Source organism: Desmodus rotundus, chromosome 3 (genome assembly GCF_022682495.2).
Source record: "Desmodus rotundus isolate HL8 chromosome 3, HLdesRot8A.1, whole genome shotgun sequence".
Classification (NCBI taxonomy): Eukaryota; Metazoa; Chordata; class Mammalia; order Chiroptera; family Phyllostomidae; genus Desmodus; species Desmodus rotundus.
The window spans coordinates 177,520,446-177,808,803 of record NC_071389.1 but is presented as its reverse complement, the minus strand read 5'-3'; the positions used below and the strand labels follow the sequence as shown (position 1 = coordinate 177,808,803).

The 288,358-nt window shown below is 44.1% G+C and overlaps 1 protein-coding gene and 1 pseudogene across 2 annotated transcripts; one reads left to right on the top strand and one right to left on the bottom strand.

The window, feature by feature from the left end:
* Nucleotides 1-57,674: 57,674 nt before the first annotated feature.
* On the top strand, nucleotides 57,675-275,539 carry ETV6 (ETS variant transcription factor 6). 2 transcript variants are annotated; one of them, XM_053921808.2, is made up of 8 exons: nucleotides 57,675-58,194; nucleotides 147,033-147,159; nucleotides 227,711-227,875; nucleotides 238,665-238,799; nucleotides 252,421-252,966; nucleotides 265,694-265,836; nucleotides 267,715-267,815; nucleotides 271,525-275,539. In XM_053921808.2, the coding sequence occupies exons 1-8, from the start codon at nucleotides 58,162-58,164 to the stop codon at nucleotides 271,628-271,630; spliced, it is 1,356 nt and encodes a 451-aa protein (XP_053777783.1). In that variant the 5' UTR covers nucleotides 57,675-58,161; the 3' UTR covers nucleotides 271,631-275,539. The 2 variants fall into 2 exon arrangements, with proteins under 2 accessions (XP_053777783.1, XP_024431444.1); XM_024575676.4 differs by having other exon boundaries at nucleotides 57,678-58,194; nucleotides 147,030-147,159.
* LOC112318428 (galectin-1 pseudogene) lies at nucleotides 60,163-63,821 on the bottom strand (annotated as a pseudogene).
* Nucleotides 275,540-288,358: the final 12,819 nt, after the last annotated feature.

Here is a 288,358-nt window from a genome sequence, read left to right as displayed (position 1 = left end):
CGCTCAATCCCTAGGGAACTGTGGAAGAGCTTTGCCACAGATGAGGAATTATAGCACCTGTAGGCAAGCGGCTCCCTCGTCCATTTATACTCTCAACCCTAAGTTTTGCTGATGTATCTTTTTTGAAGAGATATACTTTAAAAAATACCAAATAGAGCAGGGACATGCATCTACATCCTAACTATCACAGGGCTGGTAAAGAATACTTAGAATTTTTAGCTTCTACAGGCCATGATTCATGTGATTAGAAATACCCAAATGTAACAAGTCCCAAATGCTGGTAAGTCAAAAATAAAAAAATTAATTCAAACTGACCGATGTCGTGCAGTCATGGCCTCACTTCGTAATTGATTCTCCCCCGCGCACTGATGGTTAATCTGCCCCTGTGGTTACAACCGGCTTTCCAGATGTTTCTCCGTGCTTTTGACTTTGGCGGTGTGTACAGCTCAAGAGCTCTTGCCCACCCCATCTTTGTGGCCAGACTCTGGAGCCTCCCCCTCTTTTTTCTTCTTCCAGTACATTTGAGAGTCTCCTCTACTGTCTCTTTATCTGGAGAGAACTTGTACATCCTCATCAAACTGCCACAAGTGTGTTCCTCTCACCCACCATCCCAGGGGCAGTTGGGTTTATACCATCCTAGCAGGTTTCCCAGCTCTCCTTTAGCAGGTTCACTTCTTTGACTGGAGGGAGTAGCTCTCTGCATTTGGATTAGTCACTAAACCAATCTGAAGGGATCCGGAGCACAGTTCTCTTCTTTGTACAACAAGGAAGTGACAGTAAATGGTTCTTCCATGTTCTTTCCAACTCTGAGATTCTGATTCAGTGATTTTGATTTTGCTGGATACTTAAGGAAAAGTAGAGCTGTGTGGGGTTTTTTAAAAGATTTTATTTACTTATTTTTTAGAGAAATGGGAAGGGAGAGAGAACGAGAGGGACAGAAGCATCAATGTGATGTGTGAGTATATATATATATCCGCTCAGTTGCCTCTCACACACACCCACCAAGGAACCTGGCCCGCGACCCAGGCATGTGCCCTGACCAGGAATCGAACGGGTGACCTTTCAGTTCACAGGCTGGCACTCAATCCACCCAGCCACACCAGCCACTGTTGGATCATTTAATCTAAATCAAAACATCACACAAGGTCCTACACACAAAATCAGTGGAATAATAATTCCACTATTTAAAACTGAGAAAATGTGGTGGGTGGTTATATCGCTTTGAGCTACAAATGACTGTACTAAATGAGACAGCATTCAGATCTGTTTAATTTAGAGCTGCAGTTGGGTAATAGATAAAAAAGAGCTTCAAGCAAATCAACCATAGTCATTTCTTTGTTAATTCATACACTCAGTAGCCAGTTCTGTTCTAATAACATGCAGCTGGGGGGTTTTAGGACAAAGATGTTTAATCACAACAATTACTATGTGCTTACAAACATAATTGATCTGCAATCATTCTTCAATTATGATATTTTATTTAATGTGGGTAGTGTTTGCAAGGGTATGATTTTCATAAAACAGTGGGGGACACATTCTTAGTATTTAGCTGGCATGTGAAGGTCTGACCTTGTGTTTGCTGCCTTTTTGCAATCCTACAAGGATTTGCTGGATTTCATTCCAATTGCATGCCTTTGCTTTCCAGTTTTACTTATTTATTTTGGTGGAACCCACAGAGAGGTGTAGTGGGAGAGGTTCAGTTGATGCAGCTAAACATGTGGATTTAAAAACAGGAAGTTGGAATCTTATTGTCTGAAAACATCTCTTTCCTTGGTGAGTAAGAACCAAGGTTACTTGCTAAGATTGTGAGGAAAATTGAAGATCATTTGTTATTCCCAAATGTTACAGATGAAGCTGGAATGGGCGAGAGAGTTTGAATGGCTTCCTTAACATTTCTCTGAGAATGTAGTTAGTTCATTTTTATGTTTGGTCATAAATACTCTACTCTTTGGTCACTTGAGTAACAGAAATTTCCTTCCTCATATTGTGGAGAAAAAGGGAAAAAAACTGCTCCACATAGAAGGGCCCTAAGAAAGACAACCTATCAATAATGATTATTTTTGGAGTGTGTATTATGGGTCATTTTATCCTCTCAGATATTTTTTGTATTTCCCAAGTGGTCTCTAATGAGCATGGCTTGCTTCTTCAAGAAAAACTCGAAATAAAACTATAAAAGACCTTAAGATAGTAGCCTAAAATCTGAGCAGTACTTTCAAGAGTGCTCATACTTACAGAAACTCTGCTGTAAGCACTTTGATGTGGTCCGTGTTTAATTTCAATCTCTTTCTTATGCTGGCTGCACACAGCCCCTGAATCAAGAGTGCCTAATGATCAGGAACATATCAGGAAGCCAAAAAGCAAAAGCAAGCAAACACCAATGAGGTGGAGAGGGCTGCAGAGAGCTAACAGTTGCTTTAGACACTCTGAGCCAGCAGTGGAGAGAGAAGAGAAGCAGAAGCAGCAGAAACAAGAAGCTGAGTCATTCCAATGGCAGAGCATGGCGGAAAGGGCAGCAGACAGCTACTTTCACGGGACCAGATAACAAGATTGACAGGGCTGCCCCTTACCACCAGGGCTTTTCCGTGGTCCTGCAGGCCTGTGTATCCTGTTCCTTAGCTCTGTGGCTGATGAGATTAGTTTGTTCTTTCTCTGCTTTTTATATGTGCTTAAAACACAGGCCAACAACTGGGCAACCTCACAGCCTACAAGAAGCTAACTGGCCTAGACAACTACTTAGGCCGAATCCAATTTTGTTAAAATCTCAGATACTGTGATAAACAGCCTTGGAGATACATTTTTATCTGTGTTTTGAGTTATTTCCTTAGGACTGAGCCCCAGAATAAAAATTAACAGGTCGAAAGGTAAAGAATTTTTGATACTGCCAAACAGCTTTTCATAAATTGCTGTGATTATTACTGAGGTTTAGTATTTTCAGACAATTTTACATCTTTTAATTTCTTATAGTGCCCATTTTCTGTCTCTATTCTGTGCCATATTATATGGCTGGTACTCTATTTTGGTGGACTCAGTCATCATTTGCAGTATGTTTCTCCCTCACCTGACTCTCCTAAGGAGGAGACAAAAGCCCAACTTTGATTTCCACCATTTCTTGTTGATATGAAAGTAAATCTCTGGTGCACTCTCCGAATTCTGCCTGCTTCCTGTGTGAACTGCCAGGAGATGCAGCAGTCATTTTGAAACCAAAAAGATAACAGCTACATGCTAAGAGTGTGTGAGCCAAAAGGTCTACCTTGGACACTGGTGGTGGTGGGAGTTCGTTTGTCTGCCCTACACTAATTCCCAAAGGATTGTGGGGGCTGTGCTGAGGCCTTAGTTGTGGGGCCTCCTGCTGCTTGGTGCTCCCTCCAAGGCCGAATCTTTGCAAAGGGCTACTAAGCTGAGATAAGCTTGTGGCATTGCAGAGCAAACAGAACCATTGCCTGCCTTCCCAGACAACCTGAGTGACTGTAAACCTCAGACCGCAGCCTGAGTGCACTGCAGCTGGTCAGTGATCCGCAAGGATCGGGGCTGCGGGTGGGCAGAGATCCTCCGGTTCTTACAGAGGCTCTTACACCCCAGCCTGGTGCAGGGGAAGGAGCTGGAATTGCCAGGCTCCCCGAGTGGGCGTTGGACTAGGTGAGCACACCAGATGCGCCTTTGGGATGAGGACACGGGAGGTACAGCTTTCTGCCTTGACAATGGGGGCCATGGCAGCTTTCAGCAGGAACAGAGAGCAGTGCTCCAGGCCGGAAGGAAGGAGTTACACAAGTCAGCACAGACAGAGACATCCTTGACCCAAACTCACACGCCCGACCCTAATGCCACCACATCAGATGAGCCTCCCTCACACTCAGGCCTTCTGGGAGCAAAAGAACTAGAACAGTAGGGCTGGACATTGAATTTGAGTTCCTCATAAAAGACTGAGAGTAAATTAAGTTATCAGGAAACAAGTGAAAATAGAGGCTTGTGTGCTAAGCTGAGTTCAGTTATAGAGAAATTACTAAAGTTTTTTATTTGCCCTCTTGTGATAATGCAAAGTTTGCACTCCCAAATCTTTTGGGAGAGTTACCTGGCAGTAGCTACTAAAATTAAAAATGCACAAACCCTTTGACCCAGCAATCTCAATTTTAAGAACCTATCTTTTAAATGAGCTGGGATGCAAGGAGATGTGTATAAATATTTTTGTTTTGATAATATTTATGGTTCCAAAAGTGCTTGACTATCTTTAATATCTACCAGTAGAAGTGGGATGAATAAAGAACTGTATATCCATTGCTTGAAGTATTATATAGCTATTAATATGTTGATATATTTTATTAAATGAAAAAGTAAGTTACAGTGCAAGTGTATATATGATCTCTTTTTTTGTAAAAAAAAAAAAAAGAAGAGGATCCTTATACGTTTCATAACGACATAAAAAGACTCATCAAACTGTTAACACGAGCTCTTTAATGGGTGGTTTTGGAAGAAGGAGAGACCATCTTTTTTTGCTTATGTATTTCAATATGTTTGACTTGAAACCAAGAACCTGTTCAAATGTTGTAATATTTTAAGAAATAAAATAAAAATGTGAAAAGAAAAAATGGATGTCAGTTTAGCGATAAGTTTCAAATGATACTCTCAAAAGCATCCATAAAAAAATGATTTTGAAAGATTAAACTTTCACTTTCCTCCTGCCTGTCTTAACTCTGCACCTCCCTGAAAGTGATGAAATGTGAAATGGGGCGGGGCGGTTAAAATCAACCGTTCACATTATGGAATATATTGAAGAATTAGCATTTGATCTTGACTGTTTCTGAGTCCTAATCTTTCAAGGGCCACTGTCAGCTGGGGGAGCGGATTCCTTTTTCCTCTGATAATATCCCTTCACCTTCGAGACTCTACTTCCCCACAATCTCACCCTCCCTCTTCACCCCATCTCCTGCCTTCTTCTTTCTTATATTACCCACATTTGCATCCTCAGGGCTCTTCGTCTCTGACCTATTTCTTATTGCTGCCCCCTCCCCATTTCCTCATTCCCCCTCCTCTGGGGCTTCCTTTGTCCTCAAGGACACGCTGGACATCATACTCACTGTGGGGCGCATTAGTCTGTTAGAGCACCGAGGACATGCAGAGTCCATACCAAGTTCCACACTACTGTTTCACAAAAATCCCTTTACTCTCAGAAGTGGGATGAAGCAACGGGCCACGGCTGGCTGAGCTGCGCTGTATCCAAGAGCAATATAGGTATGGAGTGTTGCAGGCTGTGTGGAAGGCGGGCCGTACGGCCACTAATTTTAGCAAGGAGGAGGGAGATAGAAGCACACAAATTAGAGCCTGAGAAAAGATCGGAATGAGGAGAGAGAGAGCTAAAGGAGTTGATGGGATGGTTTGTCAAGCTAAACGAGGAAAGGAAAAGAACCAAGGAATAGTGTCAGAAAAGAGATCCGGCAATTAATTTAATACTGTGTCCACTCTGGCCTTCCCCATGGTTCAACACAGGGCACTGAGCGGAGGATATGTTTTTAAAGGTTCACAGTCAAGAAGAATAAACCTGGTTTTCCTAAAGAACTTTTGGGGCGGGGGCAGACCACCAGATAGAAATAAATGTATACATGCTTTAGTATATTTCCACTTCATGATTTAATTTAGGATTAAAAAAAACCCATAAAGCATTGCATTAAAAAATATATTTTAATATTTCAACAATCATTCTTATCTACTAAAATCCAGAATAATCATGGTTTCTATGATTTTTGTGTCCAAGTAGTCTACTAACCAAGTAGGTTAATGTTTTCCAGGCCAAACATTAGCAATTCATGGGAAGCCCTGGGCTGGAAGCAGGGCCAAATGAAGCAGGAAGTCACGCGATCCCTGGTGGACCTGGGACTATTGGGCTCCTCTTCAGGGATGACACCCTCCCTGAAGCCATTTGACTCACTTCAGGAACTGATGATGCAAAGCCAATGACCTATTTAATGCTTAATCTCCTGAGCCCTGACTTCTGCTCAGCATTCTGAAGCAGCCCAGAGGATGGAAGTAAACTACCCCCACTCACAACACCGCTCCCCTGTACAGAAGCATTTGCGGCAAAGGCCTTCAGCCTCTTCCTGCCCGTGTTAAGCTACTCCGGCACACACTACCAGCGTCCTGGCAAGAAACTCTAACTCTCCCAAGAGCGGGAAGAAAACCGAAGACCAAAGCCTTCAAACAGAGACTCACAGGCAAAACTCTGTGGGAGGGAGAGAAATGAGGCCATTGCCCTGGGCACACTGCACAGGTGACTCAACACACCTTCAAGAAAGGAGGTTGCAAGTCTGGAGGAGTTAGGGGTGGTGCCATGTGGTGCTGGTGGAGAGGAAGAGGAAAGGTGTGCTCGTGAAGGAAAAGTGCATGGTCCTGCATGCAAAGCTGGAAATGGGAGCCTTGCCCACCGAGGAAATTCGGATTTCTCCGTCCAAGCCTATGGTTAAATGCTGTGAAAAAGAAAGTACCCGGCAGGTGGCAGCACCAGATCACCTGAGTAAAATCAGGCTGCAGGCCACTCTCCGGTTTATCTTGAGTATTCCAGCTGCACTTTGACTTTCTTGGGTGGGATCTCATTCAGCGATTAAGCCACCTTCATAAGGAGGAAGAGGCCTTGAGCTCATCTCCACATTCTCAGTACCTAGCACAGTGCCTGGCACATGCTGGGTATGTTTGTTGAGTGAGTGGATCAATTAAATTGAATGAATGAATAAATGAATGAATGAAGACATTTTGAAAATTACCTAAACTAGAAAAAGCCATCATTTGAAGCGGTCCTGTTCCCTACTTCTTATCCCATCTCTATTGTCATGTTAATTACAAATTTAATTAGTTTTAGTAACAACAAGAACACACTATACTAGATTAATTCTCTCCTCACCCCTGTGGCAGCCTACATCCTTATTCTTTACTTAATTAAAATTTCCCTATCTCTTTTGGAGACTTTAAAAAATCATGGGGTTTTTTAAAAGCCCGAGATTAGAGACACAACAGCTAAAATTCCACGTTTAAAATAATTCATCTATGTCTGGATGTTCATGTTTTTAAGAAAGGTGATAGACAGTCATTATTTGATCAGCTGTATATTTTTTTAACCAATGACTTGTTGGCCAACTGTAATTATTTTAAATTTACTCTTTAAAAAAGCTTTGCTTTCATTGGCCTTCTTTAAAATATGCTATTGTGCTGTGGCTTGTGCCTTCTTAGAAAGAATCCTTGCTTAATAATAATAATTTGAGGTAATAAAAATAAAAAGACTAAATAATCTAATATGTAGTTTACCATGCACCAGGCATTGTACTATATCAGGGCAGGGTGACAACTATCACTCTTAAGACAGTGTTCAAAAAAAATCCTCACCTTTTGCTTAACAAGGAGCGCAAAATGGACACGTTGGGCCCCAAAATAAGACCTTCGTATTTACCTATCAGAATGAGGGATAGCCAAAGTCGCTGAAAGCTAATGACAAGAACTTTGCTACTAAAATGACAGTGAGCACCCCTGAGTTGAGCATGGGGGTGGGGGGCGTTGATGCATATGTCTGGGTTTTTTGAAGGCAAGAATGTTATCTTATATATTTTCATATCCCTGGCACCTTACCCAGAGTCTGACACATTTCAGAGCCTCAATAATATTTACTGAATGTGTGGAGACTATCAGAACACATCTCACTGAACAATGGTCCTTGAATCAGAGCCACGTCTCAGTGTAGAAAATAGGAGAGCAGATTATGAGAGCCAGTATTCCGCAGACTCATAAAAATGGGCTCAGAACCAAAAAAAAAAAAAATCAGATAGCATCACCTGGAAATAATGACGCCCTCAATTATCTCATCTTCGGAACTCCTACCCCCACTCTGTTCGACGTTGTTACACCTAATCATTGTACGACTGCTTTCCCAGCTTTTTTCTGCAGGTGGAGCAAAACTAGGCTTACAGTTGTGAGTACATGAAACACAAAGTTTATTCTTCTTTATGAATCACTGTATTATTTTCCATGCCAAAAAATCTGTAAACTTACATTTACCCCACCCTGTATATTAAATGCAACTTTCCTGAACTCAAAGAGTCCATTTGAGTCCTTTCTACCCATAAGGGGAAACTTCTGAGTTATTATTAGTCTCCCTAATGCTAGAGGAATATTGGATCCTACAAACAATGACCTGAATTAGAGATGGTCCCTGGCGTCAGGCTTAATTCCTAGTCTCTTCTCATTTTGCCTGCTCTCCCTAGGTAATCTCATCCCCACCCATCATGTCTATACCAGTAACTCCAGATCTTAACCTGTAATGTAGATCGGTCTCCTGATTCCAAGTCCATACATACAGCTAATTGCCTGCTACACATATCAGCCTAGACATTCCATAGCTACTTTAAATATATCACATCAAAAATCAAAACTGGGAGCCGGCAGATTGAGCAAATCGATTTATCTTTTTTTTTCAAAAACCATATTAAAATCAGGGTAAGGCAACAAAGAGGTGTGGGCATGACCAACCGCACCCAGCAACGACAATGGAGAGGAGTAGAGATTCCAACGAAGAAGTCAAGAGATGGATGAGGAGGGGTAACTGATGATCAGAGGGAAATAATCTACACCTGGGGTCCCCAACCCCAGGGCCGCAGACCCGTACAGGTCAGTGGCCTGGTAGGACCTGGCAGAGAGGGAAGCCCACCTGAGCTCCGCCTCCTGCCCCGCACCCCCACTCCTGTCAGTGGGTCCCTGGTGCCAAAAAGGTTGGGGACCACTGATCTACACCTTAGAACACATGAAAATGAGACACAGCCAGTGAAGGAGTCATGCTGCCCAGAATGAACCCAGAGACTCCCTCAATTTGCAGACTCCAAATTCTACAGAAGTCAAGAGCCTGAGAAAGCAAAGTGCTTTAGTATCTTCAGAAAGATTAGGAATGGTATTGTGCCCATAAAACAAAGGCAGGATAAAATCTGTGAATGCCAACATGTCACATATCTCCACCAACCTGCCGCCTCTTATCTCAGTGAATGCCACCATCATCCACCCAGTTTCCCAAGCCAGGAAGTTGGAAGTGATCCTTCATTGTTCCCTTCCGTTTCTGCCTCATCCAATAAACTAAGGGCTGATTCAACCTCGTAAATATCTCTCCTTCCCCACCGCCACTGTCTTTTATTATGTCTTCCCTGAATTCTCTCAACAGCCTCATTTCTTTTTTTCTTTTTCTGTTTCTTTTCCTTTGTGTGTTCATTCAGACAGCCCGGAGTCATGGCTGGCCTCCAAGGTGTCAACAGGACCTGGAGTGCCTGGCAGTTTGCAGGGTCAGGTGCTAGAAAAATCACCAGGGAGGTTGCCAGTCAGGGTATCCACCAGATTTCAGAATGGATCAGACTGAGGCAAAAGGATCTGTGTGGACTCCAGTTGACTTACACCTCTGTTCTTTCCAGTGTATTTGCACATATACTATCTGTCCAGATCGTGGGAAAAGACATTTCTAGCCTTTGTAATTCTAGTTTGAAGCCATTCCAAGTCATTCTCCAGGATCCCGTCCTTCCTCCTCAGCCCAGCCTCTAGCACACTGTCCTTCAACCAGGGAGCGCTCCATAACTCTTCTGAGTGATACCTGACCATCTGTCCAGCCCCAAATTTTCACAACGTCATACTTTGTTCTTTACATGCCATTAATGTGAACTACTTTTTGTTCTTCCTCAAAATGTGTCTCCTTTTTAAAACATGTGCTATTCTCTTTGCCTGGAACCTCTGTTCTCTTTATTGCTATGGAAACTCCTTTCAGGCTCAGCTCAAGTGTTACTTCCCCTGAGGAAGTCCCTGAAATTCCCTGGGCTGATGCGAGACCCCCGGTCTTTGTATGCCCTCTGTCTGTCTCATCGGCCTCCACCACCGCACTTAAGTCCTAAATCGCACGTTTCCTGTTTCCAAGCGCAGACTGAAGGCAGGAACCAATCTTCTGAGCTCCATAGCCCCGGCACCCATGTCACATGGATGTATGATCAAAATCAAAGCAGAAGGAAACTCATGAAAACCACCCATACAGTGGTTTTGGCCCTGAGGCCAGTGGAGTATTCGCATTCTCTTTTTATTAGTTGAGGCAACTGAAACGTAGAGATTAAGTGGCTGATTTCAGGATGCAAAACGGGAGCATACAGTTTGTATGTGTGGTGGGGAGGGGAGAGCGTGATGGTCATAACTGCAATCCTGGGTCCCTGCCTTCACACACAGCGACCTTTCCACCAATGATGCCACTCTTACTAGTCTATTATTGTTTACTAAAGAAACACGACTGGAAAAATATATAAACCAAAATAATAATAGTAATAATAATAATAGCCCAAACTAAGGGGATTACTTTCTTTAAAACAGTGACAATTATTACATGCTATTTTTAAGCCTGGCCCTGTTCTGGGCCAGGAGAGCACTTTGAAATCTCCCACTTCTTCATCAGGCACTGTGTCGCACGTGTAATTTTCTATTACGACAAACTAACAAGCAAATCCCTCCATGGGTTATCACGTTCACTTCTCCCCTAATTCTCTTATTGCCGTTTCCGGCACATATGCCAAAGGTGTCAAATGGGCCAAATATTATCAGTGTGCTGGCCAGCCAGGACTGAGTTGGTCCCTACCTCAGCATAATCTCAAACAGCCCACCGCCGCCTCACCCCATCCTTGAGACCCGGCAATTTGTCTTCACTTCAGGGAAGGATTGGAGTCTTCTTTTTCTTTTCTAGCTCCCCTAGTGCCCTATCGAAGTGCAGTGATCATCATAGGTACTCCAGAGAGGGCTTGTGGACTCGCTAAAGAAAGTAGAAAGGAACCTACAAAGCACTCAGTGACTCTTTTACACTTTCTCACCCATCCTCCTCTCTTGAATGTCGTTATTTGACAGCTTCTTCTGTCTGCTTTTCCATTTTACCCTTTTAGGCTTACCATTCAGATTGTAGCAGTTTCGCGGATCCTGCCCTCTACACTCTTCTCTGAACATGTCCTCCTTGAACAGCCTCGTCCATTTCATTTCATCGTAATCTATATGCTAAGGAATCCCAGGTCATGGTTTTAAAAGCAACTTCTCCCAAAAATTAAAGACCCCAATTTCAAAGATCCTCTGACATAATGCTACATATAAAGTTGGATAAACCTTAAAATAAGATGCCTAAAATAAAATTCATCACTTTACCCACCCATTTCTCTATTTGTTAAAGGCGTCACCATCCTCTCAAATACAGTAGCCCAGAATCCCAGTCACACTGTGTAGTCTTCTGTCCTCTTTACTGTGCCGCCATTGGGAAAGCTGACACGGCTCCACGACCCACAGGAGTTCCCCTTCGGCCACGCTGTCACACCTTCCCTTACCCCCACCCAGCCAGGAGTTTCTGGTGGGAGCTGCCAAAAACCACACCTCATATATATCAGGTGTAGTGACTGATCCAACAGATAGACATGTGACCCATGTTCATCCATGGTCCATCTCTGGACAAGTTCTAGCTTTTCCAGAGGTGGACATCAGAAGAACTGGCTATGGCAATGACCCTCAAGCTTGGAGAGAGTTTTTGTATAATAAGAAATTATAAAGGCTACCCCCAAACACAGGATATGGAGGAAGAATGATATCTGAGGCCCGAATTCAATCTTGCCCACCTGACTTTATCTCTGTTCTTCCCAAAGGTGGGTCAGTAACCTAATTTTGCAAATAAATTCCCACTTTTTCCTTTTTAGATGAATCAACTTGGGCTTCTGTCATCTACACAATCCTAATTTAAAACTTTCTCTTGTGAATCTGTTTCTTATCTATTTGATTGGGGGTAGGAGCAGGCCGTGAACCTAAAAAGGTAGAAGAAAAAAAGGTTTTCCTCCTCTGCTATACTGAACATAGTATTTTCTACCTAGTAAGTTTTCATCAAACACCTGTTAAATTGATCTAGCTATGACATGTAGATTTGGGAAGAAGGATTGTTTCTGTTCTAATGATTGCAAATTTTAATTCAGCCTTGGAATTAAGGCTTCCTATGGAATCTGTGAGACAGTTGTGGAAGTCTAGATGATTATATTGTTTTTTATTCTGCCAGATATTTTCATGGGTGTCTTCTGTAATAGAAATCCCAGTTTAAAATCAATTCTATAAAAACACTGAAAGTCTGAGTCTATCCCATTAGTAAAAAATAAAATTTCATCTTCCTGTTTCCTTCTTTCCTTCCTCCCTTCATTTTTTTCTTTCTGAGAGACAATCAAAATTCAAGCTATGGCTTGGGTGTAATTAGAGGTGCCAAACCAGAGTCAGCTTTTATTTACAACTGTTTGCCAAGTCAGCAGTCCATCTCCTCCTCTCTGATGTATGCAGACTGCACCCAAACCAGTTTGAGTCATGTTATTTGTATGCCATTAAAATGGGGCATCTGATAATATGTTCCCCTTCTCTGGTTCAAACCATGAATGGGGCTTCTCTACCTTATCTTAGTCACCAGCTTTTGAACATCTACAATCTGTGGTAGTACAAAGAAATGAATTTCAAACTCTCTGCTGACTGTAGTTGAAGTGGGGAAGCCACAAGGAAAGAAAAGGCAGAGTGGACCCCTAGTAATAATGAGTTTTCTGTGAGTGGGAGTAGGTTGTGAAAGATGGGAGGGAAGAAGAATGAAGATGAATGACTAAGAGCGATGAAAGTTTATAAAGAAAGCTAAATATTAGCTTATGAATGGACAGGAAGGGAAGAAATAGCATTATACTTCTTACATACATAGAAGGTATTTAATAAGCAGTTATATAAGGATTTTGGACAGTGCTTAAAAGATAGGCTTTCTTTCTTAGAAGTAAGAAGTAATAAGAAAAAATGTGTATCTTTGAAAGGGACATGGTATTTTTAAAGCTATAGGATGACATATTTAAATGGTTTGACTGAAACTTGGTTTTAAGTTCTTAGCTGCATTTAATTCTATATAAGCTAAGTCTTTGGTTCTGGGTATTTACAGCCTGAGTCTTTATCTATATTTTTGCAGATGAGCTGTATTGAGGACATGCATTTTTAGACTCCCTAATCCTGGTTTTACAACCAGGCAGAGCCATTCAGTGAGCCCCAGTTTTGCTAGGTTAGCACAGTCAGAAAGGACTGAAGCAAACCTGAACAACTGGCTTATGAGTCCTGAGCCTGGCTGGCCAAGGAGAAGAGGCAGGAACTACTGCTACAGAATTAAGGAATATGTAAGCAATTGATCCAGGACAGAATTACAGACTTGGAATATTAGAGTAGAAATCGCATCAAATCTGTGGTCAGGACAACATGAATTTGAATCTCAGTTGTGTTGTGTGGACTTTGAGCAAATCACTCAGTTTCTCCATGGTTCAGCTTCCTGTGACCTTGAACAAAAACACTATTTCTCTCAGATTTGGCATCTTGTGAAATTTTGGCATCTTGAGCTGGTGATGAGCTGAGAACAGGGGCCTGGGCAGAGGCTGAGAGCCCGGTGCCTTATATCTGGGGCTAATGTACGTAATACAGGATCTAGCACAAATAATACACCTTATTATAAAATCTTTTATTACAAAATCCTAAGCATGTAATTCTGTAACATAACAATATCACACTCAAACACACCATGTGATGTTTTAGGTAAAATATTCAAATTAAAACTACAAATTATTACACCCATATTATTATCACACTCAAGCAACCCTTACTTCTTCCAGAATAATAGGATGTGTCCTAGAGAAAAGTAACATTGGAAAGGGAAGGATCATGGGCTATAGTTGGCATGGATGGAGAGAGGTCAGGGAGATGTCACAGAGAATGTAGCATCTGAGCAAAGGCCTGAGGCAGGGGAAGGAGCCACCCACATGGAGACCTGGGACCATCACATGTCTGTCTACTGGTACAATAAATGGAAGGTCCTGAGTTGGGAGCATGCCTAGTGTGCTTGAGAGAGTAAGGGGTTCAAGTATTTTGATTGTTGTAACTTCTTAATACAGTTTGAAATCAGAAAGTGTGATGTCTACAGCTTTGTTCTTCTCAGGATTGCTTGGACTATTTAGGGTCTTTTGTGGTGTGATACAAGTTTTAAGATTGTCCTATTTCTATTCCTGAAGTTCCAATGTATTGGAACTTTAATCGGGATCACATTGACTCTCTGGATAGTCTGGACATTTTAATAGTATTAGTTCTTCCAGTCCATGAACACAGAGTATCTTTTATTTGTGTCTTCTTCAATTTCTTTCACCAATGTCTTATAGTTTTCAATGTACAGGTCTTTCATCTGCTTGGTTAAATTTATTCCTAAGATTCTGTTCTTTTTGTTGTAGTTTTAAATGGGATTATTTTTACCCTGGTCAGTGTGGCTCAGTAGATTGAGCACTGGCCTACAAACTGAGGGGTCACCGGTTTGATTCCCAATCAGGGCACATGCCTGGGTTGTGGGCCAGGTCCCTAGTTGGGGGTGTGCAAGAGGCAGCCAATCACATTGATGTTTCTCTCCCTCTCTTTCCCCTTCCCTTCCCCTCTCTCTGAAAATAAATAAATAAAACCTTTTTTAAAAAATTTAAAACTTAAATGGGATTATTTTCTTAATTCTCTTTCTGATAGTTTTTTATTACTGCATAGAAATGCAGCCAACTTTTTTACATTGATTTTGTATCCTGCAACTTTATTGAATCTGTTTATTAGTTCTAATGGTTTTGGGTTTTCCATATGTAATATCATGTCATCTGCAAATAGAGACCATTTTCTTCCTTTTATGGTTTGGATGTCTTTTGTTTATTTTTCTTGCCTAATTGCTCTTGCTAGGACTTCTAGTAGTATGTCGAATAGAAGTGGTGAAATCTGTCATTATTGTCCTGTTCCTGATCTATGGTGAAAAGCTCTCAGTTTGCCATTATTGAGTATGATGTTAGCCATGGGCTTGTCAAATATGGCCTTTAGGGTTTTTTTTAAAGAAAGCTCTCACCTTAAACAAATATCCTATTAGTACCTATGGGAAAAAACGAATTGAAAAGAACTGGAGAGTGCTTTGGCTGACCTATTAAAAAAAAAAACAAACCTCTATTAGAAAGATTAGGAGATAGAGATCAGACTTAAAAAAATGTTAAGGATTGCAAAGACAGTTTTTGTGAGACTTATATAAATACTGATAGCCAGGAAATAGCCTTAACAAAGGTCCTGAGAACACACAGCAAGGCTGATATACTTACTGTTCCTTACTGTGTAATCAGATCCCATCAGCTCTAGGACTTTCCAAGCAAAGACCTTTGTGAAAGTATTTTGGACTTCTGCCATAAATAATTCTTGGTCTGCCCTACACTAAATTTTTTAAAAAAGAAGCCTTAAGTAGTAATTGCCCTAGATTTAAGCAAATATGCCTCTGAACTCCTTCTTAGAGAAAACTTAGATTCTTTGTCTGTGCCTTGAAGGTATAAATCTTATCATTCCCTTAAAATGTAAACATCCAAAAGATAACTTTCAGCTACAGCAACCACCTACAACTGCCTGAGACTGAACAAAATAAAAGAAGCTTTTGGAAACAAACTGCTAGATATTTGCAAAGAATCCTTCATCCAAAATTTAGTGTACAGTCCTCATAAGATTACTTATCAAGAGCAAGTAAAAATCTTAAAAGTCTTCTCCAGAAATATTCATAAAAAGTTGTAGCCACCTATTGAGTAGGTAACCTTCACTTGTTCTATCTGCCAGAAACACAATTTAATATATAAACTAGTGAGTTTTGTGTTATTATGCTCAATTCATGATTAAAATTTTTTAAATATATTTTATTGATTATGCTATTATAGTTGTCCCAATTTCCCCCTTTGCCCCCTTCACCTGGTACCCCCATTCCCTCCAGCAATCCCCGAACTTAGTTCATGTCCATGGGTCATGCATATAAGTTCTTTGGCTACTCCCGTTCCTATACTGTTCTTAACATCCCCCGTGTCTACTTTGTACCTACCAATTTGTACTTCTTAATCCCTGTACCTTTTCCTCCGTTCTCCCCCTTCCTCCTCCCAACTGATAAACCTCCAAATGATCTCCATGTCTACAATCCTGTTCCTGTTCTGCCTTTTTGCTTAGTTTGTTTTTTGATTCAGTTGTTGATGGTGGTGGATTTATTGCCACTTTAATGTTCATATTTTGATCTTCTTTTTCTTACATAATTCCCTTTAACATTTCATATAGTAACGTCTTGGTGATAATGAACTCCTTTAGCTTTAGCTTATCTGGGAAGCACTTTATCTACCCTTCCATTCTAAATGCCAGCTTTGCTGGATAAAGTAATCTTGGTTGTAGGTCCTTGCTTTTCATCACTTTGAATACTTCTTGCCAGTCCCTTCTAGCAAGTTTCTTTTGAGAAATCAGCTGACAGTCATATGGGAACTCTTTTGTAGGTTACTATCTGCTTTTTTCTTTCTGCTTTTAAGATACTCTCTTTATGCTTGATCTTTGGCATTTTAATTATAATGTGTCTTGGTGTGGTCTTCTTTAGATCAATCTTGTTTAGGACTCTCTCTGCTTCCTGGACTTGTATGTCTATCTCATTCACCAAAATTAGAGAAGTTTTCTTTCATTATTTATCCAAATAAGTTTTCAATTTCTTGCTCTTCCTCTTCCTTCTGGCCCCCCTATGATTTGGATGTTGGTATGTTTGAGATGTCCCAAAGGTTCCTAAGCCTATCTTCGTTTTTAGGGTTTTTTTTTTCTTCCTGTGGTTCTGATTGAATGCTTTTTCCTTCCTTGTGTTCCAAATCATTGACTTGATTCTCAACTTCATCCCCTCCACTGTTGGTTCTTTGTAGGTTTTTCTTTGTTCACTTAATATAACCTTAATTTTTTGCCTGGGTCTTTTTTTATGCTGTTGAAGTACCCAACAAGTTCCTTGAGCATCCTGATAACCAGTGTTTTGAATTCTGCATCTGATACATTGCTTATTACCATTTTGTTTAGGTTTTTTTCCTGGAGTTTTGTTCTGTTCTCTCATTTGTGCCATATTTCTTTGTCTCCTCAATTTGGCAGTCTCCCTGTGTTTGTTGCTGTCTATCACATAGAGTTGCTTTAATTCCCTGTCTCACATAGAGCTGCTTTGATTCCCTGTCTTGGTAGCATGGTCTATTGTAGAAAAGTATACCTGTAAGTTATATGGGGAGGGGCCTTAAGTAATCACCAGGGTAGGGCAACCCATGTCACTACTGTGTGGCTCTGTGGCTCTGTGGCTCTGTGGGAGGGAGGGCTTGGAGAAGGGATAATGCCACTGCCTGGCCTCTGGAGTTTTGCCCAGGAAGAAGCTGTCTCCTGGCACTTGCCCTGTTGCCAGTCACTTCAGTTTCTCCCTATATGCCACTGGTGCCCTTCCAGCTATTGCCCTGGTGCTGAATCCCAGAGGGAGTGAGTCTGCATAAGTTCTAAATCTGTTGTGGGCCCTTTAAAAGAGTCTCCTGAGAATCCCACAGTTTCTTCCACCATCCCAACCTCTACTGGTTTTCATAGCCAGAAGTTGTGGGGACTTATCTTCCTGGTACTGGAACCCTAGGCTAGGTAGTCTGGACTGGGGCTGGGATCCCTCACTCCCTAGGTATCCGTCCTGATTTTTTCCACCACCCATGGATGTGGGACCACCCGTTCCATGTCTCTGAGCCTCTTTGCACCTCTCTACCTCTCCACAGCTCTCTACATGTCTCTGCATCTCTGCTCCTCCTACCAGTCTGGATGAATGTGGCTTCTTTAAATCCCTGGTTGTTGGACTTCCATACAGCTCCACTTGTCCGATGATTCGGGGTGATATTTGTTTTGTAGTCTTGTTGTGATTTTTGATGTAGTTGTGCAAGGAGGCAAGGCATGTTTACCTATATCTCCATCATGACTGGAAGTATGTGACTCATGAGTAAAATTTTTAAATGAAAGTTCTAAGATCTCTTATTTGTGTCTGTCTGTATGCTTATGTATGTCTATATATATAAGATTTGTATATGTGGCATTTTTCTACCTTCAGATGGTATTGCCAAAAGAACTCTGCTGTAATTAGTTTAGAAAGAATTAGCACTTATATGTAAAGTATTCCTAAATCTGTCAGAAAAATAGAAACTAACCCAAATATTTTTTTTTCAAATCTACATGATCTAGGATAATCTTTGGTAATAATACTTCCTTAATATTCTTGGTTAAGTGAAACTAGATATGTCTTCAGAGTTGTCAACATTACATATAATACAGACACAATTTCATTCTACTTTAGTTAATTAGTCAAATAGGTTAATGTTATCTCTACCAGCTGTTTAAGATTAAAATTATAAATTCAACCTAAGTCATATGTTTAACTTTTAGGTTCTTTATTTCTGTTATGTTTAATGTTGGCTAAATATATGATGTTACAAAATTTGTTACCAAGAAAGTTACTTTAAATGATGGCAAGCTTTGTTTAAAGTCTCAGAGTTCCGGCCAAATGGAGGCATAGATAGAAACCCTTTGCTTCCTCAAACAATCAAAAGGAGCATAACGACCAATCTAAAATCAATAAACAACCAAAAGTGCCAGAAAATCAAACTGCATGGAACTCCGACAACCAAGGAATTAAAGGAAAAATCAACGAGAACAACCAGACCATAAGGCGGCAGACCGCATGGCCGAATCAGAAAAAGCACGGTGAAGCTGCAGGCTTGGGAGTGGGGCTGGCTGCCTAGCATGGTAGGCTGTGCAGGAGGGGTTTACTGAAGGGGAAAACTGAGACTCAGAGCTGACTCTGGGCTATGGCTGGGGTTGCTAGGGTGGGAGAAACTCCCAGTCTCACAGGAGTGTCCGTTGAAAAGTGGGCCAGAGATGAGCAGGCCAGCTGCATTATTCCCTCTCTGCACCCCCTCCCCACAGGCAACAGCAAAGAGGGTTGCCCCACCCTGGTGAATACCTAAGGCCCCAGCCCTTACAACTTATCAGGGGCCCCCAAACCAAGAAATATGGCCCAAATGAAAGAACAGAGCAAAACTCCAGAAAAAGAACTAAGTGAGAAACAGATCACCAACCTATCTGGTGGAGAATTTAAAGCTCTGGTAATCAAAACTAACTAAGCTTGGTTGAAAAATGAAAAAACAAATGAGGGATACATAAGTGAAATAAAGCAAAATATTCAGGGAACCAACAGTGATAGGAAGGAAACCAGGACTCAAAGCAACGATTTGGAGCAAAAGAAAGAAATAAACATCTATCCAGAAGAAAAGGAAGAAACAAGAATTCAAAAAAATGAAGAGAGACTTAGGAACCTCTAGGACAAATTGAAATGTTCCAATATCCGAATTATAGGGGTGCCAGAAGGAGAAGAACAACAGCAAGAAATTGAAAACTTATTTGAACAAATAATGAAGGAAAACTTCCCCAATCTGGCAAAGGAAATAGACTTCCAGGAAGTCCAGGAATCCCAGAGAGTCCCAAAGAAGTTGGACCCAAAGAGGAACACACCAAGGCACACCATTATTAAGTTACCCAAGATTAACGATAAGGAGAGAATCCTAAAAGAAGCCAGAGAAAAGGAGACAGTTATCTCCAAAGGAGTTCCCATAGGCTATCAGCTGATTTCTCAAAAGAAACCTTGCAGGCAAGAAGGGGCTGGAAAGAAGTATTTGAAGTCATGAAAGGCAAAGACCTACATCCAAGATTACTCTAGCCAGCAAAGCTTTCATTTAAAATGGAAGGGCAGATAAAGTGCTTCTCAGATAAGGTCAATTAAAGGAGTTCATCATCACCAAGCCATTATTATATGAAACATTAAAGGGACTTATCTAAGAAAAAGAAGATCAAAAATATGAACAATAAAATGACAACAAACTCACAACTATCAACAAATGAACCTAAAATAAAAGAAAAACAACAAAAACAAAAACTAAGCAAACAACCAGAACAGGAACAGAATCAGAAATGGACATCACACAGAGGGATTTCAGTGGGGAGGGGAAAGGAGGAATGGGAGGGAAGGTACAGGGAAGAAGAAGCATAATTAGTAGGCATAAAATAGACAGGGAGAGATAAAAAATGGTATAGGAAACAGAGGACTCAAAGAACTTATATGTACAGGCGATGGACATGAACTAAGGGTGGGGAAGAATGCCGGAGGGTTGGGGTGCAGGGTGGAGAGGGTATAAAGGGGGAAAAATTGGAAAAACTGTAATAGCATAATCAATTAAAAATACTAAAAAAATAAAAATAAAGTCTCATGAAATTTTTATGAACAATCCCAGCACAATGGTTAAGAACACATGAAGTACATGGATGCAAATGGGATCAAATGGGATAAAAGCTTATACGATCCTTTCCACTTAAAAAGCTTCCAATTTTTTTTTGGTTACAAAACTTCAAAGTTATACTTAGTTAAGTTAAATGATGGATATTCATTGACTCTCTAGAGCATTTCCAAATACGAGAAAATACTTAAATATTAATTGCTAAACATAAATTTATCTACTTTTGGACTGTTATTGCAGAGAGACTAAAAAATTTGAGTGTGCTAGTAAACATTCTTTTACCACATTGAAATTTGTACTATGCAGAAACATGCCTCTAAAAATAGTATTAGTATGTTCATAAATTTTCTTATCTACTACAGAATGCCGATATCTATAACACAGTTCACAGTTGCCTACTGCCTTGTTTTCACTGTAGATTAAGGCTACTAAGGGTTATGAATTCTACTCAATATATGTAAATAAATCACTAAGAATAATAAGGGTGAAGAGGAAATTCTTTATGAAAAGTATGCAAAGAAAATAAAATGTATTTTTGTAAGGCAAGGTATAAGATATGAAGGATGTGTTATTGTTAAGAAAAGAAGAGTAATTTTGTCCTAAAGCAGTTTAAGGTTATTTAAAGGTAATTTCAGATGCAAAAGAGGAAAATTAAGGACAAAACCCAAGATGGATATAGGAAATTGTAAAAGAAGAAAAAAAAGGTTGTCTCATGTAGTCAAGTTGGCTAAAATTAAATTTATCCTAAGGGTGTTAAATGAACTTTAATATTAATAGAGTACTTGAGACAGCATACAGTCCTGGGGAATGAAGAATACCTGGTGGCCAAGAAACCAAGTTAAGACCAAGTGGTTAGAAGGAACTAGGGATAAACTGACCGAAAAAAAATATCACTACCCCTTCAATCTCTCCTCAAAAACAGAGAGGTAGCTAATTTCATCTCCTTTCTAAATACCTGCTTAAACTACTGACCTACATGCACAGCGGACCAAGGCCTGACTGCTATGCAGCCGTCCTAGGGTGGCAGTAATGAGCACTCTGCCATCTTGCCCCCATGGTGTAGGCATGGACATAGTTACCACGCACGCAGCTGGAAAAAAGTCACTCAGCAATTAGATGGAAAATTTTGCAAACCTGCCTTTCTCAAAAAACCCACCTTTTCCAAAAAGCCTACCTTAGTCCCTAGCTTATAAAAGCAGCCAGGCAGAGCCAGCCCCTAAGCTTATTCAGAGGACCTTCCTTTCCTCTGTGCTGTCTCCCTTGTGCTCAAGCATAAGGTAAATAAAATCTGTCTGGAACTTTCTCTGGGGTTTACTCTTGATTGCTATCTTGGGGAACACAAGAACCCCATGCTGGTAACATATTGACACAAAACTGGAGTTTTGATTACTGCTCTGTTTTTAATGAGAGACTGTAGAAGGTTTTTCTTTACCTGTTGAGTAATCCACCTAGGAAACAAAGATTCTGTGTCTTATCAAAATAATTTCTTGTGTTTTGTATTGTCTTTATTATGTCTTTGATTACTTAAGAAAACTGAGTCTTTTTACTATGAAAACTGCTAAGTTTATTTTTTACAGTCATAAAATCTTTTATTGTCATTTTGGTTAAATAGATTACTAAGTATTATTTCATACAGACCTGTGATCCTATTTAATCAGTGTTCAAACTTTTTTCATCTTCACCCAAGAACATGCTTATTGGTTTTAGAGAGAGGGCAAGGGAGGGAGAGAGAGAGGGAGAGAAACACCAGTGCAAGAAAGAGACATCAAGGGGTTGCCTCTCATACATGCTCCAACTGGGGACTGAACCCACAACCTAGGCATGTGCCCTGGCCAGGAATCGAACCCACCACCTTTCGGTTTATGGAACTACACTCCAACCAACTAAGCCACACTAGCCAGGGCAAGGTGTCCAAAATTTTTGACTTTATGACAAATTTCTGAAAATCAGATTCTAAATAGGGTCTTTTATTTTTCTCTCAAAATAAATTTGTTCTATCACTTTGTAAAAGAAAGATGTTAAACTAATTCAGTTTATTTGACGTATTAAATTATATGGGAAGCATTGTCATGTAAAAAGTGATGCTTAACCTTCTTCAAGTTACACTTTCATGGATATGTGTTATTATTATGTGTTTCAGACATTGCATGAAGTTCCTAGAAGTTTGTCAACATCTTTGTTACTCATAATATGTCGTAACATTTTATCAGTCAGAATTCTACTTACTATAAAATGTTGTATGTTGCAGAAATAACCTAATTTACTTGTTAATTGTGCTAGAATGAACTCTCACCAGATCTTTAACCATGGCCACTTTTAAGTCTTTCGTCATTCACACAGCTAATGCTTTACTCTGATTTTTTCCTGAAAGATTTTGCAATCAATTGCAAGTGAAAAATGTTTTCATCTTGGGGCAAGTTCATAGAAAAGACTCTGGTAGTACTCTGGAGTACAGGTTTCTAATAACTTTAAGATCGTGCCACCTGAGTGGGTAAAGATTTCCAAAACTCTAAATGCAGAAACGGATGGGTTCATAAAACTGCTAAACCAATATCAAGCAAAACAATAATTATTTTCCTGGGACTGAATGAACTCACGAGAGTAATTACAATTTTTCTTTTTTTTTTTTTTTGTTTGTTTGAAACATTGCTTGTTCTTTACAGTGGTACTTTCCAGATTAAAGAACATTTTTTCTCTTTTCTCTGAACCATGACTGTGACGCCGGTGTATATGCCATGACCAAAGACATTCAAACCAGAAATGGGGAAATTAAAAGTTGGGTTGTCACTGCCATTCTCACTCCGACATCCAAAAATGCCTGGAGCCCCACATCTACAAGTTTTTTCAGGCCGACTTCCTTCTGGTCTCCAAAACTGGGTTTACAGTTTATTTCATCCATTAACCTTTGTTTTCCTTTTGTTCCCATGGAAATTCCTCTTTTTGAAAAAGAAAAAAGAAGCTTCAAAGAGTAGAATAAAGGATAGCAGGATATGTCACCCCAAAATATGCCTATTTGTCATGAGGGCTATTTTGAGCTAAAGGCAATTGAGAACCAGCGAATGAAGGAAAAGCTCTTTACCTTCATCTGCCTAAAAATAGAGTATAAATTTCCTCTTTTGGAAAATAAATTTACATTTGAAAAGGAAATATTCGTTTGTAAAGGTGTCTCTTACCTGGGAGAAAGCTACACCCAGAGGCAACTGTTGTCACCTGAAAAGCTCTTATCTGCATAGCAAGATAACCCTTCTTTATTGGACAGTCCCTCCCCTGGCCATTCCATAATTTGCCTCTTCTACCTAGAAACTCAAAACCCCTTTTCCTTTGTCTAGCCTAAATGATATACAAACTTCAATCATCTGGCCACCTCCTTGGGCTTTTATTTCTTTGTGAACCCTCCACCCCCAGGGTGTATATATACCTAAATCTGTTTTTTTTTTTCTCTCTCTCTCTTGCTAATTTGGTTTTTTTTATCAGTTTAATTGGAGGGCCCAGCCAGTGAACCTGGGAAGGTAGAGGGAAAAGGCTCTTTCTTCCCTTCATAGCCAAAGTCTCAGGAGATGAATGAGGCCAGGGGATCTGAAATAGTGCACAAAAGTGGCCAGTACATAGTGATAGAAAGTAATAAATAGATTGAAGGAAACGTATGGACTTTGAGGCCAGGCTTGCAGAACAAAACCCAAATCCCATATCTTGTCCTAAAATGCCCTACAATGCCCTACAAAATTGGCCCCCACCACCAGTCCACTCCATTTTGCATCATTCCCTTTCTCACTTACTAAGTTCCAGGCACATAGCTGTGAACAAAAAGGAGTTATGTAATAAATCAGTCAAGGTCAGTGACCAAAAGTAACCACATGGGGAAATCTGATCATAAATTCCTAACTGGGCAGGTCATGGTATGTAGGACTATAACTTCTTTAGAAAAAGGTTTATCTTTGCCTTAGGCAAGACCTATCCATTGTTCTTCTGCATCTAGGTTAGCACACCTGTGAAAAGCCAGAATAATCCTCTTTTTCAGACCCCTCAGAGGCATAACCACCCTCAAGAGAATACATGATCTTTTGCCTGTATACCACACTTATTCGCTATAAATGTTAAATATTAACTAGCTTGCACCCACCAATGTAAAAGAAGTACCTCTCCACTGTACTTTTAATCCAAACGGGGAGTTCCCTGCCTTGCTTTCTCCATCTCCTTAATCTGCCACCAATGGATTTCATGGAATCTTCCTTATGGTCCCTCCTTTGATTCCAGCTATTTACAAAGAACTGCAAAACTGCCATTCTCTGGAACATTTTAAGATCTTGCTTTTGTGCATGTCTTCAGTTTTGCTCAAATAAACTCATAAAATTTTCTATAAATTTGGACATTCTTGCATCAAACTGTTCTTTCAGTGTCTAAACCATGTATCATCCTTTACGGCCATGAAACCTTAGCGCACAAACACCTTTTCTTCCTTTTTTACCTGCAAACATTTTATTTTTTAGTCACAGCTAAAGTGTCACATTTCCAGAGAAGTCTTCCTGACTAATCTCCATAAAAAAGATTTTTTCCCTGTAATTCTCCAAACCATGAGTATTTCTTTCATAATACTTACCACAGTTTAAAGTTATTTTATTAATTTTTTTTTGGTAATTTCTTTTTGTCAGTTAGAATAGAAGCCTCTTGAGGAAAGGGCAATGTCTGTCTTATTCACCGTTATATCCTCAACACGAAACACAGTGCCTGACCCACTCAGAATTTTTCAAAATAAGCTATAGTTTTTTTAAAAAGCTATTTTTTTATTCAAACTAAAACAATTTTAAAATGTTGATCTTGAGCAGGGTTTTTCAAACTTATAAAAATTTGTTTTTTACTTTCTAATTTTAATTTTTTGATTACCTTCCATAGTGAGATATATATTTTATATTATCTGCATGAATAAACATATGCCCATAAATGAAACAAAAGCTTCATAAAACAATATTGATACCATCAATTCCACACATTCTGGTATTTTATTCTAATAGATAATGCCTTCTTTCTTTTTTAAAGCAAGTTATGGCCCATTATATTGATTTTATGACTTACACACGGGTCACTTGAAGTTTTCACATTCTACTAATAAACTCTAAATATTTAGAACCACGAGTCAACAGTAAAATCAATTTACTTAAATTTCTACTTTTCCCCTTCGTGTGTTGAAGGTGATAATGATAGTGATAAAGAATTACAGGTAGCAAAAGGGGAAGTAGGAGCTTTGAGCATGCGCAAAAGGAAATTCAGCCAGCAAGTAATTTAACATTGACTATAAAGAAAAGGACTGAAGACGTTCACAACTAAATTGGGAAGTATTCACTGCCAATTTTTTTAACTGCCCATAAACTGTTCAAGTTTCAAGAGCTTCTTCAGAGAATTTTGGAGAGAAGGAGGAGGCTGAGGCAGTACGAAGAAAAAGAAGAAAGGTGAAGGAAAAGGAGAAAAAAAGGTAAATGTTCAGGGGTTGGTGGGTGGTCCTGATCCCTCTGACCTCCACTGGTTCTAGGCTCTTTATATGAGAAATACCCTCTACACATCTAAAAAAGGAACTTCTGCACCGTACCAGCATCCTTCTCTGCTAAAGCACCCATTCTAAATTACAAATCTGATCACTACATGTCTGCTTAAAATTTTTCAAGGACTTCTCGGCATCTTCAGGATTATGTGCAAATTTTTCAGCACAACACACAAACCATTCATAATCTCGTCACATCTTCCTCTGTTTTCCCAACAATGTTCATTCTCCCAATGCTCACACAACATCATCAATTACATCAAGTCCTCGGAGTTCTCCAGACTCCCTTCTCAGGACTCTAATTTTTTTTTTCAGCTCTCTTATTATTCTAGAATACTCTCCCCACTCCTTACCTCTTCCAGTCCCTGAAGCTCAGTGCATTCATCCTATTGCTACCAAACAGCAAGTGGGGTCCTGCCTGCTGCCACCCTCTGGGCAAAATTCCAGAAGCAATGGTTTGATGATAAAAGAAAGGAGTCTTTATCCAAGAGCTACACAATTTTGGAATAACAGCTTTCCACATACATTAGTCGCTTAAGCCTATCAATTAAAGCTAAAATCTTAAATTCCTGAGTTCCCCTATCATTCCTGCTGTTAGTTTTTAATTATCTTATATCCATAGGATTAGTTTACAAACTACAACAACGTATGATACAACAGCTGCACAATTTTGGAAGAATGGCAGGGTTCTGAGCTTGTCCTCTCTAGAACAGCCAAGGAAGAATAACCCTGCCACCCTCTGCCAGGCTAGCCCACTCCTAGGCTGCTCCCAGAGCTTCCTCTCCCACCCAAAATACTGTCCTTTGGGAAATGCAGGCAGCTGCAACACCATCATCCAGATATCCTTGAAGAAGAGAGCCTAAAAGCCAGTCTCTGCCCTTCTTTTATTTTAAATCTTCTGGCCCAAAACTCCATCCACTCCAGAAGTGGATAGCTTCTCAGACAATCCCATCCTAGGCTTTGTACCATTGCCTCAGGCAACCTCCTCCTCTGGCCCTTCCTACACCTCCCCAGTTATCTGATCAGATCTCTCTGTAGCCTCCTCTATTCTGCTCTAACACTGCGCTTACTCTAATCACAGATACTATTGCAACAGGTATCTATTCATCTTTCTCACTAGACCATTACTTCCTTTGTAAGCAGGGGTCACGTCTCTCCTATTCATAGGTGAACAGTGCTTAGGACGTACTAGAAATTCCATAAATATTTGTTAACTCTCTTTATTCAATCATGCTTGCCAGTCATGTGTAAGTATATAATCTTCCACTCCTTCAACAAAACTGTAGCTAAATCTTCACACAAGAAGTAAAGTGTGAATCTTTCTCGGTTAAAAAGATCATGATCCAGCAGAATGGGGACAGAAGCCCCGGGCAGTCAATCAAGAGAATATTGTCCTCCTAAAACTTTAAATATAAAAATAAAAAGAACTCAGAAAACCAGTGGGGAGTTACCAGATTTTAGAAAATTTGGCATTTTAATTGTATCTCCTTTACTAGTGGAAAACAGAGATAAGTATAGCCAATAGCAAAAATCCTATGTGTGAAAGAAAACAAAGCATCTATGAAACTTTTATGTCCACTTTGGTTATTAGAAGAGTAGTATTTCACGAAGGCAATAAACCCTTGATGTTAGGAGAAAGTAACATGGAATTAGGAAAATTCATTTTCAAAATATGATAAACAAAACAGGAGGGTCAATTAAATCAAACAAGAGAAAATGATAAGAGAAACAAAGATCATAAATGTTAGTTAGCATCACATGGAAAAAGAATGAAATATCTGATGTTAGAAAATGAACAGAGACAAACCCAGTGAAAGCTCAAAATAAGAAGGGGGTAAAATAGATCGCAATTCTAGAGTGGCCAAGCAGACCCTTCTGGAATTGAAGTCATTTTAGATTCGGTGCCTGCACAGGAAACACAAGTGGACAGCTAGCTAGTAAAAAATATGCTTCCATTAAATTGCTGATAAAAAGCAGGTGAGGGAATATAAAGAATTCAAAACATGGTTTAAATCTCCTTGTCTCTATGACATACAGGATATCTCAATTAGATAATGATTTATTTTCATTTCCTAGAGAACACATGAACTGAAGGAAGTAAATGAATTTATTGTTCACAAAAAACATAAGAAAGTCTGATTTCCCAAACTGTTTCCCAGTGATTCAAATTCTAGTCTTTAGTGAACTCTGAAAAAAAATAAATACCTATGAGCAGATGAAGAAATATAACCAGTAAAATTACATGTATTCTTGAGGACAATTCCAGATACTATCAACCAATGGTCATTGATGTTCAACACCCACAAGAATCCCAAACTGGGGGTGCAGTGAAGAAGAAAACTTTATTTAATGCAAAAGAGCTTAATTGTGATACAGCACAGCTGTAGAATAGCTCTGGGGCCAGGAGGCTGGACAGCCCTGCTCTGTGTTTTGCACTGGGCTGGTCTAGTCCACTCTGTGATGGTCTGCTTCACTCTGTTCTGGCAAGAGTTCCGGTGTTTCAGCTCAGCCAGGGAAAATCAGCCTTCCCTGGAGAGTGCACTCTGGAGCTGCAGGAGATCTGGCTTATATGTGCAGAAGTTCCCACCCCCGGTTCCACAAGCACTCTGAACCCACACAATTTGATTGGTTCCAAGGCACTGTCCTCATTGGTCAGAATAGAGCTGCTCTGATTGGTCAGAGCTGCACAGCTGTGATTGGATGGAGAAAGCCTCAGTTCTATTGGTTGAAATAGGACCCCAGGAACTCCTTTATAAGGGCTGGCTCAGGTATCAGAAACACAGTGCAGGCTGGCGGGTTAGAAGCACCCAGGCCTCTCTAGGGAAGTGCAGTTTGCGTGAGAGGCACCTATTCATTTTCTAAGATCAGATATTTTATTTGAGCCCAGTTAGCCACCAGGAGCCCTTCTTACTAAGTGTCAATTCTTCTTTCAAGATTTACTATACCGATGTTATTACATTTTCATTATTGTTGGGGGTTTTGTCCTAAAAATTACTAGTGGTTAATGATAAAACTGTGATTTTAGAATTTTTCTTTTACTTATTTGTATTATGAAAAGTTTCTACAATGGCCTTGGCTGGTGTGGTTCAGTTGGTTAGAGCGTCATCCCATAAACTGAAAGATCATAGTTAGATTCTTGGTCAAGGCACATGCGGGCTAGGTCCCCAGTCAGGGCACGTACAGGAAGCAACCAATCAATGTTTCTCTCTCACATAATGTTTCTTTCCCTCTCTCTCTCCCTTCCTTCCCCTCTCTCTAAAAATCAATAAGCATGTCTTTGGGTGAGGATTTAAAAAAGAAAATTGAAAAAAGTTTTTACAATAAACATGTATTACTATTGTAATGAATAAAAATTTCCTCTCCATCCCTCTTCCTCCTCCAAATATCATCTAAAAATTTGGTTTATTCAATCTGTTGTGGCATAACTATGAAACATGTGATCCCACCAACCCAAAACATTACTAAGATGATCTCTAAGATATTAGACTCTTCAGAAGAGCATCAAAGTCAGACTCTTAGAACTGGAACCTCCAGGACGTAGTTCTAGTGGTTCTGGTGGCTTTAATACTCCCCTTGCTCTGGGCAGGGGTCAACTGTTATTGTTGTTACCGGAAAACTTGTAATTGAATATAGTCAGAAGATTTTAATTTTAATTTTAATTGATTTAGTCATTCACTATGTTGTTACCAATTTCTTGATTGAAAGAATAGACAGTAACTCAGTGCAGATTTTATTTGAGTGGTTTTATTTTTAAGGACAGAGGGAACTCATGAAAACACTATTCAGTCCAGACTTGTGGGAGCAGAAGATGGGAACGGGGAAGCTGTCGGGCTGGAGGTCATGTGCCATAAATACCAGAAGCACATGGCCTCTCTTCTTTGCTATTTTCTGAATATCTGCCCCATTCTTATCTCCACAGACCAGACCCTTTCACTTATACATAATTTCTGTTTTTCTATTATTTTGGCCTGCACATGGCTTTTTCTAGGCCATAAAAATGACTTCAGGCCCAATGTTACGCATAACAGATAGACTCCCACAGCTAACACATCTAATTCCCAGAGAGCCAATTCCACATTGGTTCCAAGAGAAGCCGCCGATGCCTCAGCTTGGGTGAGGCCAACATCCCTGGTCCAGGCTGCCATGGTAGAGGACCCAGGATGCATTGTATCCACATGGGCACCCACGCTCACCTCTTCTACAGAGACATTCCAGAGAGAGGGACTTTGTACTAACAAGTATCCAAAATATATGGATTATCCTACTAAGCAACTTTGGACATATTGTTAGGCTTAGTAATGGGATGAAAATGCTATTGTGTAGTTCTCCTTGCCTCTCACAATATCCTGTTGTTTTTTGCTTTAGCTGCCAAGAGCCCCAATCCCAGGCTTTCCCTCACAGGTAGTAACCCAACTCCAAAAGCATCTGCATTTCTTCTCTCCATCCGCAGTCACATTGCCATAGCAGCTTGCTCTTTCCTGGCTGAAACAGAACAACCAGTTTATACTAAAGTGCTTATGACTGATAAAGTGACTTCACAGCAAGCCATTCATCCTTCCAGTGACTTTATTTACTTATCTCTAAAGTGACAGAGCTTGGATTAATTGACTCCTAAGTTATTTTCTAGTGTCACTTTCTCACTTCAAAAAATAAAAGTTGAAGCTATTTGCACTTTTAAAGAGTATTCTAAAAAATAACAGTTAACATCCATTTAGTGCTTCTTATATTCCAGTTTTCTAAGGGCTTTACATATAATAATTTTTTTAATCCTTGCAACAACCTATGTAGAGAGCTATTAATTAGGGTCATATTAACTATGGTAATGAATAAATGCTGAAAATACATACATTAAACCAAGTTGAAGTTGATTTCTCCCTCACATCACAAGCCAGTAAGGATATCCCTGGTCTGTGGGTGGCTTTCTTCCATTTGATGACTCAAGAAACCAGGTTTTTCTTTTTCCTTTGAGGCTCTGCCATCTCCTAGATCTCCGTCATCTGCCTTTAGCCACAGAAGAAAAAAGAGACTACAGACAAGGCACTCACATGGTGAAGATTCTGGCCAGAAGGGACACGCCTCACTTCCACTCATACTTCATTGGTAAGAACTAGTCTCAAGGCAACAGCTGGATGTAAAAGAGATAAAGAAATATTGTCTCAGATGGGTTAGTCATCAGAAAAAAAAAATTTTTCATTACTCCTAATCTACACAGTTTTTTTATCATTTAACGTCTCTTTGATAAGAATGCACTGTTCCATCAAGAACAAATATTCAACGTAAATTCATATTTATTTGGCAGCATTTTTCTATCTTAGTAGTCCATAAAGTTGTGGGTTTGAAAACCACTGAAATCCTAGCATTGATAAAATTTGGTGTACAATATGGAAAAGGGAACAAAATGTTGACTCTCAGTCTGCATTCATGGGACCAAATATTCATGCACATCCTTTTACTTTTCTCACTCCAGAGATGCACCTTATAGTCCGATCCAGTTCAAGCACATGGCTCCAAGCCCGACATCATTGGGTGATCTGAAGTCTTCTCGTCTACAGCTCATCTCAGTATTATGATACACCAATATATAGAGAAGTTATCTGCTCTCTCATTATAGGATGTTAAAATAGAGACAAGATAATCATAATAAAAACTCCTATTAAGAAAGAGAAGAACTGGGAAAATGTAACAGTCACTGGTCCACTGTAGTAATGAACTCAGCTTCTTAAGTTATCATAGACATAGTTTTTTAAATGCTTTGCCAATGTGTAGTGCCTCCATCTTTCTAGTATCCAACATCTGTTTCTTTGCCACCTGCTGCCCAAATGTTCAGCCAAATACATTTACTTTAGGTTTTTATTATAGCAACATTTCCTTCAGAGTATCAATTTCTATATTAACTAGCATAATGTTAGGGGCAGTAAATAATAGTTCCCCTCCCCCCCCCAATAGCCCCCAGTGTGTTTCTGTATGTGTGTGTTTGTATATATATAGAGAGAGAGAGGAGAGAGAAAGAGAGAGAGTGAGAGAGAGAGGGAGAGAGAGACTGACTCATTGAAAAAGATACAAGAAACATTGTACATAGGACAATGACACCTCAGTTCCCTTCAAAGTTCCCTCAGGCACCTTGAGACCTCACACAGTTCTCCCAATCACCTTCAGCTGCCCTGTCCTATTTTCCTGAATCTCATCAATGGTTTGAAATCTCTTCCCTTTCAAAGGTGATTTTAGTTTTGGGAAAAGCCAGAAGTGGTAGGGTGCCAAATCTGGGCTGTGAGGTGGGGCTGAGTCACCTGGGTGATTTGATGTTTTGCCAAAAAACTCTGCACAAGATATGATGCATGAGCAAGCATGTTGTCGTGTTGAAGCTGCCAGTCACCAGTTACCCATAGCTGTGGCCTTCTGAATCATCTGAATAGTTTCCATGGAGGAATGTTCAAGCTGAATGCAAAACTTGATGCAGATTTGTTGTTGCTCTACTAGCTCAATCATTTTGAATGTGACAGCCACACAGTACATATAATCACTCAAGGTGTTTACTGCCCCCAATGACTGGTACAGCGAAGTTACCACTGTTCACACATGTGCATTCCGGTCCACTCTCCTTGTCTGCCAGGTTACATCAATGTCACAAAACTGTTCTTTTTATATTGACAGTAGTTGGACTTTTTCTGGACAGACTATATATACATACACACGTGTGTATGCATTTTATGCATAGATGTATGTGTGTACAAATATATGTGTGTGCACATGCATCAACACATATGTGTATATACATGCATACACATGTATATGTGTGTACATATGTGCGCACACACATATATGGCACAAACATAATAGAGTTTTATTTCTCATTCATTTAACCACCTATGGCAAGTGTTCCCAGTTAACAGGTGGCTTTCCTCCATGCTCTAGTTCAAGGATCCAGGCTTCTTCCATCTTCCCCTAGGGCCTCCTCTTCAAATGAATCCAGCTTCTGGCAGCAGAAAGATGGTGGAGAACATACACCTGCTTCTTATATCTCGACCAGAAATTGCCACACAGTACTTCTTCTCACATTCCACCAGTTCACATGGCAGTCCTCATCGGGGAGGTAGCCCCCAGGGACAGCTCAAGTCTCTGAAGGAGAAGCATGGGTTTCAGCAGCTAGCTAGCTGTTGCTGATACAAGAAGATGAAGATTCAATCTTGAATGAAATAAGTTTAGTTGCAAGGAAGAAGTTTAAATAAGATGATTAGGAAGGTCTTCGTAGGGTGCCCCAGATCCTTACATATCATAACCACCAACTCTGTCTTCCGAGTGTGTGCCTGTGTGTTATTTTGAAATAGTTGATAAAATATCTATGACAAAAATGGAATCAAAAGCAAGAATAGATGATATAATTTTTAAAGTAGCCAACAGTGGTAATAATAACCATATAGTAAAAAGCAGCTGGCTTTTTAATTTTTTTAGTGGTTTATATATACCAGACACTGTGTTTTACTCTTTTCAAGTATGATTTTATTTAAAGCTCACTAACGTTCACTCAATTTTATGGACCTAGAAGCTTGGGTTAAATAACCCGCTGAGATAAATAACACCTAGAAGTGCCTCATCCCACGACTTAGTTTCTATCACGCATCAGTTATTTTTCCAACTTAAAAATGTATAAACTCCTAGGATTTCTGGAAAAAATATTTGAGAAGTGCTGAATTAGAAGTTAATGATGATGCATCATAACATAAACATAAATACATTACCTGAAACTATGGACATGCCAGTCCCTGGTTAAAAGGTTATCAAGTGACTCAGAGCTCAAGTGTAAAAATGTATAGATGCATTTTATGTCATCAAAAATGTTAAAGTTGAAGATTCTCATAGAGAACTCACAGTTTGAGAAATATTTCCCAGTTCCATAACGTGTGGATGCCTAACTTGATCAGTAACACTTTCTGCTGCTATCTCACAGACACTCTAACTTGCTGGAGGACTTTTTCCTCTCTGTTAATATTATTGGTCCTTGATCCTTATTTCTTTCTAAAGTATCATTGTTAATTTAAAGCATCATAGTTATTTCCAGTGAAACACTGAAAGGTGAAGATTCTCCAGGTCCAGTTACAGGGAGGAAATGATAGGTCCTACCCATGAGTGACCTAGGGTAACAAGAGAAAGAATGCCAGCCAGCCAGCCAGCCAGCCAGCCAAGGTTTAAGCAGAAAAAATTGTGACAGTTCCTAGAGGGAAGACAGAGAGGAAGCTGACAGAGGAGTGCTGGTCCAGGGAAGACAGGCCTGAGGCGAATGGCCAAAGGCTCTCCTGTGCAGGAAGTTTCTAAGAAAGATGTGAAATGGGATAAGGTAGGGTCTTGTGAATGGTGTTTGGCTCTGCTGTCCTTTTATGGCACTTCCTCCACTTTCTTACTCTATAGCATCCATTCCTTTCCTTGGGCTTCTGGACCTCAAGCCTTCCTTTGATTGTGGAGTTTCCTCCTAGTTAGACTAGCCTATAAATTAACCCTACATAGAGTGCATGGAAAGACTAAATTTGGCCTCCAGGCAAAGGAAGAGAGGAGCAAACTTTACCCTGCAAAGGGGCTGCCTACCCCAGGACCAATCCACACACATCAGCGTCAGCTGTCACAGGAGAGCCTGCGTGCTCGGCTGGTCCTGATGCTGAGAGTCTGGTAGCAAAACGCTTAGTTACTTTACGTTAGAGGCAGGGGGAAGAGTTGTACCTTCCCCTTACAACAAACTTGAGTGTGCACATAGGAGACTGACAGCCAAATAAGCTACGAAGGACAAGGAACCAATCAAAGGAATGTACCCAAGGAGAGCTCGTTAGTTTTAAAACACATTACTGAAGAGTCATGAAATTTTATTTTATTTTTTAACTCTTTTATTGAATTTATTGGGAGGACATTGGTTAAGGAAATTATATAGGTTTCAGGTATACAATTCTATAACACATCATCATATATTGTGCTGTGTGTTCACGACCCCAAGTCAAATCTCCATCCATCACCATTTATCCCCTCTTTACTTTCTTCTATCTCCCTAGAGTTATGAAATTTTAGATTTGCAAGGAACTTAAAGGTCCCATCTCATCTAAAGGTCACAAACTGGCAGCCTCAGCCAAATTTGGCCCACAGGCTGGATGTTCATTGTCTGGTTCAAAATTTGAATTAGTTGTTCACATTTAAAACAAGAATAGTTCACATTAAAAAAAAAATCTGGATTCCTGATGACTTGAAAAATCAGAAGATCTGACAAATCTTTCCCCACAGTTGTAACTAGAGCTCTCAGCAATTACGTCCCTTGGACGGGCATGCATTCCCCAGTTTCCCACAGTCCCTGTTTCAATCTGTTTGCATAACCTGCCTGGACTCTGTGGGCAGGTTTTGAGTTTGCAACCCTTGCTAGACCAACCTGTTTGTGTTTTACGGTTAAGGAAGTAAGGCCTGAAGAGGCCAAGTGACTAGTCCATCCATACTGCTTTTTCTATTAGAATGCACACGTTGGCGCTCTTTCCATACATTCCTTTCTCCATCCTAAGAGATGTGGAAAGTAAGCACACAGCCTGAGGAAATCATGTTCAAAGCAGGAAGAGGCAAAGATGATGTCAACCAGAGAAAAGTTAGAGGCTCACTAACTGGAACCCAAGAGACCTGGATAGGAAGTTATTAATGGGAGGAAGTGGAAGGAGAAGCGAGATTACGTGTAAAATAATAACAAATGAGAGAAGCACGTGTGAGGAGCTAAGATACGGTGAAGAGAAGGAGCCATGGGGGCACTGAAGTGGTCTGCTCCTGTGGAGATGTCAGCCCTGACGGAGAGCGGCAGTTGACAGAAAGAAGGGGCTGCCAAAGAGACTATAAAATCAAAACTGATCAGAAAAATAGTTAGAAATTATACAAGATTTCTTCTTCAGGTTTATTTATTTTGAAAAAATAAAGATCTGTGGAGAAAAGAAGAGAAAGCTTCTCAGGATTGCCTGAGAAGTTATTAACAGAAAGAGGTCAAGACAACGATCTAAAAGAGTAAGTCTCTGCAGAAGGAAGGAAGGAGGGAAGGAAGGAAGGAAGGAAGGCAGGCAAGGAGAGAATAGAAAGAAAAAGAAAAAGAATCCTCCTAAGCCAAAATGCAAAGTGGGGGATTTTACCAAGAATTTGCTGTTTAAGGTTCAGCAGAAGTTTTTCTGGAAAGAAAAATGAACCAAGACTGTGGCACAGGACTGTTTTCTTAGAGAGAGGAAGGGTCTCGGGACTGGTTCTGCTGGAAGAGGACAGAATTCATACCAGATACTGTTGTGTGAATTCACTGTAAAGCTGGATAGAGAGAAGTAGCAGAATGACATTTGAGACTCTGGCTGGTGCCAAAGCAGAAGGGGATGGGTAATGGAGACAGCTGATTGAGCCCTAAAAGAAACCACAGATAATTAGCACGTGAAAGTCAGAGGCCTGGGCACTGGTCTTGTCTCTGCCTCAGGTGGGTGGTATCACTTTGGGCCAAACACTTCAATTTTCTAAGACTCAGTTTCTTCAGCTGTGAAATGAGGGGCTTGAATGGACTCTCCAAGCATTATCCCCAGATCAGCAGCATCAACCAACCCCTCAGGAGAACTTCTTAGAAATACAAATTCTTAGTCCCCATCCCAGACCTACTGAGTCAGAAACGGGGTAAGACTCTGCAGTCTCCTTTGTGATTGATAAGACCTGTGGGTGAGAAAGGCGCTGAGTCAGCCAACGTGGAGAGGATCTCTGTATTCCTTAGAGCTGCAAACACGCTAATTCTAAGTTGAAAAATTAAAGAGTCTGGGTTACCCCAGTAACTAGCATAAAAGATTTTTTAAAAGATATTCAATAGGACAAGACATGATTATTTGTTTTGAATTACACAAATGTTTGGTCAACCATTTGATTTTATGAGGTGTGAGAACAACCAACAGGCAAGGAGCATTCCAACAATGAAATGAAGCAAAGTTTAAGACAATAGAGGTGGGAAGACAAGGACAGTCATTGGCAGTAATCTCCCTATTAGGACACATACATGTCAGGATGAGTTCAGTGTGCAGACAGCAAAAAAAAAAAAAGAAAAGAAAAGAAAAGAAAGAATCCCTCCCTTTTAGTGTTTAAATTCTATAATTTAAAAAATACACTTATAACTCAGTTAATGAACTACTTTATAATTAGCTATTTTATAGTAGTGCTGCTTATGTGCACAAAAATAAAATCTTCAAGGCTCATTGGACATTCTGCAGAATCAAAAAGCTCAAAGGTTGAGCTCTAATACCAAAAGCAAAACACAAGCAAAGAAGCAAATTAAAGAAGAAAAACCAACTACTTGCTTTCCAGGCCTTACAGATGAATAAGGCTGCAAAACTGAGATTTTAGTTTGCCTTCCATAGCAACCCCCCTAGGGGTCTTCCCCCTTCAGTTTTTGGGGACAAGCGCTTTAATTTCTTTCCTTGTCAGCTATTTATGTTTGTTATTTCGTTGACTCTTAACACTTTAGTATGAATGAGCCTCATGTTGTGCTATGTCAACCATGCCTTTTCATTTTCTTTTTCATAATGAATTCTCCAATGAAAGGTCCTGTCATTGGTAAAAGGAGCAACAGGTATCACCCACAGGTAAGAACATTTCTGAGTCGAGAAGAAAAGCCTCCAAGGTCAGTAAGGAGAGCTCCGAAAGTCGATCTTAGTCATCTTTTTAGTGAATTGGGAGCAGTGATGTCAGGGGAAGTAGAGTAGCAAGGGGAAGTAGAGTATCAATGGGAGGTGGAGTAGCAGGAGGGGTGGGGAGGGGAGGAGCAGTCCAGGAGCCTGTGGTAAAATGAATAGTGACTATACGGTCTTCTTTGCTAAAGAACGTTCTTCCACAGATGGGCAGTCTGCAGGTGGGCTAGTCAAGGCGGTCTGCATCAGTCGTCACAAAATCTGTATGGAGTCTTTTTCAGGACCCAAGTCTTCCTGTTCCACAGGTCAGATCTTTCCCATCCTCCCTGCTTGTTTACCCATCTTTTTGTGCATGAGTACAGATCAGCTCCTGACCCCTCCCCCTAATCATAATCCATCTTCTGTCCCAGGAGCCAGGGCTGCTGTGTTGGCTGTGTAGGCTGAAGCCTTACACAAAAGGGCCCACCAAAGTGGCGCCGTGCCAAGGAGGCAGATGGAGACTAAAATCTAGTCCGTGCTTTTCTCACCAAACCCTGTGATAGGGGAGTGCCTCTTTAAATTCACATGAAGGACCCTACAAGCTCGTCACAACCATGTCAGTAACCTCTGCATTGTATTTTTGGGCACATCTGACTTTACAGTAGTGTTTTCAAAGAAATTTCTCCTATCATACTCTCTAGATTAACCTACGCTTCCCATTCCCTCTGCAAAGCACACTGACAAGGGCGGTGCCACACCAGGCCAGCAGCCGGTGGCTGCTCTCTAGCAGCCCTGGGCACATCTACTCCCTCCATCCAGTTACATTCTCTGTGTGTCGGTCACCCCGGCTGGTGCCCTGAATGGTTTCTACCAGTTGTGCTTGCTGTTGTAATGGTCCAGATTAGTTAGACATTGAATAACCCGATGACATGGCATAAAAAGAGAGAGGGCTGTGGTTGCTGTGAAAACTAAGTTTGACCCTTTGCAAAGATTGGAAAGGGGTAAGTACTAGGAATAGCTGCTGAGTTACTTGTGGGGAGACAGCCAATAAAGATTGGCAACAAAAAAAATGCAAAATCTAAGATTCTCCACTCAGTCACTTTCTATGTGATTTCAAGTCCTCGATGCACACTGCGGAGATTCAATCTGGAAATCACAGGCCATGAATTATGGGTGTAATTTACAAAAGAAAGATGCGCCTACAGACCCATGTTAAAAACAGAAAATAATCTAAAATCTTTTTCAAAAAAGCTCTGGCAGAAATTTTGAAATACATATTTATATGTTTTAAGGTAAAGCACATGCTTAAGAAATGACTTTTAATCAATTTTTATCAGTATTTTAATCCATTTTTTTCAATTAATCAACTGTCAATGAATATGCAGTACAGATGTTGCCTTGTATCGTGTCTACAGAATTTTACTCAAGCCTCATGAGACTTGTGGGCAGTAGCTGCTTACCCTTCGTGGTGCCTGTCCATGCCATTTTACGTAAGCCAAAGGACAGCGGTCCCCAACCCCCAACCTTTCTGGCACAGGGACCGGTTCTGAGGAAGCGAGGGGTGGGGGGTGGCACCGGAGGCGGAGCTCAGGCGAGCTTCGCTGGCGCCCGGTTCCCAACAGGCGGTGGACCTCGGGGGTTGGGGACCCCTGCTATAGAATATATCTGCCTCCGCTAAAAGTATTTTTGGTTTTTAGGTCCTTTTAAAAAATGGCTAACAGTGTTTTGACAACAAACAAATAATGTCTCACATTATTTGACAAGAGTCATTCTCAGAAAGAACCATATAATCATATCTATACCAATGCAAAATATTTTTAAATGTCTTTTTGAATCCAATTTAACTTTATGAAATACATTACAGACTAGAACAGGTCACGCATTCCACCCGGCAACCATAAATCAGTATTTGGCACTTCTGGGAATTTTGTAAAAAATGCCTTTTAAGTTCAAAGTGACTACAAGACAATTGGGTATAACAAACTCAGAACTTCTCTTAGGAAGGGTGATTCAATGTAAGGTTAATTATTCATTAAGGTAGGAAGGAAGAAGACTGGAAAAGAGGTTTTATTTCATCATTTCCCATCCATCTGGAATCAAAGAATCATGTGCGGTTTTGGAACTGGGGAGAAGCTTAGAGGCACACAGGTTATGCCTTTTCTTTCATGGCAGAAATTTCTGGTTAAGATCAAATGGACCGCCACTGTGTTTTATTACCATCTGAAACGAGATGTCCCCATGCTGGACAGAGTATGCTTCAATATTGAAAGGCTCAATTTAGAAAATTCTTTCTTTCTTTAAAGTGTAACAAATTACTAAAATTGAGCATCTGAAAAGCACATCAATTTATTTCTGACAGTTTGCGTGGGTCTGTGTCCTCTGTGAGTCTGGGCAAAACTGTGGGTCTCATAGGCAGTAACCACAGCGTGAGCTGTGGCTGAGATCTCATCTGAGCCTCAGAGACTTCCTCCCAGACTCTGCTGGATGCTGGCAGAATTCAGTTCTCTGTGATTGTAAGACTGAGGCCATCAGCTACCGCAGGTCGCTCCTCCCCATGGACAGTTCACAACACAGATGTTTCTTTCTTATTCCAGACCAGCAGAATCAGAAAAAAAAAATTTTAAGATTCTATTTATTTATTTTTAGAGAAAAGGGAAGGGAGGGAGAAAGAGACAGAGAGAAACATCAGGTGTGAGAGAAATGTCCATTGGTTGCCTGTCCTGCACCTCCAGCCAGGGATCTGGCCTGCAACCCAGGCGTGTGCCCTGACCAGAAATCTAATTGGCAACTTTATGGTTTGCAGGACAACACCCAACTCACTGAACCACGCCAGTCAGGGCAGAAAATTCTATCTTATTGTGAGTCTTGTTCTTGTCATTTTGTCACCTCTACTTTTGGATATTTATTTTGAAATTTGCAATTTGAACATTTTTGTTCTTGTATATTTTGAGGGAACTGAGTGAATTTATCTCGGAGAAAACAAAATGTGTGCATGTGTCCTAGATGGATTATGGGTAAGAGCAATAAACTTCTCAGTATAAGAAAAAACTGCCTATTAGTTTAGCAATTAAATAATGTGGAGACTTGCCTTAAACAGCAGTACACTCACTTGCTCGAAAGAGAGCCGTGATTACCTACTCGGAAGTCTTTAGGATAGGGCTCTTATGTTGGCTAGAAAGTCAGAATACGAAGCCTCTAAACTTCCTTCTGAAATGTTGTCTACTTGATATTGTCCTTGGCTTTCTACTCCATAACATACTTGGTTTATTCCAATATCCTTCATATGCTATAGTTTCCAGAACTTTTCACTATTTTACTTGACCTTCTATGAAAGCATGTTGACGAGATAAATAACCTTAAAATTTTTTATTCACAATTACAATTTATGGAGTCACCATGAAATAACCTCCACTTGGTAATGTAGATATTGCCTGTAAAAACCACCATGAAAAGCATTGTTGCTGAAGAGCCTTGGAAAACACTAATTTCACTAAATTGGTCGGAATTTATCCTTAGAACTAGAATGTCGCTAATAAATCAATAAGTTAATCATTCACTTTGTAGTCTAATAAAGACATACAGGTCAAGAATACCTTATTAATAAGTCCCCAAAACTTGAAAAACATTTTTTTTCATAACTAATTTGGGAGCAGGCTCTGATATGAACTGCAGGCGGCCATTTGATTTTCTGTGTTTATCTCATTTTTCTGAACATTCACATATTTGGCTGCTGAGTTATTTTAATCTTTGATTTGGAGGTGCACCCTATTACCTTTCTAAAACCAAGATACCTAAATTCAGCAACACATCTGGACAAAGACTCTTGGCCTAGAGACTACAAACCTGCGATGTGTGGGAGGAGACTTGCGGAGGGCGTCTGCGTATTTGCAAGAAAAAAAGTGACTCCACCTGTAAGAGGATGGTGCTCCAGACATTATGAAGGGACAAATACAAATACAAATAAAAACAGTTAGATCTTGAATAAAACACACTTTTAAGGCCATGCTACATTCCAAAGCAGCAATGGAAATCTTCCTCATAAACGAGCACAATCTAAATACGAAATAAATAGAAATACACCAAACATTCCAAACCAAAGGAAAAAAACAGGGAAAGGGAAGAAAATTAAAACAATCATTCCAACCATTTCAATATAACTTATTAGTCATCATAGGCTACTTGATGCTATGAAAATAAATTAACTTCAATATCTTGCTGACATAACATAAACACAGTTTGCTTCTCACTCTTGCTGCGCACCCATGCAGATTGGTAGGAGACTGCGCTGTAGTCATGGAAGGGCTTGATTGATGAAGGCTTTGCCATTGGCTTGTAGTAAGTTGTTGCAACACGGTAAGAGAGCACAGGGAGAACTCAAACCTACCTTTTCCAGCTCTGGACCAGAAGTGGCACGTCAGTTTCATTCATTCATATTGCTCAGAATTACTCCTGTTGTTTCTCCTAAATTAGGGTAGCACATGGAATATTTGCCGATTGGCTATCTCTGCCATAAAAGGAGACTAAAGAAACATTGAAAAAGTAAGACAAATAGCAATTTTAAGTGACATAGCATAAAAAAGTCCAGATAAATCTATAAGCACAATACACAACTGGAATATACTCATAAGTAAAAAAGCAGGTCATGTCGGAAAGGGTTATTGAAATCTAGGTATATTATGTTCAGAAGAGGTCCACCAAAAGTGTTAAAAACAAACAAAGCTTTAAAATAAAAGGACAAAAAATGATATAACAGGCAAATATTAACCAAAATAAAGCTGATATAGCTATATTTTATTAAAATAATAGATATTAAGACTACAAAATTAAGTAAAAAGGGAGAAACTCATACTAATTTTTAAAAATCCCAATTCACCAAGAAGAAAGAAAAATTCTAAACTTATATACACCTAATAAAATAGGATCCAATAATATGAAGTAAAAATTGATAAAATGAAGGGAGAATATGCTCAAAAGCTTACAGTATTTACTATCTGTGCTTTTACAGAAAAAGTTTGTAGACCTGTGTACATGGACATGAGAAATCTCGGCAAATTTCAGGATATCAGTGTCAAATGATAACAGTCTGAATCACACTGCAATTAAGGTGTCAATAAAAAATAAATTAAAATTTAAAAATTCTATGCTCTTGCAAATTTTAAAGGATTTTACATTGCGTGGATGAAAGAAGAAAAATAATGGGAATTTTAGAATTCTATATAGTAAATTATAATGAAACTATTATATTAGAACTTGACAGATGGTCAAGGATAGACAATTTGAACATCACTAATACAATGCATTAAAACAGATCAAATATGTTTAAATCCATAAGTTTAAATACTTGGGCAAAAGCTAGTAGGTCACCTTGGGAAGATGATCAAGAATCATACATTATGTTGAGAACAGGTAAATAGAGAGACAACAATGAAGTATTTGTTATGTCTTTCCTACATAGACTGTACCAATGAGCAGTCAATAATCTGTCAAGAGGAGACACTGGCACAGGTGGACAAGTGGAAACTTGCAGGGAAACCCAAGAGGCCAATCGTATCCAGATGCCCAAATGGGGGAAGCTATTGTCTCTGTGGGCCGATCATGGAATTTATGGAAAACAAATCAAGCTTGGGTCCAACGGGGAGCTCACTATATCTGATGCAACAAACTTTGAAAAGCAGAGGCCACTACTTTACGTCTGCCTTTCAGAGCTTATGTAGGCTTTTTTGTTCTTTTGGCCAATTCTAACTCAGAACGATAAGGGAAAGGGAATTCTGGAAAAAAACAGCATAATTTAGAGTAGTTTGCTGTTGTTCAGTTTGGCAGCTGTACACCTTCTTTTAACCACTTCCAAATAAAAATAATAGTGAGATCATTTTCCACTTGAGAAAATGTAACTACCCTTCACACAACCAAAAAGGCACTGATTTTCTCCCTCAAAGGACACACCAATGAGATTCACCACTAGATGATGTCCATCTGTGTTACAGCTGGATCTCGCTCCTCTGATATCCTGCAACTTAGATACCAATGTATAAGGTTGATTGATGTCTTAGGTTAGATAGTAGAGGACTGGGGGAGGGGGGAAATGATGTGTGTGTGTGTATACACATACACACATATACACATGTATGAACATATTCATTTTAAAGAAAAAAAATACTCATATTTATAACCTCCCTTCCCCACTATCCAGTCATTATTCTTTGCTCTCATCAAGCTCCACAGGTTTCCTGGAGGGTGGCCCAAACCTTCATTCCTGAAGGATCTGTACCCTTGCAATCCTGCTGTCTTGGGTTGTTGTATTATAGTTTCCTATCAACTTTTTCCACAGTACATAGGACTGGGGTATCAAACTCATTTTCACCAGGGGCCACATCAGCCTCGCAGTTGCCTTCAAAGGGCTGAATGTAATTTTAGGACTGTGTAAATGTAACTACTCCTTAACAGCGAAGCGAGAACTCGGCGCTGCCGCCAGGTAGAAACAAGGTGCCAGGCCGGATAAAACAAGGTGGAGGGCTGGATTCGGCCCAGGGGCCTTGTGTTTGCCACCTGTGATGTAGGAGTGTGAAGAGGGACCCCCAGAGGATCTGCTGAATTGCAGAGATGTTCCTCCTTGGCCCACTGTGTAGTGACAGCCCAATCTCCCCTTGAGGATCAGGACCAGTCACACCAGCTAATACAGTAAGCTACTTTATTTGCCAGTTGTTTCAGTGGGATGAGAAACTCCAGATGGCCAGGGTGTAGTCTCAGCTTCCAGTTCGATGGAGCCATTGCGCCCCCAGTGAAAACATTCTTCCTTTGGGAGCTAAGACCTCTAAACCAACCGAGCACGCAGTTGAAAGGACAGGAAGCGCCATTTTTGCTAGTGGACCATTAGTAATACAAGGAGCCAATCCCATCTCCACCCCTTAATTCTTGGAACTGAGAGAAAAGGTACCCTACGGCAGTTGCTTACTCAGTTCATATACTGCATTCTGGAAGAATTTACTCTGGCTCTGCAAAGTGTTGTCATCCAGCTGGCCCCACATCTGAGTCTGCAAAGGACCATCCCATTATCCTATCAGGTCAACTGCTTCAGAATGATGGGCAGCATGATCAGCTTAGTGCATTCCATGAGTGTGAGCCCATTGCTATGATTTACTTGATATAAAATCAGTTTCCTGCTCAGAAGCAAAGCTGTGTGGAATACTACAAGGAAGAAAAAGGTATTTTTAAGTCCACAAAGATAGTTTTTCCAGAAATTTGGCAGACAAAAGAGGCAAATCCATATCCAGTTCTGACCACTGGAAAGATTTTCTATAGCCATTGGGTTTGTTTTTTTAGGTCAACTCCCGAGTAGGGTGGTAGCTGTAGTATTCCACTTTAGGGTGATACTGGCATAGGCCCCCCAAACCATCTGTACTCAGACCTGAATTTATTCTTCCTTAGTATAGTTCACACAGAAAACTTCCCATGAGGCCACAGGTATGGTTTGAGAGAGAGGACAAAATTTCAAAATAAGTGCCACAGGAATCTGAGCCAGTGGCTCATGCAACTTACTTGTGCCTTCAGGAGCTGCTTAAGCCCAACCCCGTATGCTGTACTTCCACTCATGCTGGAGTGGCACTGTGCACGCCCAACATAATGGCTTAGTGGGTCAAACAATGCCTAGCTCATATCAGGCAGTTCAGGTTCCATGATAACTCGGTAGTTCAAAGTCAAGCATTTGGTCTCGTGTAGGGCCCAGAAACAAACAAGAAGCTATTTCTTAAAAGGAGAATGCTTATGATTAGAATATGGCATAGCTTTGCTCCTAAATCCTAAAGGTCTCCACTGTAATTCACCTATAGGATCCTGGCAAGGGCCCCATAAAAGTTTCTTATCATAGACATTCCAAATATCAGTGGGGTTTCTGGATCAAAAGACTCAAGGGGCAGAAGAGCTGGCACACAGCTCAGACCTGTTGCAGAAACTTCACTTACATGGACTCCACTGAAAACTGGAAGCCCACTAGATGTTACATGTCTTTCTTTGGAGGAAGAAAGGGCTAGATGCAGCAACTTAGAAGAGAAATCTTGACCATGTCCCAGATCAGAAGAGGCAGTCATTAACGTGGAAGACCCATAAGCTTTTGTGAAATCTATTTCTTAACCTCTGGATATTTGCTCCTTTCTGCTCCTGAGATCCCGTCAACATGCTATTGTAATGGACCGGAATGATATTGTGGAATGCAGAGGCAATCAAGGTTGTGAACTAGATTATGCTAGAGGGCTATAGAGTTGATAGAGGCTTGAGATAAGATAGTGAAGTATATTGCTAATCCTACCAGTTGAAAGGAAACTGTTTTTTGTAGTCTTTACTACCAGAGATAAAGGTATTAACCAGATCAAGAGCTGCATGCTAGGTACCAAGGATTGTATTTGTTTGCCCAGGAAAGAAACCTCATTTGGAATACCAGTTGCAACTGGAATCATGACTGGATTAAGTTCACCATAATTTATCAACATTCTCCAAGATCTCTCTCTCTTCTTCACGGGCCAAACTGGTAAAATAAATGAGAATGTAGTAAAAATCACCATTTCCCCATCCTATAAGGCCTTTATTGTGGCACTGTTCTTAGTAATCTCTCCAAGAATGCCAAATGGCCTATGGTTTATTATTTTAGCAAGTAAACATAGTTCTAGGAACTTCTCCCTGCCTTTTCTATTGTAAAGTCCTCCTCCATAATTTTGGGAGCAATGTGGGGATTCTGCCATTTGCTGAATATGTAAATTCCAATTCTGCATTCAGAACTAGGAAAATAACCATGGGGTGGGTTTGGGTATCCACCAGGCCCACAGTGAGTTGGGCTAAAGCCAGAACTGCACTTATTCCCTGACTTCTTAGGCCCTACTCGGATTAGCAAACCAAAGTGACATGTTGGATTTCTAGGAATCAGTGTTAATTCAGAGCTAGTGTGCAATTATTGTCCCCCACCAAATTTTAGTTATTTTTCCTCCAGCAACGCACATTCACACTGGTAAGTGCCTTTAGGGGAGGGTAGATAGAAGATTTACAGTATACATTTTGGCTCCATATCAGGATTCTTTCTCAAAGAGATCTGCTTCCCCTTAAATTAAGAAGCTCTGCACCCCCTTGATCTGGACAGAATCAAGACTGAGAATCAGTTGAGGGTCCAGGGACATCTGTTCTGAGATTCAAGTCAGAATTCTTTACTCTAGACCTAGGGCTCTTTTATGTATAAAAATCAAGTAACACATCAGTAGGGTGTACATACATTTGAATCCCAAGGAGATCACAATAAATCAGGCAACAGCAAAGATGAAACCATTCTGACCATCACTTGAGCTCTGTCCATTAGGAGAACCATGGCTTCCTTTTCTCTGGTAGTTCAGATAGTTAACTGATGTCACTTGGCACCTGTCACTCCAGTATCCCACACCCCCAGTTTCATGATAGCATTACTGGCTTACGGAGAATGGTTACTGCAGAACTCGACAGGGATGCTGATGCTTGCATTTCTTAAAGCCTTGATGAAGGGAGTGTCTTCTGAACCCTCCCGGTTCTTAGATAATAAGTCCATGCCAGCTTTCCAACTCCTTAGCTTTCAGACAATTTCCATTTATATAGTGTGAGGTGGATTTATAAAAGAGGTGGTTTTCAGGTACGACCTGACAGAAAACAAATAGTTTCATAGTTTGTGAGTGTGGGTAGAGTTTTGAGTAATATGGGACAAGGTCTTGAAAAGAAATGGGAGCAATGAAGGAAGAGATTTGAGCAGAGAAGAAAGATCCGGTAGTGATCAGAGATGAACTATAGAAGTTTGGTGGTGGAAAAAGGGAAGTGGCAATAATCTGAAATGGAGTTGTGACTTCTGGGAAGATAGAGGAGAATCTGTAGACAAAACAGAAACATTTGGGAATAGGCAATATACATGGCATGAAAGAAAGCAGCATGTCAAAAATTATTTGGGGGTTCATTAGGTTGGAAATTGATAGTATGGTGGTATTAGTAAGAAAGGTGGGGAAGCCATAGGGAGAAGGCATATGGAATACAGTAGTTTGCAGGCCAGATGGGAAAAGATGTGATAGAGTACTGAAAAATTCTAAGTTTGTAACTGTCAGAGGGGACTTATCAAAAGCTGATTATTGGCTACTTTACCCAGCGAGGCTATCATTTAAAATCGAAGGAGAAATAAGGAAGGAGCTTCCCAGACAAGAAAAAGCTAAAGGTGCTTGTTGACCCCAAACCAGTACTGCAACAAATGTTAAAGAGCTCACTTTAAGAAGAAGAAAAAGGAAAAGAAAAAGAAAAAAAAGAGACTAAAATAGTCTAATAATAAAATGGCACTAAATACGTATCTATCAATAATCACCTTAAATGTAAATGGCTTAACTGCTCCAACCAAAAGACATAGACTAGTTCAGTGGATAAGAAAACAAGACCCACATATATGCTGCCTCCAAGACACCCATCTCAGATCAAAAGATCCACACAGACTAAAAGTAAAATAATGGAAAAAGATATTTCATGCAAATGGAAAGGAAAAAAAAGCTGGGGTAGCAGCACTTATATTCCACAAAATAGACTTTACAACCAAGGCTATAGTAAGAGACAAAGAAAGACACTGTGTAATGATAAAGGGAACAATCCAATAAGAGGATATAACCCTAGTAAACATTTATGCACCCAACATGGGAGCACCTAAGTATGTGAAGCAAATCTTGATGGACATGAAGGGAGAGATCGACAGAAATACAGTCATAGTTTGGGATGTTAACACACCATGGACTTCAATGGATAGATCTTCCAGATAGAAAATCAATAAGGGGACAGTGGCATAAATGACACACTAGATCAAATGCATTTAGTTGATACCTTCAGAGCCTTTCACCCCAAAGCAGCAGAATATACCCGCTTTTCAAGTGCACATGGAAGGTTTTCTAGGACAGACCACATGTTAGGACACAAAAAAGTTTCAATAAATTTAAGATGATTGAAATCATATCAAGCATCTTCTCCAACCACAATGCTATGAAACTAGAAATCAATCAAAAGAACACTGAAAAACATGCAAAGACATGGAAGCTAAATAACATGTTATTAAACAATGAATGGGTCAACATTGAGAACAAGGAAGAAATCAAAAGATACCTTGAAACAAATGAAAATGAGGGCACAACAATCCAAAATCTGTGGGACACTGGGAAAGCAATCCTGAGAGGGGAATTCATAGCATTACAGGCCTATCTCAAAAAACAAGAAAAAGCTCAAATAAACAGTCTAAGTTCACAGTTAAAGGAACTTGGAAAAAGAACAACAAATAAAGCCTAAAGTGAGTAGAAGGAAGGAAATAATAATGACCAGAGAAGAAATAAACAAAATAGAGTTTTAAAAAAATGATACAAAAGATCAATGAATCCAAGAGCTGGTTCTTTGAAAAGATAAACAAGACTGACAAATCTTTAACCAGACTCATCAAGAAGAAAGAGAGAGGACCCAAGTAAATAAAATCAAAAATGAAAGAGGAGAAATAACAACTCACACCAAAGAAATACAAAGGATTGTATGAAAATATTATGAACAACTATATGCCAACAAACGGGACAACCTGGATGAAATGGATAAACTCCTATAAACATACAATCTTCCAAAACTAAATCAGAAAGAATAAGAGAAACCGAATAGACAGATTACACCTAGTGAAACTGAAGCAGTAATAAAAAAAAAACTCCCAACAAACAAAAGCTCTGGACCAGCCAGCTTCACAGGTGAATTTTACCAAACATTCTAAGAGAACCAACTCCTCTCCTTCTCAAACTACTTCATAAAATTCAAGAGGAGGGAAGGCTCCCAAACTTATTTTATAAGGCCAGCATTATCCTAATTCCAAAATCAGATAAAGATACTACAAAGAAAGAAAATTATAGGCTAATAACCCTAATGAACACAGATACTAAAATCCTCAACAAGATATTAGCAAATCAAATCCTGAAATGCATTAAAAAGATCCCACCATGATCAAGTGGGATTTACTCTGGGAATGCAAGGTTGGTACAATATTCTCAAATCGATAATTGTAATATACCACATAAACAAAATGAAGGATAAAATCCACATAATCATAACAATAGATACAGAGAAAGCATTTGATAAAATCCAGCACCCATTTATGATAAAAACTCTCAGCAAAGTGGGAATAGAGGGAACATATCTAAACATAATAAAGACCATATATGACAAACCCACTGCCAGCATCATACTCAAGAGGAAAAACTGCAAGCCTTCCCCTTCAGATAGCGAATAAGACAGGGATGTCCACTTTCATTCTCTTTTTCAACATAGTACTGGAAGTCCTAGCCACAGCAATCACACAAGAAGAAGAAATAAAAGGCATCCACATTGGAAAGGAAGAAGTAAAAATGTCATTATTTGCAGATGACATGATACTGTATATAGAGAACCCCAAAGATTCCACTAAGAAACTCCTAGAACTGATAAATGAATTCAGCAAAGTAGCAGGATACAAAGTTAATATTCAGAAATCAGTTACATTTTTATATGCCAATAACCAACTGACAGAAAGGGAAATTTTAAAAAATGTCATTTACAATTGCTTCAAAAAGAATAAAATACTTAGGAATAAACCTAACCAAAGATGTAAAAGACCTGTACTTGGAAAATTATAAGACACTGAAGAAAGAAATAGACGAAGACACAAATAAGTGGAAGCACTGTGTTCATGGATAGGAAGAATTAACATCATGAAAATGTCCATACTACCCAAAGCAATCTATAGATTCAAAGCAATTCCTATCAAGATCCCAATGATGTATTTAGCAGAACTAGAACAAATATTTCAAAATTTTATATGGAACCACAAAAGGCCTCACATAGCAACAGCGATCCTGAGAAAGAAGAACAAAGTTGGAGGAATCACACTATCTAATATGAAACTATAACGTAAGTCCACAGTAATTAAAACAGCTGGTACTGGCATAAAAACAGATACACAGATCAATGGAACAAAACAGAGAGCCCAGAAATAAAGCCACACCTTTCTAGTCAATTAATATTTGACAAAGGAAGCAAGCACATACAATGGATTAAAGATAGTCTATTCAATAAATGGTGTTGGGAAAACTGGACAGATACATGCAGAAAAATGAAACTAGACTACCTTCTTACACCACACAAGAATAAATTCAAAATGAATCAAAGACTTAAATGTTAGACCCAGAACTATAAAAGTCATAGAAGAAAACATAGGCAGCAAAATCTCAGACATTGCTCATAGCAATATCTTATTGGATATATCTCCCCAGGCAAAGGAAACAAATGAAAAAAATAAACAAATGGGATTACATCAAACTAAAAAGTTTTTGCACAGCAAAGGAAATCATCAACAAAATAAAAAGACAACCCACAAAATGGGAGAACATATTTGATGATACATCTGATAAGGGGTTAATATTCAAAATTTATAAAGAGCTTATAAAAATGAACACCAAAAAACCAAACAATCCAATTTAAAAGATGAGCAAAAGACCTGAATAGACACTTTCCAAAGAGGACATACAGATGGCCAACAGACATGAAAAGATGCTCAATGTCACTAGTCATCAGAGAAGTGCAAATTAAAACCACAATGACATATCACCTTATATCTGTCAGAGTGGCTATCACCAGTAAATCAATAAACAACAAGTGCCAGCAAGGATGCGGAGAGAGGGGAACCCTTTGCACTGTTGGTGGGAATGCAGATCGGTGCAGCCACTGTGGAAAGAAGTATGAAGATACCTCAAAAAATGAAAAATGAATCTGCCTTTTGACCCAGCAATCCCACTTCTGGGAATATATCCGAAGGAACCCAAAACACCAATTTGAACATAAGCACCCCTATGTTCATTGGAGCGTTATTTACAATGGCCAAGATATGGAAGCAGTCAAGTGTCCATCAGTAGATGAGTGGATAAAACAACGATGGCACATTTACACAGTGGAATACTACTTGGCCGTAAAAAAGAAAATTTTACACCTGCAACAGTGTGGATGGACGTGGAGAACATTATGCTAAGTGAAATAAGCCAGTCGGAGAAAGACAAATACCATATGATTTCACTCACATGTGGAATCTAATGAACAAACTGAACTAACAAGGAAAATGGGGACAGACTCATAGATGGAGAGCAGGATGACAGCTAAGGAGGGGGAGTTGAGGGAGTGGAAAGATTGATCAAAAATGAAAAAGGACTCATGGACATGGACAACAGTGTGAGGATTGCAGGAGGGAAAGGGGTATAAGGGAACTAAATGATAATGGAAAAAATACAATAAAGAGTAAATCGAAAAAAAATTTTTTAAATTGATTATATGTAATGACTTTGTAATTTGACAACTTGGCTAGGTTAAACTACATTCCCAGAATTCTCCTCTTTGTGTTTCCAGTCAGAGTGGGCCACGAGAGACTTGTGTGAGTTGGTAAAAAAATGAAACAGCAGTTATTTTATAGTTTGCATGTATTGTCATTTATCTGTTGCTTTACCTTGTGTGTGGTGTGTGAGCTGGTGACTCATTCTCTTTCTCCCAGATACTAATAGAGCTCCTGCAACTCCTCAGTCAGGAGTGTGTGTTTGTTTAGTTCTATGACAAAGGGTCCCAGCTTGTGTAGGACACCCAGGCCATCAAGGTCAGATGCAATGAGAACTGACATGTATTTCAGTGTATCCTCACTGATTCCAGCTCACGCTTTTGAGTTGTAGCTTATTCTTGATGTTATCCACTTTACATCCATCTGCTCTTTTCAACTGCCTGCTGTATATATACATTTTCTTTCCTATATCAGTCAGCATGGATTCAGAGAAGCAAAATCACTATGTACACACACACACACACACACACTTCTGCTTCTCTTACTGTACCCTGATATAATAAAGAAAATACATAGTTTAGGACAGTGTTTCTCAATATTTCAAAATCCATGTCGTATTTGGTTAAGCATTTCTCTGCTTCTTTCCCACTCTCAGTTATGACAGACCCCTCTTAAAGAAGCATGCCCATTAGGTTAAGGAACTATGGTTCAATAGAAATATATGGATGCCATTTCTTATATTGTAATTTATATTGTTTAAAATGTTATCTTTTGATTTTTAAAATATAACATTATATTATGGTAATAGCTATAGGTTTTTCAATTAAACACATCCACTTCCACATATTCTTAACTGTTCCTTCTTCCCCACTCTTTGCCCCTCCCCATCACTCTTTTGGATGATAAAGATTAGACATTTAAGTTCCCCTTTCAGTTTGTATGTAGAAAGTCACAAGAGACCATAATTCACTCCCTAACACCAAAAACAAACCAGATAATCTACATAATTATAGTTTTTAAAAAAACCATCAGAGAGATGAGAGCACAGAGAAAACTAAGTAAACTAAATTTCAGAAAATGACAATCCTTCATATGAGAGAAAAGATCCACAGTGGTTCTCAGCCCCGACTAAAGTGTAGAGAAGAGGAATCCACCACAGACAACGGTAAGGAGAAGTCAGCCTAACTGTGAACAAATCTGAATGGCAGTGTGTGGGCTGATGTGACAGGTTAGAATCCAGAGGAGGCACAGGCACAGAGCAAAACCGTACTACTTCACAATTCTTTTCTACTGATATTCACTTACTGCTGGGGTAGGACCCCAAAAACAAGGGCAATGAAGAAGAGCTAGAAGAAACTCTCAGAGATATATTGGACTTTCAAGCTAAGAGAGACTTGCAGGATAGAGGGGCTGAGAGAAAACCCCTGGCTCTTCAGCCCTTCAGATAAGAAAGACAGGGGCTGGGAGCAGGAGAGAAGCAAGTTCTTCTCCCAAACCTAGAAACTAAGGGAGGTATCAAGAAGAGCAGACAAGCGGAGAATAACAGCTGTAAAATGATATTTGCTTGTAGGAAAAGTCCTGATCCTGACTTGAAAGTATGTGAGGCCAGGGGTGAATTAAATCAAACTAAAAAATTACAACATAGCCCAAATCCAGCTCAACTATAATATAAATATAGAATAAATATAATCCGGATTATTAGTTACTCAGCCTCAATTCTAGTGGCCTTATAAAGTGGCCTTTTTAGAGAAAAATATAATTTAATTCATTGTCTACTATATTTTTACATAAATTAAAAATTAAAATTAAGACACACGAAAGCAGGAAAATGTAACCCATTGTGTAGAAAGTTAGCCATCAGCAGAAGTCAATCAAGAAGTAGCTCCAGATGTTAAAATTATAACATGACAAAAATGCTAAAGGACTTAAAAGAAAAAGTGGAAACCAAGTATGAAGATATAGGCAACTTTAGAAAAGTGGTGGAGAATATAAAAAATGGAGATGCTAGAAATAATATTAGAAGTAAAATATTAGAAAACTGCGCCTAATAGTAAGATAGACAATAGAGAGGAAAGAAATTTGAGAAGAGATAAATAGAAAGCATCCAAACTGAAGCACAAAAAGAAAAAATTATTTTAAAAACAGAATATTTGAGACCTATGGAACAATGTCACGTGGTCTAACATCTGTATTATTAGAGTAATAAAAGGAGAGAAGAGAGAGAATGGGAAGAAACAATATTCAAAGAGATAACGGATGAGCATTTTCCAAATATAGTGAAAATGATCAACTTACAGTTCCAAAAACGGCAGCCAACATCAAGTGGAGTAAACAGAAAGAAACGTATGCCTAGACACATCACAGCCAGAACTCTGCAAACCACATTTAGAGAGCAGATGTGAAAAGTACCCAGGAAAGAGAACCCATGGCACACATGGACCTAAAATGTGAACTACAAATGACTGTAGTAAGAAAACAATGGAGACAGAAATAGAACGACATGTTTAAAGTGCCAAAAGGGTGGGGGGGAATCTGTCAACCTAAAATGTTATATACAGTGAGAATTATCCTTCAAAAATGAGTGTGAAATAAAGACATCCCCATACCGACAAAAGCTGAGAGACTTCATGTTCAACAAACTACACTACAAGGAATGGTGTAAAAAGTTCTTCAGGCCAAAGACAAAGGATAGCTGGTCTGCAAGAAGGAATAAAAAAGTACCAGAAAGGACAAATATCGGGGCAAATTAACAAGAGACATATATTTTATTATCTTCATTAAATACATGTATTCACAATTTTTAAATGTCAAACCCCCCGACAATGTACAACACATGGAAATAAAATGAAAGACGATACAAAGGGTGGGAGAGGGACGAATGAATACATGCTGGGGTAAGTTTCTTATAGTCATAAAATAAAATAACATTATTTGAAGATAAACTGTGATCATTAAAGATGCACGTTGTAATCCCGACAACAACCACTATATTTAATATAAAGAAGAAAAGCTACAAAGACAACCTAGGAATTTAAACAAAATATGAAAAAGACACCCAATTTACCCCAAAGAAGTCAGGAAACAAGGCATAGAGGAAACAACTGACAAATGCGAATGAATTAATGGAAAGAACTTCCCTCGACCACTATTACTGAACCCTGAATGGCTTTGGAAATTAGCTTTTGCTATAGACGCGGTAATGGTTTTCATGAATTCAGCGTAAAACTACGAGGCAAAAGAGCTGTGTGTGAAGCTTATGTTGCAATTAAGTCACTTTGACAGAACTCACATTGTTTGAATCACAAATAATATTAATCTGCTTTATACACTTCCCATGCTGTCAAAGTTAAAACAAGAACCAAGATTTCCAGTCCAACACAAACTTGGAGCATTTAATTGTTTTTCAACTCAAACTACAGTTCTAACAGTGGTTTGTGGATTTTGACATATGTGAAAAGGAAATTTTCATATTTAAAAACCATGTAACCATGCAACTTTGGTGCTTCCGCCTAACCTTCAATTGGAAGTGATTAATCTGCAATGTAATGAATGGCATGCTAAAGGGGAAATATCAGGAAAATTTACAGAATTCTAATAGATTGTATAAATGCCTTCTAAGCAATGAATATGGTCAAAATATCATATGCTGATGGACTGATATATTTGACAGTACCTACCTGGGTGAAAAGGTTATTTTTTAAAATGAAATCTGTAAAAATCTCATTATAATCAGTATTAACAGATAAGTATTTACAATTAGTTTGGATGACAGAGAACACTTTGAATTGGGGTTTAAGTGAAATGCTACTCCCCGTCCCCCAAAACAGGTTCCATTCCTCTCATCATTAGACCTGTATTACAATTGTTATTACTATCGGACTTTACATTTTTGTCAATAAAAAGTTGTGGATATTTGTTGTCTCTCCTGTTATATAAGTATCTACTCAATGTCTTCAATTTTACCTCTGTGCCCAAAGCCTAAAATATTTATTATTGGCCCCTTCACAAAAAGAGATTGCGGATCCCTAGTTTAAGAGCAATTTTTGCCACAGTTGCTACTGCGTATTTTGCTTTGGCACTACATACAATACATTCTAATGCAAACGGCTACTTCGGTGAGTCACTTGGAAGATGAGATAGAAAGGGAGGCTGAGAGTTGTTTCAGTCATAAGGTGAAATAATTGAAGCTAACATTAGGTGAGCACATACGGTATGTAACAAGCATTCAGGTAATTGAACACTTCGCGTATATTTGCTCATTTAATACTCATAAGAATCTTAGATAGATACTATTCCGCACCCCTACTTATAGAAGCTGAGAGTGAATCGCCAACTATTAAATTGATAAGTATGTGAAACCGAGGTTTCTAGGATTTAATTCGGCAATAGGACATCGGAACCAACGTTTGCAACATCAGCCCAGGGATCAAAGGCAGATAGGTAATTGCTGGGGTGGGGAGGCAGCAGGTGATCCAAGAAGAGTTGTTGTGGACATGGGCTCTCTTGGGGAGGACAGGACTACCAGGTGACAAAGACTGCTGAGGTCCCTGGACGCTTACAGATAACTCGTTATTCCCACCTTCCCAGCAACAGGACCCTTCCACCCCAATCCCTTTAATAAATTCTGGTTCACAGTGTTCTGATGAGCACGTGAAAAAGCCTGAACTTCTGGAGAAGTGAAGAACAGCAGGTAGGATGGGGAGAATCTGGGAAATCTGTCCTGGTCTCTAAGTATAAACACACACACTTTATTTTTATATATGTATCTGTATATCTGTAACATAACACATTCCACACGTTAAATTTCTATGTATGTATTCGCAGAGTTTGGGATTTAAATATAATTATGTTTTCATCTTCAAAAGTGGATACTTAACAGCGTTTAGAAAAACAATAAATAATTATAAAAAACAGAGTAATCAGACCACTTATACATACCCTAGGCTAGAACCCTCAGCCCCACAGCTTTCACTTCCCCCTCAATTGTTTTTCCGATCACTTATTGCTCCCCTGGCAGGGTCGCAAAGTCCTTCAATCGGCTGAGGACGGTTTCAGAGCAGTGGTCCTGGGAGGGCTTTTATTTTCAGGAACACGTCCTGTCAACTTTGCAGTCGAGTCACCTATTTCGGTTGGTAGCGACCGCTATTTCTTTAAATGGACAGAGTATTCCGAAACGGGGAGGAAGAGGGGGGGTGGTCAGGAAAAGGAACTCAACTGTCTTTGATAACTGCCCAGCAGCCTTCCCTTGCCTAGAACGCGTGTTCGGTTGGGGAAGCGCCTGCGGCGGCCGCAGCCCCAGATCGGCGCGCGCGGTGCGTCCTCTTTTCGGGGAGCCCACCTTCGCGGGGAATCCCCCCACCGGGCGCCCTGCGGCGGCTGCAGCGCGGCCGCCGGGGCTTTGTCTCCGACGTCGCGCTCGGGCGCTCGCTCTCCCCACAGTACCCGGTGTGCAGGCTGTAATCCGATCTCCCATTTCCTGGTGGATTCTCTTAAAGAGGCAGCAGTCGAGAAGCAGAACAAAGGCTATTGTTTTATTTCCTCCTTTGGATTCTGCGTCCTTACCGGAATGACCCTTCCTATATAATTTTCTGTGCTTTGTGGGGGAAAACCTTGTGCATCAAAGAGATGGAGCTGGGGAAGATGGGAGGCGTTTAATAAACCTGTTTCGTGGTTTCCTGGGCCCGGGTTTAACGTTTTTTAACCGTGTCTTCCTTGATCGAGGCAATTGTTTGGCTCAGCCTACGAAACCCAGCTCCCCGGCCGGCAGAGGGGCGCGGCGGGGAGGGCGGGCGCCCGCGCCTGGGCAGTGCTGCGGTGGGTGGGCTGTGCCGCCCGCCTAGCCGGCCCGGCCCCGCGCGGCCCCGCTTCCCGGGTTTCCTCCGCCCGCACCCCCGCCGGCGCCCCTCCCCCCGGCCAGCTTTTATTTCCCCGATGCCGGGCTGTAACCCGAGCTTTTATTTCCTGGTGGCTCCTTTAAGAGACAGAGCTCAGTGCTGGGAATTCGCGTCAGTTTCTGCACTGAAACTCTCAAGATCAATGAGCAGAGAGCTTTCTCAGTTCTGCCTTTCAGTTTCTCTCTTCCAGGAAGGAAAACATTCGAGAGAGCGAGCGAGGGAGAGCGGCGGGAGGGCGGGGGGCGGGGGCGCCGGCCGCGGGTGGGAGGAGAGAGCGGGAGGCCGGCCGGGCTGCGCCCCCGGTCGCCGCGCCGCGCCGCGACCTGCAGACCCCGAGCTGCGCTGGGGCTCGGCTCCCACGCCCCCGCTGCCCAGCGCACCCAACTCCGCCGGCCGCCCCGCCCGCCCCGCGCGCTCGCAGACCCCCGGGGCGGCTGCCAGGAGAGATGCTGAAGAAACTTCTTAAATGACCGCGTCCGACTGGCCGTGGAGCGTTTCTGGGTTGGGGAGAGGAAAGGAAAGTGGAAAAAAACTGAGAACTTCCTGATCTTTCTCGCTGTGAGACATGTCTGAGACTCCTGCTCAGTGTAGCATAAAGGTAAAGATCTTCTCCCCCTCCTTTTCCGTGATCGGAAACCTTGAGCTGCGCCGGCCAGGGTAGTTGTGCTGGGCTCTTCAGAGGGGGCTGTTGCAGTCGTTCTCATCGCAGTAAATTATTTGGGGTGCCAGGGAAGGAGATGCAGCTCGCGGCGGCTGTTTGTACCCTTTAGTGTAACCTTGCTACTCGTCCGGCCGAGCCCCCTGTCGGCTCCATCGTCCCCCCGCCACCCCCTTTCTTTTTGACAATGAAATGCCCGTCACAGTTGGCCAGGAGGAGCCCGAGTGGTCTCTAGAACTGTAAAAACACCCCCGTAATTAGTGCGCTTAAAAAACAAAAACAAAATACTGCTCCTCACTCCTACTCCCACCATGTGACTGAAATGTAACTTTTGTTCCCGAGGGGTGGTCTCCTTAGAAAAAAAGTTCTCCGGCCCCTACTGGGGATGGAATCGTTTCTTTTTTTAAGGACTCCCTAGGTCTGATCAGACAGGATTCCATCTCCCTCCCCCCCCCCCGCCCCCCCGCGTCGGTAATTGCAAGCGCTTGTCGGAGACAGTCCTGGTGTCAGCTTTTCCTGGGCATTGCACAATGAATATCTTTCTCTTTCTCTCTGTCTCCTTTTTCCTTTTAACTAAGGTGAATAAAGTTGCTGAATGGTTATTTTACTCCGAAGCATGTGAAAGTTGAGCAATCTCAAAGTAGAAAACTACTGATGCAGGGAGAGAAGGAATGATCTGAGTGAGCAGGCAAAATGACCTTCCCTGTTTGACAGTGCAGGGAGGGTATCTAAGAGTAGAAATCTCCCGGCGTTCTGGCCATGTTTTGCAGTATTGCAAATGCAAGGTGCTGGATATTTGCAAACACCGTGCTTGGCTTCCAAGTAGAGTTGTTTGTGCATATCTCTATCTATCTCTCTCTCATCTAGGCTGGCGGTGGTTCGGTTTGTTGCTTCTCAGAAGTTGTTGTAAAGTTTGCCACCGTGAGGAGGCAGAATGATTTGTCCATCTCCCCCAATTATTTTTCCCATGGCTGCATTTCTTGTGCACTTTATTTATTTCGCTGTTCCATTAGTAGCCAGGTGGAAAAACCTTCCGCTTCTGTGAGAGGCTGAAACTGCTGAAGTTTGTTTGGTTTTGGTTTGGCCTGTTTAGTGTGTGTTTATTGAGTAGACACTGCAGAAACAATGAACAAATAACCTGTTTTCTTCATCTGTGGGGAATTAGGGAAACCATTCCGATTTGAACACTGCCTTTCCATTAGGATCTGTTTAGAGGAAACACAGTATTTTTTTTTTTATCAGGTTGGCTTACTAAGTTTTCATACTTACACCCAGATTTTAGTTTCTTACCAGGAAAGATTTTCATGGGTTTGATGTGAACTGAAAAAGTCGGTTGGGTTTCCTTGTTTTTGCCTTACAAAAATGCCCAATGGAACTTTTGGGATTTTGTGATCATACATATCTGGCGGGGGGGGGGGGGGTAGCAATACTTCTGTCTGTACCACTTCTGTGGTCGAGGGGGTGTCAGAGTAAAGAACTTAGGGTACTTTGATACTTCCCAAACCAGTTTCTTTTGCCGTGTAAATTAAACACTCCAACAAGTTCAGAAAATCCTATGTACGTAAAATCTAATTTATTTGACAGTTCATAACGCAAACAGAGGTAACTAAATAATAGGGTATTAAATCAGTAAATTGTATTTAGCTCGCCAGTAAATCTGACACCAGGAAAACCTGGGCCAACGATGGGCGGTAATTTTAGGGTGAAACAACAACAGAAAAATCTTTCTGTGACTTTTCTTGATGCCTCATCTAAACAGACTATTATTATCCCCACTGTTCTGACAGGCTTATGTTTGTGTGCTGCAGGCAGAAGTGCTACCAAGGGGCTCATTTCACTGTGTTTTAGTGGGAAAAGGGCGCAGCAGCCCCTTTCCGTACCTGCACATGCAGAACCAGTCCCAAACCCCGAAAACACACTTTCTTAAGTGTGACATAAAAAGTGATAGGCAAGGCATAGTTTTCCTGTCATTTCTTTCCTCATTCCTTAGCCTCTGACTTCTTTTTAGGTGCCTCTTTTCATGACTGTGTATGTCTATGTAAATCAAAAATAAATTTAGTGTTCTTCACTTAGTAGTAGAAGTATCTTATTTTGGATTGTTCTTTATGGGACAAGTAGACAGACGTACAGACTTGCCGTTTCAGCGCACGTATCTGAAGTGTGTTTTTTCCGGGGAGTTTGTTTAATTCATAATGTTCCAATCAGAAGCACTGGAGATCAAGGAGTGGGATTATTCCAGGTCATCTGAAAATGTTCTGGTGGTGGGTGCAGTGTTTCATTTAGTCCTTGGGATGTGGTACAGTGCATAACAAATATGTGTGCTGGTAACCCGCAAGCAAGTGCTGGGATTGCTTCTGGAGTCCAGCAAACAGTACGCTTTTCTGTGGAGGGGAGAAGGGATGTCGGAAGCTTTCAAGGATGAGCTGATGAATCAGATGTGCTGGAGACGTGTCTCATGGAAGGCTCTCTGCATGGGAAGAGATTTCCCTCACTCCTCTCTGCTCCTGAAACTTTCCTCACTTGCTCTCCTTCCTTAGGAGCAGCTGGTGGGCGGGCAGTCAGTTCCTTAGGAAGGACTTTGTTTACTTCCGAGTAGGGTACCATTTAGGTGGAATTTCCAAGGTAAAAGTTCCTGAGTCAATCGGTGTCACTTTTATAAGCATCACTTACATGGTGCTGGTTGCCATTGTATGCGTGATAGTGGCTTTTATCTTCCTTTTGTGCTTTCTAAGCACGTTCCCCTCATCTCGGGAAGTTAATATCAGACCCGCATTTTCCAGACGACAGGTCAGGTCGACTAGCTCAAGGTCACGTAAACTATCACCGAGTCCCATGGATCTCTTCATTGGGCTTTCCCCATGAGTAGTGGCACTGTCCTCAGAAGAGGTTAAATGCTTCTGTTTGTGACCATTTGGGGTTGTTTAAATTTAAGGACAGGGACAGCTAACTACATAAAAGACCTGCTGATTTTTGTTTTTTCAGAGGATTTAGTGGCTGAATGTACTGGTCAAAGGAGGAAGGAAGAGGCTGGCTTTCCCATCATCAGCCTTCACCTTCAAGTCACCTGTTCAGTTTTAAGTTCAGCCAAGTTGCAGCGGAAAGTGGTTATGGCCCAGTAGACACAGTGCTCCGTGAGGCTTGGCACGGCGCTGTAGTCGGGGAGGGCTATCCAGAAAACAAAACCTAGTCGTATAACTTCCCCGGCCCCATTTCCCTGCCCTCTGTCCTGGTTGGCTTTCTTCGCAGACAAAAATCTCTTTTTATTTTGCTACTAACTGGAAGACTCTCTGGGTTTCCCCTGTTGGACTCTGAGATCCTTAGGTTAATGGTGGTTAACTTTGTGTCCTAGTACCTAGCGTGGTACATGGCACAGAAATGTTTTTCAGTAATGTTTGCTGATTTGAAGAGAGGCGCGGGACGAGGTGTTAGCCCTTTCCTCTGTCTGTCCCCGTGTACCTCAGGGTGACTTAACACCTTCATCCGCTAGTTTGCATGAAGTATTTAATGGGGTTACACTGCTGTCTCAGGGAGGCCTAAAGGACTCCCTGGGTCTGCCCCAAAATTATCATCAGTAGAATTTTGGTATTATTTTGATAAAATTTTCAAGAACTGCCTTTGGGTCTACACAAAGACAAAGAAAGAAAAAAAGAAATTGAATTAAAGATACAACAGAGGGAGTTCAGGAATCACTTTAGAAGGTTCAGATTAGCAGGCTTCTATGTTTTCCTCAGTTTCTTGTCAGTTCAATCAGGGAACTTTGAGACTCTCAGAGCTGAAAGATCTCAAGGGATCACTGGGCCAACGTCCTATTTTTATAGAGAGGAGGTCCAGAGAGCTAAATGGTTTGCTTCAGCTGATTGGTGACCGAGCCAGGTTTAGAGCCAGACAGGCCTCTTGGTTCTCAGCCCTATAAAAGGCCAAGGAAATTCGATACAATAGGTCGCACTCTGTGGCACTTCCTAGCGTGGTCCATTTTAATCACAAGCCAGCTGGTATGAGGGCATGGAGGGAGGTACATGCCAAAGGAAGATGGTGAGTGGGGGGCACCTGGGGCAGACAGGGTATATTGTTAGACGAGAAGGAGTAGGAGTGGGGGATGAGGAAAGAAGGGCTTGATGGACTTACATTTGTACCATTCACAGCAGTAATTTTTTTATTATGGTACAAAACACATAACATTAAATTTACCATCTTAGCCATTTTTATTTATTTATTTTTTTTAGTTTACTTATTTTTAGAGAGGGCGGAAGGGAGTGAGAAAGAGAAGAAGAGAAACATTGATGTGAGAGGGAAACATTGATTGGTTGCCCCTTGCATGCACCCCAACTGGGGACTGAACCAGCAACCTAGGCACGTGCCCTGACCAGGAATTGAACCAGTAACCTTTCGCTTTGTGGCACAGTATCCAACCAGCTAAACCACACTGGTCAGGGCCATCTTAACTGTTATTAAGTGTACAGTTCAGTAGTGTTAAGTATATTCACATCGTTGTGCAACAGATACATAGAACTTTTTCATCTTGCAACCGGGAAATTCTGTACCCACCAAACAATTTCCCTCCTCTCTTCCCAGCCCTTGATTTTGACTACTTCAGATACTTCACATGAGTGCAATCATACATTATTTTTATTTCACTTAGCATAATATCCTTGAGGCTCATCAATGTTATAGCACGTGACGGGGTTTCCTTCTTTTTTTTAAGTCTGCACAATATTCCGTTTAATGTAGATGCCTCATTTCCTTTATTTGTCTGTCGATGGACTTGGGTTTACTTCCATCTCCTGGTTGTTGTGAATGAAGCTGTGGTGAACATGAGTGTGCAAATCGCTCTTCGTATCCCCAATATGGGAGGAGTAGGAGCGACAATCCTTTTTTTTTTTTTTTTTGCTGGTTCAGAGGCAGCTGCTTTTATTGGGGGTTATGGGTTGTTGGCTGGCTTCATTCAAAGGTCACACACTTGACCTTGAAGTCACCTTCCGCTCCCGTGTAATTGTTGGTCTCCAGGTTGAGGCGGTTGGGGAACTTGAATGTGTATCCATCTGGCAGCTTAATAATGATCAGCTCTGCCTTGTCGAAGGTGATGCACACCTCTGCGACACTTCCAGGCTGGAAGGGGAAGACAGATTCTCGATGCTCCTTCCCCCCCACCCCTGCGTTCTTGCTGTTACACGCAGTTTTGTTGACGTCCCCATGTATCTTGAAGCGAGGATTGAAGTACAGGCACCGACTGTTGCCATCTGTGCCCAGGTTCAGCATGAAGCCTTTGGCGTGGGGGGCCACCTTGCCCCGCACTCGAATGCACTCCCAGGTCTGAGGTTCACGTTGTTGGCCACCAGACCCACACAAGCCATGACTGAGGACAGGAGGATGGTCCTCGGGACTGCAGGACCAGCTATCTGAACACTCCCTGCTTTTTTTTTTTTTTCAGTGTGTGAGGGACTGGTACTTCTGCTCTGAGCTGAGTGAGGGCACCGGACATGTTATCAGGACTTTTTTGGAGGAATCCTTGAGTGGACCATAGGCTCTTTTATCCAGGGGCAGCCAAGCTTGTACGTCAGTTTATGTGTGGTAAGCTCTCTGTTTCAAACAGTAGCAGCTAAAAACATGGCAGCTGGTCCTGGAGAAGTAGCTTACCTCCTCCTCAGCACAGGCAAGTCAAGTGTAAAAAATACTCCCAACAGGGGCATCAGAGAAAGGTAGAAATAAACCAAATTCTGTAAATCAGAGTTGAGCTACGTTTATACCGACGAAGGTTGGGGGCGAGGGGGCAAGGGGTTGTTGGGACTGCCCTGAAGGGCAGTTGCCTTTTATTACCGATTTTCCCGAGTTGCCCTTTGGCATGGGATCTCCCAACTGAGTGCATCAGTGTCAAATGTAGCCCCCTGGGGTGTGGCGTATACAAGTGACATATTTTTCTCTGTGAATGCTACTTTAGAAAGAACACTGGAGTTTGTTTCCTGGCAGAGTCCTTCACGGCTGTATTTGTTTTTAGATGTGTTTAAGAATCCACTCTCTGTGTGTGATTTGTTGAACAGAGTGAGTGTGAGAGTACTCAGGGTTCCCACGGCCAAAGGGGCCCAGCTTAAACACTGTTCAAAAAACTAGTATTTGCGGAGAAAAACACTAGACTAAATTAGTGAGAAGTTGGAATTATAGCCTGTTACCAAAACAAACACGTTTTTATTGATTTTTGAACACATGGGAACCAGACTAATAAAAGGTTGCCTCCTGGGGCATCTCAGGGTGCACCTCGGCGAACAGGCGAGAATGACGTGCGTCATCTGTTGGAATGAGTGCTACTGTGTGTTTGAAACTGACCCTACAGTGTCAAAATACACATATGATGGCAAATATGTTACTTGTGTGATAACCCTTCCTTCTTAGATTGTGAAAATACACAGTTCAGCCGGGTCTTTGTCTAAATGAGTTGGAATTTTCAGAGTATGGGCAGGGGAGGGGGGCTGGCTAAGGAAGACATCAGCTTGCGTTGGATCGCTGTGGACTTCCAGGTGTGCATAACTGCTCACCGAGTCCTGAGGACCATGCTTGTGGAAAGCTGTAGAACACTTGCATTTTGGGAGCTTTATCCATTCTATGTAATCAAAGGTGTTTGTGTGCTGTTTTAGCAGTCGTTGCTTCCACAGTTCCTCCTTTTCCTCCTCCTCCATCATCATCACCCGCATCATTTAGTGAATGGTCCTTGTGTTAAGTGTTTTATTACATTATCTCTCATTTACTCTTAACAACTCTCTCGGGGATGCAATTTTTCTCCCTGTTTTGCAAGTGAGGAACCTGAAGCCCAGAGTGGCTAGGTGAAGTATTGGCCTGAGATCTTGTAGGCTGCACCTGGCAACTGCAGGGCCAGAATCCACATCGTGGGGCTGCAGTTCCAAGGCATTTCCCACGACGCTGTTCTCAAGCGCAGCCCTTGCTGTGAAGAAAACTGGGAAACTGAGAGTGATGGGGAGATAGTAGGGCTTCCGGTAAGCCAAGCTGGGAGGCTGGAATGGAGCGGGTAGAGATGTTACTGAAGTTCTGACTTCGGCTCCTTCTCTGGTCTCCTCTGAAGCCAGGTTGTTTCTAGGCATTCCTGTCATAGTAGGGACAGCCAGGTGGTCACACCATGCTACCTGCCTTGGAACGAATGTTCAGATATTCCGTTTTTATACCAACCTGATGTTCTCTAGTCGTATTTTGTCTTTCAGTGGGCTTCGTTTTGAGACCTTCGTGTTTTTCTAAGAAACCTTTCTTTCTCCTCTCTGCCTCTCTTCTTTCTTCTAGTGCCTGATTACTCCTTAGTTAAGTGGGTGACAGGCTGAGGCGATATCCTCTCATCCCGTCCAACCTCAGGGTACACGCCTCACCTGTGTCACTCCTTGGTTGGTCTCTTCTCCTTCCACAACTTTTTGTTTCCTTTAAAACTTTTTAAACAATCCATGAACATAATGTTGGGGCTTTTTAAAAACCATCCTTCATGTACATCTTTAAAACTGTGATTTCTAAGAATCTATTTGAAGTGTTTTTAGGTACTCCCTGATTATCCGCCACTACCAAAGGAATAATCTTTCTTCTTTTCCTTTCACCTGATAGTGTGACCATACTGGCGTTGTTTTCATTTACTTGACCGAAGAGAGAATTTTGGCCTTTACTACATAAATTTCTGGATTTGGACAGCTATAATGAAGCATGTTTTCAGAGCAGACACAGAGAAGGAAGCAGAGAGACAGGTGTGCTATGGAGGTAAAAAGAGTGGACTAAGAAAGAATAGCCCAAGCTTCTTGTGGAACAGATGATGAAACTTTTATCAAGGCTTTCTCGAGGCTTTTAAATAGCGGGCCTGAGGTCGCATTGTTCATTGTTTTGGAGCCAGAGTCGCAATCAGGTGCTCTGTCCCCAGGCCATGCCTCTCTAACGGTGTGGCCTGGGAAAACTGATAAAAAACGACAAGAACCCTGAAAGCATAGCTTCATCGGAAGGACACACATAGAGAGAGGTAACCGCTCTGCACGGCACCACACAATGACTGATGATATACGTGGTCGTAATTATGACACCCTAGTTAAAGACAAACTTTAAGTTACAAGATTTAGGAAGTGAGGAAATAATGTAATGCATTTTGGAAAGCTCTCCCAACAAAGAATGGTTGGCATACAATAAAGTTAAGCTTGAAAAGGCTACACTTCAGTTATCTGGACAAATGCCTTACGAAAAATACTTCACTCTCCGGTGAAGTCAGGAAAGAAGTATTCAATAAATCTGCAGGCTCACCAGACCTTGCGTTCTCCTCGGGGGTGTTTTCCCTCGGTGTGTGGGAGTCAGATGTGCGGAAAACAGCCTCATTTCCTGAGTGACCTGAAAAGGACGCGTTCATTGCCCTGCTGGTGCGAGTGCTGTGGGTGAGGGTGCTCAGTGACGTGTGTTGCCACAGTGTAGTGTCAATCACGTTGACTTAAGATTTTGGTTTGCGTTTTATTCTGTTTGATGTTGTTCTTTAGTTCTTATCTGTGAAGTCGATTTCCCTTATGGGGATTATGAGTTGCTGAGAAGAGGCATCAGGTCATTGCCATAGTGTAGAGTGCTTCTAGGGGAAGAACACAGACACCGCAGTAGACAAAACTGAGTGTGAGTTCTGGTTTTTGAACTTGAACTTGTTCATCTTCATCTTGAACCTGTTAACTCATCCGAAGTGGTAATAAAAAGGCTTATCTCTTAAGGCTGTTGGGATATGTAAATTCTCTAGTCCAATGTCTTATGATGTTTTTTTAAAAAGTTAGTTCTGCCCTGGCCTGTATGGCTCAGTTGGTTGGAGTGTTGTTCTTGGATTTGATTCCTGGTCAGGGAATATACCCAGGTTGTGGGTTCAATCCCCAGTCAGGGCACGAGAAGGCAACCAATTAATGTTTCTCTTTCACATTGATGTTTTTCTTTCTCTCTCTCTAAAAGCAATGAAAAAATGTTCTTGGATGAGGATTAAAAAAAAAGTTCTTTTTTTATAACCCTACACATCATATAGATCTAGAAGGGCCTAGGCCTAGAGATTTTCTAGGCCTTTTCCTACATTATACAGTTGATAATATGGAGGCCAGAGATATTAATGGTTATGCTCAAGTTCACATGGCTGGTTCATGGCCCTTCCTAAACTAAAACCTAGGCCTCTCAAATTGGCTGACTCCCAGCAAGTAAGCCTGTCACTATTGCATTGAATTTCTCCTAGGGCTGGGGTCACTCAGTCGATGCTCAGAAAAGCTCTTATTCTAACTTTAATTGAATACTTGCCTCAACAGCAGTAGAGACAAGCCAACTGCAATTATAGGATAATAAATGCCTTTTGCATCTTACAGTAAAGTTTGGGGGGAATAGCTGGTATGGTTCTGAATAAGTTCCCAGAGATGAAAGAAAGGGAAAAAAACCCTAAGCCTGGAAGTACTGCACAGTGACTCTAACTAGTGTTATTACTCAGAACTCAAGCATTCGAACCTATTCAGGGATCTGCTTGTTCATACAGTTGCTTATTATTTGCGACTGGGGCGAGTCTAGAAAGAGAGCATCAATTCTTTAGTCTGCTTTTGTTTAACAGGCAGTCAGTCCCATGTCTGTCTGACCACAGAGCAGACACTGTTTGCTGTGGGTGGTGAATTTCCAGTTTCAAGAGCAGGGAATAGATGGTTCTTAGTGAAAGTTTATACAGAAGAGCTGGAAAAAGCCAAATTTTTTACTTTGGGGCACGTGGGGACCTTTGTTTTTAGTAGATGTTAAGGGACTGACGTATCCGTTTTGAGCAGCTATAATCTCTTTGCTAGGGAGCTAAAATGCATTCCTGAATTTTCCTTTGTATATGCAAGTTAAATGAGAAGGTGAAATGTACACCGGAGAATGACCCTTTTTGAGAAATAGTGGAGAGAATGTTAGCTGCCTCTTCTGCTGACCCCATGGACGCAGGCGTGGATGAGAAGAAAGAGCTTGTTAGGTTTAGAGAGACATCGTTCCTCTGCACTCCTGGAAAACACAGCAGAAGTTTGTGATTTCTTCTTGGCTGCCTTTTCCCCTCTCCCGTGTGCTGGGACAGGCCGTGTAACTTTGTCTTTCTGTAGAATGAGGTCAGTAATCCTGCTTCACTCACATCCCCTATACGTGAGGGAGCAGACACCAAAGATGAGATGCTGAGTGTAAAGTATTTCCTGGAAGAAATGAGCTACAGATAGAAATCAGCCTTGTAATTAAAAAAAAAAAAAAATCCAACCCTGAAGAACAGCCTGTTTGTCTCCCAAGTCGCACATTTCCCAGCACTTCCCCTTGTTCCCTAGCGGAAGTGTGGGTCTAGGTGTGGCCAGTGTGGCCTTGCTGAGAGATGAGAGAGGGAGGGAGGGCTCAGGTGGCCCCTTTGCTGTGGGTGTGGTTAGGAACAGTGTGGGTGTTGGGGTCTCTAACAAAGAACCCAGGCCAAGAGACAATTTAGAATTAGGACTGTTCCAGCCTAATTTCGAATACTCGGATGAATAGATCCACACTGGAGTGAGCAAGAAGAAATGTAATACAGACTTTATAAAAGGGGAGTGGGAGTTTGCCAAGCTCTCTTCTGGACTGCTCTGAAGAGTTCAAACAAAGGAAGGAAACTTCTCCACACTAGTTCCTTTATTATTCATTGTTGCTTCTGGACCATTTGTCTTTCCCAGACTATGCTTACCCATCCAGTCAGACTCCTGACAGAACAAACCAGACTGGAGGGAGTGTCTCCTCACTCAGCCGTATGGACCAACTACATATTTTTGTGTGTAGATTTTGTGATCAAAGGCCAGCACCTAAAGGGACAGAAGTGAGTTCTCTTTGGGCTTCTTTGTGTGCCCCTGCCCAACTTCCTGCCACAGAGTTGGCAGCCCTGGCTTTGGGAAATGGAGAAGTTGAAGGATCGTACCCCTGGTATGTTTTGTAGCTGCTGTGTCCTTCATTTGACTTGAGATCTTAGAGATTTTAAAAATGCACGTCATGAGTTCACTTGACTGGTGCCTTGCATTGTTGATACTCAGGGCTCTCCTGACTCACGAGTCCTGAAGGTAGTGGCCAGTGATAGGTGGGGACAGCAGGTCAGGAGGCACTCTCACCTTGCACCCTTTGATCTCATCTATGTTCCGAGTGAGGTAAGCCAGGTGGGAGAGATGTCATTTGGGGAATGAAGTCTGAGTACTGTAGATTCCCTAAGGCTGAGCCAGTCTCCTCTTCTCCTGACTCGCGGACCTGCATGACCCGATTTGGCTGATGGTGTCTCAGATCCCCTGGAAAGTTGCCAACTCCTTACTTGACTTCATGCCATTTAGTGCTTCCCTTCATCTGCTGACTCAAATACTTTAGGGTGAAAATAGAGACCATACCATTCAGAAGGCTAGGAGTCTTTACCCTCTGAGAACCAGAAAAACAAGGGGTCACTTTCTGAATTTTGTATTCTGTTTTTTTGTGCCTGTGAGGCTCTGTGCTTTTGGCAGGGCGTGACTTAGATGGCGAGTGTGCACTGCTCTGCAGGCAGAAGTCAGCTGGAGGTCAGACACAGCGTTTGCACACGATGGAATCCAGGGGGAATGTTGGCCAGCACAGGAAGGCTGGAGTGATGATCCTCTAATCGTTTTCAGTATGCGGTAAAGGTATCTAACTTTCACCCAGATAGGCAGGGCGACAGGCAAAGGGACCTAGGTGTTCGGTTACGTCTCAAGTAGGGCACCTATTAGTGTACCTGTGTCCCATGCTCCCACCCTTCCTTGGCATTGTGGCTTTTCCAAGCTGACTACCCTAGAAAATGAACTAGGAGGCACTGACATCAGCTGCATGATATTTTTTCATTATATTCTGGGTGCAAGGCAGCGTGCAGGGCTCGGATATAGGTGGGAAAAGGCCTTGAGGGAAAAGGCCCTTGAAAACATAAGAAGGAAAAAGGGTACAGAGCCATGTGGGGCCCACTGAAAGGCCCTGTGATTCTAGCAGAGACAGAAAGGGTGGACCCGGGCCACAGTCACTGTTCACATTAGCCGGTTCTTCCGAGAATTTGTGTATCTCGAAAATTTTGGGAAAATGACCAAGTGGTGGTTCTCTCAGGTAGGGGGAAGGCCTGTGGGTGCTTTTGTGGTTAGCCATCATGTGGAGCTGTCCGATTTAAGGGAAAGACGGCTCTGTGCACATTTCCATTTCAGCTGTGGTATTTAAAGGTCTACCGTGGTGTTGGTGTGGGTAGATGAGAGTGTAGGCCTCTTGCCTCTCGGTTCATTTCTATCTAGGTTATAGGTGACAGCGAGTTCACAACTTGTCCTGTTTCTTATTTGGATGCAGTGTAGGGTGATCTGTGGAACCCGGGGCAAATTCAGTGACTGCCTCGAAGCACATGTTTGTGGACTGCCGGGCTAAGTGCCAGAGGGGTTATTGGAAAGAATTCACCTCCCGGCTCTGGCCCACAGATTGGTGGTGTCTGTGGTTCTTCTTAGGGTCTTGCATTCCTAGGGTTTACTTCTCTGATCTTTTTGGGACTCCAAGTGGGGCCTGCGTTGACAAGATTCTGCTGCTTGGGGAGGTCTGGCCGCATACTTCTCCATGTTGGGTGCATGTTGGGCCGTTGACCATGCCTAGCGTGTCAGCGGTTTTAGTGTACCGTTTTCCAGAAAGGCAGTCTCTCTGCTGGTCCTGGTGTCCCCAGGGCACAAATGTTAGGCTTTGGGGGGGAAAATCACAATTTAAGGTTCACTCTCTGCTTGCATGTATGTGCATTCTTGGCCTCATACTGGAAGTGCATTGAAGATTGCTCCACACTCCAAAGCCTAGAAAGGCGCTTCTTTGGGTTGGGGTAAGGTTCCTAGGTAGCTATTGAAGGCTCAAGCTTAAGAATCAACACTGGAGGTTAGAATCTGCATGTCTAGTGAGAACAGTGAGAGGGTAGCTGACACCATGCCTTGATGTGCTATTTTTAGTCCTAGTCAGGACTGTATGATATGACTTGTGCTTTCTTGGGCATCATTCTGCTTTTATTCCAGGGGTTTGTTTTCATGACTCTCTTTGCATATGTGCCCATACATGGCAGGCTCACAGGATTGTAAGTCACAGAAACCACGTTATAATGTGATTTCTGGCCTGCAGACTGGAAGATTGCACAAAACCCAGCCTTGCGGCAAAGAAATCTTGCATAGAGATATAAAATACATCTCCTTGGAGGGTTGGCTTTCTGCTGGGCTATAAGTGGATTGTTAAATAGCAATGTGAGGGGCTATTAACAAGCTGCTTCCAAGGGCATCTCCCTGGTCTGGTCTGGGAAGGTAATGTGGACCTTGCAGCTGTGAAATAGTTTGCCTGTGGTGTTTGTAAGTTGGTAGCTTATGCATATATATATCTGCAGTAGCCAATGAACTGAAAAGATAATTTTAGGTGGTGTTTATTTGCTCCTTTAGTACTATCCACATTCTACATTGGACTATATCCTGGTCTGTTTTTTAAGCTGGCTTAAATGAAGAGGTGTTGGTCAACCACAGGGCACAAATCAGCCATGCTTCAAAAAGCTTCAGTGTGTTTATGAGGGTACTCTAAGAATATAATAGATGCTTTAAGGATTTAGAATACTTGGATGAAGAGATAATCACCTCCCCATAAGCAAACTAGCTTCCTGTTCCCAAGTTCAGCAAAGCAGGGTTATGCGTTTAATCTAATTTGAACTTCTTTTTACATTCAGGTGACGTAGCTGAAAATTGGTTCATATCAGTTTCTGCCGCTATTGGATTTTAATGAGAACTCTCTTGTAACTAGGACGCCATGCTTCTACTGTGTTCGCAGCTGCTGTGTTAAAAAAAAAAAAAAAACAACCATAAAAACAGGTGTCTTTTATAATCCTCTGACTGGATCATTTGCCAGCCTGGCAAAGCCATATTAGTATCGTTTTTATTTACTTATTTTGTCCCACGTAGGCCAGATACTGTCAAGAGGTGTCGATGAGCAGCATTAAGGTGAGAGAAGATGGCAGCTATTTCTGGTGGAGGTTTCTGTTAAGAGAATCCATCTAAGAATCTTATACCATAAAGACGGAGCTAAATAAAACTGTTCAGGACACGAATCTCAGGGGAGAATAGCCAAAAGAAGGAGAGTAAATGAATAGTTCTGCCAAGTCACCTCTCTGTCATTCTTCAAAGGCCAGCTCAAAGCCAGCACTGCCACAGCAGCCATCCAGGACTGAGGAGAGTGAGTGATGGCCATTCTCTGGTCCACAGCGCACTGACAGACTCAGGCACCATTGCTCTGTTAGGCTACCGGATCATACGCTTCTTGAGGACAGATGTGCTCTCTTCTTGGACCCACACCTGGTATCTTTTACGCTACTCTTTCTTCTCCATCCTGACTTGCACTGTCTTCTTTCTGACTCCAGGCTCTTCAGCTCTCTCTCATCTAATTGTCTTAGCTCCACTCATGCACTTTCAATCCAACCCAGAATGATTCTTTGCAAATAAAACTTTGTCACACCAGTTTCTGACACTGCAGTTCAGGGTAAAACCCAGCTCTTTATCATGGCATGCAAAGCCCTGCACAGCCTGCCTTTCTAGAATCATCTCCAACCTCCCCCTCCACATTATGTTCCAGCCAACAGCCTGCTATTCTCCCAAGCCGCATAATGAACTTTTATGCCTGGAATCTTCGCCTGATCCTTTTTCTGCCCTGTAGCCAATTTGTCATCTGAAGCCTTCCTTGTAGCTGACAGGCACAGTGGTGAACATGCCTTTGTTATTTGCAATGATCCTGGTATAGTTTAATTGTTTATCATCCTCTAACTAGAGTTGAACGTCCACTGAGAGCAGGAGTCTGATGGATTTATTTTTATATTTTCAGTGTCCAGCACAGTGCCTGGCACAGAGAAGGTCCAATGTATATTAGTTGAATGGAAGTTTTTGAATCAGCAAGTATTCATTAAGTTTCCAGTATGGAATCAGTAGGTGCTAGACTCTGTGATATGTAAGAAAAGCATGCCCTGGCTGGCGTAGCTCAGTGGATTGAGCGCCAGACTGTGAACCAAAGGGTCGCCAGTTCGATTCCCAGTCAGGGCCCACACCTGGGATGTGGCCCAGTTCCCCAGTTCAGGGTGTTTGAGAGGCAACCACACATTGATGTTTCTCTCCCTTTCTTTCTCCCTCCCTTCCCCTCTCTAAAAATAAATAAATAAAATCTTTTTTATAAAAAAGAAAAGTATAAGATGAAGACCTCACACAGTTGAAATCCTGGGCAGTTGCCCTTGGAAGCTAGAGAAAGGAAGAAAGGCAAAGGAAGAAACACCTCATTGTCGCTGCCACGTCAGGATGACGTGCTGGGGCTAACCACACTGCCACCCCCAGCACTGAGGTGTTCCCGTGGGCTCAAGCACTGAATATACATGTGTACACATAACTCCCATTCATCCTGTACTGCTTGATTGCCCACCTTGCAGAGAGGAACACAGAAAGCTGGAGAAAAGGCTTGAGAACCTTTAGGCCAGATGTATAAGAAGCATGGACAGCCCAAAATGAATGAACTTCATCACATGTCCATCTTTCTGTTGGCTTGGCTCAAGAGGCCTCCTGCATGAGGGAGAGAGAGCTGATGGTTGTGTGTTTAAGCTGTGTGCAGTTTGAACATTGCTAGCTGGGTGCCTCTGGGAACCTGTGGCCTGTCACCACGGTGTGGGACTACCAGTTGTTCCCTACCTCATTCCTCCGCTAGCCGATTGGTAGAGATAACCTGCAAGAGCAGCACAGCTTTCTGAGCGTCCTTTGATGTCTGCAATGGCCTTTCCAAGTCTGCGGTTACCTTTCATGTGGGTCATCTCTTTCCAGCCTTCCCCTCAAACCCCATGTTCTCTTCTGCCCTTATGTGCGATGATGATCTTATTCCACTCCCAGGGTCTTGCCCTGGAGGACTAAAGGAGTGAGAATGAGCAACCACAGGACTAGAAACACAACTCAAAGGCACGTCTAGTGGACGGTATGGTTGCCTTTACATTTCTGTGTACACTGGGCAACTCAATGCTCTTTGCTTAAAGAGGAGACTTTTGGAAGAGTGTATTGCGGTTACGAACCATCTGATAAGTGTGAAATGGGCCAATTGGGAGAAGTCAGGTATTTGGAGATAGAAGCAGATATACCTGGACCTTCCACGTAAGCCCCAGTGGCTCATTTTTGCCTTACTCTTGTTGCTGTTGATGTCGAGCAGGGATATGGAGCACGCGGATATATGAAGCTTTAACTTCCTGAACCCAACAGACCCCAGCAAGGGATTTTTTACAATTCTCCCTAAACTGACATCTGCCAGGTTTTCCTGGCCATCTGCCAGGGGCTGTCTTGTCCAGACCCACACTGCAGCTGCCTGGCAGCCCTTCTGGCCTTGATGTCATCTTGGCTTCAGGTGGGTTGTCCCCACACTGCCTTACTGTAGTCCTTTCTGCCTTCTCAGGGGGCCAAGGTTGCCCTCGCCCCTCTCAGATAGGATCCAAGAGGGGTTGCGCAGCAAGTTGGGAGCTGTTACAGGAAGGCTAACCTAAGCCATCGAGGGGGACAGCGAGGCATAGGTCCACGCGGTCCCCATGAAAGTACACATTGATGAAATTGCTAAGGTGGGGGTGGCCGCTAAGGGTGTGCCCTCTTGTGAACTCAGCTCATATACCTCATACTTGGACAATGTGCTGTTGTCAAATTTCCTCCCGCTGTTGCTGTCCTTGCCCGACATGTCCACTGCCAGCGCTGTTGATATAGAGGCCATTTCCTTCCCGGTCCGCTTCCTCTCTCTTTCTTCTTGCCAGATCCCTCGATAAGCTGACTGTCCAGGGAACATGGGGGCTTAGCACTGATGGGAATTAAGGTTCCTGACAATTGGTATATCGCAATCTAATCTTGGGACTGCCCCCATTTAGTTCTGGGAAGAATTCTGATCCTAGTTCTAGTAACCTGCTTAAGAACAAAATTTGAACCTCGATGACTCTATTAGGGCTATCAGTCATTGTTTTCACTTGAAGTTGTTTAAAAACTGACCCGCCTAGGAGAAAATGTCTTAACGAGCTGTTGAAATGTAAATAGCAGTGGAATAATAAGTGTCCGTGCAGAAGTTACCATATTTTCCAAGCCCTACATTGTGATGTGCGATCTGATAAAGGACTTTTCACTGTTCTTTCTTTATGTGGCAAGCATTACAAAAAAAAAAAGTGTGCTGTTATATTTTAGCAATTACGTTTATTGAAAATAAAATTCTATGAAATCAGGGCTGTTGAGGAATAACCTTGCCTCCAACCGGTCTTCAGTGTGGCGAAGGTGGCACCCAGTGACCAAAGACACCAGACCCTGGGTTTTTTTTGGAACTTCCTCCATTTCTCCAACTCCTGGCTGGTGTTGAAGAAGGACTCCTTAGTATATTTGTCTTTCTTCTGGATAAAAGTTGCAAGGACACTTAAGCCTTGTGCTTCAGGGCAGAATCTGATCACAATTTGAGGTTGGGAAGAAACTTTCCCCCTGTGGTGTCAGATTGCACACCTGCCCAGCCAGGTGTGCTCCCCGTGTTAAACAAACAGACACGGCAGTGCACGCCTCCTCCCTGGCCATCTTCAGAGCAGGATGTGAGGCCTCCTGGGCCAGTAGCCTGATCCCTTTGGCAGGTCCTGCGCTCTGAGATGGAAGGCAGCTCCTGCACTTGGCTTTCCTCCAGGTGCTCTGTGTTGAACTCAGGGCTGTGTCTTCAAACCCTACAATTCTTTGCAGTTCTCACTTTGTGGGAGATGTGACGCTGGGTCTACATGGATATGCACCCACACAAGCAGGCACACACATCTTTAAAGAATTTTTCATAAACTCACTTGCCGTTTTCTGGGCTTTACTTTAGTTCCCACACTACATCAAACCCATATGCATTCCCAGAACATCAAAATGCTGTTCACAACAAATAGTCGAACTCGGTAACAGAAGGCTCGCAGCTGCCACTCTCAACTTCGTGTTGTAAGTGACTTTGAAGTCTGATCTAATAGAAGTGGGAAGGGGGCTGATGGACTTTTTCTTTCTCTCTCTCTCTTTCTCACTTCCCCCGCTTCCCCCCTTGCTTTCTTTCTCTCTTGCTTTCTCTCTTTCTTTCTTCCTTTCCTTTTCCTTTTCCTTCCTTCCTTCCTTCCTTTCTTCCTTCCTCCCTCCCTCCCTCCTTCCCTCCCTCTCTCTCTCCTTCCCTCCCTCCCTCAAGGCTCTGCCTATGCCACCTCTTGTGCAGATAGGACTATTACCAGTGACTCCCAGGCTTACCTGCCTGCTTTTCTTCCTTTGTATCTCTATCTCCTGTGGTGCACACTTCCTTCTGTCTCTATTATTAGCCTACTTAGCTTTACCGTTCACTTCCAGACCTCTCCTTAGTTTCCTCCTCATTTTTCTTTTCTTTTCTCCTGTGTAACCATATTTGGGGGAACCTTTTCCTTCTTTATTAAAATAAAATTAACTTGTTTCTCCTTCAATTCATCGTGTACTCATTCATGGTCCCCAAATAGAAACCATCGCCCTTTAGCACATAATGTCTAGCTGAGCCTTTAAAGTAAGATGTGCTGAAGTGAGTCTCCAAAAACACCCGTGCTCTGGCCGCAGGGCAGTGGGCTCTGATACCCCAGCCGCTACACGCTCGTTTTCACACCATTTCTGGCCTTTCTCTCTGCTTGCTGATAATGCTGCTACAATCACATTCCTTCCCCAAATGACTTAGTATGTAATAGTTAACCTTGCTTTTCATTTTGTACTTTATTGTTTCCTTCCAGCCTTTAAGTTTTTCTTGTTCTTGGGGGTATGCTGATATTCCTGTTAATTCAAGATTATAGCAGTTTTCATTACCTAAATTTGGTAATGAAAATTTGCTAAGTGGACTTTATAGTATTCAGTACTTACATCAAGTACACCCATCAGAAATAGGGGAAGGAAAGTAAATTTTTGGCAGCTTTTGATATAATAATTCCAATTTATAATAATTGAAAAATGTCCATGAGATTATTATAGTGTAAAAGGTTAAAAGTTACTGTTTTCTTTGTTATTTATATGTGTCCTGCTGAGCTTGGGTAAGCAACCCAGTTTAAATGTCTGACTATTTCAGACAGTGGCCTTAGAACTTATAATTATTGTTTTAATTTCAACAACTAATAATTTAATTTCTGTATGTTAAGACTTCTAATGTCTATGATATGTTACTATGCAATATTAGTCTATTGGCAATTATAATTTTCTCATTTTATAGCAGAGTTTGTAATATGTGCTGTGCTATATTTAAGTAGTAAAATTGCATCCCTTTAAATAGGCTTTCCTGTTCAGACTTTTACTGAGATAGCCATATTCTTTGACCCTTTATTACTACCCATGTGTAAGACTTTTCTGTAAAAGGGCAGTTTCGTCCTGTTTACGATATGCCATGTTCTGGGAATAGATGGAGGGAATTCTGTTTGAGTCATACCCCACCAAAGAGCAACATCATTTAGGAATGAAGGCTGAGAACTTCCCACTCTTCTAAAAATAATGGGGAGAAGATTTAGGGAGGTGGCTCATGGGATCAGTTGTACGACCTGGCCAGACATGCGTACTAATTCCCTCTTCGTAAATGACCAATAGGCTTTAACTGCTTTAACGTGGTCAGGAGAGATGGTGAAAGTTTATGCGACCTAAAGCACGACACTTCTGTAAGTGTTACAGTTCGAAATTTGCCGTGTAGGGTTCAAAACATGTTCTTTTCAGGATTTTAATCATTTGTGATCAAACAAAGAGTCATTAACATTTTATTAAAATCCTGTAGACTTTTTGGAGTGGGATGGGTGGAGGGAGCAGGGTCTGCGGCTTGTTCTTGCTTTCCTTACGTATTTGCTCTTAAGAAGTGATGAGAACAACCAGAACCTTAAAGGTCATTGTGCATCTCTCTTTCCCAGAACAGGGATCCTCTACCCCTGACTTGTATCCCTGTGGTTCTGCAGAGGAGGAGAGGAGAGAGCCGTTGATTTTTCTTTTTTTAACTCAGCGTTAATCTCCACAGCAATTCCAAAACAACGAGGACTCATCAACTCCGCTTGGGAGTCCAGTGGCGTTTTTGGGATTCCAGCTCCAGACTGCGGTAGTCTGAGAGTTATTTAGGAGGGGCCCGGGTCTGAAGCTTTGTGTCTTTGACTCTTTCATTAAAGCTCGGTGTGCTGTACGGGGGCTCTGGGTCTCCTGTCACAGTGATAAAGGATCAGAACAGGAAGCACCCATGATGTCTGTCCAATCAGTGTGGCCGCTGAACACTTGTGATTCAGGAGATAGTCATTAGAATAATACAATTTAGACATTTGCAGCTAAGGAATTCCAGACTAAGGTCCCAACTAGAACCCAGGGCTTCTAATTCCCAGCTGACTTGATGATTTTTGACTCAGTAGTTGGTTTTATTTATGTTAGGCTGTATTTTCAAAATAATAGATCAGTTTAAGTCAAAACCTTCTGATTCATGTTTTTAAAATTTTGTTTTGTTTTTTAATCAACCAGGTGAACTGAGTGAACACATGTACTTTTCAGTCAGGTGTTTTTGGTCATGTAAAGAAAACCACAAGTTCAGAAGGTCTTGAATGCTTCATGTTTGGATTTTTTAAAAAATTCAAAATGAGTTAAGGATGGTGGAGTAGGAAATAGACCATACACATGCCATGCCATTGGCTCCCCTGTCCCACCACCTGCCCACTCTTTGGGTGTTTCAGAGGTCATGTCAAGGTAAGAGGTTAGTTCTGGCCCCGACTACTCTCTTTCCTTCTGGTAAAAAACTAGGATCGCAAAGTTTTTATTTTGCAATGCACTTGAACTATGAAAAGGAACCAACTTCCAACCCAAACTGAATCGCCTCCGAGATCCTATTAAACAGCGAATGCCCTGAAAACCAGTGTATGAAAATGCTTTTCTAGGAGGAGCTCAAAGCATTTCATCCTCCAAAAAAAATCTATCTGCTCGCACTTAGATTGTTCAAAGGCAGATGGTAGGCAATTGAAACTGAGAGGCAAGCTGGCAAAAGGAAAAATAAAACCACAAATATCTGTACATGAAGGTGATCTACGCTCTTGCCAAACCCCCTCCGAACTTCGTTAACACAGCAGTGTAGCAATTAAGTAACATGGGAACTCAGATTCATATGGCTAATACAATTGTCCTCTGTTAATGGGGTGAAGCAAAGCTCGCCTATAATATACAGTGCTGTTTACCAAAATGCAGAGTGAAGGAGAGTTAAGAGGGAATCAGCAGAGTAGCCCATAAGCCATGCCACCCGTGGCAGACAGCCGCCTTATTGAAATCTCACTGACCCACAGCACAGGTTGACCGTGGGCGTCCTGCGTGTGCAGTGTTTGCTGTTACAGAGTTGCCCAGTCTTAAGGAAAGGGACCAGTCAGCAATATTGAGAGTCAGATTGGAAGTCAGATGTCCTCGGGGTGAGGGACGGAAGGCGGTGAGCAGATCCACTCAGGAGCCTGGTCGAGTCCATAGCCGTTGCTTTGGGGGCAACCCCGAATTAGCCTGTAGGGAAAGGGACGGCCATGTTGCTGCTGTGGGAAGGCTGTGTGATGTGGAAGCCCTTCTCCGTTCCCTTCCCCTTTTCCCTGGCTGAAGGACGTTCAGACTTTAAAATTTGGCACTTCTCACTAACTTTGAACTTGAACATCCAGCGACAGAAGGGAAAGGGAGTGTTTCAGCTGCGAGAGCCGGGTATTCGTGTGGCTCTGACGGGGCCAAGCTGTGGTGTTGAGATGGTGTGCGCGGGACAGGGTGTTGACCTGACTGCGGAAGGGGCGCTTTCCGAGCAGGTGGGCGCGGTGAGTGAGGAGGGCTGTGGCGGGGCAGGATGTGACGGGAGTTTACAGTGCTGAGGCGCACTCTGGGGGGGGTCTGGGAGGGAGAAATCTGGGTGGCTGTAGCCTGGGCCCGTGCAGGAGAGCAGCTAGAACTGCCCGCCAGAAGAAAAGGAAGGCTGTCTCAGTATGAACGGAAGCCGCTGTCGGGGTCTGAAACCTTTCTCTGCCTAAGTGGCTGAGGGGAGACCTGGAAGAGTTCAACGTATTTTGAAATGGCAGATAAATCAAGTCTAAACCTTGAACTTTTTAGTCATATAAAGTTCAAATATGGGTTGTTTGAAGAGTAATGATTAGAGAAAAAGTATGTTGGATACATAAATGCATTCCTTCAAAAATCAGTATTTTTTCCACCCAAGCCCTTCAGATGTTGCAGTTGTAGTTACCCCAAATACATCAGTGTATCTCCTCCATAGGAGAGCTTGTCTCATTTTATCACCATACCATTTTCAATTGTTTTCTTGCTTCATGGTCCCGTTTTTTATTCTGGCCAGATTATTCCAGGGGCTATTGTCAGAATGGTCTTTTCCCTTTTTCCCAGCCCAGTCAGCTGATGTCCCACGGTCTCCAAACGGGGAGTTGGCAGTGGTTCCCTACTGTTGTGAGCGCACTTCAGTAATAAAGCTCAGGGATGGAATGGCCACTCTGTGGGATTCGGTTGAAGCACGTGTCGTGTGTGTTCCTCTGCTATTGCAACTCTATCTCAGAGAATTTTTCTGCACCCAGGTGGAATGGCCTCCATGCCCCCTTCCTCTAAAAGGTACAAGTTAACGTTTATGCATATTTAGATGTCGTTTACCTTGGGCGCCATGCAAGGACGATGCTCAGAATCCAGCGAACAATAAAGAATGTGCTTGCGCGTGGCCAGATTGTTAGCTTCCTTCCTTTTTCGACTGATATTTGGGAAGTCCTTGCTTGTTAGTTCCATAGGCCAGAGGACGTAGCCGTATAAAATGCCAGAGGATGTTCAAAGGTGCATGTGGAGGAAGAGGGAAAGCAGGAATTCTGGGCCAGAGAGCAGATGGCTGGCCAGTGACCTAGGAAGGGATGCTCAGGCTTTTAAAAGTGAAAAAAGAGTAATATCTTTTATGCATGGTTTTCATGAAGTGATGCCAGTGCTCCAAGTTGGAGAGTTCCAAAAGTGGTCCTAGGTGCCTGCCCTCAAGGGCTTACAATCCAAAGAGGAGACAGTGTTTTTAATGTAATAATGGTGTGCGGAAAACAGCCGGAGAAAAGGGAGACACCCTTTGGTTTGGCACCTTCTGCAGCCCGGCTAAAGTGTGTGCTGTGGCTCAGGGCCTAGGGGATTTTTTTAGGTTTGTTTTTGATGTTTTCCCCACGATGACCTGGTTGTGCAACCCTGCATTTGGAAGCCAGCTGCTTCCTGCTCCTCTTTTCCAAGAGGGAGTGAATGTCCATCCTCCTGGAGTGATGATGGACTTGAGGGGGTGGGGAAGGAGACAGCTTGGCTGTCATTGCCTCCGTGTCCTCCAGGAGTCAGGAGCCGAGTCCTGATGGCTGTGTCCCTGCTTCACTAAGCATGGTGGGGAACCTGGTGGTAATCTGATGAGAGCCATAGCCCTCCTAATGTCGGAGGGAAGCTGCAGCCCCCAGTCAACACTTACGGAAGGCACTGATTGCATTATGGGCTGTGTAGGTGCAGGTGGGCCTTCATTCAGTTCCCTAGGATAGGTGAGGATAGGCCTTGCCTCTTCGCACATATTTACTTATTTATTTATTTATAAATTTTTATATATTTTTTTGTCCATTATCGTTTAGTCCCTTTATACCCACCTTCACCCAGCAACCACCACACTGTTGTCCATGTCCATGAATCCTTTTCCTTTTTGCTTGGTGCCTCCACCCCCTAACCTCCCCCACTTAGCTGTCATCCTGTTCTCTACCTATGAGTCTGTTTCTATTTTGCTTGTTAGTTCAGTTTGTTCATTATATTCCACATAGGAGTGAAGTCATATGGTGTTTGTCTTTCTCTGACTGGCTTATCTCACTTAGCATCAGGTTCTCCAGGTCCATCCATACTGTTGCAAAGGGTAAAATTTTCTTCTTTTTTATGGCCGAGTAGAATTCCATTGTGTAAGTGTCTCATAGTTGTTTTATCCACTCATCTACTGATGGACACTTGGGCTGCTTCCATATCTTGGCAATTGGAAATAACACTGCAATGAACATAGGGATGCATATGTTCTTTCATGCTAGTGTTTTGGGTTCCTTCAGATATATTCCCAGAAGTGGGATCACTGGGTCAAAAGACAGATCTATTTTTCATTTTTTGAGGTATCTTCATACTGTGTTCCAAAGTGGCTGCACCAGTCTGCATTCCCACCAGTAGTGCAAAAGAGTTCCCCTTTCTCCACATATTTATTAATTATTATTATTATTTTTATTATTATTATTATTATTATTTTTATTTTTAATCCTCACCTGAGGACATGTTTATTGGTTTCAGAGAGAGAGGAAGGGGGAGACAGAGCAAGCACGAGAAACATCGATGTGAGACAGAAACATCAATCCATTATCTCCCGTAGGTGCCCCGACCGGCACTGAACCCGCAACCCTTTGTTGTACAGGATGATTCTCCGACCGACTGAGCCACCCGGTCAGGGCAGCACACATATATTCATTCATAGTAGTAGAACAGTCGCCACAGTGGTGAGCCTACTTCTCCAACCTGCAGAAATACATTACCACCGGGGTGGTTTTGGCCCCAAAGCACCTGCAGCTCCCAGGTATTTTTACACTGATCTCAGAATTACCCAGAAGGCATTCAGAGAGGACTTTGTAGTGATCATCATTTGTACTTATGCTCTAAGGGGCAGAAATAAAGCAAGCAAACAAACAAACGAAAGGAGGTCCTGTAGTCATAGTAATATATATTTGAAAAGTATTGTAAATCACTAACTGGGGCATCTGTACATCAGACTCACTCTCCCAAAGTCATGGTACAGCCCTCTAAAGTCAGCACATCTTGCACATTCAAAGGAAGTGATAATTTGAAGCTAATACATGGGACTTCTTTCTTCTTTAGAAAAAAGTAGGTAGGGCAGAACTATGCATATGTAGAAATTGTTAAATGAAATAATACTGTAAATAAAAAGTCCTTGAAGGCAACTTAAAGGTTCCTATCTCGCTCCTTGCCCTGTGTTTCTTGCCATAGTCTAAGGCCGTGTTCATGTCGCTTTCCTTGTTAGTTTGCACTGGGCCCAGGCTGGGTGATGGCTTTGCAGGTGACTGCAGACACTCAGTAGGGACTTCAGGTCCAACAAAGAGCAATAGGATGGAGCACAAGAGCTCTCTGCCTTTTTCTTAGTCTACTCTTAGCTTGGAAATGTGGGAGCTCCGTTTGCCTCTCCCTGCCCCCAGTCATCACACTTTCCCAAACTGCTCCAGTAACTACTGCCTGTTGTTCTCAGGTGAACGCCCAGCTGACGCTGACAAGGCTGTGACGCCCTGTGTGATCCAGCCTTGCTTACTTCTCTGACCCTGTCCCTCGTCTCTTACCCCCAGACTCCCTTTACCGAAACCAAAGCCTCAGAACTCTACAAAGGTACCATCCTTTCACCTCCCAGTTGTTGGGTGTGCCATTCCCTGTTTCTGAAACACATCTTCCTTCTCCCAGCCACCTTCCTTCTCCTACTTGTCCTCAGGTCTGGCCCCCAGAAGCCTCTTCCTGAATCTGGATGAGATGTCCCTCTTCTGAATCCTCTCCTGTACCCTCATAAAACCCCTTTTGAAACTTCTGCCACGTGATCTTGTAATTGCCTGTTAATATCCATCCCTTGACAATAAGCCCATTAAGTTAGGGCCCACCTTGGTTTTACCGCCTGGACCCGAGTGCTGGACATAGAGTTGCTGCTCCGTAAATACTTGTTGAATGGAGGAACGTATGGAAAACTGAATGTGGTCTTTGATTAATTCCGTGTTTGGCTCAGTGTCTGATACTCCAGACCGACTGTTAGCTGAGGGTAGCATGCATCTGCAGCATTGTCAGATGAAGAAGTCAGGTTGTTAAGAAGTTTGCTTTTGCAGAGAACAACACGGAGTTTTTATTTGTAGTTGTCAGTTCAGAATCTTCAGTCGTACATGAGCTGCAGTGGTTTGGTTTTTAAATTGAGTTTCTGCTTATTATTAAATGTAAGCCAAATCAACAAAGGGAAGATCTCCTTGTCATTTTCTCCTCCCTGTGAAGACAATGTGGTTTGCTTGGGTGTTCCTGAAAGACAGGAAAAGCGATCATAGATCAATTCTAGTTGCTGCCTCTGAAAAAAGAGGAAGATAGATGGGTCTGGCTTTGTGAGGCACCTTTTCTCTCCCCCCTGCCCCTTTCTCTGCCAGTAATTACAAAGCTGAACTGAAGTGCTACTAAGAATCCAAGTTCTTTCTTGGCTCTGTGTAAGAAAGCATAACGTATATATCTAGACTACTTGGAAATGTAGGGGTGGGAAAAGGAAAGTTGACAGTTGTAAATACATGAAACAGAGTTTATTCTTGTTTTATTTGTTTATTCCTGTATTATTTATCTGTATTACACCTGGAAACCTACTTTTGCCTGTCCCCGTATGCATGGGCACATACGGACATGCGTACACGCATGCATCTGCCTTTAGCCTGACATGACGGTCCTACACGAAGACCTGTTTCTTCTTCGTAGGAAGGGGACAGCTAGGCTGAAGTTTCTCTGAATCTCTCTTGGTTAGTTTACTGGGATGGAGCTAACATAGTGTGCATGGGATATGGAGTCTGCTCACTTGGATTAACTGAACAAGTACTGAACACCTATGATGTGTAATGGGCCCAGTCTAGAGCCACTTACTCTGTAAGTTCAAATCATTTACCTCTTTAAACTTCCCATTTCTTCACTGTAAAATCCGGACAGTGACACCTCCATAGGGTTGCTGTGAGGATGGTAACACATGCTTTATAGGACTAAGAGCATCTACTGTATTAATGTTTGCCCATTTCCACCTGACAAACACCTGTTCATTCTGGACGTCTCTCAGTGCAGTTACCCAGCCCTTTCTGACCCCCAGTAGCAGAGGAGGTGCTCCCCTCAGTGCTCCACAGCCCCTTGTGCAGCCTGCTGGGCTCGTCGCTCCCCACTGTAAGCATCGTTTGCTTTGGCGCCTCTGCCGGGCAGGACTCTGCTTGCTGAAGAGCCATATTGTGCCCATCTCTGTAATCCCAGCGCCCAGCCCGTGACACTTGATACATATTTGCTCCTGAATAAATTGAAGAACAAGGTTTATGAATGACCAACTACCACACATATCATTTTATTGCTATTAGAACTTTGGGCAAGAAAATAGAACAAGAAGAGAGTGCTTTGAGGCTCTGGAAGTTGAAAGAGACCCTGACGTACTAACTCCTATTTTAAGGTTGTAAATGTGTGCTGCGTTTTACCATGGATACTGAGAAGCTACCCAAGTCTGTTTGATCGGACATGAAGGTAAAGAGACTTCTTGAGGTCAGGGAGGAAGTCTACTTGTGTGTTTAATCTGGAGGTTAGAAAATGTGTCATTACAGCATGGATGGAACTGGAGAGCATTATGCTAAGTGAAATAAGCCAGGCTGCGAGGGACAAATACCATATGATCTCATCTTTAATTGGAACATAATCAACAAAAGAAAAAAGCAAACAAAATATAACTAGAGACATTGAAGTTAAGAACAATCTAACAATAGCCAGAGGGGAGTGGGGAGGGGATTGTGGGGAGAAGGGTTTTCAGGAACTACTACAAGGGACGCATGGACAAAACCAAGGGGGAGGGTAGAGGTGGGGGAGGGAGGTGGGACTGGCTGGGGTGGGGTGGAGGGAAGGGGAAAAAATGCAGACAATTGTAACTGAATCAAAATAAATAAATAAATTTTTTTAAAAAGGAGAGAGATATGTTGAAAGGATTAACCAAAGAACATTTATGCACTGCCCATGGACACAGACAATAATATGGGGATTGGCTTAGGAAGGGGAAGGAGTGGGGCTGGGTGGAGGTGGGGAGAGGGAGAAAAAGTGGGAAGAACTGTAACAACAGAAACCATACAAAAAAAAAAAAAAGACAAAAGGAGAAGATGGCCATCAACAAGCCAAGGAGAGAGGCCTCAGAATGAAATAATTTCTGATGACACCTTGATCTTGCACCTCCTGCTGCCAGAACTGTGAGAAAATAAATTTATATTGTTTTTTTTAAAAAAAAAAGAAAAAGGGACACATGGACAAAACCAAGGAGGAGTGTGGAAGCAGGGGAGGGAGGTGGGTTTGGCTGGGGTGGGGTAGAGGGGTGGGGAGAAAATGCAGACAACTGTAACTGAACAACAATAAAATTTTAAATAAAATAAAATAAAATAAATTTTTTTCTAAACAAAGAAAAGAAAATATGTCATTAGTTAACAAAACTACCAGATCTAGGTGATTGGCAATAAAAGGCTCATTCTGATGGCTTTATGCCTTGTTCTCCACACTTCACATGGCGGTACCTTCTTCCCCTCCCCAAAAGAAGTATGTTTCTCCTCTTCTTGAAATTGCCTTTTTTTCTGCTCTGACCAGACATTTTTGTTGTTGTTATCTACATAAATTAGATCATTAGTGTGGAGCATTAAGACACTTGGGTTGAAAAGAAATGTTCTGTCCATTGTGGGGAGCTGTAAAAATCTTCAGCACAGTCTGAACGTGTAGGAAATAAGGGGTAAGCACTTCTGGGAAGAGATCATGCCTTGAAGGATTATTTTTTCCCCTTTACCACCTTTTGGCTCTCAGCATTGAATTTAAAGTAAGGTCAGATTGTCGTTTGAAAAGAAACAGCCACTTGTAGCAGTCGTGTACAGTGTTCTAGGTAGAGTAGGTTCTTGGTACTTGATGAATGAATGAATGAATGAATGGATGGATTGTTGCATTTTTCAGAGCAAACATTTCTGAGTGAAGTCTGGTAATTTTTCCCACAGAATACCCTTTCATCCCTCCCTAGTTTCTGCAGACTGGGGTGATAGAGTAATCTTTTTTCCTCCTTCCTTGTGGGACTGCCACAGATTCACTTAGGGCATGTTCAATGATCTTGCTGTCCCTCCAATCTATAAATAAATACTTTAAAATGGGGCCATCATGGGCTTTGACTATATTTATTCTTGTCCCTCTCGTTCTCCTCTCCTCTCACAGGGAAAGGGATTTAGGAAGACTTTTCCCTCATTGGTAATATACAATGATTTGTGTCTTTCACAGACCATGTCTCTCTCCTGATATCAGAGCTAGAGAAATTCAGTTTCTTACTTTCCAATGTGCTTGTTTAGGGTCCGTGAGCACTCAAGGAGACTGACCACACTCCTGTTGGCATCCATCATTATGGCATCCTCTGGGTTTCACATACCTTCCCATCATATTTCTCCTCTCAAGCTTACAGATCTCTTCCTACTGATTTCATTTTAGTTTGGCATCCTGATGTAGTGGGACCAGCCCTTGGCTGGGAATTAGGACTAGCTGTTCCCCTAGATAAGACTCTCATCATTCCTGGTTTGTAGGTTTCTCTTCTGTAAAAGTTGAGACATCCAGCTTGATAGTTCTCTGGCAGTAAGGGCATTTTGACCTCTGAAGGCTGAAAAGATACAGGTGGGATTTCAATGTCTATATCTCATGCTTTCTGGGAGCATTTTGGGCAGCCACCTGAGTGATGATTCAAGAACCCCTGTGTTTTCGTGAGAACCAAAGGGAACTGCACTGGCAGCTTCACATGGTAGCTGCTAGAAATAGAAACCCTGCAGTTGTTGGGGGCAGTCACTTTATTTCAGTCTATTGACAATAAGCTAGAAACCAAATTGTAAAACTGACCCATGCACATTATTTAATATCATCGATGTTTACACTTACAAAAAAAATTCTAAGCTACTTTTGATGGTGGAGTATTATGCTCCCTTTGTCTCCTGTGGCTGAGAACTCTTTTGCCCCATAATAGTGGTGCTGTTGCTGACTTCATCCCAAGTGGTCCATATTACTTGTCCAGCTGGGACAGGGACTGCATCAGGGCAAGCATCTCTGGTAGAATTTGACTTGACCTGAACACTTTGATTTTCTTGCAGCCAGAGATGAACTCCCTCCATTGTAGACTCATGTGAGAGGGAGAACAGATAGCAAAGTGTTTGTGAAAATGTTGGACTGTCCTTATTTCACCTTCCAGCAGCAAAGTGATCTGCTTGGAAATTAATTAGAGCATTTCCCCAATGGTGTTGATGATCTGCTTCTCCTCCTGGCTATAATTTGAACGCTCCTGTGGTCTCTTAGCCAGTCGCACCACGTGTCAGGGACTGGCCGTAAAGCAGCTAGCTGTCCATCTCCCCATCTTTCTAGCCTGCCTCCCTCAAGTGGAAGAAAGGTTTGTTCCGTGAAGTGAACCTCGGACCTCTTATTTCAGGTGTCATTTTAAAAGGTGGTTTTTTTTTTAATCCTTCATGGTGCTCATTACTTTCTGCTTTTCAAAATTTTCTTTCCTTCTGGGTCCTAGAGTGGTCAAGGAAAATGGCATCGTCTTTAGTGTCAAGATTAGGGTGTTGGGCAACTTTAAGGCCCTCCAGGACTGGTCCCTACTCTCTGGCAGCACAGGAACAAAGCTGACCTTACTCTGGAAGCCCACTAGGCCAGCCTCTCTTCTCTGCATCCCACTGAACCTAGACCTAATTTCTGCCTAATATGGCTGGTATACGTGCCACACAGATAGAGGATAAGGATGACCTTTGTCATGCCAAGGTAGCTGTGAGCCACATGCATCTGGGTTCCAGAGTGGCTGAAAGCACCATCGAGTCCACTGGGATTTGTTGGGTTCATATAATGAGTAGCAGACACAACTCCACTTTTTCTTTCTGTCATAATATGCTAAGGATTTGGGTTCTGTGGCCTTATACAGTCATTAACATAGTTAAAGTTACCTATTAATATTCTTGAGGAAATTTTGTGCTCCTTTCTAGTGGGTTTCTCGTATTTTTTATTATAAACCACAAAGGTCATAGACTTGTGTGGAATAATGCAGAAAATCAGGTGTGAGACTGAAGTTAGGAATGAAAGTTTCTGACTGTAAGTATAATGCTCATTTTTATCCCTGGCTAAAGGCCACAGTTCAGTGAGTGTCTATATGGCATGTTTTTTTACACTTTGATTGTCAAAGTGAATATTTTTAATTTTAAGATTCTGCCTTGATTAGATTTAGTCATTCCTAGTAGACATAAACTCATAAAATTTGTTTGAATTTCTGCAAGACTGCTTTGGTTTCACATTTCACAAGCACCACGTAGACGTAGCCAGACTTTTCAAACTCATACCTCCATTATAGATATTTAAATCATAATGCAACTAAGATAAATTGAACATGTAAAAAGAACTCTAATGAATTAATTTATTCATTTTTTCTTGAGACATTTATTTATTCATTTATCAATGCATTCATTGATTTACTTTTAGCCGTGATGTGTACACCACTAGGCTGCATTACTTTCTAGTTTATGTACAGGTTCCGAGTACTAGGAATGGGAAGAGGAAAGGGGACTTCAGCTCTTCCTTAGGACTACTTTGTAAGTCTATTGCTTTCTGTAACTCTCCCGTCTCAAGTAACAGAGGGCAAACTGTGAGCCTGAATTTAAAGTTTGTCTTCCTGGGAATGTCATCAGAATGTACACTCAAAACAAATTGCCCAGTGAAAAATTCCCCTAAAGAATTGCTACTTTTTTCTTACGTTACCGGTTTTCTTGTGGGATTTCATATAATAATATGTACTTCAAAAAGTTGCCTCCCAAACTTCCCCACTTGGCTCCTTTTAGGGAAGATGGATTCCTTTAATTACTGTACGAGCATGCGCATAAAGACAAAAGCCCGACCTTCATAAACACTGTCTTATAAAGTTAGTTCCACAGATGTGTGTTGCCACGTGGGTAGAGGATAAGGATGGTCATTTGTCACAGACATTGACAACTGAGCCACAAGTGATTCAGGGGAGTTGGCCCTGCATATAGGAAGTTTTAGGGACACCATGGCCAATTCACGTCACTTTTTTTTCTCTTGATATTTGCACACAATGAAAGTAAACATCATGTGTACATCTAAAAGTTCTTTCAAAAAGGGCAGAATAGTGCAAATGATAAAGTATTTTTTCCTTAGTGGTAGATAAATTTGTGTGTTACTGATGCTACTAATCTGTGGCATGCTTTGAGTCATCACTAATTTGATAAACTGACTGACCATCCAGATTTATGTATGTAGCTTTTTAAAAATCTTTTTTTGTTTTTTCTTTTGAAATTTTATTTAGAAAGACATTCTGTCTCCTAAAATCAAATAAATACTCAGTTAAATATGTGGAATGTTACCTGTTTCATTTTCATTTAGGTTTTAGGATTTTATTAGAAAAGTTTCCACACATACTCAGAAGTAAAGAGAACAGTGTAATGAACTATACATATTCATCACCAACTGTCAACAATTTCCATCCACACGTGATCAATCTTGTTCTGTCTATAACTTACCACACTTCTCACTACTTTCCCACTTACTATTTTGAAGTATAAATCCCTCACATAATTTCATCAATAAATACCTAAGTATATGTCTTTAACAGACTTGGAAAAAACCTCAAAATATCATTATCACACCTAACAAAGCTAATAGTAGTTTCTTCATACTATCTAATTAATATCTGGAATTCAAAGATATCTGGTGGTGTAGGCACTGAGGATACCGCCTTTGAAAGAAAGGCCTAAAAGGTTTTGATACCCACTTGTCAGTGTTCTCATGCAAGGAGATCTGCAAAAAAAATAAATAAAATAAAAACCAAATCATTTCTGCTAATGATAGAAAGGAGAATGACCCAGGTGAGGGGGTGCTATTCTGGGCTGGGTGGTTGGGGAGGTCCTGAGGAGGGCGGGTCATGGGAGCTGAGAGCGGAGGAAGAGAAGGAGCTGGGAGGGACTTGCCAGGGCACTAAGAGTTTCGTGGGCTTGGGGAGAGTCATCTAAACAAGGAGATTTTTTTTTTTCATTTACTGTTAATGTTGGGTGTAGGTACAGTTATCTGGAATGTAACTTTTCAGCAGGGTGAATAGAACCATTAAAAATATACTAATATTGAACTTCGTGAGGATTTGTTTATCAGCTCTGCTTAATTGCCCCTGGACATTCCAGAAAAAAACAAGACACTGAAAATTTAGGCTACTTAAAGACCCTTAGAAATATGCAAACTCCTAAGGGCACAGAACCTTGTCTGTGTAATAATACAGCTCTACTTTCTGTAGGGCAGGTTCCCCCTTGAGATTTTGGGCACTTCCTGATTTTTTCTGAGTAAAATAAAAGTGACAACTTCTTTTATTTTTCCTTATGACTTTTTAATACTTCTCCTTCTCTGAGTAAAAACCAGGAAGTGGGAAGTGAATGTGTAGAAACCAGCAATACACACACACACACGTATTTTCATGTATATATGGATATATCTATATGTGGGTGATAGGAAGGGAGGAAGGATTGCCTAGAGAAAATAGCCTATCAAATATGACTTAAATGTAACAGCACGTTAGAGTACATTCTTGTTCTAATCTTTTTTGTAATGAAGATAAGATGGGGCATAATGTTCATACGATTGAATAAAAGTGGATGATTTCAGCCTTTTTCTTCTCAGCCGTGAGAAGAAGAATGTGAACGAAACAGTTCTTGCATATGTGCAAGGAGTTCCTCAGCCCATCTTCAAACACAGCCAGCCGCGGTCAGACTAAACATCGGCAGACATTTCATTTGGTCCGTGGTGGGGGTATTTGTTGATTCACATAGTTTCCTTTTTTCAGGGAAATCTTCAAGGTTCCTATTCACTGGATTTAATCCAAAGTAAAATTCCATTGTGTTGTAAACAGCTTAAAATGTTATCTTTGATTAACCTAGAAAGTTCTGTCACCATCACTTCTGAAAAAGGTTCTGGTCTTTTAGGCGTAACCATCAGCTACATTAAAGTCCATGGATAGTTTTGCAATTTTTATGAAATTATTGCTCTTACTCCTTTGTCTTCTTCATTTGTCAAATATCAATGCCCTTGTGTTCCCCAGGGCCTAACTTTGATATTTTTCGTCCTAGTATGTGGGATACCAGGAGGTGGGATCGAGAGTTTATGGTAGATGCAGTTTGTCTTTCTTTTCTCACCCGCTCTTCAGGGTCTGGAGCTGTCCAAGGCGAACTAGGGAGTCCTCATTGACACCTGTCAGGGATTCACTGTTTTCTTTTTTATGCTCCTCGGAGACTGTTCTGCACACCCTGACTGTCAGAAAAGGTCTGGGATATGTTTGTAGTGTACAGTCAGCGCTCTATAGTGTCTGCTTTCTCAAAATTTAAGTTTCCTTGGCAATGATTTTTTTCAATAAGAAAATGGGTAGAAACACCCCTTGGAGATTACCCATTTAGTCAAGATCACTGAGTGTGAGAAATGAATTCATTAAGTGAGCTAATGCATGCGAAGGACTTAGCACAAAGTAGAGCTCAGGAAGAATTATTTTGTTGTTGTTAATAGCAAGCATTTATTGTGTCCCTGCATTTAAGATACTTTCAAGTATTGTAGGGAAAGAAAGCACATGAGCTACAGTCTTTACCTTTAAGGAATTTGTAGCCTAATTGAGATAAGATATATGTATAAGAAGATAAGTGGTATGGAAAAACCAGTGTGTAATCAATACCAAGTGCAAACGTGTGCTAAAGGGGTTTAAAAGAGGGAGAGAGTTCATTGCAACTAGAATAATGATAATAACAGCAGCCAAGTAGTGACTAACCACGTGTTGAGTGCTTACCATGTACAAGGTACTGTTCTAGATTTTACAGTCACTCATTTAATCTTCAAGTCAGCCATGTGGTAGGCATTTCTATTATTATTTTTCTTTTAAAAACCAGGAAGCTGAGGCAGGGTTTGCTAATTGCCCAGGGTCACATGCTAAGGAAATGGTGGAGCCGCCATTAGCTTCTGGGCTGTTGGACTGAAAACCACAGTCTCATCCATTCCAGGGTGGTCTAGGAAAGCCTGAGTGAAGGAGGGGACCCAACCTTTTGGACAAAAGACCCATACCACCTCACAGAGGCCGCTGGTGTGGACAGGGAAAGGTGAAAGGTGAGGTTTCAGGGTCACATTGAAAAGGCCTTCAGTGCAGGTTAAACGCATTGGGACTCCATCAGGAAGGCAGTGGAGAACCAGTGAATGAGCTGATGGAGAAAGCGGCATGTACCCAACAATCTGGGAGGATGGGTCTCACAGAGGAACGTGGAAGGTGTTGCAGGGCAACCACTATGGTTCGAGTATGGACTTTCTAATCATTTTTGCTTCGACCCTGTGGCTGTCCAGGAGTTTGTCTCATGTTCCATTAGCCCTTTCTCCCTTAGCTTTGTGGGATCAAAAACTATAAAATCTTAGTCATCAGACAGTATTGAGCTCACTGTCCCACTGGTCTTCCCCAAAACTCACACTAGGCCTAAGTGCTAGTGTATAACCTGCCTTCTCAGATGGAAGAAGGTAAATCCACGTGGTGTCATTCCCCCTCGGGGATCCTTTTACTGTTTTCTTGACTTGGGGCCAAAGAATTCAAAACCACATTTCAAAGCAACGTTGGAAACTCAGAAGGAGAATGGTGGTTTGAAGAGGCTCTTGCAGAAGAACCAAAGCCCCAGCTGTCCCTGGAGGCTTGGCACTGGGTCCCCAGGGGCTAATTAGAAGAATCCTCTGTGATCACCTGGTTAAGACTGCCTATGTTTAGAAAACGTGGTTAGGGGGAGTAACCACAATTTTTTGCTCCATGCTGATTAATCTAGGGTTTAAATACAGGCTCCAAAATAAAGTGTAAGCAGTGGTAGCTGAAAGAGGCAAACCAAGCTTAACAATAAATGACATGGGGCTCCTGAAAATGTGGGAAGGACCTGGAACAAAGGTTACTTACTACATCTATAACTCTTTTTAGACAAAGAAAGTATGTGATTAAGAAATGTTTTGGCAAGATCTCACCAAGATTATTTACTGGGAAGGAGGCCCAGGACTCAGTCAGGCAGGAAAATGTGGCGTGTTTTGCTGGGGTTGAGGAAGAAGAATAAAGTGGGGGGCTTCTGGGGGCAGGGAGAGTAACATAACATAGTTGTATGCTTTGAAGGACCCCAGCAAAAGCTGAGATAAATAAAGGGAGCGGCCTGCTTGAAATTTAGAGACCAGACTTTGGGTCGTGAAGAGGGGTAGAGCTCAAACCTTAATTCTTCTCTTAGTCATGATTTGACCATTTAAAGACACGACACAGTCCTTTGACTTTGTCTTATTTTATTTTATTTTAAACCATGGCTAGCTCCTCACCAGTCTTCACAAGGAAGAAAACTTGGTTGTTTGTAGTCATGCTGGCATAAAAATGTCCACAGTTATGCCAACGGGCAGGCTTAGGTGAGCAGAAAAAATTTCCCTTTCTGGTTCCAACGTTTCATTCCGTAGCTTTTTATAAAAGAAAAAATAAACTGTCGTCGGCTGAAATTTCAGGTCAGGGGCTTGGTTTGAGGGTGTTTGGAGCAGTGGGAGCTCTTTGCCATGTCTTTTGTGGACACTGGACGTGGTTCAGTGTCCTGGCCGGCCATGTTTCCCCCGGGGCGCATTCTCTCCAGAATCATTTGTCTCCCACCAGGAGACTCTTCTCTCCCTCCCCTTCGTCTACCTCTCAGACATCTGCGGCACACTTCCTCCGGGGCATATGGTCCAGACCATCCAGAGAAAGCTTGGTATAACTTCCAGAGGAAGATAGAATTGATTGATTTTCATTCGCAAATACAGTGATGTTCTTGCCAGAAGCTCTGTGTACTCAATGTCACAGCATGAATTTATGATGCAGTTTGAAAAGGGTCAGAATAGAGGAAGATGAGATTAGTGCTGTTCCACGAGTGCTTTGTGGTGCTGGGGTAGCCAAAGTGTGTCTGGTGTTCTCCAGAGCTCAAGTTTCTCCAGCAAATGCCAGGAGGAAAAAGAGGGCTCTGTGGATTGACACTGGGATGCGTGGATGCCCATTTCTTGCCTCCTTGCCGTTGGCAGTGGTGACATAGGCCAGCTGGTGGCAGTCAGTGAGTGGCAGAATGTGCATGAGGGTCTTCTCCGCGCCCTCCTCACTCCCTGAAAGGGTGCCCGTTCATTTTGCATAGAGTCAGGCATCATGTTATAACATTCTTAGAACTTCTTTTTTTTGTTTTGATATTGGACTTTATATGCAAAGAATTTGATTAATTACAATCCTTAATTTATGACACATTTTCTTCATATTTTTTTACTTATTCAGAGTAAGCAACCGTAAATCCATTCCCTAAAACGAAGGCTAAGACCTTGAAAGTAACCTACGTCTGACCAGGTGATGGTCCTCCACATCTTATCCTGCCCCCTTCCCCTCCCAAGGTGACCCTCATCTGAGTCCTGTGTCCATTGTTCTCTTACTTTCCGTTCTGTATGCTCTCACCTAAACGTAGTCCTGAGATGGACTACGTACAAACATAAAACATACGTGCAAAAGGTATGCATCTATACAGGTGTATATTGTAGGGGTTTTTTTAACTTTATAAGAAAGGTATCAGACTATATATAATCTTTTGGGACTTCCTTTTTTACTTAATGTTTTGCTGCTGTTGTTCACCTCTATTGCTACATGTCGTCATTGCAGTTACTTGCTCCATCTGCTGTATAATGTTCTATTGTGCGATTACACTCAGTTTATTCATTCACCCTCCCGTTAATGGGCACGCCGGTGGGTGCTAGGATTCCGGCTACAGCAAGGATGTGTGCTACAAATATGCTTGTACATGTTGTCAGTTGTCCCTGCGCAGGAGATTGTTTTGTGTGTGTGACTTCATGTTTTGGAAACCAGCAGTATAGTGCCCTGAGCCAGAGGAACATTGGTGAGAAGCACGATGAAGATAAATCCTCAGTGCTTTTTATTTCAGTGGGTGCGAAGAAGTAGCATATAAACTTCACAGGAGACAAGACACCATCTTATTTTTACAGTGCTTGTTCCTCCCACCACCTTCCCAGTCCTACCCAGTGCTTGGAACAATTCTGGGCACACGGGAAGCTCGCTCTTTATACGTGGCTTCAGTGTAGTCAATGCCTGTTGACTTCATCTCAGTTTGAACTCTTTGAAGGTAAGACCATGTTCCCTACGAAACTGGTCTTTTCTGTGCTTCCTTATGTCTAATCGGGTCAGTTCTTTGAATTAGATTATCTAGGACCTACCATGAGCCAGGCGAATCTCATCTTAACACAGCACAGTGCTTGCCCTTAGAGAATTTCCTATCTAGTGGGGAGAGGGCCGTGCAAACGGAGAATCATGATGTGTAACGCTGCGCGCTGTGACACTTAGGTCATAGAGAAAGGGTGCTTGCCTCCCCTGGGAGAGAAGACTCCTCGGGGCTGGAGGGGGACAACATGGTAGATCTGATATTTGGGGAATGAGTAAGAGTTCTCAAGATAGATTAGGGAGGTGGACGGGGTAGACTCTTTCAGGGAAGTTAGAGGCACACAGGAGCAGGGCACATTCAGGCCCTGGCAAGTGGTTGGTTTTGACTAGAACATGCCACGCGTGCCATGAAGTGGAGGCAGATGAGAAGTCAAATGCACTTGTGTTTTTGTGAGTCTCTTCTGTCTGGAGGATTGCAGATAGACCAAAGTCATTTTCACTTACTCCAAACCTCCATCCCACTAGGTCATATGGGTCCATAGTACTTAGTGGCAAACCTGTCTGACCCGTCGCCTTCGTGGCATATCCACGTGGCTGAGAAGGCAGGCCTGACCAGGTACCTAGAGCAGGAGGAAGATCCCGATAACCTCTGGTCCTTGTCAGCCTGTTTGCTTGGATAGTAGAGTTCAGCCTGTGGTCACGGAGTAGTGTTTTTCTCTCCAAGGACTAGACCAAGCTAACTCCACAGCAGGGTCAGAAAAAGTTCATGCTGGGAAAAGTGCACCTCCTACCTCTGGTGTCTTTTAGCTATAGTGCTCTCTCTCTGCCATGTCTCTGCCCCCCAGCTGCTTTCTAGTGATGAAGCACTGGGAGAGCTACAAGGATGATGGCGTCACCCGCACCCACCCCTGACCATCTGTTCTCAGACACTCTGTGGCTGGCAGAGGGAGCCATGATTTTGGGGAAGAGTACCAGAGGGGGCTGGTGGACAGCAGGCATCTCTCTTTTCAGAGAAAACTGCTAGTCCTCTGTGGCCAGTTCTCCCTCTAACTAGAGAGATTACACAGCTCCGCACACGCAAACACACACACTTGGGAAGATCAGATGGAGTTATACCAAATAAATTTTTTTTTTGGAATGGATGGAGGTAGAGAAACACATTTTATCATGCCACAGAATGATATAGTGTTACATTTTGGATGACTTTTTCAAGTCTTTATTTTAGGTTTGTCTTACTAGAGGTCTAATTTCTTTGTATCCTTGTACCTACCTTGCACAGAGGTTCAGAACACAGCCTTTAAGGTTGATAGATCTGCCTGTGTTTGAACTCTGCCACTTTTTAGCTCTACAACTTTTGGCATATTTAACCTCTAAGGCTGAGTATCCTCAGCTGAAAAACAGGCCACTAATACTTACCTCTTATACTGGGTTATTGTAAGGGTTATATGAGGTGTAATGCATGTAAAATATTTTACAATAGCTTTTTATAGAGTCAACTTGACCATCTTGAAGCCAAATGGGCTGTCTTCTGTAATGCTGAATACATTTTTAATACCAGATGTTAAATAGGATGATGGTCACATACAGACCAGGCGCCTCTCTGACAAAACATGGCTCCTTCACTTTCAAAACGGTGCTTTAAACAATCTCCTTCCCCACAAAACTTGCCAGGTGAAAACCCTGTTTCCACCTGGTTGCTGTGTCTGTGTTTGTTACAGCCTCCTCTCTGCTTTCATATATTTAGCTCTGCAGAGTCGTAATCATTGATCTCCACGTACTTTTGCGTGTGTGTGTGTTCCATCTCTCTCTTTAAAAGACATATCCCCACTGGTGTGTGGAATAAGAGGTTTCTTTCTCCTTGGACATGTCATTTTTCCTGGACTCAAAAGCCTAGGAGAGAATTTGGCTTGACATTCATTATGCGTCATTTTATTACAATTCTTTTCTTCCCTTAGTTCATCGTATGATTTTAAAAGATTAATTGGGGCAGTGGTCATTAATGGTGGTGTATGTGCCTTAGTATGTATCCTCTGTAACTTCTGGGTACTGATTTTTCCTGAAATCTGTGAAAGGATGCTTACAAGACAGGCCCATTGGAAACATTTAATTTTCTGGCATTTTCTTACATGTCTGACTGATCTGTCATGAACTGAAATATATTGTCCTTCCTTTTTATGATATTAACAAATCTAATCCCAAGTTCAAAGAACTGCTAAGAAAGTTACTGGGAACAGATTTATAACACATCTGTTACTATGAACAGATTTCTAATGAATCGAATTAGAGATTTCTCCACCTTATGTAAATAGTGTTTTGAGAGTTAAATGATGAAGTGGAGGGTGTGGGCAGACGGGGATAGAAGGTGGAGAACGCTGGAGAGAGGGATGATGCAGTGAAGGGAACAACAACCACCAAGGCCGTTGCTTTGAAGCACTTGGAATCCTTTGATCAGAGGTTAGAATTCCTCCTGCCGGGGGCTGGTGTCTGCGCTGGGTTCTCTCTGCTCTCACTGGATTCTGGGTAACCCCATTGAAGTCAGTTGTGTGACAGTCCCGTCCAGGGGACTGAAATGGAGAGAATACTAATAGTGCAAGCTAGAGGGAGAGGGACTAGTCAGTCGGTGGGACTCAAGACCAGCAAAGCTGTCTTCTCTCAACTACTGTTCTCATCGAGTAGTCCTTCTAAATGCGCAGTCAGATTTCGAGGGGTTTCCAGCTCTCACCTTCGTGCCGTCCTTAGCTAGTAGCCGGGTAGAGGGTGTTTGTGTCCTCCTGGCGCCTCCTCCTCTTCACTCTTCCTTCAGTGCTACAGCCTCAGGGCATCTGTAGGATTGTGAGGAACCTCGGCTGCTCCCTTTGACCTCTGACCTGGCCAGAGGAGCTTTGGGGTCTTGTGGACAGCACCCCTGAGCATGTTGACCTTTTCCACGTAGCTGTGATCGTCGTTCTTCTTCCTAAGCATTGACTCGTGGAATGTTGGGAAGGGCTTTGTAGTTCGAGGCCTGGGAAGAGGAGGCGATAGACCTTCAGAAACACGTTTTGGTTGGCGGCAGAGCTAAGACGAGAGCCCGAGTTTCTGGAACCCTCATTGAGGGCTCCTTCCTGTGCACGATGCCCTTGCTCTCTTCCGCTTTCCAGTGTCAGGCCTAAAGAACCACTCTGACATTTTTAGCTGATGAACCTCCATAAAGTTTCTGTAAAACCCAATTTTAAACCTATTTTTTAAATTAAGAACATGTTAGTCTTATATTAAGAAGGGAAAATTAAGTTATTTTAAAGAGGTTAGTAGAAGGAAAGTCAGAGTTCCACTCCCTTGCTCTTTTGTGTGGCATTCTGGGAGAGACCCAGTGAGTGTAGGGGTGTGAACCCGGGTTCTGCAGCCCGCACTCTGGTGCTCCTGGTCCACATCTGGTCTCTACTGAAGTGACACCTTATTCGTGAGGTCGTCACAGGCCACTGTTTTCGAAATAAAAACTACCCAACCCCCTCCAAACAACCCTTTTGTGGTCCCTTCACTGCTTCGTTTTTCTTTCTAGGATTCATTACTCTCTGACAAGACAGGGTCGGATGCGAATTGTTTTTTGCTTAATATTTCTCTTCTTCCACCATTGTGTAAACTCCGCGGGAACAGGGATGTTTGTCTTTTGTTCGTCGATGCGCCCCAGCACCCAGGGCAGTGCCTGGAACACAGTCGGTGAATGTTTGTTGAAACAATGACTGCATAAACTTAGGGCAAGTAACAGCTTTTCTTGTGAGTAAACTAAGAACTAAAATCAGAGCCCACCTCATCAAGTGGCCCTGAGAACTGAGGGAGTTCATCCATATAAAGCACTTTAAAATCAGCCTGGCACATAGTAAGTGCTCAGTAAAAGTTCCCTGTTACCACAGTAATTACTAAATTTTGACCACCTCACTAGACTGTAAACTCCTTGAAGGCAGAGGCTGTTTTACATCGTCTTTTCATTCCTGGTAGTGATATCACATGAGTGATATTCAGCGTTTGTTAAGTAGATAAATAAAACAAATCATAGAGAAATGTAGGCAGTACCTCTGTAAATATTTGTTGAGTTTGAATGAGTAGGTTTCCTTCCTGTCTTTCCCCTTGAGCTGCAGTTGGTGAATCTGCATGGAATAGTATGATTCTGTTGTGCCTCAGCTCATCACTTAAGCACTAGGGCCCATAATTTATTTTTGTTGCCATGACTTGGCTGAAATCTCCTGGGGATTGACAGCCATGGCAGAAACTTCGTGGGTGATGGATGTCACCCCAGCCTGTATGACCTCAAGCAGTTACTTGAGATCTCTTCCATTCATAGCTGGTACTTCACAGAAATGCTCCCCTGGCAGAGGGGGTGCTTAGCAGAAGCTGCAGGCATCTGAACAGGCAGGTGCAGGAAAAGATGAAGAGAGAAACGTATTCTTCCTCTCTGTTCTCAAGAAGAGTTAAAGGTGCTAAAAAGATTCAGCTTTTAAACTTGAGCCAGTCATTTGAATTCTACGGACCTCCCAGTTTTTCTGGTAAAATTTGACAATGGGACTAGATGATTTCCAAGGAACTATCTTACTTTTTAAATTTCCTGCTTCTGTGGAAAATGTTTAAGAAGGCCCCAGACTGATGAAGAAGGTAAGGGCAGAGATTTAAGTGGAGCTACTGATAGACTAGAAGGGGATGTCGCTGTGGGAGCCCTGAGCAAGTGGCTCAAGCACACTAGTGTCTGTGAGAGGAACTGGAAAATTGTAGTGCTTAAAAATAGGAAATGAACTCAGAACCCATCTTGACCTCCTGGTTTGGATCAGTTGATTTAACTTGAACTAAATTGCGTGTTCACTGTCCAATCTGGGCGTCGGATTTGTGAACTTTTCCCATAACTAAGTCCCAGGAGATTTCCCATCATGTACATAAGGTAATTCAGTTTGGGAAAGGAACTTGGAACTTGACAAAATCTCTTGCCCAATTTGGTTTCCAGAAAGGCTGACTTACCTAATTTGAAAATAAATTGAAAACAAAACGTTTGGTTGTTACTTGTTTGATGAAATGCCACAGAAAACTCTAATCCCCCCCCCAACCCCATACTTCATTGCTATGGAGAAGGTTGTTACTATTTGCTTCTAAATGACTGTCCTTGGTTTACTGTCCTTCCCTGCCATAGTGTTCCAATAAGACTAAGTCACTACAGCAGTGACATTGAACCATAGCAATGCTGTGTATATGTGTGTATTTTGTGCCATGAGTATCTGCCCATATTCTCAAACTCCACATTAATGTTATTTTCTGTTGCTGCATAAAAAAATTACTGCACACTTAGTCACTTATACCAACACACATTTGCTATCTCACAGTTTCTGTGGGTTGCGACTCTGGAAAGAGCTTATGTGGGTCATCCACTTCGGATCTCACAAGACTGCAGGTAATGTGTCAGCCAGGGCTGTGGTCGCATCTGAGGCTTGACTGGGGGGAAAATCCACTTTTGTTGGCAGAGGATTTCAATTTCTTGTTAGCTGTTGGCAAGAGGCTGCCATCAGCTTCTTACCATGTGGGCCCCTTAACACAGCAGCCCATATGTGGCAGCTTGCTCCTTCAAAACTAGCAAGCAAGTTTAATATTTTCCTGTAGCTTAAGGTTTTTTATAGATGTGACTTCAGTTTTCCCCCTGTTATCCTTGTAAGGTAAGATAGAACTAGGGAGAACCAAAAAGCTTCAAAAAAGCTCAGGGAAACGTGTAAGGTTGCAAAGCAGCCAGTGGCTGCATTGGAATAAGGATGCAAGCTAATTCATAACCAACAGTAACATTTACTCAGTATTCATTATATACCAGATGCTGTGTGGAGAGCTTTATGTCAGTCACTACCTGCTCATTCAATTCTCAGTGCAACACTCTTAGGTATTACTATTATTAACCACTTAACAGGTGGGGAAGTTGAGGATTGAGTGGTTCTGTAACCTGCCCAAGGTTTGCAGTCGGAAAGTGCCCAGGTTTGAACACAGGCAGGCAGATTCTAGAAGCCACCATCATCCTACTGCGAAAATCTGCCATTAGGACATAATGCTACCCCATGTTCAGAATTCCTCCTCTCTTTTGTCAGGCACTTAAATCAGTGAAGCGTTCCAAAGGGATAATTGTAATAGGCTGCTTTTCTTAAGATGTGTTAATAAAATGGAGGGGCAATGTTCTTTGCTTTCTACCTGAACCAAGCCTTCTCATTTTCCTGGAGACATGCGGGACATGTGGAAGGAAACCAGATTTTGGTGGGATTTGCATGTATTAACACTTCTGTTGCATATGCATCTAGAAAAGTCAAAATTATAAACTCCTCAAAGTTGATATGATACAGCTTGTTTATTTTAACTTCTTTAAAAAAAATGTTTGCTTTGATTAGGCATTATGCATTTCATCATTCTATAAAAGTACAAATAATCTAGAAAGGGCAAACCAGGTCTGTTTGTTGTAGGTGGGTCTTGTTGAGTGAGAGTGTACAAGACTGGATTTGAGAATTAGAACCTGAAATTTGAGAGTGAAGTAATCTAGTAGTGTGTGTTTCTTCTGTATTGCCAGAAACCTCGTTATCTTGCAGAATACTTTAAAATCTATAAATACAGAGGAGACATAGGAGACAGACCAGGCTTGTTGATGATTGAGCTCTTTCATGAGGAGCGGGGTAGAGCAGCTGCAGACAGAGGTCGAGAGGGTAGAAGAATGCCATCCTGGGTTGGACCCAGCCAAACATCTGAAAGTGCGGCGGCCATCCTCCGTGTAGGGGATGTGGAGGGTGGGTGGCAGCGTCCTCCAGCTGGAAGGACCCTCGGGCATGCCGAGTGTCCCTCTTTATTTGCTAGCGGGGATCAAAGGCACAAGTGGGCCAAGGTCATTGTCCAGCTTCCTTAATTAAAATGCTTATGAATTTGCCTTCCCTTAACTCATGTTGGAATCTTTCTTGAACTTACCATTGTTCTTTCTCCCATGCTACATTTGTATTTCTTTTGTTCAACCTCAGTCCAAGTCAGCGCAGAACTATAGTTATTTGGGTGTGTGTCTCATTTGCCCTAGGATGCTGTGGGCTCTTTTTAATCAACTTTGATCTCCTTTCGGTGCCTAGCATGAGGCCTGACACATCAGAGGTGTTCAGTGTATTCAGTAGCCCCTCTCCTATCTGCCCTTTCACTTTCCATGGTTTCTGTTACTCCTGGTCAACTGTAGTCCAAAATTAGTAAGTGGAAAATTCCAGATGTTTTGAGAGAGACCACATTCACGTAACTCTTTATTATGTTGTTGTAATTGTTCTATTTTATTGTTGTCAGTCTCTTACTGTGCCTAATTTATAAATTAAATTTTATCATAAACTTTAGCATAAGTGTGTGTAGGAAAAAGCATAGTATACATAGTGTTCAGTACTATCTGTGGTTTTGGGCATTTACAGGGGGTCTTGGAACATATCCTCTGTGGATTCGGGAGGGCTACTGTATTGGTTGAATTGAATGAAAGGTCCTTGAATGCGTTTTATATACTTGATGCTACAGTGGGACCATTAGTTCTAAAACTCCCATTGTAAGGCTTTGAGGGGATCCCTCATTCCAGGAATCCCAGAGTTAGTGAGTAAATTGAAATCCACTCTATCAATCACTGTTTTTCATGCTCCTGTGTTTTGTTCTTTAATTTTTGAGAGGGAAGAGGCTCTCAGTTATTGTCTTTTTTTCTACTTTAAAAAATTGTGGTTAAAATATATAACAAAATTAACTTTTTTTAATCCTCACCCAAGGACGCTCATTGATTTTAGAGAGGAGGAGGCAGGGCAGAGAGAGAGAGAAAGAGAAAGAGAAATCCATGTGGGAGAGAAACATTGATCAGCTACACCCCACATACGCCCTGACCGGGGACTGAACCCCCAACCTAGGTATGTGCCTTGACCAGGGATCGAACCCACAACCTTTTAGTGTATGGGACCACGCTCCAACGAACTGAGCCACCCAGCCACTTTAACCGTTTTTATCTGTACAATTACTGTCCCCAGGCACATTCACACTGCTGTGTGACCATAGCCACTGTCCATCTCTGGAGCTTTTTCATCACCCCCCTTTGAAACTCTGTGCGCATTAAAGAACGCCCACTTCCCCTTCCTCCCAGTCCCTGGTAACCACTCTTCTACTTTCTGTTTCTGTAAATGTCACTATTTTAGGTACCTATATAAGTGGAATTATATAATATCTGCCCTTTTGTTACCAGCTTATTTCACTTAGCCTAATGTTTCAAGGTTCATCCATGCCATAGCTTATGTGAGAATTTCATTCCTCTTTAAGTAAGCCGTTCTCTTTTAGGAGTTCAGAGTTTCAGTGTTTTTAGTTTTTGTAGCCAGAGGTGGGTTTTTCTTCCAGACCTGTCCTTGGCCTTTTTCTGGGATGAAATTTCCCAGGGCATGCCCAGTCTTCCTGAGTGGTTTTCTTTGGAGTAGCCGAGTAGCAAAACTGAGGCTGGTGATGTCAGTGCAACAAACGAGCACCTTCTGTGTGTGTCAGGGGCTCTGCCTAAGAACAGAGATTACACAGTCCTCTGAAGGAGTGAACTGTATACTCAGCTAGTAACTACAGTACCGTGCGCTAAGTACAGGGAGCCAGCGGGGTGTGCTCAGTCTGCCGAGGCCTGTGAGGGAAGTTTAGGAAAGGTTCAAAGAGCAGGTCATATTTCACATGGGCTGAGAAAAAAGGGAGGGCGTTCTGTGAATAGCCTGAACTAAGGCAAGTGAAAAAACAACACGTGGATGTTGGAAGAACAGCAAGGAAGAGTGCTGTGGGTGTAGGAAGCATAGGGTGGGGCAGAGGAATGGTGGGAAGCAATAGGTGCTGGAACTCGTGCTGAGGAGTTTGGGTCATGGATTTAGAGTGACGCAATTTGATCTGTGCATTGAGACAGTGGTAGACGGGTCAGAGTAGGAGTGCTGGAGACTAGAGACAGGTGTGAGTGTGTGTGTGGGGGGTTGTGCACAGGCGGCGTGGTTGCAACATTTTAAGCAGTAGATGACGAGGGCCTGAACCAAGGCAGCCACAGACCAGTTTGCTCGTGGTCAGTATCGTCAGGTGTGTTGGCCACAGAGTTCATTGGACTACGCCCGCCTAGCCTGCCCTTTTATGTACAGAAGTTCGTATAATTTCAACTCCAGTCTAGAGTTCCATTTTTGTACAATTTTTCCATCATGTCTTCCCTTGTTGTAACCATAGTGGCAAGGAGAAATTGATTTATAAAAAGACAGTGGGACACGTTTTTACCTTCAGGCGTTCCACTCAAATACTTTCTGGAGTAGTTTCCAATAGTCTTGCACGTGCTAAGCGATGTGGTATCTAAATGATTGTTAGGGTTGTATGTAATAATAGAATAATTGACATGTAACAGTAATTGGAGCACTTCAGTCAAGCTATATTCAAAATGCACCAACCTCCCCTCCCCTGTGATCTCTCGGTAACAAAAGAACTCAGACAAAATGTTCATAAATGTTAATGAACTTAAACTTTGAAGGACAAAGCCGGGCTGGCCTCAGCAGCCATCCACAGGGCCTATCTGACGGTCCACGGAGCACTCGGCTTTTCACGAGGCGCTTTGAGGGTAAGCGTGGAAGGAAGACACAAGTCCCTGCCCATATGCAGTTTATATGCGCGTGGTAAAATGTCAGAAATTACTCTGGAAAATTAGAAAAAGTTGAAACCCATCAGTACTCTGAAAAGGTGATGTATGAGGAGGGCCCCAAACATTCACATACAGAAAGGGAAAACACTACTTAGTCAAGTATTGAAATAAAATACCCAGGCGTCGGTAGTTGACTAAAAGCTGATTGAGGAAAAAGTGCTGAAGTAGACTAAAAATAATACGAGTTTCAAGGAAAATAACCCTTCTGCTAACCTTTGCATTAGTCAGTTCCTTATTAGAGTATTTTTTTTTCCTGTTTTAGTCACACTTTAAAAGAGTATGTATAAATATAGAAGAGCAAGAGAAGTGTGATAAAAATAATTTAAGATGTAGAACATGGGTTTTAAAAGAAAAGGTCAGAGAAATTTGGGGATTAAAACAAGCAGACTTAGTGATCTTCAATAAAGAAAAATTTAAAAGAATATTTGTGGGCCAGCCAGTGTGAGTGCACCCAGAAGTTTGAAACACACACCCGAGCTTAATGGGGCTTCGAGGGCCAGGTTTTCATTGTACAAGTGACTGATCAGATTTTGGGTTTTTTGTGTTTTTTTTTTAAAGTTTCCCAAGAGCACTAAGAGAAAGGAAATGCATGTTAAGTTTTGGGAGATATTTTGAATGATCCACAGAGGCTATCAGAGTGCCTTGGGAAGCAAAGAGCTTCCTTCCTGGCGGCCGAGAGGGCCAGGCTGAAGGAGTCCGGGATGTGCGGTCTCGGTCGGGTAACTCCTTTCCATTTTCAGGTTGGACGGGGTCTTTAGGAAGATAGGTCACTGACTGCCCTGTGAGTGTAAGAGTCAACACCTAAAACAACATATATTTCTAAGCTTTTGAAAATAAAGAAAAGAAGAACTATTTAGGTCATTTCCAACTATTTTCAGGCCCTCCTTCTGTACTTTTTATCTCGGACTCTTGTTTGCTTCTTTCTTAGAAGTATTATAATTTGCACGTGTTTCGTTTATTTACTCATTATTGTGTCTGTCTCCCCATTAAAAGGTAGGCATCATAAGAACAGGGATGTTTAGTTCTGTATTCTTTCTGGCGTCAACGATGTGTTGACACATAGGTATTCAGGAAGTCTGGTTGAATGAATGAACGAGTGGGGCAAGGGGAGAAGAGAGCTCAAAGACCAGTCAGTGGATAATGACCAACTGAGAGGGCACTGGCCTGGGGGTTAAAGAGAGAAGGGAGAGGGTGTGTGAGAGAGGCGAGTGAATTCACAAGGCCTCTTTCCCTGTTGTTGTTGCCAGTACATTAGGTAAAAATGTGCCAAAAATGGAAGTCACATAGTGTCATACAAAGAACAGGAGACAACATGGGCTAGTGCCCAGACACACCAGCTCTGGGAAGCAATTCTGGACGACTTGCCACTGGGTAAAGTTCATTTTTTTCTAAAACAGACAACAGCTCTATAAAAACCAAGTTTTCCTCGTGTGTCAATCATTTGGAGGTTTCAGTGCTAGTGTGTGTGTGTGTGTGTGTGTGTGTGTGTGAGTGTGTGACATCTGACTCCTTTATTTGTATTCTCTGTCCTGGCCTTCAGATGTTTCTCTGAGCAGCTTTAGATTAGATTATCTGCACTGGGATAATGGAGCAATTTTGTGGCAAACTGCCTCTGTGCTTTGGACTGTTCAACTCTCCTCGGCCCAAGGAGCCAAAAAATAGCTTGATTTAGTCTAGTCTGGTCTGTTGTAGTCTGACTAAAGGACACGAAGTCCCAAACCTTAGGATGCTTAACTTAAAATATTAGCAGATTAACAAAAGGGCAAAAATATTAAACAAAAATGAAAAAAAAATCATTTCTTCCAAAACAAGTATTTCCTAAAATTAAATAATTCCCAACCGTCCCATGCTGATGGAGCTTTTCAGGGAAATGATTTTGAACCACAGGGTTCCCTCATATTCCAGGGGGGAAATTAGAGGACAGTGAAGGTAACTCTACTCCCAGTAGACCACCCAAACTCTCAGTGCCCCTGTACACCCTTCACAGAAGCGCAGAGAAATGAAAGTGACAGCCTTGAACCTATGGGCTTCCCCAGAATCATTTTGAGAGACTTATGGTAGTGGTGGGAGTCCCACCTTTTGGAGATACCCCCTGAGCTTTCATGACTTTACAGATCTCTGGAGTGCCGTGGACTTCAGTGGCTCTGAGATCCCTTGCCAAGACCTTTTTGAGACAAGGATGATAAGAAACAAATGTTCCTTCTGATGTGCCTGTGTCTGAGCTCTCCATGTCCTCAGGCCCCGAGTCCATGGTGGTAAAAGGAATGAAAATAACAGTGCCTTTGATTTGTAAAGCAGGTTTTACAATATTTGCTTTGGTTATCTGGCCCATCCTGATAATAACTGTGTGCGAAAAGCAGGGTGGTGTTCTTACTGTTCTTGTACAAGCGGAGAAACTGGCGCACAGAGAGGTTAAGGTGCCCCTTCAGGAAAGGGCAGAGCAGGGACCGGACTCCACGTCGCTCGGGGGGGGGGGGGGGGGGGGAGGGAAGCATAGAGGGCCTGATGCGACCTCTGCTTTTGGAGGCTAGTACTCCTTTTCCCTTGGTACAATAGTGAATCAGGGAGCCCTGAGCTTCTGGTGGAGAGACCTCCATACCTCCTCACCCACCCAGGCCTCATCTAAATGTACACTGAGGTTTCTAATGACCAAGTTCAAGTGCCAGAGAAACAGTAAGGCCAACCGGACTGTCGTTGGTGAGCAGGACAGATAAGAGAGTAAGTCTTAAGTGAACTGGGCACTGAAGGAATTCTTAAACTGGCAGGTGGCGAGGGTGGGAGAGTCCCTGCAAGGCTTGCTTCCTGCATGTTGCTTCTCCTCCTGGCCTGGGCTGCTAAGAGCCGGGTATTTCCAGGATGGTTGTGTCCGTGGCTGTATCTGTTTGCTTTCTGATGGGGCATATCATTTACCTTTTGAGTGCTATAAAGTGGAATGAGGGTTAACATCTTGACTCCGTTGGACATGTGACCTGCAAATTGGTTTCTGTTGTTTGGGGAGCCCTCAGCTTCACAGTGAACGTTTTGTACGGTCAGGTAGACCTCTCCGCCAGAGGACCGACTCCTGTGTATTTGAAAAGGAAGACAAACCTGTATTTTGTAGAAAGGGCCTATTGTTCCCAGGGAGTGGTTGTGGCCAACTTCTTGGGCTCCTTGGCCGACTCTGAAGAAGGAATTGAAGTCAGAATGCTAATCACTGACTTGCACAGACATCAACAATCAAACCTCAGGGAACTCATAAGAAAGTAAACAACAGCGCTCGATTTCAGATTCTAGAAGAAGAGCAGTAGTGTAAACGAGACTGGAGATGAAAAAAATGTGTGAGGGAAAAAGTTCTCATTCCCTGCTTCTCAGATGGGTAGTCCCAGAAATAATGAAATCCTGAGGTGGGGGTTCCTTTTCTGAGACCAGGACTGGTGTGGCTGGTGGCCCTGGGCTGTTGGAGGGGGTCCCCTGGGCTCAGAGCTGGAGCCTGGCTGTGGGAATACGCCCTCTCGGAACTGCAGGGTCCCTGCACGTTAGCTGGATGCAGCCTTTTATTCGGCATGTGCAGTGGTGCATTTCATGCTCTCGCTTGTTCCCTCTCGTTCCGAACAGCAGGCTGGTGTTGAGAATTTTGTCACCACGAAGAGGCATTTCCTTCTAAGTGTGAGCATTTCTGGAACTGTTGGAACCAACGTATAGGTCCGAGCAATGGGTTCGTGAAGTGTTCTCAGTTTGGTGTAGCCTCTACCAATTTTCCTCCTCTTACTATAGGTGGAGAATTCCCCCTTCGTTTCTGCCCTTCAACCTCCTTCATATAGATTTATGTATTCTACCCTGGACCTTTCTTTGATTCAGTTCCAGTTTATACAAACTCCAACTCATGTGGCACATGGCCAAAATGATCTATCCGTGAGCATCATGGTAGAAGGAGCCTTGGCCGTGGAGTGGGAGAACCTAGTTCTAGTTCTGACCGTGTTTTGACATGTCACTGAGCTGCTCATGTCAGTTCAGTGGGCCATATTCACCCATTAATTGACAAGACTGGGCTGGAAACACGGCTCCAGTAATTTGAATCTCAGCCTTCTCTCCTTCTGTATTACAGCGTATGAAGTGACCTTTTAGACAGGATGCATGTATAAGCTGTTGGAAGTCTATCCATTTTTCTCTCAGCAGTTGTATTTATGATTCTCCAAGACTGATCCCGCAGAGCTCATTGAGTAGAGAAATACTCCATCCAGCATTCGGTTAGCCTTCTCCATGTGGTGAGCATATTTCAAAAGCTATACTCTCTCCCCTGGTGAACCTTTGTTTCTGATGGGAGCGAGCTCTCACCACCACACACAGCCTGGTCTCCTTTAACCAAAATTGGAGTGAGTCAGAGCTGGGGTTCATGGGACAAATGGGAGCATCGCAAGTGTAGGGCTGAGGAGTCCTGATGAGAACAGTGAACTGAGTGTGAACGAGGGATGTGAAGATATATTGAGCACTCCTCACTGTTGGCTTTGCGGGGAGTCCTGTTATCTTCCTAGCTATTGATGAGACTGAGCAAGAAGCTTGTATAAGACTGGAAGTTTGCTTGGGGACTTGGTTAGAAGTACCATGGTGCCTTCTCTGTTTTCTTAAGAACAGTTGGGACAGATGTGTCACATCCCCAGGAGGTGCTTCCTGCTGGCTGCTCGTAGTCTGGACATCACAGATAATCCGGGTTCTCACCTGTCTTGGGCGCATCCCTTTCTACAAGCTTGGCTGTGTTATCCTTATTAACACGGGTACCATTTGTAGTCTCCACCACACGGGATGGGCATTGTTTTATTCTAGGCCCGTAAAAATCATACATGTGACCCTGCCTGGCTTCTGATCTCTCAGGCCAACTTTTTTAGCTGTTAATGCTTTCCATAAACCTGAAACCCAGCGCCGCCCAAGCACCTCTGCTTTTCCGCTGGTTTATTTTTGTTATCCCTGTCCCCACCCACCTTGTTTTTCAGCCATCAATGAGTTTTTATTGAGTTACTCAGACATTCAGCCAGACTCCGTGGGGGAATAAAAAGATGTTGTAAGAAGTTGTCCCGGAACATAAGGGACTTAAAATTCATTTGAGAAGAGAAGGCCTGAGCACACGGAAAGGCATCCAGCAGTATCAGCCCATGAGCAGAGTAGATGAGACGTACGATCAGAGATTACCCTCGGGGAGGCTGTACTGAGCTGGTGGTCTCACTACATGGCCTGGAAGCTTATTTTTCTCCCCTTTATGGATATGTGATATTTGATGTACACACAAGGAGATGTTTGAATTACAAAATGTAATGATAAAATGAACCCCTATGAATTTACCACCCAGTTTAAGAACTGGAATATTACCAATACTGCTGGCCTCCTGGGTGCTCCTTGTCCTTTCCATTCCACTCTGTCTCCCCACCCGAGTTAGCCCCTGTCTTGCATTTTGTCGGTTTTATTGCTTTTCTTTTCTAAAGTCTTTGTAGAGCTCATATGTTTTCTATAAAGATCCCATAATTTCTGTGATATGGAATCTCTGAAGGCAAAACACCAAGGACATATGTGATGGTTAATTTTATGTGTAACCTGGCTGGGCCACAGTGCCCAGGTACATTATTCTGGAAGTTTCTGTGTAGGTGTTTATGGAGGAGATTGACATTACAAGTGGTGGATTTTGAGTAAAACAGATTGCCCTCCGTAATGTGGGTAGGCCTCATCCAATCAGTTGAAGGACTGAATAGAACAAAAAGACTAGCTTTCCCTGAGCAAGAGGGAATAAGCAACAAATGGCCTTTAGACTTTACTGGAGCATCAGCTCTTGCCTGGGTCTCCAGCCTGCAGGCCCACCCTACAGATTTAGGACTTGCCAGCTTCCATAAATGTATGAGCCAATCTTTTCATATATATACATATATCCTATTGGTTGTTTTTCTGGACACCCTAATACAGCATATCACACTTCTCTGCATGCCATCAGTAGGATATTCTTATATTAGCAGATCAACAGTATATTTGTCCCATGCTGGGAAAGCATTTGGCTGATTCTGGTCTAGGCCACAGAAGAGAAACCTTGATTTTTCTGTAGAAGCAAAAGCCATTGTCTCCTCTTGGAGTACTCTTTCCTCTTCTTTAGTACTCTGTTCCCTTCCGTAGTCCTGTGGCTTTCTCTAGTCACTCCTATACCTACCATCCCCGCTGTGTACACCATCCCTTCCCAACACACATGCACAGTCATTTGTGTGTTTGATGACGTAGAACCCTGATTCTGCTTGTCACCAAGAAAGACGTTTAGCTTCTCTGAGCTTGTGGCATCTCCTCTTCTGCTCCAGGGCTGGAGAGAGTCATCAAACTGCATTTAGAGTGTTGCACGTGCCAGATACTGATCGAGGTGCTTTACCTGTTCGTTCCACTTTGTCCCGACGACAGCACTCCCAGTTGGTGGCTGCTGTCACCATGTTCACTTTGCAGTGAGAACAGGGCAGTAAAATCATAGGCATGGGATATGAATCCATGCTTTCTGACCTTAGGTCGCCCCCCCTACACTTTTAAAATACATTCTAAATGTATTTTAAATACATTCTGGACCATGCTCTGCAAATGTAAAATGCAGCTGTTATTAGCATGAGCCTATGGCCCTGCTCTCTGCTAGTTGATAGCTGAGACGTTTGAGGAGCTGATTCAGGCTAATGAGGTCATTGGTAGGAACGTATTGCCCTTCCTGGAAAGCTCTGGTTCTTTGACAGAAGTCTTCTGGTGGCCACAGTTCTTGAGCCCCAAGGAGAAGTTCTGTAAGGGGCCTTTAGGACCTGGTGGTTAGTGGCAGATTGGGTCTTGAGCCTCCCCTCAGGTCACACCAAGACAGCCACTCCCTACTTTGTGTCTAAAGGGTCCGGCAGGCTAGAGTGTAGCCCACTGAAACAAGAAACTGCATACTTGACTCAGCTGAGGACACCTTGCTTGAAGGGTCAGCAGCCTCAGCAAAGCAAGGCAATTACTTGGTACTTCCTTTCCCTCCAGGAGCATGGCAAATGTTAAACAATGACAGCTATCTTCGGAGTACCCATTGCTAGCTGATGGAGCTGGGCGAAGAGCCCGGCATTTCTTCAGCCATTCTTCCGGAGATCTGGGTCCCCCCAGAGGACTGGGCCTGGATTAGTCTTCCCTCTCCTTCTTTTCCCAACTGTATTTCTCCAGGTTTGGGACGCTAACCCTGCTCATTAGTCCTGCTTCCTCAGTGTTTTTAACTCATTTTTTTTCCTGTCTGGTAAAAGGTGAAATGGTACCATACTACTCAGTTTCCAAAACTGATTCTGAAGGAATGAGTTGCATCTTTTGGGGGAAGACTTACTCATTTTTTTAATAACGGCAGTACCTTGGGCTCTGGGAGTATCTCCACCTGCAGGGTTAGTTTTCTCTACCCCAGTTGCAGAGGGAGCAGAAGTTATTCCATGTAAGGGTAGAAACTTAATTCTTATAAAACCCTTTCCCTTTTCTTCATATATCACGGCTCCCTGTCCTGATGTAGATAGTCCTGTGTAGAGAGATTGTTTCTGACCCCCAATGCCTTTTGCGAAGGAAAGAGAATATTTTGGTGTCGGCCATTGTTTTCTGTGGGAGACCCACGCTGCTCTCTCTGCTTTCCAAGTATTTCTCCCTCGAGCATTTTCAGGTATCAGTCCTACAAGGTAACAATGGCTTCTGGGTTCTTTGGGGGGCACAGTCTTAATTATTCAAAGCTGAATAAAAGAGGAATACTCAATCTGATGTTGTTACTTATAAGTCATTTCTTTGCTTTCTTCACCGTCATTATTTTCAAACCAGTAAGTATTTTGACCAACATTTTCTGAGGAAGAATTGTATGGTATTTCCCAACCTTCCCCTCTGGGTGGGATTGCATCACTGAATCACTTTTCTCTATTTTTTTTCCGCTTTCTGCCTCCTGTTTTGTCAAGGCTCCAGGACACTCCAGACTTTTTTGTGTGTGTTTTTCAGTCCTGAAGTTTCAGCCCGGCATCTGTGACTGTGTTATTTTCCCGTCATTATTTTCCAGCCCGCGAGGGCATCCTCATAAAAACAAAGCGTTGTGTTTAATCTTCAGGTGGAAGCTGAACCCTGGTCCACATGGACCCTCCTGTCTTACTTTTTAGAAATCCCAGAAGTCAGAAGGATCTCATCAACCCTAGGCAAATTGAAGTACATTCTTCTCCTTGCCTTTGCCCCTATTCCCTACTTCATCCACCCAATCCGTTTTGTGGGACAAAGATGCTATTGGAAACATTCCACGTGTGGTCAGATTTTTCAGCCTTTTATCCTGGTCGGAGACTTAAGATGAAATGCCGGCTGTACTAGAGTTGAGGACCTGGAGGCCAGTCTCAGTCCCATCCCTTCCTAGAAGTGGCAGTTTTCAGACATGTACCACCTCATCATAGGTGGGGCTGACATTAGTGCTTGCGCCCATCTGCAGCAGTCAGGGTTCTCCAGAAAAACAGAACTAAGAACTAATAGTGTGTGTGTGTGTGTGTGTGTGTGTGTGTGTGTGTGTGAAGTATGGAGAGAGCCCAAAATCTGTGGGGCAGGCTTGCCGACCAGAGACCCAGGGAAGAGTCGATGTTGCAGCTTAAGTCCAAAGGCAGTCAGTCTAGTGGCAGACTTCCCTCTTCCTCGGGGGGCCTCAGATTGTTTTCTCTTAAAACCTTCAACTGGTTTATTAGATGAGACCCACCCACATTATAGTGGAGAATCAGCTTTATTCAAAAGCCACTGATTTACATGTTAAACTCACCTAAAAAAAACTTACCTTCACAGAAACATCTAGACTGGTATTTGACCAGATATCTGGGTTCTGTGGCCCTGCCCTGTTGACATGTAAAATAAGCCCTCACCCCACCCTCCAGGGCTCGAGGACCATCAGCTCTGAATAGCCAGGAGCTGAAGGCGTGTGTGGAGGAGGCAACTGTGCTCCAGTGCTTCTCGTCTTTTCTCTCCTTCTGCGTTCTTCGCCTCCTGAATTTTTCTTCTCTCCCCTCACTTTTACCCTTTCCCTCCTACTCCCATGCACTCTGCCTGAGATGGGGAACATTTGTGAAGTGAGAATAAGGGAGAACAACCCAGTGTGTGATTAATTTATCATGTAAAGAGAATAGACCTTGAAGTCATTCAGACTGAAGGTAACCTCACCTTTTTATGATCACGGGCAAGTGAATGTACCTTTTTGAGCCTCTGGTCGCTTATTTCTAAAAACAAGGATAATGATATTTATCCGATAAAACTCTTGTGATGATAAATGACCTAACATAGCCACATGGATTTCCCTTGCCTCCAAATGTTTGCCCATCTCCAAGAGCTTTTTAGATTTAAAACATTACTCATTTTGAACTTTTTTCAGGCCTTGGGTGCCTAGACTCCCTATTAAGATCAGCTTAGCTATTTTACTATTACTGTGAACCATTGTTTGTTTTTAACAGAGTCTCCTAGTGAATGTTCTCGCGTGTTAGTCTCCTTTGCTGTCTGTCCAACATGCCAAGCACACTTCCCCCTCAGGGCCTTGGCACGTGCTGTTTCCTTCCCATGGAGCTCTTCCCTCAGGTCACTGTGTGCCTTAGTCCTGCACACCTTCAGGTACTTGCTCAAATGTCACCTCCCCAAAGGGCCTTCCCTGACCAACAGTTATAAAACAATATACTCTCTGACTTTCTGTTGCACTTACTTTGCTTTCTTTCCCTGAGTACTTATTTGAAATCTATACCACCCACTGGAACAGTAGTCCTGAACCATGGAGGTTCATTGTGTTCACCCTGGGAGCTTTGAAAACCCCAGTGCCCTGCTGCACTCCCAGACAATTCAGTCAGAAACTCTGGGAGGAGGCCCAAGCGTCACTATTTCATAAAACTCTCCAGGTGATCCCTGTGTGCAGCCAAGGGTGGGAACCTGTGCTCCGGTCTGAAACTTGACTACAGAGAACGTGAACTGGCAGTGTCAGCATCACTTGGGAGCTTATTAGAAGTGCAGGTGCTTGGCCCCACCTCAGACACCCTGAGTCTACTTCTGCCCTTCGGCAAGATCCCCACTGATTCAGACGACCTTGAAGTTGGAGGTGCACTGCACTAGAATGGAAGCTGGTGGCTTCATGTTGCTATATTCTTAGCCTAGCATATAGCAAGCACTCACTAAATATTTATTGGATGAATGATGACTTAAATTTGGGGATAAGAGGAAGGGAGAGAGGACAGAGAGAGGGAAGAAAAGGGGAAAAAAAGCTCTGCCCTGTCCATGTGCTTTGGGCACAGGTATGAACAGGGCTGCCCTCTTCCCTGCTCCCAGTAAAAACTTAACCAGCCTGGTGTCCAACATCTCATGGGCCTGCCTCCAGCTTGCTGTGCTTTTCAAGGTTATAGCTGACTAACGAGAGATACTGTGATAATGAATTGCCTAACTACCCAGCCCTGCTGCTTCTCTTCTTGCATATATTTGACTAGAGGTCTACTGAAACCAATTAACCAATTAAGTAATAATTTAGTGAGGCTTTATGAGTTATTTACTTCATGCATGGCTTAACATGGCTCAAGAGGCTAAGAGCCAAAGATGGAAAAGACACAACTCAAACAGTCCAGCGGAGGAGACGGTCATTCAGAACTTGAGGCAAACGCTGTAAGAGAATGTAGACAGAGTGTTACGGGAGGTCAAGAGTAAGTGGCAGTCTCAGACTGGGGGGTCAGAGTAGGCTTCCTGGTGGAGAGGGCAGGAGGCACCTGAGTCGGGGATGTGAGTGGCGGATGCGTGCTCAGGGGTTTGGGCGGTAGCAAAGGCAGAGAAGTTGTTGGGCAGAGTCATTTCTGTTTTGCGAAGATGACCGATGGCTGTGGAAGGTGACTGGAGAAAGGAGACGATGGGTGTGTCAGGACCAGTTTAGAGGTGATTACGGATGACATATACACGAGTTAGACACCAGGCCCCTGATCCTGGGCAGTGCCAGTAGGATGTTAAAATGTGGGAGAGTTTTGAGACGTTTATTCAAATGTAGAAGATTATGTCTGCTACTTAACAGACATAAATGAGTAGGAATTCTTGGAGTGACAAAATTTGGTAATGTTTTGAGCATATACTTTGAAAACTCGACAACATTCTGGTGTTTTCTCTCTCACTGTCCATCAGCTGGGCTGGAGTAGAGAACTGTGCTCTGTCCTTCACTTAGCGCTTCCAGTCGAGGTAGATCTAGTGATTACTTATTGGGACCGTTTTATGTTGAAGATGAAGAGAACGAGACCAAGACACACAGTGACTGTCAGGGCCAGGACTGGAGCCCCTGCTCGCCTTTACTGGCTATAGATGGAGTGTCAGCGGTTCTCATGTACATAGTCTCCTTTTACACTCCCAACACTCCTGTGCAGTAGGTGGTGTTATTTTTATTTAATTCGTGGTTTATTGTTTATCTTTTATTGAGATATAATTGATATGTAACGTTGTGTTGGTTTTATGTGTACCACATAATGATTTAAAATATGTACTATATATGGTAAAGCGATTGCCACAGTAAGTGTCGTTGGTATCTACACATAGCTACCAACTTTTTTCTTTTTCCTGTGATGAGAACTTTTAAGATCTGTTCTCTTAGCAACTTCCCGACGCAGTGTTGCTAACTATTGTTACCATGTCGTACATCATATCCCCAGGACTTACTTATCTTATAACTGGGCATCCGTACGGTTCGACTCCCCTCACCCACTCCCATCTGACCACACTGGGTTCTTTCAGACTCCACGCGTAAGTGAGATTCTGCAGTGTTTGTCTTTCTCTGATTTATTTCACTGAGTTATTTTCACTTTAAAGATGAGAAAACCAAGACTCAGAGGTTAAGTACCCACCCAAGGTCACAAAACTAGTAAGTGGGATCTCTGGGATTTGGACTCGGGTTTGTCCTGTCTAAGCTTTATTCTTTACTATGCCCTGCTGCCTCCTGAACCACTGCTGATGGTAACTCAGCTTTATAAAGGAAGGTCATATTTGTTCTCCTTATTTTTGAACAAAGTTTTCTGTGATTATTTTAAATTGGGGGTTTATGACAGCTGATTTGTCTATAACTTTGGTCACATTTATACATTGTGACCTTTCGGAAGTAGAGGCTTTGAGTTCCTTAAAAATCTAAATTATAAGAGGAAATAGAGGAAAACCAACCCAAATCAGAAAATTTCTATCAGATTTCCATATTAGGTTTATTATAATAATAAATATTCAGCAATCTTTCTTTCATGTAAATGGGAGAGCCCAGGGAAGAACAGTGACTCTTGACCTAATTGTATCAAGCCTACCGTCCTGGTAAAAGGGAATTTGCTGAGCAAATTGCTGATACAGAAAAGATGAGGAAAGCAACCTCTTGCTTATTACCCTTGTGTTTAAGACCATTTGGACCCAACTAGGTGGAGATTGGGCTGTGATCTGGTGAATTGGGACTGAGTTATGTCACCCAGGTAAGTTTACCTGAATGAGTGGAATCCATCCAGACTGCCTCAGTTTCTAGACTGTCATTTGTATTATTTTGGTGGAAGTTAGTCCACTTTTGGCTGAAATTGTGGACGTGGGCAGAGCAGAACTGGTTTCTCTCTTTCATCCTCTGTTCTAGACATGCCCGAAGGAGACTCAAGAAAGGTCACTATACAGACCAGCAGCTCGACTGCCTTAGACATCTCCGTTTCTCTACCTGTGAGATAAGGGACCCAGTCAAGAGGATCGCTCTTTCTCCTCCCAGCTCCAAAATTCCGTGATTTTTTTTAACACAGTGAGCGAAGTAGCCATGAGAGCTGCTGTGTTAGGTTTTGTTTATTTCTTCACACATCGATCTGGTGCAAGTCCATGTTCATGGTGTCCAATTCTCAGACCACCTCAGCGACCTCGAAGCAGTGTCCACAGTTCATATGCTCAGCCACATGTGCAGGCTTACGGGTAGATGCAGATTCCTTAGCTCTTGGATCTAAAATAACTAGGTGGATTTCAGTTCCGAGAGTGAAAGGGCCAGTGTGCTGGGGAGCGAGCTTTCATGCAGGCAGGCGTTTCAGAAGGTGGTGCCAGGGCCCTTCTGGCCTCAGAGCCTCCGGGAAACCTTTCTTTTGCCTGGCGTTGCGCTTCCTGCACTACGCATGTTAGTGTTCTCCTTCAAATACAGCAGCATCTGCTCAGCTCAGTTGTCTCCCTTTTTGCCAGGAAGCAGAACCAGCTTGTCCTCCCTGCCCTCCTAAGAGAGGTCAGACCTGGAGCCAAGGGTGCCACGTTTTCAGCTATAGTGGCAATGGCTTCAATTCCCTTATTTCATCACCAATGAGAACATGCAGGCAGTGCTAAGGGGCACACAGCCCATAAAACATACCTGCTTCCTGCTGACTTCATGGTTCTGGAGGAGAGGCCGTGCATGGGGATTGAGATAGACCGGAGTACCAAGCCAGGGGTGCTTGGACTATTTGCTTATGCTGAAGAGAATAGATTTCCTTTTGAAGGAACACAGCTGCAACGCTGTGATGTGTGCACGCGTACGCGTGGGCTTGGAAGAGCGAGGAGCACCCATCCATCTCTAACTGTCATGTCGGAGAACATTAATAAAAGCCTCAGCCTCATATACCTGCAGGTGATCACAAGACAGCTGTTGAAGCATTCAAAAAAACCAATGTCTTTGTCTTCTGGCTGCTTTCAAAAACACTGGGGAAAGCTTTCCTAAAGCCACTTCGGGACAGTTCTGTAATTTGCTGTTGGTGCCGATCATTGGGAGGTTTGCGTTTAGTCGGCCCCTAGACTGTGAGTGGCCCTAGTCTTCCCACCTGTCGTTCTGATCAGTAGGGTGTGACCCCTGTGACTTGCTGCAGCAACCCCAGCTGTAGCTGATGGAGTCTGGACTTTCATCAGAGAAGTGAACAGCCTGCAAGTGGATTGTCTCCATCTCAGCAAACCGTATCTCATACAAATTTCTGTCCAGCTGAAAAGAAAAGAACAAATAGAATGTCAGCTTTTAACACAAGCTTCTATAAAACTTTGGGAAAAAGTCATCAGACTGTGTATAAATCAGAGAGAGGAAATGAGGCCCATAATCAAAGATTTGAGATAGATTTAAGGAGTTTCTAAAAAAAAAAAAAATATTGCTCCAAAGTGAGCAATACTTGGTACGTGTATTTGAGAAGCTCTTTCTGGTGCCCCTGTCACCCCGTACGCAGCACCCCGTGCTCCCTGTCGCCGGACCAGCTCCCTTCCCCTCTCTAGAGTGATCATCCCTCATACCTCACCTTCCATCCCACATTCCTGCCAGCCCAAAGCCTCACACCCAGCTTGACTGCACCCTGCTTCTATTGGCACAGCTTCCCAGACTTACTCGGTGTTTTAAAGTGACTCTTCAACAGGTTTTAATGTGCTCAGCAGGACCTGCTACATCATTGGTGGGACCCAGCGCAAAATGAAAATGCTGGTCCCCTTATTGAAAAATTATGAAGAATTTCCAGATAGCCACAGCACAGCATTAAAACAAGCACAGACAAGCTCAGGGCCATTGCACAGGTCACACACGCCAGTCTGATGCTCAGGATTGCATTTTGGAAAAATAGGAGTCAGTTTTAGGGCTCCGTGACTCTCCAGCCCAGTCCCTGTGAGGGCCTTTGACACATCCCTGACCTGTGATTCAGAAAGGTCCATTCAGACAGGAACTGCCCAGAGTCTGGGCTTCTCTTTTCTCTTTTGAAGTTGTTGAGGCCGTGCAGAATGCATTTGGTTAGTGTTCCATCCAGTCCAGTTGGGCAGTCGGTGTGGTTTCTCTGGCATCTCCTGAACGGGAAGCAGATGAGATTTAAAGGAAGGGTGTTGGAGTTACCCAAGCACTGGCTGAGCTGCCACGCTGTGAGTGAGCCCACGGGGAGAGGAAACTGAAGCCTGGTCCACAGGCAGCCGGGTTACTGGAGTCCGGGATCCGTTTGCTCCCCGCAGGAGGCCTGCATCTCAAGTTAGGAGGCCCCATGTGAGTATCTAGCATCACATTGGCATTCTTTGGTCTAGAAATATGGTCCTTGCCCCAAATTATTTTATAATCCCTTCGATCAATGTAATGCCCATTAAAAATGCCAACAAGCCCTAAATCCGTGAGAGACAGGTCTTCCAGGCCTGCAGTGTGGTAGAGACAGCAAGTCCTGTGGGCAGGAGAGTGAAGAAATCACCTTTCCCGAAGGACAAGCTGTGGGAGTGTTTCCTGCACTGAGATTAAGTCACACCAGTCCATCTCCACTCACTGGGGACGGCAGGGGGGGACTGGCTGACCAATAACAAAGCCAGCCCGCTTGTCATTTTACGGGACACTGCATAAACATGAGTTTATCTCTGGCCAACACGAGAGGCCTTGGTGTTTCCCACAGTGAGAGACTTGAGGTGCTGTGGGTGGCTTCTTCGGGGAGCTGGGGCTGAGTCTCAGGGAGCAACGTGGCCAGCGAGGCTTGGGAAGGAGATAGGCAAGTCCAGGCACTAAAACCCAGCAAGGGTGGGGCTCGGGAAAGGGGCAGGAGCAGAAATGGGGGAATGGAATATGGAGACTAAGACTGTCAACAGAATCACTTCCTCCTTTCTTCCTTCCGCCTTCACACTAGACCGTTCGGCTACTTCCCTCACTGAAGTAGGAAGTGGTCGTGTGGCGACACTGAGGACACGGGCTTCTGCTGCGTACGCTTCCCGGTAGGCTCGCTGGCTCTGAGTCAAGGGGAAGTGAAGACTCCTCTCCCACCGCATCTGATCTCCCGCTCATCAGAAGCTTTGGACACCACTAGTTGCAGTTTGTACAGATTAAGGAAAAGGGATAGAAGCTGGTGGTTATTTTTAATAGTGCTGATAGCAGGTGAAAGAGTAGACATCTGAAGGTATTACGGGTGGCTTCTGAGGATGCTATTAGCATGTTCAGGTACAGGCTGCATATTTAAATGTCATAGAAGGTAATTAGCACAGTCATCTCCCAAATCATCCTTGAGAGCTCTGTGACAGTTGGAGTTCTAGCTGGAAGTAAGAAATCCTAGCAGCGAGGCTGAGTGGTGGAGTGGAAAGAGCATAGGTTTTGGGGAGTGAGGTGGCGGGGACAGGGGGGTGGAGACAGCTCTGTGTTCAAATCTTAGCTCTGGTACTTACTAACTCTGGGACTTAAATTCTCTAAACCTCAGTTTCCCTTTAAAATCAGGATAAAAATTTATTGCCAAGGTGTTTTAGAACTAAGCAAGATACTGTTTATAAGATATCCAGCAGGGAGTCTGTACCTAATTAATGTTAGGTTTCTTATTTTTCTTATGAGAGTAAGTAAAGATACACATATTCAGGTCACAGAAAGTTGGAGTGGTGGGAAAAGTCATCTGTTAAAATGGGTTCCATGGAGATGTGATCACTTCCCTGAGTCTTCACCTGTGATTAGAATGGTCGCCGACCTTGGCATTTGTAAGAGGTTTAACATAAGAAGTATCATAGGTTACCTCTGTAGAGAGTCTTGAATATGAACGTCATGCTGTGTTCACTTGTAGACTGGGCTGACACTGGAAAGTTAGGCTGGCTTGACTGTATGTGATAATTAGGGGCAGGGAGAGCATCGAGAATTGAAAATCATAGATAATCCCAGTGTCTTCATTAGCCAATAACAATTCTTCTCCCACCAAGTCTACCAGAACCGCTAACAAGGAGAAAGATTGACTGGTTTGAGTTTCCTCACCCTTTCTTCTCCCCTGCTTATCCTCAGTCGAGGTGCTAATGAACAGTGAAGTGGCCAAAAGGGGAGAAGCAAAAGGTTTAGAAAATTCGCAAACTGGGTAATCGGTGTGAATGATTAACTCCAGTAGAAAAAACAGGCAGCTTCTCCTGCAGTGCCTTGTCAGAAGCTAAATGAACACGTCAGAAGTAAAGCTTTCCTTTTCAAGTTTCATTTTTGATCTAGTGGTAGGTATTTTAGGACTCCGCATTTTATTGAGTTGGAAGCTATGAAGGAGTTAAACCATTCTAAGAATACACAAGGATTCTCACCCCCTTCTAGCATTCTTATGCCAGAATATCAAGTCAGAGAAGCCAAATCGACTTCTCTGAAAGTCCAGAGAATGAGTTTGCTCTCCCATGCCTCAATCCGAGGCCATCCCCTGAACTGAGAGACGTGGACGACCCATTGCCAAGCGGGCCAGTCACATTGAGGGCGAGGTTTTAGTGTTCCTCAGAATCACCTAGAAGGCTTTTCACAAGCAGTGTGCTGGGCCCTTCCCCCTAGAGTTTCTGATTCAGTAGGCCTGGATTGGGACCAAGAATTTGCAAACCTCAAAAGTTCCCAGGTTCCAGTAGCCACACCTTGAGAACCACAGGTGTAATAGATAAGAAGATGAGCTCTGAAATCAGACAACCTGAGTCTGAATCCCAGATCTCTCACCTGATAGTTGTGTGACTGGGTGGTTACATCTTAGGTAATCTCTTAACGTCCACGTTTTCCCTTTTGTAAAATGGGAATACAAATATCTCATAGGGTTGTGAGCATTAAACGAATGAATACATGATAAGCCCTTAGAATATTGCCTGCTGTATCGTGAGTCTTCAGTAGAGACTAGCACGACACAGTTGTAGGCTCCCTACAATGACGAATATAATGACTGGTATTGACTGAGCACTGTGTGCCGGAGGACGTAACTAAGCACTATCAGGATTACCACATTTAAGACCACAGCCTTCTCTCCCTCCTCTCTAGCTTCCTGCCTTCTTCCTTCCACTTTCTTCTATTATCCCTTTCCCTTCTACCTACCTTCCATTTGTCTTGCTCTTCGTAAACTATATTGTAACAAAATGAATCAAATTCTAAATAAAAAAGAAAGTACACATGTGCTGTCATACAGTGTGACCTTCAAGAGCATGAGCTCTTTAAGGACTGTCCCTTTGTCTTCTTGAAGCCCATATCCCGGTGTGGGACCAGGCATGTAGTAGGAGTTTGGTGAATGTTTAGTACACGAGTCCTGTCATCCTTAAAGTTTGTCACATCAAACTGGATCCATCCATCAGGATTCCCTCTGGTTCTTCATCCTGTTCTGGCTTCTCCTTGACTGACACATTGGTGAGTTTAACCTCTGTTCTTTCTTCCCCCAACTGTGCCACACACACACCAAAACAAAAGTGAGATCACCAGCCATGTAGAAAGCTTTTGTTTCACTGGGTGCTACATGGACTACCTGTCAGAATGTTTTGTACTCTAGGGATAAGTCCAGGTCGCCTTTCGAGCCTCCAGGAAGCGTGTGGGACCCCTGGTTGGGGAGGGTAGAACCTGTACCCCTGAGGGCTCCTTGGAGGGAGAGCAAGCCATCTGCAGCCAGCCTGTGCTCCCTGATCCAGTAGGGTTGGTTCCCTCCCTCCTCACCCCCAACTAAAGGGATGCTGCGTGGCAGTGCACCTGACTCTTGGTCTTTACAGGGAAGTTGGTTGTCAGGTATGGCCCAGTTACAGTTGGTTTAAATTCACAACTAAACTCTAACTGCCTCCAGATAGCAAGCAGGTCAGCTGCCTGAGTCTCAAGTTACTCTTGCAGCTTGGGTTTCTCTCGGACAGGTCCTGATAGGAGCTGGTTTTGCACAGTCGATGTGGCCAGGGCTTACGTCAAGGTTTAAGGTTTCTGTGTAGAGCCTTCTTCGCAGCCCTAGAGAGGGAGTATGTCCCGAGAGTTGCAGAGGAAGTTTCCTCCCATGAAAGGCATGTTCCTGGATCGTTAGTATTTGGAGCCAGTCATGAGGACTGGATTTGAACCCATCAGACCAGGAGAATTTATACTCGGGGGCAAGTCTGTAAACTCTGTGATCCGTTTCAAGGGTCCATTTTTGCATTATTTCTCGGCGTTCCCCATGACTGAGTCTTACATATAAATCGATCAAGGGTCTGCTATGTTCCAGGTACTCTTTTGGTTCTAGTGACATGAGGAGTAAGATATAAATATAGACCAGACCTAGCCTTCAGGAAGCTTTTATTTCTACTCTGTTTCAGTGGAGAGGGTTGAGCTGGTGACAAGAAGAAAGATTTGGGGAGAGGGGGGACTTAGGAGATAATGATAAGCCTTTGGAATAAAGTGTTAACCTGGAAAAATGTTAAGACTGTTCTTTCGGGTGTTCGTGGTAAATGTGTACCAGATGGGGTGCGTCTGGCTGTGTGGCTCGCCCATGAGACCCTTGCAGGCTTCCCAAACCACTCCTGACCGGAGGCTCTGCGTTAGCGTGGAGCTGCGTAGGGAGGCCTTCCTTACGGCATGACTCCAAGGTCTGGGCTAGGGCTACTCTGGTGTCCACACGGATAGGTCCTAGCCTCCTGCCCTTAGGTTCTCCCGCTTCCCACTTGGGAAGACTGGAGTTCTATGACCATGTATTTCTTCTGTCATGAAATGGCTACCACCCCACTTCTCCGCCCATTTTCCTTGTCAGGTTCACCTTGGGTCCGGGCACATCTTTTCTCCAGGACCCATTCATTCTCTGCCAGGAATTGGCAAGGAGATTTTAAGACTTATATTTCTTTTTTTCTTTTTTCCACTCAACACCTAGCCTGGTGCTAAACACTTACATGTCATGCTATGAATATGTGTGAATAGATTGGTCAGAATTGCAAGTTGGAGTTGCAAGAAAATTCTTTTGTATTGCAATGTGCATGGCTTAAATGAGAAAAGGTACTGACAAGGACTTGGCAGTCCTGAGAGTGTCTTTTGAATGGCATTTGACTTAAGTGTTGACCTATTTTGTAACAGACCAGGATGGGGTTTCTCTTTGACCTACTATTTCAACAAAGTAAGTGTATTAAAGGTCTATCTCAAAGGCAATATATATTTAAAATTTCAGAAGAGTGTTCTCAGGCTGAATTAAGATTTCTTACATTTTGTCCCCCAGGACTGATAGAAGTATCTTCTCTTAGCATCTGATTTGCTGTATTATTTTCAGAATTTATTGCCTTTATATCTGACTCCCTCCGGGTGCTGCAAGGGTTAACAAGAGTCATGTCATACCATTTCTGTGGCCAACTGTGGGTCCCCAGTTCCTCTTGTTGATACATAGTGTGTACTCAGGAAATGCTTGTGTACTCAAGAAGTGATCAGATGCATGGACAACTTGGCTTATGGGAGTTCTTCAGAGCATTCCAAATGGAGGGATTTGTTTGGAAGAAGGGACATGAAGAGGCAAAGGGACAGAGGGGAGATGAGCTATATCCAGAACTCACAGTCATTTCCTCAGGAAGCATCACCAGATATTATTGGATGTGGAGGAAATGATGCCCTTGTTCACTGTTCTAGACCGCGGTTGTCATATTGGGTACCCACTTTGTGCAGGGCTCATGCAGCGGACAGAAAACATTAAAGTGACATGATTCTTCACAATCTAGATGCCATATAAAAACAAAATGATTAAAAGGTACAAATCAGTTCAGGATTATGTATATGAGTACTTACGTCAGAGAGGAAGAAACACCATGTTTAATACAGCAGTAGGAGTCTTAGACACACACACACATGCACACACACACGACTTCATTTAATCTGCACAGCCTTTCAAGGTAGGTGTCTTTATCTCCCGTTTCCAGACGAGGAAACTGAAATGCAGGGACCAGATCACTTGTGCAAAATTACACAGCTAGTAAATGTCAATGCCAATATTCGAACTTGTGGTCACGGAAGAGACATTATTGTATTGTGAAGGGCAGGTAAACTGTGGGTGGGTGAGGGAGAAGGACACCAATACACAGAGTCCCTGCCTTGCAGCTTTGAGGAGGTAGCCTGCCCTTGTGTATATATCTCAACACCATCGCAGACGACAAGCTGTTGAATGTGGAGTTAGTCCGACTCCCCCAGTGGAGAAAGCGGCACAGAAGGAACCTTATAGACCCCGTAGGCTATGGAGGCTGTACTCACGCACAGGCCAACTGCATCCTGAACAGAACTAGCTTTTGTGACGTGGACCCCATGTAAAAACCATCTTCTAGGGCCCTCTCCCTCACCGTGGCAGTGTACCTGGGGGCTTCCTGCCCCATGGCAGTGTTCATGTTCCCTTCGATCATTTTCCATCGCCTCGGTCCTCGTCTCCTCCATCTGTGTCACTCTGAGGTCACTTGGGAGGAATACTGATCCTAAAGAAGGACTCAGAAAATAAGAAATAAGAGGAGCTGAGAAAATACAGCCTCAGGTGTACTTGGAGTTGATTTTCCAGTTAAGAGGTTTGAATAAAAGTGTGTTGAATGAACCTGATTTACGCTGTTATGAAGAATGAAGAAAGCGTTAACAGCACAGGTTCTGTAAAGGCTGCATCACACATGTGGGGAAGAAACTTAAGGGCTTTGTGGTCCACAGGTGTGTGCAGGGTGCCACAACCAAGTGCCTGCCCCCCTCTTTTTTTTTTTAAGATTTACTTATTTTTGGACAGGGGAAGGGAGGGAGAAAGAGAAGGAGAGAAATGTCAATGTGTGTGGTTGCCTCTCACATGCCGCCTACCAGGGACCTGGCCTGCAGCCCAGGCATGTGCCCTGACCGGGAATGGAATCAGCAACCCTTTGGTTCACAGGCCAGCGCTCAATCCACTGAACCACGCCAGCCAGGGCCCAAGTGCCCCTTTGACTGCTCCGCAGGAGCGGACCCTGGCAGGAGAAAGTGGCTCTGTTTCCAGGTCTAAGATTTGGTGATCTGTAATTCAGTACATGGGGCTTATGTAAAGGCTTTTGTTGCCTGTCTGTTCATCTTTCAAACTGGAATTTGTTTAGCACAGAGGAGTAAATTAAAGGTAGATTATACATGATCAAGCACTAGTGTCTCACAGGAGAAAAGTCCACATACACCTTTAAAAAATCAGATTGTTTTACTTCGCTATGGGTGCTGGAGGAGATGGGGATGGCCTTGAGGCTAACTGGAGATCCCCTTCAAGGTTAATTATAACACTAGTTTCACTCTCAAGTTGGATCATAGACATTTAGAGTTAAAGGGTACCATTTAGACTTATTTATTGTTTATTAAATGTTTAAGCCACTTAAACACATTTTTAAACTTGAAACTTTTTTACATAGTAACCAACTACCTGTACCTGACTTCTTCAGGTCTATCCATATGCCCACAGAGTTGTTCCACAGTTGTTGTCGATGTGTGCTTACCATTTAATGTTCTACTTGCAGCATTGTTTAATATGAAAGTAATAGCATGTCATAGTGTATGTAGGGCTGTGGAGTTTACAAAACTCTGTGGCATACATTCTCTCATCTTTGGTGGCTCCGTGGCTCGCCACTGAACGGACGTGCAGCAGCTGAAGGCTCTGTTTCTAAACTGAGTCCGCCGAAGTGTGAGAAACCATGGCAGCGTTGGCCTTGTCACTGTTTCCTGCTCAGGCAGGTAAGATCTACTAAAGGAAGGAACGGTTGCCAAGCGGCCAGGTGTGCCAATTCATGACCTAGAAGGGGCAGCTGTCAGTTGAACTTTGCCCGTGTTTTCAGGATTTTATCTGATCTCTGGTGTTCGTGTGAGTATACTCCTGTGTGTGGGAGCATCAGGATCGGAGAGCTGTTCAAAGGCCTCGTGCCTCTAACTGAAGAATCTTTCTCAAGGTCCCTAGAGCTGTGAGCAGCCATCTTGGAACAGGGAGTCGCGTTGCACGTGCAGGGGTAGGTGCGGGTTCATGCCTCACGATGGCCTCTCGGGGGCTTCGAGGGGGTTGCTCCTTGGGCCACCCACTGTACTGTGAGCGGAGAAGGAGATGTGACAGGAGTAGCCAGTGTCCCAGTCCTGCTGGTGTTACTGCTGGCAGTTCAAAGATTCCCTCCTTAACCCTGAGGCCGTCTCAGTACGATTGACTCATACCATGGGGAAGATACCGGCCTTTGAACTCTTGGTTTCAGACAGGCTTGACCTTGGTTAGATACCATCTTGACCTCTGGAAAGAACTGTGCCCAGGGCCTACTGTTTTGTGACTTCTTCTCTCCACAAAACAACTGGTGGTTTTATTTTATTTTTTTAACTTACATGTCTAAAGTTGAAGGTCATCTCTTTTGTAGTGAAAAAGTAATCATTTTCTCTGTGGTGTGCCAAATATGTGGGTTAAAGCAGGAAGACTACCTGTCCTGGGTTCTATCCTAGGTTTTCTTTCTTTCTTTCTTTTTTTTGCTGACTCACGAAGGCATTTAATTTCTTTCCACCACTTTTTCTAGATCTGTAAAACAGAGAGGAAAGTTTCTGAACATCTGTGTGCGACTGAGGGATTTTTCTGTGCAAGTGAAAATTATGATTGATACAACCATAGGATTTGCTGCCAGCTTCAAGGGGTGCATTTTACTCTCTCTGGAAAGAGGCCAGCAGTAATGATAGAAACACAGTGCATTTGACTTTGACCTTACCTTTGACAGCTCTTCCCTTACAATCTTTAAAAACACACTCCGCCGTTTAAGAGAACAGCAACAAGTCTTCAGCAAAGCCTGTGGTCTATGCAAGCCTTTGTACAATTTTGGGATTGTGGTAAGAAAACCCTATTCTTCATTTGCTTCCTGATATCTTGGGATTTTAGAAGTGTTGGAAATAAAAGTGCAGAAAAGCAGCATAACCTGCTTGACAAGTCTTGTATCAACAGAGGAAGGCCAATAAGGCTCCCCGCCTGGGGTTGCCAAGCTCAAAGAAGCCAATTGTAATGTGCACAAAGGTGAGAGTCACTGAAGCCCAGGGAGCTCCCAGGAGGCCTGAATGCAGGCAGGACCCAGAGTTCCAACCAAGGACGGAAGGTCCATGGCAGCCCAGGAGGCGAGCTGAGTTCAGTGACTGTGGATGCTTTGGTGAGGTGGCGCTGTTACCTGAACTGGCCATGTTGCTGGGTGGACATCTGACAATTGTTCCTGCCTTGCTGTCCTATCACCCTGTCATCTCAGTCCTCTAGGCTTCATCCTGCAGGTGCAGAGAATGGTGTTGGCAGCTCTGTCCACTGCAGAATGCGGGTGGATTTGTGAGCTTGCTTTTGATTTTCCTTTTTTGTTGAGGGTACATAGTCAACCCATTAGGGGAGAGGTATAAAGAGAGAAAGCCTTTCCCATGGCCCCTCAGTGGGCTGCCATTTGCCGTTCCCTAGAATATTACTTTATATTGCTGAACTCATACTTCCAGAAAATCAGAAAAAGTGAAAGAATGTCTTTCACAAATTTGTATGTATACAGGGCGGCTTTAAGGTGTTCTTGTGAGTGAGGGAACCCATTTACATGTGTCCTGGTGTAACCCCCTCCTTGGCTCCCATCCTTTCTCCCCCATTCTAGGCCGAGAGCCTCCAGTGTATTTGGTGACCCAGAAATGGTGAAAGCGAAGCCACTTTTTGTGGCACTGCTCTTTTTGAATGGGAAGTGCTGCTGGGGAGAAAACACTTCATGGTGAAGTTTTGTGTTAGGAGTGGCTCTCTTCCTCCACAGCAATAAGAAGACTCATGAATAAATCTAAAAAGGCCAATTTTGGTCTTTATGAAATAAAAACATTTTCTCCTTATTTAGTGTTGTATTGCCAGCATCTAGCACAGTGTTTCACAACAAAAAAAGATTTTTGATACAAAATACGAATGAATGGGTGCTTTCCTAATCAGGTGGTTTTATACTGGCCCCAACTGATGTATAGCCAGAGTTTAGGGTGCTTATGAAGAAAAATGAGTGCTGTTTGTTTTCCAATAATATTTCTGTGTGAAAGCAAGAGCTTACTAAACTTTAGAAGGCTTCAGGGGTTGTGAAATTCCCTACTGTTATTCGTAAGAAGAGAAGAGAGAACAATTTTTTTCCCTACCTTCTTGGCCTATAAGGAAAAGCAAATTTCAGAAAAACATGGGACGGAACAGGAAGTGCTTAGAGGTTTAGTCATACTTGTTAGGTATGAAAAAGCCCCACTGCATTCTCATATTGTTTCTTTTATGGACTTAACACTTCCTACTTTGAGAATACCTTCCTCCCCAAGGGTTCAAAGCCCTTTATAGTCATTAACCTTCATCCTGCTTCTTAAAAACTTGAACTGTTGACTGCCATTTAGCTGGTGTCAGACCAGCTAAAACTTTCAGCTAAATACATTTTATCCGTCTGGGTCCTATAGCTCAGTTGAGAATGTAGCCCCTCTGGGGGACCAACGTGTCCCAGTTTCCCTGGGACTTTCCGGTTTTAGCCCCCAAATCCCACATCTCAGGAACCCCCTCAGTCCCAGGAAACCAGGATGGTTGGTCGTGGCCAAAAAGGCAACCAGTGCAGGGAGCCCTGCATAAAGAGAGTTCCGTCCCACAGTCCTTACCTTCCACCCGACCAGGTGCTTTAGCCATGACCTAGGCAGTAGCTTGTGCATGGCGCAGTGCAAATCTTTAGTGCCGCTTGTTAGAAGCAGATTCAAAGCACACAGTCCTGGAGCTAGGAAAACTTGAGATAAGTAGTTCTACAAAGTAAATTTTTGATTTCTTGTGTTTTTTTTGTTGTTGTTTTATCTGCCCTGTCTCTCTCTACCACAGTATATGGTGAAAAACGAAAACAAGAACTCATACCTACCTGACTTCTGAAACAAGAAGTGTGATTTCAGATACTTCTGTTGGTCTCAGATTTTTCACCTGAGAAATGAGGATGCTGGTCTCAATTCCTAGGGCCCCTTTCAGTTCAAACTTACTAGGAGGAAAGAAGCAGGAAGCAGGAGAGATCGAAAAGAAAATGGATTCCATCTCCTTTAATAAACTTTACTCACAAGGAGGACATTTCCTTTACGCATAAATCTGCCCATGTACTTGGGGCATTTCCACCCATGACATCGCACCCTGTTGTTTTCTGCTGCCTCCCACTGTGCGGTTGGAACGGCCGTGTTGTCAGTGTTAGAAGGAGTGGGCGTGGCCGCGGGTCTCCGGGTGCGCCTGACAAGGCCTAAATACGCTACCCTGGATGTCAGATACTCAGACTGCCCCACTCCAGGTTTTTCATCATCTTGTGAAACACTCAGACTTTCACACACTTTCTAATACACTTTTTTACTATCTTCCATGATTCTGTGGGAACGCCACCTTCATTTTGCCAAAGATCCATACTTCTCACTTTGGACAGTAAACAGAAGGATCGTGGCCCTGGAATCTGACATACCCTGGATTGAAACAAAGTTCTTCAAGCTTGCTGAGACTTGTTTTGTTCATTTTTGAAACAGAAAGGTATCATAGCTTCAGTGTCTAGCACACAGAAGGCACTGGCTATATTTTATTTACCTCTTCGTTTTCCCTTAGCCCTTCTGCCTACACCGTGCTCCCTGACCTGTCACCTGGTTCTCAGTCTTCCCCTCTGACTTAAGTTGAGAGGTTACAGACAAGGTTACAAGCAAAGGAGAGTCAGTGCACAGTGAGTGGGTACTGACTGAATAACTATACCAGAGGATAATTATCTCTCTTCCTGACAACTCATATGAGACCACACTGCCCCTGAATGCTTGTGGAACCAACCAGGAAAGAGGTGTCATTAGCAAAGAACCAGTTCCCTCAATGCAAGAAATGAAATGTGTTCCTCAGTAGAGCAAGACAGGTACATTTCACAGCCCGGCCCCACCCTGGCTCGATGGTGAGGAAGAGTTGATCTGTAATCGAGGTGGAACTGACGTGGGAAGCTGTCCCGCTGTACTGACTGTTGTGGCAGCAGCGGGAGAGCCACTGGGTGTTCCATGTGCTCACTAGCAGGTTAATCGAAAGAAGAAAATGCGTGTTCTCTCTTTGGGCAGAGCGTGGGCCTCAGTGTTAGAGAAATCACCTTGGAATATCTCTCAGTGAGTACCTCCCCAGCCCAGAGAGATGGGTTGTCCGATCGTCCCGGCAGTGGCGACTTCTCCTCTTGGCAGCCTCTTTAGAGGAATCGAATCTTTGATTTCCATTTTCTCATTTTTTTCCCCCTGCTGAAAAACATGATTTACAAAGGCACTTGGAAGGGATTTAAACTCTGTAGTAGATCATGTCTTTCATCACATAGTCTTCTATGTAACTATGTGATATCCTGACGGTGCCGCGGATGGAGCCAGGGAGCCCTCTCAGAAATGACCATGTCCGTGTGTCTGTATGGGCCTGTCCTTAAGGTTTGCCACAGTGCTGGCGCGTGTACGTGTCTTTGCTAGTCACGAACATTTTATGTGCCAGGCCCTGTGCTAAGTTTATCTGCTTCGGTCCTGGCAACCTTTTAAGGTAGAGCCAGTGTTGTTTTCGATTTTATAGATGAAGCTATAGCTCTGATAACCACCACTCTGCACCGCTCAAATATATTTAGAACTGAACGAAGAACTCGAAGGGAAAGGAGAACACGGTCCCTAGATTCTAGTTTTTGTGTTTTATGTGTGTGTGTGTTTGATAATACGAAACTTTTGTCTCTTTAAAATGTCATGGAAATGAAACTTGAAAGGCCTCATTCTTCATCTTCTTCTCCTTAGTAAAAATGGGCAAAATGTCTTGGTAATTTATGGCATGTGTCCCAAAGTGGCCACTGTAGTGACACTGGTTCCCCGTGTACCACTGTTTGTCTTCTGCGTAGTCTACTCTCCCCTCTGAAGGCGTCTGTAGGCCACCATTGTGCACTTGGCAGCTGCTACACTAAAATACCTTCACCCCAACATCGGCACCGAATGGGGGTCACGGACCTCTGATAAGTCAAGCCTTGCTTCGTGGTGTGTGTAGGGATTCGGGCAAGCGAGCTGGTCTTTGGAGGACTCCTGAGCGAGATGACCGTAGGTGCGTAGTCACCTAACGTGATTTCTAGAGTGGTGTGGTGTAAGGCTAAAAACCGGTGTACCCATAGCAGCGCTGAAATATCCACGTGAGTCTGGTCTCCTTCAGAGTTTCAAAAGTACTCACTTACCAGACAGTGGGACACACCTTGCTTGGAAGGAAGGCCCAGGTTTTGCTGTCCATAGGTTCTGGGTTCAGAGACTGGTCTGCCTCTTATTAACATTATGCAAGTTATGTAACGTTGCGGAACCCTTAGTCTTCAGTCTTTTAGTCTTTAAAAATGGGGATTAAAATGTCATGATAATTTGATTGTTGGGAAATTTAAATGAAATGATATATGTGCCTGTTACAGAAGAGCTGATGATAAATAATAGTTTGTTTTTCTTTCTAAGTCCCCTCCCATCTAGACTTTAAGCTCCTTAAAGAAGATAGAGATTTTGTTTTCTTATGTATCTCTATATTCTCAGCGCCTAGCGGTGCCAGGCAGGTATTTGTTGAATCCAAGAATCTTTAGAAAGGTCTTCAGATCATTCTTTCCTTCACTCACCGATTACTGGTTGTGTATCTATAGTGTATCAGGTGCTGTGGGGGGTGGGGGGGGAGAGGAGCCACCAAGGGAGAGAGATACTATGTAGATAATTAGAGTAATGAGCAACTTGTGGTCCTTGACGTGGGTCTTAAATTTTGAAAACAGCTAAAATCGTTTGGCGTCTATTACATGTGATGAGTAAGGTTTTTGGTCGGATACAAGAAATAGCAGTAAACCATTGTCTAGAACTGGCTCTGAAAGTCCTGAAAGAGCTGTTGTAAAAGTACTGCAGAGGAAGGGCGGCCGGAGTGGACTAGGTATAAGTATGCTATAGGGTCTCTATCTTGCACGGCAGCAGAGTGGCTGGGATGAGCTCACAGCAGGTTAGGTATTCCAGGAATTTGGAACCGCCTGGAATAAGGCCTAAAAGCATGTCAAAGAATGGAGTGTGTCTCCTGGAGAGAGGTAGGAGATGGGCGGTGCTGGCCGCTTGCAGCGGAGTTTTTATGTAGACTGTTGGACTTAAAACTTTGTCGTAAGTCACTAGATGGCCCTAGGGGGAAACACAGGACAAAAGCAGAGTTTGTATTGCCCTTAGGGAATGCTGGGAGATTGTCTAAGGAGGCTCATTCATTCATTCAGTAAACACTTCACAAGTGCTGCTGTGAGTCAACAGGCAGCACTCACTGGGCAAGGGATGTGGTGGTGAACGGGGCAGCCACGGGCCCTGCCCCGGCGGAGTTTTCTGCTAAGGACAGCCCTCGCCCCTGGGTGAGTAGGAGGGCCTGGGACTCCGGTGGGGTCTTGGGGTCTGAGAGGCAGGGGCAGGCGAGGTAGGCCCCCTGCTGTGGATGTGGACACAGGACAAAGTCCAGGCTCCAGCAAACCGTCAGCCCAGAAACTAGGAACTGTGAAGTGGAGACCTAGATGCTAACTCAAGGTCAGGGTCCACCAGGGAGGTCAGGCAAGCACAGACTGGGGAGACCTGGCCTGGGACTCGAATGAGATACCTGCAGCTGAGTCCATGGAGGGGGAGGGAACAGCTCACAGCGGTGAGTCAGGGTGGTGAGAGTTAGAACCCCACAATCAAGTCTAAGAAGTTTTCTAAACGCCTTTATTTAACTAGAAAGTGTTTATTAACAGTGGTTTGAAATGAGTGGGATTTTTATTCAGGTCTTAGGACATTCAGGGCCATGCAGAGATTTCCGTCTTACTAGTATTTGTTCTGTCATCTAGAGGTGACACACTCAAGGCTAGCTTTTGAAAATTGCACTGCTTTATTTTCCAGTCCCCACGTTAGAACTGTTGTTGAAGCCGTTGGTGGGGTTGACTGGCGGTACTGCAGCGTGCTTTCCCAGCGTTGCTGGCAGGCTGCTTTCTACGGGTGCGAAGAGAATTGCCGGCGCTCTCCAGTCAAGTAGTTTCAACACCCGAGTGAATTTCAGATGATAAACCCAAATTCGTGGGACACTTCTATCACTGTTTTAGAATGGTGTGTTGCTTAAAAGGAGAGGAAAAAATACTAATGACATCAAAAATGCTTCAGAACCTTGGAAGAAATTTTTTATAGGAAGAACTTGAGTTCTTTAAGTTCCAATGGGGGGTTTTTTTAGATATTTTTTTTTAAACCAAGGAATGAATAAATAAGTCAACTAAGTTCTTAAGCAAGCTCTCCTTCCCCATCAGAGCCATTTTATACATAGACTTTACCCTGATAACCAACAGTTTTTAGAAACATTATAGGCAGAAGGTAGCTGGAGATAGATGACAACTTTGGGTAAGGACTGCTAGCTCTATCCAGAGAAGGTGATTCGTTCAAGAATCTTGTGTGTGGGGGGGGGGGAGGTATTCTTTATCGTAGTTTTTCCATTACCATTTAGTCCCCTTATACCTCCCTCCCCCCAGCTCCCACACATTGTTGTCCATGTCCATGAGTCCTTTTTCCTTTTGCTCCATCCCTCCGCCCCCCCCACTAGCTGTCATCTTGTTAACCCTTCCACCTCCGTTCTTACATCGTCAGGGGGTTCTGTGCTCGTTCTAGTGACAGGACTCTAGGAGTGTCGGGAGGATATAGTAGCACGTCCTTGAAGGACTGTAAACTGTCTTTATGAAGAATCTTAGCAGGCTCTTCACCTCTACTACTTTAGGGTTCTAAGATTTTATTAAGTTAGCTGCTCAGAGTTCAAGGCATCTCTTCCAGTTATAATCAGTTGATAGTTCATTATGCAAAAACAAAGACCTAACCACTAGTACCCAAGGTTACTTTGAGGGGAAAAAATGTCCCACTCACCACTTTAGCGTGGCACAAACGCAGCCCTCAGAGCCTGCACAAGGACGATGCACCTCACCTGGGGGGAGGGGCTCTTCAGTTTCCCTGTGCCTGGATGTGGGTTCATTCTTGAGGAGAAGGGGTCTGGGGCTTGAGCATGTGAGGACGGACAGACACACAGCCTTCTGGGCCAGAGAAGGGGAAGGGAGGGCAGGCCAGAAGTGGAATGGGTTTCCATTCCTTCTTGCTTCTTCATTAGCCTTGTCTTGCTCCTGCTGCTCACTTCAAGTGCAGCCAGTGCTGGGAACACGGGCTCCACGAGGAGCTGCAGAAAGTGGAGCTGATCGGCCTTCCCGGGGATGGGGATGGGGGAACTCCAGAGGCAGTTGGGAGAGAAGAGGAACCGCTGAAGACACACCTGTCTGGGCAGTCGTTCTGTATAGGTCAGGTAGTCACTATTCAGGAACTGCCTGTATTACCCTGATAATCTCCATTTGAGGGTTAAAAGCAGAACAGTAGCAGTTTACTCATGAGGGAAGGACAATTGGCAAGTTGATTAATACGGTTTTTAAAAACCTATTGTGAAAGATAATCATCTGACGTGTATCTTGACTTACTCTATTATTTCTGTCTTGATTTAGGGCAGTGATTCTCAGCCTTACTCCTCTGCGTATTGGAATCACAGGGGGAGCTTTAGAAATATTGATGCCTGGCTGATTTACTTGGATGCTGGGGTTTTTTTCCCCCTTAAAGCTTCTCCAGATGACTCTGGTGTGCAGCCAAGACTCAGAATACCTGATTTAAAATGTGTGTTTCCTAAATCGTTAGCTGATCCTGAGTTTCTGAAGTATATTAAGCCTATTTTTCATGTCCTGAGCACTAATCATTTTAATGAAGGCAAGGATCTTACATAACATAAACTATTCATTAGTCCCAACAGCAGAGCTACAAGAGTGCAACACATCAGTTTCCTTATTATTTCAAGCTGCTTAATATTCTGTTAATCACTGTATCATCATGTGCACGCACATACTTTTACATCTCATTCTCATTACTGTCATTAAATATCAGAACGGTACCGATGTTGACAGCATTTTTCATAATAATAGTCACCTTGCCAGCAGAACTTATTTTCAGTAAACGGTTGTCAAAAACAAAACTCCCAGGTCTTTCTAACTGTGACCACAGGGAAGGGGAAGATGCCCGAGCCATTAGAAGGAGTCTTATGTCTAAGAACCAGGGAATTTCTATGGGTTTTGACAAGTAGAGGTGGCAGGTACTTGCCAAGACGGCTTTTCTAAAGGAGGAGGCGCAGATGTGTGACACTGTCAGTCAGAGTCTGGTGTTGAGTACATGTTACTTTGTAGAGTTATAGAGGTTGGGAGGGGAAACAAGATACATTCAGCCCTTATTCCTCAGTCAGTCGTATAGTGAGGTCATCGTCATCTTCGGTCTTTCTTTCGGTTAAGTTCATTTCTCATTTTACAGCACAAAGACAGATTTAATTGTTAAAGCATACATAAAAAGTAATACTTTATCTGAGACTTCTCAAAATTCCTCATCATAACAAGGCCTTGCATTTATAGAGAGCCTTTGTTTCAAGAAACTCATAATATTTTATAAGCTTCATCTTACTTATCCTTAAAATAACATTACGTGGCAGTAAATGTTGGGAACTGTTATGCCATTTTCTCAGACAGCAACACTGAGGAGATGCTGAGTTACTTCTTTTACTTGGCTTTTTAAGCATAGTGCTCTTTTGTGGTTTTATTGAAAATTATTCTGGTAGTAAACATTTTGCAGAGATATAAATCTTTTCCAGATCTAATTTGCGCTTGTTACTCTAGGTATAGCTTACAAGGCCTTTTCTATGTGTATTTATTCCTCAGCCTGCGGCAACCCAGACATTATCTGATGTATGTAGAGCAGGGGCGTCCTTCCCGTTGAGCCTGGCAGCGGTTGTAACCAGCCTTCTCCCTCGCTGACGGAGGCATGTGGGGTGGCCGTGTCTCCTGGGTCATTGGAAATGGGCTGGATTCTGATAGTACCTTGTAGGACTTCATACAAACCGCTTCATTGGCGCTGCCATTCTAAAGATTTTATTCAGCATTTCCAGGGATTACCTTTACATGAATTAGAATGTAGATGTTCTTGTATCAAGTAAAACCTTCTTATCAGGCATGCGGTCCATTTAAAGCTATAGGTGTCTTGTAATGACATATCACAGGGCATAAAGTCTTTTGAGTTTGAAAGGAAGTCTGACTTGTCTGTCCTCCAAACACCCCCCAGCAACCAGCAGGGGTTGTGGGTTTGAGCCATACCTTCTCTTCATCTGTCTTCCTTTTATAAGACTTCGAGATACAGCCATTCAAGAGATGAAGATGAGCAACGCCCAGAGTGACGCTGTAACAGAAAGCAGAAGGCTGCTTGGGGAGGGCTCGAAGGATTTATGAAGCACAAGAGGGCAGGTGGGAAGCTAGAAAGGGAAGGAGAAATTAATGGTTAATGCACAGTTTCAAAGCAACCCTTTGGGCTCCTTCTGCCTGTGGGCTGTGCAGAAGCCTGACCCCCGTCCTTTCCTCTGCCCAGGTTTTACAGTCCCATGATTCCCGGGAGTGGGGACACCTTAAGTTCTATAGGAGGGCAGTCACATGGCAGGTGGAACATGCCTGCAAGGTATCTCTCCTTTGGGGAAGAAAGTGAGAAGCCTCTCTAATGGCGCCCTTGATGCAACTAAATAACAGCTCTCTTAGTTCATTACTCATTAGCCTCAGGCAGGGACACTGCAGACTGGCTAATTGTCATAGCCAACTTGTTAAAGGGAATAGCGGCTGTGGAGGAGAAAGTGGGTAATAAAGAGCTGTACTTGGCCACTTGGTTGAGCCCAGGATATAAGCTGCTGTTAATTTAAGTACCTGTTTCTTCTGCTATTAAAATTAGGAAGAAAGGATTTAGTGACCCTCTTTCAAAAGGCTGATCAAAGGCTTGGGGGCATTTGTGGATAAATACAACAGCAAGACTTAATTTTTCCCAGAAGTAGTGCCTGCTGGTTCTGTATAAATAAAGCCACACCACCTTTCTTCTACTGAGGTGACCCACTCCCAGCAGGATATGCTGTCTCCCAGGGTTTCCAGGAGTGGTGCTGTGTGCTGCTGAGCTCACGCAGTCTCCACTTGGAGTGGCAGCAATCGCCTACATCGTGGCAGGGATTCGGGCTGTAGTCTGCGACACGGAGGGGCACACGGTGGTGACTTGTCCGACCCAGGTCCAGAGCCTCTGCTGTGACCTTGTCTGCATCAGCACTGGGATCCAGCCAAGGGAGCTGAACACCCTTCAAGCAAAAAACATCCCTGGAAACCACAACCTGGAATCACAGCTTGAATTCTGCCTACTATTCATGTCAGAAATATTTAAGAAGTTCAGGGAAAAAAACCAAAACAAAACCATAGTGTCTCAAGGTTGGAAAGGATCTTGATTAAAATGTTTCAAAATTAGAACAATAGAGAAATGTACTTGAGTTTTTTTGCTTTGGGGTCTTGTCTTTAAAGGGGTTTCTCCTAGTTCCAGACACATTGCTTTTTCTAATGGTGTTCGGGAGAGCCCTCAGAGCCTGTGCGGGGACTTGGGGGCCTACACTGATAGGGAAGGCGGTTGTGGTGTTCATGTTTTGTTTGGATCTGCTCCGCCCACACTGTAATTAATAACCTTCGACTTGCCAGGAGACCTAGGATTGTAGAGAAGCAGCATCTTGGAGTTGTAAGGCACCTTCAAGGTCCACCTCAGTGCCTTCTCACTGCAGGAACCCCGTATCGAGTCCCCTTCTAGTCTCAACTTAAATCGGCTTTTGGGGAACAATAGGTCATACCTGTTTCTAGTGCACAGGTCTGTGTTGCCAGCCTCGCCCTCTGAGATGCTACAGGTCAGCCCTAACTCTTCCTTACACTAGTCCTCCTCCTGTTTGAAGACATCTCCAAGGAGCTTTTCAATCTTTTCCCTTCGCAGGCCATTGGAGAAGCCGAGTTGGACTGCGGCCACGGTGATTCCTGGAGGCAGCCTCTGCTCCTCTGTGGAGCAGACTGCGCTCCTCAGGCTCTGAATGAATGTTGACGGGGCCTTTCCTCCCCACTTGCCCCCTCACTGCGCCTGCTGTCTCGCCTGTTTACATTTACATTTGCTGCTCTTGGAATAAATGGAAAGGAATTGAGTAAGGGAAATGTGTTTTGTTGTTGTTAAAGAAAGTGTTAGAGACAAAAGTAACACATTCTACTGAAAAATTACCCAAGAGGAGATCTCTATACCAGGTGAAGTCATCACATGCACAGGAAATCTGTACATGCCCTGTTGGCCCCGCAGGTCATGTCCACGGGCAGTACACATCCCTGGATGGATTTTAACGGCTGCACCTGCTCGGAGGTCGTGTCAGGAGAACTTCTCCGGTACATTGTATTTGGTCCCCTTCTTCCAGCTAAATGCATTGACACCCTGCATCTCTGCTCCCCACAGAGTAAGCAACAGGCTTAAGAAAGTCGGCAGCCTGATTAGGCAGCTCTGTTTGATGACCCTCCAAAACCCTACTGGAATGCTGAGGGCACAAAGCAATGAAATAAACCCAAACTGTGACAATTCTTACAAGCTTGAATTTATCTCTTGGGATTTCCCATAAGTTGTGAAGCCACTGTGGGCTGGCTGGTGCTACCTAAGTGTCATTTCTTATTTTTCCTCTTTATACCAACTATCCCATTTCCCAAGCGGTGACTTGGACAGATTGCTCAAACCCTGCGATCCCCAGATCAGGTTCATTGTGTGGAATGGAGGTAATGATGCTTTCCTTGCAGGGTTATTATGAGCCTCAAATGAAGGCTTCATGGGAAGCACATTGCAAGGGCTCTCTTAATGCTAGTAGCTCCCTTCCTGCAGTGACTGTGTTTCCCAGCTAAGATTGGGACACATGTTCTGAGTATTATGCATGAGTACCCATGTGTATCAATGGGTAAAATGACACAGAATTTTTAATATTTGGGCCATCTGGGCAATTCTAGGAATTACGGTGGCAGAATTTGTAGTGCCTAAGTCCCATGTGTGGGCTCCTAGTGGATGCCTGATGAGTGCTGAAATATTTCATAACAATCATAGGAGGAACAAAAACCTTATGACCTTTTTATAGAAATGCTTGATTGTAGGGTCTGTTGCTAACTCATCTTTTTATTCCCCTTCTTCTGCATAGATAACATTGTTCCAGGTAAAAGGAATACTTAAGGTGTTTTGACTTATTTGTATCTGACAAACATACTACCCTGTCTTCTGATTTCAGAATATAATAGGCCAGGAAGCTGAGGAAAGGGACTGTTTGAGTTACAAATATAAATATGCAAGAATCTGCATATTTCAGGTCCCGAACAAATCTTCTTCAATGTCCAAAGCAAGAGCACTCATTAAACTGGTGAAGCTGGGTGCCTAGGAAGACCCCCACATCAGAGTGAGCGTGGTTTCTTGGGCACCCTGCCCACCCTGCTCCCCAGGACTGAATGGGCATCTAGGTAACCAAGGGAGGAAGCTCTAGAGACCAAGAGTACAGTCCCTACCCATGTGATTTTTTCCCCCTGAAATCATTTCAAGCATGTTAAAAGCCAGATGTTGTAAAAAGCTAATGCCTGAGCACCCAGAGGGCCGTTTCTCTTAGGAGAGGGGCTGGACACCTAGGGGACAGCCGCCTCGGGCTGCTGGTGCAGATGTCTCCGGGAGCCTCTGTGGGATGGGAAGACAGCATTGCAACTTCTCTGTTGTGATTTCACGGAACTGGTTTTCTACTTCAGAAGTCATCTTTGAATACCTCAGACCCTAAGGTATATCCCAAATCCTAAGGTGTACTGTTTCTGGGGAGATGCCAAAAATGCCGTGGTCTGCGGCTGTCTATACAATGTATATTATGAAAAGAAGACCAATGATTGCATCTTTCTCAAGTTCTTTAAGTTCGTCTCGCTAAATTTTGAGGTAAACAAAATATTCGATGTAACTTTTCAAGTGAATGAAATCGACATTCAGGAGTTCAGGCTCCTATGTATGTCTGTTTGTATCCATGACGCCAAAAACCTAGAAAACTGTGCAGCTCAAATTTCAGTCTTGCCATTTTTTTGTGTGATGTATCTCTTTTGCTTGTTAATGAAAGCTTAATTAAAGAAAGCCAAAGCCACCACCTTAAATCATTTTGCAGCTAGAAGAGCATAGTTAAAATAAATGTGTATTCAAACTTCAGCTTAGCAAATCTCAATAAATAGTTTCCCATAGGAGAGATTTCTTCTGTTCAGTGTACAGAAAACAACTGTAGTACAAGTATCAGCTTTCCTAAAAACCTTCAGGGTGGGAAAGAGCCCTTCTCTCAAAATGCCGAATGTTACCCATGTGACTGCTGTGGTCCGTCTTGTCTGGGTCACCGAATTTCAGCCCCATGATGGGACACCAGAGAGCTGCAGGATGCAAAGGGTACCTGTGGCATTTTTACTAAAGTGCCCCAGGAAATGGTCGCAGTCACCACTCTGTTTCCATGACGCTCTTTGTGATGGAGGTGGCACTGTTTCTGGAAAGAGACCCTAAACCAAGGACAGCCTCTGCAGTGGAGGAATCTTTGAAATTACCTGCACACCATCTTTTACAAGCACAGCCAAACTTCCTTTTTGTTTTTCTCAGTTCCAGAAATGCTTGGTCTTTATTTCCAGAAAGTTAACATTTGATTAGCAAGAGGCTCTAAGTTTCTTAACCTTTCAGCCTCTTCAGTGAGTTGATGGTGTAAAAACAAATGCATAAATACCCTAGTGGGGTCCCCAGGATTTGGTTTATTTTGAATAGGAAGCTGTGTATTGAACACTTTTGAACAGGAAAGACTTTTTTTTGGTAATAAGAATATTTTTTGACTCTTTATTATATACAGCCGTTGGGGGTGGGGGGTGGGGAATAAATGCCATGTTTCCACTCAGCACGTAACATACAAGCTTGTTGCATGTGGTTGGTCACGGAGTCTAAACCGCCTGGTTTGAAATGAGGGGCACTGGACAGGCGCCCTCCATCGGCCCTTCGTAGTGGGGGAGGGATGAAGAGGGGCTAGAACTTATTCTGGTTTCAGGAGTTGTGCTTATGGCAACCCGGCTCCGTGTTCCATTAAATTTTTTTGCGAGAAGATTTCTATACTGATTAGTAAAATTTACACTTCATTCCTTGCCTAAAACTATTTTTAGCCTTATTTTCTCTTCCCCGAGCTCCGTGCTGCTCTTCCTGCGCCCCCCTCTCTTGTCACAGGTATTGCAGTCGGCCTGGGACTGGCAGTGCTTCCTTTGGGATCTGCGGGTTGGTTTGATAGGTTGTGCCTGCAAATTTGAGAGCAGCCTGGTTTTCTGTTTTGTTTTTCTTTTCTTTTTCAGCATCTAAACAATAATGTAAGCACATCACGGCAGTTCTAGTCACTCCATTGACCTCCACTGGCAGTGTATTCCCCTACAACACTTGAATGCACCAATATCACTGTCTGTAGCATTTTAATTTAATTAGACCAGTGCTTATAATCCTCTTGGGAAAGTTGTTATCTCCTCTGTAATGTTAAAGTGAAGCACCTTTGGTTTTCACTCCACTGACAGTCTGTCCCAGAGGCGAAGGAGCTGTGAGCTGGTATGTCCCCTTGTTGGGGTCAAACCAGGGAAGTGCTGGTGAGAATAAGGAGGTTTCCTTTATTTGGGAAACTGGGTGTTAGTCTCCTTAAGTCTCTCTGTCTAGATGTCTCCATCTGAGATAGTGCAGCGTGTTGAATGTTAAGTGCATGGTTACAGTAATACATTAACAAATCAGGAACACGTGAGTCACCCTAGAGATTAGCAAAAAGAAGGACAAAAGATTCCCAGATTTATGTTTTGTTCTTTTTGGAAAGGAACTCAGGCACAGGGCTACGTCCTTTCTGGGGTCCCCTGAATACTCTGCTGGCCACTGAGCCCAGGGTCACAATAGGTTTGTAATGACTGTCAGCAAATCACTAGAGGCCCTAGAAGTGCATTTTGCTTTCGTCTTCTTGATCAAAGTGTCCTATCTTTTGTTACTGAGTAGTCTCCTCATCGAACCTTTTAAAAAGGGCTTCTCATCCCAAGTTTAGGGTGTTGAAATATTGGTGAGTTCAAACCATCATTAGGAATGAGAGGAATTCAGGGTCCACAATCACTCAGTCACTGGCCTTCTTTTTGTAGGTTTCATCATAAAATAACACAGTTGTGGCCATCTAGAATTGCTTGGACGTGTGGGGGAAGTGGGGCGCAGCATCCCCAGGCAAGTGCTGGAGTGTGGCATTCCGTGTGGCAGGAAGGACAGGGCCATGCTGAAGCCTGAACACGGGCTGCCTGCAGAGCAAGTGCTGATACGAACGTACAGCACAGTGGTGGTTTCGCAAGTCAGAACATACACTTTTTAAAGGTGGTACCTACCTTGACTCTTTTGTAAGTAGGCCAGAGGTGGCTTTTCCAAAAAATAAAATAAAATCCTCTCTGAGGACTGGGTTTCGCCCATCTTGTCCTTGGTTGATCTGGCAAGGGATGAGGGAGCTGGGACGGGGCGGCCTGCCACTCATAGGGACTGGTTACTGGATCTTGGGTGTTTTTCCTCGCGTTAAAGAGAAAGTCATCGTGTTACAAAACGCTGTCTTCTTTTTTTCTCGCGCTCATGCCAAGCCATTTGAAAACTCTTTGGCTGTACCGTATTTTCTTCATCAACAGTTTCACTTCTGCAAAAAAACCCTAACAAAACAGAAAGCTATTTCTGGGAATGAAGTTAACGGTAGATAAGATATCTAGATATATATCGGGACGGGGCGGGGGGAGGGGGCGAGGTTTATTCGAGGGTTGAAGCATGTGGAAAAGTTGTTACACTAGAAAAACAGGCTGTTGAAAATGCTTTAAAAGCCTATTTCACCTCAAAAAACCTCTAAACAGATTTTGTACATTTCTCATATGTGTGTTTATATCTTTGCTTCTTTTCACTCCCAAAGCCCCAAACCAAACCCCAAAAATATAACTCATTCTTACTTTAGAGTTGTTCACAATATGTGTGTGATGTTTGATAAAGTTCAAGAAAAGTGAAGTTGAAGGTTTCGCCTCTGGGTGACCTTTCAGAGGACATCTTGATTTGTACAGAAATGAAATTTAGGATGGATGTGACTGGCCTTAATTAACAAATTCACCAGGAAACTTTAGGTTGTATGTTTAAACAGATGTATTCCAAATGCCCTGTTTGCTGATAGAGGATGCCTCAGGGAAGGTATAGCGATTCTATTCGGAAACTACAAAAAATATGTATATGTTCATTTAAAATCGAAACTTCCCACCACAACCACCAAACTTCCCAGGGTATGAGCAGAAGAAAAGCTTTACTTTGGTTATAGGGCCAGGGGACTCCCCTGCTTCCCTTTGCACACTTGATGAAATATATAACGTTTAGAGAATTGTCTTTCTGAAACATAAACACCCCCTTTGCTTTATTTTAATCCGTGATTTTTCTTTGGCTCCCGATTTCTGTTTTCATAGTGGCATCTGACTGATCTTTCCCCCCAACCTATTTTTAGACCCGATGTGTCCCACTTTACTTTACCCAGTGAAACCACAGAAACTAACGGAAGTTATCAAACTAGTGGGTATGCAGATCTGAGATGCAAATAGCGCTGCTCTTCTGCTCCAACACAATAGTTAGTTCCTTGCCATGTTTTAACTTCAAATAAATAATAGTCCTTCCCATCCCAGCCAGTTGTTTTAACTGACCTAACACACACTGCCTGTTTGAATTTAAACAGCGGCTCTGCTGAAGCCCTCCCTGCACCCACCCTTCTTGTCAGTTGAGTAAGAATTTTCATTTAAATAGTACTTTTCTTAAATGGAGGTGATTGTTTGAATCACTGAAATAGTTCAGAAGGAAAGGAAATAATTGATTCTGAGTTAGAGGACGGAGGGGGATATCCATAATGTTACAGATAAATCCTTGGTATGAAGAAAAAAAAATAAATATTAGATATTTGAGGTGGTTTTTGTGTAATGAGATTGGTAGATAATAGAAAAGTCTCGCTCGTAGATTAAGTAAGTCTGGAATTTATAACCCAGCACCTTGAGCTCACCTCATTGGAGCTGAGTACAGGACCGCACTTGGATCAGAAGCTGGGGATGTGGCCGGAGAAGAGGACACGTGGTTTTAATGTGTTGGTGACATGAATTATGTGACTTGGTAGTCATCTTTGAGCATAGCCTTTGAAGCCATTCTCTTGGACATACTTTCTCATTTCCTTCATCTTATTTCCCCCCTTTACTTTAGCAAAACCACTAGTACAGAGAGAGAAAAAAATGGACATCTATTGATTCGAGTCCAAAGGAAAAGCCCCATTTTCAACCCTTCCAGAGTTGTGTTGTGAATCCCAAAGCTGGAGGTCTGAAATGCAGCCTCATAGTGTCTAGAGAGGGGCAGACAGGATTGCCTGGCCAGTGCTCAGATGTCCCCTCACCCCGGTCCCAGTTGCCTCCCACCCCTCTCCCTGATTTCACACCTCAGTTCCAAGCGTTCATTGTCTTCTCCCCCCTCCTCTCTTCCTGCCCTTGTTTTTAACAGCAGGAGCGAATTTCATATACACCTCCGGAGAGCCCAGTGCCGAGTTACGCTTCCTCGACTCCACTTCATGTTCCAGTGCCTCGAGCGCTCAGGATGGAGGAAGACTCGATCCGCCTGCCCGCACACCTGCGTGAGTGTATGCGCGCCGGGGGCAGGGACAGACAGATGGACAGACGGACAGGTGTCCAGAGGGGACCGCAGGGTCAGAATGATTGACTGCATGGGGCTAGAGGGGCAAGCTCTGAGAGCGTTTTCACACGACTTCACCCCCTCACCAGAACGGCTTTGAAAGCCTTGAGATTCCTGCCCCTTGTTTTTCTGAGTATTTGTTTCAGCTCTCTGATGTGTTGCCCCCAAATCTGGGAATGGGCGATATATATGGCAGAGTCAACTACACCTAAGAGGCGGGGTAAATTTGGGGGGACAGTTCGTCTGCCTAAACTCACACTAACTCCCCTTTAATATTTTCTTAGGCCTTAAATTTTGCTCAGCTTCTGAGTCAGACTCACTCCCTCGCTTTGCCTGTTAAGCTGTGTGCTCTTGCTGTCCTTACAGGGCCTTCTCTGTCCTGCCTTTTCCCTGCCAGCTGCTTTTCTTTCCGAGATTTCGTATGCATGCATATGGCCTTCCTCTCCCCCTCCCTTCTTATGCTCCCCTGTCTTCCTTCTCTTGTGCCTGCATTACCTCCGTAGCTTCAGTCATTCTATGGTATTTCCACTCCCAAGTCCTGTCTGCCCCTCTTTGCTACCACCTCCCCCGTCTGAATCTTCAGCTGCAACTTGGCAGGGCATCGGGGCCAACACACTTGTGCTTCTGGGGCCAGGCTCCAAAGCAGTCAACACCTGTCATTTCCTTTTTTGTCTTTCCTGTATCGCCACCCAGCCCAGATGATACATTGTGATGGGGGCAGCTGGGGAGAGTGAATCACCTGATTCCCACCCTGATCACAGCGTCCAAGAAAATGCCAGGTTCTCTGGCTTGAGTATTATCCTGAGAACACAAGTCCAGGTTGTGGAGGACACTGGGGGTCACCTTGGCCCTCCCCTTTTGATTTCTAATAACTTAAATAGCGGCACAATTGTGCTTGCCATCCCTTTCTGGCAAGGTGATGCTCCCCAGGTTACCCTCCTCTTGTTCCATCCCTCCGCAGGAGCCAGAAGGCTGCTTGCTGAAAGTGGAGAACAATAGGAGACAGAGGACGCAGACTTCTCTTTTCTCTTTCTGTGATAATTCAGGGAATCAGGTGACTGATGCTGGGAGGCGGTGGGGGAGCATTGCAGGTGACCCCTTCTCCCCAACAGTTAGATGATCGCTGAGCTTTTGGCAAGGAGTGGGGTACCGTGAGGATTCTTCCCCTCCTCCAGCTTACTGAATCCATCACTAGTTACAGAGTTGCTACATATTAGGGTCAGCACATTCCAGCTTCACTTAGGCCAGGAGGTAAAGGGCATCATCGCTCCACTCTACCATCTTCTCCACAAGGAACTTTTAAAGACGAGATTGGGACTGTAAAGGTGCCAAGGTCATGGCTGCAGGCACTGTTGTCCTCAGCAAACTGGAGTGTTTTGGTACCACTGTAGCAGACAGGATTGCAAAAGAAAGCACAGCCAAGTAATAGCATCTTTACCTCCAGAAGCTGTCCTACTACTAGTATATTCACTTGAGGATGGAACACATTTGTGCCATACAAGCAAAACGCTCCTACTCCCTAACCTCATTCATTTCTTCATTCCACAAATAGTTATTGATTACCTCTACCAGAGACTCTTCTGAGTGCTGGGGATACAGAAATGAACAGAGCACCAAACTCCTTGCCGGGTACAGAGAGAAAATAATTGCAAACACTTGTCCCAAATAGGCTGCTGCTTCTTTCATAGCTTTTTATTCCTATGCTCCTCCAAGGAAGCCCTAATTCCTGGTTTGCTTCTGGATGCCTTTGCGTATGTCAGCGCTCTGACCATAGAACTGCCTGCCTCTCCATGAGAAGTTATCGTGGCCAAACAGCTAACCTACATACCAGACGGCAGCCAGGAGATCTTCATTCTTACCGCTGTTAAACCAACTGTTGGACTGTGAGTCAGTCATTATAACACCCAGTTTTCCTACCATACAACACTGACTAGTCAAGAGGACGCTGACCAGCCCTCTTCCAGATGTTACGATTCTCACCCAAGGAATCATTCTCCCTACTTGGAAGTGTTTCTTCCATACCAAAACTTCATTGTTTCCAGGAGTAGACAGTTTTCTCGTTGAGCCACAGCTGTGCGGCTTACCACTGTTTTGCCAGGACCTACTGTGGGCCTAGCACACAATCATAATAGCTAATATTTATTGTGGGTCACTCTGTACCAGGCACTGTGTGAAGTGCTTTATGTAAGTTGTTTAATTCTCACAGCAGTATTTGTAAGGTTGATGCTCTTTTTATATCCATGAAACACATAAGGAATTTAGGGCTTCGAGAATTTAAGCAACTTGCCAGGGTCACACATAGGAAGAGAAAAAGTCAGGATTCAAAGTCAATTCTATCTGATTCCAAAGCTGAGGTTCTTATCTATTATTCCATGATGTGTGTTCAATAAATATTTTTTGAATGGAGGGATGAATTCAGAGTTGACGCTTAGCTATTATTCACTTAGTCATTATTCACTGTGGCCACTATTCGATGTGGCCATAGCATTGGTTTATGGCTGGAATCTGTTCTTAGAGTCAGATGTTCTTAGAATCTGTTCTAAAGTCTGTTCTAACTGATTCAGTATTCTCATAGTCAATCACTTATTGAATGGTTTGCTCCATTAGGTGGTTGGATGGATGGATGGATAGATGAATGGATCCCCCACATAGATAATTATGAGATATAGGACTATATCCTATATCTTAGAACATATTGTTAGATTATGGATTCAGGTCAGGGTGATGATTTTGCCGGAATGCCTAATCTCTGGCAGCCTGACTTTAGGGACCTCCTTGATAATCTGCATGAGCCCCGTGTTGACACCATTAGTTCTGACATCTGGAATGAACCCTTTGAAAGTGGAGGTTCCCAGGCTCTTGTTTGTTGGCAGCTGGGGCTTTCCACATGAGGCCAAAATGCCCTCCACCCTGTCCCGTTTCAGCTGCCCACTCGGCTGCCCACCAACCTGTCCGAGAAACATCTCATGTAACCCCGAGGATGGCTGAGGCCCTGCCGTGTACTTACAGATGCATCCCAGCTGAGTTTCCAGACCTAAAAGAAACTGAATATTCTAACAAGGGAGTTGGGTTATTGCTGTTTCAATCTGGGATTCCAGACAATTCCCAGTGGAACGCTCGTGGAAAGTACGGGGAAGAATGTGAAAGCCAACACAGCAGCAGGACATTTATGGTATTGCTAGGCTGAAAGCATCTCTTGCTGCTTGTTTTAAAGCGATACTCACCAGACTGGTGTGCCTCAGAGTGGCTTCTTTTTACCATTTATCCTCATTGATTTCCAGCTAAACCCTCTTTCTTAACTTTCTATTTCTCCTTTTGTTGTTAAACTAAAATATATCCTTCCCTTGTTGGAGGGAGGGCAGGGATCGTAGTAGTTAAGATTCTCTTCCTGAGGGTTTCTCACCATGTTTGCAGAACAAACACAAGGTTGGACACAAACTGAAGGCAGTGTGACAGATTAGCAAGCTCCCGAGAAGTAGAAAGTAAAGCCTTTTCTTTTTATTTGCCTGTGATAAAAACAAAGTGATAAATGGAGCAAAGTGTTAAGTAGTGATTATAGAGGACTTGAAGGAGACAGCCAGGGCCAGTCTGGGCCTAGGAAAGGACTCCGGACAAGGGCCAGCCCCCTGCCATCCTGGTCTGCCTCCCTCACTCCCTGAAAGAGCAGGCCGGCGCCCTGCAACAGCCCTGCGGCAGGTTCCTGGAACTCCCCTGTCTCACCAGGAGAGCAAACACAAGTGTGTTTACCGAGAAGGTAGGAAGAGCTTCTGTTTTCTTCTTCCGTAAACCGTGCTGAATTCTTTTTTTAAACTCGAGGATAGCATGAGCTGAAGTATAACAATTATAGCGAGTAGACAAAAACAAAAAGTTCCATTCTTGGTTCGCAGGCCGCTGCTCAATCCACTGAGCCACACCAGCCAGGGCCAAAAGTTCCATTCTTTAAAGAGCACATAAGCCTTTTACCAAACCTTAAAAACACTTGGAAGGACCAAAGACCACCCCCCCACACACCCCGCCCCCAGAGTCCCTTGACAAAATCACTCTTGATTCTCCAAGCAGTGAAGGGCAATGGCTTGGAGCAAAAGATGCCTTTTTCTAATTCTCACTGGGGCTCTCATGACCTGAGGGAGAGACTTTTCCTAATGCTGAGGGCCCAGCAAAAGGTGCCTGTGAGGCGGTGCCAGCCCCGTGGAACACTTGGCCTGACACCGTGATTCAGGGCTGCCATCTGATAACCATAAGTCTATTTCAGATTGATGGGGCAGAATTTAAATAAGTAAATGTGTTTTCTTTGTTCTAAATTCCTTTTTCCATCATCATTTCACGTTTTTGCTGTAATTGCATCAAATCACATAGCTGCCATTTGCCCATAGACTTTGCAGTCCGCAATACCCGTTTGGTCTTCTCAAATCCCTATGAAATGGTATTTAAAAATCGCAACCTAGGACTCATTCATCATATTTAATAGGGTTACGGTTTATGATGTTGCAGGTTAATAAATAGCCATGGTAACCACTTGGTGCTTTCTAGAGTCAGAACACCAGAAATAGTCCCTTGGCTCTGCTGCCTTTCCTTGTGAATCTTTCAGAATTCTAACATTACTACTCCTCCTTGCGTGTGTTTAATAATTTAAATCAATGCCTTCCTCTGGAAACGGTACCTCCCCGCCGCTCCCCTACTTGGCGATTCTGCAGTCTCAGCAGAGTAACTGAGTTTAAGACATTCATGTGAGGGGCAAAGCTGTATCAGAGCCAGGGTGGTAAAAAGAGATAGAGCGTCTCTCATTTCTCATTAGCTGGAGCAATCAACAATTTTATACACTTTCAAGTTATTTTTGTTCTCAAAGAAGACACAGAAATGGGAGTTTCTTATAGCTAATGTTTATATTGTTATAAGTAACAAATCCCGTTCATCTCTATTTAACCATGCACCTTGAAGTAGGTGTTATTAATTCTGTTTTATTGATGAGATGACTGTGGTTCCAATAGGTCCACTGAATCGTCCAGATTCACACAGCACATGAGGAATCTAATGAGATTTCTGTTTCCGAAATCACCATTTGGCTTTCTTAGGGGAAAACATAATGGCAGAGTCTCATGGACTTGAAAGTACCGCCAAGTATGGGGGTCGAGGTAGCCATGGGTAGAGGAACAGGAGCAGCTAGCTAGGGCCCTGGCGATGCACTTGACCATTAATTTGTGCAGGACCTCTGGCTTTCATCAGGACGTGAGCCTGTTTTCATCATGGGTAATTCATCTCTGATTTTGCTCACCCATTTCTGCTGCTCCTCCCTCTTGACTTTCTTGTGAGCTCAGGTTGAAGTTAAATTAATCTTTGCCACCAAAGCACATAGCTAGGCATGAAGGCCTCAGAGGGCCAGTACTGGGAGTGGGGTTCATCCAAATACCCCATTCCCTGGCATTTCATCAGGGATGGCCTTCTGGGAGCTGGCCCCACTTTCCTTTCATTCTTGCCAAATGAAAAAGCATGGCGATATGAAGGACTCAGGTTCAGACAGACCCACGTGGGCTTGATTCCAGGGCCGCCTCTCTGTACCAGAGGTGATTTAACCTCGCTGAGAGTCAGATTGCTAATCAGCTACTCATGAGGGTTTCTTACAAGTGTCAGGGCTAGTGAATGTGTGACACCCAGCACAGTGCCTGGACACAGCGGCCGGTAACTCACTAGAGCTCACTTTCATTTTCCCAAGATGGTGAATAGCCTCTTTAGGAGGTGGCTTTCTCCCATTTTCAAGGGCCAAGAGAAGCATGTACCATATTTTTCAGACTATAAGACACACACCCCCCGCCCCCCAATTTGGGAGGAAAATGGGGGGGTGTCTTATAGTCCGAATGTAGCTTACCTGGCTCTCTGGGGGCGGTGGGGAGTGGCAGTGGAGCGGGTTTTTTTTTTCCCTATTTTCCTCCTCTAAAACCCAGGTATGTCTTATAGTCTGAAAAATACGGTATATCCTTGCTTGTTTCATTGTAGAAAGGGCCTAGAGTTCTGTCTACAGGTTCTCATATCCCTGAGATAGATTTCCTGAAGTCACCATGAAAATCAGCTTCCTTTTCTAACCAGTCCCTATGATTTCTAGGAGTCAATTTCTGCTCCTGGGCCCTCCGTCCCAGGGTCTTTTCCACCTGCACCATATCTGCACCTCTGTCTGGAACTATTTGCTTCACGGGCCTTGCCTGATTCGTAAGTCTCCTTCCCCAGCCTTCCCCAGCCTCTTGGAAGACCTAGCAAGCCCTCCCGTCCTTTGCCATTATCAGTGTTCCAAAAATGGCCTCTCCTCACACAGCTGCCTGTGACGTGCCGTGACATCACCAGCAGAGTTGAGGCAAGGACACGGGCAAGAAGATTTAATGCTCAGAATCTTGACAAAGCAATAATGACTTCTCACAAAGACAGCCAGCCACCAGCACTTTATGTTTTGTTCCCCTTCAGCCTTTCTTTGAGTGCCTTCACTTTTTACATTCAAATGCTAAAGGCTTTTCTACTGTTCCAGCAGCCCCTGTGGGAGTACTAGGGCCCAGGTTCGCTGTTTGAAACAGCCTGGAGAGAAAAAACAGCCCACAGCAGACCAGCCAGGAGACTTTGGAAGGGAAATTTCCTTTTTGGGTTTGCTGTCTGAAAGAATTTCCGATGCAGGCAGACGTTAATTCCTAGCTCCATGCTTCCTGATAAGGAAGCAGCTTCAATAAATGCAGCTATTTTTAGATGCCTTTTTTTGAAAAAAAATATATAACCAGAGGCCTATTGACCTTTTCTTTCACTTCGCATTTCATGCCTTGCGCTCCGTGCACATTTAAGGCAGTTCCTCGGGCATAAGCTCTGACGAAGGGGCTCTGATCCTCTGGGGAGGGGCAGGGGGGCTCTCCGTTTCCTTAGAGTTCTGCAGTAGACGTTTGGAAACTGTTGGCAATGGATTGTTTCCTCCTGGTGCGGTGGGTTATTGATGTGAATTCAGAGATGCCCAGCTCTATTCCAGACCCAGTATTGAGAGTTTACAGCAGACTCAGCAAGAGAGCCATTTAAGAAAGCCGTGAGAACCCCTTCATTCTATGAGTAGAGACTTGAACACCAGGAAGTAAGAAATGACATTTTCATTTGTTCTGTCTCCTCTCAACCATCTCCCCTTGGATTTTTCCGACCATCAGTACCTCTGGGGTCTTTTCTACTGGCATATCAGGGTTCTGCAGAATGAGAGGTGCCTGCCTGTAAGTTCCACGGCCGGCCTCATGTATGTCTACGTAATCCATGATACAGACTCAGTGTGACGCTGGCTCGGCCTCTGCTTTCCTAGGTTACTCCCACCTCCTCTTTATTACCTCAAAGCATTGACTGGACCGAGTCTATACCAACATGATAAAGTTTCCATTCTCAAATAACAGAGACATTTTCTCCCATTTTTGCCTCATGCCTGAGTTAAACCTCATCAGTGGCCCAGACTCCTGGAGTTTCTGAAGGGAATGACGTTGACCACTTTGTCTTTATGCTTTTCCAGAGGTCAGTGTCACTGATTTCACTGTTACCACAGAGGGGTTCTGGCTCAGTTGCCTGGGCCATCGTGTGTGTTTTGGGGGTTTTCTCTGGTCTCTTGTGAAGCAAGATGGAGCATGATTTGAGGGATTTAAGCTGTCCCTGTCTCTGGCCACAGGCTGACTGTAAATTCCCAAGAATAATTAGTCACCCTCCCCTGATACTTAGTGCTTCAATCGTGAGTAGGTGGACTAAACCCCATTCTTTTGAAATTAGACTCTATTTCTGTTTCCTCTAGATCATGGCTAGAAATAGCCTCAAATGGGACTCTAAGATTTCAGTGAGAGAAATGCAGATGGCAGATATGATACTGGATAAAGAGCTGTGGATGTGTGGTGGGTGCAGACTGGGTGCCTGGAAGGGAGAGTCCAGCCGTGCAGGGCTGTGCAGGGAACATTTTATTTCACCCGTTAAGCTGGGGCTGAATTCTCTACTCTGGGGGTGGGGCATTAACCAGCATGGTTCACTGAGGAGGGCAAAGCTTTGTAAGGAGAGATGTCACAACCATTTTTTTAAAAAAGGAGAAAGTACTTAGATGAGTGTTGAAGGGTATGGAATAACAGTACCATAAGTATATCAAGCAGTTTATGTAGCTTTATTTTAGCAGTATCAATGTTAGGATTTAATTGCGTATTTGTTTTGCAGGAGTGGCTTATCTTTGCACAAGTTCCTTTTTTTCCCCCTTCATCATACCCCACCTGCCAGTTTACAGGAGCTTGCTCCTCCTTAGGAGCCGTTCCGAGGCCAACTGTGTGTAAGATGCCACTCTAGAGAATCTCTGTTACAGTAATGTGTGGAATGAGTAATCATGTCACTACTATTTATTGAGCACCTTGTAGTGCCAGGAGCTTTACATGTATTATTCTGAATAATCACTTACGCTGCAAGGTGGATATTATATCTGTTTTATGTCTGAGGATCGGAGTGATCAGTCCCTTGCCAGAGACACACGGCAAGTGGAGCAGCCACTCTTGGAACCCAGGTCTACATCCCAAACCCGGGTTTGGTTTGGTTTGGTTTTTTTCTCTTCACTTCACCATGTTGCTTCTTGAAAGTATTAGGAACAGATGCAAGTTATTTCTTTCAAGCTGTTGGAAAAAACAGGTAGCAGGAGAAGAGCCGCTGCAACAGGTTGATTTTTTTTTTAATTTAAGCAAAATTTATGTAAACTAAGGACAAGAAAGCCCAAAGGGATAAAATCAGAGACGTAAACTAAGTTACCTTTTGAACTTAGAGGAAGATAAATTTTAAAATTCAGTCCTCTATGCCAACTGTTACCTGCAATGTATTTTCAGGTATTCATGTCAATTCTGAAGTGTGAGAAACAAAATTAAATGAAGGAAAAGGAGGCTCCTGTTTCCACAATTTTCCGTCTTTTGAAAAGAGATGACCTACCACCCAGATTATTTTTAATACAGTAAGAAAGATGATGTGCTGGAATAGAGGTCATATTACTGAGCTCACAAATTAAAGCATTTCAGTCTCTAATACTCTTTGTTAATCTGACGTGCTTCAGAAAGATTGTCTGATATTGTGGTGCCTAAGTTCACCCACTTGGCATATATGCTGGGAAACGCCACCCCAGGGCGACAGAGCAGGGAGTGCACTTGCCTGGGTGTCCATCCTCTGAGTGCTGGCCCAGCATGCTTACTATCGGGTCACCCCGAATAATCCATTCTTTCTCCTTGGCCTGTAGTATGCGCCTTTCTAAAGCCAAGTAGCCTGAATACATACATGATTCTTCAGGTTCTTTGCAGCTCAACCATTTTATTGTTCTCTGATTCCAGAAGAGACATCCAAGGGATATTAGCAGTGGAGCATTGTCTGTAAATGCTAAGAATCACGATCGTTCACTTGAGTTCAAGCACTCAACACCAGGTTTCAGCACAGATGGTGGTATTTCAGTGATGCAGGAAATTGACCTCTACGTTAGCTGTGATTGTGGTTCAAGGATGCCCCCCTGCAAAGAAATATGGAAAGTCAACACTTGACACTGTTGGATGCTTCCCTTTGCTGCCTGTGATTGTGATCGGATACAGAGTCAGCTCCTGGGCCTTAGGCGTCTTCTGAAGTCAGCCATGGCCATTCACAGCTTACGATGGTTCCCAGGACCTTACAGCCGAATCCCAGGCCTGCTCCTCTGTTCTCAAAGCCCCCCTTCCAGTCTGACACTTGTCTGTGAGTTGGCCCTTTGCTTTCAGGGGTATCCCACCTTTTGGTGTCTCTGGGCCACAACAGAAGAAGAGTAGTTGTGTTGGGCCACACATAAATACACAAACACTAATGAAAACTGATGAGCAAAAAAAAAAGGCATTAAGTAAATTTAGTTTTGTGTTGGGCCGCATTCATAGCCATCCCGGGCTGCGAGTCAGACACCCCTGGTGTAGTGTATTACACACAGGTGTGGCTTCTGGCAGCTACCTTCTTGACTCCAAGTCTATGATTTGTGGGAACCCCCTCTGCAACTTGAGGCATGTTTACAAGTCTTTCCTGCAACTTGTAAAAATGACAATCTGCACTTCGCTCTTTCTCTCTAGATGGTGTCCGCGGGGCTTGGGGCTTTGCAGAGCCAGCTGATCTGCACGGACAGGCCACACTGTGCTCCTTCAGTTGGCACCATAGCACATGCACAGTTAATGCTGCATTAATTAATTATGGGGGGTGGGGGGAGCACACAACTGGCAAGGAATGAAGGCTCTCAGCTTCTAAAGTGAAGGCTTTGATGCTGAGCTTTAAAGTATATTTCATCTGCCCAGCCAGCAGAGAGAATCTGTGACACTTACACCATCCCCTGGGCATGAAAACTCGCACCCAGGAAACTATTGCTAAATAGAGGCCCTGAACTAGTTACTTGAATCATCTACTCCTTGCCACGGGCTGGGAAAAGGGGGGATAGGGTTAGGGAGAAAGGAAATGCCCGAAGCAGCAGCAATTCATGAACAAAGCTGAGGAGGGCTTTTATTTTGCCTCCTTAAGTAGCCCTTGGGTCACCAATGTCAGAACCTCTTTTCTAGAGAAACAAATACGAGCAGATGATTTAGTGCCAACCCTCCTGAGGAAATGAAATTGCTCCTCCTTCCTCCTTGTACACCTTACATCAGGAAGTCGCCCTAATAACTTCAAGTTCACACATCTGTTATTCTGATGGGTTGGAAGCTTCGACTTCTTGGGCATGTTTTCCTACTAGATGTGAACAAAGTGGGAGAGAAAACTCTTTCTTCTTCATTCTGATCCCTTCCACACAGTTCTTCTCATAGCACTGAACGCCCTCCCACCCTGACTCTTCTCACTTCTCATGCGAGGTGGTGCAGAAGCCACCTCGCAAAATCCCCGCCCTGCACAGATAGTTCTTGTTCCCTTATCGGTAACTCCGTGGAGCATTTTGTGTGAGGCTCTCGCTGACCTTAAAATTTGGCCATGATTCAAATATTCACCCAGATATTTTGGGTTTTATTTAAAGGTCTTTTAGGAACACGAAAGTAGAAATTCCCTTAGAGAGAGATTTCTCACTTGAAAGTCAGGGGTTAGAAACTGTAATTCTCTGATCATTCTGGGAGGAACTTCAGAGACCTACAAAAATCTAAACAGATGTAAAATTTGTTTGGCCCTTGTAGCAGGAAATTTTTTTTCCTTTTGATTCTTAGGCAAAGAAAAAGTTTACTTCAGATGAATCCAAATGAGGAGCGGGGGGAGTGAGTTTGGGGTTGTCCCTTAGCTATTACTCCAGATATCTGCTTCGTGGAGCTTCTGTGATGATGATTCCTACCACCCAAAGTGATCCAGGGAAAGAAACCGAAGACCTACAACTGGGTATTATAGCATTGACATCGTACATCCAGCTGCGTAGCAGGCTCATGGCCGGTACTGTGTTTGCTGAAGGAGTACTGAGATTCAGGAAGTGGCTGGTTTCTAAATTTTTATTGTCCAGACGGTACTACTGTGGATCCAGGACACCGAGCTTGTAGTTGTCTGTGAACAGGGCCCATGAAAAGCTTCAGCAGGGTGTGTGGTCCCTCGGTTGCACGACTGCCCTGAACTTAACTATTTCCCACAGTGAACTTGTGGTACCTGAAATTTCACTGTTCAGAGTTTACTAAAATCCATTCCTTTTGGACCAGACATTACTTCTACCTAGCTTTACTTTAAAGAGTAAAAAATTACGATAGCCTCTAGTACCTTGGATAAAGATTATTAATACCGTTAAGTCCCTGATATCTTATTGAAAATTATTTTACCAAATCTCTTGAATCTTTTAAAGTGGAAGAACCACGACCAGCAGGGAAGGTCACGTGAGGGGGCGGTAGGGTTGGAAATAAACTTCATAATTTTGCTTGGGGCTGGCTTTCTCCGTGGAAGAGACAGACATGAGATTAGATGGAAAATCCTGGCCCCTTGATTTGGACAAAACTTTGTGAACCTGGACCCCTGAGACCAAGATAAGTAATCTCGCACTTACCATGCCTGGCTATTGGTCTGAAGATATTCCTAGCACAGCATCACCCTGATAAAGTCGGATCTCCTCCAGCACACTGGCAACCTGAGAATGTGCAAGTCATCTGTATTTCCTTGAGAGAGTATTGAATTTGGGGGTGTAGATCTGGATTCTTAAATTAAGCCTCTCCGCCATTCTCTGGGGTGACTAAACTTGTGATCATGATGCCAAGACCACGCAGGCGTATAAGGGGCCTTTTGATCCAAATCGCAAGCTGACGTGGTCAGGAAAAGCTTGCCTCGTGCGGAACTTGAAGGAGCCCGCTGGAGGCATGTGGCTTGTATGAGGAGTGGGTGTGTGGAATTGAGGAGAAAGATTCCTCGTGCTCCCCATGTGGAGTAATAACTTCCCGTTATTGAGTGCTTACGGTAGGCACTTTTCACATGCATTATATCATTTAGTCCTCATGATAGTCCTATGAACTGAGTCTTATTATCCTTACTTGGCCAATGAAAAGTCAGGTTTAAAGAGGTTAAGGAGCTGGGCCAAAGCCACCGAGCTGGTAGGTGGCAGAACAGGTCCTTTAGATTCTCCACCTTTCCTCCCAGTATAAGCCAAAGACCTATTCCCTCCCAGACCATTCTCTTCAAGAACTTGAAAAATAGTGTTGGATCCCCCTCTGAGATCCAGCTGTGGTTAGAGCCTCATAAATTTTAGAAAAATAGAATAACTTATTAAAATTATAAACCCACTCCACAGAAAACATCTACCATAATCCGAAACCTCAGAGTTAATATATTCAGATTTCAGTGAGCTATAGGATTCTCATTAGTCCCTTAAATATCGCTCTGTTTCCTGGTCAATAATACCCCTTCCAGAGTCCTGGCTCGGGAACGGTGTAATAAGATCAGCTCCTATCACTCTGCCATTCTAGTGCAATCTAATCGCGGGGGGGGGGGGGGGGGGGGGATATCCAGGGCCATCTTAGTTCCTCATCTGTCTGTGTCTCTCTTTGTCCTTCTCTTGCTGCACAGTTTGAAGTTCAATGCCACTCCCCTCTTTTGTGTTTTAGGTCTCTACGTTGTTTCCTTTTCACAACTTTTTTTTTTCCCTTAAATGAAGTGATTAGAAATGGAAAATTAAAAACTTAGCTGCGTGTTTGGCAGTTTCCTTGCTAATGCCTCTCTGCTAAGAAGCTTCATAAAATACTATACATTATTATTCACTTCAGCGCAGCTGCTTTGGGATCTCACCGCTTCGTCATTCACAATGTGTCTGAGAGATTAATTTTATAAGGCTGTGGTTGGAGATGTTTTCCCCTTCCAAATTTTACTTAAAACCCCCCACTGGGGAAGTTTGTTTTGAGAAAATCCACCACTTCTGAGACAAAGTAATTTGGTAATATATGTGCTTCAGGAACCTATAATTGGCTATTTCATTTTTCTGCACCCTCTTCATTTGACATACTGCAGTCTTTCTACCAGAAATCTCAAGTGTGTGGCAGGGGTGGAGAGGGGACTAGAACCGCCGCCTGGTGTCTGAAGTGCCGTGTGATGGCTGTGGGGTGCCTGTTTGTGTGTGTGTGTGTGTGTGTGTGCGTGCGCACACGTGAGGCAGGGAAGTGTACATGTGTACCTGTTTCTTTTTTTACTGACTTTAGAGACAGGAAGAGAGGAGAGAGGGAGAAAGAGAGAGAGAGAGAGAGACACTGATCTGTTGTTCCACTTACACACTCACGGGTTGCTTCTTGTGTGTGCCCTGACCAGAGACTGAACGCACAACCTTGGTGTATTGGGATGACGCTCTAACCAACCGGACGCCCCAGCCAGAGCCTACTTGCACCTGTTTCTTGATGAAAGTTGCAGGTAGTGATTCCCTCTTGGAGAGTTAAAGCTCTTGCTGTTACACAGGATGTGAAAGGGGCAAGGGCACAAGAGAATGAAGAGGAGGGAGGAGGAAGAGCTAGGCCAGGGTCAGTGTCAGTGGGGTCCTCATCCCCTAGGTCAGAGCCCAACTGTTTATCCGGACATCCCAGCAGCCGCAGAAAACCAGGGGTGTTTTCAGGACTCAGCTGCCAAAGTTTCTTGAAACAGCTCTGCTCAAAGGCATATGCTGGGCTCACTTCTAAGGGAAATTTCCTTTTTGGGGAAGTTGAAGCAAAGGAATTTCCTGTGTGGGCAGACAGAGCTTCCTGACTTGAAGGCTTCTTGGAAGGGAAACAGTTTCATAATGAAATGACAAATTAAAGACATACCAGCCGGGTTCACTTCAAAACAGCTATTGAGAGCGCAGGCAAAGCCCTATTATACTCCCTCACAGAACAAAAATAAATCCCATCCTGACAGGTTTCTGTATGCTGGATTATATCCGTCCCCCCGCACCTTCCCTCACAGCCTTCACCCCCCTTCCTCCCGCCCCCACCATTAGCTGCCACCATCTCTATCTTTAACAGCCCTTGGGGAGCAGCCAGCAAGGAGGTTTGGAGCATCTCTCTTGCTGCCTTTCTTTGTGGCTTCACCCATCCCTGACCTACACCGAGGCCTTACAGGTTTTGTTAACAGCCACATGCTGCCAAGACTCACAGAAATGACCTCCTTCCTTCCCCCTTCGACACAAAGCAATGATTGAAGATGTCTTCAGCAATGGGGCAAAAAAAAACCCACACAAAAAAAACGCAGCCATTTCCTCAGGCTGGCCTTTAAAATCTTGTAGGCAGTAAATTTAAGTGCTGTTCTGGTGTTGGGAGCTGAGGCTGAAGTCTTTGCTTTGTTAAAGGAAATAAGGGTCTGTGTTGGGCAGAGGATGTTCGTACACCTGAACACTGAACGTAGAGCACTTTCTACGGCTGAGGCAGCCTGCCTTGTTAAAAATTGACGTGAAGATTATTTTTTCAATGGAAGAGAGTAGGAGAAAGAATGATGGCAGTATCATTTGGGGCCAGTTATTAATTAGCTTTAGCCTAACGAAGTAGAAACAGCACAGGTTTTAGAATCAGCTGTTTAGTTTCAAGTGCCAGCTCTAGCAGTACACAGCTAGCAGTATAACCTTGGACAAGTCTTTCAACTTCTCGGCCTTTTCATCTCTAAAATGGATATAGCACTACCCTTTTCACATGACTGTGGGGATTATACTTAGATTACGATTTCACATTAGAATGAGGATTATAGTTAGATTATGATGTCAAAAACACTTTGTAAACTAAAGCCTTCGTTAAATAGTGCTTGTTAATTAGCTGTTATTGGGATCTTTTGGGATTGAAATATAATATTAAATTAAAGTATCAAAATTATAGAATTTGTAGATTGATTTGGCAAATACTTATTAGAAGTTTCCTATATGTACAATATGCTTCCGTTCTGTGGGGGGAAATAAACAAAATGAGATGTTTGGAGCGGCCACGTGGTATAGTAGAAAGAATCTTGGACTAGGAATTGAGAGGCCAGGGTTCAATCCCAGCTGTCACTCAATAGCTCTATGGCTTGTGGTGAACTTTTAACCCTTATGAGTCTCATCTGCTCATCTGTAAAACTGGGGACCTCAAACTCTAGGACTTGAACAGGTTCTAACTCTGACATTGTATAATCAATTAAGAGGTCCCTGCCTTTTACAGTTGTTTATAGGATTTATTATAAATGGCCTGTGTAGTAAAGAAACTTATGTCAGAAAGCTAGATATTTCCTGGTATAAACAGGAAACATTGGTGCTTGCCAGATGTGTCAGCTCTAGCAATTTGGTTTGGGTGTTTCTGAGTGAATGCTGACTCAAAAAAAAGTAGGATCATGGGTTGAGCCTGGCAGTTTCCTTGAGACAACTTCTCTTGGGGCTCTGGCCCACCTTCTCCTAGCTGCTCCAGGGGACACTCGGGATAGTTCTGAATGGTCGTGCATTTAAGCCATTCCCATCACAGAGACCCTTCTCCAAACAGTCATCCAGGGGAGAGGCCACAGTGTTGACGGGTCCTGCCAGTTTGGCTTTATTATATGCTGATGTGGAATTTTAACGGCCACATTATTTTTCCTCTGTTCCTCAGTTTGTATGAGTAAAGGACTATTAGTAATTTTGCCTCACCATAGCCATCTCAGTATTCATTTTTGATTAGAGAAAACCAAGGTACTGGAAACATTAGAGACCACGTATAAAATCACAATTGTAAAATGGTGACATCCCGAGCAGTGAGGAGAAACAGCTGTCACTTATTGGGTGTGTACCATGTGTTCCAAGTCTGGGAGTCAGCGATACTACCTTCGCTTTACAGGTACAGAAACTCGGGCTCTGAGATGTCCAGTGCCCTTGCTTGAAGCCGCGGAATGGGCTGGTGGTAGAGCCAGAATTTGTACCCAGGTCTGTGTGCACTGGGATTCGTGTTCTTGTCCCTTCAGTGCATCCCGTCTAATCGTTGACTGTAATTAGACGGGCCTCAGTGTTTAGAAGGGAAGCAGCTCTATACCAGGCCCCTGAAAAGAAGCAAAGCTAACCTCATAGTCAACATGTTCTGTAATGGCTCCATTATGGAAAATAACATACCTGGCTGATAAACTGAGCAAACATAACCCTGTGCCTCGTGTCTAGAAGAGAGCTTGTTCTGGTGCATTCTAGGCAACCCACTGGCCAGCTCCGGCCACACTTTGCAGATTAGGACCCAAGTCTGCTGGCCATGTTTCAGACAGGTAAGGACAGTGACCAGCGTCATATAGCATTCTTTTTTCCACGTGAAGTTCCTTGGAAATATCATCTGTGGCTGCCTGGGCTTATTCTGAAGAAAACTCAAATCCTGGTCTATTCAAGACGCATTGATGAAAGAGCCACTATGCCCAAGGCGGGAAGACAGAGATGAGTCAGGTAGGAGCCCAGTCTGAGAAAGCAAAAACTCGGGTAATACTGTATTAATAAGCCAGCATCTACTGAGCAGCCGCTTGCCCAGTTGAACGGTAATTATGGGAGGTAAATATATAAAACTTACAAGGACGTGCTTTATATCTCCACAGAGGGTACATTTTTTCTTGATTCTGTGTTTGATTATATCAACTTTCCTCTGTCCAAGTAAGCTTTCCGTGTGCAACCCATCAAGTCCAAAGTTTTTCTTTTTTTCCCACTTATTTGACTATAGTGTAAATAGCTCTGGAATTAATTTCTACCTTTCATTCCTTTCATTAACCTCATTTACCTTCTCCAAAGAATATAGACTTTCAAAACTATTTTTCAATAAAAACCAAGTTGTTGTTTTTTTAGTTCACTTATATTTAAAACACAGATAAGATCCAGGAAAATTTCTGAGGAAAAAAACACCACTTTGACGGTACCTAATTATAGAAGACTCAGCAGTACTAACTTACTCTTTGGCATGCAGCAAAACACTGCGTAGGTGCCATTTTGAGTTCATAGTAAGGGGAGAAATGGTGTCATTTCTCCTGTGGAGAAATGTAATCTCTTCTTTTAATTTTTCATTGCCCTCTAGCAGCCAGGGGGTGGTCTTTAAAAAAAATCATTTTCTTCATTATTTTGTATTCCCTATTTGGGCTTATGGTGTAAAAAAGGAAGGTGCCATTGAAATGCTGTGGCCAAGGCTAAACTTTAATGTGCTCTTTGGTTCCTCTGTGAGGAAGTGAGGGGATGTGGAAGAGACTGACTGATTTATTGTTTACTTTGGTTGGAAGAGAGAAGGAGGGATGTGGAGGCTGGTGTGCCCTCACCTACATCTCAGTCCTGTGATTCCTTGGGTGTCTTTCTGCCTGCCACTCTCTGGCAGCACTGCCAGGGGAGAATACATTAGGAGGAGAATATTAACAGAGATGTTGCAGGAGCTGAAGAGGTGCCAAACGGAGCAAAATGACTGACAGGTGGATGATATTCAATATCCTCTCTGTTCAGCTTTTTTTTTAAAAAAAAGGAAAGTCGCTAATTAATTACGTTTGCATTATATCTTCTTTTCAATATCCCCTGCTCTTCAGACACAGGTGAAAAAAACCCCCACTGGGCCTTGAAATCCCTCGAGTAGATCGCCAGCCCTTGGATGTTGGGAGTTGACGGTGTCTTCCCTGTGCCTGACAGTTTCCCTGTGCCACCGAGACCCCGTGAGGCTGAGGTAGTAGCCCAGGTTTAACTCTGGGTATGCAGAGAAAGGAAGTTCCTCCCCCTCTGCTCACCTCACTCTTGTTGGATGCTGGAGTTGGCCTCTGCCCATCTGAAAAAATAACAACAAACAGAATTTTGTGTCTATGTGGTCCAGACCCATCACAAAGTCCGAGGTATCTGAACCTGAGCATGGTGGTTCCAGCCTCCCTTCCACAACTCCTGGGAATTCCTAACAGGGAGGGTCAGTCCTATCTCGCCACTGTCAACCTGAGGATACACCGTAGTCTCTCCTCCCTCTCTCTTCCTGTCTTCTAATGGCCTTAAAATTAAAGTAGACCTTCTTCTAGAAAGGTATCAAGTTCTCGTGCACAAATGTAGCTTTGTTGACTTTAGAGAAAGAAAGCCTTTGGCTTGTGTGAATGAGGAATAAGGACTGGCTATGCTGCGCCCTCCTGGATGATCCGGCGGACTTGCCTAAGCCCCAGAGTGACTCTGACATGCTTTGATGGATGACCAACATCATGTCTATTTGTTTCCCACATTAGAGACTGATTCTGACAGCATTGCTACTGACCTGTCAGATATAGGAACGCCAGTGTCTGGAAAGGTAGTAGACTTTATAGGGATTCACACCGAGTGATACTTTAACCTTGCATATAACTCACAATAATGAGCTAGGCGCTGTGTAAATAGTGCATTGCAGGCAATCAATAAGTGTTAGGTAGTAATTTCAGTGGTGTCCCCATTCTGATATTACTTTTGGTTCTTTGCCACGTAATATAATAACCAAGTTCATAACTCTAACCTAGGGACAATTGCTGTATGTGCACTTTGTTGCTTTAAAAGGTCGAGACATGCTTTCCTTACTTCCCCCCTTGTCTCCGGAGGATTTATATTTATAATGGCATTTAAAAGTTAATCTTCAAACACTTTAGAGCTAAATCCTCATAGAGGTGAACTTTAAACCGGTGGGAGTTGGAGGTACAGCAGTCTTTCTTAGAGTCAGAATGAGATACTGTGTATCTGGACTGGTGGCAGGTTTGGATGTTACCAGAGTGATCTCCATGGTAACAGATCAACATGGCGCCAGTGACAGCTCGGCACTCACAGCTTTAGGTTCCCCTGAGAAAAGAGATTTTCACAGCAAATAGAGGGGAAGAAATCAAGGACTAGGGGTGCACGCTCCCCTTCCTTGCAGAGTTCTGGTCATGAAATTTCAGTTCGTATAACCAATGACAGACAGGTCCCATTAAACCACCTGTGTTCGTCTGAGTACACCGAGATTCTTCAGGGAATGCATGGTGTTCTCTTGAGTGTCAGCTAAACTCATGCAAGGTTTAAACAGGCTTTCACAGCAAAGAACTAACTACATTGCAGTGGAAGGAGAATGTGATTTAGAATCAGACAGCCATCCCTAGCTTTGTTACTACCTTGCAGGTCCTTACTTTCCATGTTCTCAAACTCCCACAGGCTCTACAAGTCAATCACGCAGTTATACTGAAAGCCTCTGGTATTACACATTAGCAGTAGAAAGGTAGCTGATTCAATCTAGCAGTGTGCCGTCCTCACCACCATCAAAGGGATGAATGATGTGATTGTGTAAATGCAAACCTTCAGACACACTCAAAGGGGAAGGGGGGATTTATCTCTATTAAAGATTAATTTCTGGATGTAACAACCAAAATCTGGAGGCTGGGAAGCCAACAGAAGATTGCATTTTTCTGGAGCCTTGGTTACAAAAGTCTATTAGTTTGAAGAAAGAACCAGTAGTCATTTGTTTAGTTTAAACCACAAGAGAACATTTGTGAATTCAGAAGAACAGTTCATGTATTTGTTAATCTCAGGAGCCTCTTCCCTGGGGAACCGTCTACTCAGTAGCCAAAGGTGTCAGAGCAGCGAAGATGGTTTGCCGTGGTCGGGTCGGTGCACTCCGAAGTGGGGTTCTCTGTGGCCAAAACCTCAGCGATTGGGTGATGTGAGAACTGGGAGATGGTTTCTCTTGTTTACATTTAAAGGTGACCAGTTTTTCTTCCCAAGGAAAACGTCTTTTCTAAGGAATTTTTTCCTTGCGCTGTGGGAGAGTTAAACCCAGTGTGAAACAGGGAAGTAGCCGATTGCATATTTCCTGTAAAAGGCAACTTTGGACGTGCTATTGACTAAAGCAAACCAGCAGTTCCTTTCTAACGGTGCCCCCATGCCCCCTCCCCCCAGACCCCCAGCCACCCCGAGGCCCAGCAGAATATCTCCAACCAGTAATGGTGATCTTCTCTCGTGATTTTCTCTGGTCTATCTTTAACCAGCAGAAGTCTTAAAATGTTTATTTTACAATCAAAATGTTGGAAGATCTTTAGATTGCCCACATCATAACACTGCTTGTAAGATTAGTTTTGGAAAGGTCCATGATCAGGACTTAAGTATGAAAGTCTTGATCTTATCTTATTCCCCTTGTCACTGAATGGTCAGGGTGAGAGTTGGAATTCGAGAGCCTGGCGTTGTTACTGTGCAGTTCCAGTTCCAGAGCATCAGCATCGTCTTTGTCCACATGGAAATATGCGTTATTCTGTTGTTACCTACTAAGTTCCAGTTTGGTTCTGCTTGTAATAAAGAGGTAAGTGGTAGTTATGGGCCCTTTTGAATGAGACTTCAATGCATGGATCAGCCCAGAGAGGCTGATATTTGAAGCACTTTCTTTAAGCTCTGGCTGGTAGGGCTTTCAGACACAAGGTTCTAGAGGAGGGCAGTGGAGGAAAACTGTGCATTTATAAGGCGAGCATACTTCATTCCCTTCAAAACACAGAAACCAAAATCCAAACTCTCAGACTCTGCTTCCCAGGTCTGGGAAGGAAATCCCATCCTTGTAAAGTTTTTCTGGAGCACCTTCCCCCATGACTTCGGGGGGTGCACTATTTCTGGGGGCCCAGCATCTATTTGACCTGCTGCTGCGCTGGCGTGTGCCCTCCTCCATCTCCTGGCGCTGCCAGAGAAATGCGAGAGAGTGTGAAGAGAGCAGGGACGTGCAGACGCTGTCACACAAATGAGGGGCAGACCCAAAGCCCAGAAGGCTGAGGTGCCCCTTGTGGGGAGAGCAGGACCCAGCTGCAAGGTCAGTGGAAGAAGAAGTTGGCAGATCTCAGAAAGGGGAAGAAAAGGAGAGGTGTTTTGTTTGTTTTGCTTTTGCTTTTAATGAAAGTTGGGCGTTAAATGAGAAAGGAGGGGACTTAAAAAGGCACCAGTTTCATGTCCAGGGCTGGGAGATGTTCCCCTAGCCTGGCAACTGCCTGGATTTCACTGGATTTGAAGTGTGGCCCACCCTCTTGGGGAACTACATGGAGACCCTGCATTTTAATCACCCAAGAGGGTTTAGATTAGAACATGGGACTTGTACAGACAGAACTCAGAAAGTCAAGGGCTGGATTTGGGCACACTCAGACTACCTTCCTATCATCCAAGTGTCCTGCACCCTTTCTTGTCCTAGGCCCTGTGGGGATATGAAATTGCAGGGTTAATCCACATCTCAGAACATGTGTCCCAAAACTTGGTTGATACCTGGAGCACGCCCCCTTCCCGCTAAATAAATAATGTCAGTAAATGGTGTTCAGATGTCCATTCCCTCACAGAAGCCTGCGTAACTCATCAGCTCTCCGAAGTATAGTTCTGGTAGACTTGTTTCAACTAACCGCCTTTTCTAGCAGAATTCATCTGGCAAAATACATGCCCAGATTCCGACCATAGTACACCAAGGAGCATTTTATCACCACCACCCTGCCCTCTGTAAGAACTTGGGAGAAAATGAACTAGGAACTTGTTTAAAAGCCTCTGAATGAGGAGGGTGCTGCTTTAGACACCCAACAGAGGGCAATGACCCCACGGGGAGCTTCCTCTTCCTGTGTGTAGGTCACTACTGAGTGTTTCCGATCAGGAACTCCACGTATAAAAACACGACGTCTGCATGCCTGAGCAGGGCTAGCCGCCTTCGCGGTGTGCTGTACATGGTCTCCACCTTGCACGATGGCCTTGTGCCAGAAGGCTGTTGGTTTTCTCTCATCAAATCTGTGGGCGAGAGTTTGGCCGTTAAGGATTGAGAGTGAAGGAAAATGTTGGGATCTGGAAGAGTAAAGCCAGTGTTCCCAGAACTAAGGGCTGCATCGTGGGTGGCGGCTGCAGAACAGAAGCTAGAGGCAGGGCGGCTGACAGTGTCCAGCAGCCTCCTGCACTCAGGTTCTAACCCTGGAACGGTAGCTGAAGAAGAAAGTGTATCCATTCATGACAAACACTTAGCAAACTAGCCCTGTGGCAGGCCCTGTGAGGAGTGCTGGGGTTATCCCAGGAACAAGAGGGAGACACTGCTGTCTTTATTACTTACTCAAATGTTTTTATGTAAGTTTGTGTTCTCTTCTTCAGCGCTAATAACCAAGCACCTGTCACGTGCCAGGTAGATGCTATGCGCTGTAGAAACCTTGCTGAACAGGAACAGGCATTTTCCCTGTTAATTCATGGAATTTATAGGCTGGAGGGGAGACACCCACCCCACCAGATGGATACAGAAGACACTGTCTACCTTTGAGCATTAAATTAATAACTTGCCAAAGAATAAATAGCAATATATACTAGCAATAATAAAATATGATTTTTTTTGGTATTTTTAACTGGCAAAAATGTTTGATGTCAATTCTCAATTTAGATGGAGTCGTGGGGAGATGGGCACATTTATTTGCACCTGACACAGCTGGTCACTCCCATCTCCCAGCAACTCACACAAGAGTCACTCGCGAGTAAGTGAAATAAAAAACAAAAAACAAACAACAAAAAACACCAGCAACAACCTAAGGACAAAAATACTCAATTCAGTGAGCATAATCTTTATTGAAACACTTTGGCAATATAGGTAAAGAACCTTAAAACAGTTTTACTCTTTAGATCAGTAATTCTTTTTCTAATAATCCATTACTAGGGAACAGTCTCAGATGCCTACAAAGACTCTTGCACATGGGTGTGCCGAGCAGCAGGAGCCAACAGCAGGAATTGGTTAAATACATTAGGGCAGGTCATTATCCTGGAAATATTATTCAGCAATTAAAAATCATGGCTTTGAAATGCTCATCTCATGTCACTGAAAAGGCAGGATTCAAATCTCTCTTCCTCAAAATAACCCCATGTTTTTTAATCCCAAGAAACAGACCAGAAGGAAATGCAAGAAAAATAATTATTGTGGTTGTCTCTAGATGAAAGGATTGTGGCTAGAGTTTTTTTGTCTTTCATTGCTGTACTTTTTTTCCCCCAGCATTGTTTAGGATTATTTTTGTGCATGGGGGCCTATGAAAGAGTGGTCACTTCTGTCCCCAGCTGGCCACTGTGCACCTGGATTTATTGTGTCAAAACACAGATCCTGGCATGTGTTTTCCATTGTCCCCTCACCCCCCCCAGTACTGTCCAGGACCTTCCCACTGAGTGTAGGACAAACGCAGCGGCCTGCTCCGGGTCCCGCCCACCTCTCAGCTTCATTCTGTACACTCGCCTCTTTGCTCTCTGTCCCTCAGCCGTGTATATATTTACGGGTCCTTTCTCAGAGTCCCATATGGATCACGTTCTCCGTCGTCTTCCTTCTGGCTATAGCACTCATCTCTCTGCTGGGCCCTTCCCCAAGGCCCCACCACACACCCTTAACTTAAGATAAATTCAATACAATTCCAATTCATTCTTTTAGGCCTCAGTTTGAGTCACTTACGTTGGGCCTCCCTAAGGACTCAGCAGCACCCAATGTGCTTTTAACATGCTCTCAGCTTCCCTTCTGCGGCACGGGTTCCCGCCTGTCCTCACCGCTGAACTGCACGCTCCGCATGGGCTGGGCCTGTGCCCCCTCCGTGAGCACTGCAGCCCCCAGAACGCAGCCCGGGGTTCAGCTCACTGCAGATGGTTCTGAGGAATGGATGAAAGGGTCAATCTCAACAAAGCAGACTGCAACTCCTGTTCTCATGGCTCGACAGTAGAAAATGCACAGGCTTTGGAGCCCTGCAGACCTGAGTATCAGGGTCCCATTCTCCTCATTCCTTAAAGGAGCATCACGAGGCCTGCTGCTGTTGTGAGCTTACATGAGTTGTTGCTTTCCCAGTGCCTGGTAGTGCCTGGCGCATGGCAGGTACTCAGTGAATGATAGTGTCACCCTGGGCACCCCCAGTGCTCAGCCCAAGGCCAGGCCTGGCACACACCTATTTTTGATATGACCTTGTCTGTTGTAAGTCACTTGAAGAAGAAGTAATTTTCCAGGAAATGAAGTCTGGTCAGGCAGTGTGTTGCCCCCGCCGTCTCAGGGGCCCGGGGCCCGGCCCAGTGCCCTCGGTGCATGTGTGTTGGGTTGGACCAGAACCAGACTGCGGCTCTGGGTGGCACGTCTGTGTCCATCTGCTGCCTTCTCCTCGTGGGTGCAGATCATTCCGAGCGCTGCCTGAAACTGACACCTGATTGGAAGGAGAGAAAGATAATTCCCCTAATGGGCCAAAGAGCTCTTGAGTTTTTTCTTTCTTTAAAAAAAAAAAAAAAATCACTGTTCTTTCAAACACCATTAAACTAGCTTGGATGGCATGGCGTAAAAGCCAAGTTCTTTCTTTGACATTAGAGCCCTCTATGTGGATGACTTCAGGCAAAAGGCCTTAGAGGCTCGGACAGATTGTTCTTTTATAGAACTGATCATTCAAGCACTGCAGCCCCAGGGCTGTCTCCTTATTGTAGCTTCTTGAACATTGTCAAACTGTCAGATGCGGGGTGGTTATTTTACCTTCCCAACAGCCAGAACCAGATTTATGTTGGAAGTAGACACTAGTGTGGCTCTTTTGCTTCCTAAATCTGGGAACAGTTCAGAACTGTATTCATTAATTTGCTGTATATTTTTGCAGACTTGGGCTTCAGGCACATGTGAAAATTGGGCCCACTGGCTTCCCTCGGTGTAGGCGCACCTGCAATTTCTGTGTTTGCACAGGCAGGCTTTCCTGGAGAAGCCCCCATTCAAAACGCAGCCGTACTGTTTCACAGCTTGTACTTTCTGTGGTTCTTGGGAGATCACTGCAGCAAATACACTTTTGGTAGAAAGCACACAGCCCTTCGAACTTGGTTCCAAATTTGCTGAGTTCTCGTCTTCGGAAATTGAATCTATTGACTTTTCCTGTGATGTGTTCATTTCTGATCGAAAACTGTAGTTGGAAATCTTAGTAGTGATTCACATCGAGAGAGGAATGAATTTCTCAAAAAAGAAGTCAGGTGCTAAAAATAGCTTCTGTACCGTCAAGGCCCACTTACTTTTCTACCTAGGGAATCAAGACAGAAACATTTCCAGGCTGGAAATGACATAGTCCAAGCGATGTACACATTTGACTGCCTGTTAGCTTTTTTTTTCTTTTCTGCCAGAAAGAAAATATATAATGTCATATAGGAAAAAAATGTCCTCAGGGTTGTTACAATAATCACCAACTTAACCTTTGGTGCTTAGTATGCTACCCTGAAAACTTGGATCATTAGAATGGTTCATTTCTAAGGTTTTCCAGATAGCCAGGTTTTTAACTCCCAGATTGCTTGGGATAGCCGTTCCTGCTGTTACAGTTCAGTACATTATGAGAATCCTTCATAGAGGCAAAATATGTAAAGACAATTGTCAAGGAGTGACCCATTATTCCTTTCTGTGTTTGCCTACTGTGCAGGATAATTAAATGAGTAGCTAAAGTCTGTATGAAATAAGCTATTATGCAATATCACGTAAATTACACGACTTCTAAAAAACATTCTGTCTGTAATATTTTTTTTTGTATCTATAACATTACAGATGTTCTGTTGTTGGCCCTCTCTCCTTTTACTTACATAGTTGCCAAAAACCCAAAAGCACTAGTTAGAAATCATTCCTCTTTTCTCTCTCTTCTTGCATGGAGAAGGCTTTCAATAAAAGCACTGAATGAATAAAGCAGCCTGAGAATCATAATGTATCACACAGTTAATTAATGGAGGTATAATTGGCTTCTCAGGTTTAGTAGATGTAGCTGATATTTTTTTAAGCTGGGATTTTCCCTGTCACCGGGATGCTAGCTTTTTACAAGACATCTTGGGTTTACATTAGAAGTAGTTTTTAGCTTCAGTAATATATATATTACTACCGTACACTGGGACAAGAGCAACTGCTCAGCCAAACTCATTCTGTGATGTAACACTGGCGGTAGAAGGGTGCCAGTTCTTACTTGCAAATAACAAAAACGAGAAAGTTATGTTTGACTTAATCAGAAAAGTTTTCAGCAGCCAAGGGAAAGTCCTCTGCGGATGCCACCACGGCATGGCTGCCATTAGAATTTATGAGGCTGACATCACTGCCGTGAATAATATCTCACCGTCCCTGGGGAATTGGTCACTCCCTAAAGATTCAAAAACTGGGGCAGGTGCACATGAGTGGCCCAGCTTACGTTCCAGGGAACAGGTCAGAAAGCCCTGCCAGCCTTGGGATTCCCCCAAGCAGAAGGGGGGTGTGGATGCTGAGCAGACAGAAATGCAGATATCTAGCGTGAGGCTATAGATCACTGCGCGGCCCTGTGTCTCGTCTTGTTTTGAGGGCGTGTGGAAGCTTTATTCATGAAAAAGCTAAGCGGCTCCTCATCTGCATTCCCCAGGTCAGCACGCAGAGCGCATCTGCGGGTTGTCATCGTTGCCATCTTTGCTCCCCTTTCGTGTGTGAGGCTTTAGAAAATCATGCAAATCTCAATGACTCTTATTTTCCAAATTCTGTTAGCATGCTAACGAGCCTGGCCAAACCATGGAGCAGTGGCAAAGCCCTACTTCACGAAGAGGAGAGGCCTGGCTTTTTAACGAGTGAAAGCGTCTAACTGTTTGGAAGTATGTATTTACTTTTTTAAAAGCTGGCTTTTAATAATTTCTGATACATATCATTGAGTCTGAGAGCTGTAAAGGACCTCACAGATGATATTTTTCAACTTGTCACCCAGGTCATGAATGTGTCTCTACAGCATCCCAGGCTACGCAGGACATTCGGCTTCTGCTTGAATAGGTTCCGTGAGGAGGGCGTTGCCGCCCCTTTTCCATCCCATTCTTGGATATCTCCAGATGTGATGAGGCCTTGCTGAAATTCCCCTCACTGTCACTTTGCTCTTTGGTTCTAATCTGATCATGTGGGACCCAATGGGGCATGTTCCTTCTGCAGTAATTGTAGCGACAGACGAAACTTGGGAAATAGATATGGATTTAACTCCCACCTTTGCCATTTGCCAGCTGGGTGAATTTTAGGCAAGTCACGTAATCTTTTTTGAAATGTGGTTTCCTCATTGGCAAAATGAGAAAAGTGGTACCTACTTTGTAGAGATTAAAGGATACTAGAGAGTCCCTTACACTGTGCGTGGCCCATCGTAAACCTTAATAAATGCTAAGTATCCACATTATTGTTAATCATACATTTGAAGATGACTGTCCCTTCAGCCGTCCCTTTTCCATGTTAAACCTCCTCTTACAAGAGACGAATCCTCTAGAGCTCTCCTCTGTCTCTCCTTCCACTTCCATTAGTGCTTATGTGGAAATGGGGTCCGCACACTGACGGGGCTAAAGGCACTGGGGGACTGTTACTTCCTGCATGGGTCGTTTTCTTCCAGTAGGTGCAAACTAGTTGTTGAGTGAAAAATAGTTACCTTATCGGTGACATAAGGTTATGTTGGCATCGTGATATCTGTTACACTCATGCTGAGCATTTTTACTTGGACTGTAGCCAAAATCAGAGTTCTCCTCCCTTAGGCTTTTGTGGGTCTTTTAAAAAATTTATATATATGCCTTTACATTTAATTCTGTTAAATTTCACTTAAGTTGGCTGAGGTAATTTTGATCTTATGTCTTCATCCCTCCCTAGAATCTCTTTTTTTCTACTTTATGTCGCTCAGTTTGGACGAGTATTCCCCATATGCCTTTATGTTAATTATCCGGGAGGAGAAAAGACTGGCTGGGGCAGGGTCACTGGCAGAGCTTGTGGTGCGCCCCTAGGCGCTGCCTTCCAGGTGGGCACGCACTGGTCTTTAAAATTAACCAGTACGTTGTGGTTGTGTTGTGTTTTATGGCGTATGAATCTCTTTTTATATGCCATGAATGGCACACCATCCCTTCTGCAAATACGTGCAATATTCTACGTTTCAATTTAACCTGTAAGTAAATGTTAAGGTAGACTGTCAAGTGATTTACTGAAATTAAGATGGACTCCTGGGCTGTCCTAAAAATCTGTACCAAGTACCTTCTTTTCACTTCGCTAATCTGCTCAGGGTGAATGTAAAACCTTATAGTTAGGCTTGTGGAAGAAGTCTTCTTGGCCAGAGGTAATAATAGATGGTTAATCAATTTATTCTCAGTGCTTTCAAGAGAGAAAAAGAAGAATTGTAGTTTTGTCTAAGAGGAGTTTTTAACATCCTTCTTAGCAAGACAGCTAAAATATACTTTTACATGTACTTAGAATGTGTTTTGTTCTTTTCACTCATGACACTGTGTGTACGTGTATATTTGTATTTCTGCAGTTGACAGTTAGGATAATGGTTTGTGTATTTCATTTTTCACTTTTCAGTGGGCTCCGTGGAATGTGCGTGAATGTAATGGAAAGACAGAGGGATTTCGGGATCACTGGGAAATGCTTGGAATCAACCATCACATCGATATTCATAGTAACAAGTTCAGGACGGGATGGCTTTTCTTGCTTATTTGCTATATCTAAATATCTTTTCAGAAAATTCTCAAAAGATAAGAAACATATGGGAGTTTTACATATGCATGGTGGAGCAAAAGTAGGTTTCCCATTCCTATGGAAAATAGTACAGTAATAAATAATAATACAAGGGTAAACTGTGTTTGGCATGCTCACAACTGTAAACCTACTTTGGCCCCGCCCCATGTATAAAACCTCAACTACAAGTCTGTTGCCTGGCTGAAGACGGATGTAGGAGCTGGTTTTGGAGTGGCCTAGGCTGTGCCATGCTAAGGTGTTTAGATTTTTACCCTGAAAGTTGAATGGGTACCACTCAGGGAATTTACACAGGGGAGAGAAATGATCAGATTTATGTTTAAGAACTTTCGTTGGTCACAACACAGAGGATGGGACGAGGTGAAAAGCTGGTGCATTGATCAGATCGCCGGAGGGGGAGTGAGTGGGAAATACTAAGTGGATTCAGTGGGCAAGGTTTTGTGATGGATCAGATGAGGAGGAGAAGGGACAGAAGCCGAAAAGATGGGTCTCTGTGGATCCCATTGTCTAGGGCTGCCAGGTGAAAAGGAAGGGCTGAGAATGGGCACAGTGAGGTGGGAGGGGAATCATGGAGAGGCCAAGGAAAGAGACGTCAGGGAGGAAATGTTGATCCCACACCACCGAAGGCTGCAGAGGAGTCGGGTGAGATGCGGGCTGCGGCTGTCTTCGGCTTTTGCAAGTAAGGAAGCCATCACTGGCCGAGGCAAAACAATTTGTGAGATGGGAGAGGCGGGTGAAAACCTGATGGCAGTGCCTAGAAACGTGGAAGAAAGTGATTATCAGCGTCTCTCTAATTGGCCATGGATTGGAGTAGGCAGAGGAGAGGAGCCGGAGGGCGACGGTGGGGAAAGGGAGGTTTCTAGTTTGGTGTTTTGTTTGTTTGTTTAATGGAAATTATTTGGCCATGAAGGGTTGCTGGTAATAGTTGAGAGTTGAACATTTTGGAGAAATAAGGGTGATTTGTGGAACTGGGTCTTGCAGAAGTGGACAAAAGGAGATGCAAAGTAAAAGCAGATGTAGTCTTTAGTTTTCGACAGGGGCATAGGTTCACTCCACTGAAACTAGAAGAAAGGCAAGTGTGCGTACAAGATAATTGTTTGTTATAAGGGCAGGCTTAATAACTGAGGGGAATTCCCCACAGAAGTCTTTTTTTTTTTTTTTTTCCCTGACAAGCCACAGATAGACAGGGTGGCAGTGGCGAAAAATGAGAGAGGGGCTGACTGAGCCCAAGGAACGGCTTGGCAAGTGGGAGACCCGGCCTTGCCTCCAAGTGGGAGACCGTGAGTCAGTGTTCGCACATGTCTGTCTCTCCGTGTGTTTCTCCCCCGGGCTGTTCAACACGATGATGTAGTAGGGAGCAAGGAGGTGGTGAGACTCATTCTTTCAGTAAATATTAGGTACGTGCTATGTTCCACACCGTTGCCAGACAGCAGTTAACAGTATAGAGAAGTGAGGAAGTGAGCCACGTGGCTGTCTCGATGAAATGTGTTTCAAGCACGGAGGGCAATAAAGGCCTTGAGGAAGAAATATGTTTGGTGTATTTAAAGGGACAGCGAGGAAGCAAATGTGTCTAGTGTGATGTGTGGCTGAGGAGGGACAATTGGGCTGGTAAGACGGAGTGGCCGCAGAGTACTTGGGGTGACCCTGTAGGCCATTGTAAAGAGTTTCTCTTTCAATTTGCCAATGAGAAGTTTAAGCAGAGGTCTGGCGTAGTCTGAGTGATTGTTCAAGGGTCATTCTAGCTGCTGCGGGGATAAGAGGAGACAGAGTGTGAGGAGGGAAGGAGTGTGAAGGCCTAGAGCCTGTAAGAAGCCTGTTAACAAGCCTGGTAGGACACGCTGGAAGGTTAGACCAAGCACGTTCCTCCCTTCAGGCCATTGCATTGTCTCTTCTCTCCTTCTGGGATGTGCTTCTCCCAGCTCTTCCCACGGCTCACGCCCTGCCCACCAGATGGCGGCTTACACGCGAGTCCTTCATGGTAGCCCTCAGCCCCTCGCCAGCATTCCCTGTCCGTGACACGCTTCCTCTGTCCGTCACACCATCACTTGACACAGTATACATTTTACTTACTTGTTTGCTTACTGTCTGTCTCTCCTCACTAGAATATAAGCTCCTTAAGAACAGGGATTTCTCTCTGTTTTGTTCACTGCTGTGGGCCTGCCACCTAGAACGACGCTTGCACGGAGGAGTGCTCGATAAATATATGTCGGACCAGTTGGGGAATGGAGTGCTTCCTTCTCCATCACCGCCAGTTCCCCCTCCACCATTATAGTTAGTGAGAATGTGGCAGCGCTGATATTATTCTTTCCTCGCCACGGGTCCCTTTTTGGGAAAACGGGATGCATCAGGCTGCGCGTGCTGTCCTCCCTAGAGGAGAAGAGTGTCACTAAGCCATGAAGCTGATTTCTTGGTTCCTCGCGTAGCAAGCAGCCCTGCGTTTGGTCTGTGTCAGTCTCTGCGTGTTTTTTTAGTCACGTCGCTCACACTCTTCAGAATCCTCTAGCTTAAATTCTTGAGTAACTCTGGACACTGGAGTTAGCGGGGAACTTGAGAACCAGATGAGGGATCCTGCCAACAACATGCCTTCTGTGCTTGGCATCTAATTTTGGCACGTGCTTTAGCAGATTTGACTGCATAAGTCAGCCATTGGCTACAGAAAGTGACCACATATCCCGGGGGTGGGGGGGGGGAGGAGGATTTGGAGGTACAAAATGGAAGCCGTTGTAGGATTCGGAGGGTGCGCTAAGGTTCTTGTTTTTAAAAATATACCTGCATTTCCAGTACTCTTGGGATTTTTTCAGGCCTTACGCATCGACCATCAGTGACTGTTACTTCCTTTGGGGAACATGGTTTGATGCTTCTTCTGTTTGTGGTGCTTTAAACCAGGTTTCCATTTGATTAGAGTTTTCGTGTCAGAGTCCCCGTATTTTGCACTATTTTCTCTCCTACAGAATCTCTATCAATGAAGTAAAACTTAATATGTTTTTCCACTTTTCCCTTGTTAAAGACGTACACATATAGACTGCTGTTCAGAACTTCTGATAGGTATGAAATAACTGAAAATAGCACATTTAATTGATGTAATTCCTAAATACAAAGAATTTATAGATTTAGTCCTCGCACCTTCGTTGTGGGTCAATAATAGGATTTCTGATGTTTTTGAATGTACAGATACGATGCCTCTTGAGAAAGCCTCGGGTCATTTCTAGAGGAGAAATTTTAGGGTTGTTTGTTTTGTTTGAATGTGGGGGATTTAAGTTGCCAGTGGAAAAAAAACACTTCATCAAGAGTCAGGACAGCAGTTCTATCCCTAAACAGATGTCATTTTGGCAAGCGACTTGGAGAAGAAAGATGCCTGGACAGTGTTGAAGCGGATGACTCTTAACAGCATGAAAGTACAGTAGCTCTCTGCACACGCCCCTGCCTACTGGCTCTTCCCAGCTTTCAGGGTTAATGAGAGCTATCTGGAGCACTCTGACCTCAGAGGGAAATGGCTCACATCAAGAGAGCAGATGCCAGTCCCTCTAGTCCTCTTCCTGAGCAGATGACCCACTCCCTATTTAAAACCCTGAAAAGTGCCTGCGCTGTTGCCAGGCTCAGATGCTGAAATTACCAAATGATAGAGCTGGAGGAGACCCTGCGGTATTAGCTGGTCCAATTACCGCCCCCAGGTCCCTAAGAGTCTGAAAAGAGCAATGGGGGTGGGTCCACCAGCCAGTTTTAGCCTTCCCAGTGCCCCACGGTAATGCTGCATTTGAGGACAATATTGTAAGGTTAATCAGGCAATGGATGCGTGAGGTTGCTGTGCTCTTGGCTGGAGTTATAAATGTGAGAATAAATCACTTATTCCTAGTAACTGCCCGTGGGTAAGCAAAATCTTTCAAAGGCTCTCTATAGCTGTGTTGTTGAGTACAATTAGCCACTAGCCACGTGTTGTTATCGAGCACTTGAAGCGTGCTAACCCTTAGTGACCGACACTGCAAGTGTCAAAACCTGCTGTAAAAAATGTGAACTGTCTCATAAATTTCTATGTTGGTAACATGTTGAAATGATAATATTGGGGTAAATAAAATACTTTATTGAAAGTAATTTTTTGTTATTTTTTACTACGAGGACTACAACACTTTAAATTACATGGCTCACATTGTATTTCTATTGGGAATGCTGGCCAGAGATTTCTGGGCGGTGACAAGGCTGGGGCTCGGTATTTTACAGATGCTCAAAGTGAGATCAGAGAGGTTGGGCCGTTTGTTCAAGATCACACAGCAAGTTGGTTGCTGGACCAGGATGAAGCCAGTAGGTTTTCTATGACCAAAAATGCTGGAGGGATCACAGCAATTTGTTTTACCTGGTGTCTGTAAAATCGCTGCTTTGTGTAAAAAGCCAAGGCTCTAATATAGATTACTAGTGGTTTTCCGAGCACGAGCCCCAAATTGTGTAACTTCAATATCAAATCCAACCAAATTAAGGAGAAAAGAAGGAAGAAAAGAAAAATAAAAGTCCTTCTTTGTAGGATCCAGGGAGAAGTCCCAATTTTCATTCTTGAGCAGAACCTGGCCTGGGACATTAATTGCTGAAGAAAACCACAATAAGAAAACATTTACAGGGAGTCCAGCCCCCATTCATCATGCTTTTCTCTTCAACACAGCAAGAGTCCCTTCAACAAATACCCATTAAGAGATTAAGGCTGACCAAGAATAATAAATTGTTTCTTGGTCCCCAGGCAGGCAGTTCACTTAACATAATTTCCTCAGGATTAGGGACCCAAATGATATGTGTTTAGCATGGAGCTGTGTTAATACTACATAGTAATGCTCTAAAAAGTTAAAAAAAATATTTTTTGAATATTGAACTAATAGAGCTTTAATGTTATGAATAATCATAGTAATACTTGCCCACACATGGGGTCTTTCTTTCCTCTCCACAGTGTGTAACCAGACGCACTTAACAAATTGTAAGAAGTAGTCTGTGAAGTACAACCTCTGTCACGAGCGCTCGAGGACTTGTGTGGTCGAGTAGAAAGGAGACAGTGTCCAGTGCACTTGCCCTTCGTCCCTTTCCCTCTGACCCATCATTTCTCCTCCGATAACCTTTTACAGTCTTTATGGTTACCAATTTTGTTCTGTACAGCTAACAATTCTACAGGGTCTGTTACAAAAACCTTCCATGCCCCCCACTCTGCTGTCCCCACTCAAGATTTCCGGCTCAGCTCACCAGAGGCAGTCACTTTCAGATCTTCTAACTGAATCTTTTGTTACTTACCTCCGATTCTTAAATCACACGTTCATGTTGCTTTGTCGTTATTTGTCAGTTCTGGACATTACCTGTGGTTACCTCACTCTGGCAGATGACCACGAATAAATTGTTTATCTTTTTGCCCCTGACCCCATCCCCTACCATGGAAGCAACCCAGAAGTCTTAATTTTGGATAGATCAATGTGTAGTGTTTGCATATTATGATTAAGTGAGTGCTATTTGCATCTGACTTGTGTACTCTATTAAGATTACTTTTCCTTTCCTATGACTTTTAGTTTCCCTGCACGCTTACTGTTACAATGTTTTTACGTACTTCTGGCTCATTCGAACTCGTCCTCACCTTTCTCTCTGCAGTTCAGATGCAGTAGATGTTACGAGTCCTGAAGCGAAGCCTGTCTGTCTTCCACCTGCTCCAGGTTTGGCTTTAGCTTGGTGCCCACTTGCCATCTGGACCTTTCTTTTCTTTACCTCTTCTTTGAGTTGGACTCCATTTCCTGAATTCTATGCTTTTTTTCTTTTTTCTGTTGTAGTTTATACCCTGGTTTTAATGGAGGACAATTTCCAGCTTCCCTTGGCAGTTTGGGGCGCTAGCGGCGAAGTACATTTTTGAGACCTTGCATGTCTGGAAATATCTATTCTGTCTTCACACTTGATAATTTGACTGAGTGTATAATTTTAGGCAGGAAATAATTTTTCCCCAGAATTTTGAAGGCATTGTTCCATTTCGTTGTCTTTCAGTGCTACTACTGTTGAGAAGAACATGCTGTTCTGATTCATAATCTTTGATGTGTAACTCTTTTTGTTCGGTTGTTTATCCTCCGAAAACATTTTTATCCTCCAGTTTCAAAATTTCATTGTCACGTGCCTCAGTGTGTGTCTGCGTTTCAATCTGTACCTTTCTTTCCTTGAGTTCTGGGAAGTTTTCTCCCGTTTTCTCACTTCTTTTTCTGGAGTGCCCATTATTAGGATGTTGATTTTATGATTTTCTTTTCTCTTTTATTTTCCATCTGCTTATAGTGTGAGCCCCTCTTTGGGAGATGCCGCCACTTTATTTTCCAATACTTCTGTGAGGTTTCACTCCTGACGTCATACCTGTAATATTCAAGTAGGTTTTTGTTGCTGTTCTGGATGTGATCCTGCCTTGGCATCTTGACCTTGGTTCACACATGCAGTACCCTCTCTTCGTCATCAAAGGGTGGCGATGATGGTTCTTACATTTTCTTTTTGCTGCATTGTCTTTGTTGTCTCCGTGTGGCCTCTTTCCTTTTGATTTTTGGGTTTGGTTTTGTTTTGCTCTCTGCGTTTTATACTCAAAGGTCTGGCGATCTCGCCCGTCTGCTCACAGTGAGAGTTGGTGGAACACTAAAGCGCTGATCGGAAGACTTTGACCAAGAGGATTGCTGGTCTGGGCACTTCCTTAGGAGCTGCCAGTATCTCCCGGAATGTTGTCTCTGATTACCCACGTTCCCCAGAGGTGAATGCCTCTTCTGGTGTTCATCCCGGAGGGTTTAAGTCCAGCTGCCAAACTCCTGGAATGCGGTGGGAGAAAGGGTGGGGGGGAGGTCTCAGCGGTCACCGTATATACATTCTGTTAATCCCCCATATTCATATCTTCAACTCATTCTACCCAGTCATGTTGGTGTCAACTCTCTCAGCGGTCACCGTCACCGTAGTTCTGCTGTCTCCAGCGCGTAAACCGCTAACCTTCTGCCACGGTAGAGGAGGAACAGGGGCTTGATTGCCCCGTTTTTCAGGTGTAACTAGTGTCCCCAAGCCTTGGAGGTTCTGGCCTGTAAATCTGGTGATTTCACAGCTTTCCTTACTGTGAGTTTTGAATTCCACTTTCTTGGGTCTGGTAAGTGAATTACCACTGGTTCATCTGTTTTCAAATTTCTTGTTTGTTGTTCTTTTCTCTTTTTCTTCCCCTTCTCTCCTCCTCCTTTTCGTTTTTATCTCCTCTTCTGGTGTATTTGTCCTTGTGCCTTCTAAAAATCTTGCCGTTACTTTAGAGGAGTTTGGGGAAATAGAGCAGAGCTAAAATGACCTTTCTCAAACTCTGACGAATTTTGACAATCTCCGCCATAGGGAGATTGTCTAAAATATATGTGTTCTTATATGTGCATTGCACTTGAGCTTCCCAGGAAGAGAATTCTTGGCCAATTGAAAACATTATTATTGTTTATATATATATATATATTTTAATCCCTCTACAAGTACAACCTTTGTCATGACTACTGCCTGTGTAGAATTCCTGCACGGTGCTATTTGAGGGAGAGGGAGTCATATCTTTGTATTCCTATGTCCTATTGAGGGAAACAAAGTATTAGATCTCCTTTGTTATAAGAAATCAATGGAAGAATCTGGCTAAAACCCGGTTAGTTAGATTTTTGTTTTGCTTTTCCACCAACAGCCATTAATTCAGTAAAGAAATCAATATATGTATTAATAATAAACTAGCTAATCTATGTAAAGCTCTTAGGGTCATGACTGGCCCATAGCATTATGTGTTAATCACTACTATTTTTGGTATATATTGTTTTTATATTACTTCTAAATTTTCCAAGACTTGTATCCAGTGGTTCTCAAACCCAGCTGCACAACAGATTGTCCTGATGCTCTTTGAGAAAGATTCAGTTGCCCACCTCAGACCTACCTGATCAGAACCTTCAGGGGTGGGTTCCAAGTCCATTAACAAGACATTTAGATAAGCAAGACATTTAGAGAATCCCTGTCCTGGGGGTCCTCTCGTCACTGGTGGGAGATGTGCGTGGATGGCAGTTTAAGAAGACAGCAAGATGAAGCAAAGGAGCCAGCTCTGGGAGCTGAGACTAAAAGCAAAGTGAATAGGCACAACCAATAAATAAATGCACAAAACAAACAAATATATTCTTTACAGTAAATACACACAGACATGCATGCAACACACACAGACACACAAGGCATTGTGCCTGGCGCTCCGTCTGTACAGAACATTTTGGCAGTGCGGTGCCCTGTCTTTCTGTTCTGCCCTGTGTTTAAATCAGATTTTACCTGGAGACAATTAGCAGAGAGGTTCATGTGCACGGATATGCATTTCTTCCTGCCCGCCTAGTGGCAAACGTCTGTGGAGCATTGGCCAGAGGCAGCTGAGCATTTACTTTAGACAAAATCCACAGTTCTGAATGGGACCCCCATGATTCTGATGGATTACATTTCAATTCGTCCTGTTCAGATTCAGGTCTCATCTGCTAATGGGGTTCAATTTTCACTCATCTACTGTAAAACCAAATAACCCTTAGCTGCAGCCGAAGCAAGGGAGAGAAAATGGAGGAAATAAAAAAGCATTTTATTTTATTTCCATATAAGTGACTCAGAAGGCTCTCAATGGTTATTTTATTTGAGAATTCATAGCAACATTTTATTTAAGTAAAATGGCATTGGTTAGCATAATTAACAGAATTCTGTAATTATAGAATAATTAATAAAAGTCACAGTTGCCCACCCTGGGGGGAGGGGTGGGCGGTACAAAATGCAGAATTGCAGAATGACCAAATTCACATCCACTAACGTTTTTACGTCACAAAAATGTAAATGCTTGATTCTAAGGAATACTTCCTTATAAAAAAATGACCTTCAAATTCTCTCCCTGGTGTTGGGACGATGGAGAACAATACCAGAGCTCTCCGTGGGTGAATTACAATAGCGAACACTTACTGTGGGCTGACTGTGTGCAGGCACTGTGTAAGCACTTTACATCAGCGAACTCATTTAATCCTCACCACGGCCCTTTCAGAGGGTTCTCTTAAGATGAGGAAACTGAGGCACAGGGGACGCTCTTCCTAGTAAGGAGTGGAGCTCCTCTATTGCCTAACCACACTGCTGGACTGTTTTGGGGAACTCACCACAGGTGCCGGGCCCAAAGGATGTTACATGCTGGACCGGGCTGGCAGAGCTGCAGGTGTTTCAGCCATAAGCTAAAGGAACCCATGGTGTGCCTACTCCTCCTTCCGTGTGCTGACTCACCTAACACCAACAGTAACTCTCCTGGGGGGCTGTAGCACAGGTGAGGCTCAGAGAACTCTGCTTCATTACTCAGGGTCTCACAGATGGATGGTGGCAGCCGGGAGTCAAGCCGAGTCCCATTCCGAAGCCTCCCTTTTTTTCTTAGTACATACTACCTTTTGCTCTCTTTTGCCTCTTAGGAGGCGGGGGAGAAAGCCGGGGTGAGCAGGTGCCTCTACGCAGTTATGTGTGGAGCTGTGTGACTCTCATGTCTGTGTCCCAGGCATAAGCTGGGCTGCATGACAAACACAGCCCAGGGAGGAAGGCAGCGCCCCTTTTGTGCCTAGAAGAAAGGATGGGCTTTTGCTTTGGCATCAGAGAACTGTGCCCACCAGTTCTGGTGTTGGTTGGGTTTTTTTTGTTTCTCTCTTCTCCCTTTTACTTTTTTCCTTTATCAAAAAGATAGAAATGCTGAGATCATCTCAGAGAAATCTAGAATAAATACCATGAGAAAATGGTCCCTCTGGAAGGCATCTTGTTCTCCTGCTGTTTGTAATTGTGAAGAGCTCAGCAACTGGGCAGCTGGATGGGTATAAATATAGCCTGCAGCCCTGACGCGCACTGAATCCTGCTTTCTTAGAAGCACAGTGGGAACCCACGGAAGCCAGGGAAGGAGCAGTAAAGCCCAGTCAGTCAGTCAGCCTGCCGCCCTCTCTCCCTCCCTCCCTCTCTCTCTTTCTCTCTCCATCCTGGACCTCAGTGTGGGTGTGAGCATAGAGGCAGCTCTGAGAGTGCACTTAAAATAGCTATTGGAACTGGACGCTGGCTAAGCTCAAAGGCAGGGAGATGCTTCCTATAAAACCAGCCCCTGTCTGACCCCTTAAACCCAGGATTATTTTGACCATTCTGGTCTGGGGATCTGGGAACATGTTCTTTCTCAGCCCAGCTGCTTGGGTACAAGCAAGTTTTCTACTATGAATTCCAGGCATTGGCGCCTCACTGCTGCCCCGGACTCAGATATCTTATTCTAACCAGACTCCGCTGTCTAAAGCCTGGGCATTAAATATAGCCTCCCCGTGCTAGCTGTGGAACTGAAGGAGAGATTCCCAGTGAGCAGAGAGGTCAGCTTGACTCAAGGCGCCTGACTCATACCGGAGCGTTCCATTGCCCTTAAGTGTTCGGTCTCTTGAGGTTGCTTTAGTTCTATGCTATACCACGGCCCACTTTTTTACGGCTTTGCAGGATAAAACAGTCGTCTTAGATTTGTAGGCACCAATATCATTAGGAGTCTGGATTTTGGCAGGAGGATGCTGTTATATTACGTGGTGGTTCCAGAAACAAATTGTGTCTAGTTATCTTTCCATGCAGACATCAGTGGTGTTTGCTCCTGGTGCAATACATTTATTTGTTATCCCTTCCCTATTTGGCGGTAAATACTTCAAAGATAAAAGGCCATGTCCTCAACTTTCATTTTAACTGCCTACAAGACTTAATAAATCCTCATGTACATCTTAATGTGTTTTGTGACTCTTTAATTGACCAAAACAATCTTTCTTTCATATCCACAGCAGTCCTCTGGAAAATGTCTTAAATACTACGTTATATGCCTAACGCTTCTCTGTTTAAGGTTCTCTGTTCACTGGTAGTCTAAGAGTAATCAGTGTGTATATGTGTTTTTAATAGTTTCATTGGATATGAACTGCATCTATGCCTTTTTTTTTTAATTTGTAAGATTGCTTCCTTCAAATTGAACCTCAGAGTATAATATTTGTTTAAAAAAAATAAAAACAGGAGCAGTTAAAGCCGAATAGATTTATACTATAAATTTAAATATGGATAAATCAGAAAGGGCCCTGAAGTTGAAGAGCAGGGGCTCTGTCCTTCCACTGGTGGCTGGAGGGCCTTCCTCACAAAACATCCTGCCTCCAGTTCCCTGTCCTTGGCACACGAGGCCTGGTAGCAGGCTGTTCTGGCCTTGGTAGTGACTCGGGGAGGAGGGGCACCCTCCAAGGAAAGCAGGCCACTGCATGGAGCAACTTGGAGAGCCAAAGTGGCTGTCATCTTCAGTTGCAGTTAGGAGCCATTGCAGATGGTAGAGCTTTAAGGGTTGGTTTCCTGAAGTCCACTCACTTAGTACAGTGCCTGGCCCGTAGTAGGGACTCAATAAATGTTAGCTAAGATGTGAAGAGGCTCCCACCTGTACCAGTTAGTTCAACTTCAAAAAGCCTAGAAAAATAATATGATGTATTTGATCAGAGTGACGACAGCAAGTCCATTCCTTTAAAGGATGACACCCAAAAGACCTCAGCCACATTCTTCAGGTTTTTCCCTTTGCCCCTGAATGAGGAGTCCACTTTCCACAGGTAAAATGCGGACACCTCAGCCTCTGGTTCAGCTACTGGCCTGTAACGAAGGAAAGTACATTGTGAGCGAAAGTCACATGACAAGGACTAGTTAGTGACACATCCGAGACAGAGGTCAGATGGAGATTTAGGTCTTATGCACAAGCCACAGAGGAGAGGAGAAAAAGCACGTCGCACCAAATCGTCCTGGCCAGGGTTCACATTCACCTGTTCATGCCACGTTCATCTCCACCCCGTGTGTGCCGGCCCCGCGACAGTTACCATGTTCTTTAGCCCTCACAAGAGCCCAGGCAGTGTAATCCACAGCCCACAGATGAGCAAACCGAGACTCAGCGAGGGAGAGGGCTTGTCCAGGGTCATCAAGCTAGTAAGTGGCAGAGTGAGGATTTGAGCCCAGATCTCCTGATTCCCAGCCGATGAGGTAGGAATAAAGCAGTGGAAACAACTGCCCGACCCTCCCAGAGTGGCCACAGGTGTTCAAGGTACCGATGGCCTTAACGGCAGCACTGATTCTTAGGTCACTTACCACTGAAATCAGAGCTCTGACTGTGTCGTGTCATGCCTGGAAGCCTTCAAGGAGGCTGAGGCTGCACACCCACAGGTTTTTCTCTCTACAAACTTTCTTCTCTTTCTTTTAAGAAATGGAATAACACCGAGGGATTGTTTCTTGAAGTAGGGCTTTATCTCCTTCTTTTTGAGAGGCATTCAGATGTCTTTTCTCCAATGAAGGATCCTCTCTCTCGTAAGACTCTAGAAATAGTTGGCTCATCCTCCACTATGATGTTCCTAGCAAATCCAGACCATGCTATAAATAAAGCTCAATTTTCGACAGGCCATTCAGTCTTCCAAACATTATTATTTTTATTTGTACAAGGTGCCTAGCACTAGTCTAGGCACGGGGAACAGAGATGTGACATTCACAGTTCCAAAACTCCAGCTGTGCCCCCAGAGTCAAGGGATGAGGGACGTCTGAGTGTCAGATACTGGGAGGAAGGCCAGGGCTGCCCGTCATTGGGGAGTGTGGTAGGGATGCGGGTGGCTGGGAGCTGGGAGCTGGGGTCTGACATCAAGTTTGGAAACAAGAACTCAGGGAGCAGGGAGCAGAACCCCAGCCATAGAAACTGGGATTCAATCATAGGCCCTCTGTTACGAAGAAGGACCAGAAGACAGAGCTGCCTTGGAAACTAAGATAAGGGCCCCATTACAGCAAAGGCCCTTTTCCGGGTTACAGAGTGAGGTCCAGTAAAGCCAGCAGTTGGGGTGATTCAATACTGATTCCCTGAATGACTGGCCCCAAGCTTCCTCTTGATAAAGGGGAGGAGGGAGGAGGGGATGGGCTGCAGTCTGGGTGGAGCTGAACTTATAGAGAGGGGGTTAAGTAAGCCCAGCTGGAAAGGTTATAGGGCCACAGGGGCAGACAGCCAAGCATCTCACTACAGTTAAACCCAAGGAAAATAAATAAGACTAATGTTATGCACAAATCTCATGTGCAGGAGAAAATGGACATTCCGAGTCTGCATGGTTTCAGGGAAAGGATTTTAGTTCAACGGTCTTATAGACCAAGAAGATTGCTAGACTGCTTACGATACAAAACAGTTTTGTGTGATCTGTTTATTTTATAGTAGAAAAAGAGCGCATTTCTGTAGTTTTTATTACCACACAAGGATAAGATTTCAGAAGATTATCTTTCTGGCAAATACTTATCAACTATCTGTTTTGTGTCAGGCACAGTCATTAGTTCTCGGGTTCCAAAAACAAATAAGGTCGTTCTTGCCCTCAAGAAACTTGTCATCTCTCAGGGAAGACTGAGAACAAAACCACAACTTAGAACACAGGGTGACTGGGGACACGATTCATGTCATTGGCCTACAGAGGAGACGCGACTGGCCCAGGAAGGGAGGAGTGTTTCACCTGGGGCCTGAAAAAGTGAGAGACAGAGGAAGGCAAGCCGAAGTGCAGTGCATGGTTGGTTCCAGGAGCTAGCCGAAGCTGGTGACCGGAGTGAAGGGGAGCGGTGAATAATGAAACTAGAAAGTGCTGAAGGCCGGCTGTGCTAAGCTGACCAATTAAAATTTCCCTCTAAACCCACGGGTGCCGTTGAAGGGTTTCAGACAGGGACGTGAGGAGCTCCCTCGCCGCGCTCAGGAAGAATACTTTGGGACCTCTGTGAAGGGTGGATTGCGGGTCGGAGTCAGTGAGGCTGGCCGGGAGGGAAACCCGTGCTGCTGAAGCTCCAGGGCTCGCACTCGTCTCATCCTGCTGCTGGAGCTTCCGAGAGTGTAGGCTCAGCTGCCGGGAAGCCACACAAGTGTGTGACATGCTGGCTTGTGAGCCTCCAGGAAAGAGGGCCCTGGTGCCCAGAAGTGGGCGCGATGGAAATGACTCTGTAAATAAGGCAATCAGTTCTATTCGGTCCATACATAAGGGAATCGCAGAAAGGTTTAAAATGTAAGTCACTTCCTAGCCATGCTGTTTGTAAGAACCCAACTTTTACAACAGTGACATGTACAAATTGCTTTGAAGTTGCCACCCCTCCCAAGGCCTGCCTACCTTCACTTTGAGTTACAAAAAAAAAGAAAAAAAATTAAATGTTGCATGACTGGATAGTATTTACATTCTCTCACAGTTCAGCTCTCTCAGGTCCATTTTGCTAGTGTTTGTTTTCCTTCGAGGTAGGAGTTAATTTAGTCACACGTCCTTCTGACAATAACTGCATTTTTTTCCCCCTTGAGGTAGCTTTCCCTTCAACCGTTTCTTGTTGTTCTTACCCAAGACCCAGTATCTGCCAAAACAAATGTATGTGAGTGATAAAGGCTGGGAGGAATGTCTGTTGGACCACAGGAAATTTCCTGTTCAGGAAGAGATCTTAGGAACTTCCTGCGGAGGAGTGCATTGTGGGACTGTTGGCTGCAGGCCCTTGACCACAGCTGCAATTAACTAAAGGCAAGGGGGGAAGGGAGAGGAAGAAGAGGAGACAGCTACCCACAGCCATTTTTATCCATGTAGCCTGAGGACAGAGAATGGGCTAATACAGGTTCAGAATTTTCCAAGAGCACTTAAATGGCTAGTGTGTATAGCAAGTCTCCTTTCTTGCCACTCATCTTTCACAGCATCCCAGATGCTACCTTAGGGTTCCTAAACGCAAGCACGCGGTCCCATTCTCCACCTGTGTCCTCCTACCCGCCCCCCCAGGGGCCGGTAAGCCTGCGGGTAGTGTCCCCTCCTCTTGAGCCCCACCAGCCAGTTGGAATCTCCTGATTAGCCTCAGAACCACTCATGGCCCCCAGTGCCCAGGCCTGGGAGTTGCCGGTCTCTTTCCATCCTGAGTTAGGTGTAGATGAGAGAAGAAGAGAAACCTTAGCTCCGTGGCTCACCTCTATTTGACTCAGAAAACATTAAAGAAATGTTACTGAATTGTAACAATAGACTAGATGAACAAATCCAACGTGTGAGCATAATCAGAACCAACAGGAGAACTCTGCTTTCCTGTTCTGCATTGCCATTTGGGTAGGAAGGCCAGACTAATGCCTCACAGCCCGACTTCTCCGCGCCCCTGGGTGGGGCGCATGGTGTACCTGGATGCTGCTGCACAGGGAGGTGTCCGTGGGGCTCCGGGAGGGAGGTGAGATGGCAGGACTTGGAGCTTCGAAGCTGAGACTGATGGCAGCAGTGTGACTGGCTGTGCAGCCCCCAGCTGTGTAAAGGGCAATCACTTTCTCTCTCTGCATTTCCGCTTCTTTGTCTCATCCGGGGAATAAAAATATTTTCCCTTTTCAGGACTGGTGTGAGGAATTAATCAGACAATGTATAGGAAAATGCCTGACCCAAGGTAAATGCTAAGAGTTGTAGATATATTTTCCCTAGAGTCTATCATTACAAACTGGAAATTGCTTGGGTGTGTTTCCAGCTGGAGTCAGTGTAAAGGCTCTGAGGGGCTGCTGGGCTTCTTTCACCCTCAGCTTCTGGGGTTTGTTTTGAAGGAAGTTTTTCTAGAGCATCTCCTTTTCATCCCAGCCACTCATTTCTGTACAGCCTCCACTCACCACTCTATGACGCCCCTCTGCGGAGAGCAGGGCTTATGTTTGCGTTTCAGAATCAAAGTTGCACCTTGGTGGCAGATTATGTCACACTCCAGCCGGGGTGGAGGACAGGAGTGACCATCTAAGGACCAAAAAGTAGCCCTCACCCCTTCTGGATCACATAGAGGTGTCCTTCCCTCTGTGCATCCTCCACCTCATTGCCCGGCCCTCTCATTCTGCCCGAACACGCACAGCCCCTGCTCCTGCACAGGGCTGATCGCTAGACATGATTTACATTGTTTTATTCTTACTTGTGTGTCTACATCGCGTGCTGGAGAGTGACTCCTTGCAGACAGAGGCCATGTCGGCCACATGGTGTGTGCTTAATATATTAAGACTGAGTTGAATCCTCTCGGTTTGGGGGGAAGAGTTTCAAGGAGGCCGTATTGTGTTGTGTGCTGCCACACTAGCCAGGCTGAATGGCTTCTGTGATTATTAAAAATGTGTGTGTGTCTGCTCTGCTGACTCTGCCTGGTCAGTCGGCCTACATGCGCCATTGTCGCCTTGTTGAGTTTCCATTTTCACGGCCCCCATTTCTTCAGAAATTGTTTTCTTCTTCTTTTTTTCTTTTTTTTGGTTTGGCTCTTTCCTACACTATAAGTTTGAAATACAGGTTTATTTTTGCAACAGGGCTGTAAAAAAAAAAAAAAAGGCAATGCTATTGCCCCTTGATAGAGTGAGCCCCCAGAATATTTTCCCAAAAAGAGATTCCAATTTTAAAATGTTTTTCAAGAGTATGGGACCAGGTGTTCTCCAGAAAGAATTAAAAAGCAAGGGTATTTCACAGCAAACATTGAGTGTTTAGTCTACCCCTCAAGTAGTACAATTACATCATGGCTTTCAAAAGAAAAGCCAAAAAAACAGGGAGCCGTATTCATTGAAAAGTCATCCTCCATCATCCCAGGCGTCCTTGTTTTACATTATTCTGAGGAGACTCCCCACATCAGAATGGCAAATATGCAAACAGAGAAACATAAATTAACTGGAAGAGAACAAAATAGACCTCTTCACTGACATTTCTTTTTAAAACTCTGACCTTGGCCTTTAGAAGAAAAGGGGAAAAAATTTTTTTTAAGTTATCTGATTTAGTTCAAGAGGCAGCTCTCTGGTTATGGCTTAGAGCAATTAGGCCCATTTCCTACATTTTGAAAATGCTTCTTACAGTTGGGAAAATAAAAGCTCGTTTAATGAATCTCAATGTAACCAAAAAAATTTAGGTAATGACAATACCTCGTTTCTGCAGCTGGTGCCCCGTTTCATTCCGATCGCCTGACAAAGACCGGGAAATAGCCCGGTCCTGCCGGGGACAGGCCTCACTCTTCTGTGTACAACACACCGTTCGTTATCCAGGCATTTGCTGTAGTGAGAATATTGTTGTGGTTAGGCTAGTACTACCTTATATTTACATGGTACTTTACAGTTTCCTAGTATCTACATATGTGTGTCTCTCTCACTTAATCATCACTGTGCCCCTAGCTGTACAAATGGGAAAATAGGCTCAGAGAGGTTAAGGGTGAGTCCTCCCAGCAGAACCTGCACTCCCGTTAGCTCTTCTTTCTCCAAGTTCAGTTTGGCCTGGGGTGAGGGTGCTGCCCAGGAGGTGAAAGCCCACATGTGCCAGTTAGTAAGCAATTTTCTGACAGATCCAAGGCTAAGGGAAGTAAAATAACTTCTTTGTTCCCCTCCATTTCTTCCCATGCTGTTCACCCCTCAACCCTCTGCCAACTTCCACCCTTACTCACACCCACCCCCGTCTGCCCGCACTGCTGCAGCCGCCTCTGCAGTTTCTGTGAGGGGCTGAGGAGCTCTTTGTTTGTGCAGTTAAGAGCTTCCTCACAGGAAATTTCCTGTGATGGAAACTCTGGGGAAACTTCCTGTTGGTTAGGGCACTGCAGGGGGCTGATAACATGAACCACTTACATCTCTAAACCTCAGCCGCCAAGGAGGGTGGACTGGTTTTTGCTGGCTTTCTCAAAGTCTGGGAGGGCAAGAAAGTGCAAGTGTACAGAAGCAAGAGTCTCACATGGGTGGCATTTTCTAGAAGCTGAAAGCCACAGATCGGCAAGTTCGTGTAGAAGACCAGCCCTCGTGGTTAAAAGGACTGCCTCAGTATCGAATGAGGCTGGTTCCTGCCACAACGGCTTCTTGTCTGGAAGCATCGAGGGCTTGGAAACTGTCTCAGGGGTCCAGATCTGATTCTTTTTTATCATTTTAACACACATTCCCATTAGTCTTCAGTATTACGGGTTTACATATACTACAAACATTTATTTTCAGCCGCCAGTCATGGACTGGGAATTTTAATTAGTCCTTGTCATTGGCAGACATGGTTGACTGTACTGGAAGCGGTTTACTAAACACCAACTGTAAATCGTCTCGAGTATCGACTGCAGGACGACCAGTCTTGGGCCATCGCACAAAATTCTTCAGTCAGCTTTACATTCGTTTGACCTACTCTGGATCTCCAGTGGATTATTTTCTTTGCTAGCATTTGGGCAAAGTCATCAGGCTAAATCATCCTTTGGGGTTGAACTTCGCTTTGACTATCTCCAGTGTTGGGAATGCTGTAGGATTCTTTAGCAGCCCTCAGCCCAGCTCACAGTTTAAAAGTTTGGTCTCCTAATGAGCCTGAATTTTCCCTGGTGACCGATAGACCCATTACTGCTCGTCCTGCCCTTGTCATATAATAAAAATCATTGACCCCCTCTTTTTCCTCTTGCCATATGGCTAGACAGTTACCTGAATGATGTTTCCTAATTACTCGATTTGCCCCAACCCACGTCCATTTCTCTACAAGTTTCTCAATAGATGCTATTTTCCTGGTTTAAGGATTAATGTGGCCCTTCCCCCACCCCCGGAATGCATTAGATTTAATGGAAGCTTTTACTTCCCACCTCCCCGAACATCTGCCACAGGCTGGTGTTCTTTCTTGCTTTGTTTATGGGAAATGATACCAGCATCCAAAAAAAATTATTGACCTGGATATACTTTTAGGTGGGGTTTTGTGGTTATATTCTTGGTCCACATTGCAAATTAGGAAAACATGTAAGAAATTACAATTAACCAGGAGGAAATCTGCGGGCTGATAAGTCTTCTGTTAGACTCCTGGAGGACAGACACTGTTGTTCGTCTTTGTAAATAGATTTTATGAATTATTGGCACGTAGTGTCACTGCGTGTTTGTTGAACGAATGAATCCTAAAAGTCACAAGGGAACGTGTTCTTGGACATAGTTTCTTTCAAGGATGTATGAAAGTTGTGAATTTTTTCACCTTACAGTTTATTGAGTATTGATCTTTGACATAGTGAATTATCAATGATGGGTTGATTTTGTGAAAATGCTTTGGGATAAACTTTAATTAAATATGGAAATGAAAACAGTGATTTAGTTTGGGGGCATTCAGAAGAAGCATAGGGTTTGTTTAAATGTTTTGCAATATGATTTACTTTTGGTTTTATGTTTGATTTTATATTATACAGTAGGGTGGGATTAACTGCAATATGTTGTAGAGAGATACTGTCATTGTAGGTACTGAGTAGCATCATTTGTCTGTGTAAGAATAACTGCCATTTTAATGCATTCTTATTTTAAAATAGATCACAGTGATGTCATAATATCTATAGAATGAACCAAGTGATATTTTTATTATTGTTATTTCACAGTCTTTACCAAAATTATAATGAAGTATTATAGGACTCTGGTACATATTCTTATCTTTTTAGGAAATCTAGTTAGTGTATTAGAAGCACCGCAGGCTTTGATTTCTCAGAACTAATTTTCAGTTCTACTCTTGCTGTATTTATTCTTTCAACAGATCATTTACTGGGTGACTGCTGTATACTGTGAGGTAACCGGTGTGTATCAGTGACCAGACAGATGTGGCCCCTGCCTTCCTGTTGCTTACAGGGTAGTAGGGGAGACAGATGCTTACCGAGGAATTAATCCACACTAGATAACTAGGTCATGTCCCACACAGAAAGAAATCAGGGTGATCCCTGTAAAATATAAGTGAGGTCACGTCATTTACTGCCACAGGACCTCCACTGGCTCCCAGTTACATGTAGAAGCATTCTGAGCTCTCAGCGTGAGCTACCAGGCCTTGCACTGTAAACGTCTCCAACTCATCATCTATCACCTTTTGCTGTGCTCATTCCCCTTTTGCCATATTGCTCTTATTGCTAGACTTAGAACAGTACAACTACACTGCCGCCTCAGGGCCTTTGCACTTGCTGTCCTTCTGCCTATAAAGCTGTTCCTGTAGATTTCCCCGTGGCCCCGTCTCTCACCTTCTCCTGGTGTCTTCTCAAGTATCGCCTCCTTAGAGAAGCTTCCCTGACAGCGTTGTCCAAATGGCACCATCCTTCATGCCCCATCCCCTTTCCCCTGCACTCTTTTCTTCATAGCACTTTTTACCACCTGATTTGTGATTTTTTAATTGGATGGTGACCCTCAGGCGTCTATTAAAAATGGCAATCGGTAGTTTTGTGTGCACGGGTGAGGCTTGATGCCTGGTGGGTCCAACTGTGGTGATTCAGTTGGGCATCTGACTATTTCATGAAAGGCTCCAAAAGTCTTCTGGGCAAGTGGCTGTGCCCCTAAGAAATCCTGTGGTCTCCTGCTTGTAAGGAGCCAAGCCAGGAATGGGCTTGAACTTTTATCATTCATAAGGCAGGTTTCCACTGAATCCCCCTGTGTGCTTTTCATCCTTGCTCCTTCCTGGACCGGTTGCTTTCTGACTCAACCTCATCAAGCACGCAGGTGTTCTGTCGTCTACCAGGAGGAGCAGTTGCTGGGCTAGGGGAGGCTGGAATACAGACATGCCACAGGTCCTTTTATTGGTAGCCCCCTCTGCTCCCCCTTCTGTCTTCAGAGATACTTGGTACCTCTAGTTTATGAGGTTTTTGAGGTCTGGTCAGGTACACCAGCTTGTTTCTCGTTGATATTTCCCTGCAGGCAGGCAGGGGTCAGCTGTCCACTCTGCTAAGTCAGATACCTGTCTGCTTTCCATCCTCCATTTTTTTGTCTACCCCTCTCAACTGCCATGGTTTTTTTTTCCCCCATTCACTCTCTTTATGGGTTTGTACCTTTTATATTTGTCTGCTGTGGTTTAGTAGGCGCTCGGACAGGAGCAGGGATAGACACGGGTAGGACTCATCTATTTAGTTACACCTGGGGGTAAGCGAATTGGTGTGGTGCTACACGATGCTTTGAAAGCATGAAGTGTGGGAACGTGTCTGTGGCACATTCGATGAAGTTAGTCTATGGCCTACATTTAAGAGGAGACTTAAAAGCTTAGCAGGAGTTAATCGAGTAAAGAGGAGGTGGGATTATTTCTGGGGAGGGAAATAAGGCATGTGAAAGCCCTGAGACTAGAAGAGGATTTGGCCTTCAAGGACTGGAAAGGCCAGCCAGATGAAATCTGGTGAATTTGCCATGGAAAACCAGAGTGACACGTTATGGAACTACAGGGAGGGAAGATAGTGAGGTAGAGAGAGGCAGCGTCACAATCAGGACTCTGGTCCTTATTCTAAGGACAGCGAGCAGCCGTGACTACGCTGTGTAACTTTGGACCTCATAAAATCTGGTTCTTCTTCTGTAAACCAAGCACAGCAATCTCTACCGCATGCGGTTGCCAGCATATGACATCATGTATATATTATACATAGACTTTAAATGGTCACACTTGTTTGCTGAATTTGATCTTTTGGGAACATGACAAGGTATTGTTGCCCCTCAGAACAGTATAATCAGCACGTCCAGTTGAGGGATCTTTGAAGTCAAGTAAAGTGGAAGATGTAAAGTAAACAATTTAGAGGCAGGGTTCTGGACACCAAATGTCTAATAAAAGGGAAGTTTCAATTATCTACACCCTGGACTAGGGTGGCACAGAGGTGAAAGGATACGAATTTGATAGCATTCTAGCTATACCGCAGAACGAGTACTGCATGAAAACTGAGAAGCTTACCGCCTGGTGGAGGGAACTACAGAGGAAGCAGGCACCGAAGAAAGACGCATGTAGTCTGCACACCTGTGTCCTGGGCACTGCAAGTTGACAATGAAGCAGTCATCTTAGGTTTCCATGTAACAGTGTTTCCCAGCGTGTGCTTGGCAGTGTGCTCGACACTGTAGACAGTAGACAAGAAAATATCAAAGAGCAGGCTCTTGTCCTCAAGGAACAATAAGCTTTAACTTATTGTTTGTTTGAGTTGAAGTATATTTATTATTTTAAAGAATTGGCCAGAGTGTCGCACCTTCGCTGCAGGGAGAAGTGGGCCCGTTCCAGGGCTCTGAGATTTTCTAGCACACGGGCTTGGTGTTCGCCTGCCTGTTGCCAGCCGGCCCCGAGGAGGCAGATGAGCTCAACTCTGTGAGCTTACCCTTTGAGCCTGGGAGTTAGCCCTAACCCGTGACCTGACGTTTCTGAACACGCTCAACATTTCTTAAAGGCAAACAGTGACTTCTAACAGCCACTTCATGATGTCCCATCACCAGTCAAGTTAATACATAGAATTGTCACATTGACAAACGTTCTTGGGTTTCTGGAATCTACTCCGGGTTTTAAAGATGCAGGCAAACTCTGAGGGCCGCCCATTTCAGATCGCCAGGTAAGTGTAGGCTGTAAAGCCCTCCATGATAAGGTTACCCATAAAGAGGCAGTGATTCCCACGCGATTGATGTAATTGTGTTGCTTTTTATAGCTCAGTAAAAATTGCTTGGCAGTTGTAAATTGTAGTAGAAGCAGGCGCCTAGTTCATTTTGATCTTAGAGAATTTCAAAGAAAATAAATGCACACTAGAGAGTAGGTGGGTTTTAATAGCATATTTCAAGCATCATTTTTTATTAAGCACTTGCAGAAATGTGCAGTGGTAGAGAAAATGGGTAGAGTGAAGAAAAGTACAGGCGGATGCTCGTGGGCTTTCGATGAACGTGGGCATGGTCAGGCTTCCAGCCAGGCAACAGTGGCCCTGGGCAGGGACCTCTGCATTTGCAGGCCTCGTTCGGCATGAGCAGGTGGGGCCCAAGGCTATTAGTTGACAGCTGTGCCGTGAAACCTCAGAAATGAACGTTTTTTTTTCCTTTCTGAGCCTGCTGAAAGGTAGACAACAGGAAAAGGATAGTCCCATAATAAAATAATATGTAAAGACTAACCAAATAACCCACTTTAGGTTTTACTCACTGGCAGGCAGGAACACATCCTATTTAAAGAAAGGAGGCTTCACGTAAATCTGTCTATGTAAACTAACTGCCTTCCCAACAAAACAGAGACACCTGTCTAGAGGCGTCTTTATTCCCAGAGCGAGGAATGTTTGATGGAACTAACGTTTTATTTCTTTTTTGTAAAAATAATTGTAAGGGGTTTCAAATCACCTTTTCACTTGCCCCAAGAACTTGGGCAAAAATAGGAATTACTTTTTGAACTTGAGAAATCAGTGCCTAACCTACATTTTTTGTGCCTTGGCACATTCTTCTGAAGGGGCGGCAGCACGCATCTTTCTCTTCAGTGGCCTGCAGCTCCCTTCCCCGACTGTCGCCAGCAGTGGGCCCGCTCGTAAACCAGTGGCGGGGTCATGAGAGAGAAGAGCAAACTTCACTTGAAAAAGAATGCCTATTAAGCATTCTAGAATTTTCAATATAAATCTTTTTTTCTGTCAGCAGTTAATTGTTCTCAAACATTTGTAACAAGGATGGTGTACATAGTTTGGTCCAAAATCTCAGCTTTTTGACAGATGCAAGGGGAATGGAATTGGGCCCCACAAACCATTGTGCCATATGAGTAACTTCAACTTTAATGTGAATTTTGCATTTCTCTGCACAATTCCAGCCACACCACCTCCACCCATCCACCATATTTCCCCCATTAGGAGACAATAAGAAGAAAAAAGTAACTGATAAGGTACAAATAAAGCTACATGGAAGAGGATTATGGAGGCAGTGATGTGCTCATAGAAAATAATGGAAGTGAGTAGGGTCCCTAGGCAAAGAAAGGGAGTGCTTGTTGGAAGAGGAAGGATGAGTTGAGAAATATGACTTCGGGGAATTCTCACCTATAGCTGGACGATCTATTTAAACGTGATAGGAGGTTCGGGAAAGAGGAGCTATAGGTAAAGGGATGACTGAATGTGTCATGGTCAAGGAGGAAGGAAAGGATGCAGGGGAAGTACTGGAGAAGGAGAAGGAAAGACACAAGATGAATGCAGGAAAGAAATGGGAGAGGTATGAAGGAAAAAGGAGTAAAGAAGCTGTAAGAAGGGAGAAATGAAAATAAAAAAGTAAAGTAGGAATTAAGTTTCAGATTCATTCAGCCAGAGCTATAGAAAAAGCATATAATCAACAATTGATTCTCCCTTTTAATGAAGAGGAGAATGATATGGATGACCCAAGAGAATGGATCATTTTCAAACCATTTGTATGTTTTGACTTAGGATATGTTTTTATAGTTATATTGAACTATATATTTGTCTTTGTGAGTGTTGTTTTAAATTACTTTTATAAAATTTTTAATAAAACAGAGAAGCCACAGAATACATAGTTGTTTGAGTAGAACCAGCTCTTTACCCCTAGTTTAGTCCCTTTCTCCATCTTCCTTTGGGCTGGGAGGGGTCAATATCTTTAGATGTCCCTTAGTCTGTGATAAAGCCATATCTCCCACCCACCCTTTGTAAAACCCTAATCTCAGCGGTTGCTTAGAAACTGGGGAGGGACTACAGCTTTTGCTTACAGCCTTCTGTGAGCTGACCCAGAGCGTAGGAAGGAAACCCCAACTCCCTTTTCTCCTGATTCTCTCTGGACGGGGCTGTTCCAGAGCCAAAATTCACAGAGGGGCTGAAAGTGATTCAATTAGCACCACGTCTCAAGCTGAAAATTCTTGAATGCAAATCCATGAAAAACAACTCTTCTTTACTTCAGAAGGAGCACTGAAGACCAATGATTCAAATGCGTTTTTTCAAAGACCCAGAAAGCACAGGGCATGGCCTAAGTGTGGAGGGCGCTCGTGTGCGCATCTTTGTCTTTATCACGGCTGTGCGGCTCTGAGCCAAGCATCCGCGTGCCCCCACCCACAGTTTCTAAATGTCACGACAGGGAAAAGCGTAAGCGTGAATTAGTGGAAGAGAAGACACACTAAAATAGCAATACCCCTTGTGTGTTGAGGTTTCAGTTGGCAAGATCCAGTCTGAAACCTGTATGAGTATAACCATTAACGAAATCCACATGTCAGACTTTTTTGTCTGTTTCTGATCAGGATTGACCTGGAAAGCTGGGTTGGGTTCGTCTTTAGTAACAACCTCCTGGAAGACTTGAAATTATTGTTTACTTTTTTCTTTGCTGCTGCTTTTGCAGATGTATGGTAAGACTCCTGGGGTTAGGCAGACACTCCAGATCACCTGGCCCACCATTCCCCCTGTGGCTACACTGAGCGCTGGCCGGCCACTTTCAGCCTGGACACTCTGTGGGTGGGACCTACTGTCTCCTATCCTAGGCAGTCGTGCCATTTCTAAACAACACCAGTTGTCAGAAAGTTCTTTAAATACTTAGAGGCATAACGTGTATTCAGACAAAGCTTTGTACTGCTTTCGTGGCCGTGGAACAACAATCGTCCATCCTCTGTGTTTTTCTTCTCCATCTCTGACCACTGTCCCGATATTATTTGTCACAGGATCTCAATCTCCACCACGCTTTCTGCCTTTGCCTCAGGCTCTAGTGGTATCTAGAATACGGGACTTATTTAGAATCTAACTAAAAATGACAGATCTCTGTTTCCGTAAATGTAAAGCTTGTCATCGGTACGAAAAGAAAGGTAGGTTAGCAAAGGCTGGCGATACTTGCAAGAAGCAGTGTCTTTTGGAACATTCTATGGCCACCCTGCCACTGGAGTTGTCAGCTTATCTGTCTGGTTGTAGAGTTTCCAGTAAGGACTTGCTGCCTTCAGAATACTTCCTGGCCCTTAGTTGGTGCCTGGGTTTCTACCCTTAGCAGTTTACTGCTTGAGCATGGATTTTGGTTTTAACACACACACACACACACACACACACAGACCTGGGTGGACGTCATCATTTTTAGATCCCTTCCTAGAAGCATGTTTTCATGGTGCGAGGGGAGGCGGAGGAGACACAGATACGTACGTCACTAGGGTGCAGGTTTCAGGGTAAGGGTGGGTAGGGAGGAAAAGGAAAAAGGAAGGTAACATTTCTGAGTGCCTGCCGAGGATCCAGTACTTTCATACATTTAACTTTCACAGCTGTGAGTTGAGATCCACTTTTTATAAATGCGTCAATGAAGATAGGAGACTAAGTGTCCCATCTTAATGGGTCGTAATGCTAGTCAGGGACAGGGCTGAGATTTAAACCAGAGCTGCCTACTCCAAAGCCTGGTCTCACTTACTGTTTCATGATGCCGTCCTCGAAGGGAAAAGACAAAGAACTGGAAAGCTGAGAGGAAATTTGCCTACTTCAGAATTTTGCAAACGGCTAACCCTGTCTGGGAGCACCACCTTGAAATCACATGCGTGTGGCAATAAGAATGTCCTAATGTTAACTACTTTTAAGCCTTGGCTTAATCTCCCATTTAATATATGCGTAATGCTGTAAAATATTTTACTTGCAATGAGGTATTTGTTTATAAGGAAACGTTCTCCACTTGGTCAGAATACTTTTCATTATTTTATTATTTATCATTGTGACTGTTTCCCCTTTTTGGAGAAATGGACTGCGTTCACACTCTTCGTGTGAATCTTGCACAAATCTTGCATTATTAGCAGAAGGCTGGTGAGGACCAGCACCGAGGGCCCTTCCACCTTGCAGCATTTTGACTGCGGGCTGTTACGCTAGATCCATTTTCTGCACGGGTCTCCTTAGGGAATGACACGGGACTCATTCTCAGTTACTACCCACCCCCGTCACAGCAGCCAGTGCAGCAGAGCAGCGCACTGAATGCTTGTCCGGGGTTATTTCCTGCCTCTCGCTTTGGCACTTTTGGAAGAACATTGAGGGCACATGGTGTTCGGGTGAGTTGCCCTGTTTTCCTGAAACAGGCCGCCATCAAGTAGATAGACTTCAGGAGAGGATCTCGCAGGAGGCCGGTCTCTTCTCCCTCACTCGGTATTCTTTCACAGCAACCACAACACCCCCTTTCTGTGTTAAGTACACATTCCTAGGACTAACAAAAGGCTTCTGTGAGTCGAAAAGCAGCAGGGGAGGGTGCAACGTGAGGGACGGAAGATTTAAAGGGTTTCATTTCTTCCTTGCTGGGGACCTTATCGTGTTTGAATGCAGTTTGGAATCTGCTTCCCCACCACAAGGGGAAACAGAAATGTGCCCTAAAGCTGCACAGGGACCCTGATGGGTCTTTATCCTCATAGCTTAGTGATTTCCTGCCACCAGCGAGCTGCAGGGCTCCCGACATTCAGGAGGCCCCAGGAAGCCCCAGCCAGTGGGGACTGGGCTCCGAGTTCACCAGTGTGACCTGCTTCCCTTTGCTGAGTTGGCTCCTCAGCCAGAGCCCACAGCCACAGCTAACCTGCCCTCCCGGGGATGTTGGGTTCATTGTTTTAGAAGAAGTAAAGGAAGTCAGAATTTTGCATCCTTCCCGACTGGGGAGAATTGCATTATAAAGAGAAAGTAAGTATTGAAAATAATCTCCCCTCCCCGGGGCAGGGCAGTCCAACCCCAAGGGCACACCACACCATCCTGCTGTCCTGCATTTGACGGAGACCTGCCTCCTGCCTCACTGTGTCAGGCACTGGGAACCGAGGGCTGGCTGTGCTGCCAAGCTCTTGCATTTTCAGTAGCAGAGTTAATGTGGCCATGACTCAGAATTAGGGGACCCCAGATGCTAAGGAAGTGAACTAACTTCTTTTCGGTTCACAGTGGACTCATAGTCAACAGAAGAAGTTTCCCATTCTAAAGAAATAGGGCCAAAACTCAGTCCTTGGTGGCTAAGGGGTGTGTGGTGTGCCTCTCCCTCTCTCCCTCTCTCCTGCTCCTGCTCCCTCTCTCCTTCATTGCCTCTTTCTTTCTTCAAGTCAGAGCTGAGAACTGTAATTCTAGCCCACATTCCTTTAATCAAAGGGTCCTTCTGAACATGACCTTGAAAAGATTTCTTCTTAGGATATGCCCGTCCAGAGTGGCATGTTTTAGGAAAGGCTGGAGAAACCTTTCACTCCATTTAAGCAGAGCCTGTATGTATGGTTAGCGGTTAGGGCCTCAGACACAGGATTAACAACAGTATGCAAAGAAATACACCTGCAAAATAAAAACTTAACGAAGAACAACTTACGATTATATAGCATTTTTCTTCCAGAGAGTACAAAGCACTTCCTTGTAAATCCTGTCCTATTCTCACAGAGCATGAATTATTTCCTAGAAATGACTTAGACTCTTGGAAAATGCATTGATTCTTTTAACCATCATGATCCCAGTTACAGTAAAGCCCCTATTATCTGATTTTCTGTGAATTTGTAAAGCTATTATTAACTGGCACATTCTATATTTCACCAGTACAATGACAGCTTCTGTTTTTAATGGTGCCCTCGGACTTCTGTAGGGCCCTGAACTACCCACTCAGGAATCAAAGAAAGATTAAATTGTATTCAATAGAATTCTTAAATGTTGTGTCTATTTTATAGTATTCAAATCTTTTTTTACAGAAGTCCAAATGTATGTCACCATGATTTTCCAGGGTAGTCCCAATTTAAAATATTTTTTTCTTTTCTTGACATTGTCAACCAAACCTTGAAAAAAAACCAATTTCAATATTTAAGTCCAAACAACAGATGATTAAGCCTCAAACCTGACAGGGAAACAGTTTCTTTTTGGGCGCTGGTATGGCAGATAGGAAGTACCCTAAATATGATCACCAAAATGCGGGGCAGATCACCGCAAACATTCCCACTGTTAAGCTCTCAGATCTTAGCCCACCTCTACACGCCAGGGCTTGACACCATCATTCAGAGACACACAGTGGTTTAGCATTCACGTGATAGAGCTCAGATCGATGGCCCTCCTTTTTAAGCTCTGCAGCTCTCTCTCCGGCTTTGTGAGATGTGCTTTGTATCATTTTCCTTGAAGGAAACCTTATATAGAAAACCAAATACAATACACAATGAGGAGACTTTAACCCAGAAATTAGAATTCTACAAGCATCCTGGAAAGGGGTTAAGACAAAATGCACCCAAGGGAAGAGATGCGAGCAGAATGCCCCCGCCCCCACTGCCTCTGCCTTGCATCAGGTTCTTCCCTGGGAAGTGCCATCCATGTGAGCTGCCTTCCCGGGTAGCCAGCGTCCAGAGGCAGAGACCTCAGCGCTGTTGCTGCAGGTTAAGCTCAGAAAGCCAAGAGCTGGAGCCCAGAAAGAGCTAAAGGAGAAGGAAACAGGGCCTTAAACCACAGAAAAGGATGTACCCTGCTCTTCTGTGGTGAATCACACACCCACCTGGAGAAGTCAAAGCCTCCGCGAACAGGACATCTGCTTATCAGCTAACGATGCTGTGTGGGAGTATTGAAGACCCTTCCTGTCCACTGCTGCGTTTGATTTCACAGCAGGCCTGCAAGATGAGTATGATCGAAGTAGTTACTCCCACCTTACAGATGAAAAAAGACTCAAAGACCGTGTGTCTTAGCTAAGTCCTCTCCAATCAAGGCAGTGACAAAGCCAGGACTAAAGTACAAGGCTTCTCATTCCTGATCCATGAGTCCCTGATGGAATAGGGTCACCCTTTAAGGTGACTGACTGCCCCTGCAAGGCCCTGTTGTAAAAGGGTGAATGACTATGGAAAGGACCTTACAGGTCACTGACCCACAAGGCTTAACTCTACTTTCAGCATTCAGTGTATTAAATGAATCCTGGACGGAGTGCCAGAAAGCCTTAGTTCTAACCCTGGCCCTGCCTCTAACTAGTTGAGCATCTTGAGACAAGCCAGTTAGCCTCCTTCGCTTCTGGTTGCTCAGGCGGGAATAAGAACAGTAAGGTCTGCGCCACTGACCCACCTGGCTGTTGGGAAGCCTGGCTGTTGAGATGAAGTGTTTGAAAGCCCTGGTTGCTAGATACTGGGTCACATCTATCTCCATTTTCCATGATTTGGCTCAGAGGAGAAGGACATCCAGGTGAAGGGCTTGATAGGTGTGATAACTTATGTTTGGGGATATTTGTGAGCAGGACACAGCAAATAAATTCATTTGACTGAGAGCAGAGAATAGCATGCTAGGTGTAGTGGAAACACCTGGAACCTGCAATCATTGTAGAGTCTGAAGCACAAAACTGATGCAAAGGGCAGTTCCATTACACTTTCTGCCTTTTCTTCTTCTCCTTCTTCTTTTTTCTCCTACTTACCACCTCTGAGGATAACATGCCCAGTCGTTCCTGGAGTCGTAGATTAAAAAAGACTTCACAGACTTCCCAGACAAGGTGATGCTTGAGGAATCATAGTATATTTTGAAGCGTGAATAGTTCACTGGGAAGAAAACAGAAGCAGCCCATCCCAGGCAGAGGAGGTGACCAGTGCAAAGGGCAGAGAACATAGTGCCCTTGGGAATTGTAAGTATATCCGTGTGGCCCGAGCCAGGTCAGTCAGAGGGCGATATGACAAGTTAAGCAGGAACTTAGGAGGCCCTGGGTGGCTTCTGGAAGTGCTTAAGCAAAGCAGTAACACAGTTGGCTTCATGTTGTAAAAAGATCACTGCCTCAAACTCACTGCTCAGCTAACGGACCCTCTTAGTTCTTACTGGATGGAGGAGAGATCTCCCGGTCTGCAGAGAGTCGGAATTTGCTGTGGCGTCTCCCTGCACGAGCCCACAGTCAGCCATCTTCCCCTGCCTAAGACGAAGGTGGTGGGGCACATCGAGCCGAGAGCCGGTCTGCACTACTTTTGACAATTTGATAGCACTAAGTTACTCAGCTTAAACTGTCTCCTGCTTTTCCTTTGATATTTCAATGTAGCAAATGGAATCTTTGACCAGAAGCCAACTTCTTTCCATCCTTCCGTGGGCCTTGCAGCCCACTTAGAATTCAGATGTTCAAAGTCGAAAGCCAGCAGGAGCATGTGCCATTACTATCCTGAGGTGGGTGGGGGGCTGCCCTCTCCAGCCTTTAGAACCATCTGGTGACGAGCTGTGATACTGGGAGGCCAAGGGACCTGACCTTTGAAGTCAGTCAGGCTGGGCTGTGAGTGCTGGTTCCACCACTGTGGACTCAGGATCTCTATCAGTCATTGAACCCCTCTGTCTGGGTCCGTATTTTCTCATCTGGAAAGTGAGAACTGCAGTCTCCATTTGCCAGAGCTTTTGTGAGGATCAAACAGATAGTATCTCCAAAGCAGCATGTATGCAGGGTGGGGCAAAGTAGGTTTACAGTTATGTGTATGCAAAGTAATACAATAATTAATAAATAACACAAGAATAAACTTTCACATACTCACAACTATAACCTAATTTATGCCCCACCCTGTATCGTAAAATCTCAGTTTGTTTTTCCTTCAAATGGCAGAAGTTAATTCTCTTTCAGTAAGTATTCTTGTACATCTGCTATCCTGCATTATGGAAGATGAAGAAATAAGAGTTAACGATGAAGTATGTCAGGAAAGAAATTGGCTCTGAGATGCCAAGCAAGGAAAACTTAGGAAGGAAGAAGAGCCAATAAATCAGTCAATTGATTAGGGGTTGAAATGTCTTATACACTGGCCTAATACAACTCCAAGGACCAATGTCCATTGATGAGCTCGGTGCCTAAGCAACCAATACAATGCTTTTCAGACCAGAAAGATAACACTTATAGGGTGTATTCAATTTTAATACACAAATCATTATTTCATGTTAAAACGTTTTCTTGCTGTTTCCGGAGCTGCAAACAGCACCCCCTCAACCCACCCTCATGCCAGCCAGAGAGCATGAACACTTACCAGGGTGGGTTCTATCAGGTCATGGAGTCAAACACGGATAGGCTTGCACACAAAGCTCATTGCCTAGTAGGGGAAATGGCTTAAGCACAAATAAGTCTAATTTAACACAGGTGCTAGAAATTCTGTATACAGCTTCAGGGTCCTCTGGAAGCTAAAAAGCAGGAGGGAAGAAGGCTTTATAGAAAGAGTGACTTTAGTTCCAAGCCTTAAAGGAGGGATGAGTTTCAGCAGAGATGGAGGAAGATGTAGTCTAGTCAGAAGAAGCCAATCTGTGAGCTAAAGTGTTCTGAGGAGTGCCTGGTCCAGAGCGGCCATTAGGGAGTGTCAGGGGGGATGGTGTGGGGGACAGGTTAAGGTGTCATTTTCCAGATGAGAAAATGCAGGCTCAGGCAGAGGGGTTAAATGAATGGTAGTCACTCTTTAAAGGGAGAAATTTTATTCTGTATGGCCTTGCTGGGAAGCCTTTAAGGTTATCAGTCAAAGGAGCAATGGGAGTGGTTGATTTCTCCAGGAACACTGTATATTCTCGCTGAATAGGTTTTACGGTTTTGGTTTTGTATCAGTTACAATGTGGAGCTTGGTATCTCTGAGCCTACAATCTGCATTTTCAGAAGAGAATGGTCACTGTTGCTTTGTTCACAATACAGCCCTCAGCTGGACCCTGCTTTTCAAGCCTTCAAGTCCCTGGTCAGTGCTCTTCTGTTCGCTGCAGTTGCTTCCCAACTTCCCATCCCACCCCCTCCTCCTTCTGGGGCCTCAGCCGGCACTCCTCACACCTCCCCTCTGCACCCTCAGCTTATCTGCATTTTTGCCAAAGCCCTGCTCTCTCAGTCACAGTGCAGGAGGACTTCCCCGCACTGCTCACAAGAGTGCAGGAGGACTTCCCCGCACTGCTTACAGAGCCCTTTCCGTGAGCTCAGGCACCTCTACCCCAGCCTCCCCCATTGGTTATCCCCTCCCTTCTCTACACTCAGACTTCTTCTCACTTGCATTTAGTTCCTTCCATCTTAAAAGAAACCTGCCTAGATTCTGCATCGCTGTTCACTACCACCCATCTGGTTTTTCCTTCACAGCCCAGTCTTTGGGAGGGCTACCCACACATAGCTCCTCATTTCCTTCCCAGTAATGCCTTCATCTGCTGTGACCTGGTTTCCACCCTCATCACACTTCTGCGCTGGCTAGAATCACCAGATGCTCAATCCAGTGGGCATGCCTTGCTCCTCTTATCTTGACGACAGCTTGTGATGTGTCTAACTACTTCCTGAGACCTGTCCGCCCTGGCTTGCAAGATACTACTGTCCCCTGGTTTGTCTCCTGCTGCCCCGTCCTTCGAGGCTACGCTGTTTTTAATTGGCTTGCTCCTTAAATGTTTTCCTTAAATCTCATCTACTCCAATGGCTTCAACAATCACCAGGTGACTCCCAAATGTCTTTCGTATCTAGCTTAGATCTTTCTCTTAACGGCCAGATGCGTGTATGCGACTGCCTCCGGGGCCTCTTCACCTCCCTACTCCACACTCACTGTGTGTTAAACAAAACTGAGTATGTCTTCTCTTTAACAGTCCCCTGTGGGCGGGGATGGCTGGGCACCACCATCGAATTACGGGGATCAGAAGCCTGGATTTTGTCATCAACTGCTTCCTCCACATTGAGCTTATCTCTAGTTCCGTCCATTCTGTCTTTGTAATATCTTGAACCCGTCTTTTCCCCATTCCTCCTGGTTCGGTTCAGGCTAACAATATCCATCATCTCCTTTTCTGTCCATCTCCTCGTACCAGTCTTGCCCTGTTCTGATTATTCCTCCACTCTGCAGCTTCAAAAACAATATCTGATTATGTTACTGTCATGTTTGAAATCCTTCAGTGACTCTGAGTGTCCGTAGGACAAAGTCTAAACCGTCCTTAGTGCAGCAGACAAGGCCCCTCCTAACAATGGCTGCCATTTATCGAGTGCTTCCTCTATGCCAGGCACTGTTCTAAGTGCTGACCCTCGTCTCACCACACTGAATGCTCACGATGCAGCTTCTGTCACTATCCCAGCTTTACTTTGAGGACCAAGGCCTAGAAAGGTAAGTCCCTTGCCTAAGATTACACAGCAAATAACTTGGGGAGTCAAGATTAAAACCCAGGAAACCAGGCTGTAAGGCCACACTCCTAGTCACCGAGTCCCTACAATGTTCCGGACACTGCTTGAAGCATCAGGGATGTAGCAGTAATCAAAATAGTTCCTTCACTACTGCCTCAGATTCTTGTAACTAATTACAGTAAAGATCAAATATATTTAATCTGGAGTCTACCTGTGGGGCTGCAAAGGATTTTTGAGAGGGTATTATTCAGAGACTGGATGTCAAGATAAAATAACTTCAGCGATAGTAGTAGTAGCTTCGTGTAGATAGTTTTCCAAGGAGTAAAACTGCCTTAAAAATTTTTAATGCGCCTATCCTTTGATCCACTGAACACCAAATAAATACATACAGAAATAAAAGAAGCAGGTTAAAAAAACACAAAAATCTGTTTATATTCTAGTGAAGAAAATGAATAATAAATATGAGAAAGAGTAAAATGTGTAGATTGGATGTGATACATACTAAGGAAAAACATAAAGCAAGAAGGGAGTCAGAAACAGAGATCTGTAGTTTTGTATGGAATGTTGAGGGAAGACAGGCAGGAAGTGAGGCCATTTCGGAGAATAGCAGCAAGTACACAGCCGCCGAGGTAGGAACGTGCCAGGTGTGTTTGAGGAACGGCAAATAGGTCAGTGTGGCAGAATGAGGAAGAGGAAGGGTGGAAGGGGTCAGATCACGTGGGGCTCAGAAGGTCAATTTTAGCACTTTGACATTAGTGTTGAGTGAACTGGGAAGCCACTGGGGATTTCAGCAGAGGAGTGAGCACCGTGTACAGTGTGAGCAGAGGAGTGGCATGTTTTAAATGGAGCCCTCTGGCCCGTATGTTGAGAATAGACCCTATGGGAACAAAACCAGTAGAAGCCGGGAGACCAGTTAGGGACCAACAAGAATAATCCCGGTGACAGAGGGTGGAGGGTGGGACTGAAGTAGTAGCAGCAGAGGGGGCAAAGATGGTTAGATTCTGGATACAGTTTGAAGGCAGAGCCAACAGCACTTACCATTGGGTTGGATAAACTGCAAGATGTGTGGCCTTGGCAACTGGAAGAATGGCGTTGGCATTCCCTGAGACAGGAAGGACTGGGGGTGGCAGGAGGGCAGTTTGGGACAGACTGTCTGACAGGCAGCTGCTTTTATCGCTCCCTCCCTCACTTAAACACACGCTCACTTGCATCTCCTTTTTGTCCTGCTGAACTACTCAGCGTTTCCCAAACTGGTTTTGCCCTTTCATGTGTCCAGGCCTTTGTATCTACTGTTCTCTCTGCCAAGAAATCTGTCGCCCCATCCTTCAGTTCAGAAAGTCTTCCCTGGTCCTGCACTAATGTACTGATCTGTCAATCCCTCTGTACCTTCCTTTCCTCCCTCCCAGATTTTAAAATCTGTGTGCCATTCACCTTGATGTACCCTGCACCTAATATAAGACCCAGCACATAATGGATGCCTAATCAGTTAGATGGATGGGTGAGTGGGCGAATGGATGGAGAGATGAGCTCTCAGCACAGTGAGACCAAACTCTGTTTTGATGGTAATGATGGGAATTCCCCTGGACCGTCGCCAGGTGAGATGATTGCCCCAGACTGAAAGGAAAGAAACAGCAGATGTCAGGAAATTTTTGTGTTAATCCTGACATGAGTGCGAGAGCACCCCAGCACAGGTCCCCCTTTCCCGCACACACACCCCACCTTCCTGCCCCAGGTCTGGCCCCTGGTCTTGTTCATCTCTAGCATCAGTGAACTTAGACCCTCTACTTTACACATGCAGGTCTGCGGGGGAAATTTTGTTATAAAACCGGAAGACTTGCTTAACCCAATGACGTGCTGCAAGCTTGCTTCCCAAGGGCCTCCGGGTCTGCCAGAAAGATCAGGCCTCATTATTTAGGAAGCTGCCTCAGCCAGGCATTACTAATTTGGGCATTAGTAATTTGGGTGCCTATTCAGGCAAATGAGCAATGAATGTAAAGTGCCTTTGTCAGTGGATTGAAAGCAAGGAGAAGAGGGAGGGGTGAAAGTAAGGGAAGGTGATAGAATGGTTGAGTCTTGCCTCATTTCCAGAAAGAACAATCAGTGCTTCCTGGAAGCTACACTTGGCAACAGGCATGGGGAATGGGGAAGATTCATTCCCCTTTGCCAAGGCTCCATAATTCAGCTTGAGTATTTCAAATCAATACGTTTCTTGCAAAGTTTCCAAGGGCTGCATTAAAAAAGTCATTTTTAAAAATTATCATTATGTGACAGCCTCCTCTGATGAGACTGGCGTGTCAGGGGTGAGTCGGGTCTTCCAAACAGACAAAACCCTAATGAGAAAGGAGGCTTTTAAAAGCAGGAAAGGCAAGTTAGAGCTGACAGCAAGGCCAGCCGTACCTGCAGCGCCTCTGGCATGGCACTCGCTGCTCCGTGGGGCTGTCTGTGTGGTGAGCAGCTGACGCCCTCCTCCCGGGCTGACGTGGGAAATCAGTGGCTCCCACAGAAACTCCGTATTTCTTTGAGCTGCAGTTTGTCACTAAGCAGGAGAAAGACTCGCTTGGGGAGATCTTCTCCGTGATCTGGGGTTATTGAGATGTCTAGCTCACAGTCTGTCACTCAAATTTTTGTGAATTTTTGGAAATGTTGTAGTTCTGACTTCTGACACTCCTGAGTTTTTGTGGTAGGAGGTATGGAAAGACAATCAAAGGTCAGGTAGGTTTCTTTCTTTACCGTTGTCGTTGTCGTTGCTGTTGTTTTAACCCCACTAGACATTCCTCCCATTTGGAAGTTTTATCTTCACTAGAATTATTCCCCAAGTCCTTTAAATAAGAGAAGCCAGGTGTTCCCTCCCTTGACGTCCTGTGCCCACTGAGGCTCACAGCCATTTTATCACATGTCTTCCCTCTGGGTGCTGTCTCTGCCTCTGGCACTTCAGGCTGTTACCCCCTTTTGGTGTGGTCAGAGGCCCCTCAGGTTCATTAGTACACTTCTTTCACCTACTGCTGCAAAACCCAGCCACAGTTCACCCAGAAACATAAGAAAATTGGTGCTGCTTTTTTATGAGACACCGGAGGGATGCTGGCCTCGAAGATACGTAGTATTCTGGGACAGAGTCGGAGAAGGTGGCATGGGCAGCAGCATCGTTTTTAATCTCTTAGAACCCCCAGGTGAGAGCAGGTAAAATACAAAAGGTATTTTTAATAGCAGCACCAAAACCCCAGGAAAATGACAAAACTAGGGGACAAGATATCCCCAAGATACAGTGGGGCTTTTGATGGACTTTAGAAGAGGAAAAGCCCCAAAGAGCCAAGAGATTTTCACTGGGCAGCACAGGCGTTGTTTTGAGAGCAGCAGCTGAAAGTGGGAGTCCTCTTGCCGACTCCAAGGGGGGCAAGTGCACGTGGCCTACACGGAGGTCTGAGGGGTCTAGAGCTCTCTAGTTGCCATGAACACTGGAACTAACCGTCCAGGTCCTTCAGGAGGGCCCTACATGGAGAAGCTGCCAGGAGTGGAATCAAATGGAACAGGACAGGACTAATGGAGACTTAGGTGAGAGGTCCCCAAAAGGGAACAAACAGAACCAGGAAATTTCAGCAAGCAAGCGGCCATATATTTGAACACTTCCTAAACACACTAGGAGAACTTCGTAAAGTTTAGAACCACGCTGTGGTTTAAAAGTTCGGGAAAGCTAATTTCACATGGAAACGAGTAATAGAAAAGCAGTGAGGTCAACTCCGTGCACCGTGTTCACCAGATAAAAGAAACCAAGGAGCAGGACTCCCCAAGGGAGCACGCCAAAAGACACGGTGTGGAACGGTTCGGAACCGTTACCTATGTCCCCATGAGCTAAAAGACATTTAGCAAATGATGTAAAATCTGGAAAAAAAAAATCAGAATTACGAAAATTTAGAAATGAGATGACAGGAAAGAATTAAAAATGAAAGAAATGAAGAGTGCACTAGTAAGAATACAAGATGGACATATACAAAAGGTATTTTTAAGAGAAACAGAAGGTGAAAGTGGGAACATTTTAAAAGTAAAAAAGAAGAGATTAGGTTGGGGAGAGGAGGAGGAGGGTAAAGGAGGTCAAATATAAGTGACAGAAAGAGATTAGCCTTTGGGTGGTGAGCACACAGCACAGTACTCAGGTGTCATATTATAAAGTTGTACACCTGAAGTTTATGTTATGTTAACCAGTATCACCCCAATGAATTGAATTAATGAATTGAAGAGGAAGTAACCGGCATGGAAGAGAGGCAAAGGAATTCCAATATGTGGATGACAGAGCTCTGTGAAGAAGAAAGCCTTGTCTGCATCACCGCGGTCTCGGCCTCTGTCTTCCCGTGACCTTTTCTTCAGTCTCTGTCCTCTGTGTTCGCTCCTAATTTCATCCGCAGAAACTTTTCTCAAATAAGGTTCCAGAGATTATGGCATGGAGCTAGATATAGATGCAGGTATAGACAGATACAGATATATATAGATATATACATATTTATGGGAGGTCCACCACTGAGCTCATAGGTGACAGAAACAGGATTTGAATTTTATTTTATAATAAAGGAACTAAAGGAAAAATTTGATACTTTCAGAAAATTAGCAGTTCTTGCCGAGAAATGAAACTAGGCAACATGCTTTCACGACCAGCAGGACGATTGGAGGGCAGCCTGCAGACCACGTGGAGACCTCGCCCCACCCCTTCACTGTCCACCCGGCCTCAGGGAAGCGTTGGTATACTTCATGAATGAATATTGCTTGTGCCACCAGCCACGTGTCACTTATTTGGTTCATCTGTTTTTCAGACTCTCAAGCCCAAGTTTTTAAAAAAGACATAGGCCTCCGCAGAACTCAGAGCAATCGCCTCTATATTGCAGCACTCACCTTTCTAACGCAGAACTAAAAGCTCCTCTGAAGAGTCGTAGCCGTAAACAGCTGTCGGCAAAGATGACCAGTCTTGTTTTTGGCGCCTCTACCATTCTGCCTCCGGGCTGCACCCCCATCCTTAAAACCTGAGGGTCCTCTCACTCATTCCTTCTAACCTATCGTCTGACTGCCTGACATCTAAGGTGTGAAAAGATTCTCTTGATTCGGTGGGTTCCCTTTACCTGCTGCCCCTTCCATGGAGGTCTTCATGCCTTCATCCAAAGGAGTGGAAACATAGAACTTCAGAGAGGGTGACAGAGCCCAAGAGAAAAATATTGTCAAGGGAGGGCCACTCGGTGCCCCTGTGGCCACTGAGCTGGCCCAGCTGCCCTCTCCCAGCGTCTGGCGTCTCAAACCAGCACAGGGCCAACGGTCACCTCAAGGCAGCATGTGTTGCTGCTTCTGGTTGCGTGTCTGCTGCCTTGGAACGGGGCTTGGGGTTGTTTTGTTTTTTAATTTTCCTGATTCCAAGTGGCCATCTTAAGCCCTGAAACCAGAGGATTAGTCAACTTGACCACCCTGACACCAGGGAAAATAACTGGTGAGAAAAACGTGACGATGTAGTACGTGGGTAAATCTAGGAAAACCATTTCCTGTGAATATTCTCAGTGAGGAAGGAACAAGGGGGCTGGGGGACACTCACAGAGAAGTCTGTGGCACACACGTACATGCAAACATGCACACACACAGACGCAACACACTTATCTTTAAATAGAAGTAGCTTCTTCAAGTTTGATTTTTCTTCTCGTGTCATGAGGCATCCGCACTGCTGGTAAAGTGATTTCATCCTGCCTCGCATTGCCACCGTCAGCCTGCTCCTCCGAACGCTGAGTCGGCACCGCTCAGGCAGCCTCCACAAAACACAGTTGATTCCACCCAAAGGCAACCGTCGGGGCCTTTGAAAACACGGGGAATCACTCTCCAAAGCGTCTGGGACAAAGAGAAGGAAGGGGGTGGAGAGGTGGGATTCTCCTTAAAAGAAGACATTTTCCAGAAGAGCCTTGCTTTATAAGTTAGATCAAACCCCACATCTGCCTTTCAGCCCTGTCTGTGTTTTTTGAGGCCTGCAGAATTAACAATATAAAAATAAAAACACTTATTTCAGCCCCCCTTTTCCCTGGCTGCTCCCCACCGTGCACACACGCTCCTCCATCCCCAGCCTCCTGTTCATCTCACAGGAATCGGTGATAATGGGGACTGTCTCCATCCTGAAAAAAAGGGCCAGCCTTGCTTTTCAAAGTTCCCTTGGAATAAAGAGAAACCACGAGGGAAGGGACCAGGCATCACTGAACCACACAAAGGGAAGCATCTCCCATGCCAGTGACTGGGCAGCTCAGACCCCGTCCAGAACGAGAATGAGTTCTACTCTTGGTACACATTGCAAAGGAATGTTCTGGGGATTGTGGTGGGCACAAGAGACAATCCTGTGTGGTTTAAAGGACCAAGAGGAGAAGGAAAGGATGTTCATTCTTCCTTCTTCAGACACCTGTGGTAGGTCATCTGTGTTTTGTGGATCATGCAAATCCAACAAAATCTTTATGTTCTCCATACCCCATCCGTTTCCACAGATGATTAAAAAGCCTTCCTGCACCAGCCTTCTGCCTGGTAGCTTCAATTTGCTCGCTAAATCTATTTGAAGAACATTACAACTCTTAATATCTATGTTCTTACTACATTTTTTCCTTCTTAAAAAATGGGCTTCTTAGTGTGCATAAATATCAGTACATTTTAAAATAAATGCAGGTTTCTGTCCTGCAATGTGAGAAATTCTGCCCTTAATTGCCCCTTTGCTTTAGAAATTTGTCTTTCGATAGTCTCTCTCCTTGCACAGCCCAGTTGCCTTGCTGTTCATAAATTAAGATAATTTGCAGTGATTAACCTATACTGGTATGAATAAAAATGTGTAATATGTTAGCGACGATTTCTAAAATAGCTGAGAAAGGGGCATTCCATATTTAGGGTCAGGCGTATGCATTTCTAAAGGAAATGACACCTAGAGTTGGCTATCATTTCATTGCACCCCTCCCCCCACTTGGAGTGAGGAGGGCACCCTGCCTGCCTCTCTTCTCTTCCCCCAAAATACCAGGATAGATGTGTGTGTGTTTTTCTTCTCAAGTCTAATTTGGTTTTGGCATTATATCGCTAGCACATATTATCAGATCCATTTGCATATATGAGACTAAAAAATTCTAAAGTGATTCTCCAAGGGTCCAAAGATGAACATGAGCTAATTCATAAACTTCACAATTGCAGCCAAATATTGGTGTACATGTGCCTATGAATTTAGAAAGAAGGGTCAATAGCTCTCACTGATGTCCCAACGGAGCCCATTAACTCCCAAACTTAAGAAGTCCCACTTTAATATCTCCTCCCTGCTATCACTACACCTTCTCCATCATCTCTCTCTTTCATGTAACTTTAGTTACACTGTTGATGTTTTGTTCATCATGCTCTTTTGCACTTATTTTGATTTTTAAATAATGCATTAGCCTATTATTTTTGTGATTACTGAGTTTTGGGGCACAACCTTAAATTTTGTACCCGAGCTGAGGGTCTCACTTGTCTCACCCTCGTCCCAGACCTGCGTGGGCTCCCAATCTAGCCTTCCCTCCTCCAGCCTCTCACCCGCCCCAGTCCTTTCTCTACATCTCCTTCTGAACCACTGTCCCCATCTGCACACTGATAACGCCCGTCCCCTCCTTAGAGTCTTGTGCTAGCCTCGCACAGCCTCCAGGAGCCTTCACACACTTGCAAGCGTTCTTGTAAGTGAGCTTCACAAAGTATTTAAGTCTCCAGGAGACATGTGACAAAGTATGATTATCTGCTATCCAGTCGCTGCCCTGCCCAACCCCCCAAAATGCACTGAGCACGTCCTGTGTACCGGGCACAGTGCGGTCTTCATCTCATTTTATACCTGAATTTGCTCTAGGAAGCAGGTGCTATTCTTGGCCCCATTTTACTGATGGGGAAACTAAGTTCAGAGATATAACTTACCCCCCCAGCACTGAACTAGTAGGTGACAGGACCAGTATTTGAGTTCAGGACTACCTGAGTACAAAACCCAAGCTTTTATTTAAAATATTAACACTCCTCTCTGCACACTGGGCTTGCTGCTCAAAAGCAAAACTGAGAAGAAATCTTACGTCCTGTCCGTGAGGGTGAGTGGCAGGCCCCAGGCCAGTGTTACTGTCAGCAGCTTTGCTGATAAAAATCCCTTTGTGGATACAAGTGAGTAAAAGCCAAAAAATCTACCAAATAAAGTTTATAAGAAAAAAATTAGTCAAGGGAATTGAATATGACGATGCTGGATGTAAATATGAACATACAGTATTCTTGCTCTTAGGGTTTTGTCCAAAAGACATGAATTTATAACCTCCCAACCTCCACTTGGAAACCAAGTGCTGAGATACAGGATAACCTTGGGGACAAAAGTAGGAAATGCTCTGGAATTGCCAATTCCCAGTGACCGAATTTGTTTGTCGAAAGCAGTTTTGATCAAATAGCACATCCAAAGTCAGAGGCAGGCCCAGTGGAATGAGAATGCCGGAACTTGTCCCAGTGCCTCCCTGACCAGTGTGGGAGCCCGGGGGACGCAGCCTGGCCAGTGGGAAGGAAAGGAGTCAGAAGGGCCCCGGGAAGGTGCTCTGGGAAGCAGAGGCTTAAAGGGCTCTGATGATTCCTTGTTTTATTGTGGAGGGTTTGTTTATTCCGAGGTAAACCCTGCCTGCCGCGGCCCCTTTGCAGAAGTCCACACGGGCTCTCTGGGGCACCACTCAGAGTTCTGAATCTAAGACCTGCCATGAGGAGTTGAGTTTCTGGTGATCCCTAAATCCCTTGCTTTTTTAATTTTCTTAATCCTCACCTGAGGATACATTTTCACTGCTTTTAGGGTGGGGGGTGGGGAGAAAAACATTGATTAGTTGCCTCTCTTAGGCTCCCCAGCCAGGAATCAAACCCACAGCGTAGGTATGTGCTCTGGCCAGGGATCGAACCCACAACCTTTTAGTTAGTGTACAGATGATACTCCAATCCAACTGAGCCACACTGGCCAGAGCCTAAATCCCTGGCATTTTAACAGTGGATTTTAGAATACAAGGGGCTTTTGTATCTTTTATTTCCTTTGACCCAGAGGAAGTTCACTGGACTGATGCAGAAGACCGGGTCCTGGCGTTCTGGACTTAGGCCCATTGTGACCTTGGGAAAGTCCCTCGACCTCTCTGAGCTTTAGTTTCTTCCGCAAATATGGTTGTGCAGCTTTAGCTCAATCACAGAGCAGTTGCTGGGATGACATGACTGTGGACGCCTGTGGTAGAGGTGAAGAACAAAGGGCATGAATCTGAAGTGTCCTACCTGATGTGGATGGTGTCGGGTGGGGCAGGCGTGGCAGTCACAGGCTCCCCACAGATGGACTGTTACTGGGGATCTTTGGCTGAGCGGTCCGACATTACTGGGTGTGCCAAGCGTGACGTGGCAATCACTGAGCAGTGCCCTTCTACATGCACCTACGGTCAGCAATTTTATTTCCCAGAAGGTAGGAGAAGCCATGAGTGGTGCTGCTAATTTGGAGTAAGTCCAACAAATAAGGAGGAATTCGTTGGCAAAGTAGAAATGATGGGAACTTATGGTGAGAATAAACGCATCACCTTAGAAGTAGGGAAAGGAAATGAAAGGCATGATCGGATATGTTTTCTTGGCTTGAAGAAGGCAAATTTTAAAAATTTAGACAAAAAGTACCTATGGTTCCAGGACCTGAAATACTAAAACACAAGTCAAGAGAGTCAGGGTGTTTTTGAAAATGAAATTCTGACATATCCGCTGCACACGGTACTTACAGTGGGAAGGGAGAAAGACAACCGAACAGTCTGATAAGGCTGCATTGGAGATATTCTCTGATGAAGTCAGTTTCTAAATAGATTTTTTAAATATTACTGCCTGCATAATTTTCTGTCAGAGATGTTGTCCATAGTTTACTTAACTATTCCTTTATTGGTGTTCCCAGTTTTCCACTATTAAAAATAGCAGTGGCCCTGGCCAGGTAGCTCAGTTGGTTGAAACATCCTGTACACCAAACAGGCTGCAGGTTCGATCCCCGGACAGGGCACATACTTAGGTTGAGGGTTTGATCCCTGGTTGGGCACATATGAGAGGCAACCAATTGATGTTCTCTCTCACACTGATGTCTGTCTGTCTCTCTCTTTCTCCCCCCGCACTTCCTTCCTCCCTCCCTCCCCCCACCTCCCTTCCTCTTGCCGCTAAAATCAATAAACATATCCTCAGATGAGGATTAAAAAATAAAATAAAAATAACACAGCAGTGAACATCTTTGTGCACGAATGCTTTCTCTGCATCCTAAATTCTTTCTTTACGGTAGAGTCTCAGAAGTTAATGTTTACAGGGCATCGCCAACTTGTTAGGCAGAAAGATTATGCCAGTGTATCTTTCACTGTTCTGCATGCCAGTCTGAGGAGCTCAGATTTTAAAAAGCTGTATGTAGTGGGCAAATGGGAGGGGGGCATCTGTAATAGTGTCAACAATAAAAATAAAGTTAAGAAAAGATGTATGTAGTGGATGACAGAGCAACTTATTGAAAAGAAAAATATAAAAGATATTTTCAGATCTAGAATGTTAAAACTAAGTGACCCCAAAACTATGGAAAATGCTTAAGAAAAAGAAAACAGTAGGCATTGGTTGGGCGGTATAAGGATAAGCATGCTGTCAGCGTGCAAATCGGGTTGAATGCAGTGACATTGACAATGGCAGATGGAACAGAACTGTTCCACTTCTCTCTCTCCCCTCGCTTCCATCTAGGAGGATGATTGTCAGACTGAAACAGGTAGTACAAACATTGACAGGAGGGAATTGAAGCCCCAGAGAGGTGAATTGATTATAAAAGCGAACCTAAGTTGTACTAAATAAATTCAAGGCCCTCGGCCCAGACAAAGGACAGATCAGAATAGAGAGCCTACAAGGGTGAGAGACAGGCCGCCGACAGTGCTCCCTAAGGGTTATGGACAATGGAAGAGGTACCGAAAGGAGGAATATGGACCATTGTTTACCTGACATTTAGAAAAGGAAAAAAGTGTACGTACAGACTGAAAACAGCCACCGCGATCTAACTTCCAGTTGAGATTCAGGACAGATTTCCCAACATGAATGTTGTTAGCACTTACAAAGAAGTCGCCCCTTAATAGCCAGCCTGCTGCTGCTTCTCTTGCTCTTCAATAAGGGTTGCTATAAGTTTTGTGGTCACTGTATCCCTGGACCTCAGGCAAGCAGGTCATTGAATTTCAGGCAGTGCCTTTATGGCTGACCTTGGAAAATGTAGTGCAAATAGCCGAATATTTAGATGGATTGATACCTGAACACCTGTACCCAAAAGGAACCAATAACTTGATCAGTACCCATTGGAAAGGAAGTGGCTGGTGTGTCACCAGAGTGCTTCTATCTTAGCCCTCACCTAATCAGTACTGTGTCAGTAACCTGTTGAGGTGATAGATGCTTACTGATGCTGCAGATGACATGAAGCCACAAAGTACAGAGGATACTAGAAACAGATCCACACCTAAAGAGACTGCAGCAGACTAGAATGATGGTGAAAAATAGCAAGGTGAAACCCAATATCCATCAACATACATGTTTACAGTTGGGTTCCAAACACCAGCTATATATGTGAGAGGTAGGGCAATCGTAAAAACGATAATGGTAACAACAGTAGTAGAAAAACAATTGCTGACACTCGGAAACGCGTGCCCTCTGACAGATGCTATCAGTGCAGTTTATATCATCATCGTTTGCGTAATCTTACTCTGTCCTAGTTTTCTGTCATCTGCAGACTCGATAAGCACATCATCTGTGATTCACTGCTACTTTGCAGGGTAAAAGCTGTCCCCATTTTCCACTGGGGGCAAGTGAGACACAGAAAGTGTAAGTAACTTGTCTGAGGTCGCACAGCTGGGAAACAGTCCCCGTGCTGCTGCTCAGCGCCTGCTTGCGTGTGCGCTGTGGAAGTCACACCATCGCTGAAACGTTTCTCCTTCTTTCTCTTTTTTAGTCATGAATTTAATTTGATGTCCTGCCAAAACACCCAATACCTTAGAGAGATGGGTGGTTAATAATATGGACTTTGAACCAGACCAACTGGGTTCAAATGTTGACTCTTCCATTTCCTGGCCGTGTTACTTTGGCCAAGTCGCTCAACTTCCTGCGAATGGGGATGGGGATTGTTTATCATACAGAAGTGCTGGGGGGATTGAGCGAACTCTGTACAGAAAGCATTTAGAGCATGCCTGCAAGTGTTTGCTGCTAGCATTGGGCTTCATGAGAAGCAATATGGTGGGGTGTGAGGTGAGGACTGTGGAGCCAGACTACCTGGGTTTTCAGTCCCAGCAGCGCTGGTTCCATCTTTCCTGTGCTGCAGTCTTCTCATTTGTAAACGGAGACAATAACCATTGTAATGAAGATTCAGTGTAAGTGCTCATTGGTTGTTAGCTATTACTATGAATAGAAGTGTATTGTCCAGAGAAAGAAAGGCCCTCCTTCTGCTTCTGGTGCTCTGCTTAGGAATGGGAGCCAAATATTGGGTTGGCTGAAAAGTCCATTTAGTTTTTTTCCATGAAATAAAAGACACATTTTTCATTTTCACCAGTAATTTTATTGACTGGGATATTTGGAGTGTGTCGGCTATCTCCTACATGGTATAATGTTGATTGTTCTCAATTAATGTCTCGATTTAATCACTATCAGCTTCAACAGGTCTACCTGACCATTGAAGCATTGTCCAGCCAGAAACCTCGAGCACAAAACTTTGCAAACCACTTTTGACACATTCAGTCAGTCACAGCACTTTCTCCATACACTGCACACATCTTTTTTTTGCATTTCAGTTGCATTTTTAGACTTCTTGAAATAATAAAGCATAATATTCCGAAAATGTTGTTTTCTTCCTTCTTCAATATTAAAATGGCTACACAAAATCCACCAATTTTGATAAGTGTTTTTTAAATGCACACTGATATGACAGCTGTCACAATACAATCTGACAAAAATTGTTTTGAATGACGTTAAAGACAACTAAGCACTACTAGAGCCATTTTACTGAAAAAAGAAACACAGATTTTTTGGCCAACCCAATATTATCTCCAGAGGAGGTAGGCAGGTCGGTGAGGGTGTAAAATCCACAGTACAGAACTTATGCTTGGGCCAATTAAGAACATTTCATCTGAAGGCAAGATGACTAAGCAAGGCAGTGATAACTTTCCTCACTATGTCAAGAGTTGTGGAGTTGTTCTGCGTCGTTGAATCAAGTTACCAGATGACAGGAGATGTCAGAGAGTCAGGGAACCTGGGGCAGCTTCATCGTGGTTCAGTCTCTTCTGGCTTCAGTTACCTAATGAGTAAGATGCGGGGGTGTTGGACTAGATCATCGCTGAGCTGTCTTCTGCCTTTTATGATTCTAGAATCTGTAGGAAATTCCTATTTATCCAGAAAGTTTGAGTTAAACGGTGTTTTCGATTAATGTATACTGTAGCTAAAAAACTTGAACTGAGTATTGTTCTAACCAATAAAGTCGCCTAATGACCCTGAGCCCCCCATTTCCTCATTGATAAATTAAAATGAGAATACGATGGATTTCCCAGGGCATTGGTGAGAAGTCCAGGAGCTAATGCACGTGAAAGCACCCTGTCAAAGTGTTATGTTTACTGTCACCATTGCCGGGTTATCCCTTTTCCAAGAATTAGAATATAATAAAACACACTTAAGCACTGAACTCATTTAAAGTAACTTAATCTGCTTTCTGTGATTCAGGAGGTCCTTGAGGAAGTTACACAACTTCAGGGTCATTGTCATGAGCATGAGGTAGTTCTGTAGAAGAAAGGTTTTTAAGTTTCAAATTAAATGGCAGCAAATTGACTGTATTAAACCCAGAAAGAAACAGATCACCTACTTGAAGCCCCATGTTTCACAGATGTAATCACTGAGCCAGAGAAACTGCGTGGTCTGCCCAGAATCACATCTTCATTAATGTCAAATCTGAGAGTAAAATCCAGGCTCCTGGATCCCAGCGCTCTTTTTATGGTCAGTTATGTTTAAACTCAGAAGGTCTGAAATGAGGCTGAGAATATGTTGATGAATGTGACTGCAACTCTGAACATGGAATCAGAGAGATGTTGGAAGGAAGTGGAAGGGCCTGAGTATGTCACTAACGGGTATGGCACCTTGAACTTGACTTGACCCGCTGGAGGAAAAAAGTGCCGTGGGATTCTTAGTAATTTTCTTAATCATAGCAGTTCATGTCTTCTGTACAAAATTCATCTCAACTGTGCTCTGAAATGAACTGGCATTAAAACTCCAGGTCTTCGAATGGCTCTCACAGGTTCGTTGTATGCATAGGGAGCAGCATAACGCAGATGCAGAATAACGGTCTCTCTTTTTATCAATGATCATTAAAGGCTATGCTTTTCAACTCTGTAGAGTTGTAAAGTTGCAAGGGGTAACTGTAAAACAAGTTCTGTTACGTGTGCCTCCCTCGTCTTCCCCTGTCTCTCCTGTGAGCCAATGGAAGTCTCAGGACCAATGCCTATGGGCAGAACCTCTGAGCTAGGAAAGGCAGCACTGTATTCCTGGGTGTGTTAAAACCACTTCCACCTCCTTCCTTTTCCCGCTTATAAATCTATGTCTTCAGGGATCTACAGATTCTTGTTGTTGTTTTCCTTCTAGTTTATTGATAATTTGAAAAAAGCCTCCAAAGGATCAAAGTCTTGTGCGGGGAGAATTCAATTCACTCTGTCTTGTCTGAATTCTTTAAGTGTTGAAAATCCATCTGAATTTGAATCTGGATGGGAAATGCATAGGTAAGCATAGTGTGATGGCTGTGAGCACAGACTCTGAAACTGGACTGCCCGGGTTCAAATCCAACTCCTCTTGTTACCATGGCCCTGTGAACTTGGCAAAACCCCTTTAATGCACGGGGCCTCAGTTCCCTAATCTGAAACACTGTCTCATAGGGTTGCTGTGAGCATGCAATTAAATGAATATTTATCAAGTCCTTAGAATAGTGATAGAAGTGCTTAATAAACTAGAGTAAATGGTCCTGATTAGACCAGAGTTGCCCCTGGGTCCAAGGCTGTATTCCATTAGACACTGTAATACCCAGGCCTTAGGGCCCTAGGTTTGAGTAAGGAGACGTCTTTCTCCTTAGCTAAAATTGCAAAGCACATCCTACAGCCACCTTTTTATTCTGTGGAACTAAAAAGGCAATAGCAGTGAAACTTGACTTCAAACACCAAATTTATTAAGCCTCTCTTCAGCTCATTGAATGTGTCTGCCATCTCTTCGTGCTAATTGGAGAGTAGTGACTCTGATAAATTTATTAAGTGGCCTCAAGCAGGTAGCCTGCTCTGTCGGGGTCACCTTTGTAAAACTGCTAGGATTGCCGTGGTATTCTCTGCACTGACTCGCTGGCTGGGTTCCTTTTGCACACAAGCCCAGAGCGTTCGCTCAGTCGCTCAGGTTCCTAGTGAGGGGGTTTCCGCCTGGTGGCTCTGCTTGCCGCAGGGGCTGGGCTGTGGGAGAGACTAATGGGAAGTGAAAAGAGAAACTGTCGTTCTTAACCAACAGGGCTGTTCGGAGTGTGTGACTCTTCTTGTATTTAGGGAAAAGATTACTCATGACTATTTTCTTCCATAGAATATAAAGAACCTCAAATTACTACTTGCATCCCCCACCCCCTTCTCACCCGCCCCCCTCCGTTTCCGTGTGTCCTCTGCAGAAACTTCAGCATTTTACTCTCATTTCCCCTCCCAAGCGGGATTCAGTTCTGTATTTGCTTTGGCACTTGTGCTTCCAATCAGCTCCCCCCACCTACTTTTTCCTGTTTCTGGCCCAGCATCTTCTAACGTGTGGCCCTCTCACACCAGGTGCTTTCTTAGGCCAAGCCTTGGAACCTGGCAGTTGTTCCCTTGTGTGAGGGAGAGGAAGGGAAAAGTCCCTGATGACAAACCAGTATGCTGTTCTTGTTCAAAGATAACTGACACCATTGACAATAATAGGAAGTAAACTTTAAGGTTTTTCACCAGTTCAAAAGTTGAGATTTTGCTGAGCCACCCTCACACCCACTCCCACCTCAGTGTGATTCCAGATATGCATTTCGAAGGTCGTTGGGAAGAGTGGGGGCGCCCCCTATATCCAAGGTCCATTTTTTAATTGGCATTGCTTCTTGGCCCAGCCAGAGTCTTAAAAAAAAAAACAGTTTACCTCTTTAGTGGCCATTTTATTGTAAAGATCATAGAGCAGTACCATACTACACATCATTATTTTATAATGTCACTTTCTTCTGTGTGAAAAAAATTATAAAACTTAAAAATAAAACGAAAGAAAAAACCCTCCTACATGCCTATCTCTATTATTCCAGTGCTTGTAGTCCTTTGTAGTGCTTTCCTGATGCCCTACACAATGGGCCAGTTTTGAAGATACTTCCACAGAGTTCAAGGAAACCAGCTACCACTCTTCAAACTAGACTTTACAGAGGAGCCACCTGGAACACAGAGGTGAAGTCACGCCTTAAGACCCTGTACCTTCTCCAGGGGGTCTGAGCCATTCACTCCCCAGGGATGGTGAGCGGCCCATCCAAGTAGACCAGACAGACAGTTCTTTGTCATGTCTGAATTAAACATGAAAGGTGATTCTTTCCAGGGTCAAACTGAAGGACACTTTTGTAGCACACTCGTGGAGGCTCCTTACCAAGTTCAGGTAACTGAATAGAGAGACTGAGGCTCCTCTTGGTCTCTGGTATTTGAGCTGTTAATTCACACAATGCACTTTTAGAGAACGAAGCCTGGTGGAGCATCTAGGCATTTCTAACCCATCCACTCTCAAAGATGTTGGTCTCAGGACTCCTTTCAAATCTAAAAATTAATCAAAGACCTCCAAGAGCTTTTACTCATGTGGGTTTTAGCTGTCTGTAGTTACCAGATTGGAATTAACACTGAGACTTTTAAAAATATTTGTTAACTTACTGAAAAAATAATAAGCCAAGCATATATTAGCATAAATATATATTTATAAATATATTTTCCAATTTGTTTTACATTTTTGCAAGACTCTTTAGTGTCTAGCTTCATGTAAGATAGCTGGATTCTCATCTCTGCTGCGATACCACATGATGTATAGCCTCTAGAAAATTCCACTGTATACTACTCAGGAAAGAATGAGAGTTTAAAAAAAAAAACAAATAACCTCTTAATGTTGTTATGAAAAGAGTTTTGACTCCATAGACCCCTGAAAAGGTTTGGGGAGCCCTGAGAGGGTTTCCAGATTACACTTTGAGAACCCCTATTCTAAACCACTTGAATGATATCAAAGATTTCTCACAGTAGCAAAATAAAGTAAAAAAGTAGACTCCCAGACAGAGATCCGGCCTGAGCCGTGGCCCGCCCTTTGACCCACGGCTGGTGCTGCCCAGAACCTAAGTACCACCCCCACCAAGAGTTTCTCCCATCAACAAGCAGAATAAAAAGGCAAAAGACCTTTTCCCATCACCTTGCCCTCCCAATTCCCAGAGGCTAGGCTGATAGTTTCCCAGAGACTGAGCAAATGGCTCTTCCTGGAAGAAGTTTCAGGGAATACTTCATTATTTGGCATCTCTGGGAGGTCAAGCCCAGCTCTGGAACATTCTCACTTCAGGAGGACACTGGGCTACAGTCAGATCAGCTCTGATCTTAAGGTCCCCTTCGGAGTACGTGCACGTGGGTCAGGACCGTGGGCCCCCACGGGTGCCTCAGGCCACCGCAGAGCTGTGCCTTAGAGTAAACCGGGATCAAGAGAGCGCCGAGCAGGGCAAGGAAGGGCCGGGCTCTAGATGGACGGTCCCATAAAGACATAAAAAGGGATTTCTTTTTCTCGTTTTGCCTCTACACATAAAGCTCATTTGATATCCCACTTTGGCACTTACGAAGTGCCAAAGCTTGAGTTTTAACCTTGGATTGAGTTGAATATAAGGGCTCTCAAGATACGGAGACTCGATTTTGTTAACCATTCAGCAGTCTTTCCCTTTTATTCCAACTGTCTAACTGACAAGACCTCTTTCTCTCTTTCTTTCTGCCTTGCTCTCTCTCCAACAGGCTTGCAGCCAATTTACTGGAGCAGGGATGACGTAGCCCAGTGGCTCAAGTGGGCTGAAAATGAGTTTTCTTTAAGGCCAATTGACAGCAACACATTTGAAATGAATGGCAAAGCTCTGCTGCTGCTGACCAAAGAGGACTTTCGCTATCGATCTCCTCATTCAGGTGAGAGTCCGGCCTCCTGACACGTGCTCAGCTTAGAGAATCTGCTCATCACTGGCGGGTCTTTGCCACTGCTCAGCCTGCCCCAAAAATCTTGACTGTAGGTCTCCCTGGGCTCAGCTCAGTGGAGGAAAGATCCCGCTGACATATGCCAGTTTGAGAGGAGAGAAGGAAGAGCTTTCAGATCAAGAGAAACTTGTAAGGTTCAGAGAAGCAACCGTGTTCGGACCTACAGTTGCTGAGATTTAAGCGATCTAGTTGTGCCCCTGCAGGAGGAAGAAAATGCATTCCAGCCCTTTATCTCTGCCTTGCTCCCGAGTCTGAAGACTTAAAGAGAGATGCGGAGAGTGAGAGAAGGTTGTGAACCGCTCAGATCACAACAAACACAGGAAGGGACGGGGAGTGAGCTCTGCTGAGGTAGCTAGACCAGAAAGTCCAGAAAAAAGGAGGGAACCAAGAGGTAAGGACTGGGCAAGGTGGACCTCCTTAGCAGCCAAGGCAAGTTTAGAAATAAACTCAAAGGGCCTCAGGTGATGTCCTCTGGAAGCACTGAATTTTTTTGAAGTAACGCACCTTGTAGCGTGTGGAAATCCTGAGCGCCACCAAGTGCGAGTCCCCAGTTAGGCTCACCGAGCTCGCGGCATTCGTCACAGTGAGGGCCCCAAAGAGCACGGGGGAAGATTTGGTTCGGTGAGGAATGTCTGGACCTGCAGAGGACACTAACGATGTCGATAAGACTTCAAATGTACTTTCCAATTTCACATCTTAAATTTTGTGGATATTTAGAAGGTAGCTATTTGGGAATTCCGTATGTCAAAGGGGATCTTTGGCCTCTCGAGGGGCCTGTTATTCAAGTACCAACAGGCCCTCCTTCTATTGCGTCTCATTGATTTAACTTGTCTGGCAGAGACCCTTTTTCCCTTGACCAGGGGCAAAGGTCCTGCAGAAGGTCTTGGCGTAGCCTGCAGCTCCATTCAACCCTTATTTACTCCCGGCAGCCTGCCAGCAGCTAATAAACCAACCGTCTTGAAGAACTGTCCCTATCACAAGGGGTGAGATAAGGATAGAGAACAGAATCTCCCCTGCTTTTCCCAATTTCAGCAGACCGTTTATATGAGGAAATGACAAAGGGGAAGTTTCCCCTAGAAGTGTAGATGGTACTGAAACCTGAAGCCTTATATCTCTGAAAAACAGATCATCTTTTAAGGTTTTATAATGGACATAAAACATACCTGATATATTTTTTCTCAAATCATTGATTTTTATCCTTGATTTTTAGTCTCAGAATAAGAAAACTCTAGAACAACCATATAAATAAAACTAACATAAAAGGAACCTTAGATAGTTCCTTTTAATTTAATGCAAAAACACTTCCCTTCCCTGTTCCAGTGGGAACCCAAAGATGTGCTCAAAGAGACAAAGTTACTTAACTGGAGGAAAAGAACTCTTAACTCTTTTATGTTCCAGACGAATCATCTATGTAAGACAAATGAAGGAAAACATAGTGATGTGTTTTGACTTCATTTGACTTAGACCCTGGGCAAGATTCTTCTCCTAGCTTCGCAGATTCCCCTCTCATCCTACCTCAGATGCTCTTTTTTTGTTGCTGGTTTATTTTTCTCTCCAGTAACCTCTCAACTTTACTTATGAAACTAGGTTTTCTCTGCTCAAAGCTGAAAGCAAAGATATGCAGAAGCCTGTCAGGAGTTCCTTTCTACTTTGTCAAGCCTTTGCTGGCATGGGCCATGGGGAAGACTGGACAGGATCCTGCTGTCCAATTAGATAGGTAGGACTGCACTAAACCTGAAGGCAGAGGAGGCTGGAGAAGGGAGAGGGCAGAGTAGGATGGGTCTCAGAAAGAATGAACGGAGTTGGCTCACAACATGAAGGATGGGTGGAACTGAGTGGGCGGGTGGGAGAAGGAGAACATTCTGGGTAATTGGAACACCATTCACCTAGTAAATTTGGGTGACGATGAGAAACTCCACCTGATGAATGGAAAAGGCAGCAGGCAGGAAGGCCAGCTGAGGCTGATTCACAATCCGGACATGAGGTGATGTAAGTGGGAGCAGCAGAAATTCCTTCCATGAATACTCCCTGAGTAGCCCCTGCCAGTGGTACCGACTCAGGAAGTTGAGGGTTAGGAGAGGTGATTTCTTGCTCGATTGTCAAATGAAGCTCAAGGGTATGGTGAGAGGAAGGCCTTTGAAGGGTAAGCAAGGGGTGGAGGTAAGGAAATGTGTTAAGGAGTCGTAGGCCAGTTTGCATGGAGGAAGAGTTCAGAGATAAGGCCACATGTGCTAGATGCTCCACTTGAAACACTGTTCATCATCACTCATCACCCCTCCCTCACTTGTCTAATTGCCTCTTCATATTTCAAGTTCTGCTGTTTTCTCCAGGAAACTTTCCCTGACTGCCAGCCCTACTTCCCTGATTCCAACCTGCCTTCCTTTCCTCTCTCTCTCCACGTCCGTCTCGGTTAGATACTGCTCCCCTTTTCCCCCTGAGCTTTCCCCAATTCTGTCATGGCCCCTGACACACACACACACACACACACACACACACACACACACACACACAGACACTGTGTTATGTGTGACTGTTTGCTGTGCCACATCCTGTAGTGGAAAGTTCAGTTTGGGCCGAGGTTGTGTCCTATTAAGCTACCATGTCTCCAGCATCTCGCACAGTGTACAGCATCCAGTTGGTACTCAATAAATACTGGCTGAAAAATTACCCAACATGAGAAGACCTGAAAGCCCAGGTTAAGATGTTTGGGTTTTATTTGCAGGTGATAGGAAACCACTGAAAGGTTTTGATTGGGAGAATGATAAGACTGGAGCGCTCCCTTTGGAACAGATACTCACCATCAGTGCATAGGGTAGATTCATGGTGCCGCTGCAAGCAAGCAGGCTGGTTAGAATGACAGTGCGCAGGCACAGGCAGTTACCTAAGACAGGAGCCGGCCTGGAAGCAGGAGTTCGTTCTGGCCCAGCGATGCCGGAACTTCCAGGAAGACGAGTCCTGTTCTGAAGATGGAAGTGTGAGCTAAGAGCCAGGCCAGAGCTGGGAATTGTACATGCAGGCATCATCCCCATTACCTTCATCTGGGAATAAAGATAAATTTACACTATGGGTAAATTAATTAAGGTATCAGCCAGAAAGCCATGGATAGAATTTCAAGGTGATACCTGCTAGTAGGGGCTACAAAAAAAACTTACCACAAAAGAAAGGAGTATTGTCAGAGGGTTTGAAAGACAGGACCAGGGAGTTAAGGAGATCCTTCTTGCGAAGTGTCGCCCAGCAAGGTAATGAAGGCATGGTATACCTACTCGTGTTCTCCATAGGTAGAGACAAGGTATAGAGAAAAAATCTTTTTTTCTCTCTCAGGGGTAGCATTTGCCACAGCTGCTTCTGACATGGGCTTGCTTTTTTCTCATGTGGTGTGGCTGGCTCTTCCACAGGTCACACCAGCTCATTTGCCCTTATTTTTCTCCTCCATAAAATGGAATTTTCACCTCGTAGCTCCTGAACTTCCTTCGACTCTTAACGCTTCGGTCCAGCTTCAACCACTGAAACAGAGTTAAGCTTCCAGTAAACAGTAGGACTTCCCACTCTATAAGCACTGAGGAAATACTTTGATCTCCTCCAACAAGGTATATACCTTGTAAAACTTACACTTCGTCCAATTTTTCCCTTGAATCTCTTTTGCTGCCTAAGAAGACTCAGCAGCAGTGTCTCACTAATCATGCAGCTGCTGGACTAATTAGTATCTGGCTACCCTGTCACCGTGAATGGATGTTTGTAGCTTCCTTCCGGCCTTGTTTCCGGCCAGACCTTACCCAGCATTTTGCTCTCTAAATATGGACGTAACATCCCTTAACAAACTCCTTCAAATGCAGAGAGGAGAGAACAGAACTCAGTGCATTATAGTTACCCGAAATATTAATATACCTTAGGTCCAAACATGGTAGCCTCTGTGAACTCTACATTCTTGAACCAATCTAACAAACTATGGTTTTCTCATCCACTTCTAGGACAGGGGTCCTCCATTTTCAGTCATTAGAGTAAAGCAGGGAACTACAAGAGTGGGCCCCAAAGAAACCACAGTTGTCTTCTGGAGGATGGGCCCCTTGTAATACAGGCTTCCCCCGCTAGGTGAGTGTTCCAGAAACCCATCTGTATCAGTGTACTAGCTGGCATTGTTGCGAGAGGCTGCGGGAGGCTTCAGTGAAATTTTTTGGAGGACTCAGTGCATTTGCCCATTTCATGATGGGTGACTTATGAGAGCACCTGGCCACACCTCGCCGACGGTCCACAAACAGCATGAGCCCCGTGCCCCACCCTCACTATTTACCTGAAATCACCCCAGCAACTGTCCTTGTTTCCCTGGATGGAAAAAAGTCCTCGAAGAAAAACGTTTTGCCCATGTGGAAGAGGTGAAACAAAAAACAGCAGAGGCACAAAAAGGCATCAAAATAGATGCATTCAAGAACTGTTCCGAGCGGTGGAAAAAACATCTCGATAGATGTATTGCATCAAATGGACAGTACTTTGAAGGTGCCTGAAGTTTAATCATTTAAGAATAAATACACAATTTTTCATAAAGAAATTCCTGGGTTTTTTAGGTCCCAGCTTCTATGAGGGTATGTACATAGTCAATCATCACCTGAAAATTCCACTTTAAATGGATTAAACGTGAGAAGCTGGACGTTATGAAGCCCCAGGAAAGGCTCTGGATGCCCTTGTCAATGGCACTACGCATTGGCCCCAGCCTTCTGGAGAACAGGCAGTGTGTAATAAGAACTTTAAAACTAATCATACCCTTTCACTGATAATACCATTTTAAGAAAAAAAATCCTAAGAAGACAATCCAGTAGGAGTTTTAAAAAAATTGTCCTTAGCAATTCTATTTATAATCATAAAAATTGGAAGTGCCCCAGCCACCCCAATATGAAATTTGCTAAACGAACTCAGAGAATGTAAATACAAAGGAATACACTATGACTTTGCAACCATTCGTGAAGTCCCTTTTTATTTCTTCAGGAGATTGCACAGGCCTTTGCAGATCACATCCAGGACTGTCAGTGTTATTTTAAAGTCGGGTAGGAGCCACTCAGGGCCTGAGCAGAGCCTGGCAGGACCAGGCAGAGATGAAAAGTCGACGTGGGGCAGTCGGTGTGGCTGGCATCGGAGAGCGCTGGTGATGACTTCAGCTAAGACAGGGCCAGCAGGGAGATGGGGGTGGTACAAGGACTATTTAGAAGACCAAGTCTGTGCCTGATTGGATGTTAGATGAGAGGGAGAGAGGTGTTAGGGATGACTCTCGGTTTCCGGCCTGATCAAATGGGCATTTACTGAACTCTGATATATCGTGTGGGTTGTCGGGACTCACTTCATGGTATCTGTATGACATGCCGGAGGGAGTGTCTGCAGATAACTGAATGTTCTGGAAGAGGAAATGCGTGGCAGGAGTAGATTTGGCATAGACAAGCTGGTGGGAGCTATGGGAGTAGATGAGAGGGCCCAGAAAGACCAGTGAGTTCTGGGGAGCCTTACTGTGGAAAGCCTAGAGAAGGGGGAAGAGCAGAGAGGTGGGGAGAAGGCCAGGAAAAATCAGAATCTCTGAAACCATGGAGTATCCCGATGGGACAGGTTGTGATTCCTGGTGGCTAATGCCGCTGAGAGGGCAGGCGAGTCCCCAGGTACCAGCCACTGCCCGTTGGATGTGACAGCAGGTAGGTGGCCTGAGCAAGAGCAGTTTGGAGAAGAACTGGAGGAGAGACTGGAATGAGGGGCCCTGAGCAGTGGAAGGGGAGGAAAGTCACCATAGCAGAGGACAGGTCCTCAGAGACTTTTGGCTGCAACGAGAAAGAAACAGGGACACCTGGAGGGGAAGGTGAGGACACAGGGGTGTGTGTGCTCACGCACACATGTCTAGGACGGGAAAAACGTGAAGCTGCTTAAATGCTAACGGGAAGAAACCCATACAGAGAAGCTGAAGATAAAACTGTGAACTAGAGAGAGACACACACACTGTGAACTAGAAACGTCCGTGTGAAATGATGGCCACTGGAAGGAAATTCCGTACACATAAATGAGACTTCGTTAAACTTTTGTATGTGCTTTAAGGACAAAGGTATTGAAGCAAAGTGAACCCTTTCTAGATTTTTTGAGACACATCTGTTAATAATTATTACAGTCGTAAGGGGTCCCATCTACTGAGCCCATGTGGTGGCAGACAGACATGGGCTGGTGCTTGTTCACGTCAACTCATTTAATCGTCCTAACAGCCCTGCCGTGTCTGTGTCATTATTTTCACTTGAGGCAAAGAATATTGAACTAAGCCTTGAACTGAGGTTCAAAAATAGTTTGCCTGAGTGCATGCAGCTGACAGATAGAGGAACCAAGATTCAGACTTGGGACTTTCTTGCTCCGGAGCCCAAGTTCTCTCCTCTAAAAGTAAAGAAACTCAGATAAACTTGACCCCATAAATAACGTCAGTATGATCTTGGTCTTTAGACTTAGAAGTAAAATTGATAAGCGACTTGCAACAGTTTTATTCCGTCTCACTATTATCCATTTGAAACAAGTCCGAATGAAATAATGGAATTAGAATTCTCAAAGCGGATGCCTGGCTTTTCGGGTCCGGATCACCAGTGCAGCACTGTGTGTGTGTTTAGTGTGTGGGCTTCTCTGTGTGTTCGCATGCACTCACATGTGTGCAGGCGTGCAGGTTCTGCATGTGTCATGTGTGTGCATGCACTTAAAAGTGTACTAGGTTTTATGGGGCCCAAAGTTTATAATCTGGGGGTCACAAGTAGTTCTAGGCCTCCTCCCAAGAGACTTTGTAAGTGAAGGCCCTGACACTCACTAGCTTCGGGGCAGACCCGCCTCTGCACGGGGCGTGTGAGTACAAGAGCGCTGTGTGTACGCGTGCAGGTTTGTGAGGCGTTAACAAAAGCTAGAGGCACCTTTTACGGTTAGGACTAGTTATTTCTTTTCTGGGAAGACAGAGAAGATTTATCAAGAATCGAATGGGCCAAGAATTTTCCGAAAAGTGCCTTTTGAATTCAAGCCAGTGATCATTAGCTAAGTTAGATGTGAGTGCTTTGGCTCATGCTCTTTATTTTCAACAGCAAATAAATATAGCATTTTAAAATACCTTCTTCACTCCAGAGATCTTTTTTTACTACTACTTTTCAGATAGGATCTTCTGCCCATAGGAACGTTTTAAGAGGGTATCAAGGGAACAGGCCGGGTGTTGGAGGAGTCAGGGGACTGGAGAGGTGGAGGAGGGTGGGAGGCCGTCTTTGTTTATTTAGAAAACAGTTGTAGACGGGACACGTGTTCATGCGGCTCCAGTAGCCAAAACTAGGAACCAAAGTACATGAGTTTGCATAGGGGGCCAGATTCCAACTCAGCTGAAGAACTACCAACTCGAGCTGTCCAAAAATGGTTTGCTTATGTTGTGTGGCCGGCTGCCCATCACTGAAAGTACTCTTCCAAAGCCACTTCTTGGCAGGGGAAGGGGCGGCGGGGGACTTTTACTGACACAAGTTCGAGTCATTACAAGAAGCCTCTAGAATACTCTCTCAGGCTCAGATTCCCAGCTATTATCAGACAGACACTATTATTACTGCCAAATATGTACACACACAGTGTTTCACAGTTAGTTGGGCTCCCCCCACCCAGAGGCGTGTTTGTGCTGAGCCTGACACATTCCCCAGCTGAGCCCCTGGTTACTGAGGAAACGTGTCAGTGAATGGATGGATCTAGCTATGGCCATACTTCACGGCCTTAGAATGAAGTTTTTTCTTGGCCCTTGTTCCCACCCATTAGCCAGCTGTCACAGGTGGTGCTTATGAATGCTGTCTTACTAGTTTCCAGAATCGGCTTACAGTTCAGGTATGGCACTGGCCAGGTTCAGCTTGATCTGCTGCTCCTCCCCTCCACTGCCCTGCTTTTTCCTGCCCACTCAGAGACGAACCTTCGCTGCCTGGCTCCCCTCGCCAGCTTTGGGATAGGAAGCTGAAGAGAGCTGGTGCAGAAGACCTGGGAAAGTACGGGGCAGAGCACACGCCAGCCCTGCTGCGGGCTTAGCCCACCAGCCAAGGGAGGTGTCCAGAGAGGCCAAGAACGGGTGAATGGCCTCAGTTAACCTTTGCCCTTTCTGGAAGGGAAACATAGCATTCACTGCCCATGACCCAGACACCCCTCCTTTGTTCAGTGTGGGAGACCTGCATAGGGGCCTACAAGGTCGGTCTGAAACCACTTTAGTAATGTCAATAGTAACGGTGGTGGTGATGGTGACAGCGGAGGTCACAGCCACAGCTATTGTTTGCTGAGCTCTTACTGTTTGGTACTGTGATGAGCTCGTCCCGTGGGTCATCCCCCGCCCCGGTGACTCCTCACAATACTGTGTGAGGTAGGTGCTGTTTACAGGCCACGTATGGAGGAGGGAACTGAGTGAGGCCTAGAAGTGTTAAAGGATGAGCCTGAGGCCCAGTCTGACTCCACCGCCTAGACTCTTCCACGTTGGTGTCCCTCCCTCTGTCCCACTCTACACGCGCACAGAGGAATGGCAGCACTGCAAAGCAAGCGGCCTGCTCCCTCTCCGCCCAGTCTTTAGCCGCCACACCGCAGACCTTCTCCAGCCCCAGGAGTGACCTCCAGGGAACGGTTAGGGCAGACAGTGCCCCAGACCCTGCTCTAGGTGCTTTGAGACGCTCCTCTCATTTGCACCTCACAGCAGACTTCTGAGGTGGGTGGTGGTTGCCTTTTGCAGAGAAGTGCAGGGACTGGCTCCAGGTCGCCTGGGTGGACGAGCTGAGGCGCTGCAGCCCAGCACTCTGCCTTCCCCCCACGTCAGCATGCCTCTCTGAACGAGCAAAGTTGAGCACCCTCACAGACACGAAATTTGCGTTTCCTGGCTTCCCCTTCCAAAATGGATGCACTAATTACTGACCATTTTTTTTCAGTAATAGTCGTCATCAGGAACACGTTTTTCAGTGTGTTCGTTTTCTCGTCTGCACCCTGCCGAAACAAAGCACCGCTCAAGCCCACGGGATAAACCCTGCAAGTGCGAGGCCATGTCCATTAAGGGAAGTTTAGGAAGACATTACACTAAACCAGAAGAAACAAAGTGTTGATTGGGGACTTATTTTTGTGAGTGATTAAAATATGAATCATTAAAATAGGGCTGTATTTCAGGCTCTGGAGCCTCGTCTCATCAGAGACGACATTACAGGACCACTGAACTGCGGTTGGATGAGCTCCCTCTGAGGCCTCCCAGCTCCAGACACAGTCGTGTGCGCCACGGCTCCACCTTCTACAGCACTTTGCAAAAGTCTGACTCAGAACACCTCTGCGCCTTCCCGCCCATTTCGTTAATAGGACATACCCAATCGACGTGGTGTCTTCAGCTCTTTTTAGTCTTTTGCTTTATTGAGTCATAATAGTAAATAGTGGCAGTAAGTTACATTAATAACAACCAAAATTCAAAGGCAGAGGAAGGAACAAGCCAAAGCAAAGACGTAAGAGACGTCAAGGATCCCTTGGAATAGATTACAGAACTTTATTTGGTATCAGTGGAAAAGGAGTAGAGGTTTGGACCAGCTTTAACACAGAGCATTTCTCAGGTTCAGGCTCAGTTTAAAAGAAAAAAAGTAATTTAGCAATAACTACAGCCCCAAATGTGCAGCTAAATTAAGTTGTTAATTAAAGAATCTGTTTAAAATGGCTAAAATTAGAGATAAAAGCCCATTGTCTGCTACAGGTGTTGACCGTGTATCTGTCTGTGGAGGGCGTGGGGGGACAGTCAGAAGACTGTGGTATTTTAAAGATTAATCACCCACCCCTAAGGGGTTTTGAGGCACCCACCTGCATTTTGAACTTGGGTCTAAGCCAAAAGGGTAGGACAAGACCATGACAGGTTTTCTTTCTCTAATAAACTGCTCAGTGGACACTTCAAACACCAAATACATCAGGACAAAACAGCCCCCACCGTTCTCTGCAAGGGGGCTGACACCTAAAGATGATGTTCTGGAAATTGTGGGACCTTGGAGCAATGCTTGTGTTGGATTTTTAAAGGAGGGACGCATCCCGGATGTGCCAGTTCCCTATACGGTCGCTTGAGTAGTTAGCACCCCCTGATGGGATTGGGTGGGTAGAAAAGCATGGTTTTGTTTGGGGGGTTTTTTGGAATGATTTCTATGAAGAACCTATGAGTTGTCATTGGAACGTTAAAACTCTTCACACTTAATGATTTCATAATGCTTTGAATTATCTGTAATGCAAGCAGAGATAGATGTGGAAAGGATATTTTCACAAAAGTAAAAGCAATAAGTCAGGACAACTCAAATTTCAAAAACATCTACTACACCCCCACGAAGCACTATCACTACACAGCTCCTGGAACAGTTCCGTTATGCGAAAGGACAAAGAGGGACACTGAACTATGATAAGCTCGATTCTAGGTATGTAACTAGAGAGAAGGATGAGCAGGGCTTCTTTCTTCTTAGTGATACAGTCATAGGTGACTTTTGTTTTCTTTCTGGTTTTTGGCGTTTTATAAAGCTTTTTGTATATTTCACCATCGAAAAGTTCTGTTGAAAAAATGCCATGGCTCTGACCTTCTGAGCTCCAAGTGGCACATCTTGTGTGTCCCCTGTAAGCTCTGTGAGAGTAGGTAGCACGCCTGTCTTACTCACGTGACACGCGTAGAGTCGAAGCTCAGTAAATAGTTGAGTAAAATATTCCCATTTCTTTATTTCTCTCTCCTTCTTTCTAGGTGATGTACTCTATGAACTCCTTCAGCATATTCTGAAGCAGAGGAAACCTCGGATCCTTTTTTCACCATTCTTCCACCCTGGAAACTCAATCCACACACAGCCGGAAGTCATACTGCATCAGAACCACGAAGAAGGTACCCGAGGAGGTTTATCGCTAATTCGATAAGTTGTTCTTTTTTTTTTTAATGTGATTCATTTTCCGGTCAACAAACAAATTATTGAGTGCTCACTTTGTATAAGACCCTGAGGAAATGCCAAGGTGAATAAGGTACACTCTTGGCTCTGTGCAGCTCACAGTCTAGGTGGAAGCAATGAGAAAGATACACACATATAATAGTAGGCATCCTAAAGAGGTGGTGGAAGGGGAAGTACATCAGGTGCAAGCAGCAGGATCAACTTCATGGATGAGGTGGCTCTGGAGGATTCCTTGATGGCCCAGCAGGATTCGGACAAGCAGGGATCAAGTAGAGAACATCCCAAGCAGAGAGAATGACGTAGGATGGAGTAAGTCCTTGGAATAGAAAGCAGTCAGATGACTTGGGTTGTAGAGCTTATCTTCTCCCCAACCCTGCCTGCTCCCCACTCCCCACCCCAGCAGTCTTTTGCTAAGAGAAATTTCAAACATACCCCAAATAGAGACACTAGACTAAATACACCCCTGGGAGCCATCGCTGTGCTTCAGCGACGATCAACACTTTGACTCCGCAGAGCCACTTACTCCAAGGAGGTTCCTTTGGAAGTAGAATGTGGGGGACTTTGATGGAGGAAATTAATGGGGAGTCACTGAAGATCTGTAAGCAGAGGGTAATAAAAGCTGGAGGAAGAAAAAAGGACCCAAACCCTGAGAACTCCGTGGGGGGCCCAGAGGTTTCCTCTCCTTGCACCAAAGGCAGTTTCTTACAGTGCACTCACTGTGAGTGCTGACTTCAGCTGTCCCGGGTGCTGCTCTGCTCCTGTGCCTCACACTCATCATTAAAGTCATTGGGAGAAAACAGAACAAAAAACCGTACTTGAATTGTGGCCCTGGACGTAGTTCCAAAGCAGGCGTACGGGTATGGAAATGGGGTATGAAAATCTTACTCTGCGCATCATTCCATTGAATAGTGGTGCCTCTGGGGAGCATCCGTCCTCGTGCTCCAGCCGGGACTGGTTAGACGGCAGATGTGGGCACTCAGCAATACTGTTCGACGTGTATTTTCTCTTAGGACCAGATGACTAGGGGGTTGAAACCCTGGCCCCTTGGGGCACTTCCTGAAGTTGATAGATCACACCCAGGAGCAGGGCTAATATTTTTGTTTTGCTGTTGATAATTGTTTTTTTAAATGAGAAGTTTACTTAATTAACACTTCACAAAAGAGCCTGACTCCAGGCAATCGATTGGCATGTCTTCCTTGTGCTGAGTGTTTCACAGCAAGGCCCCTCGCTTTCGTGATGGGGACAAGAGGGGTGTTTCTTGCCTGCTCCCTGCCTGTTTCTCTCATCCTTTCTTCTAGTTTTACCCTTGCTAAATTTAGCAGCTGACCCCACCCCTAGTTGGGTTTCTTCATTCTTCTGCTCTTCCTGAACGTACATTTCCTGCTTGCATAATAACCAGCAGCTACTCCAGAGGAGAGGAGGTGGGTTTACTGAAGCTTGACACTAAGGCGAGAATCGTACTACCTTGCCTGCCTCTTCAGATAAAAAGGGCGTGTGATGGGTCTCTCTCTCTCTCCCTACCCCCACCCCTCATTACTTTAAAAGAAATCCATTTGGAATTTCTCTTTTTATTCCCAAATGTGGTTGGAGATTGATGGTCTCACCTCATCACAAATCCTTCCTCCTTTCCCCACGGCCTGATTTGACTCATAAGCAGGCGTGTTTGCCGTTGTTCTCATTTGCAGGAGCTAATCAATAGAGAAAGCTGGCTTACTCTCAGAGCTACTCTCAAACCGAGTAAATACAGATGTGCCACAGCCTACGCGGTAATGAGCTGTGCTCTCAAAAGTGTTATGATGGTGGTGGTGATGAGCTCAGCAGGTAAAAGAATGGAGCTAATGAGGCCAAGGTCAAGGGTTTCATCGCCCTGTGAACCAGTTAGCTCTGCTTCAGACCCAGCTCTTAAAAGTACTCTGTTCTCAGAGACCATTCCTTAGAGCTGACAGCCGGGAAACGATCTGAGAACGCGTGCGCTCTCCTTCGCCTGTTCAGAAGCAGGGCCTGCTTTCGGATGAACAGGTGGACACACAAGAAAGGAAGCGTAGGTCTCTCTCAGGTGGTAGCAAATGAGAAGAGCTGTACAAGGCGCAGAGGTGATCTGAAGAGGCTGCCTGCCCCAAGACTTCCAGATGTATTGGTGCCCTTGGCGACAAAGGAACTGACTAGGAAGGTGAATGGACCAGTGCGAGTTCCCTAAGCCACCTCTGCCCTTTCTTCACCACCGACCAGAAGAAATATGCAGCTTGGCATGAACTGTCTCTGGAATCAATACTGTGATATTTACTTGTGGCTGGTAACACATTAATATGGACATATGTTAACATACAGAAAGAACTGGTCCTGGAAAAAAAAAAAAGGTCTGTACAGCGAAATTATGAATATTAAATATTATATCCCCAGTGATTTATTTTACATAACTGGGGACACAGTGCCACGTCAGAGTGCGTTGCTCGTGACTTGGCACAGAGAACTGTGACAGAATGGAAGGAGAACAGAGGCATTTCATACAGGGCCCTGCTCACCCCCGAGGAGGCTGGCACAGCGAGGCGTGCGGAGTGAAGTGCCACACAGAGCTTCATTCACCCCCCTGTGACTTCACCTCATCACTGCCACCCACTTAACCAGTTTGGACCGTCGTAACTCCACAATGGGAATGTATCTCACAGTACAAAGGTGTCTTGTTTAATCTAGCAACACTCCCTGCAAATCCCGCCTCTGAGTACATTGCACCGAAACCATGCTTCGCTTGCTAGCAGCCACAGGGCAGTCCCGTAAGCTAGGAAGCTGGTGTTAGGTCAGAGGCCCCCTCCAAGGCTCTGACAGGGGAGGAGGGTGATCCTACTAATTCACACCCCTTTTTTGGTAAACACTCACCATCTCCATATCTGTTCTGAATTTGTCATGCCTTGGGCAAAGCAGTCATCAGATTACCACCTAAGTCTAGGAAAACCAGCATTTCCACTCTTTTTCCTTATTTACTTATGGGAAGAGAGTACAATATTATATAAGTAAGGTAACTTTGCAATTGTTCATCCATACTGAGACATTTTTGACGTTGAAACAGGACTCTAAAAAGCAAGCTAGGGCAATAGGCATAAATCAGAACCATCTCTGGCGAACTGGGATACCTGGTCAGCTTAGATAAAATTTTTCTGAAGAATGGTGTCGGAAGTCAGGAAACCAGGTTCTAACCTACCATTCTACCAGAACAATCCTAAGGGCTAAATTTCTCGTTTCTCCGGCCCTCGGCTTCCCCAGTTGTAAGATAGGGGATTAGACTAAATGCTCTCACTCAGATCTTACAGCTCTCAATCCTCACGTTTTTTCCACAGTCTGAGCCTCCCTGGGTGATAATGAAGATGAATGAGACACATTCTCTACCTTCAGGGTCACGGACAACTAAAATCTGGAAAACCCTAACAGTGTCCTCCTGGTGGTGTTCAAAAACAGCTGAACATCTCTCCTGGGTTCCTTTTCTTTGATTGTCGTGACCCATTTTATCTGCATATTATGAATTAGATAGTTTTGTTGGAAGAAGACAAAATGAACAATGATGCTACTTTTACTAAAGCCAGGAGGCAAAATAAAAATCTTTAGAAATTTCAGACCAGCAGATCATTTTAAAATAAATTTATTTCACCACACAGTTGTAATATCAACTTCCTTTAATGCCTTAGGTTCCAAAGTTACTTGCTTTTAGCTCCCATGGAATATATAAAAGAAGGGGTCTGTCCCAAAGGATGAATTAGATTGCCACTGGTCCTTTGGTGTTGGAATACTTGAACAGGGATTCCCTACATGCTCACTGAGCGATGTAAAACGCGCTTTCAGTCTGGGCTAGTCTGGGAATGGCAGAGTTAACCGTTCCGGCCCAGACATGCACAAGCGTCTAGAGAAGAGATAAAAGCTACATTTGGTAAATGTTCTTAATCCCACCCCCTCTTTGGAGGACCCTCCTATAATTTCAGCTTCGGTTCCTCCCTCTCCTATGCCCCATCTAAGAGACTGGGAGGTGATTTTTAGTCACTTTCACTTAAAAATATTTACACATGCGGTGCTCTGATTATTTCTGCAACAGTAGACACAGTTTTAAGGTAAAAGTTGTGCTCTGGGGCAACTCTTTGTTACCAGGTGGACATGGAAAGTGGAAGTGAAGATGAGACATTTCAAGTGTCGGAATACAGTTTTTTCTCAGCACAGGAAAAGAGAGTAGAAAGAAATCACATCTTTGATGGGGGTCAGGATCAGTGGCCTGCATTCTGGGGTGGCCCACAGAATTTTTATGTATATGATTGCTTTATGAAGGGAAGCATTACCTCTCCCCACCCACCCAGCCTCCCAACCCAAGTGTCCAAAGACTGTTTGGGAGGAAGGAAACTGTGCACAAACTTAATGAAAGAATTAAAGAAGATGAGGTATATGGATCTGCTTTATAATATCAGAATAAGAGCTGACATTTCTTGGGCCCTCTCCGCACATCAGGGCCTGTTCTAAGCTCTTACGTATTTCAGTCATTCCGTCTTCACAGCCAGCCTTTAAAGAAGGTGATATTATTTCCACTTTATACGTGAGGAAACTGGGGCTAGAGCAGTGAAGTAACACGCCAGAAATCACACAGCTACCAAGTAGCAGAGCTAAGCCGTAACCCCAGTCCATGTGACTCCAATGCCTGCGCATGAATGAGCCAACCAGAGTAACATTTTCATTCATTTTTTTTGCAAGCACCCTAAAAATGGAACAAATGAATGGATGATGAGTAGAATTAATAAAGATCAGGATGCCAAGTCAGGTCTCCTGACTGGGGTACAGTGTGGCAGGTCCCAGCACACCTACTTAAATTTTTTCTGCTTCATAGTACTTGAAACCGCCGAATCTAAATAATAAGTGAGAGATAACCTCTGAGACACCGGTGTGTGCCTTCAGTTCATGATATGAAAAGCTCGTACTAACTTGGACTGAAATAACCCACACCCATCACGGACTGCCTCAGGATGACTGGACTTAGTGCGACAAACACACCCAGCCTGTGAGAAGTGTGGGCTCTGAGTCAGGCACCGAGCCAGCCCCTCAGGACAGCTGCTGAGTGGGCAGCAGGGGACGTGAAGCTTTTGGCTGCTTAGGCCATATCCTATTACTGGCTGTTGTTCGAAAACACCCCCGATTCTCCAGTCTTGCTGGAATCATGTTGATGTCTGTCAAGGAGGCCGCGGGCTGGGGTCTGACATCTTTGTAACCCGTGTTCACTGTGTGGCGCATGATGGAGCCAGAGAGTATAATGGCGTGTGTCTACACTCTGGGTCCAGCCCAGCTGTTCAAATCCCAGCTCCCCAGTTTACCAGCTGGGTGACTTTAGCCAAATTACTAAACTTCCTTGTGTCTCAGTTTCCATCTGTAAAATAAGGAAAATAGACCTACCGAGTATGATTGGTTTGAGAAAGGATAGAGTTAATATGGAAAATGCCCTTAACAGCATCAATCACATAGCAAACACTCAATAAATGCTATTCATTATCCTTATTTGATTTTTTTGCCACTATTTGATTGGGTTTTTTCTCTTTTAAACTCAAAAATGTAGTTGTGATAAAATATACATAGCATTTATCACCTTAACCATGTTGAAGTGTTCAGGGGTGTTAAATATATTCACATTGTTATGCAATGGTTGGTTGGTTTATTTACCTTCAATTTCAGTTTTCCTAACTAATCCCATTATTGCAACTGCATGCACTTCCTGTAAACACCACATTTGCGTAATCCAGACGTAGAAAGGGCCTTTGCCTACCCACGCTGTTATTCTAGAATTCCTTCATTGGTTAACCAGGCACAATAAGTAGCATTATTTCTGTGGTAAAATACGTTTGAAGTCCCAGCCTTCATTACTTTCAGGACACAGCCTGATGTGAAAATGAGCACTGTGTGTACTTTGTAATGTAACCTCGCAGTGTCTGACATGTGGTAGGTCCTCCGTGACCCCTGTGGAACCTATTAATCTTCTGGGGGGTATCCCCTCACACATTTAAGAACTATGAGATTAACCTTTGTGTGCGCCTTTCAATTCTGTACCTCTTGGATCTGACAGGTCATGAGGTTCCACCCGAGGAAGAACAGGCCCAGAACTTGACTTCTTGTCGTCCTCCACGGAACCAGCTAACAATGCCTTTTCCCATTATCAGGCCTCATTCCACTGTTTCCTAACTCCTTTCCCCTGTTTTGCTTACTGTATTTCATGGTCTAGGTCAGCATGACCTTTTACGCTCTGACCTTGGTCCTCTGATGCAATATTGGATTGTGATGGGTCAGTGTGGAGCCACTGGATGGAGCACAGAGCCTCTTCTCAATGGCGTGGGCGGTCAGCCTGCTTCAGGGAGGACCTGCTCACCTTCCCTGCCTCCGCTGGCTTCCTCCAATGGTAGAGGTTGCTCTTAGCCCAAGAGCTAGCTGGCTCTATTAAGCCACAAGTTTTAGGGATCCCTGATATGCATGAATACCTGTCCCAAGGTAGGCAGGAAGTCTTCAAGAAACTTCCTCCTCCCCTGAAGGAAATGTCTTCTGATTTTTTTGAGATAAGGACACTGGGAGCCACACAGGTTCCCTTCCAGACTAGGAGGCCCTCAGCTGCCGCTGTCTTGCTCTTTCCCCTTTCTCCTCTGCCTTATCTTTGTGCCGCCCTGACCCCATGCCTGCAAATGATTTACAGGGTTTACACCCACGGGTCTCGTAGGCTCATTTGAAATCTGATGCCTTGATTTCATTTACTTCTTCTGTGCTTCTTTATTGTGACTGAAGGAGATTCCTTCCTCAACACTGCCTACCTGCAAAAGGCAAAGACAGCGTACAGCTCACATAGGCCTTGAGCCACTGGCAGAGGTAACCTGTTTGGAGGCCTTCCACCCACAGTAATGAAGATGAAACCTCAGAACCCTGCAAGTGAACTACGTAGCTGCTTTCAGTTCCTTTCTCCAAATGCTTATAAAATTCGAAGAGCTTACTTAGGCTTTATAGTGTATGAACTCAAACACCTGTAAATCATACCCTGCAATCTTGGGCAGTTTTATTCTCAGGCCCTACAGGTGAATTCAGTAGCATTGGCAACTTATTGAGACGAATAGACTGAAACAGGCAGGCCAAGGGTCAGTGGAGAGTCTTACCTGAAACTCTGGGAAAGGGAGTAGGGGACAAGGGGTGCATTCGTTTTCTAGGGCCGCCATACAAAGTAGCACAAATAGTTGGCTTAAACAACAGAAATTTATCATCTCACAGTTCTGGAGGCTGGAAGTCCAAGATCAAGGCATGGGCAGGACGGGTTCCTGCCGAGGACTGTGAGAGAGAATCAGCTCTGTGCGCCCCTCCGGCTTCTGGAGGTGTGCTGCAGTCTCGGGTGCTCCTGGATTGCTTGCCTTCCTCTTCACATGGATGCTCCCTGTGTGCGCTGACTTTTTCAGCCCTGGAACCTTTTGATATTTTTTTTTATTGTGTCTGTTTTCTCCATTAAATTATGACATTTTTCAGAGCAAGGACCACATTTCCTTACTCTTTGCATCCAAGACACTGCTTGGAATATAGGTGTCACTCAAGGTTCTGCGATTCAGCATCAATTTTGTAATCACTGTGAGGCAAACCAGTCAGTCATGCAGCGTGTGTATGTCTATGGGTCCAAATTCCTCTTTTCCTAAGGACCCAGTCATATGGGATTAGGGGCCCACCCAGCTCTCATAGGGACCTTATCTTAACTAATCACATCTACAGTGACCCTTTTTCCAGGAAGGTCACATTCTGAGGTACTGGTGGCTGAGACTTCAGCATATGAATTTTTTTTTGAGCTGGGGGAAGCACAATTCAAGGCATCACAGGGGGTGACAAATTAGGTGTATATATGAAATCTGTCTTGAATTCCACCTCAAGACCTAGACCCTTTGATCTCCATATAGCTCTTTATATCATTCATCGCTCCCACTCATCTTTTACAAAATTGTTCTGGGAAACGGTCCCTTCTGGAAGAATGTGGAATAAGATGGACAGAGGCTGATGCATGAGACATACCTGCTGGACCTGTTGATTTGCATCTCGCTGACTTCTCTTATCGTCATCCCTGTCCTTCCAGAAAGCGTGCTGGTGAACACGCGGTCCTGGTGTGTGGGCTACAAACTTGATCTTTGCCTTTGCCCTACCCTGGAAATTTTCTAGTCAATACCCATGACTTTAACCAAAGGCAGGGATTTTGGGGTTTTGGTTTTCTTTGAGATTTACTAGTATTCAGTATTTATAAATTATTAAATTGTGTCAAATTTTGGTAAATTTTAAATAGAGAAGCTTGTCTAGTAAATAAAAGGAAAGAAAAGAAATCAGGCTTTTTTTTGTAATCATTGCATTTAACTACCTAATTTATTTGGGGCCAGTTGGTAGTGAGAAGGGACTATTTGTGTCTAAAAGAGACGCACAAAAAGAAAGGTTTGGGAGCAGAAAACACTTTCAACAAGGATGGGTTCCCTACCAGTCCTTGGTCTTTTTCTTCCTTTCCCTCTTCCTGCCACACCCACACTAATTATGTGTGGCTTTCCCTCCCTCTTCCTTAAGCATTTCCCTCCCATATCAAGACCTTCAGACCGAGGGCAATGTGGATAATTTCCCAGTTTTCCAGCTGGGCAATCCACCAAGAACAAACCCAGACATCAAGGCCAGACCAAAAAAATCTTCTTGTTTTAGACAGAAGACTCCTACATCTGAGGGATTTAATGCACCCACTGTCCGCTCAGTGCATTTCCTGTGTCCGGAGCTTCTCTGCCTGCCGGCTCTGGTCTCGTAAGTTTCCATACCCTGCTGCCAACTTACAATAACAGAAGCGTCAGGCAGCAGGGTAGGAACGGCATAGCCCTCTCCATCCGTGGGCGCGTGCTTTGCAAACTGAAACAAAAGCTTGGAAGACCTCATTGCAGGCCTTTCAGCCTTGACATTGGTTGTGCCCAGACCACCAGTTGCCTGGAATTAATACTCTCGGATCCAGTTCTCTACCATTAATGTTATCAGCTTCATCAAGTACTTCCTCTTTGAGTGGTGTCTGCAGACAAAGAAATAAATCAAGCTCCTCCAAGTCCTGTTCCTGTCCGGATCCCGAGTCAAAAGTAAAATCTGAGTTGATTATCCAGAGCACTGTCTCCCTCCTTTATTGTTCCCAAAGAGCTGGGCAGGAACAGAGAGTGAAATCTCCCCAGGACATTGCGTCAGTTCCTCTTTACCCTTGGCAGGAAAGTTTCTCCTCCCATCGTCCTCCCAGACTTCCTAAGGCCGGCCGTGAGTACACACCCACACGCTGAGCCTCACCACCCGGGACATCAAAGGAAGGCTGCAGGTAACCAGACCACTGGCCAACGCCCATGTCCATTTTGAAATTTGTAAGGCGGGAAATGGATTCAGGAAATAGGATTTTTCAATACATGGTCTTCATCATCCTTAAGTATTTTTAAACCTTAATAAGCTTTTAAGGAAAGGGAGCGATTCTGCCAATGCCATTTGGAAGAAAATGTCTGAAACTTCAAAATGCAAGTATCTTAAAATAGTTGTCACGATGGCCGTACTCTGTGACAAATGAGGAGCAAGCCATGGACGAGAGATGAGTTCATTTTCATGGATAGCAGAACTGAGATCCATATAAACCGTGAAAAGATTGCAGATCGTTTCCATTGTACTAGTAATTCCAGCCATTAAAGCTAACTCCGTGGGTCCAATCAGTACCCTATAAACATTTATTTGCATTTGGGTTCAAGTGATGAGGTTAGTACTTGTTACCCCAACCTGTGTCATTGCAAGATTGATTAAGCACTTAAAAAAACTTTTTACAGTAGAAAATATCAAATTGATACAAAAGTAGAGAGAATTATATAATGAACCAAAATGGAACCATCCCCAGCTTTAATGCTGAATTATGGCCACTCTTGTTTCCTCTGTGCCTCACCTACTCTCTGATTCACCATTCAGGTTTCTGTAAAGCAAATCCCAGGCATATAATTTCATCTAAATATGTCAGTGCAGGACTGAAAAGATAAGGACCCTTTATCAAATCATAATCACAGAGGTATCATATCACCTAAAAACTGATAATTCCTCAATATCACCAGTTTACTAACCCTGTCTTCTGCCAACTGCTATTACATCCACCCGGTCCAATTTAAATCAGAGTCCAACCAAGCGTCTCTACGTTGGGAATGCTCGACGTGTCTCTTAAGTCTCTTTCAGTCTGTAGGTCTCCATCCATATCTTTCTGGTGCTCATGTTTTCTCTCTCTCTCTCTCTCTCTCTCTCTCTCTCTCTCTCTCTCTCTCTCTCTGTCTTACACACACACACACCTGTCTCCCTCTCTAGGTATTTAAAGAGTTATTCAAAAGTAGCATAACTTTTCCCCTGTACATAGTGTGTCTTTTTTCCTCTGGTTACTTTCAAGATTTTCTCTTTATCTTTGTTTTTCAGCAGTTTGACTATGATGTGCCCGGGTGTACCTTTCGTTGTATTTATTTTGCTTGGGATTTGCCAAGTTTCTTGGAACTTTAAGTTTGTCATTGTCACCAAATTTAGGGACAATTGGGCCATTATTTCTTCAAAAAATTTTTACCCCATTTTTTTTGGTTCTCTCCTTAGATGCCAGTTATCTGTCTGTTAGGCCATTTAATACTGTTTCAAAGGTCACTGGGGATCTGTTTGTTTTTAATTGTTACTAATCTGTCTTCAGGTTTCCTAACTCTATCTTCTATAATCTCCAGCCTGCTATCAAGTCCATCCAGTCCAGTTTTCTATTTCAGATATTATAGTTTTTCAGTCCTTGAATCCTCCTCTTTTTTTTTCTTCTACAGTTTCCATTTCTCTTCTGACAGTCTCCATCTGTTATTGCTCATTATGGCCATCGTTTCTTTTAAGTGCTTGAACTTACAGCTACTTTTAAAGTTTGGGGTTTGGTTTTGGGTTTTGTTTGTTTGTTTGTTTGTTTTTGCTAATTTCAACATCTGGATTATCTCAATCTGTTTTTGTTGGTTGCCTTTGCTCTTGATTATGGATCACGTTTTTCTGCTTCTTTGCATGTCTAGAAAAGCTCTAGTGGATGCTGCAGATCCAATAAAAGTAGATAGCACATTGTAGAGACTCTGTTATGTTTTATTCCTCTGAAGGGTGTTGGTTTTTATTCTAGCAGGCAGTTCAGTGACTAGCTAGTCACTTTGAATTTGTGGATGCTTGGCCTTACATTTAGTTAGGATAGATGTATTTCAGTTTTGCCTTTAGCCCTCAGGTAAATCCCTTTGTCCTAGAACATTTTTCTTACTCCTAAGGTGAATAAACTCCTGGGTTAATAAACAGCCTGAGGTGGTTACAGAGTTTTGTTGATGGGACTTAAGCTCCAAACTCTGTCTCCAATACAGTGGCCAGTACCTGAGATTTCTGCTCATATCTTTCTGTCGTCCAGCTATTGCTTTTCACTGAGCTCCTCAGCACTTCCCCTGCACGTGTTCTGTTCAGGACACATGTTAAGGGTCTGAGGAAGCTTCATGTGCAAATTTAGTGGCTGTTCCCTTTCAGGCTCTCTTCTTAATGAGACCTGCTCTCCCACTCTTTTTTTTTTTTTTTTTTTTTTTTTTGCCTTTCTGGCAGCTTCATTCTCTAATCCCTGATACCTCAAGCAAGTTTCTACTCACTTTCTAGTTGCCCCATATTATGTAGAATTAGGAGGATCATCAGGGCAAAAGCTGTGTAAATTTGGATCTTACTCTGTGCACTTCTGTTCTTTCAAGAGTAAAACCCCCTTTAGTTTTCTGTATTACCTTCAAATAACTTTTACAAATGTATTTTATCCAGATCCTATTATTTCTGTCTGTAGGAAGGTTAGTCCATTCCACCATTACTGAAACTGGAAGCCCCTTCTTCTTTATTAGAAGAATGGTAGCGTACCATAAATACTTCATCTTCTCTTGCTCATCTAACCATAGACCCTATAGACCACTCCTTGGCAGAATATTGAGATACTCCTCATTCCATTTTGTAGCTGCATAGTTCTCCATTGTTTAGAGGTATACTATACCTTTTTAAACCAGTCTCGTACCAGTAGCTATACCAGTACTATAGCTACCAGTAGCTATGCCAATGATTAAGCACTTTTGAATTCATGGAAGCAGGTTACACAGTAGTCACAAAACCCTTTGCCTTCAAGCAGATGATCTACTAATGATCATGAACAATGTTTTTTTGTTCCCTGTCTCATATTGTAGGTGCAATTGACAGGAGTCCCTGTTTTCCTGTCGACCTTGTGTAAAACTGTGTAAGAAAACACCTCCTCTGTCTCTGTGTACCACCCCTGTCAGATTCCCAGACTGCCTTTATATGTTCATCACGTGGATATCGTCATCACGGGCAAAGGAGACACCTTTGGCCTGCTTTACTTAGAACCATGGACAAGTCTTTCAGCAGAACAGGGACCCGCAAGCATGCCCCTCCTTTTGGCAGGGCAGCTCTGGGAACAGATATGGCCATTAAAACCTCATTGAGATGAGTGTGGGGCCCTGTGGGAAGCCCCACTTTCAGAGGCAGACTTATCTCCTTCCTGTCCTTAGGAGGGATTCTTAAAGTCACATGTGTGCTGGCTCCTCCCTCAACCCAGCCTGCAGAACTATTCTGTGGCTGAGCTGTGGATACTTCTGACGTTGTCCTTGCTCAAAGGTCACCAGCTTGAAAGTTCAAGTGGGATGGGGTGGAGGTCTGTTAGGGGTGCCCATCCCTCCTTCTTACTTACCTGGGCCCGTCTCTAAGCACGTGTGGACAGGTCTGCGCACTCAGACACAAGGTGATCCTAACTGTCCTTTCAGGTACAATTAGATTAGCATTCTGTACGTTGGGCTGCTGTTCGTGCTTAGAGCAGGTTTTGATAGGACCTCCCCCCACTCAGTGTGTACATAGCAAAGTGGTAAATATTGTGATAGGTACATAGGTTCTGGAATCTGATTGCAGTCTGGTTCTAATCCCCAAACTGGCTGTGTGACCTTGGGTAGGTTGCTTAACTCCTTTATGCCTCCATTTTCTCACCTGTGAAATAGAATTAATGTAGTTAATATCTCCTACTTGGGAGTGTTATACATTTAAAACAGTGCAATCCAGGACTTAGAATATAGTAATTGCTTTATTACTATTCCTATTATTAAATGCCAACAACTCCTGGAGGTAGAGAGTGTGAAAGTTGCTTATGAAAAGGGAAGTCAGTGAAAGCCTCTGGAGAGAAACCCTTAAAGACCCTGAAAGCCACATCGAAGAGTCAAACATAAAGAATGAAAGTTTGGCTTCCTTGTGTTTGCGAGCCACTAGCAGGTGATTAATGGAATGTTTGTAGACATTCTTAGCTTGTCTAGTGGCAGGAAAAGAATTGTAAGTATGTGCACTTTAATTATTTTTCAAGCGGTGAAAATGACACTGCATCCTGGGAAGGAAGTGCTACCCTGCACACGCTCCACTGTTAACTGCTGCAGAGCCTCAGCGAGGTCCCTGGCCTGGCATTCACTGGGGGCTGTGATTGTCTCTCCCTCTGCTCCACAGATAGTTGTGTCCAGAGGACCCCACGGCCATCAGTGGAGACTGTGCACCACAACCCTCCCACCATTGAACTGTTGCACCGCTCTAGATCACCCATCACGACAAATCACCGGCCGTCTCCCGACCCCGAGCCGCGGCCCCTCCGGTCCCCCCTGGACAACATGATCCGCCGCCTTTCCCCAGCCGAGAGGGCCCAGGGACCGAGGCTCCACCAGGAGAACAACCACCAGGAGTCCTACCCCCTGTCAGTGTCTCCCATAGAGAATAATCACTGCCCACCATCCTCCGAGTCCCACCAGAAGCCGTCCAGCCCCCGGCAGGAGAGCACACGCGTGATCCAGTTGATGCCCAGCCCCATCATGCACCCTTTGATCTTGAACCCCCGGCACTCCGTGGATTTCAAACAGTCCAGGCTGTCCGAGGACGGGCTGCATCGGGAAGGGAAACCCATCAACCTGTCGCATCGGGAAGACCTGACGTACATGAACCACATCATGGTCTCTGTCTCCCCGCCCGAGGAGCACGCCATGCCCATTGGGAGGATAGCAGGTAAGTGGGCGCTCCCCTTCGCCACCGCGTCAGCCTCGGGGGAGACCTAACCAAGCCCCGCTCTCTCCTTAGAACCTCGCAGCTAGCCTCACACCATTCCCAGTTCGGTGCCCCCAAAGGTTATGTGGTGAGCGGAGGCTTCTGCCTGGATGAGGCGAAATCCCTAGTTAATGAGCCCCTGGACGAAGCAGTTAATGAGCCTCAGAAGTGTTAAGAAACAAATGTCCAACATCCAGCTTATAAGGAGAATCCCACCAGAGTCAGGCCTAAGCGAAAGCATTTAAAATAAAGGGTTTATGAGCATGTTAATGGCCCTGTCCTGAAGTTTCCAGTCGCTAATTAATAACCAGACACAGCACACAGAGCCTTTGTCTCAGATTCAGGCCTGCGGTTCCATCCTATGGGCAGTAACTGAAATGCAGCCTTCACCTTGGGAGTTGGGTAGGAGAGAAAAACAGAATTACGGTTTTGGAGGTAGGTGGCATTGGGTCGTTGGACAGAGGAAGCCACTCTCGAATTCTTTTATTTTGATGATGACAAGCCCAAATTTGCTTCCCAAGGACAAGAAACCAGTGGAAATCTACATTGTATTGTTGTTTGTCTTCCCATAATTTACATGAAGTCATTCTCCAGAAGCTGAATCCTCCAATCGCTTGGCAAGGTTAGCTGTTTTCCTGGTGCGGCACTCCACTCGTGAGACAGTTGTTGAGCACCGACTACGCACAAATGCATTAGGAAGCAGGGGACACAGCGCTGATTTAACACAATTGTTTCCTCAAGGAATTCAAAATTTACTGGGAAAGACAGATGTGAACACCAATAACTAAGATATAAGGCAGAATGAAATAAGTCCTATGTCCCATTCATTCAGTGCACGAGCATTTATTCACTTATTTATTACTCACTTACTGTGCGCTAGGATAATTAAGTACTACGGGAGGAAAGCAGAGAGAAGGCGCATTTCGACTTGGAGGAATTGAGGAAGGCTTTGCAGGGATGCTGAAGATGATTTGTGTTCAATAGTGAGAGGAATGCATGGGGGGGGGTCAGACCTCTTCAGGGAAAGGTGAGAAATGATGCCTGTCTCCCAGGAGCCCCCGCCCCAGGACAAAGCCCCCGCTGAAGCAGGGTGGAGCAGTGCTCCTTACCACGTTCACACCAGGTCAGCACGGAGTCCAGCAGGCTCCTTCAACCACACCTGCCTCAACTCCTTGACCCTTTTTAACTTAAATCGTTGGTTTCCATACTCTTCTCTGGCCCCAAGTAGACCTCCAGTGTTGCCTCAATTTTATTGTTATAATTTACATCGAGAATGTTGAATGAAGAAAATAAGATGGCAAAGAAATATGACCCTGTGTTTTAAAAACTATGAAAAATGTAATGATCCTTTGATTCAAAAGGATCCTGCGGGGTGGGGCGTGAAGAACAGGTGGTACTACCTAAAATAAGGGGGCCCTGAGCTGATGGCTCTAAGGTTGGGTGGTGGGTGCATGGAGGGGGGGCGTGTGATTGTTCGCTCTGTCTTTACCTATACATAAGTATTTCTTTAATAATAAAAAGGAAAAAAGAAACTGTGTAAAGAAGAACGGGAAAAAGGAAGCAGAGCTTAGAACAGACACAAGAATTTCCCCAGACAGTTGGAGAAAGAGGGTGGGTCAGTGTATTACAGTGAATACTACAAACGACCCATTTCGTGCTTTCCTGCAAGACCCTTCTTGTGTTGTTTCTCGCGTGGACTGCACAGCAGTACTGGGCATTTTGCAGATACTTCCTGCTTGTTTACAGTTCTCAGAACAGCACTTTGAAGTAGCTTATTACTGCCATATTCATTCTATGCGGATCATTCGGACAGGGGAAACCACAGAGGAAACTGAGCCCCAGAGCAGCAGAGGTCAGACAGGGGTTGGGTGGCTGCAGGACAGCCTTGCTGCCCGCGGAGGCCTGCCTTCCTGACGTCTGTTTTGTCCGCCTCCTCCATGACATAAAGAAAGTTAAGTCTTTTAGGCTCGTGGGGTTATTTTTCCCTTGTTGACTAGGTTTGTAAATTTTAAAATATTAGATCCTTAAAAATTGTGCTACTCTTTTTAAAAATCTTACTCCCAAATGTCAGAATTGTTGGGTGACGGATGTGCTCTCATCAGTAAGATGCTCCATGGAATATTGTACTAAACGAGTGGGGAACCTTGGTCCCTGTGGGTGCCCTCTCTCTTAACAACACACAGAAAAGGAGAATCTGTGCTTGTCATGACGATTCTACGAAATCAGAATATTCATGTTAAGTAACCCAGATCCTTTGGTGGAATGAGTTATTCCTGCAGTAGGATAGAATCCCCTAAAATTATTATTAGTGCTCTAATGGGATATTCAAAAGTATAAACATCTCCAGGTGTATATATTAACTAGTATAACCCAATGCAGGATTAGCTCATTTAATTTTATAAGTCACTGTTTTTCTCAAGAGTGAAATGAGAGGGTTGAAAGTCTACAGTCTAACTCTAACTCCAAAAGTCTGTGGCACATGTGGCACACACAGGGCCCGAGGCCGAATCCGGCCCTCCACCTGGTTTTATCCGCCCGGCACCTTGTTTCTACCTGGTGGCAGCGCTGAGCTCCTTGCCCCTAGTTAAGGAGTAGTTACATTTATACAGTCCGAAAATCACATTCAGCCCTTTGAAAGCAACTATGAGGCTGATGTGGCCCCTGGTGAAAATGAGTTTGACACCCTGGTCTACGATCTAGGACTTAGTCTTGATTTTGTAACCCACTGAAGAGACTCATCACAATCCTAATTGTGAATGAGGCTCCTCTGTTTCATTTGGGAGAGCGCTATGTCTCCACCCCAGTTCTCCTGGTGTCCTTTTGAATTACTCTGATCCTTACAAAATTGATTCTATTTATTGAAGGTCAAATTCACTGGGTGATTTCTGTGTACAGTGTAAAGTTCTGTCATTACTAAACAGCCATAATCATCCTTCAGATCTCTATAAAGCCGTTGTTAGATGAGAAGACTTAGCTTCTTTGGCATTTTGAGTGAGCAAGCGCAGAAAGAAATGAAGATGCCGTTGAATGTCACTGATGAGTTCCATAGCTGGAGGGTATGGATAGAAACACTACTTCTGAGTGTGGATCAAATAGTAGAGTCAGGTTCTTATGCATTCGGATAGAGTTTGCTCAGGTGCAGTAGTGTTCATGCCCTTGGATACCTTCTGCACTTCTGGCACTGTACTGCATTCGTGGCATGGGGTGTTCTAGGAAGCGCAGATAGAATCTTCAGCATGAAGAGCTGAACACAGCTGTAAGTGCAGTATGTGATTTCTTCAGAGGACCCCTATTAAGTACTACAGGAGGTTGGAGTGGGCATATCAGGGAAGGCTTCGTGGAGGGGGTGGCTTTTAGCTGGGTTTAGATGAATGCTTCGAATATGGACAGGTGGAAATTAGAGGGAAAGCAGTTATTCCAGATGTGGAAAACATCAACAAGATTAGATGGAGTATATTTTTTTCTACTTCAAGTAAAAATGTAAATCCAAGAATCCATGTCTATTAAAAACCCCTCCCCCTTCATCAATTATTTTTTCACTTTTTAATGTTGAGGTACATCATATAATTAAGAGACTACACACAAACTTACTGTAGTTTACTTAGGTATTTATCTTGTGGCAAAGGTAAAATAAGCAATAAAGGAAATGCAGTATGTACTTGACAGTTTCAATACAAAGTGCTAATTAGATCTATTTAAATATAACCTGTAGCTTATTTTTAAAGGTGTTGTTTGTTTTTCAAAGGATAAGATGGACTCTTATTGGGCTGAACAGGTTGGAATGGCTGGCGTTCTGGGAGAGAGTTTAACATCGGCCAGAGTGAGACAAGATCCTGGCTTCTGTTTTTTATTGAATAGTTAATGGTATCTGTAACCGTGAACGAGTTACTTCTTTTTGTGCTTATTTTCTATTTATTTATCCCTAGGAAGAGATTGCTTGGTGGGGCAGGGGAGTAGGGGCAGCATCCGTCGACCTTCTAACATTTTGCTCAGCCCCCAGAAGTCTCACTGGCCTGCGTCTCACCGATGTGTTTTGTAAGCAGAGTCTGTTGGCAGTGAGCACCGCCAGTTGACGAAGTGTAGCTCTGGTGATGGCAGGAGTCATGTTTTCAGTGTATATTGAAATTCATTCTTACAACTCCATGATTTCAAAGCTAGAAAGGCCTTTTACAGGTGAAGAAAAGGGCATTCAGACACATCCAGAGGCCAGCCCCGAGCGTCCGTTTAGCGTTCTCTCCAACACCCTTGTCTCCTTCTGACCTGGGACTTCAGAGCGGGGATTGGAAACTGGGGCCCGTGGGCCAAATCAGCCACTGCCTGTTTTTGTAAATTGAGTTTTATGGGCACAAGGCCACACCCAGTCACTCAGGACTGTCTCTGGCTGCTTTTGTGCAGCCGTGAGTAGTTGCAGCAGAGATGGTATGGCCAGCAAAGCCTAAACTGCTTACTGATTGGCCTTGCACAGAAAACGTCTGTTGCCCCCTGTTCTACAGCATTGCTTACTTGTCTGGTCAGTCGGTGTGCTTGGAATCCTAGGCATGAGGGAGCATGTGGAAGTAGAAAACACTGCCCATCTTCGCAAGGAGTTCCCTGCACCTTAAAGGATGGGGCACACCTAAGACATGTGGGAGGAACAATAACAAGTGATGTAAGAAGGAGACACCAGTTCTAGACTGCGGGCAGTTTGCAGAGCAGTCCAGAGTGGTTACAATAACATCGTCAACATAAATAAAAGACCGCTAAGTAAAAGAAATTTTTTCTTTGCATACAATTTATTTGAATTGTATAGTTAAATCATCCATTCATTTATTCCAAACTTGTCATGTATCCCTAGGTTCCAGACATTTTTCTAGGTGATGGGCAGAGTGTCTCTAAATGCCAAGTTTTGCCTCTTTTCTGACCTACGTACGCAGTGTCCCTCTTACATCACGCCATCAAAGGAACGAAGCTCCTGCTTTGTTTTTATTGATAGACAGCTAAGTCTTAAAAATTTTACGTCAGTTTGGCTTTCTCTTAAAATTTTTCAATTCCATTAACCACCTGAGTGATCAGACTTCCTGTCTGCTTCTTCCTTCCTTGGCCTTGACCCACGAATCTGCTGGAGGAAGAGGATTCGTTGGTGCGCTCACTGCTTTGGAATCCATTCACAGCCCCGCATCTGCTACACAGAGGTGGGGACTTTGGAGGCCTGTACAGATCTGGTTGTTCCAAGTCCATAACGCATCCAAATGGAGCATAGTTCTTGTCTTGGGCTTGTCTCACAGCTTCTGTTTAAGTCTCCTGTTTTGCTTTGCAAATGTAAACTTCTTCATGGTTTGTAAGGATTTCGTTGGTCAGTTGATCCTACAGCAGATAAAATAGAGAGGTCCCCCGACCCACCCCAGACCGTGTTCTCTCCTTTCCCAGCCCTCATCTAACATACTTCATGGCAACCTTTCAGGTCCTTGTAAAAAACATGTTAACTATCTGTCAAGCTTCCTTTAAAAAAAAGAATTTAATCCTCACCACAGGATATATTTATTAATTTTAGAGAGAGAGGGAGGGAGGGAGAGAGAGAGAAACATTGCACCCTAGGTACGTGCCCTGACTAGGGATCAAACCCACAGCCCCCTGGTGCACAGGAAGATGCTCCAACCAACTGAACCACCCGACCAGGACTACATTTTTAACAGAAATAAAACTCTAATTGTGGAGACATCGAGTCTCCTTTATTGTTTATGTGTCTCTAAACTAGGACGATGTACTTTCTTGATTCGGTTGTATTGACTGGCTGAGTTTTTTATGCACAGAAAGTCGATCCTGGAAGCCTCTAACCTTAAATCAGATGAAGCAAAAGGAGCTTGAGACCCCAGGGTAAGCAGTTGGAGGCTCATCCTCGGGGGCTTCAAGGGCGGGAAAGCCACACCACACTGTTCCCTCTGGCTTCCTCCCCAGCATTGAGTGCTGGTGAAATTGTTTCTAATGAGGCTCTTGGATATTTGTTTTACAAATGAGCCTCAGGAGCCACCTTGAAGGGGGGAAAAGGTATCACTAAAGGAAGCCTAAAGGGATTAGTATAAAAGTGACAACAGGTATGTGGTGTGCAGGCATGTGTATGCCTTTGCACGCACCCTTACGTGTATAAATGTGCTTGGAGGAAAGAAAGGACCGGCCTGTGGGATGTCTCCATGAGCCAGGGCGGGCATAGAATTTTAGCAGCAGTTGAAAGAACCACATCTCCCCACCACACACACGTACTGACCATCTCAGGCAGATAATCCCTCAGCAGATGCCTGCAGCCCAGAGCCCCCTAGGGCTCCCGGCCCAGGTCCTAATGCACAGCCAGCCAGGAGTGTAAGGCAGCGGGGTGGGCCTCTGGGCAGTGTGGGTTCTGGAGTCAGCAGGATTAAATGTCAGTCCTGGTCTCCCAGGGAAACGTGCTTCATGTGCCTGAGGCCTAGTTGCCTTTTCCATGAAAATGAGAAGATGAATACGTATTTCTGGGCTCTTTTGAGTACTAAAGAGATAACAGATAAATATATAGCACAAGTAGGTTAATTACTAAGTATTAGTGCCCCTCCTCTGCTCCATTTTTCTTTGCTCTACTGCAGGGCCGAGGAAAGCAGAGACCAGGGGGGACAGCCAGCACCACTGCCCGCCAGAGCTGGCTCAGGGCATTGACCTCTGTCTGGGGCATTTGTTTCCAGTGATGCTGGCCTGCAAAGTGTACCCTTCAAGGCCCCCTGGTTTCCTTCTCCCTCCTGCCTCCTCTGGGCTTTGCGCACTATTTGGAGGAGATAGAGAAGTGCCCTGGGGTGGAGGGGAGGGTCCTTCAACAGCAGCGCAGTCCCAGTGGCTCTGGCCTCTGGCACACGGGCTGAGTCACTGCACTTTGTTTTCGCCGTGAACTACTGCGAGATCAAAGCGCCCTGAAAGACAAGGAAGTTTCAGGACAACCGCAACAGTGGCTGCATGGAAAATAATAGAAGGGGCTCGAGGAGACTGGAAATTGCAGTTTGCTCAAGAGTGCACATTTCTGCAAGACAGCATCCCTACCTCCCGGCAGTCCCTGGATAGGAATCCCCAGACTGTCCCACACCTGAGCACAGCAGGGACGGGCGGTGCTGTGTTCCAGCTGTGGCTCAAGCTGAGCTGTAAAGCCTGAGTGGCAGATACCAGCATTTCCCAGCCGTGCTCCACACCTTCGACAACCAGAGGTGTAAAGGTCCAGCCCTGTTTGTAGCTGCAGTCCCTCTGCCCCACGAAGCCAGGAAGCATAGATGTCTTCTTTTCCTCGGCTCCTCCCTCCCACAGCTTGCCACTGTGCACATGTGGTTTCTGTTTTCCTAAGCCACAGCAAAGCACGAGCAATTCTCCTTTGTAAACACACCTCTGCGTATCAGCACAGGGTTGGCTGCACTGGATTTAGAAGCAGAAAGTTTCTGCTTCTAGGTAATGGCATATCTAGAATAGGGGGAGAGGGGGGAGACAGCTGCAGGCCACCCCCTGCACGTTATAAACTCCATGTTTCTATAAGCAGGATTTCTCAAGTTTGCTACTACTCTTGACATTAGGGCCAAATAATTCTCTGATGTGCGGGGTTGTCCTGTGCATTGTAAGATACTTAGCAGCATCACTGGCCTCTACCCACTAGAGGCCAGTAGCAGTCTCCACCCCAGCTGTGGCAACCGAAATCGTCTCCAAATATTGCCAAAGACCCCATAGGGAGCAAGAGTTTAGAAACTGTGGTTACTTTTATAATGCAGAGCAACAATTTTTATTTTGCATATTCCTTAACCTGTTTTGTTGCTGAATCTGAAATACATTTATTTATTTTTTCATAAAAAATGTAAAGAAATTAAACAGGGACACTCAGCCTCTTCTTGTTGAAGATTATACCCACAGGTCTCCAGTTTCTAGGCCTTCATTTAAAATTCCATCTAGGCAATAAAAACTACATAAAATTACTCTCTTAGAAGCTTTACCGAAATTTAAATTAACCACCATCATTAAACATCCCCTTTGTCAATCACTTGGACTTCCCACTCAGATTTTATAAACATCAGTTTTGTCTAGCATGGTTTTTTTCCGTTGGAAACCATGTCAGTTATGGGTGAGTCGCCCATTTTTTACAATCTCTGCTCAATAAACTTATACAATGAGTTTCTGGTAAGAGACAGACGTGGGAGTGAAAATATTTCTTCCTCACCACAGGAAGGGATTTTTTTACAATGTCTTTTAGCTGTAGACACCCAGGGCACCTCACGCAGCAGGAAGAGCGCTCTCCTCCTGCCGTTGGAAAATGACTCTTCATGATGACATTGTACTCTAGCTAAAGCCTTTCATAAACTTCCTCTCCTGGAAGAGACAATCCAAATAACAGACGTTTGTTTAAAATATCCATCCCTGGACATAGAAGGCCCTTTATAGTTGAGGAGAAATGCCCTTAAAATGAATGAATGAATTCCTTCTGATATAAAATTGTTTACATGCCTGTTCAAGTATTTTACAATGATACGAACCTTTGTTTGTAGAGTTTGATGAGTTTTATTGCATAGTATTGAAGAACATTGTCTCTCCAAGAACGCAGTGATGGTTACCAGAGGGGAGGGGTTTGGAGACTTGCAGTTATAAAGTAAATGGGCCGTGCGGATGCAGTGTGCAGCGTGGCGACTGGGGTCGGTAGTGTTGTAGCACATATTGGAAAGTTGCCAAGAGAGTAAATCTTAAAAGCTCCCATCACAAGAAAAAAAAGTTGTAAGTTTGTCTGCGACAGAGGGTAACTAGAGTTATGGTGGTGATCGTGTCCCTGTAGATAAAAATGTCCAGTCGTTATGTGATGTTGTACTCCTGAAGCTAACACTGCAATGTTACATGTCTGTCATGCCTGAATTGTGTAAAGAGAAAGAACATTGGATCTGTGCAGACATGGGTTTCGACAGAACTGCAAAGCAGTCTCCAAAGCACCTAGGGAAGTAAGAAGGATCTGCCTTTTATTTAATTGAAACCTTAAAAACAAAAATAACTCATATGGCTTGAACTTCAGTTGTACAAAACGAAGAAAAACTTGTGTGGTCAGGCAGTTATTTTTATCCTCTTGCATAATTTTTAACTAAAGAAACCAAACAATCAATAGTGTCATAAAAGCCACTTATACTCTGAGCTTGAAACAACTGCTTTATGCCAAAGAAGTCCGGTCGCTGCCTCCATTAGTGACTGAGTAATTCAGTATGTCTTCGGTGTCCACATATTTTTATTACGCAACTAAAGCTGGCTGTGCTGGATTAAATGCCATTTAAAATGATTAAATGGCAGCCTGTTTGGGTTGTTTTCACATTTATGAAAGGGAGAAGTTTGCAAGCTACAAATGTTTTCGAATCTCACAGGTAAAGGCTGTTCTCTGGTAAGCCCACCCTTCATTTACCAACCAAAGAGCAGATAACCTTCTAGATCTTTTTGTAGTAAATGGTTTGTGGAAACATCCCAGTTGATGAGAAACCAGCGTGGTTCCCCGCCCCCCCGTGCTGGGTAAGCCCTTACTTGAGAACGTGGTTACATTTTACTGTTTTGTGAGAAGTGGATGCTACCAAGGCAGAAAAAGAGAAGCAACGGAGACAATAAAGTGGAAACCCTTGTGCATGTGGGGATGAGGGGAGAACCGGCTACTCGAGGGGGGAGTGCCATTACATCGCTCACTGTCACAAGGGCGAAGTGTCTCTCTACCAAACTACAGAAGATAACCAGGTCACCTTTTATTACTAAGTTTTATTCAAAGGAACGCTCTAGCAGGGGTGTCCAACCTTTTGGCGTCTCTGTGCCACACCGGAAGAAGAGTTGTCTTGTGCTACACATTAAATACACTGAGACACATACTCACACACAAAAAATGTTCTAAGTAAATTCACGATTTTTTGTTGGGCTGCATCCACAGCCATCCTGAGCTGCGTGCAGCCAGCCGCAGGTTGGACACCCCTGCGAGAATCTCATCCCCAGTCCAGGTGAACCCAAAGGTGTCACCAAGCCTCTTTGTAGTGAAAATGATTGTAACCCTGCAGGAGACAGCAGTTACACCCTGCAGGAGACAGCAGTTACAGGACGCCCAACCCGCCCCTCCACCCCGCCACATACACTCCTCGTTTCTCCTGTTGACCAGCATTTGATGAAATAATACTTGGTTTTGTCACATGTTTTCAAGTTGGACGAGGTGGTGGGAAATCAAAAGGTATCTGCCATTTGATAGCAGGACCAACACTGCACAATCAAACCACAGCTCAGTTCTCCGTTTTCCATTTGCAATAAAAATGTGAGGTGGAGGCGGCGAGGGTGGGAGAGGGCATTCGACACTTTGCCCGATGCCGCTGCTTTGCCGAGAAACTAGAGTAGTCCTCTTACTAGAGCTAGACTATTCTGTCTGCAGTAGCGTGGCCCTGACTTCTCAAGGCACTTGATGGTGCTCAGATTTGTTCCCCTGCCCCTCCCCCACCTCAGCCCACTCTCTGGCTGCAGGAATGCAATGGCAGGTAGGGGTGGTGATGGAAGTGGCCGGCATCTTCTGTTACAATGGGGTTCGGACTCCAGCAGCCATGTCATTGTTTTAACATCACTTGGCCTTTTCCAAAACACAGTCAATCACACATCACAGTGATTTTTAGATGCAAGTAATCGGTGGGAGGTGGCGGGGGAGGATACAGTAAGAGATACTAAAGATTTATGGTCATTTTAAGTTTCATGGTAGTTCCTAGAAAGACTAAGACTCCTGGGAAAAGCTGTATTTTATGCCAGTTCCTTCTATTCAAAGAAAAGGCTGGATTTCATAATGGGTGCACCAAACAGAGTTATGTTAGACCTCGCTCTGGAAAAGTCCTACAATTTTACAACTGTGTACCTGCGCCCCAGCTTCTCTGAGGATCGAAATCACATTGGGAAGTGTGGCATAGCCTGGCCTCAGAGCCACGTAGAGCCTGGAACTCTGTGTGCGTCCCTCACGAGCTGTCCCATTGAGTCAATTACGAAACCCTCGGAGCCCCAGCTCCCTTGTCCGTGAAATAGGAATAGCAACAACGGTGCCTCATCAGGTGTCGGGATGGCCACGTGCAGCCACGCTTGCAGAACACACAGCACAGTGTCTGCAAACAGCACCAAATATACTGTTGTTTTTTTCATTACTTTGTCTTCATTCCTGTTATCACTCATCCAGTAATCCTGTAAATTAAGTGTTGTTAGTCCCTTTTCATAAATGAGGAATCAGAACCTGGGGAGAGTCCAGGATCTCGCCCAAGGTGAACTGACTCAATTCCTCTTGCTAAAATATACCAGAGAAGGGAGTGTTGTTTCTCCTGGAGGTGAATGTGCTGGCTCAGAGATACCCCAAGTCTAACCCAGACGCTCCCTCCCAGGTCTGCCAGGCCTCACCCAACAGAGGAAGTCAGCACACTGTAGTGCGGGAGCCTCGGAGTTCAAATCCCAAGACCTGAGGCGGAGGGGGCGGGGGTGAGAGGAGTAAAAATAATGAATTTAAAATGCTGAGCACATACGTGGCATCCTGTAATTAATTATTTAGTGCCGGTCATTCTGGCTAGTGCCTAGCAAAGCTCCTAGAATCACCTGTGAACACTTCGAAATTGGGCCTCTTTTTCCTCACCTGGAGGCCAGTCCAACATCAACTAGACCTCAAAAGTACCCATCTGTCCCCACCCACCTGCCAAGGCTCTGCTAGAGGGTAAACCACATACCATTATAGCACAAACTCAGAAAGCACTAGGACAAGGGAATGGCATGCGGTATGTCTCTTCGCCAACCCACAGCTAAAAGGCGAGGCCTGGCGCTGGGCCTGGCCTATACTAACTCAATAAGTACTCGTTGGCTAACCTAATGTTCGAGCATCAGTTGTTACCATACAAGTAGAGAAGGGGGATATTTTGCACTGAGTTTTTTTCCACCCTGCTTTCGTTACAATAAAACAGTTTTAAAGACTTCCAAAGTATGCTGAAGTGAGAATAGCCATATTCTTAAAAAAAAAAAACATGCTAGTCACAGTTCCCGTGGTCACAGTCACCAAGTCACATAGCTCTTCTTTTCCCACAGCCCTTCACGCATCACGCTTCTTTTTCTGCCATTTTTTTAGCCGACCCCAGTCTTCTCATCTTTATCCTTCAGTATCTCCCTCCAACACCAACGTAATCTTAGCACCACCGCTTATACCACCAGCACTCTCTGGAACACTGGGACACTTCTGCCCTGTCACCCTGCCAGCCCACGTTCATAGCCAACACACTTGCAGTTCAAGCTGGTTCATTCTCTCTCTCCTCTCTCTCTCCTCTCTCTCTCTCTCTCTCTCTCTCTCTCTCTCTCTCTCCCTCTCCCTCTCCCCTCTCCCCCCCCCTCCTGTGGGCTCTGCTTAAATTCAAGTCATTGGTCATGACCATGGACAAGTCGCTTCCTCTCTGCAGGTAACTGTGACCCCATCTGTGGAAGGAAGCACTTGGCTCAGATGGTCTCTGAGGCCTGCACAGGACAAAGGTCGCCCTCCCCAGCACAAGCCCACATGCCTCTCTGGACAGAGATCTCCTTCTCCCTGTCAGGCGAGGAAGGAAGGTGTTCCATCCAAACTAGGCAAAAGCAGTTCCTTACTTGACTGTTTTCTGATTCTTGTCCTTAGCCTCAACAAGAAACATTTTCAACAGTGTTTTCTTGCCCTTTTCCTCTGTAGACTGTAGACTGCTTTGGGATTACGTCTATCAGTTGCTTTCTGACAGCCGGTACGAAAACTTCATCCGATGGGAGGACAAAGAATCCAAAATATTCCGGATAGTGGATCCCAATGGACTGGCTCGACTGTGGGGAAACCATAAGGTAAAAGGGCACCAGATATTTGTTCTGTAAACTAGTGCCAAGATAAAGCCTTTATCCCGGGGTTGGAGGATAATTGTCTTCTGCTTCCTAAGCCTGCCCGTAATTATTTAGTTTCTTCCTTACTGGGCAAACAAGGCAAACAATTAGACAGTTGCAAAGGGAAGGAGATAATTAAAGATGCCCCTTTCTGTTTGTTCCTTAGGCTAAGTGCCAGGTAACTCAGCATATCCTGCCTGGTCTGTTAGGGCTGAGGTCTGAAAAACCCTCACTCCCATGCCCTTGACCTTGCCCCGGCCCTGTTACCCAGCCGGCATTAGGAAGGGTAACAGCGAAGCGCTGTGGGGCTCCCTGACTCACGGAGAGCTTTGGGAAGTGCGGCTTCTGTTCTGCTCAGCTAGAAACTCCCAAGTTCCCGTAAGCCCATTTCTACATGGAAAATACTTACACCACAGCTTTAAAACATCCCCCTTTAAAAGCAGACAGTGCAAGAAGTAGAATTGCCCCATGATTTTCCACACTGAGAAGAGGGAATGGAATATAAAAGATAAGGTCTGTTAGAGTTAGGAAAAGTGTGTAGATGTAAAAAAGTGGGTAAACAACCAAAAATGTCCATCCATGAGTGAATGGATAAAGCAGCTGTGGTCTATTCATACAAGAGAATATTATCCAGCCTTAAAAAAGAAGGAACGACTTCAGTACACAACCACCTGGATGAACCTTGAGGACAGTACGCTAAGTGCAACAAGCAGGTAACAGAAAGACAAATAGTGCCTGACTCCACTTACAGGAAGTATCTCAAATAAACAAATTCACTGAATCAGAGGCTGGAGTGGTATTGCTAGGGGTTGGGGGAAGGGGGAAATGAGGAGTTAGTAGTCAACGGGCATGACGTTTCCTTTAAGCAAAATGAGTAAGTTCCAGAGATCTGGTCTACCACATCGGACCTATAGCTGACACTAGTGTATTATACACTAGAAATTTGTTAAGAGGGTAGATCTCATGTGAAGTGTTCTTATCAACACAAAATAAAATAAATAGAGCCAAGGGCTACCCTCCCCCTCCCTGCAAAGAAAAAAAAACTGAATAAATAAGTCTGTATTCCTACTTAAAAAAAAAAAAAACGGTAACCACGATCCAGACCCGAGCACAGACTGGGGGATGTGGTGCAAAGCCAGCAAGGTGCAGTGGTGGCACAACGCCAAGTCAGCCGAATGAGACCCCTGAGGGCCACAGGGACTGAGCCGTGCCCTGGCTGCAGCCTTGGAGGACCTAACACAGGCCATGAGCAAATGTGGCCAGGCCCACTGCCAGACACTGCATGTGAGCCGCTGGGAAAACTCCCTCGGCAACGCCTACGCGGTGCCATAACCCCAGGGCTCGGAACCACTGTATTCTTGCTTCCACAACAGGAATTTAAACAACAACAAAAAACTCTTCCTTAGGATGACAAACCAGAAACACAGTTTGAGAAAGGTCACTGCGACAAAAAATCAAAAAAGAAGTGCTCTGCGGGTCAGAAGGTGAAGGATGACCCCCAGATAGTGGGAGCCTGCAGGAAATTCCCTGGGCAGAGCAGAGCCAGTCTTGGGAAAGTCAACAAGGGAGGCTGCTGTGGGATATGCCTTATTAGCCAGAGCTCCGGGCCTTCTGACAAAGGGTGGTTCACCAGGAGAAATCTAGCAGCTACCTGTGTAAAAGCTAAGGGGTGGGAACTATGCGCCTGGAAGGCAGCAGAGTAGCAGGTGGCTTTCCCAAACTAGCTGGGCCACAGGAGCAGCTCACGAGCTTTTATTTCAACAGCTCCCCCAGAGCCTTTTCTGAGGTTCATTTCATTGTGTCTTTGTGCTTTTTTTCTCTCTTCCTCCTCTGAACAAACAGAACAGAACAAACATGACCTATGAGAAAATGTCCAGAGCCCTGCGCCACTACTACAAACTAAACATTATCAGGAAGGAGCCGGGACAAAGGCTTTTGTTCAGGTAGCACTTCCTTTTTCTCCTTTCCTTCTTTTGGGAGGATATTGTTTTCTTTAAATAAGTGGGAGAAGGGAGATTGTTCAGATCTCTACCTGACAATCTGATGCTCAAAGCCATCATTGGCTACAAATCGGATACCAGGTTCTGGTCTGTTAGAGTTTGTTTTTAAAAAAAATGTTTTTTTCTACTTATGTCTGTCCTATAGTAAAACCAAAACTAAGTAAACACAGCCTGACTCACCTTTAAAGTAATGGGATGATCAAATAGTGTTTATCTGGCATTAACAGCCATTGCAGTTAGAGGGAGCAGCCCGAGTAGCATTGTCCATGGCAGAGCAAGGAATTAAACCTGCACCCGCAGCGCCCCAGCACCACGAGCCAGTCCCTGTCAGCTGTTTGTCAGGCTGCCGTCGTGACCGACGCGTGAATCGTGAAATAGGTTTAATGAGTCAGTCACAACTCTTTTTTTAATAAAACAGAATGGAATTAATTACAGTAAGATAGAATCGGAAGTATCTGACCATGTCCCGTGAAATTAACAGGGACTGTTGATTCCTGAACATTTTTGTGTGTGTTTGTGTGTGTGGAGTCAGGACTAAAATGTGTTTGTTGCAGTGCATTGTGGTCAGAAGTCAGAAAAGCCTGAAAGCTGTTGCACTAGACGTTCCTCTTCCCAGAATTCCTCACAGCTGATGAGTTCCAGCCATTTAAACTACCCCATAGACTGTGATTCCAAATACAGTGTCAGAGAGGAGAAAGAATTAGAAGAGGAAGAAGGGACCTAAGGGGCCAGTCAGGGGAAGGAGTACACTGGTGTTCGTGGGTGGTGACTGGCGTGGTGAGACCAAGTGAAAGTTGGGAGAAAATGGGGTCAGCAACCTGAGGTCATGGGTTTCGGCAGGTGGGACAGACAAGATTCGTAGATGGGGCTTGAGGTGTGGATTTGGAATTATTTACATACAGGTAGAAAATGACACTGTCTGTGAGCAGAGGAGCTCCCTGGACAGAACAAAGAACCCGGGCTTTAGCGTTGGGAAGGGGGTGTAAAGACAAGTGGAGATCTTGCAATCAAATGGAAAAGGCTGTTGAAGAGATGGAAGCAGAAGGGAGTGAAGTAAAGAAGAACCCTCCTTCTGGCTCTGCGGTGCCTTCCCTTCGTCCCTCTCTCCAAGCTTAGCTCTTGGCTGTATTCTTCTCACTCTATCCTTTTTCCCTGAATGAATTGATCCTGTCACACAGCTGAATTCTCTCACCTCAGTGGTTATACTCTTAAAATCTCTGTATCCTCTAAATTCTCCTCTAAAATCTCCCTAAAATTTCAAATCTGAACTTCCAAGAGCTTCTTATAGGAAATATCTTTTCAAGTTTTACGTTAGTATCTCAGACATGAAACATTCCAGACAGACCTTCATTTGCTTACTAGAAATATCCGCTCCCCGGAATTCTTGTTTCTCACCTGTGGCATCATCATTGTTTTAAGCAACCAAACTTGGCACCACAGTTATCTTTGACTCTTCCTATATCCCAGTCAGTCATTGTGCTGAATTGTCCATTGGCTCATTCTTTGTTGCAGGGACTAGAAACCTGGGAACCTCATGTCCCAAGGTTTCTTACCAGCAGGTTCCAGGCTGAAGTCTTCCAATGACAAGCCCTTTCCTGAGGTTTGGAAGACTAAAGAAAGGAGAAGGCATTATTATTATGGCTTCCCAAGCAGTGGGTACTGGTATCTAGACCTTGTATTCACACGCAGATTCATTCAACATTCTCTTTCTACCTCTGGTCCACTCTCCTGCCTCCGAAATTCATAATACACACCGCCAGCTGCCCCACAACACAAATATGATTCCCTGTGCCAGAAACATATAGCCGTTAACGCTGGCTTTTTTAATATATATACTCTGTAGGTCCATCTCAAGTCCACTGCCTTTATGAGGCCTTCTCCAAATGCTCAGACACGCACAGATATCTTCTTCTATCATCTTAGGTTCCCTTGGCCCTAAACCAATCATGATCACATTTTTAATAGTGACATCCTTCTCCCCGGAACTAGATCATACACTCCTAGAAGGTAAAGGATTGATTATATTTTGTATAATTCTGTTGTATAGCTTATAGAGGCTTTCGATAAATATTTCTTGACAAGCGTAGCATGGAATACCAGAAAGCTTAATGTGGAAAAACAATCAAAAGACTAAGGGTTAGTCCAAAGGGCCAAATATAGCACATCCGTGGACTTGGCCTAGAGGAAATCATTAGTGACTTCAGATGTTGAGGGAGAAGCTGTAGCTAGGGGAGAAAGTGTAGAAGACAGATTGCAGGCCCCACAGGTCATACCGCTTGAGAAGTTCAGTAATATGGGCAGAGAAGAAAAGCCGTGGAAGGTTCATAGGTTTCCAGGAGTGATTTTCAACCAGATGAAAGAACGGTGCTATTAGTGAGGGGGGGTAGTCATTTTTGAGAAAATGGGTTGCAAGCCAGGCTTGCCACAAAGGGAAGGCTTCCTGGTGTCAAACCCACAGTGTAGTAAGTGAAGCGCTGGACTGTGGGTGCTCTGCAAGGCGGACAGGGCCTGAGGGAAGGAAGGTTTCGGTGTAGAACCGTGCCGTCAGCAGCTCTTTCATGAGGAGGCGGAGCTCAGTGAATGAGCAGGGCTCACATAGGGGGAGAGTAAAGAGGGCTCTGAATATGGGCCGCTCTAGAGGTCTGGAGGATGGCGTGAGCCATAATTATTTAGGAAAAAGACTGGCCAGGCTGGACTGGAGGGTCCGTGCTAGTAAATAGTGGACATCAGGAGTTTCCAGGGTGGGATGACAAAGGGCCCCCGTGAGCAGGCCAGTGAGCCTATCCGTGACTTGGTAAGTGGTCCTCATAGGCTTTTGAAGTTGGAGGGATGAGAGAAAGTGTACAACAGGTGTTAAGACAGTTCACCTGGAGCAGGACAGAGCGTCTGGGAAGGAAACGGCGTGCCCGCGCAGGGCAGGGCTGTGGCACCCGCTCCACAGTAAGGGCAGAACGCTGGCGTCTAGGCCGCCTTCCTGAACGGTGGGAATCGTGGTCAGAACATGTCACTGGAGTGGCTTCCAAGCAAACTCAGTGAACAAGAAGGTAAGGCTTGCTGTGTGCACCCCGCTGCACAGGAAGATAGACCAAAGGGGATTCACTGCTAACACTTAGGGAGCATCTGTGATGACACTGAAAAAGGTTTTCCTTTTGTTTTCTGACTTCCAAAGGCACCACTACTCACTGGCCCAATTACCAAAATTTTCCACTCGGTGCCTAATTGGATCTGTTGAGTTAAATTCAAGTGTTGAATACCATTCCCTGGACTCACAGTCCGGGATGGAAATGGATCTGTAGCTCTCGTGGGTCCTTGTAAATGTAACTCTCTGAAAATAAGAACGGCAGACTAGTGCGCTGCACCGGGGTTCCCTCCAATGGTCAGTCAGGCGGGAATACACTGCACCGCTCCAGTGGGCGCTCACTACCTTCCAGCCATCCTAGCCCTCTTCTGCAGTTATTTCGCCATTGTTCAGGCAGTCAGGGGAAGCGGCGCCTTTTCCTAATTGGCACTAAGTTAGTGTTCATAGCTGGGCTCAGTAGCTCTCCAGCTCTACAAAGTAATAGGGCCTTTCTTTTTCATTTCAAGTTCAGAGTGAAGACAGATTTTTTTAGGAAAATCTGATCACTTTACTCCTCCATTTCTTCTCCCAAAGGTTTATGAAAACCCCAGATGAAATCATGAGTGGCCGAACAGACCGTCTGGAGCACCTCGAGTCCCAGGAGCTGGATGAACAAATATACCAAGAAGATGAATGCTGAAGGCACCAACCCCCATCTCAGCGGGCCACAGCTGAGGGAAGCCCTGCCCACCAGGACTGCTGGAGACGGGACGGAGCAGGCGGGCTGAGGAGAGTAGAAAAGGAAGAGACCCGGGAATGGGAGTGACACTTGTCTTGCACACCAGGAGGGACCCCAGAGCTCCTTAGACAAACCACCCAGCAACGGCGGGGCTGGAACTCTGGCCGAGGGCACAAGCCTGGGACTCACGTTTCACGTTCCCTACTCATTTGGAATCTGTCTGTCTGTAATTCCTCACCCTCACCCTTCTGCCTCCTGTTAGTTCCATGGTGTTTTTGTTTTTGTTTTTTTTAAGACCATGCAGTTTGACTTTTCATCATTCACCTAGGGGAAGACATCTGAGGTTGTTTTCCTATGGAAATATATATCTGTTATATATATCCTTTTTTTCCCCTCAAATCTCATAAAGTGTGGCAAACCCAGTTGGTCAGGAAAGAGAATACTTGCGAAAAGGTTCAGGTCCCTCTCTCTCCTGACACGTGGATCAGGTCTGTTCTTGTGGCTGTGAGATCTTGGCTGGAGGGGAAAATAAGAGAGAAAAGGATGCTTTCAAAATAGATAAAGTGAAAAGGAGAGCTCTCTTTTTCTCTCTCCTGCTCTCTTTCCTTCCCTGCATCCGCTCCCAAGAGTTCAGCCTCTTGGAGAGTCTGGGGAGCAATTGGCACCTAACAGAATCAGTGGCCTGGGTGCTTTGGGGTCGGCACCGCTAAATCAAACACACATCCCAGCACGTGGCCGCCGTCGGAGGGAGGCCCAAATCATCAGATCTGCTGCCGTCCTGCAGGGACGTGAGTGTTAGCCCAGCAGACCACCCTGGACACGGCCGCGAGAGGCAGGCAGCTCCGTGGCTCCACAGAGCGTCGATCAGGATGGCAGGCTGTCCAAGTTACTTGGAAGGCCCTGTCACCTTGGGATCAGCTTGCAGGTGCTGCAGAGCGGGAAATCCAAAAAGACCACACACGCCTGATGGTCCAGAAACTGCGTAACAAGTCTGCAGGTTACAGAGGCTAGTGAGGCAGGAAGGGTCTTGTCTTTTCTTCTCCATCCCAAAGGTCGTCATGTGGTCAGTTCCATGCCCTCACTTAAGTATCTTTTCAATTCCTAGGCTTTTTAGAAGCTTCCTTATCCACATGGGGAGGACCTTGGAGTGTGCACTCTTAGTTGCCGCCGGTGTTTACCCAGTGTGGGCAGAAAGGAAATTCCTAAGATACAATGCATTAATACATTACCATTTCCTTCTTTCCTCCTTGCATTGCTGTGTTTCAGAATGGACCCATTCGTGGCTCTTTTTCACCTCAAAATAAGGTCAGTAATCTTGGAGAGTGAGATAAGCACCACCCCTTAGTAATTTGGATGATAACATTTTTAGAGAGCTGTTTAGATTTGCTTTCCTTTTCTAGCCATCTAAATTGACTCTTCCAATACAGGTTCAGAATCCAATATTAGGAGTATGGTGTTTTTTTAATTCAAAAGATTAGATCTGCCTTACAAAGCACCCCTCCGCAGCAGCCAGTCGCAGGAAAAGCTGCCAGGCCCCAGCCCCTTCTTCAGGCATCTCGGAGTTAAATCAGACAACCCCCAGCCTGCCTCTCCACCAGCCCGCTGACGAGGACACCAGCCTGGAACACAACTAGATGGAGTGTGGTTTAAGGACACTGGAATGAAGGAGCTGATCAGGGCTCTTCAGTCCAGCTCTGTTCCCACCCCGTATCAGACCACACATGCACATGTGGAGGTGGCCAGCTCGCTCCCACGTCCAGAATATCGGGCTTGCAGTGAGGCCAGGGACCTTCTGTGTGAGGCTCGAGCCTCCCTTTATGAAGGGTTTGGTCTGAACCAGCTTGGATGCAGCTGCATCTCAGCATGCCACAGATTTCTTTCAAGAGTGTTCAGCAGCACCCCTTGATACACCTTCCAGCCTCTAAGGTGACTGATGTTGTATCTCAAGGGGAGAGATGAAGCCAGATACCTGGTGTGTTGTGAAAGCCATTGACTTTAAGGGCTGGAGAGAGAGGATGACTCTTACTGGGGCCCTTTGTGTGACTGTGAAATCAGATACCAGGGCAGGACGCTCTTCCCTAAGAGAAGGACATCTCATTCCATTCCCTTCACCCAGGCACGAGGACTCAGGCCCTTTCCATTCCAAGAATCTAAAGGTTGAATTATGGAGGAAAACCCCCTTTGGCCCCAGGGACTTCTGTATGTAAAGCAATATTCTATAAGAATATGTAAGACTTAGGATGACACCTTTCGCCACTTAAAGAAGAAATAGAAGGTGCTAACTCTAGTATAGTGTTGATTTCCCATCCAGGTATTACCAATAATTTTCTATTGATTCCCTTACCAGCAAAAGACCTTCCCGTTTGTTCTCTGAGAGAACACCTAGGCAGTGCTGACACCAGGGACACGGGACTCACCCACTGCAGACCCCAAAGATTTCAGATCGAATTTAGCGGACCTTGAAAAGCACCTGTTAGACACTGAGGAATTCAAAAATGAATCGGGCACAATCCTGGCCTCCGAGAGCTTACGTTCTACCTGCGGAGTCCATCCCGCATGACAGTCCTCACTTCAGCACTGCGTCCCGGGGGTGATGAAAGTTTCGCCTGGGTCCCAGTTAAAAGCACATCTACGACCTAAATAGTTGGTCTTCCCTTGCTGCCATCATGCATATTCTTGGCTCGCAAGGTCAGAAATCGGGAAAGGAAAGCGCAGAAGAACACGCGGGGGAGGAGTGCTCTGTCCAGCTGTGTCTGGGATGGATGCTGTCACTGCTTCTTGAGATTCTCTAGTGTCTTCGCCCTGCACCTTGAGTTAGCCGGGCCACCTCCTGTCCATCGGAAGACAGCAGTGGGAGTGTCTGTGTGGGCAGGAACACAGTCTCTAAGGTCTTTCCATCCCAAGGCAACTTGGTCTGGACTAAGGCAGCCTCACCGGTGTTCCAGATCTTTGGGGGGCAGCGGGAGAGGGGTGTGGTCCTCACAGGAAAAGAGGAATAACGGACTGAAGGATTTGCTCCTTCCAGCAATACCTTTGGAAGCCTCTAACCCATTGTCTTTTTACACTGAGAACATAGATGTAGCTGAAACTGCAAGGCGAGGGCAGGATTTACCTGCGTGACTTAACCACCAGTTCCACCTTTCCCTACCTAGGCTCCAACTCCAAATACATTTTTCAGATATTGACTCCCTTTTGCAGAAGGGAAACCTGAGTATCAGGGAGGTAACAGGATTTGCCCTCAGAGCAGACAGTGTGCGGGGGAGAGAGCTAGGTTTGGGGTCTGGCCTGATTGCACCCCCATCTGACCCATTCTCACCCAGGAAGTGGAAGATAAAAGGCCCCGGGAAAATACACAAAGAACAAAGGGCAGTTTTCTTTGCCCAAGCATTCGGTGCTAGTTAGTTTTCTCCCACTCAGTCTGCCTCTCTTCTGGACAGAAACCTGGAATGAAGGGAGTGACACAAGGAAGCCAGGGCAGGGGGCGGGAGGGGACACAGCGATCCCTGCCCGTCTGAAACCGCAGAAGGCGAACTTGATACTCTGGGCCCGTCAGCATCAACACTAAACAACTGTGGACTTCCGGACTTTTCACACGTGCCAAGGGAACATTCTTGAAGATTTCTCTTTGTGACTGCAACCACCTGCAAACCAGAACGAATCTAGAATTTCTTTGTTTTCTCTCCTCTCTCTCTTTTTTTAATTTCTAAACTCTTATTGTTTATGAGGTGTGGGGTTTATAAGGGACTGAATCAAATGAATGTAACAAAAAGAAAAAAATGCCTTTTCTCAGGGCCAGTGAGTTGCAAATAATTTTTAAAGAAAAGCCTATAATTGCATCATCTCAATAAATTTTTTATTAAAAAAAAGGAATACTCTCAAGTCTCTGTTTTTACTAAGACGGAATGGAGTCAGACAGGCAAGGTGCTCCGTGAGGTCAGTCCTGTCTCCACTCCGTTGTGGTATGAAGTGCAGTCAGTCTTGGTTTTTCCCTGGCAGGAGGCCTGCGCTACAGAGCCGTCTGCAGGCAGGCCTCACAAGGGCAGCACCAGGAAAGCCGGAGCAAACAGCTCAAATCTGAGCCGCTGCCACAGGGGGGAACTAGCCCGGAGGAGCCCTGATCAGACAGGCTCAGGCCTGAGCTGTGCCAAAGACATCACAGCACACACTGAGGACTAGTTCCAAGAGTTAAAGGATCCCAGGTCTTTTCACAAGATAACTACTCCTCACTTCTGTTGAAGTCGTGGATGTGAGCCTGTAGGTAGGTGCCGAGGGCACAAATGTGGGTTGAACTCAAATCTACATGCAGGACCACAATGGCCGGATGGTTCTCACACAGCTCAGAGCTGGCCCCACGCTCAGAATATCTCAGCAACACGGGCCAGTGGAGCCACCTGCCCACCAGTAGGCACTTGTGATTTCAACATCAAACGACCAGGACACTCTATTTGCCATCAGCGGTGGGTAGGAACTAAGAGAAGAATGGAAAATGAAGCGAATTACATTTTTTTAGCAACTCAGATGTCGGTGTGGAAAGCAGAAGTTTGAAATCAATGGTCTGGGAGAATGTTGTCAGATGATTCCTATATTTAAATTGTCCCACAGGCTGACTCCCATGACCTTGGATTGATTGCTGGAAGTCGGCCCTAGGTGCTATGTTGTCAGAGCTCAGCATCAAATAATAAGGGTCTAGGTATTTCCTATGGAGGCTACTTTTTCTACAACCCAGCATTAACATCACCTGGGAATTGCTAGACATGTAAAGGATCAGTTCCTACCCCAGAAGCTAAACCAAAAACTTAGGTGGTAGGGCTTAGCAATCTGTTTTAACAAGCTCTCGTGGCGAATCTGATACACACCAAAGTTTGGGAACACTGCTTGCGTCGGTTTGCTCGTCTTAGAATGAAAAGCCATGTGTGCCCATTTAAGCAGCACACAGAATCAGGGACAGCAGCTAATTGGCAGTAACAGCTCGTGCAGTGCTGCATTCTCCTGATACAGGACACCTGCAGAATTAGCTGAGTGGACACTGAATCACATAGCAACGTCCCCTTCTTGCTTCCTTCAAACCTTTTAAGCAACGTTTGCTATAAATGTTAGCTGTTTTAAAGGGTAACGCTTAACAGCTGATCTACCCTTGCAAATTAGGGTATAGTCATTTATTCACTTATATCCACCTACCTGCCTAACCAGCCTAATCTAAAAAGAAAAGTAAAAGGATCATTCTCATCTGCAGACTGACCTCGGCTATCCGACCCTGGAATGACTAAGGTGACCACCTAGCAAGGATATTTTCAGGGGACTCCAGAACCACTGGACTAAGCTAGTGCTTCTCAAACCTGAAAAGTGCTTGCAGATCACTTGGGGATCTTGATAAAAAGCAGATGTTGCCAGTAATGTGAGCATCTTGGGAAATATGGGGAAAAGATCTGCTCTTCCACCCTCCTCAGGGTGAAGCTTGAGATTCAGCGTTTCTAACGAGTGACTTAATACTCCTGGTCCTCGGGCCGCACTTTGAGTAGCAGGAGGCCAGTGCTCTCCCCTTAAGCCCTGAGATTCTGACCCTAAGGCAGAGCTGAGCTAGCCTCTCTTCTCTGCTGTCGTTCTTTGCCAGTTCCTCCTAGAATAGTCCCCGGGGCCAACCCTGCTCTGCGAGAAGCTTGCTTGTTCTCCTATTAGGGCAGCAACAAGAATAAACATCACGATCAAAAGCCTCTTTGCCGAGTGAAAGAACAGCTGTTCATGAACTAGCCCTTAATACCAGTGCTCATAACCAGAGGCCTCACGGGAGTGAAAACTGGTCTCACTGCCTCTCCTTCAACTTCAAGAAAGACCAGTCTTGATCACTGTAGGGAGACAGAAAGCGGACGATACCATTCTTGTCTTTCCGAAAGGCAAGAGGATAGATGAGCAGCTCTTCCATCCAAACTGCCTGAGATGTCGACCTTAGATGGGGACAGTCTTGAGGACAGTATCTTCACTGTCAGTACCTATAGATTTCAGGGGTTTTTTTTGGGGGGGGGGGTAAATTAAGGACTGCAGTCACCCCTGCTAGATTGGAGAGGTATTCTCTGCTAGCAAAAATCACCAACTAAGTCCTGCCTGCTCTCTTCCGAGGCAGTAGAAGACTATTCTCTTCCTCCCAAGCCGTCTTAGAAACACTCTTCGGCAGTCCTCTGAGGGCTCTGTGACATTCTCCTCAGCCAGGGTTTCTCTCCCAAGATCCTGTATCCGACAACCTGAGCCACCCCTCACTTCCTCCAATGGCTCTGGCAGCGCTGGGCACTCCTTCCTTCCTTGGTGTCCCATCTGCAAGTGCTTCTGCAAAAGCAACCAAATGCCATCTTACGATGGATTGCTCATGTGTCTCTGTCCCCTACAGAGGGGAGGCGAGTGTTTTATGCACTTTTACATGAACAGCCCCTTGCAGGGTGCCTGGCACAAGCCTTTCTTAAGAAGTGTTTTGAATGAGGGGGTGAAGTCAAAGAAAATCTTTGTGACATTGCATCACACAAAAAATTCTTAGATATGACACTAAAAATACAACCCATAAAAGAAAAAATTTGACAAATTGGACTTCATCAAAATTAAAAATTGCTCTTCAAATGATACCAGTAGGAAAATGAAAAGACAAGCCACAGACTGGGCTGTTTTATGTATAAAATAAGAAATTTATTGCATGCACTGAACATGTCTTCACAGTTTTACTTTATCTGAAACTGTCTTGAAAGGCAGTTATCTTTCCATTCATGACTGGGTAGTGTTAGTCACTCACACATAAAAGACACAGGTATAATATACATCTCCCATAATAAAACCGTCTTCAGAAATGTGTTTTAAAATCGTTTCTTCTGTCTGTCGTGTTAGCAAAACACTTTCCACTATTCTGTAGTTCATATTTCCTCTTTCCTTTCCTTTTATGAATTTCTGAAGTAGACAGCCTCTTGGGAGGCATGTTAAAGGGTTTTCAAATTAGACAATTAAGTAAATCACTTATTTCTGATAAACATACATGCAGAACCATTTGGCCTCAGAACTTCGGCCTATTGCAACTACAGGCAAAGCAACATTTTTAGACAGCAGGCTTCCGGGCTGGGGCAACAGCCTGCAATGTCAAGGTGTGACCTGCCGTATCAGGAGCAAAACTGTCATCAGAGGTAGGGCAGTACCAGGGAGGGTGTTGGTTTTGTCCACCTGAGGACTCTGCCTGCCTGAGCTTCAGCATCCACCTTTCATTTTGCAGGTCACATCAGGAATCCCTGATAGAGACCTGGGTTCACTGGTACCGAGCTTCTGATTTATTCCATTCTGATTTCATGTCCCCTATGTGGACTGGGGCCCAACACACCTGGCTGGGCGGCCTAACAGAGCAGAGTGGTTAAGCCAGTGCGATCCTAGGCAGAGTGCCTGGCTGCGAATCCCACACTTCCCCGCACTAATCATACGACTGCAGGCAATTTACTTATCCTCTCTGTGCCTCAACTTCCTTAAACGTAAAATTGGGATAATGATAATAGTTCCTACTTCAGAAGCATGTTTGTGAGGATTAATGAGTTATTACAGAGAAAGGGCTTAGAAAAGTACATGGCACAGTAATTAGCACCTTTATTATTTTTATACTTCACTCTGTAGGTGCTGAGCCACGACCAGCTGCTTCATCCAGAGATGCTCTGCTTTATCAGTTCCCCCAAAAGAAACTGTCTTTAAAGTTTCCACTGCTTCTGATTTATGTTGTTTTTGTTCAAACACCGTGGCGAGAGTGCAACCCCATTAGGTTACAGATAAGGAGTCAGAGGCCAGGCCAGGCGAGGGCTACCTGAGCCCTCCTGCACTCCACGGCTGCCTGAGCCAGGGCCCCCAGCCGAGCACTCAGTGACATTTATTTGTGGCAATGGACTCAACCCAAGGGAAATACTGGTTTGATTCAGGTTTACCAAGAATATTTTATTCTGGTTTTGTTTCAGTTCAGTGGCTTTAGGAAATGTGTAGGTTTTGTTCTATTTCAAATTGGTTTGCAAAGTTCCTTGATTTTTGGTTTCGCCTTCTTGTTGAGGAAGTCCTGGCTCAGCTCACATGTGCACAAAACAATGGGATTTGGGTTCAGTTTGGGGACTGGGAAATTAGAACGTTACTTTTGAGGGAGCTGTGTCATGAAGCCCAAGAAGGGTGACCATCTGGGAAACCAGAAGTGTCAGCCACGACACACTCCTGACCATCTTGCTCACGCTGGACTCCTACTTTCCTTTTAGAAAAGAGAAAAGTGCACATGATCAGGTTGAGAGTCTCCTTTTTCCAGTAGAGATGGATCTTCATATGGAACAATAGGAGGCACAGCAGCCATACAGAGTTCTAGTCCCATCTAACCACTATCTCCAACAATTCACTGTAGGTTTGGGCCTCCGTTTCTTGGAGAATTCCTTTCCTCAAAGTACATTTGAAATGATTCAAAAAAGAAAACATGTAACAATCCTAGCACATACAAGTTAGTTCCCTTCCCTCTTTCCTGCCTGCCAAACCCTCCCCTCACCCCACATACACACTGCTCTTCCAGCACTAAACTTCTATAATTCTGATTCCATAGAATCCCAAGTGGGAAAAGCATCCAATGGCAAATGCCGAGGGATAGCAGACCTTCTGTTTCTAATCAACTGAATTGCCACTTTACTTCCTCAATACACCTGTGGCCCTTTGTCAAGACCTTGACCAAAAGAAGGCAGAATGCCTTTCAACACAACCTAGGAAGTCAGAACAACTACTCTCTGCCAGCCTCCCATGGGACGGGCCTCCCTCCAGATTAGAAGTCTGCAAGCTCTTCCCCTCCACCAGCCTCTTCCTCTTCGTAAAAGCCCGGATGTCATTTGCATCAGCTTGGAGCTAGTTAGTCAAATCAGTAGATGAATGCAAATTCTCCAAGGAATTGGAAATCTGAGGAGGGCAATTAAGTTCAGAGCTCTTTCCTTACCTTTCCATGACAGCCCCCAACATTGGTTCCCCCCGAGGAAAACCCAGGAGAACATGCAAAACTCCAGAGATGGCTTTTTCCCCAAACCAAAGACTTTCTATTGAAAGGAAAACTTGGGTATTTGTTTAGCCTGCTGAAGTATAATCAGGGTTTTAGACACTCAAATATAGCTCCGCTGCTAGTGGACACTTCATTTTCTTGCTCTGCTCCCAGCACTCACCACCGTGGACATCTTCAAATATTGCCTTAGTGCCAGGGACGGGGTGGCACTTGGCCACATGCAAGGGAAAGCCACTGTTGAGGACCACGGAGCCCTTTCTCATCAAGGGTGTGGACTCAGACTACAATTCAACATGAGTAGCGGAAGAGGTGGTGACTTCAGGGACACCTGGAACAGGCCACTCAGCTGAGCACTGCCCTGAAGAATACCCCATTCAGGTCTATGCTTACCTACAAAAGCTTCTTCCATTTCAGACACGTACTGTGGGTTACCCAGCAGTCACGCAGGAATTACACCAATGTAAAATAATTACACAGTGTCATGATGTAGTTTTCCTTTAGTCTCCCTCACTTTATAATTTTTGAATGCCAACCTTTGGACGGGCTCACGCTTGACACAGCACGTTCCCTACTGGCTGCACCATAGAGGACCCTGTTCTGGGGAGGCTGCCCAGGCCACAGCGCAGTCCTAACACGTCTAGCCCATGGGCCTTCAGGCCAGTCAACTTCAAATTATTTTGAAATATGTCTGCTCTTTGTTTTCTGAACCTATTTTGAAGGAGATCCAGGTGCCACAGGTGCTGCGTACCTTCTGAGAGGGCTCAGTAAGCTTCCTCAGAGAAGTGAGATTGGGGTGGTCATCCGGTTAAGAGCACAGGCTTTGGGATCAGACAGAACTGAGTTTGAAGCCTGTATGTACCCACGGCAGCAATGCAAACTCATAAAAATTACTCATCTTCTTTGAGGAGCTGTTCCCTTCTCCACTGTTTGGAAGGGTTTCTTTGAAAAGTAGAGATCACTGCCCTGGCTGGGGTAGCTCAGTGGACTGAGTGCAGGCCTGAGAACTTAAAAGTTGCTGGTTCAATTCCCAGTCAGGACACATGCCTGGGTTGTGGGCCAGGTCCAGGGTTAGGGGTGTGTGAGAGGTAATCAATCTCTCACACAACGATGTTTCTCTTCCTCTCTGTCTCCCTCCCTTCCCCTCTCTCTAAAAACAAATAAATAAAATCTTTATAAATAAGAAAAGTAGAGATAATACAAGATAATACAAAAGTGCATGGCAATTGTAGATGTTCAATAGTACCTATTATTATTCAACTGGGTGGGTCCTTTCTGCAGAAAGTAGATGAATAGGTAGATACAGAATCTTCTGCCCCCAAATTTTATCTTTCACTCACCAAATCTTACCTAGCTGCTCTCTTTGTATTTTGCTCAATTTTCCTCTTCTTTTTTCAAAGGGAAAAAATTCAAAAGAAGCAACTTCACTAAAGGAACTATTCTGGATTTATCTTTTTCCAAATGAACCGACCTCTTTCCCAATTAATAATGTACATGGTGAGGCTGAGAAGCATTTTAAAACCCTGAGTAAAAATCTTTATACTTGCACAGTACTTACAATGAGTGCTTACATGCATTACATCTAAAAAAATCTTTTAACAACCCCATGAAAAAGATTTTTTTCTCTCATTTTAATGAAAAGGAAACAGATTCAAGAGAGGGTAAGTTACTTGGTCAAGTTCACATGAATAGAAAACAGGAGAGCTTGGTTTCAAACCAAGATCTTCTGATTCCTTTTTTCATGTTCTGTCATGTTATCCAGAAAGAGACACTCTTCACACCACTGTCAGCCTTTGGAACAAATGTTTCTTCATCTGGCTAGTAGAGCACAGGGCTCTTAAGGAGTGAACACAGGACAAAGGAGTCTGGCTAGAGGGAAGAGTTGAACGTGACCGTAATCTACACGCTGGAGGCCTGAGAACTAGGTGGGGGTGTGGCTCGTCTGTTCTCACACTAAGGAGTAGTATGAGAGCACTGGAAATGTGGGGTGCCAGAGAAAGAGAATGTGTCTGAAAAAGATACGAGAGAATACTGAAAATAAACTCTCTTCAAATCATCACTTCACCTCAGGCCACTCCCACCTCTCTTCTTCACTGTACTGACTTCATAAACTTCAACTTTTTCCACGCCTTTTCTCAGGATCCGGTCACCCACAAGAATGTAGTCCAGTCATTCATATACCAGGAAGGGCTGTGGACAAGGCAAAATGGAAGTCCCCGTCCCACGTGAGCCATCTGGAAGGAGAGGGTCTGGTGAAGGGATTAAGGGGCAGAACTCTGTGGAACTCAGCCGGCAGAGGTGGAGTACAAACCCAGGAGCAGAGCTGTGCAGGTTACCGGGTAGCTGAAATGGGTGAATGCCAGACTCAAGACTATAAACACGGGGGGCATTTGCAGAACAAGGTACAAGCAGCCAGATATGGGGTAAGAATCAGGAGATATACAGAGGCAGCTCTAAGAGTGAGGATGATCAAAACCTCAAGTGTCCCAGGTTAATGAGAAAGGAGAGCTGTGTGTGTGTTTGTATGTACTTGTGTGTGCTTTTGCGTGTGTGCATGTGCACACGTGTGAAAAAGTGGTAGCATTGCTAATACAGCTCCAACCCCACCCCCTGCTGGGCAGTGTGTGTGCATCACGGAAGCGCGGCTCAAGTCATGGAGTCACAGACTACTAGAACCAGAAGGAATTTCAGACGACTTCTTGCAAACTGGAGCTCAAAGCAATTGAGTGACTGACCTAAAGTCACACAACTACACGGTGGCAGAGTGAGCCTGCTTCCGTATGGGTCGTTGGCTTTGGTGCCAGGAGTCAGGGAAACACCCCAGGAAAGAATCAGAGTCAAAGAATAAAAAACAGTCCTCCAAAGCTACCAACTAACAGCTAAACATGAAAGTAAGAAGAGAGGAAAATATGCTGGAAAGCACAACTTGAGATATTAAAAGTACCACATATAAGAAGACAATTTAACCTTAAGAAAAACTGATCCTGAAAGCAGAAATGGCCTAAGATACTGTCTCAGAAGTACATGCAAACACACACACACACACAGACATGAATAATTTTAATTTTATGGGCAGCTTGATGCCAAAGGGTTATAATAAAGTGCATGCCATAAATGCTTGATTTTGCATGAAGAAATACAAGGAGTTGGTTTGTATGAGAGGAGGAAGGCTTGGATGCTCACTGCAATTTAAATTTTCAAAGGGGATGAATAAGCCTAGTTTATTAAGTGAAAGCCTGCAATGGGGTGTTCCCACAAAGTGGCCTCCTGTGGGCTTCTAAGCAATTTATAAATACACATGGACAGTTTCAGAAACAAGGAGTACACTGAGGTTGTAAACTAAGCTTTGGTTTTCACTCTTTTCCCAGAAACTATTAGGTAGACTGGTAACTAAAAAATCACAAAACTCCAAAAGAAATGAGATTAGAGCAAAAGTTCTAGCACTGTAGCATGGGTGTCTGACATGCAGACATGTAACACACATGACAACTGAGGCCTACATGGCCATGGGAAAGGCAGTAAACGGACCTATATGGTTTCCAGAGTCTTCTGACATTGTACATGAACTGGTACAATATTAGCTCCAAGACTCTGAGAAGTTAGGCACATACATAGTAATGTCTACAGAATAACTTTAACATGCAAAAAGGCTAATAGATAAATTTAAATGACATCTTGAAAAATATTCAATTAACCCAAAAGAAACCAGAAAAGGAGTAACAGAGAAAAGGAACAGCTGGGACAAATGGGAAACAAAATATAAAATGTAGACCCTAAATGCCATCAAAATAATTACATTAACTATAAAAGTACTATGCACTCCAAATTAAAGATATAGATTGTCAGAATGGATAAAACAGCAAGACCCAGGTATATGCTGTCTACAGGAGACACCTTTTAAATATAAGGACAAAGATGGGTTAACAATGAGTGAGTTGAAACATAGGCCATGCACACGGCAAGGATAAGAAGTCTAGAGCACCTACATTAATACTAGACGAAGTAGGCTTCAAGGCAGAAAGTGCTGCTGGAGATAAACAAAATGCGTGTCTCTGGTAACAGGCATTAGTTTGCCAATTATAGAACCAAAGAGTCGGCAAAGTCAAAGGGAGGACAACATGAAGTTTTAAAGCCATTTCTCCAAATTCCCTCTGGTTTATCTTGAAGACAATTTAAGACCACTTGGTTCAAGAACACTTAGCTTTCTGAGTTCTAACTAGGAGACATAAACAGTGAATTTTTAAAAGAGAATAGATTCTTCAAGTAGGAGAAGCACTTGGGAATACTGAGCTATGTGGACTCCCCAGCTTTCTGTTTAATTTAAATGAATGGGGAATGTGTTTAACAAGTATGGATTGAGTTTTCAGCACGTGCCAGGCACTAGGCAAAGCACTGGATGAATAATGTAAACATGTCCCCTGCCCTCATATATAAGACAAATAAACAAACCAACGAGTCACCAAACCAGCTATGAATCATGATAATTATTATCAAGAAAATACTCGTGATGCTGGGAAAAAGAATAACAAAGGAGAGCGGAAACCTGCCTGAGACAGGATGACCCGAGGAGGTGGTATTCAGGGAAAGGGCCTGGGGAGGTCAGGGTAATGGTGTGTCCAAAGGCCCTCCAGGAAGAGAGGTGTTCAGAGTTTTTAAGGAACTAAGTCAGAGTGGTTGGAGCTCAGAGAAAGGAAGACAGAGACTAAATCTTGAGACAGTTCTACCAAACCTTCAAGGAACATAAAATCCAATCTTATGTAAAATTGTCCAAAAAGCTTTTTGAAAAAGAAGTAAATTTCCTAACTCAAAAGACCAACATTAGCTTGATACCAAAACCATATAAGGGCAATACAAAAGTGGAACTTGTGGGACAATCTCACTCATCAAGTAGATATAAAAATCTCAAATCCAGCAAGTAACAGAATAAGAACACTTCACGCAGGCCTTGGCAGGTATTACAACATAGCCCAAAGCATCACATTTTGAAAACAAAACAATTTATTCTTGCTTTCCATAATGCTGGAAAATTTGCACCTGACTGAGATGTAAACAAATGTACAGTAGGCATCACTTATGATCGGAGAGACACTCAGCTTTCAGATTTTATATTGCAGGAGAGAACTGGCCCCATGCAAATTTGTAAATAGGTAAATTCTGCCTCTGAAACCTAGTCTGCTTATTTTCCTACCTCATCCCACAATCTCAACTTGAATGGTCCTACATTTCCCTTTGGAAAAAGGCTGTGGGGTTAGGGTAACCTCTCTATAAAATGGTGGTGATGCCCAATTATGAAGATGTCTGTACAGTAGGGATCTGCTGCAACAGTCGGAAAATAACAGCAATGCCATCATTTGTTTCTGCTTGTAGAATGAGAGGTTTTGCTCTGTGTTCTAAGACTGCTGGTGCTCCAGCAGCACAGAGAGAAGTGGTGGCAATTAGAGCCCCTGACACAATGAGTTACACGTAGAGAGTAAGTTAACCAGATTCTGAAGCATATTTTAAGGGAGAGTATCCATCAAGAACTTAATTTTATTTGTTCCTCCACATCACCAAAAAATGATTGCTGAGGTCCTGTTTCTCAGGCAGTCGTGTCTGGTTGAAGGAACAAGACAGCCTTACAGGTTTTCCAGTAGCTTCAAGAAATAGAAAAACAAAATCAGCCCCAACAAAGCGAAGAGATCCCATTAGACCCAAGACCTTTCGTTAACGAATCAATATATATTCAATAGATTGAATAGATCAAATATAAACACATTGCTTGTAAAGTACACTTTTTTCAATGAAAAGGGAACCGACTGTATGGGAGAGCATAATTACCAATGATATATCAGGCAAGGGTTTAAATCCCCAAAATATATAAAGAACTTATATGACTCAACACCAGGAAGACAAATAATCCAATTAATAAAGAGACAAAGGACCTAAATAGACAATTCTCCAAGGAGGACATATAGATAGCTCATAGACATATGAAAAAATGCTCAGCATCACTAGCCATTAGAAAGAAGCAAATTAAAACCACAATGAAATATCACCTCACACCTGTCAGAATGGCCATCATTAATAAATCAACAAACAACAAGTGTTGGAGAGGTTGTGGAGAAAAGGGAACCCTAGTACACTGTTGGTGGGAATGCAGACTGGTGCAGCCACTGTGGAAAACAGTGTGGAATTTCCTCAAAATCTAAAAATGGAACTGCCTTTTGACCCCACAATTCCACTGCTGGGAATATACCCAAAGAATCCCAAAACACCAATTCAAAGAATTTATGAATTCCCATGTTCATAGCAGCACTATTTACAATACCCAAGATTTGGAAACAGCCTAAATGCCCATAAGAAGATGAGTGGATAAAAAAACTGTGGTACATTTACACAATGGAATAGTATGCAGCAGAAAGAAAGAAGGAATTTTTACCTTTTGCAACACCATGGATGAAACTGGAGACTATTATGCTAAGGAAAATAAAACAGCTGGTGAAAGACAAATACTATATGATCTCACTTATAAGAGAAATCTAATGAACAAAATAAACTAAAGAGCAAAATAGAACCAGAAGCATGGACTCATGGAACAGACTGACAGCTGTAAGAGGGGCTGGGAGAGATGGGGATTGATTGAAGGAAGGTGAAGGGATTAGTCAAAAAACATATATGAAGGACCCATGGACATGGACAGCAGGGAGGGGACTGATTATGGAAGAGGGGTACAGGCTGGGTAGAGAGGGCAAAGGGGGGAAAAGTGGGACAACTGTAATAGCGTAAACAATAGAATATTTTAAAATAAAATAAAATAAATTAATAATTCAGGGGGGAAAAAAGTGCACTTTTGTCATTTCTTGATCCATCAAAGAGTTTCTAGTGGCAAGATTCCCCTGTAGGACACCTAAGAGAAGTCAGAGGTGACAAAGCATTTGAAACAATTTTGGCCTCTTACAGGTTGTACCCTATCACACTGTCCAGCTACTGGTTAGACTGACTCAACAACAGCTAGAGTCAATCCTACTATCTAGGTAGACTGTTATCTCCACAGACATCTTTGTTTGTCCCCGCCAGAAACTGTATTCTTCCCCTCCCCGTCCATTAAGAAACGGAGCTAGGGTAACAAATACAAGGGCCATAAAGGAAGTCCAGCTCGAACGGTCATAATCCGTCCAGTTTTGCAGAAGCAATATCTATGCATGCTATGGTCAGTCTCTGTCTCTGAAACCCACCTGTGGTTTTTAATGTGGGTCTTCTATTGGTGTTTTCTTTCAAACTCCACACTGCGTCTCTACTTGCTCCTCAGCTCTGAATCATTATGACCAATCTTCTTCTGGGTTGACATTTAACCTCTGCCAAGCTCAACCCTTACCAGTGAGCCAGCATTCCTAGCCCCAACTACGCGTCGATTCAGTCCAGATTCCACGCAAGTCCTCAGCTGAGACACTTCCCAGACAATTTAAAAAAAAAAAAAAAAAGGGTTCTATGGAAACGCAGCCCCTATGGAGTTTCTCGCAGCGCTCTATTTCCCGACAGTCTTGCGGAGACTGGGCTCCTCCACACCAATCACCAATCAAAGCTCAGTTTCAAGGGCGGACAGCCCCTTCTCACTCTTGCTAAATATTTATCTGTAACACAGGAGAACCTAGGAAGTAGACAGCCAGAGAATGCTTCTTTCTTCTAAAAAGGAA

Bases quoted from the DNA above. Each gene is read 5' to 3' on its own strand.
- ETV6 (XM_024575676.4), top strand. From the start codon at position 58,162: ATGTCTGAGACTCCTGCTCAGTGTAGCATAAAG. The intron at 227,876-238,664 runs GTGAGAGTCCGG...CCTTCTTTCTAG, and splicing joins CTATCGATCTCCTCATTCAG to GTGATGTACTCTATGAACTC. The intron at 265,837-267,714 runs GTAAAAGGGCAC...CTGAACAAACAG, and splicing joins GACTGTGGGGAAACCATAAG to AACAGAACAAACATGACCTA.